Genomic DNA, 288,358 nt, shown 5'->3' on the forward strand with positions numbered 1-288,358 from the left:
TATGGCCCCGGAAGATGACTGGTTAGCCAGAGACGGGTAAGATTCCTCAAGGGAGGAACAACCTAAGACAGGCACAGTCGCAGGGGGGCCATCAGGTGAGAAATTGGGGATCAACAGAGGTGAGGCTTAGAACCTCACCCCCCCGTTCTGAGAGAAATCTTCTGCATACGTGGATGTTTTATTGCCCTTGTCTAGCTTGGATTAACACATAGTCTACAGGCACACACTTGATCATCTACATTTGCTCTCTTACAACACTAAACTATGTTTTCTACCTTTATCTTGTATCTACCTACCACTTCAGCATTTTATTAAAAATAATAATAATAAAGAGAGAAATGTGGTATCCACATATAAATCAAGTATAAAAACCAAATGAGTATTCATATTTGAACTGACTGTTTATAGTTCATAATGCATGATCAAAACCTAACGTTTCTGTGATGACTGCCCTTGTACTGTTCACTATGTAACTTATTCATTATGTAAGAATTTGTTCTCCATGTAAGAACTTGTTTGTTATGCCTCAGAAGATTGGAGACTGACGAAAATTAGGCTTGGGGTGGATTAGTGATTGTGCATTGAGCATTGATTCCCCTATACAGAATTTTATTATTGTTAACAACCATTTGATCAATAAATATGAGAGATGCCCTCACAAAAAAAAAAAAAAAAAAAAAAAAAAAGGACAGACTTCCAATGGTAAAATAAATAAGTAACCGGGATGTAATGTATAGCATAAGGAATATAGTCAAGATAGTGTAACAGCTTGGTAGGGTGATAGCTTTAACCTAGAATTATGTATATAAATGTTTTATCACTGTGTTGTACACTTGAAACTAATGTAATGTAATACTGTGCGTCAACTACCCTTCAATAAAAAATAATTATCTTTAAAAAAAAAAAAAAAGTTGAGTCTTTATAAAGATGTATAAAATTGATAAACCTCTAGAGAGAATTATCAAGAAAAGAAAGAGAAGACACAAATTTTCAGCACCAAAAATGAATGGAATGATATTGTTATAGATCCTAAAACATTAAAAGAACAATAAAAGAATATTATGAACAACTTTGCATCAATACATTTGTTCATGTAGAGGAAATGGATAATTTTTAAAAATACACAAACTACTAAAGCTTCTTCAAGAAAATGCAGGTGGTCTGAATAGTACATCACTAAAAATAATGTAAATTTAAACAAACTGAGAGAAAATAGAAAAGGATGGAATGCTTCTCACATCTTTTTATGAACTCAGCATTATCCTGATACCAACACCAAAGGCATTGTATTTTTAAAATATAAAACCCAAATCCCTCTAAGCAACGAAGCAAAAATATTTAATGAAATATTATCTAATGGAATCCGAAATACAAAGAACAGATAATATAATAGGTCATAAGAACAATGGGGTTTATTCCAGGAATGAAAGGTTAATTTGAAATTAATCAGTATAACTCACTGTATTTACACACCAACACAAACAAAAAAATATATGGTCATCTAAACAGATGAATAAAAAGCATTTGACAACATTCAATACTAATTCATGATTTAAAGAAACTTTCAGTAAACTAGGGATATAAGAGAACTTTCTCAACTTGATAAAGGTCTTCTAAGAAAATCCTAGAGCCATATACTCAATGGTGAGAGGCTGCATACTTTCCCGTAAGACTGGAAGCAAAGCAAATATGTCTACTCCTGTTCATACTGGAGGCTCTACCAGTTTAGTAAAGCAAAAAAAGAAATTGAAAACATAAAGAATTGAAAGGAATTAACTGCTCTTATTAACATATGCAAATTCCTCAGTACTACCATAAAGCGACTAATGTGTAAGCTTACAAAGGTCACAGGATATCAAGTCTTATATAAAAATCAAGAGGTATTTACATATATATGCATTGAACAGATGGATATTAAAATTCTAAAAACAGTATCATATATAATAACATTAAAAACATCAAAATACTTAAACATGAATCTAACTAAATTTGTAAAAGATTTATGTGGGGAAAACTTTAGAAACGTCAATAAGAGAAATCAAAGAAAACCTTTAAAATGGAGAGATTTATCATGTTCATTGATTGGAAGACTCAGTATTGTTAGTATGACAATTCTCCCTGACTGAACTATAGATTTCTAGAGAAAATAATTATAAATAGCAAAATGTGAGTCCTTAGCTTTGTTATACTTTTTCACGATTGTTTTGGCTATGCTTATCACTTTGCTTTTCCATGTAAATTTTAGAATTACTTGTTGATTTCTCAAAAAAGTCTGAAAGTATAAAACACAAAAGAAAGCGCAGGAGAAAATATATGTGACCTTGGAGTAGGAAAGGATTTTCTATACAGAAAATACACATCTATTAGAATGGCTAAAAGGTTTTTTCTTATGTTTTTGTTTTTTTTATGGACAATAACTAGAACATTTATACGTTGGTGCTGGGAATGCAAGAATGGTACCACCACTTTAGGAAACAGTTTGGCAGTATGTAATAATGTTAAGCATATACTTGTAATATGATCAAGAATTCTCAGTCCTAGATTTTTACTGAAGAGAAAGGAAAAATTGTCACACAAAGACTATGTGAATGTTAATAGCAACTTTATCCAAAATCAGCAAAAATTTGAAATAATTCAGATATCTATCAGATAAATGGATAAAGATATTTTAATATAGCCATTCAATATATTCCTCTTCAGCAATAAAAAAAGAATACATTTTTATAACAACATGGACAAATCTCAGTGGTTTTATGCTAAATGAAAGAAGCTAGACACAGAAGGCTAAGAGCTGCTGGATCTAATTTATGAGACATCTTAAAAAAGCAAAATTATCAGTACAAAAATCAGACCAGTGGTCATCAGGAGCTGGAACTGGAATAAGAGATTGACTATCAATAGGCACAGGTAACTTTTTAAGGTAATGGAAATAGTCTGGATCTTGATTGTGGTAGTATTTGTAAAACTGTATACATTTGTCAAAACTCATAGAATTGCACTACCAAAATTGTAAATTAACTGTTAAGGAAAATTAGGAAGAAAAATATCATGAATATAAAGGGCAAACCAATCCCCTGGAACACTACATATAATTATAGTGACTACATCTAAAGAAAGTGCTAATGGACACAGTATAGGTCCAAAGAAAGGAAACTGAAGTGATTGAGTGGCTCCTAGAGTTGCCATATAAGCATAGAGTAGAAATATTAGACTCTAATCAAAACTTGTTAAAGAAATCCCACAGGTTAAAAAGAATGAGCATCTTTTTAAACTAGACTCAGGCCAAATAGAAAATGAGACTTTTGGAAACAGATAATGCATTTATGACATTAATTCCAAAAGGTTGTGTTGATAGGAAACAGTGGAGAAAAAGAGAATTTGTATATGTTATAACTAACAAAATCATAAATGATAACTAAAAACACACAGTATATTCAATGTCTGGTGTTGATAACAAGAAGGATATACTGATTATTACATGTTATATCTCTTGGGGTTGCCACTGGCAACATACTATTAGGCTGGATGGACTCCTATGAGTAAAGTTAGTGGCCAGACAGACAAACCTTCCACAAAAATGACTTAAATGAGTATAAGAAAAGAAGAGCTAATTTTTTTCTGTAGCAAATATCTTGATGGGTTCCATGAATATATGTGGCAAGTATCTTTGGAAAATCTTGTGTATATTTTGCTTTCCATTTTTCATGTTAAGAATCTCATTAACTAGGACCCTCTTTAGTAAGATTATCACTAGTTGAAAGATTCAGCAAAGCTTAGGCATTCCATTCTCACAGGCTACATTATAACAAAGGGAGAGAGAAAAATTGTAAAAATACAGATCACTTAAACCTTGCACTATGCTTACTAAAACTTTCACTACCTATTACTTTAAAATATCTGTTTTAGAGACTAGAGGAAACCTGTCAACTTTTCCCAAATAGAGAATGGAAGAAACAATGTTCAAATCATGTTCACACACTGAACCGTCAAATCTCTTTTCATATTCATCCCCTAACATGGTGGGAGGAAAAGTGCTTTCTTGAAATTTTGAACTGGTATCTGCAATAATAAAAAAGAGAAAGATCTCACCAAAGAATCTGAGTACCTAATACAAGCAATATCCAATTATTATTTAATATTATCTTGAATCGAAAGTTGTACATCTTCACTGAAGTACCTTTGTGGCTAGTGTTTACCTCTTAATCTTCCATTCACTGAATTATAAAAAGAACTAATAATTACCATTCTCCTTGGGCAAAAATTCCCATAAAAGAAATCCCTACATCTATTTTACCCCCAGGTAATTAGTGTCAGTTCATCTGGATAGTTTCATTCCTCTGGTCAATGGTTATTCAAGCATGGGCATGCAGTTCAATTCTGGCCAATGATGTGTGAGGGTAATTAGTTGGGAGATTACTAGGAAACACTTATTTTCTTATAAAAGAAGTTGAACTGAAAGATGGCTGCTTTTCTTTCTTTGGGATGCTGCATGTTGATGTGACATATGGGACTGCAGCCATTGTCCTACAGCTCTTAGAGGAGCCCATTTGAGCACACAGCTGACTCACAAGAACAGCTATGGGGACAGAAAGAACCTGGACCTCGTATCACACATTTGAGCTGTTGCATCAAACACCACTAAAACCAGTCTGCCTTTAGTTTACTGTTATATTAAGTAATATGTTTTATTATTATTTAAGCCAGCTTGAGGCTGGGTTTTTAGTTAAGTGCAATTGAAACCTTCCAAACTAATACAAGTATTTAAATATTAGTTTCACAGCCTCAAGTATCTTCCAAGAATATGGCAGGGTTTTTGTGTTTTTTTCTTTGAAACTTCAAGAAAGATTCAATTCAAGGTCTATTATAACTCAAATTTTGATAGCCCTTACAAAGGCTTTTGTATTACATGTATACAAAGACATTTAGAAAGAAGATAGTATACCCCACTGAAGTTTGTCTATATTTTATGCAATTTGGAAGTTCTTGATGTGCTAATTACAAATGCTTGTTATGCTAATTACAAAATATTTCTAACAGTTCTTTGAAATCAGATCCTCAGCTTTATCCTAGGTAAAGAATTCTGACATTTTCATTCATTCAAAAACTTTTCATGGAAAATTTTTACTGGTTGGGGGTGGAATGGTTAACCAGAAATACTCATAGGCTTTACAACCCCAGGGGGAGATACAGACATTTAAAAATATTATAGCTATTTGCTTATAACTACCATGATGAAAAATGCTAAGGAAAATATAAAGTGCTCTTCTCTCCATGTAACGGGGAAGTCTTAGCTAGAGTGTGGGCTCAGGGGAGAATTTTGTGAAGACATTTAACCCAAAATCTGAAGGACTATGTAATTAGGTCTGGAAGGAAGAGCTGCACAGGCAGAAGCAGCATGAGTACGTAAGAAGCTTGGCAAGTGCATATACTGAGAAAAGAGCAGTGTGGATGAGACCCAGAGTGCGAAAGTGAAGAGCCTAAAGTCACTGCAACGAGATAAGCAAAATAATTCCATAAAAATGTTTTTGTATGCATGTGCAAAATTGACTTTATAAGTCTGGTCAATATTATAGTATATAAATTTCAGTAAAGAATAATAATATAAATATAGAGAGTTCATCATATTACTTTGAATATTTAAAAAATTTAGTAATTGTGAAAATGATAGTAAAAGTGTTACAAGGATACTATATAGACAAAAGGTATACAAATTATCAAATACTACCTGGAATAATATATAAGCATCCTGGCATATTACTGGCATTGTTTTGTCTTATCCACTTGTATTCTATAGTCTACTGCACTGTTCAGCCCTTGATTGCATGCTTTTTTGTTTATGTGCATCAAGTTTATTTCTCTAAGATTCTAAATTCTTAAGGGGCAGAGGTTTGACCTCTGCTTTTCTGTTTACAAAAGGCTCTTGCATAGGAATTATTGTTGACTTGAAAAAGTTCAAGTATTAATATGAATGAATCACAATGGGCCTCCAATTCACAATTTGTCAGGTTTTCCCAAAGACAAGGAGGACATAAATCAACGTTGGATACATAATAATAATAAGACCCGTAAGAACATCCATAATAACTTCCCAGAATCCCTGGCCTGAGGTTTTATTTTGTCCCCTGAGACTGTAGACACATAAGAACACATATCATCTGACAGTAAGGAGAACAATAAGACTTTTCCATTAGGTTTTTGTACTTCAGATCAGGGAACAGGCAGGACATTTACCCTTTTCCTCAAATATGACCCAGGAATTCTCTTTTCAAATACTGACATAAGAAAAATTGAAAAGAAAAGTGCTAAGTTACAAGAAAGTGCATATCAGTCTCAATTCTCCTTCTGCATAACACCCCCAGCTGACTGAAGCCATCGTAGGTCCATAACTCCCATGTCAATTCCTTTTTTTTTAGTTTTATGAGAAAGCCCAACAGACTCTCAATAGATTCTCTTATTAACTCAGGCCTGTTTCTTTCAGCTAAAATAACTTTACCCATCTTCATCCAACACAGTATAAAATGTTCCTTGGGAAATCACTTTTGTTACTTGTGATTAAGTTTGAGAGAATCTCTTAGGGGACAAAATCAAGAGTTAAAATAGTGTTGATAATTGAAAAAGAATTCATAAACTGGGAAGCACATATGCTCCCTACAAATATTTTGTGTATTTGCTGATATTGAACATTTTTGGTATGCCATCCCTAAAATATCGTCAATGCTTTGTCTACTGTTCGATAACAGGTAGTTATACAAAGTACTGTTAACAAAAAACTTGATACTTGATTATTGCAGTAAATACCAGCTCTATTCTCTCTCTCTCTCTCTCTCTATTTATCTATCTATCTATCTATCTATATATATATATAATTATATCACAGATACTGAACAAAATGTTCTATTGCTATGCAGTTACTGGTAAAATAAGTAATTAAATCAATAAGTATGTATTTTAAAAATGCAGTTGCTTCCAATAAGCATCCAGCATTCTTCCTTAGTTTAGGATGACTGACTGATTTATAAAGGTTTGTGTTTCAGTGGTATTTTGCAATCCAGTTCAGAGGGAGGAGCTATGATTAAAATGTAAATGTCCTAGATAAAGGAGCTCAACAATCTTCTCATTTACAACTACTAATGTAATCTGCATATCAAATAAACAAAATTAACACATCCCTGAATCTTTCTTTCACATTTCTGAAGGGCTATGTGTGAAAGATGCAATGAGTAATTTAGAATGCTGCATACAAAGAAGTTTAAGAGTTTCTCATTCTTGGAATTTTCTTCTCAAATGCTGAGTTGCCTTTTCATTGGTGAATCAACTAAACTATAATGCAACCCAAATGCTATTTCATTCTATTTATAATTTTCAAATAGCTATTTTTTGAAGGTCTGAGTATACATTAAGTGTTTTGTTGATAATTGCTATACCAAAATCATCTAATTCACATAGATTGAAAAGGCATACTATGTAGCTATGGAATCACATTACAATAATTGAATTTACACATCTAAGCTTTTAAAGAAATTTATATGATGTATATACGGTTTAAACAATGTAAATATTATATTTTGTCAGGGTTACTAGGGGTCCACTATTGAACTTCATATTCTGATAGATCCTACATTTATTTCCATAAATAGGTCAATATAAATTTACTTATATATTTTCATGAAATTTCATTAATCAATTTATTATAGTATTATATCTGCCTACAAAGAAAACTTTGAAAAGGAATTAGAGGCAGAAAGAAAACTTCTTTTATAGCTGTATACATAATAATAGCCATATTTCATTAAGTATACTTTGGGATTTAAAATCTAATTCTTACATATTTTCTTCTAATGCAGATAAGCTTAGTTAAATATCATAAATACAATATTAGCATATGAATTAAAGAAAACACAATTCTAACAGGTAGATTCCATTCTAAATAATGTTTATTTAATTTAAGGGATAGATAATATAATTATAGCAGATAATGTTGTAATAGCTCTCCTCTCTACTAAGTCAGTGAGGCATTTCCTGCCTCATTATGACCCTACCACCTACCTTCCCCTCCCTCTATTGTTTATCCTTCCATAATCATCTTTCTTCTTGGTAGTTACTAATCCCTGATTATACCTAAATTTCCAGTCTCAAACTTTAGTTGCTTTAGGTCATACTGGCCATCATTTCCACTACTGGTGAGGTAGAGGAAAGATTAATTCAGTTTTTCATTGTTTATATATCATGTCACTTTAAAGAGCTTATTAACTCTTGGGATATTATGATTCGTACTTGGGATACTATCAGATAAAATGGTTGAGACAAGTACCTTCACCTTTCCACATTTTCAATGAACTCAAGAAATGTCTCCTCTTTAGAGGTAAACACAAAATCCTTGTGTGGGTAAAACTGTAGTATTTCCAGAATATCTTTCCTGGCTTTAGTGCATCGACATACCAACAGGCATTCCTCAGGGGTGGAGATTTGTAGTTCATCTCCATATCAGTGAGTAATTACCTGGGTGACCAGGGGCTTATCTGAACCAGAAAGGTTGGGGGGTGGTCTTGCTTGCTTCTGCTGGAGCAGAAGAGGGAAATGTTTTAAAGACTATTGTAAAAGCCTGCTTAAAGCAGCATAGATTTATCTTCTTGGGCAAGAAAGTGTTTCTATGCTGTTTGCCTCTATTTGCTCAATAGTATTAAGAGGTCCTATTTATAGATCTTCAAAGCTATTCTTTAAGCACAGTGAAAAATTTTTTCAATATTTAGTGTATTCAAAATGCATTTCACAAGTTAGCTTTCATTTTTCTGCAGATAAACGAAAGCAGGCAATAAATATGTTATATAATCTGAAAATCTATTTTTTAAAAAAAGCTAGCAGTTATTACTATCAAATTATCATCAAATACAGGACTTCTTAAAGGAAATGAAGTGAATTAGAAAAAATTTTGGAAAAATAGTACAAAATCTTTGCCTCATGCTTACATTTATAATTCACATCCATTTGTTTGCTTGGCTGTTTAGCATGTCTCTTTCTGTACTGTGAGTACCATAAAAGTAGAGACTATGCTTTATTCACATATATGTCTGTGTATATATTTTTTTATGTGCATATAGTATGTGTATGTATACACACACGATAGATACACATAACACATATGGTGTATATATTGTGTGTAGATATGTACATATATTATGTGTATATATAATGCTCTACTAGTACACTATAAGCTAGAATAACAAACATTTGTTAAATAACAAATGAAACTTTAAAATCCAGTCTTTAGGAATTTATCTGATACTTTAATCTCTTCTACAATAAACTCCCATCAGTACCCCAACATAAGTTTACTTCATATGAATTCTCTCTACTGTTCAGCTTTTTATTTACCTTCTCAATTATTATATCTATGTCTCATAGGCCTTCTTGAATTGATATGTAATGAAAGGTAAACTTGAAAGTTTCATTTACCCCTAGCCTTTCCTCTCTTCATAGTACCTGTTTTCTGGCTTTTGGCATATGTTACCATAAATGAACACCAAATGTTGAGAGTCTACTGTGAGCCAGACAATGTGTTTGGCACTGGGAATAAAGAGAACTGTTTACCTGGGGAGGCATAATTGTAAACAAATAATTAACTATACAGAGAAGTGATGACAGAAATGTACACACTGTGTCATGTAGTTTGAACAGGATGGCTGTGCTTCAGGAATAGTTAAGACAGAAGATGAAGGTAGAAGAAAAATTTCACATTAATTTTTATTAGAATCTCTAAGGAAGACTGCAGGGTCTCACTGAATGTGAGTAGAACATTCATGGTAGGCAGAATAATCAACTTGTACACAGGCAGTCTCCCTGCCACTCCGTTTAGTTCTGCAACTGTCCCAGAGGACAATAAAACCACCACACTGCTCCAGGCCACTCTAATGGTTCTATGCGGCAAATTTCATCATATCTTCATGTTTAAAGTTTTACTCAACCCTCATAAAAAGTTCAGAGATTTTAATCTAGTGTAAAAGCTCTTCATAGTCTGACTGATCACTCCATTTCATCTGATAATTTCTAACACCTGTTCATGAGTGTATATCAAATCTCATGATCTTTGCAAGGGCTATGTTCTCTCAGGCCAGAAACCCCTTCTGTCTCACCCAACTAATTCCTACTAGCTTTTTAAGACTAAGCTCAATCATTATATTCAGAGGAGCCTTAAATAGAGTGGGCACCACATAGCACCCTGTTTAAGCTTTTTTACTTGTTTCAGATTGCACCATAAGGATGTGACCCCTTCCACTAAAGACTATTTGCTGATAACCGTATCTCTTGTCTGCCTCACCTGTGGGGGGCACTAGCTATTGGGACTCTTGAAAAAATAATCTACACTCTGGGATAATTTAAATGGTTCTCTAGTGCCTTAAGAAAGTGAATGTTCTCCATATTAACTAGCTACTAACTCTTTTGTAATCATAGAATTTAAGTGTTCAAAAGAGCTTTATGGCTATCTAATGCAATGTTTTAAAAATGTTTTTGACCATGACCTACAGAGAGAAATGTTCCATATCACAGCATGATAAATACACATAATTGTACATCTAAAACAACAATTCCACAACATACTACTTCCACTTACTACTGATATTATAGAAAAATAGAAAAAAATTAATATCTGATATTATTTCATAATTATTTAATTTAGCAAAGAAAAAAATGAACAATACCAAAATAAACTAAGTAATAAATCAATAAAGTAGCCTTGTGCTTACCCACAAAAATGAGCTCATATCCCATTTATTAAACTCCTTCCACATTTTACAGAGAAAAGAAGTCAAGTCTTGAGAGATAAGTGACTTGTCCAGACAAATGAGAACAAAACTGTATCTCAAACACATTTAAATTTCATGCTATTGCTCTTTCCACTGTACCACAATTAGAAGGGCAGAACTTCTGCTAAGAAGCTACAGAATGTCTAACTCATTTACTGTTTGAGACTGAGAGACTCTGCCTTTGGGGAACATACTTTTACTAGGAATCTCAATGAATCCACTGGTTAACCTTCTTATTTCTATGGCACAATCCATATTTTTTGATAGAATATCTGTGTTAAAAACAATACTGATTTGGAATCCATTTTAAAAAGATACTTAAAATCCTTAGACCTATAAACTCTGGATCAAAGCTGTTGAGGCTTCAATGTAGAAATTTCAGATTTGTAATGATACTTTCAAAGTAGAACACTGAGTGAGAAGAGAAGATACTGTAAGTTGGGAAGAGTAGAATCAGGCTGATGGAGAAGCATGGAATTCTGAACTGAACAAAAAATAATAGAACTTGAAGTCCTTTCTTAATTTTTAAAAGCTGAAATTGTTAGCATATCATATTTATATGAATACTGTTAAATATGTTAGTTAAACATGTAAGTTGTTTCCAATATACAATTTGGTTTACTCTGCCCTTATCTTGTCTGTCCTACACTCTGGGATAATTTAAATGATTCTCTAGTGCCTTAAGAAAGTGAATGTTCTCCAAATTAACTAGCTTGGTGAAGAAGAAAAAAATGTTTGTTTTTAATAAGTACAGATAATATGTTATATTATGCTATTATGAAAGGGTCAGTGGTGGGAAGCTTTATGCATGAAATGGACAGTTTTTCTCAGACTCATGCTATTATTTGAGAATAAATTAGGAAGGGCAAGAACACTTATCATTTAAGAGTGCCAGAGATTACAGGCTTAAAGTATTTAACTGAAAACAAAATCAAATGATTGTACAATTATAATTATCACAGAATCATGATAAGTTTGAAACATAGCGCAGACCATGTGGGAAACTGGTGTCTGTAGAGAGGTCAAGGGCTTCTTTGAGAAGCAAGGTTAGGCTAAGCAGGTGTTTGAATGAAATCACTCTTATCAAATATCAGTTTTCATTTCTGAGTCTGTAAAACAATAGCCTGAAATTACCTAAATGTAAGTATACTTGCAAATTTCTTTACCTTAAATTCACTGATCAATTATTTTGGAGTCTAATTATGACAAATGTCACATAGAGTTGATTTTATTAATTAAATAATTATTTATCAGTGAATATTTTTATTTTCATCAAGCATTCATTTGAAAACTTTTTACACTTGAAAACAACAACAAAATAAAACTTTAACACAAAATACAATAACACACACACAAAACTTTTCATCTTAAAGCACTCTGCACCAGCCAACATCTGTCCTGTCTGACTCAGGAGTTGTTTAACCTCTGTCCTTGTTGATAGCTGACTGAGAGAAGCTCAATACTTACGTGTACATTATGGACCCAGGACTGGGGCAGTTTCTATGCAGTCACCACCTCATCTGTGTCAGTCAGGTTAGGGCTGGGAGGCTGTAAGATAATGAGAGTCACTGGCAATAAGAACGGAAACAAGACTGACAGGTTTAGTGACTGAGGTCTGTAGCCCTGATAAGAATGTGATCAATTTTGGGCCAGCCAGTTCCACACAGTGAGGTGTTTGTTGATATCCGCAGAGAGAAGCTCCAAGCTGTAGAGGGCACACATGGCTGCTGATGATTCAGAAGGCCTCACCTGTCCCGCTGGGCAAGTACGATCAGCACTGAGGTGTGACTCCAAATATTAGAGTACATCGATGGCATTTCTTACTTCATTAGAATTGTTATGTTTGTCCTTTCGAGGCAGCCATGAAGTGCGGTGATGTGGAAGAGACCTGGGCTAGGGGCCAGGGTGCCTGTCTCTGCCGCCATGGTCATGGGACCATCGGCAAGCTGCTGAGCTCAGTAAGATTTTTGTCATAAGCAAAATGGCAGGACTCTATTAGCTATTTCTAAAATGATCCAATTTCACTCTAAAGAGACACTTTATTGAATTTATTTACCCCCAGAAAGGCAAAGTTTAAAAAACCTCTTTTCTCCTTTGTCATCAAGAATAGATTAGTCCATCTTAGTATACGTGTATTCCTCAGTATTGATAATCAATTTAGATAATTGCATTTATCCACAGAGATTTTAGTCTGATACATGAACTTGTAATGAAGATCAGTAAAGTTGCAGGATGGATACTACAATTTTAAGATGTGCTTTTAAAGGATCAGAGCCAGGAGACATTAAAGAGAAAAAAGAAACAAAAAGCTTTAAGCATGCCTATTTGTTATTTATACAAAACACTTTTATCTAAAGTACTATAAATATAATATGAATGTAATATCAACATTTGCATTACAATATTCTACTAAGGCATTAACATGAAATATATTTCCTAAGACATTTTAACAGTCAAAGACACTTAGAGTCACTTGATACTTAACATTTTATAATCAAAGATCACAGAAGCTATCTTATTTTCAAAAGCTGAAATACAGAGTTCTACTATCCACCTCAGGAACTGTTCCTGCTATGCCATTCTCTTAAATTATCTTCTATTTGATTTTAAAGGTTCTATTTATTTGTTTTTTTTTACCCCCTCCTTCTGCTTTTGGTGAATAAGTAAAATAGTTCAGTGAAGTCATGCTTGGCCCATAATAAAGCCCTCAAAAATATTAGGCACTTTATTCTCTCTCAACTTTCATTTTTCCCCCTAGGATCAAGACTTTATTGCTAGTTGTTTTCAACACACTTCAAAAGTGGTATTTTCCAACTCTTTGGCTTATACAGTTCTCTTTTCAGTAACATATTATCTGTAGTTCTTTAAGTGCAGTAAATATATTAAAAATTGATGTATTAGATACTAACTAATGTAGCATATGAAGATTTTTTTAAACAAATGTTCCTTATAAGGCTCAGAAACTCAGTAATTTGTCTTATAGACATGAAATTACTACTTGTAAATTGAAATTCACTGGTTCCCAGCACCCTCAGCACAGGTTGCTATATGTGGGCAGGCACCACACTGGTTTCTCTTGCTGCCTTGTTGATTGACTTATTATCTGTCAAAAGTAATGAGTGTGTGATGCAGAATGCCAATGGGGAAAAGTCCACAGTAAAATGACCCTGCATCAGGACATCAAGGGAAAGTTAAGATGCTCCCGAATGGATGATGCTTCTTCAGTGTCCAAAATAAATGAAAGGACTCAAAGAGATAACTTTTAGAATAGAATCTATATAAGATTTATGTACACTTCCCTTTAATTACAGATTTTACAATAAGTAAATTATATTTATGAACTAATAAATAGAGGTATCACAAGTAATTTACCTCATATTTACTAGTAGCCTAAAGTTTGATGGCTCACCTTAAGTTTTACTTTGTACCTATTAAGACAATTAATATAATATTTTGCCATTGAAGAAAAAACTTATGGGGTTTGTGGGAGGATCACATGTTCTCAAGTGTGACATTGCTGAAAGGTGATAACATGGAAGAAAGATGACATCCTTAAGGAAGACAGTGAATCCTGTAGACTACAATGAGTGTGTCATTGGTTGAAGGAAAAGGAGAACACATTAGGTGGCTTTTCTCTAATATATTAGAATTGGTTCATATTATTTGTCCAGACAACTGAGACAACAAAAATGGAACACTCATGATAAAATCAGCTAATCTCCATGGATAATTTCCACCTGTTCATTAAATTATGGAACTAAAAACATAATATATGTGCAATTTTTAAAAATCTCAAAATGTAGATCTTGGAGTTGAGTCAGTGTTCAAGTCAATAATTTTTCTTCTCAGATCCTAATTGTTTCTTTTGGAATATATTTTATTTTTAAGCAAAATATATATTTCACATATAAGAGAAATTACTTTACTTCCATATAATAGTTTAATTTTTTCATTATAATCATCTTCATTGTTGTAGACATGTTCTATTATTATTCAAGTATAAAATTCTAAAATGATGTCCTTGCTTATAAATATCTGTATTTGAACTAAAACAATTCATCAGTTTTAAGAAGTACAGTTAGATTTTGGAACTAACTTACAATCTCCTCAGAGATTTGGAGGTTCCCAATATGTAACAGTAGAATCAAATAAACATCAAAGATGAACAAGATACCATGCTTTATATCCTAGAAATTTTCAAAACCACAAAATCTTATAAAATTTCAGTTTGTACTCTTCATAATTGAAAACTTTTTGTATTTAAAAGTACTGCTGCCTAAGTTATTTTACAAGTAATTATAAAATATATTTCTGCATTCTTATATGTAGAGTTTAGTTTTTTATACTCTGTGTTCAACCCATCCAGCTAAAGATTGAGAACATAGCAGATGTGCAAGTTTGTTATACTGAAGTGAATTGACTGATATCAGCACTACTGAGAATCTGTATCTAATACTAAAATATCCATTTATTTTCATTCTTTGGGTGATGTTATTGGAAAATATTCTATATACAAACTATTTCACTTGGGAGAAAAATGAGTAGGTTCCGTTTTAATGGAATTACTTGTGTAATGTAATGGAATACTACAAGTCAAAGTTTTAGAAATTATTCTTTTATACTTTCAGTATATTTACAGTTTACAGATTACCTTTGTTCATGATACTTTCAACTCCAGTCCTCCATAAAGAATAACTCTTGTAGATAAATGGCTTAGTAACATCTGTATAGTTGAGGAAGTCTAAGAATGTATGTTCCTGGGGCTTTATGGTAGCAATTTGTAGCTACTGATTGACTAACACTTATCATTAAAAAGAAAACTTGAACCTGATTTCTAACTTGACAAGCATCTTGAATGGTAGACAGTAGAGTAGGCTATAAGGAAAAAATAAAAATAATACACACTTCTTAGTGCCAAGGATCCTTCTACCAAGATAACCTTTCTTAAAAACTTCTCTGAGCACAATGATAGCATCAAAATCAAATGGCAAAATCAGAGATTGTCAATAATATTACGTCAACAAGTGATACAGGAAGGGTTTCCCTGGGCCTTCACAGATAGTATGTGGGCTTCTCCATCATCAAATAGATCAGATAATTAATATCCAGGATGATTGGAATGGCCAATGAACAAATAATAGCCAAACTCATGAATAGCAAGAACAAAAAAAACCCCAGCAAAACAAAAAACCTTTCTGGTAGATAAGTTTGACATAATGCAAAACTATGAAGGGCATAACTCGTGAGTGTAGGTGAGATTACATTTCTTCCATACTGATTCCCTTACATCAAACTGATGAACTGGGAGCTCCACATCTACATTTTTGCTTAATCTCCCAATGAATGCATCCAGTTGTCCAGGAATATTCTTCCCCAAGAACTGATGTATTTCCTGGACTAAAGAAGTCATCATTGCCTTTCATTCTCTTTATTGGTATTCATCCTGTCTTAGGGTCACAATATGGTTTCAAGTAATTTTTTACTTGTGTACCATTAACTGTCAAAGGTACAGCTGGCAGCTTGCTGGGTCACAAATAGAAGTTTCATTCTGAGCATTACCAAAATGCTTTTAAGATATGTTTCTTTCCTGGAGGAAGGTATTAACGTTCACTAGAAGCACAATGCTATGAACTTAGTCATCAAGGTATTTTCTTACTTAAAAATATGATGAAGTTACTAGTTGGAAATGGAACAGCTAAAACTATTTCCTTGAGGAGAATCAACAAAGATGTGGGAGGAACCAGAGGAAATAGCCACAGGAATCCTATAGCATGATCCCGTTCGTGCTAAGATTTCTTAACCAGACCTGGGACCTGAAGCTATCATTCATAGGCACATAGCCGGACTAGTTTTTAGATTGAAGGGGAGACAATTGGTTTAAAAGAATATCTATGAGAAAGTGCCAGAGATATGCAAAAGGAAAAATCCTTTCCCCCTCTATAATCTCCTTTCCAGGATGAGGAATAAAAAAAATACATAATCACAAAGCTAGGACTCTAGTGATGGAATTGACTGCTACCTCATAGTTGTACGTCTGACTAATGCAGATAACATTTCTAGATCTCATTTTCTAGACAGATGATGAATGAATAGATAGATAGGTAGGTAAATAGATACATAGATGATGCACAGATAGATAGATATATAGACGATAGATAGTGAGATAGATCTAGTGTTTAGACTAAGTCTGGGGACCACGGATATGTTTCAGTTGGATATACTGAAATCACTCTGAAATATCTTGTATATATGTGTGTGCCCTTTTCTAAAGGAAAGCTTTATTATTTCACCAGATTCACCCTGGGTTCTGTGCTGTAAGAGCTACTGAAACTGATGACTTTGAGGTCCTGTGGATTGATTATATTCTATTCCCCCACATGTAGCACCCAACCCAACACTAATCTGATGCTCTGATAATTCTTACTTGCTTGAACATTTATTCTTCTCTGGAAGCCTCAGGGGAAAGTGCATAGGAAAGGCTACTTCTCTCTGTGGAAAAGCTGTTCTGAAATTTTGAGACAGTTTTGATGATGTATATATGCTTGTACTATGTTTTCTTCCTTTCTTTTCTTTTTCTTCTCTTTTTTTCTTTCTATACATACATAAACTGCATTATCTTATGTGGATAAAAATTAATGTCCCAAACTCTTAAAGAAAAAGGAAGAGGAGAGATAAGAGAAAGAGAAGGAGAAGACAGAGAAGGGGAAGCAGAAAAAGAAAGACAAGCAGAGAGGGAAGAATAGGAAGAAAGGGAAAACAAGAGAAGAAAGAATCCAATCTGGATATATTGCAGATATATTTTCTTGGCCACATAGTTAAAAATTTTCACACTATTCTTAATGAGGAGAAATGAAAATTTATATTAATATTTTATCATATATATAATGGTTGCACTTTTTATTTTTAAATTATTGAACAGTTTTATCTGTATAGTTCTCATTCCAAATTGTATGATCACCCAAAATAGTCAAACCACTCTGCCATCTGTAGAAATTTCCAAATTAAGGATTCTTTTAGAAACTGGACTCAAACTTTCATTTATTCATGAATACAGTCATTAAACAATATTTCTTGAACACCAACTATGTGCCAAACAGTGTGCTAATTGCTAAACACACTGTAGCAAACAAAATTAATTTCTGTTTGCAAAGACTTTACAATTGAGCAAAGAAGACCAGCACCAGGCAAAAAATCATAATAAAATACTTTGTGATAGAAGTCCAAGGTGCTACAGCAGCGTATTTGACTACCGTAGCGACCATTCGAGGAGTCAGAGAAGTCAAACAAGCCATGTTTCCTCTCAGTGAATATTCACACAGTTTTATTTCATTCTATAGTTGAATTAGTTTAAGTATTATTGACCTTGCATTTCATATTGTGCTAAGATAGTCTTTAACTCTGTGAAAGCCTTGTGAGATAGATACAAATATGATTCATAGAATATTTTATAGATGTATGTAGTTTCTGCATTTCCATAATTTATCAGGCTCACTTCTAACCCCAACTTACTAATTAGGAAGGAAGGATGGGAGATGAGAAAGAAGGAATTTTTACCCAATGTTTTTTGTTTTTTATATTAAGTACAGAAAAGCCCAAGAACTCATAACATATTCCAGAAACAGTAATCCAGTTTTATAATATCAAACCATATTTCTAGCTTCAAATTATACATTGTTCCCTCAACATTCTTTTAGCTCATTATTATGTAACTTTTTTTAGTTATTATAGTACCTTAGGCTCAAGAGTTTTAATAAGAATCAATAATTATGATTAAATTTATTATTTTAATTCAAATGATAACTTTCTGATATTCTAAATTAAAACTAGTTTGACTTTTATTTAGTTTTTTTTCCCCAAAAATATTATGTTGTGGGGGAAAGGGAGGTGTCACTATGAAATTTCATGTTTTTGTTATCAATTTTCGATCCCTACAGAGAAGAAATTTAGAAAGAATGGTGATCAGGTTAAAAATCATTTTGATCCTTTTGCTCTTTAAAAAATAATGTAGAATTAAGAAATTTCTCCTAAATCAAACATTTGTGATTGAATTTTACAAAGTAGGTATATAACAGTCATTTGCTTTCAGAATTGTTCATTTTGTGAAATGTGAATTTAATGTATTCCAATATTTTCTAAGTGATGTATATAAGGACTCCATCATGTCCCATTCACATTTTCCTGTGTTTTATTTGTTGGGTAGATTCACTGCAAGTTTGCCCTGTAAGCTTTGACTAATAATTTAGATTAAGAGATTATACGGCCTTATTTCACCCACTTATATACTAATAGATGTCAGTGGAATTATTACAATTTTCATGGAAAGTGCAGTTTCAAGTTATATGAGTAAACTATTTGGGGGCACTAAATTTATTTGGGCTATCAAGGAAATATTTAAAATAAAACTTGAGAGTAACTAGGATATTTTCAGAGTTTAATTTTACTCTTAATTTTTTATTACTTAAAAAAATTTCTATGGAAGCATAGAGTATGAAACATTTAATCTGGGAATGAAGGCAGAATTAGGCAAATATTTACCTTTATTATCAATTTGTTGAATGCAATCATTGATGTCCTAGTGATATTTAGAGAGCTCGGTTTTCTCAGTTTGATAAACTGTGATTGGTTGCCCTAAGCTGTGCAGAAAACAATGTGACTGGTGTGATAACACTTGCATAGTTCTGTTGATTATATTTGAGATAAAATCTAGGAAATATTTCCTGCTTGAAGAATCAAGCTTACAAGCTTTGTTTTTTTTCCTATCTACCTCTAATTATTGACATTTAGAGTGAATCTAGACTATTCTGCTATGGTGTCCTTGAAGAGAAGGGCTCATGTTCCTTGAGCAGGGTGAGACCCATGGTTACCAGCACAGATGTGGGAGGAAACTGCACAAACTCATTTTGCATGTATTTTAACTCTAAAGAATATTAAGAAGAAGCAAGGCATCTCTAATGTTTAATTCCTTGGTTGATGTTGCCATGTTGTTCAGCCTTAGATGTCAGGTCATTGGTGCATATGACATCTTAGACACCCTGAGGAAAGACTAGGGGTTTGACTGGCAGTGGTACTGACATTTGTTCATTTGCTTTCATCATATTTTGATGTGTTGCAATTTATGTGTATTTGATTAGGTCAATTATTTATGTACAAAATTATCTGGCCTTAGGTAGACTCTCCTCCGAAATGGAAAACATAAAGTGTAAATAATAAACAAATCCAGGTTTGACCTACTCAGAACTATTGGCTCTTTCAGAGAAGCATGGGAGAAAGTGCAAGCTTTTGTTTCTAATACCTTTAAATAATATCATGCATCCAGCCTCCTTGTAAAATACAATTAAACATTAAAGATATGACTACAGTCTTCTTGGATTAATACCCACTCTTCTAGGCTCTTCTTTCTCCCCATTACCTCTCAGAGTTAATCCCTGCCATTGTTTTGGTATATACCATTCCCAGATGAGAAAGCATTAACTGTGAATATGATTTACTAACATTTTCCAGTGTAACTTTCAAAAAATCATTAGGTGTTTCTCATTTGGAATCAAAGAGACGGAGATAGTTTCTTCTTTATCAAATGATACTAGATCTGAGTAAGACAGGCTAATCTACTTGATATTCTTACGTACTAGATGTATCTTAGTATTTTTGATAGAAAAATAATGTGTCAAACTGATCAACACACCATAAAGTCCACTGGCAGGCTTAAATCCAAAGAAGCTATTTTGTGACATAAGCACAAAATAAGCATTTATATTTCTTCATAATTTTTAAGTTGAAGAAAGTCCTTTAAGACCTCCAGTAGGGGGTTCCTATACTAGGTCCTCTGGATTTTTGTCTGTTTCAAAACAAATTTCTTTCATGAGCTAATTCATTCTCATATATAGAACTACCCGCTATCTAGACAATTTCTAAATCTGCATCACCACTGTACTCCCTTACTGAAATTGCAGTCCTGTAGATGCCTACTGAGTTTTTGTTTTATTATCTTACCACGACTATCTTCAATCATATATTAAAAAAATATTTTCTTGACCATTTAACTATGTGCCAGGCATCTAAAAAATATTTTCTTGATCACCTACATGTACGGCTGCTCTGTTATACTGCTAAAGGTGAAATGGTAATGACACCACCTAGCTCTCAGATAATTTTACAGTCTAATCGGGTATCTCAAACAGCCACAAATCTTTGTGCCTCCAAGCTTCTTTTTGTCAGTGGCACCACCTAACATCCCAATTACCTACACTCACAATTTAAATGTATGCTTGGCTCAGCCCTCAAGTTCATTCTCTATATCCAGCCAGTGCTTTTGATAACTATTTTAAACTATTTCTTTGGTCCATATATCCCTTCCTCTTCCTAATCTAGTTTAGGCTATTGTAACAGCTTCCCAGCAGAACTTCATGACTTGTTTTCTCCCTCCAATTCTCCTTCATGCTCATTAAAGACTAATTGTTCATAAACATGACTTTGATCATGTGGCTATTTAAAAAGTCTTTTAATGATGCCTTATTTTCCATATCTTCAAGAATGCACTCTGACAAGAGTAATCACTCAGTAAATATATCATCATCATCAATAGTTTAGTTGTAGTGGTATATTACTCTAGAACTTTTAACTTCGTCTCTGGCAGACTTCTCTAGCACTTAAAATCTATGGCACACAATTTTGTCCTTAAAGATATGCAGATATGCACTTTTGTGTTATTTGCTATTGTCTTCTTATTTCTAGTTTTGTCTCTTCAATTGCTTTTAAAATCTTAAAGAACAGAAACTGGATCTTTTGCTTCTGAGATATCTTCTAGTGCCTGGTATAGACCTGTTGCTGGGGACCAACTACTCCTTGGCTGATTGTCTTATTCCGTGCTGAACTATAATTCATATTTAATCTGTACACAATGTCTGGAAGTTGGAAATGTGATCTATCTATCCCCTCATTTTACTTTGATCTTGGAAGTTAAAATAAATTTTCAATACATAAAAATTGCATTGTTAGCTTTCCAGAACTGTATGAATTCTGTGTTTCTTAGCTGCTAAGAAAAAGGAATCTTCTTATAAATTAAGCTTAAGAAAAAATCAGAATAGCCATTTCCTCTAAACATTTTACTTCCTGAGTTGGTAGCTGATTTAGGTTCTGCAGTGACTTCTGTATTATTCATAAGTGGCTTACCATCTTTATTGACAACTTGATAAAAGAGTCTAACTCTGCTATATAATAACTTGGAACTTCCATGACTGCTCTAGATCAGTAGCGCATCAAGGCTGGGATCAGGGGTGGTAGAAGCAGTCTACTTTGCATGCGGGAGATAAGGAAGGCAGATTTTCTATAAAGAATTTAAAAACAAAAGGAAACTCAGTAAAGTTGGTGTGGTCATTAATATCACCATGCACCAGTAATTCTAGGCAAAAATTATTGATAAAATATTCCTCCCTGCTGGGGGTGGACTATTCTCAGCAAGGCCCCCCTTCTATATTACCTCCTATACCATGCTCTAAAGTTAGCCTTGTGGGCATTAGATTTTCTGATCAATTTTGGAGATTCTGACACATCTTAGTGCAGCTGTATTTTTTTTTTAATTTTAACTATTTTCCACAATAAAAATATATCACAGCACACTATACACATGGATAGACATATATGTTCCACAAAACAGTAATCTTCACTACTGACAGGTAATGGCACTGACTTTGAAATACATTGCTCTCATTTGCTCCTTAGCCATCCAAATTAGAACTACCAAGAAACTTTTCTAGAATGAATTCAGTAGTTCCCCTGGAGTCCCATGAACTAGATATAATTCAAAATAGGAACTCAACTAGATTTCTGATGTTGAGAGCTAAAAATGGAAATCAAAGAGCTGATTTACTTTCCTTGGCCTCTGCACCAGGCATAGACAACAAAGTTAATAGTACACCAAAGCCGATGTCCAGGCTGAGGGGTGGGTATTGCCCAAAGGCCCCCACTCCCCGACCTTTGTTCTTTGGCGTTTCCATTCCCAAGTCAGGCACTGACCTGCATTCATCTCTCAATTTCTTCCCCACTTATACTCCCCATCTAAAAACATATTATTATCATTAAACTCTGGCCAATTACTTATTCCACTCCAAATTCACATTACACTGAAGTTCATTTAAAAGTACAACCCTTTTAAACCATGTGTTTTGTTTCATTCATCTCCAACGAGTGAACTAATTCCTGAAGTATCCTTATCACTGTGCACAATTCAAGTACTTCTCACTGGAGGAGTTACTTTATGCCCATGATTCATGAATGAAGCCAGTCATAACACAATGTTGGCTAGTCAAAATTTCCTTATGAAAACTGTAGTTAGATGCCTAATTAAAAGCAAGATGAGAAGTTTATGCTTAATGACACATCTAGAATATTATAAATTATTATTTCTTATCTACTCTTTTGTTTAGGATAGAGACCAGTTTTAAACAGGGATTTAATCTTTATTATACAACTTCCAGAAATTTATTACAAACAACCAAAATTTTATCAAATTTACTTAGGTAAAGATTTAAAAGAGAATGATTTAGTTCTCCATGAATAACCATTCGGTTATTTTATATCAAGTAAGAAGATGACCTTAAACCTGATTTAAAAGGGATTGTACAAATTGATTACAAATTAATATGCATACCTTAATTGGTTATATTAATACAGGTTATCATTTTCTCTGAGTCATGTTTTTTCTCATTGTTAAAATGAGGGATTTAAATATCATTTAACAGTTTTCTGCATGTTCACGATAATAAGATTTGGCAGGAATTTTAAGGACATTTAACTAACGAAAGGCTGGAAGGTAAAAATACTATTTGCAGACTGATTTTCTACACAGAAAATACAAGTTAATTTAAGAATTAAATAGCTAAATTAATAAAAGATTTCAAAGTGACTTGATTCAAAAAATAAATATAGCAAACTTAATAACTTTTTCAGTATTAGTCAAGTGTAAATAATAATAAAATTTACACTTATTTCACAAAAGCAAAAATGATATAACTAATAATGGCTTTAGGAAATGTGCAAAACCCACACAGAGAAAGCTGTACACATTTTACAGAGAAGAAAAAAATGCTGTAAGGATATGCACAAAAATATTACAAAGAAAGAAACATTTATATAAGGCTGAATGGATGATTTTAGTGAAAACTGGCAGATACAATTATTGAATAAATGGAACATTTTTGAAATGTAAAATATCATATTAGGTTTGAGGACAAAGAAACAGGAGGAGTAGAAAAGAAAAAGAAGAAAATGAGCAAAAAACAATTTATAAAAAGAAAGAAAGTGAGAAAAGGAACATAAATTCTGAAGGTTACAATGCTCACATTTCTTTAGGCATAAACCTCAGAATGTTCTCAGATCATAGCTCTTTGAATGCTTTCTATCTACAGTCCCTGGGACTCCAGTTAACATCACCCAAATAATCACCATCCATAAGAATATCCACAAATGTATGTAAAAAATACATACATTTTACAAAACAGGTATAGTAGCAGCAATTAGGACAGTACTACTTGGAAAATTAAATAAAGTTCCAAATTTGGTTCCAAATTTTCAGCATTGACTCTTCTCACTTCTAATTTAATAAATTAACATTAACTTAAAATTGGGCGCTCCTAGTGGACTGAAGAAGGGTAAGATTGACAATTCAGGAGTATGGAATGTAACATTGCATTTCAGTGTTTCACACTCATCAAAGATTCATATATCAGAAAGTAGAGATCTCAAGAGAATAAACAGCAGTATAATGAAAGAGTATTTAACTAGGAAACCAGATTCCAGTTCCAGAATCAATCACACACTGACCTCACAAAGGTTATTTACCCCCTCTCTGGACATCTGTTTCCATGCTGCCAAAATAAAGTTTGGACAACATGATTTCTGATGTCTTTTTCTATTCTAAAATAATTATAGTTTCATGGTCTTAATCACATGATATGACAAAACTAAGACTATTTGTGGTAGGGTCAAATAAAGTTCTGATTATCAAAAATATATACTACTAGAGATCCTCAGTGTGATTATGAAAATGATTGTGTTAAATGCCTGTGGTCAGGAGATATATATTATTTAAACAACAAAAAAATATCACCCAGAGCACCAACATACTTCTTAAACAACTTCAGATCTGCTCAGTCATTAGATGCATAATTACTATGTTATATATGTGATGAACTGAGTCAATGAATGAAAAAGATAAGATTTTTTGTGGGCTTATAAATTTTTAACATCTACCTTCAAGGCTCATACATTAATACCCTATCATTGCATAGCTCTGTTAAGACTTTTCCCTTGCAATGATTTAAACCAGCGCTACTCAGACATTTTGATCTCAAGACCATTTCATACCCTTAAAAACTGTTGAGGATTCCAAACAGGTATGGCTTATGTGGACAATTTATTTCTTTGTGTTAGAACTTAAAACTAAGATACTTAAAACGTTTATTTGTTGACAAAATTAAAATAATAAACCATTTAAAGTGTTTTTATTTTTAAAAACCACTTTCAAAAAAATTATGAATCCTGTTTTATGTCTACTTTTTAACTTACTGTATTAGTGTGTTGTTCGGATTAAAGTATTTTAGGAAACTTTGTTTTACACAGAACTGTTTGATAGCCTTTCAAATAATTGTGGATATTCTTTGATTCTACACTAAAAGTTGAAAAGTGGTAGCTAGATGTTAGCTGTTGCAATGTAGAATTTGAATCCGTATCAATGAAATTTTTACACTTTATGTTAAAATACATCAATTTCTATTACATTTTGAGTGGATTGTTAAGTCATATGCATAGGCTAATTATGAAGTTAACTCACTAAATCCACATAATCATGCAGATCTTCCAAATGTTGACACATTTCATTATATAATATAAAAAACCATAGTCCTTAATATCAACACAAATCTCATTTAAAAAGGTTTTAAGTATTGGCAAGCTGTCAAATTTACATGGGATTATACAAGGTTTTCAAAATTCTAGTTTCCACTTGAGAGTTTGAATTTTATCATAAACAACAAATCGTTTGTTTTCATTGAAGTAGCAGATTCATTTAATTAATTTCCACTAAAGAACTAAGTCTAAACATGATTTGTCTGTTAGTAGCTCTTGAAAGTAATATTTTTTACTGCTTCATCAAGAACAGGCTTAAGGGAACTAAAATTCTTTTTTTCTGGAGTGTTGAAAGCAAACAGTTTGACTCCTGGTGCAGCCTTGGTCACACTGAGGTGTTAACAGCTTTAACCATCATTGATTTTGTTTCATCGTACAAATGTCAACACAGCAAAACCATGAATTTTACTTTAATTTTGGTATCAACAACCCAGTAGAGTCTCAGGGATTCCCAGGAGTTAATGGTACACACTTTGAGAAGTACTGAATTAAAATTTTCAAACAAAACTAATGACCTTGGAAACCTCACAAGATACTTTAAAATTGACTGAGTTTACTTCTAAGCCATAAATTGAAATGCCTGATCATTAAAGGTTCAAGTAGAAAGAATGAAATTTGAACAAGACAGATTAAAGATGTAAGCACAAGACGTAAGTTAAAAACAAAATCATACTATAGTAAACTATAACAGGGCATAAGGAAGAAAACAAATGAATTTTAAAATGTTCATTTAATCCTTTTAACTATTGTTTTCCATACCTTTAGTTTATAGTCTTGAGGTGGTTCCTTCATTACACAGCATCTACTTTGGTTGGCAGCTATTGGAAATGGTCCTAGAATGCAACTCTAGAATCTTCCCTCTGACATCTAAAATAAATGAAAGACAAAGCAGAGTTAATCTCCTCCCAGGACTTAATCCTTTAAATGTGAGTCAGGCATGGGCCATGGTTTCAAAAGGGTTCTTGCCACTCTGAAGCTAGTCACATGACATCTTTCTTTAGCCAATCATAGGGCTATGTTGAAAACAACAGCTGGTCAAGTGAGGCGTTTTCTAACACACCTGTAATCACCACTGTCATTATTCTTGGCTCTCTACCAGAGAGTTCTGAGGAAAACACATATGCCATCAGGTCTTTCAGCTTCCAACATGTAGAAAGAAAATACTGTGCTCTTTCTATACAAGGGTTAGGTGGTTTCATCAAAACCCACAGTAGGTCAGAAGTGAAAATATTAATGCAAGAATTTGGATATGGGATCCTTATTTCAAGAAATACCTTTTTTTCTCATTAATATTTCTCTATTCTGCTGAAGAAAATGAATAGGAATATCTTCTATAGTAATGATTTCTAGAGTATTTGCAAGTACATAAAATGGCTTTGTGATTGATTATTAAATATCTGCCAATGAAACATTATAGAATGAAACTTTTATTCAGTTCCTACTACTCTAAGAACATGCTTTTAGGGGCTAAAGATGTAAAGGCTTGCGCAGACATTATTATTACATAAATTATTCACAGGACTGTTAGTGTTTGATTAAAACAGCTAATTCAAAAGGTTACTGAGCAAGTGCCCCAAGAAAAAATTTGCAGCTGCCTTTCCACTTTAAATTATTGCTTATTAACAAAGGAAATATGTTCTATCTACAGTACACTATGCTATAAGCATTACTTTGGCAGCAGTAGATTATGTCTAATACTTGAAACATAAAACAACTAAAAGTTACGTGACTCCTTAACAATTGCTCATTACAAGACAACTCAGAAACTTTTTGCTGAATCCTTTACCTTTTCTCAATCACTAACTCTAGCAACTTCTCAGGGCTCAGCTTTCAGGTATCTTCTTTATCACATTTACTCTGTGACTCTCATTCACTTCCTTTGTTTCAAATATACTCTCCATTTGTTCATGAGTCCAAAATGACCTTTCTAATCCTGATCTCTCCTCTGAACTCCAGCCTTGAATATCTAAATCTCTGGCTCACATTAATTACAAGATAAACTTGGAGCATTGTGTTCTGCCAGCAAGTATGAATGCACTCAAAGAATTATAGCAACATGTCAAAAAGGTACAGAAACCAGTGTGAAAGGGTTCCCACTAGCCAAATCTTGGACAATTTTAGTATCAAAAGAAATAACAATAGTACCAGATTATAATTCATTAAACAAAATAGGAAGCTATACATCAATCAATACTGTTATTAAAAGTTAAATGAATAAAGAAACAGAGAAAAGAAATATTTTTTCCTTAGAGTGGGCTGTCCATCAGTGAATACAAAAATGATGGAATTAGAAAAATTACATCTTGACAACCATCATAATAATTAGTTCAGCCAAGAATCATCAATGGATACAAAATCTACTAAGTGCAAATATGATGAAGAACAGAATATTTGCATAGACTCAACATATCTCCCACAATTACTTATTAGGAAAAAATTTTACAGTGGAGAAAAATGGCAGACAATTTAATTAAATGGTTAAAATTAATATGACCAGCAATGGGGCAAACTGAAATTGTGTTCTACTGGATAGGGTGTAACAAGAACATGGCAGCAACGTTTCTACGATATTTCTGCTAAAAAAAAAAACAAACCCAAATAGAGAGATAGCTTGCAGAATATGTGGCCAATAGGCTTCAAAAATGTCAAGGTCATGGAACTCAAGGAAAGACCAGAGAACCCTTCTAGATCAAAGTAGTCTAAACAAATGCAAATGTGATTCTTTACTGTAATGAATGTGATTGCAATAACTGGTGTAACTTGAATGGGGTCTTTGGATGGGGAAGAATAATGTGTTTATGTTAGCTTCCTGATTCTGGTAGTTTTACTGTACTAAAATAATGCCCTAGTTTGCAGAAATACACACTACAGTATGTAGGGGTGAGAAGAAAATAAAGTTCTTTTTAAGACTCTTGTAACTTTCCTTTAATTTTGAAATTTACTTTTAAAAAACGAAAACTCTAACCAAAGGGAAAGCCACAGTCCTCACATTATTTTTCATAAAAGGAAAGAAGGAAAGATAATCATCTAAAGTTCATGGGAAGGAATTCATTTGCCTGGGTTTGTAGAAATTTTGTCTTTCCAAATTAGCTCTAGTAATTGACACAATTGTGTGTCTGTTAGAATACTCAATAAACATTCTTAATCTGGCTATGCTAATACCTCAGATAAATATTCTGTAACTGAGTTATAGAACTTTATGAGATTTCTAGAACTTGTAGCTTCAAGTTTGAAAACCTTGTTTCAGTATTGCTTATATCCTGTTAGATCTTCTAGGCTTCTGTATGTCTTTAGTAATTTAGATTCTATAGCCTATAGAACAGATTCTAAAATGCTTGAAAATTTGTCTAAAACAGATATTAATTGTGCCTTTTCTAAATATATGAGAAATCATACTTGAGAAATAGTATTTGTTTTGTATAGTAGCTATCTCAAGACTTTTGAGTTTATTAACAATTTATGACCAAGTATTATTATCCTTATTTTAATTTTATATACTTTTAAAATTAATGAGAATGGGTCAAAATATTCACAATTTCCTCTTTATTAACTCATATTTTAGATGTTCTGTTAGTTTCTTCATTCTTTCTTGATGTTTGTTTATTGTGTATTCAAGATCAAATTATTTGGACTAATTCCACATTGGGAAGTGATGCTTACAAAATGTTAAGTTCTATGTGGATTTATTCATTATTGCCTCTGATTTCTTTTTATATGGCCCATGGTCCCAAGGTTAACTTGGAGATATCTCATATATATGACTGAATAGGGATGGCAGGTGCAAGGAGAGACTGTGGCTTGAGGTTCAGCTGGAAATACTTTCCTGTATTCTTCATCTATCAATTTTAGGAGATATATTGAGATCAACATTTATTCACTATACCCATATATGTAAAGAAACATGTTTTTTTTTCTTTTCCTGTGAAAGACTCCTTCTTTCCCCTCATGCACCATTGGCCTGGGTGGCATGTGTGTAGAACTTGAATAACTATGTCTTTCCATTTAAATTCTTTTAATTCTTCACTTCACAATCTGGACATTGATTTCTTGAATTCAAAGTTCAAATTCCTGTTAGGGGCAGGTTTAAAGATTCCTATTCAGGTAAATGTCCATTTACATGTATATATATATATATATATATTTAAATTTCTTACTTCTCCTCTGCTATTCTGCAAGATAATATATTGAAGTATGAGTAAATAGTGTTTGTGACCTAAGGCAGCTGAGCAGTGGGGGCCTCAGAGTCATGGTGTATCTTCTTGACCCTTGCTGTTCTCTGGTCTGGCCCTTGGACTGGTCCACACTGAGGTATTATTTGTCTTATCCAGCCTGGGAGATGCCGTGATGGCACTACCACTGTATTGGTCCTGGTCATTTGTTCCTGGTCACAGACTCCCTCCTCCCTGCAGCCAGTTTAACTCCAGGCTTCTGTCAGTTTCAGGGCTCTCTCAGCACCTCCACATTTCATCAGAGTACAGGGGAACAACTTTTACTGTTAGAACAGTACCCTCAGAGTAGGCCATAGTGCCTCAGGGTACCCATCCAGCTATTTCCCTCCACCTATGGTGCAATGTGGCTCTTATATTGTGCTTGGCAAAGCCACATACAAGGCTTCTCCTAGCACTTCACAGCTTCCCCTAGCTATCAGAGCCCAGCGTTCTTGGGATCACTCATTCCTATTTTTATTTGCCTCTCCACTCACCCTAGAGTGCTCCCTAAACAGGGAGCAAAAACCAGGATGTGGGCATCCAAATTCTCTTGCCCAACTTGTCTCTTTTTCTCCACAGTTTGCCATGTCAAAAAGAATGGCGTGTTCTCTTCCTCCTTTTCTCCAATACAGACTTACTTGCTTCTAACTTCCTTCTCTGAGATAATAAACCTCAAAGTTTGGTTTGAAGAAGGAAGTAATATCCTTCCTATGCTATGGAAAGAATTTAATGGTCTTGTCTAGACCTGGCCCTAAAAGGGACTAAAAGAATTGGGGAAATACTTTCCTTTCTTGCAAAGCTTAGCTTTAAAAATTAATGCCTTCTCTCAAACTGAAAATTAATCCTGCTTTAGATTTTTAAAGCTGCATCTTTTTCTTACAAAATTTCCATTGTAAAAATCCTAACCCCAAGGCAATGGATTCTTGGCATGATAAGGAATTATTCATGCACAAAACACTGCAAAAGAGTAAAGCACAGTAATGTAAGTTTTAAAAATATTGTCTTATTACATATACTTCGCCATCCTTGAATTCCTACAATACTGTGATTTTTACAATATAGTGAATTGAATCTTCTGGAGAGTAATACTATCTCCTATTTTTTCTAAGAATGGAAACCTAGATTTTCTAATCATTTATTTTCTTTTATTTTCCCTTCCCTCACCACATCTGGAACAACTGGACATTCTTTTGATCTCCTTGAATCTAGGCATTTATGTTTAACTGTGGTTTACCTTTTGATATATTACTGTAGTCACAGGGAATTCCAATCAAGAAATATATTAGGAATAGAGTGTTATAGTGTAAGATCTTGCACTCTGAAACGCTCAGGAATTTTTCTTGAATCATTAACTCTCATTTGCTTTTCTCTATTAAAGGCAATACCTTATATTATTAGATTTATAAAATTATAAGTCTGCATTAAAAAATTATAATAGAATCTGTCTTTAATTACAGTATGAGATAGCCACCATAAGTAAATGTGCTTAATTTATACCTTGGTTAGGCTACAAAGAAGATAAGTATGAGCAAAGAAAATAAGGTTGATATTTATAATACTTTTGGGTTTTCCCTAAGATCATAAGTAACACTGAAATATTCTTCACTGAAGAATGAGTTCTCTTGTGGTGAAACTGCATATGACTTACGGCCCTATTGAGATAATTAAAGGACACATCGTTGTTCCTTTCATTTCTTCATAGAACAATTCTGTTGGGCACATTCAAATCGTGAGAAGACTTGAAATTAATAGATATATGCTATCGCCACACATATAAGAAACTATTAACAACTTAAAACTTTAAATTTCCAATTAGGAGAGCATGATAATCAAGGTGAATCTATCTGTTGAGTTACTATGTCTGTCATGTGCTTTATTATATTATCTTTAATCCACATAACAGCACTTCGAGTTAAGTATTACTAGTCCTTTAAAAGATGAGAAGTTAATGAACAAACTCAGTCACACAGCTAGTCAGTAGTAGAGCCGAGGTTTCTACTTTCATAGATTGCTTTTTCCACTATACGATGTCAGCCATTAATCTGGGGAGAGATGTTGAGAGATGTTAATCTCTCCTCTGCATTAAAGTTTTCTACATTCTTCCTCTCCAAAATTTAAGCAAGGGCTGTGGAGAGGTGGCATCAGTGACTGCTAATCCCCCTCATCACTGCTACTACTTCCATAGGTATAAGAACTTCCAGTTTCAACCAGTGAATGTGGAGCCTCACAGAGTCTATCTGGCTGGTTTCCTAATGGAGAGAGTTGACTCATCCTTGGCCTAACCACTATTTTCTGAAGGGTAAATTTTTAAAATTCAAATGACTCTCTTATCTGAAAAAGACTTAACGACATGGAAAGATGGAGTTAGAAAGAAGACAGGGTAGAAACCCAAATGGCAAAGAACTATTGACCTATTTAAAGAGAAATACAACCAAGATAAATAGTTTGGACAGCAGAAATAAATTGCAAGTCACAATCCTGGCTGCCCAAGTAGGCTGAGCTCTCAGCTTAAGGGATGAAAATGGTAAGTAACAAAGTGAACACAGAAGAATGGAGGACTCAGCTCAAGGCTACTTTAACGCTGAAAGAAAAACAATTTTTTGTCATTGTAACAACTGATACCAAAGCATTTGGAGTCCCTGTGAGTCAGCAAAGCGAAGGAAGGGCCTTGACTCACGTGGAGACTGGGGAGACACATCCCAAACCCGAGGGAACAAGGAGAACAAGGTAAGTTACTCTGATTCAAACTCTTCGACTTTACTTCCTTAGTGTAATATTTTAGTTCCATTTCCTTTACTCCCTTTAAAAAAATGTTATAGACCACAAGAATGGAGATAATGGGTCATTATGATCTGAGAAGGAGGGTGTGTAGTGGAGAAGAAGGGACGTGTTCCTGCATGTGTGTCTTTGGGTTTTGTGTGTATGATAGAACAAGAACTCAGGGCTGAAAGGGGAGCAAAATTAGGTGTTTTAATCTTTGAGCAATTGTGTTACTTTGGTGGAGAAATATTGATCTACCAACTCTAAGCAGAAGGTTTGAAACAAATCCATCCCATTGGTTATATTTAGATCAGGTTAGGAAAGGAGGGAAAACAGCACCAATCTATCATCAGGGCCTAAAAAGTACAGTTGCCAGGTAAAATACAGAATTCCCCATTTCATTTGAGTCAGAAAAACAAATTTTTTTTTAGTGTAAATATATTCCATTCAATGTTTTACACATTCCCATATTCCTGAGCTGCACTGCCCAGGCTTGAAACCCAGCTGGGCTTTTCATTTACTATGACAAGCAATATTTGGACATATTTATACTAAAAAAATATTTTTTGTTTCCTGAAATTCAAATTTAACTGGGTGTCCTGTGTTTTTATTTACTAAATACGGTAACTCAGATAAATATCTATTCAGTAATTGAGTTATAGAACTATCTGAGATTTCTAGAACGTGACTGATGATTAATCCATGACTATATCTCTATGTGCATTGTCCTGAGTCTGTGTGTGTTTATGTGGGTGTGGAGAGAGAGAAAAAGATGAAATTTAGATGACTTTGGATGGAGAGTAGGATAAGAAATACTATTTTCTGTTTCAAAAACAGAATTTACTTTTATTTTATTATAATAATATTAGTATGTTTAAACAATACAAAATTTAGAAAATACATAAGCATACAAAGAAGAAAAATTTTTCAATTAAAAATTTTTTCAATCCCATCAGCTGGAGATAATCACTATTGAAATTTTGGGTTATGCCCAAATTCTTCTTCCTCTTCACTCCTCATATCCACAAATATAAAACTGTTATGAAATCTTAAAGCTGTATAAGTGCTAATGTTTACTGAGTACATAAATACAAATGCTAGGCAATTTATAAAGTGTGTCATGGGGATTAACTCATTATATCTTCAGTGAGAACTCTGTGAGATAGGCCTTACTTGGCTACCATTTTACATGTGGGGGAACAAAGCAAAGAGAAATTAAGCAACTTGTCCAAGGTCACCTGGCCAGGTGAGTGGCCCAGCTGGAATTTGAATCTGGTTAGTACACCCCTGAAGTATGGTTTATGGACCCTCCAGTGCTATGACTGAAGGAATGAGCCTCATCCACAGCCATTCATCCATTATACATATAAGCCACTGTGGATTTCAGGACCACTGTCTTCTTTTCCTTCTGACTTTGGAATAAAGCATTAACCAATAGAAAGATAGAGTTACTGCTCCAGTAGAATAAGCCATCAGAAGTTTCTGATTAGCCAGAGGTTTAAGAGAAAATCCTTCAGGAGGGAGTGTTTCTGTAATGGCACAACATCATAACTAAGAGTTTAACTTCTGAATTAGATATATTTGAGTTTAATCCTTGGCTCTGATGCTTATTAGCTATATAACCTTGGACAAGTAACTTTTCGAACTTTAGTTTTCTAACTCTTTTTTATAGGGATAGTAACAGTCCATATTCTAAGGATAGGTTCATGATAGTGAAACCTGTATAGTCTCATGGGACACCTCCCACCAGAAGGGATTCTGCTTGTTTTAAATCTCTACTGTTGTCATCTTGAAATTCTTAATAATTTTATATTTGAACATGTGCATAAGCAGAGGCCATACACAGAGTGACAGTGAGTACATATAGTTGTCATCAAGCAGCAGGGCCCATATCTGTGGACTCAGGTCCCTGGGCACAATGGGCAGCACAGGTGACAAGCAGTGGGCCTGTTGTCCAGGGTGCATGTGCATGCCTGAGCAGGCTGCCAGGACAGCACACTGGTCCAGATTAGTAGTGGCAATGGTGGCAGCATCAATGGAGGTATCAATAGCAGTTGCTGTGGCCTAGGAGAGAGGAAGATCTCCACAGGGAGTCAGGGCTGCGACTCGTGGTGAAAGATCAGCTCATCCATCTGTCCCCAGATCTATCCCTGCAGTGTCTGTGCAAATATTAACTCTCCAGCCTACCTATTGGCAAAATGACTGCAAATATTCAGGCAGCAAACTTCACCAGTAAATTATTGTAAAATAAAGGCATATATATGGACATTGCAATAAAGTATATCAGGGAGTTATTAGAATTTAAAATAATTTTTTAGAATCTTCAGTTTTAACAACTGCTAAAACATTGCAAACAAATATCCATAGGCTTAGAAATAGAATTACATTTAAAGATCATTGAATTTGATGAAAAATAACACTTTTCATATGATACTTTGAATGAAGCAATAATTAATGCAAAAGATGATTTTAAAATTAAGCTTTCCTTGAACAGGCACATTAAATTATATACAAATCATGAAACCACTTTCAATTGCTTCTATGACCTCCACAAATTACAGGAAATGTAGGAAAAACATTAAAATCCCATTGTATGAGTTTGAATTTAAAATTAAATTCAGACTTACTCAGACCTGATTTCTATGCACAGTTAAATCTTTTTATAAAAATTGTCATGTGAGAACCATCAATTTTAGAGGTTCTAAAACTTATTTTTAAGTAATTTATTAGAAACTTATCCAAATGTTGATAAATCCTTTTAAATACTCTTAGGAGGTCTAGTAGCAGTTGCATCAGTAAAAAGAGCTTTCTTAAAATAAAAAATTTTCAAAAATTGCAAGATGAGAATGAGCCATGTGGTAATGAATTAAACTTGAAGACATCACTATGTTGTCTCATGTTTGGCTTAATATGAATACAAATTGTTACACAGAGAAATATGTATAGATATGTGCAATGCACTGGACATATAGGTATACACACATACATTTACTGTGTATATACTATGTATATGTATGTATATACATAGTGTATATACACATACACGTATACAAACACATATGTCTTCCCTCTTTCAGCTGAGAGAGCCTAGAAGGAAGGACAACCCAGTACCATAAGCACGCTTAGCTCCCAGATTTTGGTTTCTAATGCCATTCTCCAATAAAAGGAACCAAGATTTGGAGAAATGGCTGATTTTAGGACTTGGGCAAGAAATATACAAAATGAACCTACAGTATCTACAATTAGGTAGATACTTTCTTCAAGTAGTATCTACAACTACTTTCTGCAAGTAGAAAATAAGTGCTAAAAACAAAAAATCCCAAAGCAAAAATAAGTGATGACAGTATGCCAACTAGTTGGGCCATAGGAGGCAACTAAAAGGGCTTCCAGTGGGTCAAATCTGGAATAATTTAAGCAACAAAATACTGGATTATAATTCAGAGTGTAAAATAAATATCTATGAGTCCATTCTTATATAAATAAATAAATCATGGAGAAAAGATAAATCTTCCACGCAGAAGAATTCCAAATAATTTCTATAGATAGTGTATTTGCAAGGAGGTAGAACATTGTTCCCCACTCTTTAAGTGTAGGCTGCAAACAGTGACTTCCTTCCAAACAATACTGTATGGGAAAAAGAAGGGGAAGAGTAACTACAGTGGAGAAACCTCATGAACACTACCACGGCCAGGTGACTAAGAGCAACATCAGTGGTGAATCATGTTGATAGTATGTAATGATGTAATGAACACTTAATTTATGTGGTCTCCCTCCCAAAATCCTATGACCCCATTGTCATCATGAGAAACATATCCAAAAAATAACCCTTGTTGACGGCCATGCTACAAAATATCTGACCAGTACTCCTCAAAACTACCAAGATTGTCAAAATAATGTAAGTTGGAGAAACTGCCACAGCCAAAACAAGCTAAGGAGAAATTATAATATAAAGGGATGGGATCCTAGAACAGAAAAAGGACATTAGGAAAAAACAGAAGAAATATGAGTGAAGTATGGACTTTATTTAATAATAATGTACCAATATATTGGTTAATTAATTATAACGAAGTTACCATATTATGTAAGATGTTAACAAAAAAAGCTGTTGGGGGGGAGCATATGGAAACTGCACTACCTTTGCTACTTTTCTATAGACCTAAGACTGATCTAAAATTAAAAGTTTATCTTTTAAAACAAAAAACATGTGATCTTGCCAAGAGTAGCTGACATTAATTTCAATTACAACAATTAAAAAGAAGACTGATAAAAGTATAAGTTCTGATAATCTAACAAAGGAGCTCTCATGAAAGCAAGCTCAAAACTTTCATGATAAATTAAGATATTACATTATAAAGTACTATTATTTATTCTATTATCTAAAATCATTACTCTGAAAATAAAAATTTTCAATTTATTCATTTGCAATGTTACTCATGTACCATCAATATCCTTATTATATTTCATAAGTAAAAAAATGTTTTTAAAGGAAAAAGCTTAAGAGCCTTTCATTTTCACTTTCCTTAGGCCCTACAAATTATGTATCTGGCTTGTTCCTATGTCATAGGACTATTAGGAAGTTAAATGAAATCATGTATGTTTAGCTTTTAGCTTGCCACCTACTACACAGGAAGTGCTTTGAAAAGTGAGAATTTTATTGAGGGGTTATTGTCAGTGTCCAGATATTGATGCCCAAGAACAGTCATTCTTCAGAGAATGTCTGTTACACCTCAGCTAAATTTTTAACTAATTCAAAGAAAAAATCGCTTTGAGGTCCAACCACTCAGTGTTACTTAGCTGGTGGAAGATATTGGCATACAAATTTACATGACAAGTTTGGGAGCAGTTTATGACTTAACCAAGATTTGCTTATTTCCTGTTGCTGTGCTGAGAATTTTCAGTGCTTTATTTCCTTTAATCCTCATAATGCTAAGAAGTATACACTATTATTCTTATTAAGCTAGAAAGCAAACTGAGATCAGGGAAGTTGAGTAATCTTCTCAATCCACAATATAAGTAAAAGAAGAGGAATTGGAATCCAGTTTTTCTTCCTTCCAAGCAGTTTCATTACCTCACAGTGCCTCATGTTTCCCGTGGTAGTCGTACTATTCGCTAAAGTTAACTTTCCTCATTTTGGTGAATACTGTAAAATGACTGGGTATCTTTAGTGAACCTGCTAACAGATAAGAATTAAAAATGACTTAATCCCCTGCTTCTTTTACAAGCTTATTTTCCATAAATAGTTTCTTCTTACAATGACTGCAATCCTCTATCATGATCTCACTCCCAGCTCCGGTGGGTCCTTGCTGAACCTAGTTTTTTGTTCAACTCTTTGGTTCTAGACTGTAATTTTCTGGAAGATGCTCCTAATAATCCCCCAGAGGATTTCCTGGCAGCTACCACATTAGCATAGATCATAGAAGAGGGTCTTCAAACTGTGGGAGGAAAGCTTGTTAATGTTTCATGGTGGGACCATGTTTTAATGGTCCTCCTCCTGCATGGCCAAGCCAGTCTGATTGAGGTGGCTGCCCCCAGTTCCTTATGGGACTCTCAAGTAGGATCTGCCAGCATGTTATCTCATCCTTTCCTTTGTACCTCTTGCTTCTCACCTGGGCTCTTCCTTTGCCTCTTAGACAAACTGGAGGTGCCTGGCTTGCACAGGTGGGTCTGTTAAGCTAAATCTGTATGTGGATGGGGGCAGAGGGGGGGCATGTCACTGACTTTCTCTGCTCACAGCTCTCCCCATGCAGTGTGGCTGCTGCAGTGGATGCTTTCACTGCTGTCCTGGGATCTAACCTTCCCCGTGGCTGCTGGTAAGGCCAAGTGGTACAACCTAAAATTGCATCACTGTTGACTGATATGGTGTTAGGGATAACTTTGTTCAAAGGTAGATAAATTCTTCTCCCTTTTTCTCCCTAGTCAGACTATTCAGAAACACAGTAGCTCATATAGACTCCTAAAGATGTCCCACTAGTTTGATACAAAGCTCCAGCCAGATTGGTAACCTACCCCTTATGTTTGCACTCCACCTCTTTCTTGTTCCACTGGACCCTTTCCCTCACTCCTTCTTCCCTAGACTTGCATAACCCAAAAAGTAAAGATTTTGCCTCAGGCTCTGTTTTCTAGGCAATTCAGACTAAGTTAGTTTGTGATCTGAGGACCCCCTACGATTAGCCTCTCTTCCTGGAGTTAAGTCCTATTCACCTTATTAAAAAATATCAACAACTCACCTTTAAATTGTAGATACTATTTTTGTGGACTTACTTATGGTTAACTGATTGAGAGACAAAGGAGGAACAGAAGAGAGAACCATATTTACTGGGCTCCAAGAAAGTAGAGAAGGTTGTCACACTAGGAGATCCATGACATATTTCCTGACTCTAACTTCATGCTTCATGGGTAACACATGGTGTGGTGGGTGGAAGGGAGTCATACCTGCAACTGTTCAAGTCACTGGCCCTGAAAATATCTTACTTGATTTGTAATAGGTGGAGTTCAGGAATTTTTTAGGTACAGACACTTCAGAAATAATTCTGATGTAGCAATAGGTGAGTATATGGATAAATAGGGTATCCCATTTGTAATTGTTTATTTTCTTACTCTTGTGGTTTATATTAATGCATACTCTTCATTCATGACCAAATATCCTGAGAAAATTTGCTAATGTATTTTGTTCAAAGAATAACAAACTTGAAAGAAGAAAAGAGCACAGAATGACCATTATTTCCTCTCCTCTCACAGGAAGAAAATGAAGTGAAGACAACCCTATCAAACTCTTGGGAGAGGGAACTTCAGAAATATAAAATATTTTAGTAGAGATACCAGCTTCTGTCATACAATTGGTGGCACTCTAACTGATATGTGTCTGCAAATGTCAGAATAAAGGTCAGGAAGCCCAATAAACATGACAGGATCAAATAATGTGGCATTGATAATAAAAATTCAGATGTATCCTGAGATAATACTATATATTAAATACTTTGGGTCACATCAAATTTCTCATCAAATGTTTAGTATATCATTTGATGACCTGCTTGCTTAATACCTAAGTACAGATCTTGTTTCTATTATACCTTAAGCAATCTCATGACACGTGGTCATTGTCTTATGGTGGCTGAGGTTGCAGGAGTTCAAACTCGAGGCATGCAAGTGACAACAAAAATTACCTAATTTTAAATAATATGTTAGAGGTTTAACTTGTCTGGGGTTAGGGGAGGCTCTGATTAATGTCTTTATTATTTGAGCACTGACATGAATAGGTATTCCATATACTTACATCTCAAAAGGAATATTCTTCACATGTTTAAACTGCAGCCTTTTAGAACAGAGGCCCATTTCCCTTAATTGAGCCAATTCTGTGGCACCTCTTATATTTACTGAAGACCCACCATGCAGACACTGTTCTAGATGTTGAAGTGATGGTAGCAAACAGCAAAGTTCTTGCCCTCAGAGTAGCTCGCAGTCAAAGAGAGGACACAGCAGGTAAAGAAATAAATGTATAATATAACACAGGTTGTTTTTGATGCTATGAAGCAATTAAAGCAGATAAAGACTGGAGAGTAAAGAGGCTATAAGCACTATTTTAAGTAGTGAAATGAGGAAAAATCTCTCTGAGGATGTGAGATTTAATTTGAGACCTGAACAGTGGCATTCACTGATAAATTTAAAAATATATGAACTTCAATTAAAAAAAAATTTTGTATATTATGAATTTCAATAACATCTATACATATTGGAAAGTGGTAGGTAATGTATATTCTGTTTACGGTGTTGTTTGGAGCATTAAGGATTTGAGGATTCCATATAAGAGCTACACATCCCACTCTTTCCCTTAGGACTCCAAAGGTGGGACCCACTCCTGTAGCTCAATCCCATGTACCCAGTCCTGTCCCTCTGCTTCTTAATGAGTAGGAGCCTTACTTTCCTGGTGTGCTCAGATATGCTCTGTCCCCTGATTTGTTCAAGTTCATTATTCCTCTCACCTGAAAAGCCAGTCTTTTTCCACACTCTCTACCTGTCCAAATTCTCCCTTCCCATCAAGGCCTAGCTTCCCCAACAATAGATGAACCAATAAGGCGTGGTGGTGGGTGTTTACTCTGTGCTAGGCACTGTGCTAAATGCTTTATATTCATTATATGATGTACAAACCTTGGTACTATTATTATTTTTTACTGTGTAGACAAGAACATGGGTTTGGGGAGTTTAAGAACATGCCTAAGCTCATACAGCTGGACAATGGCAGGGACAGAATTCCCACAGAGTCTGATGACTCCAGTGCCCATGCTTTAGACCACTGTCTAGTATGCTTTCCTAAACCACTGTAGGACAACTATTCCATCTTGATCTGATCCTACCTTCTTAGAATGCTTACAGAAAGTATACTTCCTAACTTCCTTCTGCTTGCTTTGTCCATTCATATATTTTAGTTTGTACTTTCCAAGTTTGTAGGCAGGCAAGGACCACATTTTGTACTTCTTGACTCAGTGACAATGTTTACTGTTATGAACACATGTACATTCAGAAAAGGTTTGGTGATTAGTCACTAAACACACATTTAATTGTATTTTTTTCCCTGTTTGGGATATTTCTTCTCAATAAGTTTAACAAAGGCCTCATCTTCCAAACTCCTTCAAAGTTCTCTGCTTAAAAAAGGCCTAACTACTCGCAGTTCTGAAAACAGTCTGTATGCTCAATTATACCTCCAACCCTTTGTGAATATTTTTCCCATTGCGTGGAATGCTCCCTACCCACAAGTGCAGGAAGCGTTTTTTGACAGGCTGAAAAACTTCAGCTTTTAAATTCAGCTAAAGTAATCTCCTCTCAGAAGAATTTCTTGATCTACCAGAAATTTTAGTTGTACCCATGTGCTCCTATGTGAAACATTCAGCAGCTTTTCACATGAGATGTCCCAGAGAAATACTATGCTAGTTCATAGCCAATATTTAGTTTTGGCAAATACAATAGAACCAAGTAGAAAAAACTACTTTTGTATGGAGGGTTGTTTATCTTTAAATCTCCTTTTATACAAGAGACAATCTGAAAATCCTATTTTGAAAGTGCTTTTTACTAGAGTTCATTAAGTTCATTCCTTCAGGGGATTTGCTGTTCATTAATCAAAGCTTAACCTAGAAAATATTGTTGAAAGACACTCTCCTCTCTGTAGCCCTTCACCGGACAGTCTTAGGATTTATATAGATCTTTAAAATTTTTGTGACTGTAAAGTTATGCTCTTCCAGTGCATCTCTCATAAGGAAGTGGAATAAGCACTGCATAGCACAAATGAACAAAAACACAAGGGTAGCGCACCTTGCCTGTACTGCTGGAGCACCATTTGATTCAGCATAGTAAGATGCCACCATGCTCAATGTGCCTTTTGGCTCAAAACTGATGAAAATGGCATAATGGACATATGTATGTTATTTTAATACAAGACAGAGTTTGATTAGTATTCTAACAGAAATTTAAATGATGTGCTATTGGGGAGTGAGAAGAGAGAATAATTTTTACCAGGCAGTCTTTCTTAAGAGGAATTGGAGATGGGATTGAAGGAAAGTAGAACTTGGACTGGCTTGCTGAGTTGCTAGAAGAGGAACCCACAGGTAAGACTGAGAAGTTACATACAATTCAGATTATGAAGGCTCTGTAAATCAGATTTTAAAAGTTACACTGCATGTACAAGTAAAGCATCAAATGTTTAGAAACCAGTTAAGAGAATGTCAGGAGTTAGCACTTGGGGAAAGATGGTGGAGAATGTGAAGTTAAAGGTGACAGTGAACATTCAAGAACATTATTGCCATTAAATAAATGAATGAACAGAAAGGGACATATATGGGAGTCAGATGGTGAAATGTTGTGGACATGTGAAGTTTATGGGACGTCGAACTGTTTGGAGAGGTCAGGGAGGCAACTGGAAATATGACATGGAGTTTAGAAGTCTAAACCTGGCAGATATTACTGCTATCTAACATTTGTGTTCTCTGTGTATTTATACTTTCTCTCCACTAGATCATTTTTAGAGCAGAATCCATTACTCAGTATATACATATTTATCACAGAAACTGATACTGTCCTTTACAAGCATATCCTTGATATTTTCCTTTAAAATAGAACTTTATGTTCCTCCTAGAACCATTTTTAACCCCTCCTAGATGTAATGCCATGCTCATACAATTCGTTTGCCCTCTGAGCTATTAGCTCTCTCCATTCATTTGATTCCTGGGACACTAATAAGAATATGCACAAGTCATCTTGGTTTATATCCTTTTTTTTTTTTTTTTTTACCAGAAATGAAGTTTGGAAGTTTTTAGTTTGTCTGTTCTCCTGCCTCTTAATGGGACTGTATTTGGTTCATTTATGACAGTTTTCAAGTAACTATTAAAAGTTTTGACATTTACGGAAAAAGTGAAGTGTGACACTTAGGTGGTAGTGCCCTCTGCTGGGAAAAGCGATAGAATACAGGTGTTCCCCATGGTTAGCAAAAGAGGGGAGGAAAAGAAAAGCCCGGATTTCAGAGATCAAAATAAAAAATGTATTAGCTTTTAAGCAAATATATTATATGTATCTGCATATACTTATATAGAAGAGTAATTCAAAATAATACATTTGGAGATTTAAAATGTAATTTAGTTTATAAAAATTGATCAACACAAATTTGATTAACACATATGTGAGAAAGCAAGAATGTGTGTTGTGATAAAATCTCTGACATAATTCCTGTTTGAGCTTAAAGGAATATAATTACAGCCTTTCAGTTTTTATGGTTTATGATTTTCTAAGACTGATAAAAAATGTTCAATCTTGTCAAATTTTATATCAAGCCATTTGTATCAGTTTAAACAGGAAAGTATGTTCGCTGTATTCATGAACATCTCCTCTCAATATTTGACATATTGATAGAAAATTTTTCGTTAAGATTGGCACTTTTAAAATAAAGCTTAATTTTTTCCTTTGGCTATTAAGTAACCATGCTCATCATGGAAAATATAAGACAGACTATAGGAGCTAAAAAAATGTTTACAGTATCACCAGACTAAACTATTGAAATTACCCTGTATTTCCTTTCAGTCTTTCCTCTATGCATATTTTATATAATAGAGGCAAACTACATAGCAGCACTGTATAACTTTTTTCTCTTTTGGCACTGTACTTAAGTTTGAGTAATTTTAAAGTCTACTCTCTACATAGTACCTGTTTTCCTTTTCTTCTGCTACCCACTTAAAGAATTTTTCTTGTGGGAGGTCTCTTTATTCATTTTCAAGATAATCTGCTAAATATCAATTCTAAATAACCACACTTTGTCAGTCATTCTTTTCAAATAATATACTGTTCCATGACAAAAATGGTGAGTTCAGTGTACAAATCATACAATTGTTCAAGTGCTTTTATTCAGGACAGTCCATTTTAATTCAGTATGCAGCTGCAGAGTTCACATGTACTCCTCATTTTGTCATTTAGAATTCTGGTGTTCCACCCAGGAAATCCTTGAATGACTTTAGATTCACTTCCCCGTGAATTATTGGTGTTACCTTTCCGATACCAGCCTGAGCTTTTGAGTATCATACCATAATCTCTTGCTTATTATCTGAGCCCTCCAGCTCTACTTCTACTCCTTTTTTGATCTTAAACTTCCGTGTGAATCTCTCTATTCATCATCATTCTGGTTAACAGAGCCCTTTATTCTTTGCTCTGTAGAAACTATTCTTTGCACTAGTAGAATTTAGTGTCAGTGTATGTTTTTAAGGAGCGAAGACATGTATGCTTCTCCATATTTGAGTGCTCTCTTGCATCTCTCACCCCCTTAAAGTTAAAAGGGGACATTTGAGGAGTTCTGGATAATGTTGTTGAGAGCATTTTCAGTTTTGTTAGGAGATCTACTAACCGCTTTCTCTTCCTCTACCACAGTGATTGTGGAAGCTACATGTTCACATGGCACGGCCCCAAGATAGCGCAGCCTGGATTGCTGAGCCAGTTGACTTGGAGAGCCATCCTACTGGCAATAGTCTATGAGTGAGAAATAAATTTTGCTATGTTAAGCTAGGAAGATTTAGGTGTGTTTTACTACAATATAATTTAGCTTATCTTGACTAATATGTGATGTTATATTCCGTCATGGTGTCTGACAATGTGTTTCCTCTGCTTTGGGTGCCCTTCCTGTGCACCTCCACCCCTTCCTTCATCAAGAGGGCTTTTACTGGCTTCCTCTTGCCCATATCACAGGGCTCAGCTTTGACTGCCCCAATCCCCCTTTCTGGATTAGCTGCCTCTTCAATGTGCTTCTGTCATACTGAGTATACATATGGTGGCTCTTGGTTATTTATGGATTGATGAGATGATTTTGTGGATATTGGTTATTACACTTCCCTTTAGTATAATTAGCATAGATCCGTGGTTTTAAAAATTTGGTCTACATACCCCTGAGGGCCTCTGAGACCCTTGCAAGAAATCTCTGAAATCAAACCAATGGTGCAAAAGCAGTGAAGGCTAAAACCACTGGAACCTTAGAAAGTCAAAGTTGTGGCATAGATGGATGACCTGGGGTCACCGTGGCATATTCCTCCCTGCAACACGGTCACGGGGGAGTGAATCTAAAGTCATTCAAGATTTCCTGGGTGGAACACCAGAATTCCAAATGACAAAATAAGGAGTACATGTGAGCTCTTCAGCTGCATACTGAATTAAAATGGGCTGTCCTGAATAAAAGCACTTGAACAATTGTATGATTTGTACACTGAACTCACCATTTTTGTCATGGAACAGTATATTATTTGAAAAGAATGACTGACAAAGTGTGGTTATTTAGAATTGATATTTAGCAGATTATCTTGAAAATGAATAAAGAAAACCTCTCACAAGAAAAATACGACTGTATTTGTTACTAATGATAAAATCTGAGATTTATCATGAATATTTGAATTTTGATACATTTATATGTACCCTCTGATACTAATGACTTTATGATGGGACTAATTTTGATATTAATGAATGTGATTTTTTAAATATTGTGTAATACAAGATGTCAATGTTTGGAAAAATTGCATAACTCAAAACTACCAAAATATGCTGTTACAAAATAATGAATGGATAAAAGACCCATTCTAAATGCAAGATAAACTAATGGATTTAACAGAGCACAAAAAGTTAATTGATATGGCACACACTGGAAAGCTTCCACATAGGAAGGAACTACTTGAGCTCTGGCATATTTTCAAAGGATGATATCTACAAATATGTGAAAATGCTATTAATATACTCATTCTTTTTTTACTACATGCATAATGCCAGATTGTCTTCATATACTGCAACCATAACAACAGATTGAGTAAAGAGGCAGAAATAAGAATCCAGCTGTATTCTATTAAGTCAGATATGAAAGACATTTGCAAAATTGTTAATGAGATTTTTCTATTTTTTTTCTTTTGGAAAATACATCTGTTTTTTAGATAAAAATTATGTTATTTACATTAACATACAAAGAGTTTATTATTGTATTTTAGTGGATTAAATATTTAAAATATTTTTTCAGTTTTAATTTTTAGTATGATAAATATCAATAGATCTAGCCTATATAAACAGAAATTCTTTGGGGTTCTCAGTAACTCTGAAGAATGTAAAGGGATCCTAAGAGCTCACAGTTTGAAAACCACTGCTATAGATAATCTTGGATCGAGGATATGGACTTGGCAAAACAACCATAGTAGGCTAGCTACACGGGCATAGAGTCTATAGTAGTGATGGGCATCCTCAAGTACACAGGCCTCACACAACTCATTTATAATAAGTCTTTTACTCGGAATAAAATTTCAGAATAAAAACTGCTGCCAGACCAGTTCCCAGGTGCATGAGAGAGCCCCTCGCAATACCCTGATGGAACGTCCCTTAACCCACCCCCATGTGCCAGGGCACTGCTGCCCTTTGTCCCTACACTGATACCCACCCCAGAAACTAGAGAAAGTAATAGAACACCTGTTTCACCAATAGAGTAGAAAAGCATATAGGTTTTTAGTTGAAGGGAAATACTAAGAGACTTTTTACTGCTGTAAATTATCTTTTTGAAACTGTGCTGCTACCAGTCTGAGCAGGCTCATTTATAGGAGATGTTACATATCCTCATGAAATAGTTACTATTCACGGGGGCTTGGGAGAAAGATATAAAGAAGGAAAGGAGGCAGGCAGGCAGGAAGAAAGATATCCCAGCAAAACATGGGTAAGAATGGAGGGACCCATCTTCAGCCTGCACAGGCATTGCCTTCAGAGGATGCTGAGGGCCGTCTCCTTCTTCCCCAGAAGAAAAGCCTTTCCTGAGAGGAAAAAGTGCCACAAATTCAAGTTTTTTTGTTGTTGCTTTTGTTTTTGTTTTTGACAGGACCCAACACTCAGAAAATGAGCCAAAAAGTCCATGTACTATTGGAAGCAAAGCCTCAAAGGATATCAAAGATCATAAAGGAGTAAACTAACAAATCCAGCAAACATAATAGCAGATCTCTCAAGGCATGTGGAAGATACTATGGCTAAGAATGAATGATTAAAGAAAAAAAAAAGCAGCTAAAAACACTGAAAAATCAAAATTCCAAACAAGGTCCAGTAGAAACATCTAGGATACTGGCTTTATAGAGAAATCAGTTCCAGCATCTGGCATCACCAGTGAGGAACCTGCCAAAGCCCTAATGAGAATATAAAGACAAAGGAGGAGCAAGGAACAAATATAAATGTTTAAGGCAGCTGAAAAAGAGGAAAATCACCAAGCCAGCAGCAATCCGATATCATTGCAGCACTAGGAGAAGCACACGTCCCAGGACCAAAATAAGTGTTATGATTACTAACTGAACATCAAGTTTCCAGACTTGATAGACACTGAGCTCTCTGAGGTTGGATTTCTTCTGATACAAACTGAATAAATATCTAACAACCCTTTCAAGTTATCATTGTTTTTCTTTTCTTAAATCTCAGGATTTGAAAGTATAAAACTTAGATATTTGTAATCCATTCTGTGGGGAAAATTGCAGAATTTCCAGAATCTCCTGCCTGGCCTTAGCCATTTACATATGAAAAGCTGTTTACTGCTGCAGCCTCCCACAGCCTTTGGGGCAAGGGGTGGAGAGATAACCTCTCCTTCCCTCCATTCCTGGTACATAATTGGTCTGGTGTCTGGCAGTCACTAGGACCCATCAACCGAGTTCTTCCCAGAACAGGCCGGTGAGAAGTACAGAGTGTGCTGTGGGGGCAGAGCCAAAGCAGCAGCCAGAGAGATGGATGACGTCTGGCCTAGCTAGCAAATTTGAGCAAGCTATGAGCAATGAAAAGCTTTTCCCCAACCTATTCTTTCCCTTGACTTATTTCGGTTTCACCAGTTTTATAGGAGATTTTTCCAGTGTCAGGAGCACACTTTCCCCCATAGCTACATAAATATTGCCATAAACATTCAAAACGCTTATATTTGAAAGCTCCTTTTTATTATGCATTGACTGCAACCATGTTGTATGCACATTTGATTAATTTATATGAAGTAGTTAAGATAAATACATTTCCAGTCAAAATTATGTTGCTCTCTGTCAATTTTGCACTACTCTTAATGATAATACCAAGTTTATTAGGAAACAAATTTAAAATTTTCATATTTTGAATAAAGGAAACAAATTAGTTGTCCTTTATATAAAATCAACAGTTTACATAATCATGTAGAATATAGTTTAATTTATAACTTTTTGTTTATGGTGTATTCTATCATTTAAAAATATCCACAGGATTTTATACATCTGTTTTGAGTAGTATTATGGGGGGATGTGATGCTAATTGGAAGTATGTTTTTAAAAATAGTCAATAAAATTTTATATATAAAACAGCTACCCTGCACTCTGCTTCTCATAGGAGTCTGTTGTTAACAAACTTGCATTCAATAAAGTACAGAATACAGCATAAATAATACTTGAAAGTTGAAATAACTTACCAAGTAAGTTCCATAAAGCTCTTTTAATTTTGCATTGAAAAAGGTACATAAACATTTATTTGTAATAAGCAGACTTTTTAATGGAGCTTACTATTCCACATTAATAAATTCTGGCCCTCATAGGCCAACATAAGGGCCAAGAAGATTCTAAGTCTGAGATGAAGTTCTGGCAAGGGATCATGTTGAACATTTCAACAGTTATGGAAAGTGCATCATAAGGCTCAGAAACATATGATTACAGGATCAATAAGAATCTTATTGGTCACTGTAAGGTTGAAGGCACTGGGGGGAGGGGAGAGCACATCAGGCACTGATCACGTGCCAAAGTCCGCGGCTGCTGCACCCTCCCAACCTGAAAAATGTGCCTTGGGCTAGCCAATCCTCACGCTGCTGTAAATCTAAGCTCTCCCTCCCCCTACCTTCTTTAAAAACTTGCTGCTTGCCCTGTTGGGCGCGACTTTCCCAGCCTCCATTTCTGTAGACTGAGAAACCTCGCCCGGGGAATTGCGTTCAAATAAACTACCTGGCCCTTTGTTGCCTCTCAGTCGCCTCTTATTTCAGCTAGAATTTATCTTACAGTCAGTAGTATCACTCTTCCCATTTCTAAACCTACCTCCACTTCAAAACCCAAATCCTTGAATCCCTTTTTTCCCTCTAGATGAGTAGGTATCCAGTCTCTACTTGAATCCTTCTTAGCCCTTCTGGAAGAAGGCAGATTTATTGCTTTTGTTATTAATCTTTTTTTCTTAGCTCACAGTAGCAGTTATCAGAAAGATCACCTCAGTATAAAAATGCACATGTCATCATGACCAGAATTCAGTGATCTGACACTCTCTAAGGGAAGATGAATTAGTTCCTTTTTTATTCATATATGTGTCTTTTGAGCACCTCCCTGATGTGACTTATTTTTCTACTCCAATAAAGTCCTGCATTTTAAAAACAGCAGTTCATCCTTTTATCTGATATTTCTGTCCATGATAAATGAAAACAAATGCAAGCTGGTCTCCTTTGGAACTTCCGAGTGTTCTCCATTGGCTTCATCATGTGGCCTTCAGGCTCCTGATCAAAATAAGATTATCTGGGTGATTAAGTTGCCCTGTTCCCCTCCATCCTTTCAGAACCCTCGATTTAAACCTCCTTTCTAATTAATGCCTAATTATCATGTAAATGAGTTGTTTACTGAAGTAAGGAGGTTTGATTATTACACTTTATGTTTATTTCAGCAATTACTTCTAAGGGGATATGACACTGGTTTTCTAAGGAGTCTTTCGAAATTAACAATAACAAAATAAAGAGATTTTGCAAAACAGTTAGAAATAACATCAATTTTCTCTTAGCAGGGGAAGTCATTTAGGAGCAACCATTGTGGTTGAGTTCTGTGAATGAAACTCAAGTTTACTTCCTATTGAATTGATATGGTGAAGAATCCCTGCATATGTTCTGTAAATCTTAGAGTATGGAAGCAATAGGATAACATAGGATTACCAATAAAAAGAGAAAATATGACTTTATTGGGACAAACCATTAAAATTTCATAAGCCAAATAGAATTGTGTGTTTAGTTATTTTTGATTTGGAATAACTTACTTAGGTATTTTTATTAACCTTATATTAGGTTTTTTTCTGGTAGGTTGACATGAAAAATGTGATATATGTTCATATGTCTTTCATCAGAAGTTTAATAAGGCTTGGAAAATCCAAGATCTTCTCAGTCACATTTATAATTTTGCCCCTTTTGATCTATCTTCTATGTCCTTCTCACTGTATGTTCAATTTCTCTAGGTCTGAGAGGCTTAAAGGGCTTGATGAAATGTAGGACACATTTAGTGCTGCTTAGAAAGTTTCTTGGAAAGCTGTGAGTGAAGGGAAGGAAAATAGGAACTAAATTCAACAGGCCATGATTCAGATTACATTTTTATGTAGGATCAAGCAAGACATATAAAATATTCTACAATTATAAATACCTTTGTGCAAGTACTGCTGGTGTCATTTCCCAGCATGAACATCTTTTTAGTTGTACGCTATAAGAACAAGCAAACAAAACAATACCAACAGCCAAAAAAAATGTGAACTGTCAATATCTCTGGTCAAAATCACCTCCTTATCATGGACTTCTGTGATAGTAAGAGGTAGATAGATGAAGGAGGGATGTCATTCTGCATCCTTGGACAAGGTTGTTAACCTCTTTGGTCTCAGCTTCTTCATCTGTAAAGTTAGGATAATAGTGGTGTGCTTCATAAGATATGAGGATTAACTGGGACAATACATATAAAGTTATTAGAGTTGTGTCTCTCATGGTGAGAACTCAGTAAATGGTTAAGCTTTATTGCTTCATTTGTTATGATGATGATAAAGAATAATACAATATTTGATTATTATTATGACCAAATGGGTTAAATATAAAGGTAGTTAATAACTAAAATTTAAGATGCTAAGACTTCTTTAAGAGCCTTTGGTCTTTGAAATTTTTAAGAAACTGGGATTGTCTATGATGGAAAAAACTAAAAACTGCCACTTAGAAGCAAAATTGTGAAACTTTGGGACAACTACATCATATAGTTGCATATGATATATATTTATTACAGATCTTTGGTAGTGAGAAAACAGTCATCAGTAGACAGAGTAAAATTTCCACACAAACATGTATCGATACTACAGAATTAGTGTACCTGGTCTCTGTACTTCTAAAATGTGTTGTTTTACCTAGTTTTGCTGATGTGAAAACTTTTTCACTATGGTTACAAGAGTTGATCAAGACCTCAGTACAAACAAGAGGTTCTAAGCCAGTGCCTTGCCTAAATTCTGACCAAATTTAGTTCACAACCACACCTCTTGCACAAAAGCTAAGACATGAAGGAGGATTCAGCATGTTCCAACCCAACCCTCAGAAGTATTGGTTCCAGGCTTTCCCAGTGCTGCTTGCTAACTTGCAGTGGTCAAGGACATACTTTGATAATTTCAGAGAGTCTAAACGACTAAAAACCAAGAGCTTTATGCTGCAGTTAGATAGCTGCAATGTTGAGTTTATGAAACAGAAAACAAACAGTAATAGTTCATTTTTAGTTGGAGCATTTTCTTTGCTTAAGCCTTCCTCAACTAACCATGAGATTTCTTATTCTCTCTTGTAGAATTTGCTTAAAATTAAAATTCATAAATATTCTCTTAGGACTATATCAGGCAAAACTAGGCAAAAGAACATAATTATTTCAAAGCAGCCATCTTACGCATTAATTTAAAATGCATGTCAAGGTTAAGAATAATAGGCAAACATGACCTAAGATAGTTGCTCCAAATTGCTTTTGTCCTAGATACCAGTCTTGGAAACAATCCAGTTGCGGTAGGCAGTCACTCGTACATAGACACCTGGTTTATTGATTAAATCACATTCCACTCCCCAGCTCACTATTCCAACAAGGTACCAAATATTTTGAGAATTTGAATGAACTAGTGGTCCTCCAGAGTCACCCTAAATGAAACAAGGAATATTTGTCATTACGAGGGTCCACTTCTAGATAATTTCTGAATACTCTACTGGTATGATGAGCCCAGAGGAAGTTTGTGTTGCATGCTTCATAGAGGCCACAGAAAGGTGTGTGGTGTGAATCACTGCATCAGCCATAATCTCGGCTTTGGCTGGCTCCTTAGGGTTGACCTGTCTCAAAGGCATGAAGCGCTGAGTTAAAAGGTCTATTTCTATAAAAAAGCTTTTGGAAGACATATATTATAGATACACTTGGAGTATAGGCCTTCATATATAAGAAAAGTAGCCAGAACTCTAGCCATGAAGAGGCTAAAAAAGTAAGAGAAATGGGCTGGAAGTAACTGAAAATTTTCTGAGACATCCTTAATTGAAATAAGGTTAAGAGTATGGATTTTAATGCCAGACTACCTTGGTGTGTACGCTAGCTGTCTTCTCCCTTTCTATTGTGTCTGATTGTGTACAAATTATCTTCCTTTGCTTCGGTTTCCTCATCTACAAAATGACAATAATGATAGTACCTATTTCACAAGGTTGTGATGATGATTAAACTGATTGATATTTATAAAAGATTTCAGTCATGTTTTGCCCAGAGTAAGCTCAACATAAGTGTTTGATAAACACTTATAAACCCATGTTGCATGTAGGGACAACTTTTTAGTGCCCAAGCAGAGAGGGAGTTTGATAGGATTGCCAAAGTACAAATTAACTGAAACATGGAGTTGTCTCTAATTGATGATTTTCATAAAATAATATCAGCTGCATATATATTATGTGGTCAATGTGACTAATGTCCAGACTTACCTGACAGGCATCAACATTTCCTTCTATGTACCCAGCTCATAGCATTGTGTCTTGTATCATACCATTATATGATTCTCTAGCATTACAAGTGTTTGTAACAATAATCTTCACAGGTGCTTTCTGAAGTAATACTGGGTATTCACCTAAAGGAAATAAACATTATCAGCAAAAGAGCTGCTCTGCAACAGAGCAGGATGAGGATGAAAAACTTATTTTGTCCTCTGTGCATGAAACCTATATTTGACTCTTGCCTATTTTTAGAATGAAAATGTCCACTCAGTTTCCTCACTCAAGCCAGTGAAGAAGAAATGTTCAAAGAATAGTTTGGTATCTTTCTGGTGCTGCCTTTCTGTGTCCTTCTCTCCCTTCTTACATCTTTGGAGCAGACCTTTCTCAGTTGGGTTCTCCAGGTTATGGAGCTTTTATAACCAACTGGTCACCTTGGAACATTCCAAACCAAGAAATTTGCAAAGCCATAACTCCAAATACACCATTCCCTGAGAGATTGTCTGGGAACACCAGTGATAAATGATGCCTTTGACACTGTACCTAGATCACCAATGTTTTGGTTGCTTTCGTACTTTACACATTATGGTAAATTTTCACTGGACTTACCATCATGTGAATGTGCTCCCCATCCTGTAACAACAATTCCTTCACCTGGTGGAAAAATCTGTGTGGCTTCAGGAAGACAAACTCGATGTTCATCATTCTTAAATAAAACTTTTTCAGTGAGCAGTATAACTGCAATATCATCATGATACTCGCCTTGGATGTAGCCTTCATGAATAATAATTTGTTCAACATAATGTTGCATATAAAGGGGAATTATTTTAGTGCCAAGCTGACAGTATAGTTTTTCAGATTTTTTGTCCTAAAAAAATAAAAATTACTTGTTTTGTATTTATTTCCAAATAATAGAAATATGGCTGGCATCTACTATGTTCTTTTGGGGACATTAATATTACCTAGCTCTATAGTCTGTTCACAGTGATACAATCTGCTTTTTTAATTCATTTAAAATATCTTAGTTTGAGTCCCTACACCATACATTATAGAAGGTAATGGAGATATAAATAAAAATGAATAGCCCATGCCTTTAAGACATTTAAATCTAATGAAAGATGGGCATACACACAGGCAGTTATAATTGCTTACATGTTTGTGTATATAATTAGTGGGATCACAAAACACATGGACATAAATCTGCATGTACTAAGAAACAGAACATTTCTTAGGGAAAGTAGCATTTTGGATGAGTCTATGAAGCTGACTCATATTTGCTTAAAAGATGAGGAGAGGTGGATAGGCATGTGCAAAGGGGGAGAGAGGTATGAAACAGGATGATGTATTTTAGTAACAAATAGTTAAGAATGTCTGGAGTATAAAGTGATGAGAGATCAGAATCTTGTGAGAAAAATATCAAGTAATATCAAGAATAATATTGACTCTTTTCATTCTTTCTAGTAAGGCAAGAAAGTCTTAGATTGGCTGCCACATAATTAGTCTTCCTACCAGGACACTTGAGAATGAAATGGAGTGCTACTGGTAATTAAACTGACATAGCAGGTATTAACTGAAACTGTCCCAAGGCCTGTGGCCTCCCGACCTTTGAGCAACATGATGAACTTATTTTTTAAAGCAATGAGCTGCAGTCACTAGGTACCTTTCACTGATCAAAGACTCCCCACAGTAGTGTTGACCCTCCTTGCTGAGGCTTGCCTGCTATGGCCATTCCCCTTCCTGAGCAGTGGAGCCCCCGGTGACTCTATCATACGTAGCTGATATCCTTGCTCATCTCCCACAGCCTGTCAGAAAGAGTCAGTTTTGTTCAGTTGTTGGTAGGAAGATAATACTGATTTGACTGTAAAGCCAAAAGTGAGCTGACATATTCTTGTATGGTTTTATCTGACAGAATCTTGCACTAAGAGGAGTGGAATGTAATTCGAATAGCAATCACCATCGGCCCCGGGCTCACCTTCCTACCCAGCATAGTATTTCCAAGCACTTCACTTCAGCACTTAGAGAATATGAAAGCTCTGGGAGGCAGATAAAGTCACGGTTAAGCCCGTGGGCTCTGTAACCAGATTCTCTGGCTTACATTCTGGCCCCACCATTTATAACCTGAATGAATCTGGGGAAATTATTTCACTTCTTTATGCTTCAGTTTTCCCATCTCTAGAAGGGGATAACAAAAATACCTACCTCTAGGATTATTGTGAGGATCAAATGAGTTGTAAGCAAAGCAGTTAGAATATTGTCTGGTGAAGAGTAACCAATCTTGACTGTTTTGTTTTAGATTATCTCATACATTTAATTGAAAGTAGCTGAATTTACAGTTGTTGATAATCTTTTCAGCATTGACCTTACTGATTTCTGGAATAGCACAAAAAGCCCAAGGTAAATTTAATAGCCATCATTAGTCCACTGACCCTGAGGCAATAAAGTAAGAAGGTAGGTCCAGCAGAACAAGAGGATCCAGAAATAATTTGGAATCTGAGGATAAATTGTCAATTGAAAGGAGAGAACATTGGTTTATTCCAATTGTTCTTTTACTATATGTTGATGTATTGTATGGAAGGAAATACCATCTTCATAATTCCTCATGAGAGAACTTCTTTTCTATTTCATTGGGATTGTGTTCTATATTATCTAAAGTAGAAAATTGCCAGAATCTTTCCTTAGAAAAACAGGAAGGCCCTCAAGTGAATCTGATTCCTGTCAGTACACAAAAATAACTTTAAAAAGTGACCTATATTATAACAGATCACATGCTGCTTTTGAAAATTATAGGATTTCATGAAAAGAATACAAGACACACCATTACTTACAAGGACTGATCAAAGTCTTACTATTTACTTTAGAATGAGTGGTAACTTTCTTTCTCCCAGAACCCATTTTAAAATGTGGCATTATTATGATTTTATTATTATGTTTTTAATAATGAAGAGTACAAGTTATTGCTCTGAGTTATTCATTAAAAGAAAAATACTGAAGATTAGCTTTGTGCCTGGTGCTTGGGAGGCATGTTAGGGATGAAAAGATGAAAGTAACGCCGCTCCCAGCAAATACCTGCACTTACCTGTGAGCCTGAGAGAACTGGGGTCTGTAGTCCAGGGTCCCGAGTGGTTCCTCAGCACCTGATGCAAGATGCTTTCAGTTCTTCTTATGTTTTCCTTCATTGATCTGGGGGCCTTGAATATCAGCCATATCTGTGCTGTCACACTGTTGCTACCAGGACTGGAAACAAGATAAAGGTTTTATACATTGCTAAAAAAATAGCATTTCTTTCCTCATTCCTTGATCTTTCCTATCTCTATTTCTTCTCCTTTTATGTGTTTGTACAGTACCTTAAATCAATCACAGGATCATTCACCTGCCTACATTTACTTGGTGAAAATATCCATGTAGCTATATTATTCAGATTAGAGGACAAGTAATTCTACAAATCTGAGAAATAAGAAAGGCCTGAGGCACACAATAGATCTATCACACAGGAACTGGGATCATTTGCTCTTGTATTCATCAATCATTTATTAAGCAACTGCTATAGACAAGTGGCTAGGCTAGGTGCTGTTAGGTGATGCAGGAGTGACTGAGAGCCAGTTCCTACCCTTGAGGAATTGTCAGATTTCTAGGAGAGAGGGCATATGTATACACATGACTACAATAAATGAGGCAGAAGTGATAAGATCTCTATCTGATATGCAAATAGAGGCAGGATAAGTCACTTTTGACTCAAAGGGTCAGAGAAATTTTCATGGAAGGAGTGACATACACACTGGGTCTTAAAGTATTTTCATCACTACTTTATCATCAAGCGGAAAATTTCATCCAGCAAAGAAGAGGAGGACTAGTGCTCCAGGAGGACTGGATGGCAATGATTAATTAGGCATTTACTGGCCATCTGCTGTATTCCAGGGACTTCACTATCACATTTATTATCGTACTTCATCTCCACAATAACCGTGCAGCATCTTCGTTACACAGACAAGGAAAAACTGAGGCTCTGGAGGTTACCCAATGTGCTCAAGATTGCAGCTGCCTAACTAGGATCCAGATTCTGTGCAGCTAGTTCCATAGCCCAGGCTCTTCACACCACACAGCCTGTCTCCCAGGGCTCTCCCAGCCTGTGGCAACAGTGTCTAGAAGACTGGGCTCAAATGGTTGCAGGGTCTGGGGCAGATTTGTTTGGAATTTGGAGAGGGTGAGCAGCCCGAGAGGCTGGCCAGTGGCCGTGTAGGAACTGTCACACAGCCTTGTGGCTTGTGTCCACAGTGCCTCATTATGCTTTGCATCTCCCTAAGAGATGGCCAAGCTTTTTGGCAGATGAATCAGTAATCATTCCTAGGAAACATGTTTGGCCACCATAGCAGGGTGTGCTAAAATGAAAACCTCTGTCCTGTAGCCCCTCCATCACTTGCTAGGGGCCAGTACTCCCTGAAGATACCAAGGCTCCATGCATGGGAAAACAGCAGATTTCTGGTGGCTGCAGTCATCTCCAGTAGATACTTGGGCCCTTCAGTTTTAGCTTCCCATTTCTTTCCAATACTAAAACTGACCCTCAAGGTTAATGCTAGTTGAGACATTGATCCAGTCTGCAATTCCAGAAGTCCCATGAGTTACAGGAGCAGGGGAAGAAGGGCAGACATAGTCTGTTGGCTTTGATGAAGGTAAAAACAGTACTTGCTTTCATAAGAAATGTGTTTATTTGCAAATATTTCTGTACACATTATCTTCTTTGTTTCTGTGTACAGTTTTATAAGGAAAGCAGTGAAGGTGTTATCAATATTTCAGATAGGAGAGCAGACTCAAAGTGATACAGCCACACACCCAGGCTCTAGGATACTGAGTAGCAAAGGCTGTGCTGAGGCTGTCTAACCCCTATCCTTTGATGGCCTTCACTATATCATGCTACCCCACACCCAAATGCAGAGAACAAAACGTAGCTATTTTACTTTTTGTTATAGAGACTAGAGGATTTCTTTGGCATCAAAGCCTGGCACAGCTATGCTCTAGGGCAATTCTTCAAGGTTTTTAGCTGATTTGCAAGTATAATGACATGAAAAAACAGGGTCTTTATGCTACCACTAAAAAAACGTCAGACTACGTAACATTGGTCTAAGGGACTATCTAATGTCTGCTGGACATAAAAACTTAAGAAACCAGAGAGATGTGTCATCTATAATTTAATGAATAATACATTACCAGTACATCTAGTTAACTAAATATCCCAATCTTTACTTTGGTCTTATACTGAACAAATAGTCTGACAGTTAGCTTAAGAGAATGCTCTTTATTAGTAACTTATTGACTAATGAATGTAGTATTTCAATAGACCCTTTTTATAGGGATCATGAAATATATACATATATATGGGTTGAGCTCTAGCTGTTATTAGTTACTAACACCAGTGTGATGACTTGAGAATTGATATATGTCTGTAAATGCTAGATTTTTGAAATGCATCAACCAATCTCTTAAAGAGAACATAGAGTCAAATATCAAATTCCAATAATATACTTATATTTCAGAGAACTAACAATGAAATAAGTATTGGAAAATGCTAATTTACCTTAGTCTCGAAAATTTTGCTAAGGTAGTTATTTTCTGGTGATGTCTCCCTTTCATAATTTCTATTATATGGTATATCCAACACTTGAAAGCTACCTTGGTAATAGTAGGTCATGTTTTCTATGAGATAAGGAAATGATCCAAGAATTATTTAAGTGAAATGGATTTCAAATCCAGATATAGATTACATAGTATTACCAACTAATAAATATCATGCTCATTTAGATACTGATAAACACTGTGAAAACCTTTTTGACACAGTTGATTAGATAATCTTGGCATTGTGGAAAGTGTTTATAAGAACATTACTAGAGCAGATGTATATCAGCAAAAGATCAGGTAGAAGAGTAACATCTTAATTGAGACAGATGGGACTATATACTATAAATGAGGTTTCTGTCTAGAATAATCAGTTGTCAGACTATGAATAAAAAAATTACCATGTAATAAATATCTACTATATGAAGATACTTTATAAAAACTATATGAAGTATATCCAGTTTTTAGTAGAAATGTGGTCTCAGAGATATTCAGTAACTTACCTAATATCATATAACTACTTAAGAGCACAGTATCAAACATCATCTGTCTGATTCCAATGCCCATACCTAATCCATTATATCTCTTTCCCGAATTTTCATAGATTCTAAGCTATTTGATATATATCTTATCTCTAACATGTAATATATATTAAGCATATAGTAATATGCTGAATACTGTGTAATTAGCATATTATGTATGCCTAGCATATATAGTAAGCACTAAACAAATGTTAACATTCTTTTGCAATATGATCATTGCTTTTTTTACCTTTTTTATTGAAATATGGTTGAATGAGCAATATGAGAAGCAAAGGAGATTCAACAAATGAATAACTGACATTCCTGAAAGAAGAACTTGACAAATTAATTTGAATCCATTGTTTAAAAGGACCCATAGTGTTCTAAGAAAAATTGATACAGGATGAACAAAACACTAAGACAGACTGTACTTGGTGAACCCAAAGGATAAAAAGTAGCACAGCAGGGCAAGTAAAGATTTTTGCCATTTTAAATCAAAGAAACCTAAAGGCAACAGGCACTTCAGGCAGTACGGGTGGAAGTGTGATCAAAATTAAGAAGATCTGTTGAAACAGCTAGATTCCGTGTCCCTCCCAACTGCAAAGTAAAACCTGGGGCGGTTGCACATACTTGCATTTATATGATGAGGTTTTTTTCCCCAACTTGTCTATGAAAAGCTAGCAGCCTGGAATATATTCACACAAAACAAGGGAACTTTTTCCCCATCTGGGAATTCTGACCAGTGTAAGAGAAAAGACCTAAATATATTGGTAATGTGGGTTCTCTCAGTAAAACCTAGGTAGAACAGCCTACCGTCAAAGCCATTGTCAGCAGATAGCCCTTTCACAGAGAGCTTCCAGTCAGCTCGTTAGTCCCTGATCTTAAATGTCAGCAGACATGAAAAGATCAACATTTGTTTGGGAAAAGTATCTAACATGAAATACTGCTAGACTAGGCAAATAAAATCTTAGAAGAAAGAGACTAAAAATTAGACTCTTATGTGCAGAGAGATTTTGTAAGAAGTAAGATCAAAAGAGATCTTAGCAATTAAATATATAATAGCAGAAATAAATAAGTCAAAAAAGCGACTGGAAAATGAACTTGAGAAAATGACAAAGAAAGTGATTTTTGAAAGACTGATGGGTGGAAAATAGAAAGGAAAAGATAGGAAAATTAAAGGCCACATGTAGGTTGCCTATTATCCAAATTACAGGAGTGCCAGAAAGAGAGTAAAGAAAACAGGAAATCATCAAGAAATAATCTTGCAACATTTTCAGGAACTGAGGTATTTGAGTTCCAGCACTGAAAGGACCCACTAAATGTCAGCACAGTGGATCAAAATAAGATCTAGACTGTCACATTACCATGACATTTCAAAATACTGAGAAAAAAAAGTCCAATAAAATATTAGAAGGTGGGCACTGGGAGAAGAAGAGGTTCCACTCAAAACTCTAGAATCAAAATGGCATCAGACTTCTTGACAGAAATTTTGAAAGCATTAAGAGAATAGAATATTAGCTTAAAAATAAAAAATTCTAAGGGAAATTCTTTTCTAACCTACAATTCTATAATATTAATTAAGGTTAACAGTAAAATTAACATATTTTCAGACATGTGAGTTGTAAAAAAATATATACTTCCCAGAAAGCTGGAGTATGCATGCCACCACAACCAAGTGAATAAAATAAAAAATAAAAAATAAATATGGAACCCAGGAGTGTGGAGATTAAACCCAACAGACAGTTGAAGGCAATCTCCAGGATGCTGCTGGCGGGAAGTCCCACGACAACAGCCATGTAGATAGGGCATGAATGATTATGGAATCCTCACTTTCTATAACAGAAAGTGAAGAGATAATAACAATAACTCAAAAAACAAACAAACAAAAAACCCCACCTAAGATACAGTAATATTAGGAATCAATTTAAAGAGTTGAAAATGCTTATCTCTGAGAAATAGGAAATAGGAGTAGTGGAGGAGAAGGTGTATTTTTTCATAAAAAGCTCTGACAATTTGACTCTTTAACCTGTGAGTATATACAGCTTTGGAGAAAAAAAAGAAAACACTCAACCATGGCAAAGTCATGGAGAAAGGACTGATAGTAAGCATATGCTTTATTTAAGTACATAAATATATATTTGAAACTAAATAACTGCAATAACTACGATTGCAAGTCAAAGTGATTTAAACATTGAGAAAATGTTAAAAACATTGACAGTGTAAAAAGGAAATATTGCTAACAAATTACTAGGAAGTGTGGAAGAAAAATGTGAAGTATATCTATTCTGATTTTCTTGTCTTTCATAGCAGGATATAAATAAGCTAATGTCTTAAGTTAAAACACATGGTTTTTAAAATTAACTCCAACTTTCCTCATGTTTTTCAGTCCTTTTAAATCTATATTAAAGGGATTTTTTATATTATAGTCTTTGTTATAAAGAAAAAATCAGTCAAAATTCAATATTCTTTGGTTTCTCACTTCACATGAAATAAATGTAATATTTTAATTATAAAATAACATATATAGTATCATTTTAGTAGATTAGCTTTTCTACCCATTAGTCACCTATCTATGCAATGACATCTCTGTATGGTATACATTCTTTTACCTGTGGGTGCTCAAAAAGATGCCTGCCATACAGTGTTTGGCAAATGTTAACAATGCCTATTTCTGGGATCTTGGGTCATTGATGGCTATTTTAAAGGGAGATAATTTACTGTTTGCAATTATCTCTTTGTCTTTTGTAGAAATAGAAGTGTTTACGCCTGGAATAAATAAAAATGTATACTTTACCAACCTACTTCCAGAAAATTAACCAGGAGACCGATAGTTAGTCCCAGGACTGCCGACACTCCGAGTACACTGGGGGCAATCACCCACAGTGGCAAAGGTATCCGGAATGCTGTGACTGGTCTGCAAGTAAAAGATATGAACATTAAGGCACTTTGCAGAAATAACAGTCATTCCAAATCTTTGTTTCTTTCCTCTTGCTCACCCTAGAAGTTCCACAATTTAGGCACAGTAGTAGCAAAATATTGGAAGGAAGAAAGGGAGGAAGAGAGATTGGAAGGAAGAAAAGAAAAAAGAGAGAGAGAGAAGGGACACAGGGGGAAAGAAAGCAAGCCAGCCCATGAGTTTATCTTAAAAGTTTATACTAAAACCTCTCTGCATCTGTGCTGTGAAATTATTTTTCAAGATTATGATGGTTGGTGCCAAATGATCTATACTTAGCCTCTAGTTCCCTGCTAGAATTAATGGGTAGTGATGCAGTTAGGATCAGTAAGTGAAGACCCTGCCAGGTTGTGGAGGAAGAAAGGAGGGGAATGGAAATATCTTAGAAGTTCTTTATGCCTAAGCCTATCATAATTGTTTAAAAGTATGATCATAATCCTATTTTATTTATTATGTCCTTATAAGAACACACACAAATAATGAAGTGCCACATTGAGTCAGAGCAGTGTCCATCTGTCTTCCTAGCTTGTTTAGGGCTGTGGTTCAAAGAGATCTTTTGTGTATGTTGTTATCAACCTACAATAAGGTATTTTTCCTGTCTCATTTAGATAACACATATATGTTGAGAGCTAAGCTTAGGTTGAAATATGGATTTGTGGGAAATTCCCAAACAAAGAGGCATAGGGAGAGAGTCTAGGAAGAGGGAACAACATAAAGAGCTCACAAGTGACCAGCAATTCAATTTTCTAGCAGCAAAATGTGAGGCATGGATTGGCCAAAGATGAAACTGAACAGTGTCATGGTTAATTTCATGTGTCAGCTTTGGCTAGACTATTGTACTAAGTCTGGTCAAACACTAATCTGCGTTTTGCTATGAAGATATTCTGAACCTATGACAAACATTTATAATCAGTTGATTTTAAGTAAATATTACACTCAATAATGTGGGTGGGTCTCATTCAATCAGTTGAAGGCCTTAAGAGCTAAAACTGAGGCTTCCAGGAGAAGAAATTCTGTCATAGGAGTTTAACATAGAAATCCTGCCTGAGTTCCAGCCTAATAGCTTGTCCTGTGGATTTCAGACTTGCCAGCCTCACAATTGTTTGAAGCAATTCTTAAAATAAAATCAATCTCTAGATAGATAGACAGAAAGAAAGTTAGATAGGTGGATGATAAAGATGGATATAGGTATGTAGCTAGATGATAGATAGTTTCAATTGGTTATATATATATATATATATGTATATGTATATATACATGTATATATATATATATATATATATATCTGGAGAAAGAGACAGAGAGATCATGTCAGTTCTGTTTCTCTGGAAAATCCTGACTGAAAGAAAGGCAACCCAAGAAGGACCTTTCATGCACACAAAGTTGTTGATATTTGTCTTATGTATTGGGGCCCATCTAAGTGTGATTGGAGGATGTTTAGATCAGAATTACCCAGTAGCACTTACTGAATATGCAGAATATGGTATCCTACCTCAGATTGAGGAGTTCAGATTGCTGGAAAGGCCTGAGACTTTGCAGTTTGACGCAGATTCCCACTAGACTATGTACTATCTTCATAGCAAAAATATGGAAAAGATTTAACATAGCCAGGACTAGACTATCATCATGTTTTTCAGATCAGAGGTAGTATCAGGGACAATGTGTATGATGTATTGGGTCTCAGATAAAAATAAACTGAGCTGAGGCTTTCAGGAGGACACATTTAAAAAAAAAATCCATCCTCTGCTGATCTTTTTTTCACTCTTTTTGAAAGGTATTTCATATTTCTCCTATTTTGCCTTGAACTTCCAGCACCATCTGCCCCATTCTCAATCTTAGTTGCAACCTTACTTCCTAGTTCACTGAGAAAATAGAAAGCATCAGAAGAGAATATTTACAGCTCTATCAATCACATTTGTGAACTTCTCTTCATCTGTACCCCACATTCTACTTTTTCCTCATGTTTCTATAAATTGTGCCCTTAAGCCAACCCTTCCACCTTCTCATCTCACTCTCCAACCTATGTTTCTAACCTATGTTCCAGCCATTTTAAACTACTCAGAGTTCCATGGACAACCAGACTTTTTAATGCTTCCATGTCCTTGTACATTCTGGTCCTTCTGCCTAAATGTTCACTTCAAGTCTACCCAGTGAACTTCCTCTCATACTTTATCACTCAACTCTGCCATCTCCGCTTCACTGAACTCTTCCATGAGCCATTCTATTTAGATCTACATTGAGAGTATTTTCTTTTTTATCTTCACATGACAGTCTTTTCACCTCTACTTGTCGTCTGGAATAATATCATTGTTTATTCTTTTTGTTGTTTTATACCGAGGGCATAGCATGGTGTCTAACATATCAGAGATAATATTTATTAAAGCAGTGAATGAATGGAGCCAAAGGATATCAAGGACAACTAGATCATGAAGGATAGATCAGAGGAGACAGATCATGGAAAGCCCTCAGTGCTATCAAAGGAGTTCTGACTATCCTGTGGCAATGGCTGACATGGGGCACAAAGTGTTTAAAAGATGAATCTGCAAGCAATCTGTATGAGAATGGTTTAAAGGAGGGAGAAGAATGAAAAGGGAAGACCAGTGAGGAAAGGGACTACTGGAATTCATGGGAATGCAATAATGGGATCCTGGATGGTGGTAGTAAGAAAAGAAAGTGATAAATTTGAGCAAGTTTACAGTAGAACTGGCTAATTAGTGAACCATACCAGTAAAGGAAGGGGCTATGTTAAAAAGGATACAAGACTTTGTCTCAAGAAGTAGAGAAGAGTAATATGAAGTCTAGAAGAGAGAACTTGGGAAGAAAAATGGTAAATACTTTACATCTTGAGTTTGAGAGACATTTAAACTACTAGTACATAATTGGAGATATCAGTCTGGTAGTTAAGTTAAGCCATAGTTGTGGATGTAAATTTAGGAGTCATCCCAAAACAGGGAAGAAACAGAGCTATGAAACTAGATTGGCATGTTAGTGCTTGTTATATAAAATACTGTACAAAATTGGTATTTCTTTTTCCAAGGCAAACATTTATTTTCATTCCAACTACAACTAATTTATCCCAATTTTTCAAACCATTCTGAATTTTATAGTCTCATTTAAAATCTCTCAAAAGACTTTGAGTTATCAACATGTTTCATAACTGTCAAATTCAAAATATTTTTCACCTTTCAATGATGCATAAGCACTTTCCTTATCTCATAAGCATTTAGCTCCACCAAAATTACTTTGCTCACTCTTTAGTTCTCTCATTTTCACTCTACACTCTTTCTTTACTTTTCAGTCTCCAATGAACTCTTACTAATACTTTTTCCCCCTAGTAATCTCTTAATTGGGGTATATGTGTACATTTCTTGTTTTGACTAGTTTTATTTTTAAAGCTTTACCTTGGAGCAGGACTGCATATAGATTTAAGAACTTACATTCTTATAAGAACAGAAATAAATCTAAATCTATTAAAATTTGATCAAATAAGATTTCTTAAATTTCATTCATACACTATAGACTGAAAATAGCAGACTGAAATAATTTCCTGATTTCCAGTTGTCCTTTGCTGAGAATACTGTAGAATTTTATATTTATATTCCTTATCCTTTTTATCCATTTTGATTATTGCTGTCACCAGCTCAGATGCCTCTCTGGGGTGTAGCTACCCTTAACTCATAAATACCTTAGAAACCATAACATAGATTAAAGAGCTGCTTAAAAATGATAGACTTTCCACGTAGAAAATCACTTAGTTATTTAACCAATATTTCTGGTAGTCCATACTACAGATTCTCCTGAAAAAAAAAATTACATAAGTGGGATTACTGGAAGAGGATACAGAATATCGATTATATCCTAGTCATGAAGTCTTAATGCTACCATGGCAAGGATCTAAAACACAACTTTCTTTTGAGGTTTTTCCCGTTCCATCCTATAGGACTAACTCTCAGAAAAAGACTGAAATTGATAAACTGTTTCTTTGAAGTCTTTATTTTTACTTCTAGTGTTCTTTTCTTTCTCTTGGTGGTTCACCACCCAGGCACCCACAGGCAACCACAAGACTGACTGAAGTCTCCTCAGGTGCACTTGCAGATTCATCCCTGTGTCCAGATCCTTCCAGGCTCCTCTCGGCAGTCAGGTTAATGCCTCACTCTGAGAAGCTAACCACTGAGTTAGAGCTTGAACCTTTTCTAGGAACCTAAGAGTGCTTAGAAAAAATGGCTTAACCCTTTGAAATCTTTAGGGTTAGGACTCCACACAAGTGTCAAAATGTTGAAGGACATGGAGGAGGTGCCCCATAAATTAAAAAAAATATCATCCACCCTGTGTAAAGGTGATGACCATTTCATTGGCAAAATAAAACAAAACAAAACAATCATGCTATTTCTTCTCCACTTTTAAATGTGTATGATCACTCTTTATTATAGGTCAGAGATGTAGCTAATAAGAAAACATCAAGGTTCTTATTAATATAGAAACTTAAACAAAGAAATCACACGGTAAATTCTTACTTTAGTTCAAGAAAAAGATTTTTTTGGTATATTCTATCATAGTGAGTATGCTTTTTCTAAAGACATTTTTACATGGATACTGATATTGTGAAAAAAATATAAATATATGTGTCTATTAAAGGGCTCAACTGTTGTCTCGAGATGTACATTTTTACAGAAATATTTGTGTAAGATGTGCATTTATATTTCAGTTTTCTGAACATTAAAATATTTGTAATTGGGTTCACTTAATCTTGCTATATTTCATATATTTTGATGAAAATACCTTGTGAGTTAAAAGTATATTTTTAAAATGGCATTAATGATCACTGTTCACTGCATAATAATTACCCTAATAGATAATTTAAAAATAAACAGCACATTTCTATACATAATTCTACTATTCTAGTTCATGAACATTTTACAGATAAAAATACATGGTTCTAAATGTAATTCTACGGAGGACATCTATGAAGCAATAGTATTGTGAGATTCAAGACAATATTCATGAAAGAACTTTAGAACACAAGATATTAAACAAATAAAAGGGAGTCATAATCATCACCACTAATAACAATGTAACAATTGATTTATAAGAGAAGACAATTTTCTGCTTCCTCCTTTCCCTTAACAACAGTCACACATTCATATTATTTTTCATTTACAGCATGTTAAGCTGCATGTCACCCTTCTGAAGCACTCCCTAAATCACTACATAAAACTAGAGATTCCAGACACAAATGTATGTATGTGATAGGGTTGTCTCCAAGCAGGAATTCCAAAATGCTATGAAAAAATTACAAATTTTCCTTAAATCCAATTATTTTACTGCAACCCTTGGGTAGGAGTTAGACTGGGGAAAGAGTGTTAATTCTGCCAGAGTTTTAGGCAAGCAAAGCTCCACTTCCCTATACATAATGTGTTGATATAATGGCTATTGGTATCAATAAGACAAAGGAAACTTCTGTGCTTCTTTTGTCCTGATCAGTGGTTCTCAGGTAAATGCACTAACCAGAGTGATACTTGTGATTTTAAGGGCTGGTTGCAATAGCAGAAAGCAATTTAAAGGAAACTGGTTTAACAAGTGTTGATGACAGCTCTCAGTGTGGTTTAAAGGAAGAAATGACAATTCTCCTTGAGTTAGAAACTTGGAAAAGATAGTAGACACAACTTGGTTTGGTCACCTGAGAAGTCCACCTAGAAATACCACCACAGATTGGTGAATCAAGGGTTCTGACTCAGATTCCATCCATTCCTTTCATGATAGAGACCTCCTCCTTAATGAAACCAACTATATTCACCAGAGCAGTCTCTAACAAATGACTTAAATACACATTGTTTTTGATTCAACAATTCTGCTATAGCATTACTCATTTGAAACATGTTTAACCTAAAACTTCTCACTGGGACTCTACACAGACTTTTATAGGAATGGATTTATAGATAGAAGTAGGTTTTGATGTAAGAAATATCAGTTCTGTTTTCATATTCTTTACAGAAATTAAACTAACTAATTTGGTCCAGAGTTGTTTTACTAAGTGAATATGGATTGTTTTGGGGAACACACCAAATTCTTATGAAAACAAAAAATCAGGAGACCATTTAGCTATTTTGGATATAGATATCTAGATTCTTGGCATCGTCTTTCATATCTTTATCTACTCACTCCATTCAGTTGTTTAATAAATATTCATCATATACTTCCTAAGGCTATACTTTATTCTTAGTAGTGGAAATACAACAGTGGATAAAATAAAGTTCCTACCTTCATGGAGCCTACACTTAATGGTAAAGACAGACAAATGCCAAAGAAAATAATATATACATCATTTAAAGTGAGATACTTATACGTGCTATACAGAAAATAAAACAGAGTATTTGAGTAGAAAGTGGTGTATGAGGAGGGGGTAATGGCTATATTTAGGGTGGTCAGAAAAAGTCTTTTTGAGGAGGTGGCTTTTGGACAGAGATCTGAAAGGTGCTATTAATTAGTATGACTAATCTTCCTAAAACACATATAACATTTCTCTATTTAAAAATCAGTGAAACTTTCAACTGCTTTCAGAATAAAAAATAAACTTCTCTGGTTGATATTCAAGGCTCTTTAGAATGCCATCTCTTTTTATCTGTTTTATTCCATAATAGTTCGGTGTAACAGAAAAGGCATGACTTACATCCCAATGCAGGCCCACTAAGTAACTAGTTCCTTGATACAATTCTCTCGGAGATTCAGCTTTCTCATAAAGTCTAGTAGGATCATATTTGTAAGGTTGTATCAACTGATATCATATATACCACATGCTTGACACAATGCCCAGGACATTATACTATGTTAACAATTACCTTACTTAAAGTCTGACTTTGCTTGAGCTGTTTCTCACATTTCCATTCCTTGAAGGGCAAGTGCTTTCCTACCTCTAAGCTATTTTTCATGCTGTTTAATGCTCCCAGAATTGCCATTTCTACTCATCCAGTGTTTAGTTGTGCTTCATAGTCCAACCTAATTGCCACTTCCTCATGGAGGCTTCGCTGTTAAAGCATTATCCTCTTTGATTTCTTTTTTCTGAACTCTTATATTTACTGTCATCAATACTCCCTTTAGATTTATGTATCTGTGATGTTATCTGTGATGTTATATTGATTTCTATTTAAATCTGTCCTGCAGATGATCTTAGCACCCCAGTGAAATTGTAAGCAGCTTGAACTTGAAGCCAAGGACTATATATTAATTTTTGTTTTTTATAATCACCATTAGAGTGCTTATGATACAGTAGATGTTCAGTAAACTATATGTTTGAAATTAGGGATTTATATCCAAACTATGTGTACACCTCCTAAAAGTTGATAAAATATTTTAAAAACTCAATATTAAGTGTACATAGAATTTTAACAGAGTATTCACAGAAGAAATACAAAAGGACAATTAACATATACAAAGACTGCCTCCTCCACGTGGCCTCTCCAACAGCAAGTTTGTGCTTTATCAGAATTCCAGAAGAGTCTGCATGCAAGTTCAAGGCCTGGGTTTAGAAATAATACTGTCATTTCTGCCACCTTTTATTGTTAAAGCAGGTCATGAGGCAAGCCCAGTTCAAAGGGTGGAGAACTAGCCTCCACCTCTTAATAGGAGAAGTTGCCAAGATATGTAGCCATTTTTAATATACTACAGTAAGGATCTTTATTGTGTGTGTGTGTGTGTGTGTGTGTGTGTGTGCAAAATCAATTTAAGGTCATAGATGAGGAAATATATTTTTCAAAGCTATTTTAGATTTTAAAATCTTATTGTATAAGAAAGTATGACTGTTTTGTGTAAACTTCATATTTACTTGCCTTTAAAATTAAATATTTCTATGGCTTATAGCTGAAGTTCCTTTTACCTTTCAGAATCAAATTCTCTGATTCTCTTCCAGATTCAATTTTTCTGTTATTATACCTGTACTATTTCTTTAACTTAATTAGCTAATATTACCACCATGAAGGAAACTGCTTAATTGTGGATGAGGGATCTCAGTGCATTATCTAGTGTTACTCCTTCCTTCTCAATGGATTAAAATTTATCCACTAAGTAAACCTAAAACATTGGGGATTACACTGGAATTATCAATGTCTGTTTTCTGATTCTACATGGACTATTTCACTTCAGCTTGAAAAATGAGGCAAATGTGAAGTTCTAATATACTTCTTATATCTGGAAGATTTCCAATCCCAAATCTGTGAGTACATCTTTCAGTAACATTTGTTGAACTTCTCCTTTGTTTCCTGTTTACAGGAAGGAGAGGAAAGAAGAAGGGAAAGGTTTGCAGGAAGGGGGCAGAAGGAAATTAGTAAACCTTCATTGAGAATTTACTCTCTTCTTTAAGTCCTTTATATTTATTAACCCATGGAAGACAAACACAAAAATCCTTTTCATAAGACACTATTAGTGTCTTCATTTTACAGATATAGAAACTGAAGTTTAAAAGTTCAGGTAATATACCCAAGTTTCTCATGTGGAAGAATGATTGGGGTGGAATTGAAACAGCAGTCTGGTCCTCTGGACCCAACCACTGTGTATATAGCAGTAACTGGAAGGAAAAGAGAGAGACCCTGACTTCAGAACTCCACATATTACTTGAGAAGACATTGTGCTAAGCACCAAGTATATTACAATATAAAAGACCAAGAAAGTTAGTTTTCTTGAAATGGTGTTCTTTTTAACGGCTGTTTTTCCATTGCCAGCATATCACCCAGCTACGCAAACTTAGCTTTACCAATAGAGGTGTTCCTTCATCACTATTTACTATGTATAAATATATATGTATATATATATGGCATCATTTTTGGCAACAGTACTATTAAGATTTTGGAAAACTAAGAAAAATATTCCTTTCAAATGAAACTTAAGTGTCCTACCCGAGTTATAAAACATTTACCTTTTATTGTATGTATATATTTTGTATGACGGTTGGGGGGCAGTGGCTTAGAGAATAAAAACAAAATCAAAACTCTAAAATAAATCTGCTAAAATTAATCTAGAATCACAGGTTCTAAGCCCTTAGATGAGATTATATAACAAGGTAATACAAGGTAATGTGAAAGGAAACAGATAATATTTACTTTTTTAAATGGCAAACAATCAAAGTAGAAAGGGGGATGATGAGTGAGACATGCGAGAGGATAGGTCTGTGGCAAATAAGACTGAACAAATAACCCAAAGACCAAAGTTTCTAAGATAAATCTGCTAAAAATTAATCCAGAATCATAGGTCATAGAAAATAAGTGCAATTGCAATACCTCAGGAAGTGCATGCACAGTAATGTGAAGGATAACAGGGCATCAAATGGCCAAATGGCAAATAATCAAAATAGAGTGCTGGACGGTGAGTGGAGTGGTAGGGTGAGTTGATGGCTCTGTGACATATGAGACTTAAACATTTTATGTAAATAAGGGGACAGAGATGCAAGAGATTGATGCAGGTAGACCTTTAAAGTCAAATCATCTTGCAGACTGACTTTCCAGAATTTTTACACCACCCATCACAGCATTGCTGTTTTATTCTAGAGATTGAAACTGACAAAGGAGATACCTTAGTCAAATTACAAATACAAAGAAGGGTGAATTTTCAGCTTTTTGTAGGTGAATCTCCTTTAACACCTATTTCCATGCTTAGTAATATTTTTCTTCAGTTTTTCCAATATTTATAATTTTTCTGGAGATCAGAGACACAAATGTAGATATGGGAAACATTTGCTGGACTGAATCATAGTACAGTTCCTGAGTCTCCCATTCCTCCACGCAATAATCAACAGCTTTCCCTTCACATTAAATGCAGTAATCAATACATGTCAGAATGTTTCAAGGTACCTAGAGCAGAAAAATAAATGACATGGAGATGGAGGTGAAAGACATCATTTCATGTAGTGCATCTCATTCATTATGCTCACTCCTGATCGGCAACCACTCAGGACTTTGGTGCTGCAGTGACCTTTCTTTTGTAAAGTATAGAAGGGAGAGTGAATCTGTAAGCCATGGAGGGATAGGCTTGTTGATTCCTGGTAACATCTGCTTCATTGGGGAGGACCCTTGAGTCACTGGGGTTTCTCTACTTGCCTTTCCCTATGCTCCTAAAGGATATTTAACTTCCCACGAGTAATCTGTCTATTTTCCAGTGGCTGGCTGCATGGTACTGGAGACCAGATTGAGACAAGTGTGAACAATGCTGATTCTTCATGCTGCAGGTCTGTATTTAGTGTGTAAAACTATTATGATCTTTAGAAAAAGACCGTAAACAACCTTGGGGTGTTTCTTCATTTTCGATGAGCAGCAAAGTGGATTCTGAACTGGGCTTATGCTACATGAATTCCTGTTACATGGGTTTTCCCCAGAGGGTCAGAATATCAGTTAGCAATGAAAATAAAACATATTTGAAATGCCATAGGATTAAATAAAATGTCATAAATATCTTAAAAGAGATATAAACTGAATGCTATGTAGATAGGAAATGAGCAGATGGACTTTAGAATGTAATATTCATAACATACTTAAAAATTATACAAAAATACTGGCCTGAAATATAATGTATCAGTTACCTTGAATTTGTAACACATGGAAAGAGGAATGAATCTTTAATGAATATTTGAACCTTGCAAGAATGCAGAGGTAGGAATATCTTAGCTCTGTTAGAACCTCACTAACACGGTTGTTTTTTTGCTTTTTTGTTTAAATGTTTGTTTGAACTTGAAAACACTGGCATATTTTGAATACCTTATCCTATAGAGAGCTGAAACTTAATTAGTATATCTTCTAAGAAAAGAATGGATATGAATGTACAAATGTAAGTATTTTCTGTCCCCTGTTTTAGCTTTCAGGAATGCTCACTATGTTGTGTGAATTGATAGGGTAAGTGTGAACTGATATCTGGAGGAAATGAACCTATTGGGATTCTGAATTTCCTTGCCCACTATAACCTAATTTTGAATTTGATGAAGGACTTCACTGCAAACCTGTCAAACCCTTGCCTAAGGTAAAGCTTTGTTCTCTTGGAAAGAGTTTTCCATTCCCAGTCCAGGACTGTCCTGTGGAAAAGACACAGAGTGATGTATTAAATTGCTTCACACCATTCCTTCACATATTGTATGTTTCATGGTTCATTATCACTGAAGATTCTGGGCTACATGACACTTGGGAAAAGCATGAGAGAAATGCAAGATCAGTAGATGTAGCCACTATGAAACAGTCTTTCACTGTCCGACACATAAGAGAGGATTATTTTTGCAACAAACGTGTGTTCTGTGTCCACTAGATGCCAGATTATGCGCTCCAAACTGAAGGACAGGCGGATGAGACAGACACATGTGCAGGTCTTTGGGAGTTTATAGACCAGTTGGCCAGAAAAAGTATAAATGTTAAACAAGTGATGTGGTTATTTTCAATAAAGTACAAATAATGTCATACGTGAGACTGAAGTGGTGTGGGAGCTCTGCCCTTGTACTGTTCAAGTAAATTGCAGTCAGTTATATGAATCAAATTCTGATACTGTTATCAAAGTTATTCTGATAATGTTACCAAGTTAGAAATAAAAGTGAAGGTTTTCAATAACTGTGTTATGGATCCCAACTAGTTCATATATAGACAAATTAAATGTTTTATCCACTAAATCGCATTCCCAATGAGTAAAATCCCCTGAAATAAATGAAGTGACAACATGTGACACTATTCAAAGGCTATAGGGTTTAGTGCTTTAATATGAGGCATTATGATAACTAGCAAATATATGAAGACCCCAATCCTGCCATTAATACCTTTCCTATAAAATATGGATTAACAGAAATGGGAGGAAAATGGAGAGGGGAAGGTTTTACTTAACTCACTGGGTTAGTGTGAAAATGAATACTGTAGTGCAGTCATTCATTATTTGCAGATTCCATATTTTCAAATTTGCCTGCTCACTAAAACTTACTTGGCTTGCAACCCAAAATCAATACTTGTGGTGCTTTTAAGGACATTCATGGATGTGCTCAGAAGAGTGAAAACTAGACTCACCTGACAGGCATGTGCCCAGCTGAGGTCAAACAATGAGATCTCTGCCTTGTTCTATCTCATACTGTAAACAAGTGCTCTTTCCTGATCTTTTTAATACCACATTTTTGCACTTCTGTGCTTTTGGTTGGTGATTTCACTGTTTAGAATGGCTTCTGAGGGTAGTGCTGAAGTGTCTTCTAGGGTTCCTAAGAAGCAAGAAGACGGGGATGTGTCTTAGGGAGAAAATATGTTTGTTAGATGAGCTTCATTCAGTCCCATGAGTTGCAGCCCTGTAGGTTCTGAGTTCAATGCTAATGAATCAACACCGTATTTCAAATAAGGTGTCTTTATATGGAAGCACACATAAAGCAAGGTTATGTGTTGAACAGTGATGCAAATGTTGTGACGAGAGGTTTGTGGTAACCTAAGCATATTTCCCCGGAAGCAAAGATTCAACATTCACTAATGTGTTTGTGGCAACTTTATAGAACCTAACACACATAAAGCCCTTACACAGTTATAGGAACATAGTGCTTAATAAATATTAGCTATTGTGCCCTTTTATTTTTATTAGTGCCCCTTTCAACAAAAAGAATTTGTTTTAGAAACCCGGGTAAGAAGATGAAAATGTTAAAATTCTATTTGAAATTTTAAGCAGTGTCGATAGTATTCTAGATTGGAGGGATCACTTCTGACATTATATATATATTTGTGTGTGTGTGTATATATTATGGAAAACTTCTGATATTCTTTCCGAAAACAATTCTCAGTGCATCCCAGCATTGGACTTGGTCTCATTTGTGATCAAAGACCTTCACAGCATGAAACAGAGATATCATCGTAGCCTGATAATACAATTCATGGAAATAAGCCTCTCTCTCAGGAATTAGTTATAGTGGTTCTTTAAAAATTATTCTGTAGTGCATAAATTAGATAAAGAAAATTATATATTAAAATAATTTAAATTGATCTCAGTAAGCTTGTAAACAAATATATTAAGATATTAGGAAGGAAATGTCTGGTTTAATATTAACCTGCACAACAAGCCACACTTTGAAATGTAAATGAAGATTAACCCATTACAATTAGTTCATATATAGACTGTTTTGGTGTTTTATACACTAAATCACATTCTCAATGAGTAAAATCTCCTAGAGTAATTAGTTTACAAGCAAAATATGTCACATTAATTATCAATACATGCTTACAGATGTAAGCATTCTGTATTTTAAAAAATGGTAAAACGTCATTACAATTTAATTAACACTTTGATTAAAATTGAAAGAAGCAAACTACAGGAAATTTTGAAAAGCTAGTTCCTTAACATGGGATAAGGCTAATTTAATATACCCAATGTTGACAGAGCATATGCCAGAAAAAATATGATATAAGGAAGGAAATTAAGGAAAAGTATTTTCATAAATTATTGTCTTTTTGTCAGTTAATGTAACATCACCAAAAGAAGGTTAATAGATCAGAGTCTTGGCTGAGGCTTAATTTAGGGATCCTGTCGGTAGTGGGAATTACACTACTAGAAATTGTTCTGCTTAATAAATTGAGGGTTCTTATTTATGTACATATAGGTGATCTAACAGGAGTGTTTTCCTTCTTATATCAAAGCAATTATTTGTAACCTCATAATCAGGTCATATTATCATATGTACGCTTCATAATCAGGAAAGCCTACACACCAAAAGAGATTTCTGGAAAAATTGCCAGAAAGAAAAGTGGTTCAATTCAGTGACAAATAGATATTAGACATAAGGTGACATATAAATTCAAATTGTATGTCTAATATATATCTGACATACAAGTGACATACAAATATACATTAGACATGGAGTAACACGCAAATACTTTCACTGTATTCAAGGAAATCTGTCAGGAGTTCAGATCCATTTGAATGTTTAAGTCAACTGCCAGTTCTTCAAAAGAATACACACACACACACACACACGTACACACAAACCTATTCATAGAGCAAATCTAGGTTTATTTGACTTACTATAGGATGGGTAACAGCACCTTAATGGGGCTTAATTACTGTTTCAGAGGACAGAAGTCAGATCATTCGAAGGTGTGGGCCTGGGTGGGTGATATCAAGGAGAGCTTTGTAAAGGAGGAAACTGGCTAGAACTGAGCAACGTTTATGACACAACCTTGGATTGCTGATCACAGTGACGTAATTAACCCCTTGAAACTTGTCTTGTTGAACAAACTACATGCTTTAATGAATGAACTACTTCAGTCAGTCACATCCAGTCATCCAAGGACAAATTGCAAAGCTAATTTTGCCAGGTCTCAGTACTATTTAACATTAAGAGCAAGAGGAAAATTCCTGGTCCTGGTATCGTTTAACACATGGGATAGAAATTATGCTGTTTTTAGCACTCATTTAGGAAAAAAATTAAATCTGCATTGCCACATTACTGTCACCTCTTGCTGAGAATTGACAAGTAAATTACCATAATTGCTTAGTAATCACTGATTATACATTGGTTTAAGAAACTGGATTTCATACCATTCATCTTCCTCTAAAGGGATTCGGTGGTTTGGCATGTTAGAAGATGAGACTATTCTACTAATTATTCTCTCTTTAGAAATGTATGTATTCATTTCCTTGCAAACTAAAGGAATGAACAACTGAAACAAATAAAAAAATGCCTCTGTGCTGATGCCCTTTAATAGTAAAACAAATGGTTTCTTTTAGGAAATCAAAGAGTTTGTCCAGAACTTTGGAAAAGATGGCAGTTTAGTATTTAGTTTGAGATCAGTGGTCCAAAATCTTCCAGAATAGAAGGTTATCATGATTGCCTTGGCCCTTATCCAGATTCCCCAGAAGGTCTGATAAATTGCCTTTGTCCTGTGAAACAGCTTGAGTGAGTCTCTTTAAAGACTATAGAGTGAGTCAATTAAAATAGTTACTGCAAAGGGGAGAGAATTTCTTAATACAATTAGATCAAAATAAGTTCATATTTTTCATTTTAAGTCAAATTCCAAAATAGTGCAAAGGGGACCCATTTGCTCAAATATTCCAGCTTAAATTTTACTTTGTTCTCAGATACATTTATATCTTAGTGATTATATATGAGGTCTCACTATTTGTGTAATATAATAGTGTGCCTGGAAAATGATACCCAAATCTTACACCCAAAATCAAAGTTTTCCCAAAAGGGTGTTGGAGGGCTGTGGAAGGTATGATCAGCAGAGAGGCACAAGTTACAAATCAGTTGGTAGCTGCATAACACTCAATATACAAAATAAAATTTTGAAATAGGCCAAGTGGGAGCATAAAGATTCAGATCCTGCCTCTGTTCCTGCTCCCTCTTCTCTCAAGATAAAAACAATATATATCTTAAAACCAGCTCTCTGAGAAGAGACCAAGCAAGAAGCCTGGGCCTCTCTGACTGCACTTGATGTAGAATAGCAGGGAGGGCCTAAAGAGCAGGCCCAGAGGGGCTAGGCTTTGGGCTACAGGGAGGAGGAGTGTGACTTTAAGGTCTCTTAGTTCTGCCCTTCAGTAACTTGGACTAATTAACATGCTGTTCTGACCAGCTCCATTCACAACTAGTTTCTCAGAGGTGGACAGGCAGGGGAGAGGCAATACTGTGAAGGTGTGGGTAGAATGAGGTTTAGCACAGAGAAAACTACAGATCTTCTTCCTCTCATAAAATCCTATAGTTATTTTTATGAAATTATAAGAAAAATCTGAGTTCTCTTAATAGATGTGAACCACTTGCCACCTTCAGGCATGACCTAAACTACCCCAAACTACCCATACAATTTTTTATGCCTGAGAGCCTGAAATCAGGCTGCCTGCCTTGATAGGTAATAGCCATGTACCACAAAAAGTGTATAAAGTGCCCCACTAACCCAGGATTCCTTGCGACATCGTGCCATTGAGAAGTCAGGATTCAGCATCAGTCATTTCTTAAAGCTGGCTATAGCATCTCTGATACATGAAGCATTCCAAATTAGTGATTTCTATTGTATGAAATGCAATTAGATCGAATAACACAAACTTCTAATTTGCCTATTTTAGTTTATTATGGTCAATGAAATTTAATGCGGTATTGTGAATTTCTTTTTAAAAATGTTATCACTTGTCAAATTATTAATTCTGTAATTCCTAACTTTGAATAAAAATATATGAAACTGTACATGGATAGTTTCACTATTAATGCCTTTTTGGGAAAAAAAAGGAAATAGTGCTTTGGAAAATTGCTACTTAAGGATTATAGGAAGCAGTGTTCTTCCAATATGTAATCTAAAATAATTATTTTCCCTCTATAAGCAGAAGCAAAATTATCCCTTTGTCCCAAGAAGAAGAAAATATAATATTGCTGATAATATAAATAAAAAATTTAAATTTCCATCAAAATGCTTTATGGAGAAAGTGGACATAAGCAAATCCTCACCTACTCCCCTCAGGAAATGCTAAGCAAGCTAAGCCTTTTCTATATTAAAACCACAACTTTGTTATAAAAGATAGCCCAAGGAATAAAACTGTAGAAATTTTAGTTAACTTTGTGTTTATACTACAATTCTAATTGATCCTTGAATGCATTTAACGATTAAAATACGTCATTTGCAAATTAATGTCCCTGAGCAATTTAGAACTAATAATGGCGTGTTGTAGTAAAAGCTCCAAAAACATAATTGATAAGCAGGTACCTATATTTTTGGAACTTTAATTTTTTTCACTGTATAATACTAGTCATTATCTAACATTTCTAGCCAGAGGTTTCCACATCTATTAAATAAAGGAAGCTTGGAAAGACACTTCATAGCAGAGTTTAATTTCTAAAATGCTCTAAGCCTGTCATCTTATTAATCCTTATGGATGTGAAGTGGTCCCTTTGTGTTCTTGAATTGTATTTGTCTTATGGCTAATAATGTTGAGAATTTTTGATGTGCGCATTGGCCAATCGTATATCTTCTTTGCAAACATTTCACTTCCAGTTCTTCATTCTTAACTGAGTTATTTGTCTTACAGTTGATGTTAGGACTCTGATCTATAATCACAAGTCCCTTATCAGATAGATGATTTACAAATATGTTCTCCATTAGTAGGTCGTTTGTTCATTTCAAGGATCCCCTTGAAATACAATTTTTTTTGGAATAAGTAGTGCTTAGTATGGCTACATCAACTGAGCATTTCTTATTACTGTCATTATGATTATTATAAAAGAAGAGCATCTTCTAAAGGAATATATTTCATATACATTATCAAGAAGAAAATAGTAGGATGATTGAATGATAAGTTACTTTAAAAGTAAGCAAGAAAGGATAAAAATAGTAAACATAAAGGATGTTGGACAAATAGAAAGGAATATATGGAATACAATGGCATATGCAAATGTAAGTAAATCAGCAATAGACTAAATCCTTTAAACACAAACATTAGATTTTAAAAACTTCAGCCTAGAATTTTAAAATTAGCTGTACATACTATTTACAGGTAATACTTAAATATATGCGTACAGGAAGTTTGTAAGCAAAAAAGATAGGAAAAGATCCATTTAAGCCGTCACCATAGAATAACTCTGTGGCTGTACTGATATGAGATACAGTAGCCTGAAAGCACTGTTAAAAATAAAGATTAATATTTCATAAAGGTAAATAGGTTAATTTTTCAAAATAATACAAATTATAATTATATGTATCTACTAATAAAGGTTTAATATATAATTACAGTATTAACAATAACTAATAATAAACAGTAGCATAATAAAAGAGATTAATAATAACTAATAATAAAATAGAACAATTATAATATACCATAATAAAAATTATCTGGATGTGTTCTCTGCCCCCCAAATACCTTGCACTGTACTCTCTCTTCTTGTGAAGATGGAGTTGATAAAGTGCCTATGTGGTGAGGTGAGTGAATGAATGATGTAGCCCTGTGCCACAGCATTGGGCTGCTACTGAGCTTCTGATGATATGTCAGAAGGAGGACCATCTACTTCTAGATCCAGTTGACTACAGGTAACTGAAACCACAGAAATAAAAACAGAAATATAGAGGCACAAGGACTGGTTAGGATTCATTTCACCCTCTATGATACAATTACTCTTTAAAAACTATAAGAGCATTATGTTAAAATTGCATTTCCACCATTCAACTAATATATATCACTTAGAATGGTTCGTATGAATTTTTCTGCTAGAAAAGGTTTAGTTTTCCCACCATATCTCCCATCTTCATTTTTAGGTATTTGTCAATTAGAAGAATTCCAGTTTAAAAACCAAAATTTCTTTGATGACCCAAATAAAAATATATGATTACCTCTGTAATTCTATGACATTGATTTTGAATCACTTGTATAACACTTTTTCAAAAACCTTTCAAGGGAAAACAGTGAGCTGTCATGCCCTATTGGTGGAAATGGAAGTTGGTGCAGCCACTGTAGAAAATAATACAGAGGTTCCTCAAAAAATTAAAAACAACACACCATGTGACCCAGCAATTCCACTTCTCAATATTGGCCTAAAGAAACACTAATTTGAAAAGATATATGTGCCCCTATGTATATTGCAGGATTATTTACAATAGCCAAGATATGGAAGTAACCTAAGTGACAATCAAAAGATGAATGGATAAAGATATGGTGAAGACACCTGTGGAATATTACAGAGCCTGTGAAAGGAACAAAATCTTGCTACTCACAACAACATGAAAGGACCTAGAGGGTATTAATGTTAAGTGAAATAAGTGAGACAGAGAAAGACAAATGCCATACGATTTCACTCAAATGTGTAATCAAAAAAACAAGAACAAATGAACAAAAACAAAATAAACAGAGAGATGAATAAATATCGAGAACAAGCCAGATGGAAGAGGAGCAGAAGAGTGGCAAAATAGGTGAAGACAATAAAGGTGGTACAAACTTTCAATTATAAAATAACTAAATTATGGGGATGAAAAGTACAGCATAGAAAATATAGTCAATAATATTGTATTAACTTTGTATGTTGACATGTTTAATATATTTATCTTGGTGAGAATTTCATGATGTATATCATTGCCAAATTCTAGATTGTACACCTGAAAATAGTATAAAATTGTATGTCAACTATACTTTAATTTAAAAAATATAAAAAACAAACTTTCATGGGAATGATATACTTAGGCAAATTAAGTCACACAACTCATTATTGAGGCCATGATGCCACTGCTCTCAGCTCCTCCCCCTATACCCCATGTCACACCTCTCACACATCATTGCTGGGGCCACACTGCCACTGCTCTGCAACTTTTCCCTGGACACCAGCAGATGCCCTTCACTGGGCACACATGGGATGAAATACTGCTGGTCTGCAACTGCCCTTTGGGGACATATTTGGGGCTTAGACATACCATCCCAGGCTGTGCCACTACTGTGCCCCTGTCCACTGGGTCCAAGACCCCACTATACCCTCTTGACCCAGAATCCATGCTGTTGCTGCATTCTACCCCCACCACACCCACCACCATCATGTCCTCTGGTAAGCCCCAGACCAGGACGTTGGTTCCACGGGAGATCAGCATATGCCAGCACTTAAGACACCAGGATCACTGTAGCAAGTCTACCTGTGCCTGAAGACCTATGTGCTAAAGTAGCTCCACATACACATGTCCCAGGATCATCTTTTCTATTTCTCTGAGTTCCAGTACCCTGGATGGGATGAAAAGAGGTGTCCCCTAAACTAGAGATTCCTACCACAGGCACTAAAGAAGAACAAGAATACCCAGCAGCCTTCATTTCCAAGGGATCCTAGTATCCCTAGTCATCACATCCACCCACAGGTGACATCCACATTCTTGGCCACAGGAGACCCCTGCGATGTGCACCAATGTTGGACTCAGCTGATACGTTTCACAGAGACTATGCCACTGTTCCCTCCCAGGAACCAATGATATTGCACCACACACAGCCTGAAACTGCAGAGCCATCTTCAGGTGAAAGTCTTTTCCCACTGAAGCCAGTCTGAACAGGCTGGAAAAGGTGACTATACCTGCAAATGCACAGATATCAATGCAATCTCATTAGAAACATGAAAAAGCCAGAAACATGACACCAACAAGGGAAAACAATAATTTTCCAATAACTGATCCCAAAGAAATGGAGACTTACGTCACCAGAAAAATAATTCAAAATAATTATTTTTAGGAAGCACAGTGAGATTTAAGAGAACAAAGAGAGACAGCTCAGTGAAATAAGGCAAACAATGCATGAACAACACTAGAAGTTCAGAAAGAGATAGAAAACAAAGAAGAAGGAAACAGAAATTCTAGAATGCAAATGAAATAGAAAGACTCAATAGTAGGCTCAATCAGGCAGAAGAAAGAATATGTAAAATTAAAGGCAGATCTCTTAACATTATCCCATCAATGGGGAAAAACAAATTAGAATTAAAAAGAGGGAAGAGAGACTGCTTGAATTATGATAAACCATCAAGTGAACAATATTTGAATTATGGTAATACTATAAGGAGAAGAGAGAGAAAGGGCAAAAATCTTGATTAAAGATATAGTGTCTGAAGGATTCCAATTATGGAGAGGGACATGGCCAGCCAGGTACAAGATGCTCAAAGATCCCCAAACATTCGATCCAAACAGATTTTTACAAGAAACATGATAATCAAATTATCAAAAATCAGAGAAAATTCAGAAAGGAGCAAAGGAAAAAGGCCCAGCACATAAAAAGGAATCCAAATAATTCCATGAGCAGATTATTCAGCAGAAATCTTGTAGGAAATGAGAAAGTGCCCTGATATATTCAAAATACACAAAGAGAAATACTGTCAGCCAAGAATATTTTCCTCAGGAAATCTATCCTTCAGAAATGAAGGAGAGATGAAGATATCTCTAGAAAAACAAAATCTGAAAGAATGTACTACTAAACCTGTCTTTCAAGAAATGCTATAGAATGCTCTTCAAGCTGAAACAAAAGAACACTAATTACTAATATGAAAATATATGAAATTATAAAATTCAGTGAAAAGCTATATATATAGTCAAATTAAGAATTTACTAATGCTACAATAGCAGTGTGTATATCACTGTGACTCTAGCATGCAGGTTGTAAGATGAAGGTGTTAAAAAATATATATGTCTAAAAATGTTATTAATGGATACACAATTTAAAAAGCTATAAATTGGTATGTACAACATATGTGGAGGGGCAAAAGTAAATGGGTAGAGCTTTTTTATGCAATTGAAGTTAAGGTGTTATTAGCTTAAAATAAATTGTTTAATTATAAGATGTATTATTACAGCCTAAATAGTAATGACAAAGCAGAAACCTACAATAGATAAACAAATAATAAAGAGAAGAAGAATAAAAATATACTGCCAAAAACATTGCCAATTCACAAAGCAGGAACAGAAGAAAGGAATAAAGGAACTACAAAACAACCAGAAGACAATCAGTAACATGGCAGTAATAAATCCTTACTTAGCAACAATTATTCTAAATGCAGCTGTTGGAAATTCTCCAGTTAAAACAGAGAGAGTGTCCATGTGGAAGAACACAAAAGTAAAAAGATAGAAAAAGACTTTAATGAAAATGGAAACAAAAAGAGGGCAGAGGTAGCTCTATTTACTTCAGACAAAATAGACTTTAGTCAAAAAATGTAAAAAGACATAAATGTCATTATATAATAAAAATGGGGTCAATTCATTAAGAGGATAAACAAAATATGTATGCATCCAATATTGGAGTACCTAACTGTATTAAACACTTATTAACATACCTCAATGCAAAAATAGACTGCATGCAATAACAGAAGGGCCTTCAGGGGGCAGAGCCAAGATAGCGGCATGAGTAGGCCAGTGGGAATCTCCTCCCAAAAACATATATATTTTTGAAAATACAACAAATACAACTATCCCTAAAAGAGAGACCAGAAGACACAGGACAACAGCCAGACTACATCCACACCTGTGAGAACCCAGCGCCTGGTGAAAGGGGTAAGATACAAGCCGCAGCCCAGGGGGAGCTGAGGCTGCTCACCCCAGCTCCTAGCAGCGAGAGGAGAGGAGTCGGAGCAGGGAGGGAGAGGGAACCCAGGACTGCTAATCACCCAGCTCTAGCCATTGGCACCAGAGCGCAGACATAGTGCATGCGTGGGGTGCTGGAAACTAGGGAAGCAGGACAGTAAGACCTGTGAACAGGTTCCCCAGCCGGCACCTCTGGGACAAAGAAAAGCTAGTGCTTTTTGAAACTCTTAAAGGGACAGGGACCTCACTGCTGGACGGAAGCATCCCGGGTCACAGTCCAGCAGCGGAAATTCCAGGGAACTCTGGGCGCACTAACCCCCCAGGCAACAGCTCTGAGACCCCTCATGGAGGTAAACAGCCAAACAGCCCCCCATCCATGACCCCTCTGGGGCCCAGCCATAGCAGAGCAGCAGCCTGAGGCTGGCCACGCCCACGGCAAGGGAGCTTCCTCCATACCGGCCGGGCAAGATACAGAGACCCAGTCTACATGCAATTGCCCAACACAAGCCACTAGGGGTCGCAGTTGTCCCAGTAAAGAAAGGCCAAGAGCAAGTGGAAAAAGTCTTGGCTCTCCCAGCTGACAGATGAGTCAATAGCATATCACTGCACCTATCAACATGAAAAGGCAAAAATTTTGATCCAGACAAGACTAACCCAGACATCTTCGACATCTTCTACGTCTTCCCCTGAGAAGGAACCTGGGGAGATAGATTTAACCAATCTTCCTGAAAAAGAATTCAAAACAAAAGTCATAACTGGGCTGACGGATTTGCAGAGAAATATGCAAGAACTAAGGAGGGAGAATACAGAAATAAAAAAATCTCTGGAAGGTCTCTGCAAGAGACCATTTATGGACTAGAAAACAGAGAACAGGAATGCAGAGAAGCTGATGCAGAGAGAGATAAATGGATCTCCAAGAATGAAAGAATATTAAGAAAACTGTGTGACCAATTGAAATGGAAAAATGTCCACATTATAGGGGTACTAGAAGAAGAAGAGAGAGAAAAAGGGATAGAAAGTGTCTTTGAAGAAATAATTACTGAAAACTTCCCCAAACTAGGGGAGGAAATGGCCTATCAGACCACAGAGGTACACAGAACTCCCATGACAAGGGATCCAAGGGGGCCAACACCAAGACACATAATAATCAAAATGGCAAAGATCAAAGACAAGGACAAAGTATTAAAGGCAGCCAGAGAGAAAAAAAAGGTCACCTACAAAGGAAAACCTATCAGGCTATCATCAGACTTCTCAACAGAAACCTTACAGGCAAGAAAAGAATGGTATGATATACTTAATGCAATGAAACAGAAGGGCCTAGAACAAAGAATACTGTATCCAGCACGAATATCATTTAAATATGAAGGAGGGATTAAACAATTCCCAGACAAGCAAAAGTTGAGGGAATTTGCCTCCCACAAACCACCCCTACAGGGCATCTTACAGGGACTGCTCTAGATGGGAGCACTCATAAAAAGAGCACAGAACAAAACACCCAACATATGAAGAAGGGAGGAGGAGGAATAAGAAGGGAGAGAAATAAAGAATCATCAGACGGTGTTTATAATAGCTCAATAAGCGAGTTAAGTTAGATAGTAAGATAGTAAAGAAGCTAACCTTGAACCTTTGGTAACCATAAACTTAAAGCCTGCAATGGCAATAAGTACATACCTTTCAATAATCACCCTAAATGTAAATGGACTGAATGCACCAATCAAAAGATACAGAGTAATAGAATGGATAAAAAAGCAAGATCCATCCATATGCTGCTTACAAGACACTCACCTCAAACCCAAAGACATGTACAGACTTAAAGTCAAGGGATGGAAAAAGATATTTCATGCAAACAACAGAGAGAAAAAAGCAGTTGTTGCAATACTCGTATCAGACAAAATAGACTTCAAAATAAAGAAAGTAACAAAAGATAAATAAGGACACTACATAATGATAAAGGGCTCAGTCCAACAAGAGAATATAACCATTATAAATATATATGCACCCAATACAGGAGCACCAACATATGTGAAACAAATACTAACAGAACTAAAGGAGGAAATAGAATGCAATGCATTCATTTTGGGAGACTACAACACACCACTCACTCCAAAGGACAGATCCACCAGACATAAAATAAGTAAGGACACAGAGGCACTGAACAACACACTAGAACAGATGGACCAAATAGACATCTATTGAACTCTACATCCAAAAGCAACAGAATACACATTCTTCTCAAGTGCACATGGAACATTCTCCAGAATAGACCACATACTAGGACACAAAAAGAGCCTCAGTAAATTCCAAAAGATTGAAATCCTACCAACCAACTTTTCAGACCACAAAGGCATAAAACTAGAAATAAATTGTACAAAGAAAGCAAAAGGGCTCACAAATACATGGAGGCTTAACAACATGCTCCTAAATAATCAATGGATCAGTGACCAAATTAAAATGGAGATCCAGCAGTATATGGAAACAAATGACAACAACAACACAAAGCCCCAACTACTGTGGGATACAGCAAAAGCAGTCTTAAGAGGAAAGTATATAGCAATCCAGGCATATTTAAAGAAGGAAGAACAATCCAGAATGAATGGTCTAATGTCACAATTATCAAGATTCGAAAAAGAAAAACAAATGAGGCCTAAGGTCAGCAGAAGGAGGGACATAATAAAGATCAGAGAAGAAATAAATAAAATTGAGAAGAATAAAACAATAGCAAAAATCAATGAAACCAAGAGCTGGTTATCTGAGAAAATAAACAAAATAGATAAGCCTCTAGCCAGACTTATTAAGAGGAAAAGAGAGTCAACACACATCAACAGAATCAGAAACAAGAAAGGAAAAATCACGACAGACCCCACAGAAATACAAAGAATTATTAGAGACTACTATGAATACCTATATGCTAACAAACTGGGAAACCTAGGAGAAATGGACAACTTCCTAGAAAAATACAACCTTCCAAGACTGACCCAGAAAGAAACAGAAAATCTAAACAGACCAATTACCAGCAATAAAATTGAAGCGGAAATCAAAAAACTACCCAGGAACAAAACCCCCGGGCCAGATGGATTTACCTCAGAATTTTATCAGACATACAGGAAAGACATAAAACCCATTCTCCTTAAAGTTTTCCAAAAAAATAGAAGAGGAAGGAATACTCCCAGACTCATTCTATGAAGCCAACATCACCCTAATACCAAAACCAGACAAAGACCCCACCAAAAAAGACAATTACAGACCAATATCCCTGATGAACGTAAATGCAAAAATACTCAACAAAATATTAGCAAACTGAATTCAAAAATACATCAAAAGGATCATACACCATGAACAAGTGGGATTCATCCCAGGGATACAAGGATGGTACAACATTCGAAAATCCATCAACATCATCCACCACATCAACAAAAAGAAAGACAAAAACCACATGATCATCTCCATAGATGCTGAAAAAGCATTCGACAAAATTCAACATCCATTCATGATAAAAACTCTCAACAAAATGGGTATAGAGGGCAAGTACCTCAACATAATAAAGGCCATGTATGATAAACCCACAGCCAACATCATACTGAACAGCGAGAAGCTGCGATCAAGAATAAGACAGGGATGCCCACTCTCCCCACTGTTATTCAACATAGTACTGGAGGGCCTAGCCACGGCAATTAGACAAAACAAAGAAATACAAGGAATCCAGATTGGTAAAGAAGAAGTTAAACTGTCACTATTTGCAGATGACATAATATTGTACATAAGAAACCCTAAAGACTCCACTCCGAAACTACTAGAGCTAATATCGGAATTTAGCAAAGTTGCAGGATACAAAATTAACGCACAGAAATCTGTGGCTTTACTATACACTAACAATAAACTAATAGAAAGAGAAATCAGGAAGACAATTCCATTCACAATAGCATCAAAAAGAATCAAATACCTAGGAATAATCCTAACCAAGGAAGTGAAAGACCTATACTCTGAAAACTATAAGACACTCTTAAGATAAATTAAAGAGGACACTAACAAATGGAAACTCATCCCATGCTCCTGGCTAGGAAGAATTAATATCATCAAAATGGCCATCCTGCCCAAAGCAATATACAGATTTGATGCAATCCCTATCAAATTACCAACAGCATTCTTCAATGAACTGGAAGAATAGTTCAAAAATTCATATGGAAACACCAAAGACCGTGAATTGCTAAAGCAATAATGAGAAGGAAGAATAAAGTTGGGGGGATCTCACTCCCCAACTTCAAGCTCTACTACAAAGCCACAGTAATCAAGACAATTTGGTACTGGCACAAGAACAGAGCCACAGACCAATGGAACAGAATAGAGACTCCAAACATTAACCCAAACATATATGGTCAACTAATATTCAATAAAGAGACAATGGACATACAATGGGGAAATGACTGTCTCTTCAATATTTTACAGGTGCTGGCAAAACTGGACAGCTACATGTAAGACAATGAAACCGGATCACTGTCTAACCCCATACACAAAAGTAAATTCGAAATGGATCAAAGACTTGAATATAAGTCATGAAACCATAAAACTCTTAGAAAAAAACATAGGCAAAAATCTCTTAGACATAATCATGAGTGACCTCTTCTTGAACATATCTCCCCCGGCAAGGGAAACAAAAGCAAAAATGAACAAATGGGACTATATCAAGCTGAAGAGCTTCTGTACAGCAAAGGACACCATCAATAGAACAAAAAGGTATCCTACAGTATGGGAGAATATATTCGTAAATGACAGATCTGACAAATTGTTGACATCCAAAATATATAAAGAGCTCACACATCTCAACAAACCAAAAGCAAGTAATCCAATTAAAAAATTGGCAGAGGAACTGAATAGACAGTTCTCTAAAGAAGAAATTCAGATGGCCAACAGACACATGAAAAGATGCTCCACATTGCTTGTCATCAGAGAAATGTAAATTAAAACCTCAATGAGATATCATCTCACACCAGTAAGGAGAGCTACCATCCAAATGACAAACAACAACAAATGTTGGTGAGGTTGTGGAGAAAGGGGAACCCTCCTACACTGCTGGTGGGAATGTAAATTAGTTCAATCATTGTGGAAAGCCGTATGGAGGTTCCTCAAAATGCTCAAAATAGAAATACCATTTGACCCAGGAATTCCACTTCTAAGAATTTACCCTAAGAATGCAGCACTCCAGTTTGAGAAAGACAGATGCACCCCTATGTTTATCGCTGCACTATTTACAATAGCCAAGATATGGAAGCAACCTAAATGTCCATCAGTAGATGAATGGATAAAGAAGATGTGGTACATATACACAATGGAATATTACTCAGCTATAAGAAAAAAACAGATCCTACCATTTGCAACAACATGGATGGAGCTAGAGAGTATTATGCTCAGTGAAATAAGCCAGGTGGAGAAAGACAAGTACCAGATAATTTCACTCATATGTGGAGTATAAGAACAAAAGAAAACTGAAGGAACAAAACAGCAGCAGAAGCACAGAACCCAAGAATGGACTAACAGTTACCAAAGGGAAAGGGACTGGGGAGGTCGGGTGGGAAAGCAGGGATAAGGGCGGGAAAAAAGAAAGGGGGCATTATGATTAGCATGTGTAGTGTGGTGGGGGCATGGGGAGGGCTGTGCAACACAGAGAAGACAAGTAGTGATTTTACAGCATCTTACTATGTTGATGGACAGTGACTGTGAACAGGTATGTGGGGGGTACTTGGTGAGGGGTGGAGCCTAGTGAACATAATGTCCTTCATGTAATTGTAGATTAATGATACCGAAATAAAATAAAAAATAAAAAAAAGAAGGGCCTTCAATACCCCACTTTCAACAATGCATAGATTATTCAGACAGAAAAATCGAAAAGGAAATAATGGACTAGAGCTACACTTTGGACCAAATGGACCTAACAGACATACGAAATATTCCATCCAACAGTAGCAGAATGCATATTCTTTGCAAGTGCACATAGAACAATCTGTGGGATAGATTATATGTTAAATCATAAAACAAGTCTTAACAAATTTAAGAATATTGAAATCAAATATACCTCTCTATTTCCAGCCTCAATGGTATGAAACTAGAAATCAATTACAAAAAGAAAATTGAAAAACTGACAAATATGTATAAATTAAATAACATCTTGAAAAACAACTAGTGAAAGAATAAATGAAAAGAAATATAAAAAAATATCATGAGACACATGAAACTAGAAATACAGTATACCAAAATTTATGGAATGCAGCAAAATCAATTTTAAGAGTGAAGTTTATAAAAAGACATGCCTACTTTAAGAAGAAAGAAATATCTCAAATAAACAAAATAACTTAACTTTTCAATGAGCTAGAAAAGAAACCAAAGAACCAGATGTTAGCAGGAGGAAAGAAACAACAAAGATTAGAGCAAGAATGAAATAAAAAGTGACAAGAAAGACATTAGAGAAGATTAATTAAACTAAGTTGATTTTCATAAAGATAAACAAAACTGTAAAACTTAGAGCTGGACTAAGTACAAAAGACAGAGAACACATTAAAAGGATCATACATAAAGATCAAGGAAAATTCTTCCCTGGGATACAAGGATGGTTCAATATTCACAAATCAATAAATGTGATACACACTATTAACAGAATGAAGGATCAAAAGAAAATCCTATGATCATCTTAATAGATTCAGAAAGAAGCACTTTTCAAACTTCAAAGTCCTTTCATATTAAAACTCTGAGTAAATTAGGTATAGAAAGAATTTACCTCTTCAAGAAAATTATGTATATAATTCAATATTATTGTCATATAAAAGGAAGGACTTATACCATTTATGACAATACAGTTGGACATTGATGGTGTTATGCTCAGGAAACAAGTCAGGCAGAGGACAAACACTGTATGATCTCAACTACTGTGGAATTTAAAAAGAACTCATAAAAACAGAGTAGATTGGTGATTGCAGAGCTGAGACAATGGAAGAAATGGATGAAGGTAGTGATAGGGGACAAATATCCAGTTTTAAGATGAGTAAGTTCTAGTGATCTGATGTACACCATGGTGACTATAGTAAAAAATACTGTATTTCATTCTAAAAGGGTGATAATTGAATAAATATTAAAATTAATCACAAAAAATGTTAACTAGGTGACATGATGCTTATGTTAACTATACTGTATAGCAATTTCACAATATGTAAGTGTAAGCAATCATCACATTGTTGACCTTAAAATGCTTAATGTATCAACTATATATCAATAATGCCAGAAAAAGTATTTAAAAAATACACTTTGCTAAGTAAAGTAACCTGTAATAAAAAGCATGTGTAACTTCATTTATATGATATGTTCAGTTTAGGCAACACTCTAAGACAGAAAGTAGATTAAAGGTTGGCCAAGGCTGGAGATTCAGAAAAAGGGATTTCCATCCACAGGGTAAAAATTTCCTTTGGGAGTCAAGAAAGCGCTCTAAAACTGATTGTCATGGTGGTTGCACAATTCTGTGAAGATACTGTGAACTATTGAATTGTATACTTGAATTTTGGCAATTGTACATCTTGTAAATTACATGTCATCAAAGTTTTTATAAACAAAACAAAGCAAATATCTCTTGAACCATCATTTCAAGGAATTCTGATTCAGCTGTATCCTAACTTATCTCTAGTTCTTGATTCAAGGAGAATACAGGCAGAATCACATTTCACTTGCCACCATTCTTGAAATATTTCTAAAATAAATTACATAAGATAGATCACTTGCATATTCAAGGTCTTTAACTCTTAGCTAGATGGTGGCTGTTAGAATAAAAAAAAATGAAGCACATTTGCTTACAAGCAAAATCATCTACCTTTTTTTGCTTTTTCCACTTGCTAACCAAATGCTGTTCATATAAGGTATTTACTTGGAGGAGGAGGAGTTATATATTAACTTCCTGATTGATTTCTCCCTGATATAAGCACCAGCAATGCTACGCGGGGACAGAAATTTGAAGAGAGACGTTGTTCTCCACCAGGATGTCTATGAAATGGATTTCAGTTCCTCTGCTGCTACGGCTGGCTTGTTACTTCAGCTCTGGGAGCTGCGGAAAGGTGCTGGTGTGGCCCACAGAATACAGCCACTGGATCAACGTAAAGGCAATGCTGGATGAACTTGTCCACAGAGGCCATGAAGTGGTTGTTCTGGCATCTTCAGCCTCCATTCTTGTTGATCCCACCAAATCACCTGCTATTAAATTTGAGATTTTCCCTACATCTTTAACCAAGGTTGAATTTGAGGATTTATTTGGACAAATCGTCAGTAGATGGACATATGACCTTCCAAAAGAGACATTTTGGACATATTTTTCACTAATGCAAGAAATTATGTTAAAATATAGTGATTGTATTGAAAAGCTCTGTAGAGATGTAGTTTTGAATAGAAAACTTATGACCAGACTGCAGGAATCAAGGTTTGATGTCGTTCTTGCAGATGCCGTTGGACCCTGCAGTGAACTGCTGGCTCAGCTACTCAACATACCTTTAGTGTACACAGTTCGTGCTTCTGTTGGCTACACATTTGAAAAGTACGGTGGAGGCCTTCCTTTCCCTCCATCCTATGTACCTGTTATTTTGTCAGAATTAAGTGATAAAATGACATTCATAGAGAGGGTAAAAAATATGTTGTATTTGCTTTATTTTGACTTTTGGTTCCAAACAGTTGATTTGAAGAAGTGGAATCAGTTTTACAGCGAAGTACTAGGTAAGTCATATTTTAGTAGGTATTAATGTGAAGTCTTAACTTTCCTAGTGACTTGGAAGGTACGTTTGTATGAAGTCAGAGAAATTTGTCTTTTAGAACTAAAATGATGAAATAGTAATATAAAATATTTCAATATCACAAATATTATGGGAAGGCATATATGATAATAATATTTATATATATTTTTTATATTAAGTACATACAATACAATGCACAGATCTTAGTATACAGCTTGATGAATTTTGACATGTGTATACACTCAGGTAACCATTGCTCAGACCAATATATCAAACATCTTCACTAATTATTCCCCTTCACCTATTTCACCCATTCCCCCACCACTCTCCCCTATGGCAACCACCGGTCTGTTCTCTGTGACTATAAGTCTGTTTCTGTTTAGATCATTTGTACATTTGTTTTATTTTTTATATTACACACTTGAGTGAAATCATAGGGTATTTGTCTTTGACTTACTTGGCTTAGCATACTACACTCTAAGTACATCCATGTTGCTGCAAATGGCACCAATAAATTATTTTTTGTAGCTGAGTAATATTGTACTGTGTATGTGTGCCACATCTTTTTTACCCATTCATCTATCGATGGACATATAGGTTGCATCCATTTATTGGAATGAACATAATAATTCATATATTTTTTAGGATTAGGGATTTTGTTTCCTTCAGATAAATTCCCAGAAGTAGAATTGCTTGCCGTTTTCATTTTTAGTTTTTTGAAAAAATGTCATACTCCTTTCTATAGTGGTTGCAACACATTGCAAACCCACCTGAAGTGAATGAGGTTCCCTTTCATCCACATCCTTGACAACACTCCTTATTTCTTGCCTTGCTAATATTAACCATTCTGATTGGTGTGAGGTGATATCTCATTTTGGTTTTGATTTGCATTTCCTTGGTGATCAGTGATGAGCATTTTTTCATATGTCTGTCAGCCATCTGTGTTTCTTCTTTGATATGTCTACTCAGGTCCTCTGCCCATTTTTTAATGAGATTACTTGTTTCTTTGGTGTTGATTTGTATTAGTTCTGTATATATTTTGGATATTAGCCCCTTAGTAGATATATCATGTGAAAATATATTCTCCCATACAGTAGGTTACCTTTACATTTTGGTGATGGTTTCCTTTGCTGTACAGGAACTTTTTAGTTTGATGTAGACCCACTTGTTTATTTTTGCTTGTATTTTCCTTGCCTGGGAGATATAGCCAGAAAAACATTACTAGCACTGATGTTCAAGGATTTATTACCTATGTTTTCTTCTAGAATATTTATGGATTCATGTCTTTGATATGGATTTATGGATATATGTCTGATCTGTTTAGAGTTTCTATTTGTGTATGATGTAAGACTGTAATCCAGTGTCATGCTTTTGCATGCAGTCACCCAGTTTTCCTAATACTATTTATTGAAAAGACTATCTTATCCCCATTGTAATATTCTTGCCTCCTTTGTCATATATTAATTGACCATATAGGTGTGGATTTATTTCTGAGCTCCCATTCTTTTCCACTGGTCTATGTTTCTGTTCTTGTGACAGCACCATATTGTTTTGATTATGTAGCTTCGAAGTATAGTTTGAAAGCAGGCCCTATGATACCTACAATTCTTTCTCAGTCTTTGTCTATTAAGGCTCTTGTAGTTCTATACACATTTTAGGATTATCTATTCTAGTTCTGTGACAAATGCCATTGGTGTTCTGACAGGAATTGCACAGAATCTGTAGATTGCTTAGGGAAATATGGCTATTTTAACCATAGTAATTCTTCCTATCCATGAGTATGGAAAACTTTCAATTTATTTGTGCCTTCAATTTATTTCATCTGTGTCATAGTTTTTGGTGTACACATTTTCACCTCCTGGATTAAATTTATTTTAATCAAGATATTTTATTATTTTTCATGTAATTGAAAATGGGACTGATTTTTCAACTCTTTCAATTAGTTCATTATTTGTATATAGAAGCAAAAGATTTCTGTATATTGATTTTGTATGGTGAGACTTCACTCAATACATTTATTGATTGTAGAGATTTTTAGTGGATTCTTTAGGTTTTCTATATATAATATCATGTTCTCTGCAAATAATGACAATTTTACTTTTTCCTGATCAGTATGTATGCCTTTATTTCTTTTCTTATCTAATTACTATGGATAGAACCTTCAGGGCTATGTTGAATAAAAATGGTGGGCATGGGCATCCTTACCTTGTTAGTGATCTTAGAGGAAAAGCTTTCAGCTATTTGCCATTAAGTATGATGTTAGCTAAAACCACAGTACTTTTAAACATTTTTGGCTACGTTAACCCAAACTTCTTTCTTAAAATTCCCTTGTACATTCACATTATACTGTTCTCATCTCCTTTATCTTTTGTTTGTTTTTTCCTTTCAGGAAGACCAACTACACTTTATGAGTTAATGAGGAAAGCTGATATGTGGCTCATTCGAACCTATTGGGACTTTGACTACCCTCACCCACTCTTACCCAATGTTCAATATGTTGGAGGCCTCCACTGCAAACCTGCAAAACCTCTGCCTAAGGTAACTGATTCCTTTTTTGTTTTGTTGTATTTGCTTTGAGGCATTTCACCAGTATTCTGGCTTAAAAGAAAGACAACTTTTCGACAATATGAACGTGTGTCCCAAAAATATTTGCAGCCAAACCTAACATTTCTTTGCTGTCATTCCAGCATTTAAACAATTCCTCATTTGAGATCCTAAGGTCTGACATCTTGCAGCATTAAAGGCATTGAGTAGCCTATTAAATCAGGTATTTTCTACTATATACCATATCTGGACAAAATCTCTGTAAAGATCTCTTGGGGAACATGGTTTCTAATATATTAGCTGACTAACAAAATGAGAACAGAGAAAATGTACACTGCATATATGATAAAGACCATAAATTCTGAATATTTAATAAATACCAAATAATTTCTACCACTGATATCTGAAAACTGCCATAGATAAAATTGCAAAAGATTCTGTTAGCATATTGGATAATGCTCCTCATGGAGGAGTTTAATAGCCTTATAAATTGATATTATATCATTAAGAAATAATTTTAAAACAAACATCTTTTATTAAATTATTTCATGGTCTCTTAACACATCTTAAACATGTTTGTTTGGCAGCAAGAGAAAAGTAAGATCTCATTCAAAGGTTAATCCAGTTTAATTTTGACTACAAAATCATTAGCTATATGTGGTAATTATCACAAGATCTAAAATTAGTAAATGTTCTATTCAATCTAACCCTTTTGGGATTTTTCCAGCTTTATTGAAGTATTACTGACATATAAAATTGTAAGATATATAAAGTGTACATCATGGTGATTTGATGTACCTACACACTGTGAAGGGATTCCCCTCATGTAGCTTATTAACACGTCTATCACCTCCAATATTTATCTTTTTTATGTGTAGGAGAACATATAAGTTTTACACCAAGCAAATTTAGATTATACAATACAGTGCTATAAACTATACTCATCAGGTTATACATTATACCCTCAGACCTTATTCACATTGTAGACGAAAATTTGATCTTCGATCAACCTCTTATTTCCTTTACCCTCCAGTCCCAAGCAAACACTTTTCTTCTCTCTTTTTCTGAGTCTGACTTTTTTTGTAAGGGTCACACATATAAGTAATAGTTAGCAATATTTGTCTCTGTTTGGCTTACTTAACTTAGCATGATGCCTTCAAGGTCCATCCGTGTTGCCACCAATGCTGTGATTTCATTCTTTCTCATGGCTGAATTATATTCATCTGTGTGTGTGTGTGTGTATCATGTCACATTTCCTTCATATACTAATCCATTTACAGACACTGAGGTTATTAGCCATATCTTGTCTGTTTTGATAATGTTTCACTAAACATGGGAGTGCATATATCTTTTCTACATCCTGTTTTCATTTCCTTTGGATACCAAGACCTAGTATTACTGGATAATAGGATAGTTTTTATTTTAATTTCTTGAGGAAACTCCGTACTGTTTTCCATAGTTGCTGCACCAATTTACCTTCCCACCAATAGTGCACTGGAATTCCCTTTCTCCACATCCTCACCAAATTTGTTATCTCTTTTCCTCTTGATGATACGCATTCTAACAAGAGTGAAGTAATATCTCTGTGGTTTTGATTTTCATTTCCCTGAGGATTAGGTATGTTAAACTCCATTTCATGTACCTATTATCTATTGTATGTATTCCTTGGAAAATGTCTATTCAGTTCCTCTGCCTATTTGTCAACTGTATTATTTGGTGTTATTTTTATATTGGGTTCTTTATATAGTTTGACTATTAACCCTATATCAGATATATGATTTCCAAATATTGTCTCCCTTCTGTAGGTTGTCTTTTAATTTTTTTCAAAATTTCCTTTCCTGTGCAGAAGGTTTTAGCTTGAGATAGACCCACTGTTAATTTACCTTTCATTGCCAGAAAGGCTTTTTTCCTTTCTGATAACTCATAGTTAGTGCATAAATATTCAGTGGAATTTTGTATATTGATTTTGTATCCTGGAACTTTACTGAATTTGTTTTTATTAATTCTAACAGATTTTGGTGAAGTCTTTAGGGTTTTAAATATATAATATCATGTTGTTTGTAAATAGAGACCATTTTACTTGTTCCTTTCCAATTTGTATGCCTTTTATTTCTTTTTCTCACCTAATTGCTCTAGCTTGGGCTCAAAGTTGTATGTTGAATAGAAGTAGCAATAGTGAGCATCCTTGTCTTGTTCCTAATCTTAGAAGAACAGCTTTCAGTTTCTAACCATTGATTATGGTATTGAGTGCGGGCTTGTCATATATGGACTTTATTATGATGAGGTAGGTTTCCTCTAAACCCAGGTTGTTTAAAGTTTTCATCTTGAGTGGATGTTGGATTTTGTCAAATGCTTTTTCTGCCTCTAAGGAGATGATATGATTTTTATCCTTCATTCTATTATTGATATATGGATCTTGAACCATCCTTGCATTCCTGGAATAAATAAATCCCACTTAGACAGGGTGAATAATCCTTTTATCTCCTCTTTCACATTTTGAAAAAACTTTTTGAAAAGGATTGGCAGTAATTCTTATTTAAGTATTTGTTGAGTTCAACATGAAGCTGTCCGGCTTTGGAATTTTCTTTGTTGGAAGATGTTTTATTACTGACTCAGTCACCTTACTAGTAATACTCAGTTCAGATTTTCTATGTCTTAAAGATTCAGTCTTTGTAGGTTGTATATTTCTAAAAATTTACTCATTTTTACTAGGTTGTCAAATTTATTGGGATTCAATTGCTCTTGTTAGTATCTTATGTCTCTTATTCTTTGTATTTGTGTGGTATCAGTTGTGATATCTTATCTCTAATTTGAAATTTAATTTGTTTGAGTCCTGTGTCTTTGTTTCTTTAGTATGTCTAGCTAAAGGTTTGTCTATTTTGTTTATGTTTTCAAAATAAGAGAACTTAGTGCCAGCAATATTTTCTATTGAATTTTTAGTCTCTATTTAATTTGTGATATTTGTTATTTCCTTCCTTCTAACTTTGGGCTTAGTGTGTTCTTTATCTAGTTCCTTGAATGTAAAGTTATGTGATTTATTTGAGATCTTTCTTTTTTCTTATTGTATTTATCACTGTAAACAGTCCTCTTAGAATTGCTTTTGCTGCATCCCATAAGTTTTGTTACGTTGTATTTGCATTTTCATTTGACTCAAGATATGTTTTATTTCCCTTTAATTTATTCTTTGACCAATTGGTTGTTCAGTGGTATGTTGTTTGCTCTCCACATATTTGCAATTTTCCTGTTTTCTTATTTTAATTTATTTCTAGTTTTACATTATTGTTGTCAGAAAAGATACTTGATATAATTCCAATATTCTTAAATAAGAATTGTCTTGTGAACTAACTTATGAACTATCCTTGAGAATGTTCCATGTGTGCTTGAGGAGAATGGGTATTCTACTGTGGTTAGATAGAATGTTCTGCAAATATTTATCAAGTCGTTCTGCTCTAATGTAGCTAAAGACTAATGCTTCCATGTTGATTTTCTGTCTGGATGATCTATCTTTTGTTGAAAGTGGAGTATTGAATCCCCTACTATGATTGTATTGTTATCTATTTCTCTTCAGGTCTGTTACTATTTGCTTTATATTTAGGTGCTCCTGTGTTAGGTGTATAAATATTTGCAAATATGATACCTCTTGTTAGATTGACCCTGATATCATTATACATGAATTTATTTGTCTTTTGTGGCTATTCTCACACTGATTTAAGTATAGTTACTCTTAGTTCCTTTTGGCTTCCATTTTAGTGAGATATCTTATTCCTTTCCTTCACTCTCAGTCTGTGTGTGTCCTTATCACTGAAATGAGTATCTTAGAGGCAGCACATAGTTGGGTTCTTTTTCTTTAGTCATTCAGTAACTCTGTGTATTTTGATTAAATGATTTAGTCCATTTTCATTTATAGTAATTATTGATAGATATGTATGTACTTACTATTCTCATTTTGTTCAGTCTTTTTCTGCTGTTTTGTAATTTCTTTTTACCTTCTTCACTTGCTCTCTTCCTCTGTGATTTAATGATTTTCGTAGTGGAATACTTAAGTTCCTTTCTCTTTATCTTTGGTGTATCTACTATAGTTTCTTGCTCTATAGTTGTCATGAGGCTTACATAAAACGTCTTGTATTTACAATTGTCTATTTTAAGCTGATAATGACTAATTTTGAAAGCATACTAAAACTTTACATTTTTACTCTCCTCCATAAACATTTATGTTTTTGTTAAAAGTTTACTTTTACTCATATCCATTAAAAATTTGTTGTAGTTATTTTTTAATATTTTTGTCTTTTAACCTTAATTGTAGAGTTATGAATGATTTACCCACCACCATTACATTTTTCTGAATTTAACTATATATTTACTTTACCAGTGAAGTTCACACTTTCATAGTTTTCATGTTACTAACTAACATCCATTCATTTCAGCTTGAAGAACTACATTTAACATTCCTTGTGAGACTGTGAATGATCTTCTTCAACTATTGCTTATCTGGGGTTCCCTTTCTTTCACTTTCAATTATGAAAGACAACTTTTCTAGGCAGAGTATTCTTTATTGGCAATTTTTTTTCTCTAGTACTTTGAATCTATCATGCCAGTTTCATTTGGGATGAAAAGTTTCTGCTGAAAAATCTTCTGATAGTTTTATGGTGGTTCCCTTGTATATACCAAGTTGTTTTTCCCTCCTGTTTTCAAGATTTTCTCCTTGTCTTTAACTTTTGACAGAAATTTCCTGCCTGACACCTCAACCATTACGATAGCTCCAATTTATCTCAGGTGTGAGTTCAAACTGAAAAGTGCATAGCAGGTGCTAACGTGGTAGAGAGGGTATTTTTGATTGACAATAATTCTGATATTAACATTGTGATCACAGAAAATACATATTTAAGAGTTTCAGTGTGAAGCACTGGGCAGTGAATAGCACTTTCTAGTGGGACATGAATTTTACAATATGATTTCACCATAAAAGAAGTCATATGTAACAAACCTGGAAATACTGTCACTCAAATATGTAACTACATACATACACACACACACACACACATACGTAATTATATTATAAATAAGACATTTAGGCTATTTTGTGGAAATTGGAAAACTATACCAGATCTCTTAATATCAGTAAGTCTTAACATCTAGCTATTATATGATTTAGAGAGAGTGTTTGGGAAATTCGCATGAAGTATAGGTTGGATTGTATAACTGAAATTGAACTATATTTAGTCATTCTGATCATAATGCTTAGTGCTCATAGGGAAATAAAATACTAATGGCCAAACTAAAATAATTAACCAGAAAACATGCCTGTAATAATCAAGATCCTGCTTTGTGACCTCCTTACAACAATCTTTATTAGTAATTAGTAGTATTATAAATGAAGAGTCTTGGTATAATACTATCTAATAATGTTACCTTCTCAATACTGTATGCTGCCACTATTTCATTCTTACTTATAAATGCACATATACCCATGCAAAAATATATATAATAATGGAAATCAACCTCATATTACATACATCTTATCAAAGGTATCAATGGGTTAGGTCCATTAAAAAAAAGTACTAAAAACATAAGTGAGCTTCCTCATAAAAATTAAAACTAGAATTGCCATTTAGGCCAGCAATTCCATATCTTGGTATACACCTGAAATAATTAAAACCAGAATATCAATAAGATATTTGCACACACATTTTATAGCAGCACTATTCACAGGAGCCAAAAAATAGAAGCAACCCAGATGTCCCATGACAAATGGTTCAATAAGCAAAATGGGTATTTATACACAATGGGATTTTGCTCACCCATAAAGTAGAAGGAAATTCCATGGTTCCACATGGAAAAGCTTGAGAACATCATGCTGAGGGAAATGCGCCACTCACAAAAAAGACAAATCTGCATGTTTCCACTTATAGGAGGTATCCACACTGCACAAATTCATAAGAACAGAGACTAAAATAATGGTTGTCAGGGATGGTGAAGGGGAAAATGGAAGATTTGTACATAATGATATAGAGTCCTAGTTTTGCAAGATGAAAAAGTTTTGCACATCGGTTCCCCAACAATGTCAATGCACACACTACTGAACCGTATACTTAGGAATAGTGAGCATGGTAAGTGTTAAGTCATGTGTATTCTACCAGAATTAAAAATGCAGGCACTAATCCAGTAATTCCTGATGACACTGGGTTTCTTTCTTTAGTTGTTTCTAGCACTCCCTTCAATAGTGTTTGCTATGCTGTTGCTCTTTTGTGATGGAACCAATGCTTTCTCCACAGGAAATAGAACAGTTTGTCCAGAGCTCTGGAGAGAACGGCATTGTGGTGTTTACTCTGGGGTCAATGGTCAGTAACATGTCAGAAGAGCGAGCCAATGTGATTGCATCAGCCCTTGCCCAGATTCCACAAAAGGTTAGTAATGGGCCTTAATAGTGTGCAACTACCTAATGAGTCTGTTCAACTCTGTAAAGGGCCTGCTTACAGAAATTTCCTGCATGCCACCTCAACCTTATGATAGCTCCAGTTGATGCCAGGTATGAGGTCAAACTGATATATTCATGGCAGGTGCTAAAGTAGTACCGAGGGTGTTTTGGGCAATATCTTTGGCATTAATATTATGACCACCAAAAATACATATTTCTGACTTGTGGTGCGACGTTTTGCTACTATAATTGTATTGTAGGCAGGTACCAATACCACCAAATTCTATCCTATCATTTGTCTCTTTTTGCTACAACATTCATGAGGGTTGTGTACACACTATAGATGTACCCAGAAAGGTGTTAAATCTTGGCAGTGACATTAAACACAAAATGATAAAGTGTGAAAGGCGTCATGCAGTTTAGGTTTGCCAGGTCATCCCAGCCTCTATTATTTCCCCTATTTTGGAATAGACCTGTTCAGTGTGCTTTTCAGGGTCCTTTTCAGGAAAGGATGACCAGGGCTCACCAAGCTGCCATTGATAGCTGCCATTAGGTAACCATCCAGCCACGATGATTTAGGAGTGGAAAACTGACATGCCCTGATGGACTGGGCCCTATACAGAGTGAAGGGAGAAGGTAAACAAGGAGGGAAGTAGTTACACCCTCAAGATGGCCCCATGCTTAATAACAAGTGACCCTGGAAAGGCCTTTGCTTTTCCATCAGAGTAACAACTCCTATTGTTTGAGGAAGAGGAGAATATATGAAGGAGCCAACCAGAAACAAGCTTAACATGGAAAAGATTCAGATATCGCCTCTCCATAAAACAGTATTTTATTTTTTTTCTGATATACAGACTATAATTGCTCTATTGGGGTGTTTGTGACCTTTTTCTATTTTCCTAACTGAAACAGCTTTTCCTTATCACCTATGCTAATTTTCTGCTGAGAATCTGATGTTACTTGAACATTTGTATAGCAAATATGTATTACCACTGTAAATTATAAATCAGTTTAAGAGGATCACTGGGGAACTCCAAAATCAGAACCTATTTTGGCACAGGGCGTATAAATTACTTGGCTGTAGGTCCCAGATTAATCAACATTGTCAGTGGTTTGTAGTACATGACTGAAGTGTGAACAGTCAGTTGAATGAACTATAGCATCATCACAACTTCGGATTTTTTGTGGCAGGTATACTGTTATATATGAAGTACTGACAGGCTCTTTTCTTTACATTTGAGGAATTTCCACACCTAGAAATAGTAATGATACTCTGGGCTCATGTAGATAATCACCTTTTAAATTTTTCTTGCAAGTAGTGCCTAACAATTAATAATCTAGAAGAAGATAGATTCACTTACTAAGGAGAAATTATCTAGGTTAATAAATTATTAATAAACAGAATTGTTTATTTCTCACAAGAAGTAGATTCCACAAATTAGCCTTTCTATAAATCAAAAAATATAAAACTAATAAAATAACTTGTGGAAAAATGGATATAAGTGAACTCTTCTCTGTGTGTTACTCTAAAAAAGTATTGTTACATTGGAAGATAAGAGCAATTATAATAAAAAGATAAACTAAATGTACAGATCTTAGTGACTTACTACTTTTTGTACTACAATTATAATGACTACCTAAAAATGTCTTAAATACTTTGATTTCTCATTGATAACCTCAGTTACCTAACCTCTATGTGTGAAACATCATGACTGTGTACATAACCTGATTGAATATAAAATAAGAATTTAAAATGTGCATATTCCTATTATACCAGTGTTTTATAGTTCTCATTTTTAACATCGCTTTGTCCTTACCACTTATGTATCTATGTATTTAACTAGATTATCTTTTAATTTCTTTAGAATTTTCACATGGTATAACTTCTATGTTTATATCATAGAATATGGTTATTTTCTTTACCCAAACAGGTTCTGTGGAGATTTGATGGCAAAACACCAGATACCTTAGGGCAGAATACTCGGCTGTATAAGTGGATCCCCCAAAATGACCTACTTGGTAAGAATAGAAAACAAACTCTGAAATGAGAGTAACTCCACCCAGGCATAATAGTTCACCAGGGAACAAATTTACTGAGCATTAATTATTGAAAAACTCAAAAACAAAACTTAACTTCCATATATTTGTTTTGCAATCCTAGGGGGAAAAGGGTAAGCTGTAACAGTTGTCATGTATTATACAGTCTCATTAATTATACTCTCTCCTTATGGCCAGAACCACAGTACCTTTATTTCAAGTATAATTATTTCTCTCAGAGAATTTTTCAATAGTCACATGGATCTTTACTCTGGCTCCCAGTTCTGACACATGGTGTCTATCCTTTCCCCTTCTACAGGAAAATATCCATAATCTTCATGAAGTAATAACACATTTCAGATTAAAGTGTAGCCTTTCCTTCCTCTGATGCCAGAGTCATTACTGGCACGTTTCCAGCTGCCTTGACACCTTTTATGTCAGACTCAGTGGCTTCACTATTTCTTTAAGAGAATATGTCCTAATGTGCCATCTCCTTTTTTCTCTGCGCATTTCTTATATCTGAAATGTTCTCTTTCAACTTGTCCACCAAAATCTTATATTCACTTTTCAATTCACAAGTACCACATCAATCTTCATTTATCTCTCCAGCAGACTTATGTGCTTCTTGTTCTGAGATCTGAGAAACATTTTAATGCAGTTTCCTGTGTATAAAAACATGTAATCTAGAACACACTGCCTCATTCAGTGCCTTCTATTGTCCAAGTCTCATTTTATTTCTAAGATTCATAATTATAATTTGCTAAAATTCACCTTATCCTAGGTCATCCAAAGACCAAAGCCTTCATAACTCATTGTGGAGCCAACGGCATCTATGAGGCAATCTACCACGGGATCCCGATGGTGGGCATTCCTTTGTTTGCAGATCAACCTGATAACATAGCTCGCTTAGAGATCAAGGGAGCAGCTGTCAGACTGGATTTGGGTACACTGTCTAGTACAGATTTGCTCAGTGCATTGAAGAGAGTCATTAATGACCCTTTGTGAGTATCACAATTTTTTAAAATACATAGTATATACAGATAGTTTCTTTTGTCAAAAGTGAGCATGAGTTTCATCCCATATTTAAGAAGCTAATTTTGAAAACTTTAACATGATGTCACCTATCTTAAATCTGCTTTTATTTTCAACAAGACATTCATTTCAAAGTTGCATGTTAAGCCCAAGATTTAATGAGTAACCCATGTGTACGACAATTTTCTATGGAAACAAGTGAAAAGTTATACAGGTAATTGTAAAAACAAACATTTAGAAAAGTATTATAGAATCCAGAATGAAAGAATGAAGAACTTGAGGTTATGTAAAATGTTCCAATTCAATACCAAAACTTGCTGAAATTATAAATCATTTTTGCTAAATAACTTTTATCATTATTTTAATGTATTTTGTCATATGTAACTTACATACCAAAAAATTCCATGTTTATGTATAGCAGTCAAATATATCTTGTATGTTACCAAGTTTTGAAACCATCATTTATAATGTAGATTATATCTAAATTTTCATCAGCCCAAAAAGAAATCTCATGTGTCTTAGAAGTCACTCTCCATTCTCCCTGCCTTAGCCAACCATTATTGTACTTTCTTATAGTTATAAATTACCGTATTCTGAACATTTCGTACAAATGGAACCACAAATATATGGTACTTTGCAACTTCTTTTCACTTACCATGTTTTTCAGTTTTATCCATGTGGTAGTTCTGTATTGCTGAATAATATTCTAGGGTATGGGTATGCTACATTTATTTATCCATTTATCAGTTTATGAACATTTTGATTGTTTTCCCATGTGGCTATTATGAACATTGCTATACACATTTTTGTGTGAACATGTGTTTCTTTCATTTATTTTGGATGTATATCTAGGAGTAGAATTGCTAGGTCATACATGGTAACTCTTTGAAGAACTGCCAAACTTATGTGAAAAGAAGAGTTTGCCATTTCACATTCCCATCAGCCAAGTATGAGAGATCCATACTTTGTCAGCCCTTGTTATCATCTATCTTTTATTACTATTATTATTATTATTATTATTATTATTATTATTATTATTATAGTCATTCTAGTGGGTTGAGTGGTCTTTCTTTGTGGTCTCGATTTGCATCTTCCTTATAGCAAAGGCTATTGAGCATCTTTTCATATGCTATTGGCCATTCATATGTTCTCTTTAGAGAAAGGTCTATTCCAATACTTGGACAAATTTTGAATTTGGTGGTCTTATTTTTGAATAAAGTTAATTATTTGTGTACTATGGATACAAGAATATTAGCAGATATATGATTTGTTAATATTTTCTCTCATTCTGAATAGTTTGGTTTCTCAATTTCTTGATTGTGTCTTTTGAAGCATAAAAGTTTTTAAATATGATAAGATGGATATTACACTCTTCCATATTATAGAGAAAAATAAGGTGGTAGAATTTGTAGTGCCTAGTATCACAATCATCAATTCAGCATTTATTACTACTATCAGCATTTATTGTATTATAAATTAAGACTTAAGAAATGCTCAAAAAATGTATACTATCAAGAAAATGGTAGAATAATTGAAGATAAAATACTTTTAAATAGGCAAGAAATAATAGAAAAATAAACATGAGGAACGTTGGACAAATTAAGAAGAAATACAGAATAAACTGGTAAATGAAAATGTAAATATGTCAGTACTTACATTAAATCTAAACAGGCTAAATCATTTAAAGAGAATTTAAAATTGTCAGACATAATCTTAAAACCTATATATACAGTTTATAATATATGCTTAAATAGAAGTGTAAAAGATTATAAGTGTGAAGGTAGGAAAAGATCTATTGCAGCCATTAATCATACAAAGATATTGTACCTATAATAATATCAGACATCATAGTCCAGAAACACTACTAAAAATAAAAACAAATATTTCATAATAATAAATAGATAAATTTTTCAAAGCAATATAATTTATCAATTGGAAACACCTACTAATAAAACCTCAAAATAAAGCAGAAGTTGACAAAAGAAAAAACTAATATATAAATGTATAATCATAATCATAATAGAGAGTTTCTAAACACCTTCCTTAAAAATATAAACAAAAAAATGTCAAAACAATGGATAAATACCTGAAAGTAATGAAGAACACAATTTTAAAATGTAAATTATTTGAGAGATATATAGGTATAGACATAGATAAAATTAAGAGAATACACATTTTTCAAGATAGGAATAGATACTGGAATTGACCATATGCTGATTCATATACCAAGACTGAGTAATTTGAAATACAGAAATCAGAAAGAGTATACTGTCCAGCTTACTAGAATTCACTTTGAAACCATCAAAAAGAAAGATAGCTAAGGCATCTCTAAATTTTGAAAATTGAAATACTTCTACATTATTCAGAGTCAATAAAGATATCATAATCATAAATATGCCTTTTCTCAGCAACTCCACTTCTAGATATATACAAACAGAATGGTAAAAATATGAAAACCAGAAGACATATATAAGATTTTTATGAGTAATTAGTATAGTAATAGTAATTAGTAATAATGGCCAAAAAATTGTTAAAAAAATGTGTGTTGTTCAAAAAGTCAAGAGATTATTGGTGATATAGCCATGCAAAGGAATACTATACAGCAATGGAATTAACCAACAGGTGACACACAAAAGACAAAAGGAAATGAGTACTACTATATGATTCCAAAATATAAATACGAGAAACTAATTTATGGTGCTAAACTTTAGGATACCCATTAATTCAGAGAAGATAGTAGTGACTGAAAGTGTGAAGGAAAACAGGGTGCTTCTGGGTAGCTTGTGATATCCTATTTCAGTGTCTGAATAATAGGAACATTAGTGTATTCACTTCTTCAAAATAATTTTCTAGCCAATTTTGAAATTTTGAGCAATTAGGCTTATGTGCATTTTTATTATGTATTTCATATTTAATGTTTATTATAGAAAATAAAATATATATTAAAAACTCTAGGAATGAAGTAGAAAAAAAAAGACCACAAACACACACAAGTAGAAGAAAGCTTAGGTTTGCTATCACAGAGTGGCACAGTGAGAAGGCCAATATGCCCACAGTAGAGTGTGCGTGGACCAAAGGATTGGAGAAGAGGTTGCCAGAGTCTGCCCATGTAAGGTCCTGTAAGCCAAGAACAGATTTGGAATTTATTCTAGGTGTGATGAAAGGTCAGATGGAAACTTTAACAAAGAGCATCATAATCTGATGTCTATTTCAAAGAGCCTACTGTCTACAGGATGGAAAATAAAGAGAAGGGGTAGAAGAGAAGAGTGGAAGCACAGGGACTGGTGAAGAATCATTTCACCCATCAAGACACAATCCACATTAAGTACTTCATGAGGAGTATGTAAAAGTGTACTGTCACCATCTCATTCTTCATTACCTCTGCTAGAAAAGATTAAACTATCCAATCTTAAATTTGTTTTCACTTTTTTATTATTTGTTAATCATAAAATTCCAATTTGAAAGCCAAACCAACTTAAAAATGTACTACTTCTGCAATTTTATAATACTTATTTTGAATCATTCATAAGACACTTTTCAAAACCTTTCATGGGGATGATATGCTTAGGGAAATTAAGTTCCTTTCCATGTTGCTATCTTTGTATTTTCCCCTGCAGACATAAAGAGAATGCTATGAGATTATCAAGAATTCATCATGACCAGCCAATGAAACCTCTCGACCGAGCGGTCTTCTGGATCGAGTTTGTCATGCGCCACAAAGGAGCCAGGCACCTGCGGCCAGCCTCCCATGACCTCGCCTGGTTCCAGTACCACTCCCTGGATGTGATTGGGTTCCTACTGGCCTGTGTGGCCACTGCTCTATTTGCCATCACAAAATGTTGTCTGTTTTGTTGCCGGAAGTTTGCTAAAATAGGAATGAAGGAAAAAAAGGAGTAGTTGTAGCTGAGGCCTGATGCTGGGATGACCCACAGATGGGCCTCCTCCAGTTTATTCCAGCAAGAAGCTGCGATGTAAGGTTCCCTTCCTCCTGTGATGAAACGACTTTTCACAATTTAGCTTATCAGATCAAATTTGTTTTCAAGGGATTTACTACTTGTTTAAGAGTTAGAAATATGTCATGCAAAAGAGAAAAAACTAGCATAAAATAAAACTATTTTTCTAATTTGAAAGGTATACCAATAAAAGTAAGCTTAACTAAGTTTCCAACCATGCACGTGGACACAAAAGCCTTATTCACACCATCAGTATTATTGTGCAAAAATTCAGAATATTTTAATTTCCTTTTGGTGCAGAATTTGATGATTTTATCTTTTGCTAAGGAGAGCATTCAATAATTAGAATTCAATAATAGATAATTTTTATTGTGCATTTGTCCTCAGCAACACTCCTTAACTAAGTTTGTGGAATTAGAAATATAACAACTGCAACCTTCTTCTGTGGCTCCAGGAGGAAGGCGGTCCCCCACCCTGGCCTAGTTCTTTATGAACCTGTTGATAATGAAGAAAGACATGGAAAAGGGAAAGGGTTTTTATTTGTCATGGCTCAGTCTCTCTCACAGCACAGCCCCACATCCTTCATCTCTGGTCCCACTAGCAAGGTAGTTCCACCATCCCTGTGATCAAGTTGTGTGCTCCCCTTAGCCCTGCTCCTTCCGGGAGGAACTCCATGGGCAGGTGTCTGGTGACTGATGGGCATCTGACCAATTACACCCCAGGAAAGGAGGGGAGAAGAGAATGGCCATTTTCTCTCCACCCCTTGCTCCAGGCCAGCCATGAGGGACCACAGAGGTAAACATTATATTGATGTGCAAACAGGCCCTTATATGCATACTACTATCAAGGCCAGGTGGGATATTTTGCTTGAAAACTTCCATTTACCCCATAGCTTCCTATTATACAATAAAGCTGTGTGAAAGTCTTTGATTTCATGGCCTAATTTTCTTTTCCTCATGATCTTTAATAATATTCACTTGGTTGCTTTCACTGTCACATTCAGCCTTAGATAATGGATGAAAGGTCTCAAACGTAGATTGTAAACCTGCACCTTAAAGGGACTTCACAAATTTTCATTATTTGCAAATGTACGTGAAAATATACATGCGTGCTTCTTTTAAAACAAGATGTAGTATTGCTTATCTGCTTACAGATATGGTGTGAAATTCAATGTGTTTGTTGAAGTTTGAAATAATGCCTATGGTTCTATTTCACCATACTCAGGGGAGCCTGGCTCATGCTTTTGTCCCTTTTCTCAGGAGACCAAGGCCCCATTCCTCCCACAGCTCTTATGTGTAAACATTAAGTCCTTTGTCATGACAGAAAATAATAATTATTTAATTATTTAAACCTAGGCACATTATAACTGACATAATCAATAACAATAAGAAGAATATGAAAATTATGTTAATTTTATGGAGTATTGTCAAATCAAAGGAATCTAAAGACCCTCCTAAGAACTATACAAGAGGGACTCACTTTATGATCAAAGTGTTCCCAGTCAGGAGAAGCATACCTCCCTGCTGGTCAAGAAGACAGAGTCCAAGTCTTACAACAAACATTCTCTAGCCTAAGGCATGAATTTATTTTTTTTTAAGTTAAAACTTGGATTCTTAGGGAATCATAGGAGAAATTTACCACAGGATTTTCTCTAATAATTCTCAATAATTGACATTTTATAAACACCATATAACTTGTATAGCACCATAATTGATATTGTTTAATCATGCATATACACTCAAATAATTTTCCTCAAATCTACACTGCAGCACACATAACAGGAGAGGGATTGTTATTCATTGCATAGTGAAAACTACTTCAAATTTCTGATTAAAAGGCAAGCAACCCAATATGAAAATAGGTGAAGGACATGAACAGGATATTCACATAAGCAAAATGGCTAATACCATATATAAACAATGACAAATGTCATTGGTGCTTTGGGAAATGGAATGTAAATTAATAAATAATTTTTCTACAGATGACATGCCAAGCAAATATCTGGTACAACTCTTTTTGAGGAAGTATAATGTGGAAGAGCCCTTTTAAATAAAATTTAAACATACCATTTAACATTGCAATTCTACATCCAGGAATCTGTCACATAGAAATACTAGCACATGTTCATGATTATATTCAGAATGTTCCAACTAGCACTTACATGGCTATCAGGGAACACACTTACATCAAACATATGTATAAATTATGTAGCCATTAGGAAAAAAAATTACAGGCAAATTGTTGCATGCTCTCCATGTCACATTATTATGAACAAGTTCCAGAAATTATAGTCATGGCACTCTTTTTTTGGAAATAGAAGTAAATATGTATATGTGAATTGATATGACCATAGAAGAAAAGATCTGGAAGCATACATGGAATTTCCAATGATGAGATTTTAACATTTTATTCCATAAACTTCATTATTTGAACTTTTGCAATAGGCTTTTGTTTATTAATAATGTGATTTATAAAAAATAGTGAAATAAACATGGATTCAAGATACCAAGTTCTAAGATTTTGATATCATGTTATCAACATTAGTTTCATTTCGAACACGAACTAATGAGAAATCTGGTATACTACAAACTGAGGCCTTTTTTGAGGATACCTATTTCATATTCAAAATAATTTAAATAAATATATTACATGTATTTATTATGTCAGTAGCTTAAAAAAACCTTCCCTTATGCAAAATTAATGATTTTACTGTGGTTTTAATGTCAATATTTAATGAATTTTACAATAGCTAAGGGACTTCTTGTGATTTCCTTCTAAAGCTTGTATATGTGATGGCTGTGAGTCATGACTAAAATACTTTGACACCCTCCCATCAAATAATTTCCCCTTCTTGAACTTTAGTAAGACTTGTTGCAGTCTCACAAAAAGAATGTAGTATAAGTGCTGCAGCTTAACTTCCAAGGCTCAGTTCCAGGATGCAGCACCTCTTTCTCTCTGTCTCTGTGGGTGTCTCTGGTTCTTTCTCTGTCATTCTCTCTCAGGGAGTGGTCTCCCTGCTCACCATGGAGCCCTGTACCATACCCAAAGTGTCCAGGGTAAACAGACCATTGGAGGAGAGATACACAGATATGCCTAAGGAGTGCCAGTTGTTCCAGCCTCTAGAAGTTTGAGTTTTCTCCTGCCAATCACCAGGTATGTCCTTCCGATGATTACCTGATATGTCCCATCCACAGTATGGCTGCAACCACCTGGGAAACCATGTCTGAGAAGCACCTCACTGCACCCAGCCAATACCCAGAACCATGAGAGAGAAAAATCAAATGAGTATCATTGCTCTGAGCCCCTACATTTATGGGCTGTTTTATACAGCAATAAATAGATATAAAATACTTGTATATAATTTTAAATACATCTTTGTAATAATATTTCAATGAAGATATGGGTACAAAAATGGGAGTGTAAATGTTACATTTTGTAAGAAATTGTAACCCAGAAAAGGGAGTCACCATAGCATGGTGGTTAAGAGCTTGAAGTCTGGACCCAGAAAGCCTGGATGCAAGTCCCTGAACCCCACTACAGACTTATGGGCCTAAGGCTAGTCAGCTCACTGCCCTAGGTCCCAGCTTACCCACCAGTAAAATGCACATAAACTAATGGTACTGTGTACCTCATGAGGTTGCTGAAAAGATGAGTGTGTTAACATTGTAAAGCATGAAAAACAGTTGCTATAATACTAATATGTAATTTGCACTATTATTATTTAAATGAATAGAAAATTTTCCACAATGATTTTAGTCTTCATGTAAGTTAATATATTTTAAATGCAATATGTTTCAAATGTAAATGATAATAACAACATAATTACCTCTTAAATATGCAGAAATTAAATATGTATGAAATAAACCTATGGTACAAACAAAGGGCTAATAAACTATGGCCACATCTTGAGAGCCATTTGTGTTTTTATCATTAAGCTAAAAGTCATATAACATAAAATCCACCTTTGAACCATTATAAAGTATACAATTCGGTGATATTTCATACATTCACAATGATATGCAACTGTGACACCTATCTAGGCCCAGAGCATTTTCATCACCCAGAAAACAAAGTATATACCTAATAAATGGTTATTTCCCCTTCACCCATCCCCTTGACCCTAGCAAATTGACATTGGGTTGAACATTCTACAGACAATAAGGTAAAAATAATAATAAATAAGACATAGAAGACTGTAACTCCAACCAGGGGTATTTTCCATACTTTTCACATATCTTCTTGGTTTTTAAACTGAAATTATCTGATGTAAAATGTACAGATAACTCCAGGATTGCACTTTAACTGAATATGTGCAAGAACACCCAGCAGAATGTAGAGAGAATTTCAAAGAACACCTGAACCCCCCACTTCGGAATGACAGCATTACATGCTCCATGGATCAGCTCCCATGTGAAGCAAGCATAAATAATGAAAATTATTTATAAGGCATCCATTTAAATTGTCTAGGAAATGTCCTGAAGACACATGGCAAATAAAGACACACTTATGCAAGCAAGTGTAGTAAAATCAGTGACAGCCTGTGGCTCTGAAGCCACGAACTGCTCTGTCTTGCACCCTCCTTACCCAAAGTGAGGGACTCCACTGCAAGCAGGGCCTGAAAGAACACGGAGCTTCCACTTGAGCCTTATGGTGTCTTCTTATAAGGGGCAGGACACTCGAATTTCTCTCTCACACACACACACACACAAATCACACAACCTGCACTAGCTAAGTGTTACATAGGCTAAATTTTAGACAAGTGTGGCCAAGAAGGTTCTCTCTTTCACCCCAGCCCCCTCTTAGAGCAGAAGTTTTATTAAGGTGCAGCACACTGAGAATACCGAATCCCAAAGGGTAAGTGCCCAGCTCGTTCATAAGATGGGCTGCTGGGATGGAGGCAGCAAACCAAAAATGGCCGCTGCTGCCTTACTGCTAAAGCAGGGGTGTCACTCAGAGGGAACTGTAGCACTGTCACTACCCCCAGGCCTGGGAGCAAATGTCCTGAGATAGTGGGACTCAGAACATAGAACAGAGAGCTCCAAACCTATCCCAAAGGAACTAACTTCATCTGAAACAGACTGGGGGAAATTCAAACCTTGTATGTGCTATCTAGGCTAATCAAATTCATAGAAACAGAAAATAGAAAATGATTTCCAAAGTCTGGAGAACAGGCAGATAGAGAGTTTTTTAACTTCCAGCTTTACAAGATGAAAATGTTCTGGAGATTTTTGGTGCAATGTGAATATACTAAACTCTATATTTAGGAAAAATTAAGATGGTAAAATTTGTTGTGTTATTTTACAACATTTTTTTTAAAGGCAGTATTCTAATAATTCCTATTTACACTGGATTTCTCTTTTTAACTGTTTGCAGCTATGTGTTCAATAATGTTTGCTATGCTGTTGCTCTTTTGTGATGGAACCAATGTTTTCTCTACAGGAATAGAATAAGTTGTCCAGAGCTCTGGAGAAAATGCTACTGTGGTGTTAACTGTGGGATCCATGGTCAGTAACATGTCAGAAGAGCAAGGCAATGTGATTGCATCAGCCCTTGCCTAGAATCCACAGAAGCTTAGATAAAGGACCTTAATTGTATGCAACTATCTCATGAGTCTGCTCAACTCTGTAAAGGTCCTGCTTACAGAAATTTCTTGCATGATACCAATCCATTATGATAGCTCCAATTTATCTCAGGTATGAGTTCAAACTGATATATTCATGGCAGGTGCTAAAGTAGTGCTGAGGGTGTTTTTGACAATAACTTTGGCATTAACATTGTGATCACCAAAAATATATATTTCAGAGTTGTGGTGTGAAGTTTTGCTACTATAATGGTATTGTAGGCAGGTACAGATACCACCGAATTCTATGCTATCACTTGCCACATTCCCCTGCAGGATTCCTGAGGGTTGTGTGCACACTACAGATGTTCTCTGAAAGGTGTTAAACTGTAACAGTGATTGTGCTAGCAATGTAATGTGAAGGAAAATTGAAGAAAGTCTGAATGCATCATGCAGTTTGCAATTGACATACAATCCCAGCCTCTCTTATTTCCCCTAAATTTTAGGATAGGCCTAGTCAGTGTGTTTTTCAGGGTGCTACTCAGAGAAAGGATGGCCAAAGCTCACCAAGCTGCCTCCAGGTACCCAAGCAGCCATGGTGATTTCGAGAAAGAAATATCAGCCTGGCCTGGTGACTGGGCCCTGCCAGCGTAATTCAGGCAGGTAAAGAAGAGAGGGTGGAGATGGGTCCTGCAGTTCAGGTGGACCCTGTGTGTGACAGAATCTGGCCACAAATGGACTCTGCTTCTAACCTATCAGATTAACCTCTCCTCCTGAGTGAGGAGGGAGAAGTGAATTTAGGAGTCAAGCAGGAGGAGGCCTGGCATGGAAGAGTTTCAGATGCTTCCTTCCCCATAAAATGTAGTAGTAATATTTTTCTAGTATATGAAACACACCTGAAGTTTTTGAGTATTTGTGAATTACTTTTTAATTCCTATTAGTCTTCTAATCACCTATGCTAATTTTTTACAGAGAACCTAAAGTTACATAACAAAGAAAAGTTAATTGAAATAAATCATAATCTGGCTTATGAGGATTGCTTGGAAATCCCAAAACTGGTAACTTGTTTGGTACTAGGTGTATAAGTCATATTAATCGATCCTTCAATGATCTGTGCTTCAATCTTCAGTGCTAAAGATCCACTGAATAAATTTTAGTATCACAATTTTGGAATTATTTTCAAGAGCCATATTATTATTTCCAAATTACCAAAAGGTTTTTCTTTTCTAAAGTCAAAGAATTTTCAAATCTAATAAAGCAAAAATAATACACTTCATTCACGTTAAAAATATGAATTAAAATTTTTCTTAGAAATAGTGCTTAACAATTTGTAGTCTTAAAAAATGTCATATTTACTGCCTAATAAGAATTAATTATTAACATATATAATGCTGGTGGGGGGCAATAAGTTCCCAGCCTGGGACAAATTACGTTTAAAATTAAAATCAGTCAAAGGGAGAAATAAAGTGGAAGGAAACCATTTTTTGCTTACAAGCAGTTGTCCACTTTTGTTTTCCCATTTCTCTCACGACCAGCTGCATAAAGGGACCCCACCCAACCTAGCTGGGCCAGATATGCCCTGGCTACCTCTTGAAATTACCTACTGATGTGGAGATGGAATATTTCTCTCCACCTCTTGGAAACACCTATTGATATGGAGATCCACTAAGGCCAAGCAAGAGATTCTGTGAATATTGCAGTTTTAACCAGAACTAACCGCTCCAGAAATCTGGCCTCACAAATGACTCACTCTCCAGCTTCCAAAATGGCCCTGGTGCAAGAATTGGAGCAATGTTACCAGATTATTAACATACAAAGATAACAGCAATAAAATCATGATAATCCACAAGCCAGATTATTCAGCTCGGTTAAAAGTCCTATGCAGATTAAGTACATATCTTGTGCATTCCACAGGCACCAGTAGCTAAATGGGTGGGGAGTTCAGAGCAATCATCACGTGGCAGCTAAAGCCAGGAGATGGGTCCAGGCTACTGGGACTGCAGAAGAAAATAACCTTAAGAGTAATAAGATACATGTTTTAAGACACCAGCATAGGCAAGGCTTGTCCATCAGGTAGGATGCATGACAGAAAGTGGTTCTGTGATAGAACAGTGGCAGGAATGAGATCTCTTACTGGTCTAGTGTAATAGACTTTCACCCTGCTCTCTGTGGGAGTTACAGATGGGTCAGTATATAGGGCTATGGGGGGTATATGCATTAGCCATAAAGATAAAACAAAACTTCCCCAGAAGATGCTCTTACTTCCTGGACATTTTGTTTACACTACCATGATCTTTAGGGGCCACTCTGTGTTACTCCAGAAACACACAGGAGGAGAGCTTCCAGACCTCTTCTCCAAGGTGCCAGAAGGGTCAGCTAGCACTGCTTCTATGTGTCCAAATGTTCAGGGCCATGTCCACTAAACAGAGTCTCTAGACTTTAACACAGTTGGGGCTGGCAGCAGGATGTTGCTCTCCTAGCCACATCCTGGCTTCAGTAACAGCTGTTTGGTTTGCAATTGCCATTGTATGGGTGAGGCAGCAATGTGTGTTAGCATGTCCACAGGGCTCAAGACTTCTTTTAGGGGCTTCTCATTTAAATGCCCTAGCACTATCCATAAGTGAACTGACCAGCCCCATAGGCTTGGTGTCTGTTTTCAGGCCAGATTTCAACAAACCATTGTACCACTCTATCATGCCTGCCCTGGTATGGTCATATGGTACATGAAACTTCTAATTTATTCCTAATTGCAGCAACCATTCTTGTAACGCTTGTCCAGTAAAATGGGTTCCTTAATTGCTCTCAATTACCTCCTACCGGAATAGGCTGCAAAGAGATGCTCTAGGCCCCTTGTGATCATTTGCCGACCAGCACAACATGCAGAAATGGCAACCAACAGCCCAGTAGCTGAGTGTCCACAAGTCATTGCATCCCAATATCCTTCTTATATGGGCAGAGGATCAATATAGTCTATCTGCCAAGTGACAAGGGGCATTGGGAAAGGTCACCAGCAAGTCCCATTAATGGGCTACATCCCACATTGTCTTTTGACCCACGTGCAACAAATGCTTATGCAGCCATTGGGCTACATCAGAGACAAGCTTTCCTTCTAGCCAATGCACCTGGGTCAGTGTGTCTGCTTCATCATTCCCTGGGGATGCCAAAGGCAAATGGCCAGTCACATGATATATGGTAACAGTCTTAGTCTGACCAGAAGCCCATAGGTCTTGCCAAAATGCTTTCCCCTAAGGGGCTGATGACCAACCATCCAGTTGCCATGGTACCATGTCTGTAACCACAGGGTTAAGCCCTGATAGATGGCCCAGCTGTCAGTGCAGACAACTGTAGAGGAGGGTTCCTGGGTGATAATGAGCCATACTGCCCACAGCTCAGCCCATTGAGTGCTAAACTATGAGTAACCTTACTTATGGGTGGTGCTTTGTGTGGGGCAAGAATAGTTACTATGGACCCAAAGAAAGATGGGAGAGCTGTATGGAGCAGCAGATTTCTCATTCCTGTGGTGAACAACTCTTCATCAGGGCTCTGGATGTCCATATTATAAATAGTATTTTTCATGCCCAGCTCTTGTAACACCTGCTGGAGCACTGCATACGTTTTCCTACCAATAGGTAAGTATGGCAAATCACCCCCATTAGGCCATTCTGCATTGATGGCTGTTGTCAGTCAACCCAGTAGTGCTTGATTCCCTGAGGTGTGATGGGCACTTTGCCACCACTACCAGAGGGAAGGGTAAGTTGTCAGGGAAGCTGGTCTAACAATTTCAGAACCCGACATAACAATGTTTTCAACCCCATATCCCAGAGATGCAAAATCCATGTAGACAGGGGTTCCGACAGCTTCTGACAATACCGGATGCTCATGTCGACAAGCTCATCCTGTGTATAGGGGCTGAGCAGGAAGTGCTCCTAGGTAGGGGTCTGCTGTTCCCCCTGAGGAGCCTGCAGTTGTTGTGTTTTTATTTTTTAAATTACAATCAGGTGGGTTTTTAATTTGGGAGAGGCTGGTGCCTTGGGTGGTGGACTCAGCAACAGCTCTGCCCTCAGGCAGACACCCTCCTCCTGACATCTCTAGTATCCCTGAGCCTGAATGCACCACTCCTTCTTATCCCTCCCACGGCCTCCTGCAATGCAAATTCTCCTCCCTGGCTGCTAGCATGTCTTCCAGGAGCACGACCTGTGTTCTCAATAAGTAACTTTCTTTCTTCAAGGTATACCACAAGTCAGCGCTTAGCTCCTCCAAGAGGTGCCAAAGTGTATCTCTCCCCTTGATAACACTTTCCGCTATCTTAAGAAACAAACATCCCACAATTCCGGCTGCTACATGGCCACTCAGGGCCTGTAAGCAGCCTTGTATCTCATGGAGAGCTAATTCCACAGCTTCCAATGTTTTCACCCTTCCCCAATTTGGGGAAAGCCCCACCCCTCTGGGAGGTGCTTTACCCTAGACCAATTCCCCATTAGGAGCTCCCCAGTTGGATACCCCACAGATAGGGGGCTCCTGGGTGAATAAGCACCCTCCACCACTGCAGCCACTGGGGCCTCCCCACCATCCACAGTGTGGTTCTGAGTATTTTCCTACCATCACTAGGGGCATGCCACCCAAGGGTCACACACATAAAGAGAGTATCTGGGTTCAGAGTTCCTGCCAACTACCACCAGATGTAACTCCAGTGGAAAATACTTTCCCAACCTGGGGCAAAATGCCTTTGAAACTGAAATCAGTCAGAGGGAAAAATAAAGTGAGGGAAACACATTTATTGCTTACAAGTAGTCGTCCACTGTTGTTCGCCCATGTCTCTCATGACCCAGCTGCCAAAAAGGGACACCAACCAAACTCCGCAGTTCAGATATGCCCTGTTCACTCTTATAATCACCTATTGATATGGAGATAGACTACTTCTCTCTACTCCTTGGAAACAGCTATTGATATGGAGATGTAATAAGGCCAGGTGAGAGATTCTGGAAATATTACAATTTTACCCACACATGGTAACAAGAATAATTAAAATGACTACTGAACAATTGAAGCCAATGTCTCTGGAGTTATGGAGATTCAGATAATGGAAAATGTAGCACATGGTATGATTTTCTAAAGGAAACAAAAGACTAATTTACAAACATTTGGCAAGTGAGCTTGAGTTTAGGCAAAGCTTTGGAGAATATTAATATACAAGCAAATTTTAAATGTAGGATGTAAGAGAATGAGAGGAGTCAAAAGTATATCAAGATTTTTGTTCCTGAGTAACTGAAAGAATGGCATTGACTGAGATGGAGCAGACAGTGGCTATAACACATTTGGAGACAAGACATGTTGTGTTTTACATGGTTATTACATGTCTGAATGAAGAACCAATAGACAATTGGACATCTGAGTCTGGATTTTGGGAGAGAGGTCTGAGGTGAAAATAAAAATCTTGAAATGTCATTGTAGGGATCAATGGCAGGCCACCCCAAGATATAGCACTTTGGCAAGCAGATTATTTTTAGCTGAAAACCATAAAGGCCCAAAAGATTCAAAAATACTTTGACTCCCAGCCCCACAACTGCATATCAAGAATTTAGATACAGCAACTGACCCAGGAGGAGAACCATCACCATAGACAGCTGCATATAAATTAGGGGTAGTAGAAAGGAAGGAAGGTGACAAAACTTGATAAAACTTGCATCTGCGCTCCACTGTTTCTGTGTGTCCCATAAAGTATTTTGCTTACCAAACACCTACTTTTTTCATATTCCTGTGAGTCACTTCCCTTTTCCTTTGTGGTCAGAGACCCTCTGCCCCTTTCTCCTTGGTTCAGGATGACATATATATATATATATATACCTCATTCTTTCTGTCTTTGCGACCAATGTCTGTGCTTTCTCTTGCATATGTAATTATATTTTGATTTTTTTTTCTCCTGCTAATCTGCCTCATGTCAGTTTTATTCATAGACCAGCTAAAAGAACCTCACTGGATAGAAGGAATTTCTTTCTCGCAAACATCATCATGCAGATGGTATTTAAAACTTAACACTAATGGGATCACCAATGAAGAGGAACAAGGTCTTAGCCCTGGAGTAACCCAATATGAAGAGGTGAAGGACAAGCATAGCAGGCAGAAAATAAGACCAGCTTGTGGGTACAGTCTGACAGCAGCAGGTGGTCAGCAATCTTCAGTACCCTGGAAGACAGAAGGTGGTTTATGAAAGGGGCTTAGGGAGAACAACTGTACCAAATTCTACTGATAAGACCTAAGGTGGGAATTTACCATTAGATTTAACAATATGGAGACTATAAATGTCCTTGCAAAGAGAAGTTTTATTGAAATTATGGGTTCAAAATTTGATTGAAATGTGTTTAAGGAATAATAGAAGATACAGGAGATAGTAAATATAGACTGACTTTTTCAAGAAGTGTTCTTGCTAAGTCTTGGAGGAACTACTGGTGGAGAAAATGGAGTCAAGATGATTTTTTTGGTTTTTGTTTTAAAATAGAGGAAATAAGACAAAGTTGACTTTGTAGGAGATGAACAGATGTGTGACTGGAATGAATTCCTTAAGTGAGAGAAGATAGGATCTAATGCTCAGGTGTAGGGATTCACTTTCAATCAGGGTACCTAAGACAATAGGTGGGCAGGTCAAGTGTGCAGGTGCAGTAGCTGGTGAGAAGAGGTGGTGGAGAGTTTCTATGCTTCAGGTTCACTGAAGGAGGTATGCAATGTCATCAGTGGAGAATGGGGATGTATAAGGAGATGTTAGGGGAGTTGAGTAGAGGAAAAGTTGCAAAATAGACATCTAGGACAGTGGGAGGGTGAACAGAGAAGCATCATATTGTTAGGGAGAAAGACAGACATGAGTGGTGTGGAGTGAGACTAAAGCCAGTAAAGCTCACTGAAAGGGACACAAAGAGTTAAGCAGATAAAACCAGAGAGTCAGAAAGGACTCACAGAGTTAATTAGTTAATTAGTTGAAGTTTCAAAGGCCAGGAGTTACTTGGAATGTCTGGATATTCCCCAGGTGGAAATTCCACAGATACAGAAAAGTATAAGAGTGCAGCCCATGTCTTCATTGTACCAATTAGATCATGCCATTGGAAAACTTAGCCTGCAAAAGAGGCCCAGTTTATTCTTTACCGTAATCTATATGCTGTTCTTCCTCTTCCTCCAATGCCTTAATCAATTAAGTAACTTTGTAACCAGGACAGGAGATAGACTTCTGAAGTGTAGGTAAACCTATGTGGATAAAGAATGATGATATCTGGACCAACACAGTCACCTAAACAGCACTATAGGAACTATGAATCACCTGTATACATCATGCCTTATGATGACTCCTACCCAAAAAGCCCTGTAAAACCAGAAGCTCTAAACCCTGAAGGGCGATTCCTCTCTGAGTTTGGCCACTTTCCCCTTGCTTTTGGTGTGCACCATTTTGCCTTAAATAAAGACTTCTTCCTGCTCAATTTATTATATGTTGTCTCTGTGCTCTCCCAGTGGTAAATGTCATTGTGACTTTTCTATTTCATTCTATTCTCCAGACTTAAGCTCAAGTCTCCACTCTGTCTCTGTCTACTTCAGACAAGTAAGGAGGGGCTGCCTAGAGCTCTGATTCGGGCTTATAAGTTCCCATCACCTGGGTGACCCAGACAGGACTGCAGCTGTGCAGTTGTGCTCTTAGTAGCCTACCTGAAAATCTCCTTTCTCTGTCTTTGGGAAGTTCCCAGAACATAATCTGACTCCATCCAGTGTTGTGGCTCCTCCAAATCCTGGCATGGTAGGGACTTAGTTCCCACACTGGGAAGATTCCCATGGATCCTGGATATCAGATGACCATGGCTTTAGGAGTTGGCAAGAGATTTGCCCTATGCTGAGCCAGAGTTCAACAAGCTTCCCTTTCCTCCCTCTGTTATTCCTGGCTCTCTGCTGCATGCAAGGCAGCTGCCATTCCCTGCTATTGTCACTTTCATAAATTCTTTCCACTCGGACTTCCCTGCACCTTCAAACTGAAATCTTTCCCTAAAGTATGATGGTGGGGAAGCATTAAGGGCCCACTGGAGGACTGTGATTGTGAATTTGAAGTTAGATCTCTCAGAGTATTTGTGTATTTTTTTCTCCAAATGTGTTCAACTGCATGGTATAGGAAAAGGGTAGGTGGAGATATGGATTTTATCAAGGTTGTGGTACAGTGTCAAAGGATGGTGAAGCAAGAGAGAAACATGGGAGTAAAGGGTATTTGCCAGACAGAGCTTACAGTGATTGAAGGTGGTATTTATTAGAGCTGAATATGACTATGCCAAAGAGATACTGATTAACAAGTCAACTTCAATAAGGGAGATGGAATCACATTTCTCAGGCCTCTGTCTTTCACTGCACCTTGAGAGTTGTATAATAAAAATTATTTTAGGACAGAGAAATTATAGGGTCATGGTTATAAAAATTAAGACGAAAAAATATTAATGGAGTATATCATTATATTGGAATCCATTTCACAAGTATGGGTATAAATTGAATAGATGGGTTAGAAAACTATTCAATATATTATATATCAGGAAATAAAATCATGCATAAGGAGAGTATCATCACATAAACCATGTCTTTAGTCTGTGTCTGATTGTGTACCATATGGATGTGGAGAACAAGATTTTATGTGAACCAACATAATATACTTGTAGATACTGTGGTAAAGTCCAGAATTAGAGAAATTAGAGCCAAAGATTGATGAAGGCAATACTGTTAAATTTTTTCTACTCAAAGTAATTCCTTTTTCATTTTACATATATTACATGTTTGCTTGCTTTTTTTTTTACTATTTTCAATCTTTATTTAATAAAACTTTATTGAGCATATCCCATAAATATTTAATAAATGAACTCTGAAGTTTATAAAAATGAATCAGTCATGTTCCCTATTCCCACGGAGTTTACAGTCTAATTGTTGAAATCAGATATATTCACACATGTCTATAAAGCATATCTACTGAGCGGTTTAAAAACTGATAAGAGGCCATCTGAATAGAACACAGCAGTTTCTTTAAACATGTGTCATATGACCACTAATGTACAATAGTCCATTAACCACAGCGAAATGAACACTTACATTCACACAGAGACCTACACACCCACACACAAATGTTATAGTAGCTTTATTCATCATAGTCAAAAGTTGTAAATAACCTAAATGCCCTGCAACTGGGTGAATAGTTAAACAAACTGGTATATATGAACCATGGGATACTACACAGTAATAAAAAAAGAATGAACTAGTGACACAATTTGCATTGATCTCAGCAGAATTATGTTAAGTGAAAAAGTGAAACTCCAAAAAGTGAAATGCCATTGATAGATGCCATTCTTTACAAAATTATAAAGATGTAAAATAGATGAGTGATATCAGGGGTTAGAGACTGGGGATAAGGTTAGGGAGGGAGTCAGGTGGCTGTCGATAGCGTGAGGAATCCCTGTGAGCTAACTATCCTGTATCTTGACTGGGGGGGTGGTCACACAAACCCACACATGATAAAGTTACATTGAACTAAATATACACATAAAACATAATTGCATGTTTTTAAAACTTGTAAAATCTGAATAAGGCTGATGGATTTTCTCAATATCAACTTCTTGGTTGTGATACTCTACTACAGCTAAACAAGATGTTACCATTGTGGGAAACTGGATAAAGCATACACAGAATCTCTCTGTATTTTATTTTAGAACTGTATGCAAATCTACAACTATCTAAAAATTAAGTTTTTTTCTTAATGTTAAGAAATTTCAGAAAAGAAGAGGTTATGTCCACTTAAGGGAATCAAGGAAGTCTTCAGTGAAGATGCATCATGTGAAGCGTATTGTAGATTTGGATGTAATCTAGTCACTTATGTTAATAAAGTTTAAACTTTTTTTTGGTATCATTTATCTATAATTACATGAGCAACATTATGTTTACTAGACTCCCCCAATCTTCAAGTCCCCCCCACATGCCCCATTGCAGACACTGTCCATCAGCACAGTAAGATGCTATAGAATCACTACTTGTATTCTCTGTGTTGTATAGCCCTCCCCCTGCCCCCCCAATACATTTTGTGTGCTAATCATAATGACCACTTTTTTCATCTTATCCCTCCCTTCCCACGCATCCTCCCCAGTCCCTTTCCCTTTGGTAACTGTTAGTCCATTCTTGGGTTCTGTGAGTTTGCTGTTGTTTTGTTCCTTCAGTGTTTTTCTTTGTTCTTAGACTCCACAGATGAGTGAAATCATTCAGTACTTGTCTTTCTCTGCCTGACTTATTTCACTGAGCATAATACCCTCTAGCTCCATCCATGTTGTTGCAAATGGTAGGATTTCTTTTCTTCTTATGGGTGAATAATATTCCATTGTGTATATGTACGACATCTTTATCCATTCATCTACTGATGGACACTAAGGTTGCTTCCATTTCTTGGCTTTTGTAAATAGTGCTGCAAAAAACATAGGGGTGCATATGTCTTTTTCAAACTGGGCTCCTGCATTCTTCAGGGGAATTCCTAGGAGTGGAATTCCTGGGTCAAATAGTATTTCTTTTTAGATTTTTCTGAGGAACCTCCATACTGCTTTCTACAATGGTTGAACTAATTTACATTCTCACCAGCAGTGTTGGAGAGTTCCCCTTTCTCCACATTCTCACCAACATTTGTTTCTGTTTGTCTTTTGAATGGTGGCCATCCTTACTGGTGTGAGGTGATATCTCATTTTGGTTTTAATTTGCATTTCTCTGATGATCAGTGATATGGAGCATTTTTCATGTGTCTATTTGCCATCTGAATTTCTTTGGAGAAGTGTCTGTTCAGATCCTGTGCCCACTTTTTAATTGGATTATTTTATTTTTATTTGTTGAGGTGTGTGAGCTCTTTATATATTTTGGATGTCAACCCTTTATCGGATCATTTATGAATATATTCTCCCATACTCTAGGGTGCCTTTAGTTCTATTGATGGTGTCCTTTGCTGTACAGAAGCTTTTCAGCTTGATCTAGTCCTACTTCTTCATTTCTGCTTTTGTTTCCCTTGTCTGGGGAGATATGTTCATGAAGAATTTGCTCATGTATATGTCCAAGAGATTTTTGCCTATGCTTTTTTCTAAGAGTTTTATGGTTTCATGACTTACATTCAGGTCTTTGATCCATTTCGAATTTACTTTTGTGTATTAGGTTAGACAATGATCCAGTTTCATTCTCTTACAGGTAGCTGTCCAGTTTTGCCAACACCAGCTGTTGAAGAGGCTGTCATTTCCCATTGTATGTCCATGGCTCCTTTATCTTATATTAATTGACCATATATGTTTGGGTAATATCTGGACTATGTTCTGTTACATTGGTCCATGGGTTTGCTCTAGTGCCAGTACCAAAGTGTCTTGATTACTGTGGCTTTGTAGTATAGCTTAAAGTTGGGAAGTGAGATCCCCCTGCTTTATCCTTCCTTCTCAGGATTGCCTTTTCTATTTGATGTCTTTTGTGGTTCTATATGAATTTAAGAAGTATTTGTTTCAGTTCGTTGAAGAATGCTGTTGGTATTTAGGTAGGGATTGCATTGAATCTGTAGATTGCTTTAGTTAGGATGACAATTTTGACAATTTTAATTCTTCCTAGCCAAGAGCATGGATGAGTTTCCATTTGTTAGTGTCCTTTTTAATTTCTCTTAAGAGTGTCTTGTAGTTTTCAGAGTATAGGTCTTTCCCTTCCTTGGTTAGGTTTATTCCTAGGTATTTTATTCATTTTGAAGCAATTGTGAATGGAATTGTTTTTCTGATTTCTCTTTCTGCTAGTTCATCATTAGTGTATAGGAAAGCAACAGATTTCTGTGTATTAATTTTGTATCCTGCAACTTTTCTGAATTCAGATATTAGTTCTAGTAGTTTTGGAGTGTAGTCTTTGGGGTTTTTTACATACAATATCATGCCATCTGCAAACAGTGACAGTTTGGCTTCTTCCTTACCAATCTAAATACCTTTTACTTCTTTGTTTTCCCTGATTACCATAGCTAGGACCTCCAGTACTATGTTGAATAACAGTGGGGAGAGTGACATTCCTGTCTTGTTCCCATACTTAGGTGAAAAGCTTTCAGCTTCTCACCATTAAGTATGATGTTGTCTATGGGTTTGTCACATATGGCCATTATTATATTGAGGTACTTGCCCTCTATACTCATTTTGTTGAGAGTTTTTATCATGAAATCATGAATGGATGTTGAATTTTGTTGAGTGATTTTTCTGCATCTATGGAGATGATCAGGTGTTTTTTTGTCCTTCTTTTTGTTGATGTGGTGGACAATGTTGATGGATTTTTAAATGTTGTAACATACTTGCATCCCTGAGATGAATCCCATATGATCATGATGTATGATCCTCTTGATGTATTTTTAAATTCGGTTTGCTAATATTTTATTGAGTATTTTTCCATCTTTGTTCATCAGGGATATTGATCTGTAATTTTGTTTGTTTTGTGGTGTCTTTGCCTGGTTTTCATGTTAGAGTGATGCTGGCTTCATAGAATGAGTTTGGAAGTATTCCCTCCTCTTCTATTTTTCAGAAAACTTTAAAGAGAATGGGTATTATGTCTTCTCTATATGTCTGATAAAATTTAGTGGTGAATCCATCTGGCCCAGCAGTTTTGTTCTTGGGTAGCTTTTTGATTACCACTTCAATTTCATTGTTGGCAATTAGTCTGTTTAGATTTTCTGTGTTTTCCTGGGTAAGTCTTGGAAGATTGTATTTTTCTAGAAAGTGGTCCATTTCTTCTTGGTTATCTATTTTGTGGGCATATAGATTTTCATAGTATTCTCTAATAATTCATTGTATTTCTGTGGGGTCTGAGGTGATTTTTCCTTTCTGATTTCTGATTCTGTTTATGTGTGTAGATTCTCTTTTTCTCTTAACAAGTCTGGATAGGGGTTATCTATTTTCTTTATTTTCTCAAAGAACCACCTTTTGGTTTCATTGATTTTTTTCTATCGTTTTATTGTTCTCAATTTTATTTATTTCTTCTCTGATCTTTATTATGTCCCTACTTCTGCTGACTTTGGGCACTTTTTCTTCTTTTTCTAGTTTCAATAATTCTGACTTTAGACTATTCAATTGGGATTGTTCTTCCTTCTTTAAATGGATTGCTATATACTTTCTTCTTAGAACTTCCTTCACTGCATCCCACAGAAGTTGGGGCTTTGTTCTGTTGCTGCTATTTTTCTCCATATATTGCTTGATCTCTGTTTTAATTTGATCATTAATCCATTGATTATTTAGGAGCATTTTGTTAAGCTTCCATGTGTTGGTGAGCCGTTTTGTTTTCTTTGTATGATTAATTTCTAGTTTTATACCTTTGTAATTTGACAAGTTGGTTGGTTCAGTTTCAATCTTTTTGAATATTTGAGGCTCTTTTTGTGGTCTAGTGTGTGGTCTATTCTGGAAAATGTTCCATGTGTACTTGAGAAGAAGCGTATCCTGCTTCTTTTGGGTGTAGAATTCTGTAGATGTCTGTTAGGTCCATCTGTTCTAGTGTGTTGTTCAGTGCCTCCGTGTCCTCACTCATTTTTTGTCTGCTGGATCTGTACTTTGGAGTGAGTGGCATGTTGAAGTCTCCTAGAATAAATGTATTGCATTCAACTTCCCACTTTAATTCTGTTAGTATTTGTTTCACATATGTTGGTGCTCCTGTCTTGGGTGCATATATATTTATAATGGTTAATTCCTCTTGTTGGACTGAGCCCTTTCTCATTATGTAGTGTCCTTCTTTATCTCTTGTTACTTTCTTTGTTTTGAAGTCTATTTTGTCTTATATTAGTGCTGCAACACCTGTTTTTTTCTCCCTATTGTTTGCATGAAATATTTTTTCCATTCCTTCACTTTTAGTCTATGTATATCTATGGTTTTGAGGTGACTTTCTTGTAAGCAACATATAGATGGGTTTTGCTTTTTTATCCATTCTATTACTTTGTGTCTTTTGATTGGTGCATTCAGTCCATTTACATTTAGGGTGATTATCAAAAGATATGTAATTATTGCCATTGCAGTCTTTGGATTCATGGTTACCAAAGGTTCAAAGGTAGCTTCTTTACTATCTAACCATCTAACTTAACTCTCTTATTAAGGTTTTACAAACAAAGTTTAATGATTCTTTATTTCTCTCCCTTCTTATTCTTCCTCCTCCATTATTTGTGTGTTAGGTGTTTTATTCTGTACTCTTTTGTGTTTCTTTTGACTGCTTTTATGAATATCTGATTTTATTTTTTGCCTTTAGTTAGAATTTGGTTGTTCTGCTTCCTTGCTGTGATCTTATTTTCTTTGGTTACATCTAATTAGCCTTAGGAGTGCTTCCATCTAGAGCGTTCCCTTTATTTTTTTTTTATTTATATATTTTTTTGAGAGGGCATCTCTCATATTTATTGATCAAATGGTTGTTAACAGTTAACAACAATAAAATTCTGTACAGGGGACTCAATGCACAATCATTAATCCACCCCAAGCCTAATTCTCACCAGTCTCTGATCTTCTGAAGCACAATGAACAAGTTCTTACATGGTGAACAAATTCTTACATAGTGAATAAGTTCTTACATGGTGAACAGTACAAGGGCAGTCATCACAGAAACTTTCAGTTTTGATCATGCATTATGAACTACAAACAATCAGGTCAGATATGAATATTCGTTTGATTTTTATATTTGATTTATATGTGAATCCCACATTTCTCCCTTATTATTATTATTATTATTATTATTTTTAATAAAATGCTGAAGTGGTAGGTAGATGCAAGATAAAGGTAGAAAACATAGTTTAGTGCTGTAAGAGAGCAAATGTAGATGATCAGGTGTGTGCCTATAGGCTAAGTATTAATCCAAGCTAGACAAGGGCAACAAAACATCCACGGATGCGGAAGATTTCTCTCAAAACAAGGGGGGGTGAGGGTCTAAGCCTCACCTCTGTTGATCCCTAAGTTCTCACCTGATGACCCCCCTGCGACTGTGCCTGTCTTAGGTTGTTCCTCCCTTGAGGAATCTTACCCATCTCTGGCTAACCAGTCACTTTCCGGGGCCATACAGGGAAATGTAAAGTGTAAGAGAGAGAGAAGCCATATTGTTTGAAAAGATTAGCTTTTTACTTCTTTGCAGATTTATGCCCTGTGGCTTTTATGCCCAACATTTGTCTTGAGGTATCCTTACCACTTGGAAGAATTATGATACTCGAAATTCGATATGAGGCACGAATTCTATTTAAGGGTTGTAATTAGGAAGGAAGAAGAAAAGCTATAGAAGTAGCAGATGGAAGAAAACATGGAAAGATTGGTTATTTGTTTGACATATCTTCTTGTAGAGAAACTTAAGCATGTATAGGTTTTAAACTACTAATTAAATTGTGCACACATTAATATAATAGGAATATAGTTACATAACCAAAGCAGACCTACAATTACCAGCCATCTCCAGTAAAACCAAGAAAACCAGTTAGGCACCCTAAGCATTTGTGAAAACTTATCTATGATATGATGGATATTGTCTAACTGAATTTGAATAGCTTGAGAAAAATCAGACAATTTAAAATAACACATTCCTGGGAACTGTTCACATCCCATATGTTCTGTTAACAGTAGATAGTCTATAGTCACAAGATTTTGGAGCGCTGCAACTTGCACTTCTCCTAATTCTTGGTTGAGTTCCAACAGTATAGATCCAGTCAAATTTGTTATTTTACTGTATGCACAGGCCAGCTTAGATACCTCCCCCTTCATTCCAATGGCAATTCCAGGAACCAGTGGGATGAATGCAGCTACAACTGCAACAGTGCCAGGATCTTTGTTGACATTTTTTGATGATCATCTTCTGGAATGACACTTCCAGAGTATGTTGATGTTGGAACTTCTTCTTCATATCGTATCTTATTTCGTTTTCCGGGTAGCCAAATTGGGCTTTGATCCTCTGTAAAAACACAAACAGACTGTTTGCCCACACTTTGATATGCCCTTTATACCATTGTGAAGAACTTATTGGAGGTCACCACACAGGAACTGATTTTTTTTTTAAGAGAAAGGAATATTATCAGAAAAATTTACTTCCATAGCTGATCATCTGACACCCTTTAAATGATCAAAATTAAGGATATTTAAAGCATACATTAATCGTTGATTTACAGTTAGTTTTATCCTATCAGGGAGTAATACCCCTTTCTTTTTTTTTGTTATCATTAATCTACAATTATATGAAGAATATTATGTTTACTAGGCTCTCCCCTATACCAGGTCTCTCTATAAACCCCTTTACAGTCACTGTCCATCAGCATAGCAAAATGCTGTAGAATCACTACTTGTCTTCTCTGTGTTGTACAGCCCTCCGCTTTCTCCCACCCCACCTTTATGCATGCTAATCTTAATACCCCCTTTCTTCTCCCCTCCCCTTATCCCTCCCGACCCACCCATCCTCCCCAGTCCCTTTCCCTTTGGTACCTGTTAGTCCATTCTTGGGTTCTGTGATTCTGCTGCTGTTTTCTTCTTTCAGTTTTTCCTTTTTACTTATACTCCACAGATGAGTGAAATCATTTGGTATTTCTCTTTCTCCACTTGGCTTATTTCACTGAGCACAATACCCTCTAGCTCCATCCATGTTGCTGCAAATGGTAGGATTTGTTTTCTTCTTATGGCTGAGTAATATTCCATTGTGTATATGTACCACATTTTCTTTATCCAATCATCAACTGATGGACACTTGGGTTGCATCCAATTCTTGGCTATTGTAAATAGTGCAGCAATAAACACAGGGGTGCATCTGTCTTTTTCAAACTTGAGTGCTGCATTCTTAGGGTTAATTCCTACGAGTGGAATTCCTGGGTCAAATGGTAAGTTCATTTTGAGCATTTTGAGGAACCTCCATACTGCTTTCCACAATGGTTGAACTAACTTACATTCCCACCAGCAGTGTAGGAGGGTTCCCCTTTCTCCACAGCCTCGCCAACATTTGTTGTTGTTTGTCTTTTGGATGGCAGCCATCCTTACTGGTGTGAGGTGAGGTCTCATTGTAGTTTCAATTTTCATTTATCTGTTAATTAGCGTTGTGGAACATCTTTTCATGTGTCTGTTGGCCATCTGTATTTCTTTTTTGGAGAACTGTCTGTTCAGTTCCTCTGCCCATTTTTTAAGTGGATTGTTTGTTTTTAGTTTGTTGAGGTGGGTGAGCTCTTTATATATTTTGGACTTCAAGCCTTTATCGGATCTGTCATTTTCAAATATATTCTCCCATACTGTAGGGTTCCTTTCTGTTCTATTGATGGTGTCTTTTGCTGTACAGAAGCTTTTCAGCTTAATATAGTCCCACTTGTTTATTTTTGCTGTTGTTTTCCTGGCCCGGGGAGATATGTTCAAGAAGAAGTCACTCATGTTTATGTCTAAGAGGTTTTTGCCTATGTTTTTTTCCAAGAGTTTAATGGTTTCATGACTTACATTCAGGTCTTTGATCCATTTTGAAATTACTTTTGTGTATAGGGTTAGACAATGGTCCAGTTTCATTCTCTTACATGTAGCTGTCCAGTTTTTCCAGCACCATCTGTTGAAGAGACTGCCAGTTCCCCATTGTATGTCTGTGGCTACTTTATCATATATTAATTAACCATATATGTTTGGGTTAATGTCTGGATTCTCTAGTCTGTTCCACTGGTCTGTAGCTCTGTTCTTGTGCCAGTACCAAACTGTCTTGATTACTGTGGCTTTGTAGTAGAGCTTGAAGTTGGGGAGTGAGATCCCCTCTACTTTATTCTTCTTTCTCAGGATTGTTTTGGCTATTCATGGTCTTTGGTGTTTCCATATGAATTTTTGAATTATTTGTTCCAGTTCATTGAAGAATGTTGCTGGTAATTTGATAGGGATTGCATCAAATCTGTATATTGCTTTGGGCAGGATGGCCAATTTGATGATATTAATTCTTCCTAGCCATGAGCATGGGATGAGTTTCCATTTATTAGTGTCCCCTTTAATTTCTCTTAAGAGTGACTTCTAGTTTTCAGGGTATAGGTCTTTCACTTCTTTGGTTAGGTTTATTCCTAGGTATTTTATCCTTTTTGATGCAATTGTGAGTGGAATTATTTTCCTGATTTCTCTTTCTATTGGTTCATTGTTAGTGTATAGGAAAGCTAAAGATTTCTGTGTGTTAATTTTGTATCCTGCAACTTTGCTGTATTCTGATATCAGTCTTAGTAGTTTTGGAGTGGAGCTTTAGGGTTTTTTATGTACAATATCATATCATCTGCAAATAGTGACAGTTTAAGTTCTTCTTTACCAATCTGGATTCCTTGTATTTCTTTGTTTTGTTTGATTGCCGTGGCTAGGACCTCCAGTACTATGTTAAACAACAGTGGGGAGAGTAGGCATCCCTGTCTAGTTCCCGATCTCAGAGGAAATGCTTTCAGCTTCTCGCTGTTCAGTATAATGTTGGCCGTGGGTTTATCCTATATGGCCTTCATTATGTTGAGGTACTTGCCCTCTATTCCCATTTTGCTGAGCGTTTTTATCATGAATGGATGTTGAATTTTGTCAAATGCTTTTTCAGCATCTACGGGGATGATCATGTGGTTTTTGTCTTTCTTTTTGTTGATGTGGTGGATGATGTTGATGGATTTTCGAATGTTGTACCATCCTTGCATCCCTGGGATGAATCCCACTTGGTCATGGTGTATGATCCTTTTGATATACTGTTGAATTCAGTTTGCTAATATTTTATTGATTATTTTTGCATCTGCCTTCATCAGAGATATTGGTCTGTAATTTTCTTTTTTGGTGGAGTTGTTGCCTGGTTTTGGAATTAGGGTGATGTTGGCTTCACAGAATGAGTTTGGGAGTATTCCCTCCTCTTCTATTTTTTTGGAAATCTTTAAGGAGAATGGGTATTATGTCTTCTCTGTGTGTCTGATAAAATTCCGAGGTAAAATCGTCCGGCCCGGGGGTTTTGTTCTTTGGCAGTTTTTTGATTACCGTTTCAATTTCTTTGCTCGTAATTGGTTTGTTGAACTTTTGTGTTTCTTCCTTGTTCAGTCTTGGAAGGTTGTATTCTTCTAGGAAGTTGTCCGTTTCTTCTAGGTTTCCCAGCTTGTTGGCATATAGGTTTTCATAGTAGTCTTTAATAATTCTTTGTATTCCTGTGGAGTCTGTCATGATTTTTCCATTCTCATTTCTGATTCTGTTGATTTGTGTTGATTCTCTTTTTCCCTTAATAAGTTTGGTTAGAGGCTGATGTATTTTGTTTATTTTCTCAAATAACCAGTTCTTGGTTTCGTTGATTTTTGCTATTGTTTTATTCTTCTCAATTTTGTTTATTTCTTCTCTGATCTTTATTATATCCCTTCTTCTGCTGACTTTAGGCCTAATTTGTTCTTCTTTTTCCAGTTTCGATGATTGTGATGTTAGACTATTCATTTGGGATTGTTCTTGCTTCTTCAAGTGTGCCTGGATCGCTATATACTTTCCTTTTAAGACTGCTTTCGCTGAGTCCCACAGAAGTTGCGGCTTTGTGTTGTTGTTCTCATTTGTTTCTATGTATTCCTTGATCTCTATTTTGATTTGTTCGTTGATCTATTGATTATTTAGAAGCATGTTGTTAAGCCTCCATGTGTTTGTGAGCCTTTTTGTTTTCTTTGTAAAATTTATTTCTAGTTTTATACCTTTGTGGTCTGAAAAATTGGTTGGTAGAATTTCAATATTTTGGAGTTTACTGAGGCTCTTTTTGTGGGGTAGTATGTGGTCTATTCTGGAGAATGTTCCATGTGCTCTTGAGAAGAATGTATATCCTGTTGCTTTTGGATGTAGAGTTCTATAGATGTCTATTAGGTCCATCTGTTCTACTGTGTTGTTCAGTGCCTCCGTGTCCTTACTTATTTTCTGTCTGGTGGATCTATCCTTTGGGGTGAGTGGTGTGTTGAAGTCTCCTAAAATGAATGCATTGCAGTCTATTTCCCCCTTTAGTTCTGTTAGTATTTGTTTCACATATGCTGGTGCTCCTGTGTTGCGTGCATATATACTTGGAATGGTTATATCCTCTTGTTGGACTGAGCCCTTTATCATTATGTAGTGTCCTTCTTTATGTCTTGTTACTTTCTTTGTTTTGAAGTCTATTTTGTCTGATATTAGTACTGCAACCCCTGCTTTCTTCTCGCTGTTGTTTGCCTGAAATATGTTTTTCCATCCCTTGACTTTTAATCTGTGCATGTCTATGGGTTTGAGGTGAGTTTCTTGTAAGCAGCATATAGATGGGTCTTGCTTTTTTATCCATTCTATTACTCTGTGTCTTTTGATTGGTGCATTCAGCCCATTTACATTTAGGGTGACTATTGAAAGATATGTACTTATTGCCATTGCAGGCTTTAAATTCGTGTTTACCAAAGGTTCAAGGTTAGCCTCTTTAGTATCTTACTGCCTAACTTAGCTCGCTTATTGAGCTGTTATATACACTGTCTGGAGATTCTTTTCTTCTCTCCCTTCTTATTCCTCCTCCTCCTTTCTTCATATGTTTGGTGGTTTGTTCTGTGCTCTTTTTAGGAGTGCTCCCATCTAGAGCAGTCCCTTTAAGATGCCCTGTAGAGGTGGTTTGTGGGAAGCAAATTCCCTCAGCTTTTGCTTGTCTGAGAATTGTTTAATCCCACCGTCATATTTAAATGATAGTCGTGCTGGATACAGTGTCCTTGGTTCAAGGCCCTTCTGTTTCATTGTATTAAATATATTATGCCATTCTCTTCTGGCCTGTAGGGTTTCTGTCGAGAAGTCTGATGATAGCCTGATGGGTTTTCTTTTATAGGTGACCTTTTTTTTTCTAGCTGCCTTTAAAACTTTCCTTGTCCTTGATCCTTGCCATTTTAATTATTATGTGTCTTGGTTTGTCCTCCTTGGGTCCTTTCTGTTGGGAGTTCTGTGTATTTCTGTGGTTTGTTCGATTATTTCTTCCCCCAGTTTGGGGAAATTTTCAGCAATTATTTCTTCAAAGACACTTTCTATCCCTTTTTCTCTCTCTTCTTCTTCTGGTACCCCTATAATATGGATATTGTTCCTCTTGGATTGGTCACACTGTTCTCTTAGTATTGTTTCGTTCCTGGAGCTCCTTTTATCTCTCTCTATGTCAGCTTCTATGCATTTATGTTCTCTGGTTTCTATTCCTTCAATGGCCTCTTGCATTTTATCCATTCTGCAGATAAATCCTTCCAGAGTTTGTTTCACTTCTGTAATCTCTTTCCTGGCATCTGTGATCTCCCTCCGGACTTCATCCTGTTGCTCTTGCATTTTTCTCTGCATCTCCGTCAGCATGTTCATGATTTTTATTTTGAATTCTTTTTCAGGAAGACTGGTTAGGTCTATCTCCTTCTCAGGTGTTGACTCTGTGATCTTTGTCTGCCTGTAGTTTTGCCTTTCCATGGTGATAGAAATAGTTTGCAGAGCTGGGACAAGTGACAGCTGGAAGAGCTTCCCTTCTTGTTGGTTTGTGGCCCTCCTCTCCTGAGAGAACAGCGACCTCTAGTGGCTTGTGCTGCGCAGCTGCCACAGACAGGGCTTCTGCTTCCTGCCCGGCTGCTATGGAGTTTATCTCCGCTGTTGCTGTGGGCGTGGCCTGGCTCAGGCTCCTGCTCCAAAATGGTGGAGCCCCTTTGGAGAGGGAGCAGCCGGGAGGCTATTTATCTCCGTAAGGGGTCTCCATGCTCCCTGCTGCCCAGGGGGTTAGAGTGCCCAGAGATCCCCAGATCCCCTGCCTGTGGACTAAGTGTCCCATCCTGTCCCTTTAAGACTTCCATAAAGCACTCACCAAACCAAAACAACAACAACAACAACAACAAAAATTAAATATATAATTAAAAAAAAATACCACTCGATTTTCTTTGTCCTCAGGCACCAGCCTCAGGCACCCACTCACCAGTCTTGCTGCCCTGTTTCCCTTGTATTGGGGTCCCTGTCCCTTCAAGACTTCCAGAAAGATCTCTCCAAAAAAAACAGAAAAAAAAATAAAAATGGCTGCTCCCGTTTGTTTGTTCTCTGGCATTGGCCTCGGGCACCCGCTCACTGGTCCTGCTGCCTTGTTTCCCTAGTATCCAGGGCCCCGCGTATGCACTGTGTCTGCGCTCTGGTCCGGATGGCTGGGGCTGGGTGTTCAGCAGTCCTGGGATCCCTTTCCCTCCTCGCTCTGTCTCCTCTCCTCCCACCGGGAGTTGGGGGAGGGGCGCTCAGGTCTCGCGGGGCTGAGGCTTATATCTTACCCCCTTCACAAGGCACTGTGTTCTCGCAGGTGTGGATGTGGTCTGGATGTTGTCCTGTGTCCTCTGGTCTCTATTCTAGGAAGAGTTGTCTTTGTTATATTTTCATACATATGTGTGGTTTTGGGAGGAGATTTCCACTGCTCTACTCATGCCACCATCTTGGCTTCGCCTCCTAGAGCATTCCCTTTAAAATATCCTGTAGAAGTGGTTTGTGGGAGGCAAATTCCCTCAACTTTTGCTTGTCTGGGAATTGTTTAAACCCTCCTTCATATTTAAATGATAATCATGCTGGATACAGTATTCTTGGTTTAAGACCCTTCTGTTTCATTGCATTAAACATATCACACCATTCTCTTCTGGCCTGTAGGGTTTCTTTTGATAAGTCTGATGATAGCCTGATGGGTTTTCCTTTGTAGGTGACCTTTTTTCTCTCTCTGTCTGCCTTTAGTACTCGGTCCTTTGTTTGATCTTTGCCATTTTAACTATTATATGTCTTGGTGTTTTCCTCCTTGGGTCCCTTCCGTTTGGAGATCTGTAGGCTTCCATGGTCTGAGAGACTATTTCTGCTCCCAGTCTGGTGAAGTTTTCAGCAATTATTTCTTCAAAGACACTTTCTATCCCTTTTTCACTCTCTTCTTCTTCTGTTACCCCTATAATGCAGATATTGTTCCTTTTGGATTGGTCACACAGCTCTCTAAATATTCTTTCATTCCTAGAGATCCTTTTTTCTCTCCCTGCCTCAGCTTCTTCGTATTCCTGTTCTCTGATTTCTATTCCACTAACAGTCTGTTCCACCTCATCCAGTCTGCTGTTAAAATCTTTCATTGTTTTTTTTATGTTTGTTATCTCCCTCCAGAATTCATCCTTTAGCTCTTGCATATTTCTCTGTAGCTCCATCAGCAGCTTATGACTTTTATTTTGAATTGTTTTTCAGGAAGATTGGTGATTTCAGTCTCACCAGGCCCTCTCTCTGGTGTTTGAGGGATTTTGGACTGAACAAGGTTCTTCTGCCTTTTCATAGCTATGGGAGTGGTCGCCGGCAGATGGCGTGTGTGTCAGCTGGTAGAACAAAGTCCCTTCCTACTTTCTGGTCACATTGTCTGTCTCCACTGCTTGTGCCAGTCAACTGCACACATATAGCATCCCCTGGGTAAATTCCCAAGCTGCTGGGGTAGAGAGACCCTCAGGATTATCTAGGGCAGTGGTGGGGAATGCTGGCCAGAGGCACCTGTTTGCTGCCACAACATGCCTCCTGGACTCTGCACATGTCTCCTCTGTCTGTGCCAGTCAATAGTGCACAGTGAGTAGCCTCTGGGTTAATCCCCTGAGCAGCCATGGGCGGGCAGCCTAGGGCACTGGCAGGAGTCACAGACAAGCGGCGTGTGTTCTGCCACAAAAACAGATTCCCTTTGTGCTTCTCCAATTTTGTGCAGGTCTCCACTGCCTGTGCCAGGCAACTGCACACAGGGAGCAGCCTCTGGGTTAATCCCCTGACCATTCATGGGCAGGGTGGCCCTCGGGATAGCCTACGGCACTGGTGGGGGATGCAGGCAAGCAGTGCCTGTTCACTGTGAGAACAAAGCCCCTTTGTGCCTTCTAGACTATGCTCCAGTCTCCATTGTTTTGGTCCTCCGTGCTCAGGAGGCACCCTCTGGGTATGGGCTGGTTAGCCATGCAGGGAGAAGCCTCTGTGTGGTTACTGTGGGCGGGGCTGCTCCCTGGCTTTCCATAGCAATGGTGGGTCAGCCAGTTTTCCTGTAGTGCTGAATGGGGGAAATGAATGGCTGGCTGCTTATCGCAGGGAGGGGCTTTGGGACTGTTTTGACACCCAGGGGGTTAGGGAAGCTGAAGTTCCTTAAAGTTCCCAGCCTACTGGGCTGAGTGTGCCAGGACGATTTTGTCCACCTGTTAAACCCTTGTCCTTTTAAGACTTTTAAAGCACCTGCTTTTCTTTTGTCCCAGGGCAGCTGACTATAGGAACCTTCTTGCAGTCTTAGTCTCGAATTTTGCTTTTCTGTTCTTCTAATGTCCAGTACACCATGTAATGTGTGTCTGTGCTCCTGTGCATATTACTAAGGCTGGTTATTTAGAAGTCCTGTGTTTCCACTCCTTCCCAGCTCTGATTGTTTTCCTCTCACAAGTAAGCTGGGGTGGGGGGAGTTCTCGGGTCCCATTGGGTATAACTTTGTATCTTACCCTTTTCCATGAGATGTTGAGTTCTTGCAGGTGTAGATGTAGCCTGGCTGGTGTACTGTATCTTCTGGTCACTCTTTTAGGAATAGTTGTATTTGCTGTATTTTAAAAATATATATGGTTTTGGGAGGAGATTTCCACCACCCTACTCATGCTGCTATCTTGAAAATATCTCTATGGACATTCTTGAAACAGAAATTAGATGGCTCTTCCCACCAGTGCCCAAATTTTCCTACTGTTATATGTCCAAGTCTCTCTGTCCAGGCACCTCTTCAATGTGCACAAGTTGAAGGAACCTCAGCCAAATGTCCAAGCAGAATGGGTCTTGGCAAGGTGACCAACAGGAGAACAACTCCAGGCACAAGGATGATCATCTAATGGTGTGGTGTCAGACAGAGAATGCAGTGGACACAAAAACTTATGTAGCTGAAGCTGCCTACATACTCATGTGCGGACACATGGCAGGGCCTTCATTAAATCCAAAGGAATGAGTGCAACTGAGAAATAGCTACAGAGGTCCATAAGAACAGATTGTGCACATTGGATTATAAAAAGCATTTTTGTTACAAAACATTTGTAGCATGATAGAGTTAATAGTACAGCCTAAGCTCTTGCAATAGGTTCTCTTTCAATGTACCTTCTTAATCTTGTGTTATTCATCAATAACATCAGATGTTATTGATGACCAAACAGTATTTGAGTTTGAAAGAATTCATATATAATTAAATGAATAACTTTTTGTATACTTTGTTACATGTTTATATCAGTATTTAGTGGAAATAGTTTGAGATTTAGGGTGTGTGTGTGTGTGTGTGTGTGTGTATGTACACAGTATTATGTATTTTACTGTTACTTTATGACACAGTTCTTAATAATAGGAACAGTTCCTAAATTCAAGTATTCCATCTTGTATGTACCCAATATCAATGGGTTAATGAATTACAGGTTTAAATAATTCTTTTTCTAACTTTTTTAATTTTTACAATTTACAACATAAATTATAGGTGACTGTGGGTCTTCAAAATACTAGGAACTTTTGATGATCTTAGCATTGTTCTCAGTATGCCTGCTCTAACTAAGAGAGTACACATTTAAGACAAAAAAAAAAAGCCATGATAGGTTCCTCAAAGTATTTTTCAGGTGACACCAGAGAGTGTTTAAAGCATCCTTGAAAACTGATCCTTGAACAAGGCAGGGGCCAACCCCTGCACACTCGAAAATTGGCCTGTAACTTTTGACATCCCCAAAATTTAACCACTCATAACCAACTGTTAATAGGAACACTTACTGATAATAGTCAATAATATGAATTTTGTATGTTACATATAAATAAGTTAAAGAAAAGAAAATGTTTTCTCAAATTGTTGCAAATCTCCAAAACAAATTTTGCAATATATTTATTGAAAAGCCTCAGCATATAAGTGGACCTGTTTAAACCCATGTTGTTCAAAGGTCATCTCTCCCCATGATGGATAAAAACTTAGAGTCCAGTAAAGATTGTGGATTTCCTTAATTTAATCTTGAGGAATAATGAAGAATGATAAAAAGGAAAAATGGGGACTGGAACTGTGTTTTACGGGGCCAATTTGCAAGGCTACTTTAAAGAGCACAAGCAGATCAAGTTAAGTAAAAGTTACAAATATGAGACCAGTAAACTTACACATCTAGGATTTTGTCATGTAATGTCTTTAATGTTACAGAGAAACAATAAGGGATATCAAATATGTATCTGACACTTGAAGTGAAAAATAAATCACAACAATTTGGTGATTTATTGGTGGAAGAGTTTTCATTTCCTGTTTTGGATGCCACAGCCAAACGCTCTGGTACTTTGAGCTGGTTGCACGACCTCAGGGACTGACTTAACAGTGGGGCGTTCTGAGTATGGCAACTGGCTGTTGAGCAGGAGAAAGAGGGAAAGAGAATGAGAGAGAACGTGACAGAGAGCCAGAGCGAGAATGTACTGCCCTTTCTAACCTAGACTGGCAGCTCAGCACCACTACCAGTGGGTTCTTTTTTGAAACAGCTGAAAATCCTGCCAGTGTTCAAGGGGTGGAGACATGGTGGGAGGTATTTGTATTTGTAGTCAAGTCTTAAATCGCCACAAATATAACTTTCTGAAGTAAGCCAACAAGATTATTAACTGCTATAAAATTCATTCAATATTAATATTTAAAACACAGTACAGTTGTTTAGAATTATGAGTTTAGGTTTTTACAATAATTGAACTTTATTAAGCACTGTAATACACTTATTTCTAGTTATTTTAAATGACACGAGTGTCCTAAAAACTGGGCCCCAAGTCAATAAACATAGTGTATCAAAGAAAATTAACTGTGTATCATCTTAGAAAAAAGCATTATGACAGAAATGAGGACATAACCTTATACAGGACAGCAATCAAGAAGCTTTGAAAACTTTGTGTGAGGCAAAATGAGCACCTGGCAATAGTACTGATTTATTTGTCAGTTCTCAGTAGGAGGTGGCAGTAAAGAGAAAGTGTTCATTGGGAAACCTGTCACATTGGGGCAGCACAGGTTAATTTTTCTTAAATGAATACTGAAAACAGTCTAATTTATATTGTATGGGTTAAACAATACCAGGGCCAGAATTTTTTTCCTAGTCCTGAATTAAATAATACTGAGACCTAACAAAAATAGTTTAGTAATTTGTTCCAGGATAACCTTTCTGTGATCATCTAAAATAGTTTACTTATTAAAGCATGTAGCTTGCTCAACAGGACAGGTTTCAGGAGCACACCTCATGGTGTCCAGCAATCTGGGTTTGTGTCATGAACACTGCCCCCAGCCAGTTTCCTCCTTTACAAAGCCCTCCTGGATCTCACCAACCCAGGGCCCATCCCCTTAGAGTGATCTTCCTTTGACTTCCATACTCTGAAACAGCCATAAAGCCTCCTGTTTGCCTATACTGTAATAAGTCCAATCTAGCTTTACTTGATTGGTAGGTCTTTGTGTGTGGTTCTTTAGAGGAGTTGGCAGTTGACTTAAACATTCAAAAGAATCTGAACTCCTAACAGAATTCTTGATAAAGTGATAGGTAGTTTGCAGCTAGGTTTCTTGAATTTGAATGTAATTCAATGCCCAGTATTTTGTTTCCAGATTGATCCAGTTTTCTTCTTTGCAGTTTTTCCAGAAGTCCCTTTTGGTGTGTAGGCTTTCCTGATCATGAAGGCTACATTTTTTCTGTATTTTCTCAAAGATCTTTCTTTCATTTCACCTCTTTAATACATAACATTGAGTGCTTCAGCAGAGGTGTTATTAATAATACTTTTGTTCTATGTTTTAAGTGTAGGTAACATATATCTCTAATCAGTATTAAAATGGAAAACTACAAAGTAGAATCCTAGCATTGGAGAAAATTATAAACTGACAAAATTTAATAATTCCTCACAAAATTTATTTCATGATGAGAGTTCTGTAATGAGAAAAATGTAAATATCCAAATTGATCAAGAAGTTCATAATCTAAGTTTCATACTAATGAAATGATCATAATCTCACACACCAAATTTATTTCAAAATAAAACTCTAATGGTATGTATTTACCAGGAAAATTTATCACAGATTTTGCACAAGTTTACCTAAGAAATGTGGGTTAATTTTAGAGAAAAGTGGCATTTTAAAAATGAAACATATAACTTCAGTATATTTCCTAATTGAAATTGTCTATAAAAATTATCTTACTGAAACATGAACAATAATAAACTCCAAAAAAGAAAGGACAGTTACTTAATATTTTCTTTGCAATAAGATCATTAAACTTCTGAGAGGCTTAAAGATGGTGGCGTGAGAGATGAGACAGAGGCTTCCTCCTACAAGCACACATAATATGAAAATATAATTAATACAACTAATCCTGAAAGAGCAAGAGAAAAGAGGACTGCACCAGACTACGTACACCTGGAGAAAAGAGCAGAACTCATGGAATAAGGTAACATACCAAGGCTGTGGCCTGGTGGGACCCAAGCCCTTCCCCCACCCCAGCTCCCTGGTGGGAGGAAGAGAAATGGAGCCAGGAGGGAGTGGAAGCCTGGGACTGCTGAATACCTAACTCCAGAGATCAGTTCTGGGAGCACAAACCTACATTTCATGGTGCTTGCAAGATACTCCCATGATTAGAGGGTTGGAAAGCTATAACAGGCAGAATTCCTAGAGAGACTGAGATTCCAGCCACTCGTGGAAAGCAGAGATCCATATCCAGCTGCTCTGGGACAATAAAAGGTGGGCAGTCTGAGCGACTTCTTAACAAAGAAGCCCTTAGCAAGAGGACTGTTAAAGGGGCAAGGATTACACAGAGCTTAATGCTCTGGAGAAAGAACAGGTATACAAAATTGTTGGTGCAATCTGCCAAGCAGTTTGGGAGCTTTCAAGATTTTCAGGTGCTCCAGCTCTCTGGCTGGCTACAAAGCTCCAAGGACCCTTTCCGTGATATGCAGCCTACTGTGCCTTTCTCCCAGTCAGCCCCACTTGGCTCGCAAACTGGCAAACCATACCCTGGTGTTAGGCCAGCCAGAGGGAAGATCTGTGTACAGAAACTATAAACCCAAAGCATAGAAGTTTATACCTGTGTGCTCACCCCACTGGTTCAGGTAGTGGAGACAGGCATAGCAGCCGGGAAGGAGGAAACTGCTTTTTCCTCCCACAAGGCACAAATACCACTCCCCTGCAACCCGTGACATTACCAAAGGGGGTGAGCATCTCCAGAGAGTAGAGCTTGTGGGAAGTAGAGGGTGCCATATACAGATATGAAACACCAAAGGAACCTAGTTCAAAGTAAAATTATTAATACAACTCCTGAGAAAGATTTAAATGACATTGACCTCATGAATGTTCCTAAAAGGGAGATCAAAATAAAAATTATTAACTTGATTATGGAGGTATAGAAAGATATTCAAGAACTCAGGGATGAATTCCAGTCAGAGATCCAATCATTGAAGAGCACAATGGAGGGTATTAAAAGCAGATTAGACATGGTGGAGGAGACAATAAATGAAATAGAAACTAGAGAAGAGGAATACAGAGAAGCTGAGGCACAGAGAGAAAAAAGGATATCTAAGAATGAAAGAATATTGAGAGAACTGTGTGGCCAATCCAAACAGGACAATGTTTGCATTATAGGGGTACCAGAAGAAGAAGAAGAGAGAAAAAGGGATAGAAAGTGTCATTGAGGAGGTAATTGCTGAAAACTTCCCCAATCTGGGGAAAAAAATAGTCTCTTAGGCCATGGAGATGCACAGATTTCCCAACACAAGGGACACAAGGAAAACAACACAAAGACATATAGTAATGAAAATGGCAAAGATAAAAGATAAGGACAGACTTTTAAAAGCAGCCATAAAGAGAAGTAAAATCACATATGAATGAAAGCACATCAGGCTATCATGAGACTTCACAGCAGAAACCATACAGGCCAGAAGGGAGTGGCATGATGTATTTAATGCAAAGAAGAAGGGCCTGGAACCAAGATTACTTTATCTGACAAGATTATCATTTAAATTAGACAGACAGATTAAACAATTTCTAGAAAAGCAAAAGCTGAGAGAAGTTATCACCCACAAAACATTTCTACAGTGTATTTTGCAGGGACTGCTATAGATGGAAGAGTTTCTAAGGTTTAATAGCTGTCACCAGAGGTAATAAATCCACAGTAAAAAAGGGGAACAGCTAATTACTAAGCAAACACAAAATTAAATTAACTATCCCCAAAGTCAAACATGGGATAGACAAAGAGTACAGAATGAGATACCTAATATATAAAGAATGGAGGAGAAAGGAAAAGGAGGAGAAAAAAAAGAACCTTTAGATTGTGTTTGTAATAGCATATTAAGTGAGCAAAGTTAGACTCTTAGATACTAAGGAAGTTAACCTTGAACCTTTGGTAACCACGAACCTAAAGCCTGCAAAGGCAGTAAGTACACATCTATAATAATCACCCTAAATTCAAATGGACTGAATGCACCAATCAAAAGACATAGAGTCACTGAATGGAGAAAAAAATAAGACCCACTATTTTGCTGTCTACAAGAGACTCACTTTAAATACAAAGACATAAACATACTAAAAGTGAAGGGATGGAAAAAGATATTTCATGCAACAAATAGGGAGAAAAAAGCAGGAGTTGCAGTACTTGTATCAGACAAAATAGATGTCAAAACACAGAAAGTAACAAGAGAAAAAGAAGGACATTACATGATGATAAAAGGGTCAATCCAACAAGAAGATATAACCATTATAAATATCTGTGCACCCAACAGAAGAGCACCTAAATATGTGAAAAAGATATTATCAGAATTAAAAGGGGAAATAGAATCCAATGCATTCATTCTGGGAGACTTCAATAGTTAACTCACTCAGAAGGACAGATCAACCAGACAGCAAATTAGTAAGAACACAGAAGCACTGAACAACACAGTAGAACAGATGAAGCTAACAGACTTCTACAGAACTCTACACCCAAAAGCAGCAGAATACACATTCTTCTCAATTGCACATGGAACACTTTCAAGAATTGATCATACACTAGGCCACGAGAAGAGCCTCAGTAAATTCAAAAAGATTGAAAATGTACCAACCAGTTTCTCAGGTGACAAAAGTATGAAACTAGAAATAAATTACATAGACAAAATGAAAAATCCCACAAGCACATGGAGGCTTCACAACATGCTCCTAAATAACCAATGAGCCAAAGACCAAATAAAAACAGAGGTCAAGCAATGCATGGAGACAAATGACAATAATAATTCAACAACACAAAATCTGTGGGATGCAGCAAAGGCCATGCTAAGAGGAAAGTATACGGCCATACAGGCCTATCCCAGGAAGGAGAACAATCCCACATGAGCAGTCTAAACTTACAATTAACAAACTAGAAAAAGAAGAAGAAAAGAGGCCCTAAGTCAGTAGAAGGAGGGACATAATAAAGATAATAGCAGAAATAAATAAAATCAAGGAGAATAAAACAATAGAAAGAATCAATGAAAGCAAGAGCTCATCTTCAAAAAAAGAAACAAAATAGATAAACCACTAGCAAGACTTATCAAGAAAACAAGGGAGTCTACACACATAAACAGAATCAGAAGTGAGAAAGGAAAAATAACTACGGACACCAGAGAGGTACAAAGAATTATTAGAGAATACTATGCAAAATTATATGCTAACAAACTGGATAAACTAGAAGAAATGGACAACCTCCTTGAAAAATACAACCTTACAAGGCTGACCCAGAAAGAAACAGAATATCAGAACAGACCAAATACCAGCAATGAAATTGAACTGGTAATCAAAAACCTACCTAGGAACAAAACCCCTGCACAAGATGGCTTCAGAGCTGAATTTTATCAAAGATTTAGTGAAGACCTAATACCCATCCTCCTTAAAGTTTTCCAAAGAGTAGAAGAAGAGGGAATACTTCCAAACTCATTCTATGTGGCCAGCGTCACTCTAATACCAAAACCAGGCAAACAAACCCCCCCAAAATAAAATTACACACCCATATCCATGATGAACATAGATACAAAAATACTCAACACAATATTAGGAAACCAAATTAAAAAATACATGAAAAAGATCATCCTTCATGATCAAGTAGGAGTTATTCCAGGGTTGCAAGAATGGTTCAACATTGGAAATCCATCAACATCATCCACCACATCAACACTAAGAAGAACAAAAACCACATGATCATCTCCATAGATGCTGAAAAGCATTTGACAAACTTCAACATCCATTCATGATAAAAGCTCTCAACAAAATGGGTACTGAGGGCAAGTCCCTCAACATAATAAAGGCCATATATTACAAACCCACAGCCAACATCATACTTAACAGTGAGAAGCTGAAAGCTTTTCCTTTAAGATCAAGAACAAGACAAAGATGTCCACTCTCCCCACTTCTATTTAACATAGCACTGGAGGGCCTAGCCACAGCAATCAGACAACACAAAGAAATAGAAGGTATCCAGATCAGCAAGGACAAAGTTAAACTTTCCCTGTTTGCAGATGACATGATATTGTACATAAAAAACCCTAAAGAATCCACTCCGAAACTACTAGATCAATCTGAATTCAGCAAAGTTGCAGGATATAAAATTAATACATTGAAATGTGTGGCATTCCTATACACTAACAATGAACTAGCAGAGAGAGAAATCAGGAAAACAATTCCATTCACAGTTGCATCAAAAAGAATAAAATACATAGGAATAAACCTAACTAAGGAAGTGAAAGACCTATACTCTGAAAACTACAAGACACTCCTGAGGGAAATTAAAGAAGATACCAATAAACGGAAACACATCCCATGCTCATGGATAGGAACAATTAATATTGTCAAAATGGCCATCTTGCCTAAAGCAATCTACAGTTTCAATGCAATTCCTATCAAAATAACAACAGCATTCTTCAATGAACTAGAGAGAATCATCCTGAAATTCATATGGAACCACAAAAGACACCAAAAGGGGAAAGCAATCCTGAGAAGGAAGAATAAAGCTGGGGGGATTATGCTCCCCAACTTCAGGCTCTACTACAAAGCCACACTAATCAAGACAATTTGGTACTGGCACAAGAACAGACCCATAAACCAATGGAACAAACTAGAGAGCCCTGATATAAACCCAACCACATATGGTCAATTAATATACTATAAAGGAGCCATAGACATACAGTGGGGAAATGACAGCCTCTTCAACAGCTGGTGTTATCAAAACTGGACACCTACATGCAAGAGAATGAAACTGGATTATTGTTTAACCCCTTACACAAAAGGAAACTTGAAATGGATGAAAGACCTAAATGTAAGTCATGAAACCATAAAACTCCTAGAAAACAACATAGGCAAAAATCTGAATATAAACATGAGCAACTACTTCCTGAACGCATCTCCTCGAGCAGGGAAACACAAGCAAAAATGAACTCATGGGACTACATCAAACTAAAAAGTTTCTGTACAGCAAAGGACACCATCTATAGAACAAAACGGCATCCTAAAGTATGGGAGAATATTTTTGTAAATGACATATCTGACAAGGGGTTAACATCCAAAATATGTAATGAAATCACATGCCTCAACACCCAAAAAGCAAATAATCTGATTAAAAAAAATGGGCAGCGGATATGAAGAGACAGTTCTCAAGGAAGAAATTCATATGGCCAACAGACACATGAAAAGATGCTCCACATCACTAATCATCAGGGAAATGCAAATTAAAACCACAATGAGATATTACCTCACACCAGTAAGGATGGCCAGCATTGAAAAGATTAAGAACAACAGACCCTGACAAAGATGCAGAGAAAGGGGAACCCTCCTACACTGCTGGTGGGAATGTAAGCTAGTTCAACCATTGTGGAAAGCAATATGAAGGTTCCTCAAAAAACTAAAAAATAGAAATACTGTTGGACCCAGGAATCCTACTCCTTGAATTTACCCAAAGAATACATCTTCTCAGATTCAAAAAAGCATATGCACACCTATGTTTACCGCAGCACTTTTTACAATAGCGAAGATATGCAAGCAACCTAAGTGTCCATCAGTAGATGAATGGATAAAGATCAGGTGGTACATATATACAATGGAATACTATTCAGCCATAAGAAAGAAACAAATTCTACCATTTGCAACAACTTGGATGGAGGTGTAGGATATTATGCTCAGTGAAATAAACCAGGCCGACAAAGACAAGAGCCAGATGATTTCCCTCATTTGTGGAGTATAACAATGAAGCAAAACTGTAGGAACAAAATAGCAGCAGACTCAGAGACTCCAAGAAGGAACTAGTGGTTACCAAAGAGGAGGGGTGTGGGAGGGCGGGAAGGGATGGATAGAGAAGGGGATTGAGGGGTATTATGTTTAGCACACAAGTTGTGGGGGATCATGGGGAAAACAGTGTAGCACAGAGAAGGAAAATAGTGAATCTGTGGCATCTTACTACACTGATAGACATTTAAGATCATAGACATTGGGGTCTTGGTGGGGACTTGAAAATATCGGTAAATGTAATAACCACATTGTTTTTTCATGTGGAACCATCATAAGAGTGTATATCAATAATACCTTAATAAAAACTTAAAAAAAGAGATCATTAAACTTCTTTCCAATGGTTATCCTTAAGAATGTCTTCTAATTATAAATTTTATCGTTAGCTTATTTTTTAACAAGTCATCCTGTAAAATACATCTTTGTAAAGTGATGATGTATTTGGTCAAATGCCAAATTTGTTATTTGAAATACAGTTCTTCATGAAAAGTATTAGAAAATTATTTTGTTAAAGAATATAAATTCCAAAATCTAAGCAACAAGCATATGTAATGAAAAATGTACTTACACTTGAAGACATATGACACAAGACTTTCCATACACAGGGAGACAACAAAATAAGTATAAAACAAAAAGAAAAAGGAAAAAATCAGATCACCCACAGACACCCCTGAATGGTACTGTGACTGAGATTTCTTTCCATCCCCTGGATCCCTTAGAGAGCTCCAGAGGACAGTGACCATGTGCCCCATTGCCCAGCTCCCTACGCACACATAGAGCCCTGTGATCTGACACTGGGGTTAAAACTGGGAGGATATCATTACTCATATAATTTAGTAAGACATTTCCAATCATGTATCTACTTCTCTAACTTTGTGCTTTTTTTGGCCTTCTGCAAGAGATGAGAATTTCTTTTAATATGCTGTCAAGGGGCCTCTCCAGCTTTCACACCTAGACTAAATTTGATGGGTTAAAGTCCTTATTTTATCATTATATTATCCAAAGCATAAACTATATAGAAACAACCATCCATCCCTATTGGCCTCATAATTTCTACTTTTCCCACATTTATGAAATACAATCACTAGATCAATTTAAAGACAATCCTGTATGAACTCGCACAGAGGGCCATGAGGTGACCGTGCTGGCAACTTCAGCCTCCATCCTCATGGATGCCAGCAAGCCACCTGCTCTAAATTTGAGGTTTATCCTACATCCTTTGTTAAGGATGCACTTGAGTCACTTCTTGCATAATGGGTCAAGGTAAGGGCTTATGGGTTTCCAGAGTACATTGTGGACATAGGATTCAGAAGCAAACACATAGTAAGAATATTCTGATACTGTCCAGAGCTCTGTGAGGATGCAGTTTTTAACAAGAAACTCCTGAAGAAACTACAAGAATCTAAATCTGATGTTCATAGAGATGTCAGTCATCCTCATGCTGAGTTGCTGTGTGGTCTCCTTAACCTGCCTTTGGTCTCAGTCTTCAATTAACCATTGGTAATACATACGAAAAACTCTGTGGAGGGCTTACATTACCTCCTTCCCATGTACCTGTTGTCATGTCAGAACTTAGTGACAAAATGACAGTAATGTAGAGAGTGACAAATATTTCATATTTCCTATATTTAAATTTTGTGTTTGAGACTTTAACAAGAAGAAATGGGATGTTTTACAGTCAAATATTAGGTAAGTCAATTGGTTTATTTATTAGTTTCCCCACAGTAGATGGAAATAAACCTTACTTTCTTGGTGTATGTTAACAGCATATACATAAAATCTAAAATTTATGTAATGCAATATTAAAGATAATTTATATGTTTTTAGGTTTGTGGTTGAAATAGACATATCATAGTTCCTCAGTCAAAAGTTATCACCCATTCAAAAGAACTTTGGCAAGGTGATCTAGAGCTTTGTGACACTGGAGATGTTCCTTCAATTGACATCAATCTCTATTATTATTCTTAGGGCTTATTTACTTAAAAAGCTACAACTGCCCTGTGCTTTCTGTAAATAATAATGTCTCTGTTATTTATTGCTGTATTACCAAACATGTTAAAACTCAGTGTTTTAAATAGCAACCATATTATTTGCTCCTGATCCTGTGGTCCAGGAATTTGGCCTGGGCTCAGGAAAATGTTTCCTCTTTGGGGCTTGCCTAGGCTCACTCATTAGGCTGCAGTTAGGTACCAGCTTAGCTGGCGCTCATTGGTCCAAGGAAGTGTCACTCACATGGCTTGATTTTGGCAGAAAAGCAGACACTTGACTGCCTCCTCCACGTGGCCTCTCCAACAGCAAGCTTGTGCTTTATCAGATGGCAGCAGAATTCCAGAAGAGTCTGCATGCAAATTCAAGGCCTGGGTTTAGAAATAATACTTTCATTTCCACCATCTTTTATTGGTAAAGCAGGTCATGAGGCAAGCCCAGTTCAAAGGGTGGAAAACTAGCTTCCACCTCTTAATAGGAGAAATTGCCAAGAATATGAAGCCTTTTCTAATATATTGTAGTAAAGAAATTTATTGTGTGTGTGTGTGTGTGTGTGTGTGTGTGTGTGTGTGTAAAATCAATTTAAGGTCAAGTATGAGGAAATGTATTTTTCACAGCTATTTTAGTTTAAAAATCTATTTATTGTATAAGAAAGTATGACTGTTTTGTGTAAATTTCATAGTTACTTGCCTTTAAAATTAAACATTTCTATGGTTCATAGCTAAAGTTCCTTTCACCTTTCAGAATCACATTCTCTGATATCTATCTTCCAGACTCAATTTTTCTATTATTATACCTGTACTATTTCTTTGACTTAATTATCTAATATCGCCATCAGGAAGGAAAACTGCTTAATTGTGGATGAGGGATCTCTGTGCATTTCTAGTGTTACTTCTTCCTTCTCAATGGATTAAAATTCATCTGCTAAGTAAACCTAAAACATTGGGGATTACATTGGAATTATCAGTGTCTGTTTTCTGATTCTACATGGACTACTTCCCTTCAGCTTGAAAAATGAAGCAAATGTGAGGTTCTAATAAACTTTTTACATCTGAATGATTTCCAATCCTAAAGCTGTGAGTACAGTTATTCAGTAACATTTCTTGAGCTTCTCCTTGTTTCCTGTTTACAGGAAGGAGAGGAAAGAGGAAGGGAAAGGGTTGCAGGAAGGGGACAGAAGGAAATTAGTAAACCCTTACTGAGAATTTTCTCTCTTTTTTAAGTCCTTTATATTTATTAACCCGTGGAACACAAACCCAAAAATCCTTTTCATAGGCACTATCAGTGTCTTCATTTTACAGATATAGAAACTTAAATTCAGAAAGTTTAGACAATGTACCCAAGTTTCTCACATGGAAGAATGATTGTGGTAGGATTAAATGGTAGATATACCATCATTTTGGGAGAGAGTACTGTTAAAATTTTGGAAACCTAAGAAAAACATTCCTTTTACATGGAACTTAGGTGTCCTACACAAGTTATAAAACTTACCTTTTACTATATGCATATATTTTGTATGACAGTTGAGGGGCAGTGGCTTAGAGAATAAAAGCAAAATCAAATCTCTAAAATAAATCTGCTAAAATTAACCTGGAATCACAGGTTCTAAACCCTTAGATGAGATTCTACAGCAAGGTAATACAAGGTAATGTGAAGGGAAACTGTTACTATTTACTTTTTTAAATGACAAACTATCAAAGTAGAAAGAGGGATGGTGACTCAAACTTGAAGGTGGGTAAGTCTGTGGAAAATAAGACTGAACAAATAACCCAAAGACCAAAGTTCCTAAGATAAATCTGCTAAAGATTAATCCAGCACACAGAAAATAAGTGTAGTTGAGATACCTCAGGAAGTACATGCACAGTAATGTGAAGGATAACAGGAGACCAAATGGCCAAATGGTAAATAATCAAAGTAGAGTGCTGGATGTTAAGTGGAGTTGATGGCTCTGAGATATATGAGACTAAACATAAGGAACATTTTATGTAAATAAGGGGACAGAGGTGCAGAGATTGATGCAGGTAGACGTTTAAAACCAAGTCATCGTGCAACCTGCCTTTCCAGAATTTTTACACCACCCCTGCACGGACATCCATCACAGCATTACTGATTTATTCTAGAGAAAGAAACTGACAAAGGTGATACCTTGGTCAAATTACAAATACAAAGAAGGGTGAGTTTTCAGCTTTTTGTAGGAGAATCTCCTTTAACACCTATTGCCATGCTTAGTAATATTTGTCTTTGGTTTTTCCAATATTTATAATTTTTCTGGACAACAGAGACACAAATTTAGATATGGGAAAAACTTGCTGGACTGAGTCATAGTACAGTTCCTGAGTCTCCCATTCCTCCAGGCAGTAATCAGCAGCTTTCCCTTCACATTAAATTTCAGTAATCAATACATGTCAGAATATTTCAAGGTACCTAGGGCAGAAAAAATAAATGACATGGAGATGGAGGTGAAAGACATCATTTCATGTAGTGCATCCCATTCATTATGCCCACTCCTGATCGGCAATCACTCAGGACTTTGGTGCTGCAGTGACCTTTCTTTTTTAAAGTTAAAAGTGAGTGTGAATCTGTAAGCCATGGACGGATAGGCTTGTTGATTCCCGGTGATATCTGCATCTTGGGGGAGGACCCTTGAGCCACTGGGGTTTCTCTACTTGCCTTTCCCTATGCTCCTAAATGATGTTTAACTTCCCATGTGCAACCTGTCTATTCTCCAGTGGCTGGCTGCATGGTACTGGAGACCAAATTGAGACAAGTGTGAACAATGCCGATTCTTCATGCTGCAGGTCTGTATTTAGTGTGGAAGACTATTGTGATCTTTAGAAAAAGACTGTAAACAACCCTGGGGTGTTTCTTCATTTTTAATGAGCAGCAAAATGGATTCTGAACTGGGCTTATGCTATATGAAATCCTGTTACATGGGTCTTCCCCAGAGGATCAGACTATCAGCAATGAAAATAAAACATATTTAAAATGCCCTAGGATTAAATAAAATGTCACAAATATCTTAAGAGATGTAAACCTGTTGCTATGTAGATGGAAAATGAAAAGATGGACTTTGGAATGTAATATTCATCACATACTTAAAAAATTACACAAAAATACTGACCTGAAATATAATGTATCAGTTATCATGAATTTGTAACACATGGAAAGAGGAATGAATCTTGAATGAGTTTTTGAACCTTGCAAGGATGCAGAGGTAGGAATATCTTAGCTCTTTTAGAACCCCACTAGCATGGTTCCCTTTTTGTTTGCTTAAACTTTAAAACACTGGCATATTTTGAATACCTTGTCCTACAAAAACCTAAAACTTTATTACTGTACCTTCTAAGAAAAGAATGGATATAAATTTACAAATGTAGTATTTTCCTTTCCCTGTTTTCTCTTTCAGGAAGGCCTACAACATTGTGTGAATTGATAGGGTAAGTGTGAATTGGTATCTGGAGGAACCGAACCTATTAGGATTCTGAATATCCTTGCCCACTTTAACCTAATTTTGAATTTGGTGGATGACTTCATTGCATTACCTTGCCTAATGTAAAGGTTTGGTATCTTGGAAAGAGGTGTCCATTTCCAGTCCAGTATTGTCCTGTGGAAAAGACACAGGGCGATGTATTAAATTTCTTCACACAATTCCTTCACATAATATATGTTTCATGGTTCATTATCACTGAAGATTCTGGGCCACATGACACTTGGGAAAAGTATGAGAGAAATGCAAGATCAGTGGATGTAGCCACTATGAAAGAGTCTTTCACTGTCCAACACATAAGAGAGGATAATCTTGTGTGTTCTGTGTCCACTAGATGCCAGATTGTGCGCCCCACACTGAAGGAGGACTGGGGGATGAGACAGACACATGTGCAGCTCTTTGGGAGTTTATAGACCAGTTGGCCAGAAAAAGTATAAAAGTATATAGTTATTTACAATAAAGTACAAATAATGTAATAGGTAAGACTGAGGTTGTATGGGAGCTCTCCCGTTTTATTTTGTTCAAATAAATGGCAGTCAGGTAATTATGTGAATCATATTCTGATATTGTTATCATAGTTATTCTGTTAATATTACAAAGGTAGAAATATAAGTGAATGTTTTCAATAACTGTGTTATGGATCCCAACTAGTTCATATATACACTGATTAGATGTTTTATCCACTAAATCATATTCTCAAGGAGTAAAATCCCCTGAAATAATTGAAGTGACAATATGTGACACTATTTAAAGGCTATAGGGTTTAGTGCTCTAGTATAAGGCATTATGATAGTTAGAAAGTATGCGACAACTCCAATCCTGTCATTCATACCTTTCCTATAAAATATGGATGTACAGAAATGGGAGGAAAATGGCGGCGGGGAGAAGGATTTTTTTAACTCTCTCACTGGATTAGTGTGAAAATAAATACTCTAGTGCAGGCTTTCCTTATTTGTGGATTCCATATTTTCAAATTTGCCTGTACACTAAAACTTACTTGCAACCCCAAAATCAATACTTGTGGTATTTTAAGGACATTCTTGGATATGCTCAGAACAGTGAAAAACAAACTCACCTGACAGGCATGTGCCCAGCTGAGGTCAAACAATGAAATCTCTGCCTTGTTGCATCTCATACTGTAAGCAAGTGTCCCTTTCCTGATCTTTTTTTATACCACATTTTTGCATTTTTGTGCTTTTTGTTAGTGATTTCACTGTTTAGCCTCTGATGGTAGTGCTGAAGTGCCTTCTGGTGTTCCTGAGAAGCAAGAAGATGAAGATGTGCTTTAGGAAGAAAATATGTTTGTTAGATCAACTTCATTCAGTCCCATGAGTTACAGCCCTGTTGGCTCTGAGTTCAGTGCTAATGAATCAACACCATATTTCAAATAAGGTGTCTTTGTAAGGAAGCATACATGAAACAAGGTTATGTGTTGAACAGTTTATGCAAATGTTGTGACAAGTGGCTTATGGGAACTTAACCAAATTTCCCCAGGAGCAATGATTCAACATTCACTAATGTGTTTGTGGCAACTTTATAGAACATAACACACATAAAACCCTTACAGTTATAATAACATAGTGCTTAATAAATATTAGCTATTGTGCCCCTTTTATTTCTATTAGTGCCTATTTTAACAAAAATAATTTGTTTTATAAAGCCAGCTAAGAAGATAAAAATGTTAAAATTCTCTTTGAAGCTTTAAGCAGTGTCAGTAGTATTCTAGATTGGAGGGATCACTTCTGACGTGTGTGTGTGTGTGTGTGTGTGTGTACTGGAAAACTTCTGATATACTTTCCAAAAACGTTTTTCAATGCATTCCAGCATTTGACCTGATCTCATTTGTGATCAAAGAACTTCACAGCATGAAACAAAGAGCAGAGATCATTATCACAGCCTGGTAATACAATTCATGGAAATAAACCTCTCTCTCAGGAATTAGTTGTATTGGTTCCTTAAAAATTATTCTGTTGTGGCTAAATTAGATAAATAAAATTATATATTAAAATCATTTAAATTGTCTGGTCTCACTAAGTTTGAAAACAAATATATTAAGATATTAGGAAGGAAATGTCTGGTTTAATATTAACCTGCACAGCAAGCCACACTATGAAATGTAAATGAAAGTTTTCTATAATTTTATGTAATGGGTTACAATTAGTTCACATATAGACTGTTTTGGTGTTTTATACACTAAATCACATTCTCAAGAGGTAAAATCTTTTAGAGTAATTAGTTTACAAGCAAAATATGTCACATTCATTATCAATACATGCTTACCGTGTAAGCGTTCTATATAAAAATGTTAAAACATGTCATTGCAATTTAATTAACACTTTGATTAAAATTGAAAGAAGCAAACAACAGGAAATTTTGAAAGCTAGTTTCTTAATATAAGGTAAGGTTAATTTAATATGTCCAATGTTACCAGAGCATATGCCAGAAAGGAAAATGATATAAGACTGTGAGGAAAAGTATTTTCATAAATTATTGTCTTTCTGTCAATTAATGTAACATCACCAAAAAAAGATTAGTAGATCAGAGGCTTAGCTGAGGTTTAACTTAGGGATCCTGTCCATAGTGGGAATTACACTACCAGAAATTGTTCTGGTTAATATACTGAGGGTTCTTATTTATGTACATATAGGTGATTTCACAGGAGCATTTTTCTTCTTATATCAAAGCGATTATTTGTAACCTCATAATCAGGTCATATTATCATATGTAAGCTTCATAATCAGGAAAGCCTACACACCAAAAGAGATTTCTGGAAAAATTGCCAGAAAGAAAAGTGGTTCAATTCAATAACAAATAGATATTAGACATAAAGTGACATACAAATTCAAACTGTATGTCTAATATATATCTGACATGCAAGTGACTTACAAATATGCATTATACATGGAGTAACATACAAATACTTTCACTTCATACAAGGAATTCTGTTCATAGTTCAGATCCTTTTGAATATTGAAGTCAACTGCCAGCTCTTCAAAAGAACACACATACACACGTACACACAAACCTATTGATAAAGCAAATCCAGGTTTATTTGACTTATTATTGGATGGCGAACAGCTTCTTAGAGGGGCTTTATTACTGTTTCAGAGGACAGAAGTCAGAGATCATTCTAAGGTGTTGGGGCCTGGGTGGGTGATATCAAGGAGAGCTTTGTAAAGGAGGAAACTGTCGAGGAAGACTTAGCAACGCTTATGACACAACCTTGGACTGCTGATCACAGTGAGGTAACCCCTTGAAACTTGTCTTGTTGAGCAAACTACATGCTTTAATGACTGAGCTACTTCAGTCAGTCACATCCAGTCATCCTAGGAACATTGCTAAGCTACTTTTGCCAGGCTTCAGTATTATTTACCATAAGACCAAGGGGAAAATTCCTGGTCCTGGTATTGTTTAGCACATGGGATAGAAATTATGGTGTTTTTAGCACTCATTTAAGAAAAAAATTAAATCTGCATTGCCACAATGGGAAAATTGAATCTACAATTGCCACATTATTGTCACCTCTTGCTGAGAATTGATAAATAAATCACCATACTTGCTTAGTAATCACTGATTATACATTGGTTAAAGAAACTGGATTTCATATCATTCATCTTCCTCTAAAGGGATTTAATGGCTTGGCATGTTAGAAGATGAGACTATTCTAATTATTCTTCTCTCTTTAGAGGTGCATGTATTCATTTCTTTGCAAAGTAAAAGAATGAGCAACTGAAACAAATAAAAGATACATCTGGGCTGATGCCCTTTAACAGTACAACAAACTGTTTCTTTTCAGGAAACCAAAGGATTTGTCCAGATCTCTGGAGAAGATGGCATTTTAGTATTTAGTTTGAGGTCAATGGTCCAAAATCTTCCAGAATAAACAGTAAGCACAATGCCTTGGCCCTTAACCAGATTCCCCAGAAAGTCTGATAAATTGCCTTTGTCCTGTACAACTGCTTGAATGAGTCTCTTTAAAGGCTATGGAGTGAGTCAATTAAAATAGTTACTCAAAGGGGAGAGAATGCATAATACAGTTAGATCAAAATGAGTTCATATATATATTTTTTATTTTAAGTCAAATTCCAAAATAGTGCATAGGGGACTCATTTGCTTAAATATTCCAGTTTAAATTTTACTTTGTCTTTTGACACATTTATATCTTAGAGATTATATGTGATATCTCACGGTGATTATAATACTTTGCCAGGAAATTGGTACCAAAATCTTACTCCAAAAACCAAAGTCTTTCCAAAAGAGTCTGGGGGGCTGTGGAAGGTATGATCAGCAGAGAGGCATAAGTTACAGATCAGTTGGTAGCTGCATAACACTCAATATTCAAAATAAAATTTTGAAATAGGCCGAGTAGGAGCATGAAGACTCAGATCCTGTCTCTGTTCCTGCTCCCTCTTCTCCCAAGATGAAAACCATATATATCTTAAAATCAGCTCTTTGAGAAGAGACCAAGCAAGAAGCCTGGGCCTCTCTGACTGCACTTGATGTAGAATAGCAGGAAGGGTCTAAAGAGCAGGCCCAGAGGGGCTAGGCTTTGTGTCCTGATGAAACAGAAGAGGGCAACAGGGAGGAGGAGTGTGACTTTAAGGTCTCTTAGTTCTGCTCTTTAGTAACTTGGACTAATTAACATGCTGTTCTGACCAGCTCCATTCACAACTAATTTCTCAGAGGTGGACAGACAGGGGAGAGGCAAAACTGTGAAGATGTGGGTAGAATCAGGTTTAGCACAGAGAAAACTACAGATCTTCTTCCTCTCATAAAATCCTATAGTTATTTTTATGAAATTATAAGATCAGTCTGAGCTCTTTTACTAGATGTAAACCAATTGCCACCTTCAGGGATGACTTAAACAACCCATACAATTTTATATGCCTGAGAGCCTGAAATCAGGCTGCCTGCCTTGATAGGTAATAGCCACATAACAGAAAAATATATAAAATGCCCCACTAACCAGGATTCCTTGCAACTTCATCCCATGGAGAAGTCAGGATTCAGCATCAGTCATTCCCTAAAGCTGGCTGTAGCATCTCTGATACATGAAGCATTCCAAATTAGTGTTTTCTATTGTATAAAATGCAATTAGATCAAATAGCACGAACTGCAAATTTGCCTATTTCAGCTTACTATGGTCAATGAAAATTAATGTGGTATTGTGAATTTATTTTTTAAAACTTTATCACTTGTCATATTATTGATTCTGCAATTCCTTTGTATAAAATTATATGAAGCTGTACATGGATAGTTTCACTATTAATGCCTATGTGGGGGAAAAAAAGGAAATAGTGCCTTGGAAAATTTCTACTTAAAGATTATAGGAAGCATTGATCTTCCAATATGTAATCTAAAATAATTATATTCCCTCTATAAGCAAGAGCAAAATTATCCATTTGTCCCAAGTTGAACAAAGTATAATATTGCTGACAGTATAAATAAAAAATATAAATTTCCATCAAAATGTTTTATGAAGAAAGTGGACATAAGCAAATTCTCACCTACTCCCCTCAGAAAATGCTAAACAAGCTAAGACTTTTCTAGATTAAAACCACAAGTGTGTTATAAGAGATAACCCAAGGAATAAAACTGTAGAAATTTTAGTTAACTTTGTGTTTATATTACAATTCTAATTGATCCTTGAATGCATTTAACGATTAAAATATGTCATTTGCAAACTAATGTCCCTGAGCAATTTAGAACTAATAATGGCATGTTGTAGTAAAAGCTCCAAAAACATAAACAGGTCCCCAGATTTTTGGAACTTAAATTGTTTCACTATATAATACTACTACACATGATCTAACATATCTAGTACAACTGTAAGTACAAACCACAGAAGAATCACTGAAGCCGAAGTTTAGGCAATAGAATAACATCTTGCTGCCAGCACCAACTGCACTGAAGCTACGAGACTCCTTTGAGTGGAGGTGGCACTGGGCCTTTTGACACATGGACCAACAATGGCTGGCTCTCCTGGCACTTTGGGGACAAGGCGTGGAAGTTGGCCCCTGTGTATTCCTGGAATAACAGCAGGGTGGCCACCAAAGATCACAGTAGTGTGTCCTGACCAGCCAGAAGGTAGGAGCATCTTACTGGGAAGTTTTGTTTTATCATTATGGCCAGTGCATGCACCTCCAGTCCCACTAGATGTAGACCCTTCACTAACCCCCACAGGGAAAGAAGAAAAAGTACGGTATACTAGAACTGGAAGGGACCCCCTTCCTGCTACAGTCCTATCACAGGACCACTCTCTTGTGAACATCCTACTTGATGGACAAGATTTGCCTATGTGGGTGGCATTAAAACATGTGTCTTATCGCCTCTAAACTCTCTGTGGACTGGGAACTTTCTCTGGCTAGAGGATTATTATAATTTTGTTATCAGCAACCTCCTCTGGCATGAGGATTATTATAATTTTTGTTACCTGTATCGAAATCTTGCTGTTTCTTAATTTTTATTACCTCTAAGTTGTTGTTATCTTCTGTTGCTATTGTGCAATCTGGTTACAGTGCTCCAGCTTTCTCACACAGAGTATATTGTGGAAGATTGAAAGCATGAAGATTGGAAGGCGAGAATACTGGAGGGGTGTCATGTGGGGAAGTTGGGGTTCCTATGGCCAGGATCCTCACTGAACTGAAACGACCTGATGATGGAACTGGCCTGTTGTTAGGCCACAGCTTCAACAGAGAGACCCTGAAAGGGAGCCAGTAGCCCCATAGACATGTTAACACATATGGCAGTGTCCCCTATACAACTGCAAGTGCAAACCAAGGAAGAATCACTGAAGCTGAATTTCAGCCACCATAATAACATCTTGCTGCCAACACCAACTGCACTAAATTCCGGAGACTCCATTGAGGGGACGTGGTCTTGGACTTTTGGACACATGGAACCACTATGGCTGGCTCTCCTGACACCTTGAGGACAAGGCCTAGAGGCTGGCCTCCCATGTATTACTGCAATCACAGCAGGGTATCCACCAAAGGTCACAGTAGTATATTCTAAACATCCAGAAGGTAGGAGCATCATAACGTGGAGTTTTGTTTTATCATTATGGCCAGTGTATGCACCTCCAGTAGCAATACATATAGACCCTCCAGTAACCCACATGGGGAAAGAACTAAAGTATGGTATACTAGACCTGGAAGGGTCGCCCTTCCTGCCACAGTTCTATCACAGGATCACTCTCTTGCATGCATCCTACCTGTTGGACAAGATTTGCCTTTGTGGGTGGCATTTAAACATGTGCCTTATTGCCCCTAAAGTGTTTGTGGATTGGGAAATTCCTTTGGCTTGAGGATTATTATAATTTTTGTTATTAGGAAACTCCTCTGGCTTGAGGATTATTATAATTCTTGTTACCTGTATCAAAATCTTGTGGTATCTTAATTTTTATTATCTCTAAATTGTTGTTAACTTCTGTTGCTATTGTGCAATCTGGTTACAGTGCTCCAGCTTTTTTGCAAAATGTCCATTGCAGAAGGTTGAAAGCATGTAGATGGGAAGTTGAATATACTGGAGGGGTGGAGTATGGGAAATTTGGCATTCCTATGGCCAGGATCCTCACTGAACTTAAACCACCTGATGATGTAACTGGGCAGTTGCTAGGTGACTGCTTCAACAGAGAGATCCCAAAAGGGAGCCCTGAGCACCATAGACATGTTAACACTTATGGCTGCCTCCCCTATACAACTGCAAGTACAAACCATGGAAGAATTATGGAAGCTGAGGTTTGGCCACAAGAAAAACATCTTGCTGCCAGCACCAACTGCACTGAAGCTAGGAAACTCCATTGAGTGGATGTGGCCTTCGACCTTATGACACATGAACCAATGATGGCTGGCTCTCCTGGCACCTTGGGGACAAGACCTGGAAGCTGGCCTCCTGTGTTCTAGGAATAAGAGGAGGGTGGCCACCAAAGGTCAAGGTAATATATCATGAATGGCCAGTAAGTAGGAGCATCTTACTGGGGAATTTAGTTTTATAATTATGGCCAGTGGATGCACCTCCAGTTGCATTATATATAGACCCTTTAGTAACCCCCATGGGGACAGAAGTAAAAGTATGGTATACTAGATCTGGAAGGTACCCCCTTCCTGCTACAGTCCTATCACAGGCCACTCTCTTGCATGCATCTTTCCTGACTGACAAGATTTGCCTATATGGATGGCATTAAAACATGTGTCTTATTGCTCCTAAAATCTTTGTGGATTGGGAACTTCCTCTGGCTTGAGGATTATTATAATTTTTGTTATTAGGAACCTACTCTGCTTTGAGGATTATTATAATTTTTGTTACCTGTATCAAAATATTGCTCTTTCTTAATCTTTATTATCACTAGTTGCTATTATCTTCTGTTGCTATTGTGGAATCTGGTCCCAGGGCTACAGCTTTCTCGCAGAGGGACCATTGCAGAAGATTGAAAGCATGTACATTGGAAGGCAATAATATTGGAGGGATGTAGTGTGGGGAAGTTGGGTTTCCTATGACCGAGATCCTCACTGAATTTAAACCACTTTATGATTTAACTGGCCAGTTGCTAGACTACAGCTTCTACAGAGAGACCCCAAAAGGGAGTCCTGAGCCCTGTAGACATGTTAACACATACGTCTGCCTCCCCTATACAACTGCAAGTACAAATCAAGGGAAGAATCACTGAAGCTGAGGTTTGGCCACTAGAATAACATCTTGAGGCCAGCAACAACTGCACTGAACCCAGGAGACTCCATTGTGTGGATGTGGCCTTGGACCTTTCGACCTATGGAACAATGACGGCTGGCTCTCCTGACACCTTGAGGACAAGGCCTAGAAGCTGGCCTCCAGTGTATTACTGGAATAACAGCATGGTGTCTGCCAAAGGTCACAGTAGTGTATCCTGAACAGACAAAGGTAGAACATCATAATGTGGAATTTTGTTTTATAATTATGGCTAGTGCAGGCACCTCCAGTCCCACTACATATAGACCCTCCAGTAACCCCCATGGAGAAAGAGCTAAAGTATGGTATACTATACAAGGAAAGGTCTCCATTCCTGCTACAGTCCTATCACAGGACCACTCTATTGCATGCATCCTACCTGATTGACAAGATTTGCCTATGTGGTTGGCATTAAAACATGTGTCTTATTGCTCCTAAAGTCTTTGTGGATTGAGAACTTCCCTTGTCTAGAGGATTATTATAATTTTTGTTATTAGGAACCTCCTCTGGCTTGAGGATTATTATAATTCTTGTTACCTGTATCAAAATATTGCTGTATCTTAATATTTACAATCTCTAGTTGTGCTTATCTTCTGCTGTATTGTGGAATCTGGTCCCAGTGCTACAGCTTTCTCACAGAGGGACCATTGCAGAAGATTGAAAGCATGTACATTGGAAGGCAGTAATACTGGATGTGAGAAGATTGAAAGCATGTACATTGGAAGGCAGTAATACTGGATTGTGAGTAAGTTGGGGTTCCTATGGCCAGGATCCTCACTGAACTTAAACCACTTTATGATGTAACTGGCCTGTTGCTTGTCTACGGCTTCAACAGAGTGACCCCAAAAGGGAACCCTGATCCCCGTATACAAGTGAAGTCATATGACTGCCTCCCCTATACAACTGCAAGCACAAACCAAGGGAAGAATCATTGAAGCTGAGGTTCTGCCACCAGAATAACATCCTGCTGCCAGCACCAACTGAACTGAAACCCGGAGACTCCATTGCATGGATGTGACCATGGACCTTTTAACACATGGACCAATGATGGCTGGCTCTCCTGTCACCTTGGGACAAGGCTTGGAAGCTGGCCTTCTGTGCATTCCTGGAATAACAGCAGGGTGACCTCCAAAGTTCCAGTAGTATGTGCTGAATGACCAGAAGATAGGAACATTTTACGGGGGAGTTTTGTTTTATCATTATGGACAGTGCATGCACCTTCAGTAGCACTATATATGGACCCTTCAGTAAGCCCCATGGGTAAAACTATGGAATACAAAACCTGCAAGACACCCACTTCATGCTACAGTCATATTACAGGACCACGCTCTTGCATGCATCCCACCTGATGGACAAGATTTGGCTATGTGGGTGGCATTTAAACATGTGTCTTATTGCCCCTAAAGTGTTTGTGGATTGCAAACTTCCTATGGCTTGAGGATTAATATAATTTTTTGTATTAGGAACCTCCTCTGGCTTGACAATGACTATAATTTTTGTTACCTGGATCAAAATTTTTCTGTATCTTAATTTTTATTATCTGTAATTTATCATCTTCTGTTGCTATTGTGTAATCTGGTTACAGTGCTCCAGCTTTGTCAAACAGGGAGCATTGCAAAAGATTGAAAGTGTGTAGATTCATAGCAAGACTACTGGAGGTATGGACTGTGGGAAGTTGAGTTTCTATGGCCAGGATCCTCACTGAACTGAAAACACTTTATGATGTAAGTCACCTGTTGCTAGACTACTGCTTCAACAGAGAGATCCCAAAAGGGAGCTCTGAGCCCCACTGACATGTTAACACATATGGCTGCCTCCCCCATAGGGCTGCAAGTACAAACCAATGGAACATTCACTGAAGCCAAGGTTCGGTCTCCAGAATAACATTTTGCTGCCCACATCAACTGCACTGGACCCGGAGACTCCATTGAGTGGGTGTGACCTTGAATCTTTCAACACATGGACCAATGATGGCTGGCTCTCCTGGCACATTGGGGACAAGGTCTGGAAGCTAGCCTCCTGTGTATTCCTGGAATAACAGCAGGGTGGCCGCCAAAGGTCACACTAGTATATACTGAACAGCAGAAGGTAGGAGCATCTTACCGTGGAGTTTTGTTTTATCATGATGATGAGTTCATGAGTCTCCAGTAGCACTATATAGAGACCCTTCTGTAAACCCCATGGGGATAGAAGCAAAAGTACAGTATACTAGACCTAGAAAGGACCCCCTTCCTGCAACAGTCCTATCACAGAACCACTCTCTTGCATGCATCCTACCTAACTGACAAGATTTGCCTATGTGGGTGGCATTAAAACATGTGTCTTATCACCCTTAAAGTCTTTGGGGATAGGGAACTTCCTCTGGTTGAGGATTATAATAATTTTTGTTATTGAAAAACTCCTCTGGCTTGAGGATTACTATAATTTGTGTTACCTGTATAAAAATCTTGCTGTATCTTAATTTTTATTATCTCTAAGTTGTTATCATCTTCTGTTGCTATTGTGGAATCTGGATACAGTGCTCCAGCTTTCTCACACAGGGACCATTGAGGAATATTGAAAGAGTGTATATTGGCAGTCGAGAATACTGGAGGGGTGGAGTGTGGGAAGTTGGGGTCCCTATGCCCAGGATCCTCACTGAACTTAAACCACTTTATGATGTAAGTGGCCTATTGCTAGACTACGGCTTCAACAGAGAGCCCTAAAGAGATCCCTGAGCCCCATAGAGATGTTAACACATATGTCTGCCTCCCCTATACAACTGCAAGTACAACCCAAGGGAAGAATCACTGAAGCCGAGGTTCGGGCACCTGAATAATATCTTGCTGCCAGCACCAACTACACTGAAACCTGGAGACACCACTGAGTGGATGTGGCCATGGACATTTCAAGACATTAACCAACTATGGCTCACTCTCCTGGAACATTGGGGACAAGGCCTGGAACCTGTCCTCCTGTGTATTCCTGGAACAACAGCAGGGTGACCACCAAACATCTCAGTAGTATGTCCTGAATGGCCAGAAGATAGGAAAATATTAACCTAGAGCTTTGTTTTATCATAATTGTCAGTTCATACCCCTCCAGTAGCACTATATATAGACCCTTCAGTAACCCCCATGGGGAAAGAAGTAAATGTATGGTATACTAGACCTGGAAAGGAATCCATTTCTGCTTCAGTCCTATCACAGGACCACTCTCTTGCATGCATCCTACTTGATGGACAAGATTTGCCTATGTGGGTGTCACTAAAACATGTGTCTTATCTTTGTGGATTGGGAACTTCCTCTGGTTTGAGGATTACTATAATTTTTGTTACCTTTATCAAAATTAGACTATATCTTAAACGTTATTATCTCTAACTTGTTAAGATCTTCTATTGCTATTGTGGAATCTGGTTACAGTGCTCCAGATTTCTCGCACATGGTCCATTGTGGAGGACTGAAAATGTGTTCACTGGAAGACGAGAATGCAATAGGGGTGGAGTGTGTGAAGTTGGGATTCCTACGGCCAGCATACTTACTGAACTTAAACCACCTGATGATGTTACCGGCCTGTTGCTAGGCTACAACTTCAACAGAGAGACCACGAAAAGGAGCCCTGAGCCAGGAAGACCTGTTAACACATATGGCTGCCTCCCGTATACAATGGCAAGGACAAACCAAGGGAAGGATCACTGAAGTTGAAGTACTGCCACCATAACAACATCTTGCTGCCAGCACCAACTGAACTGAAGCCCAGAGACACCATGGAGTGGATGTGGCCTTGGACCTTTCGACACATGGAACAACGATGGCTGGCTCTCCTGGCACCTCAGGGACAAGGCCTGGAAGCTGGCCTCCTATGTATTATGGGAATAACAGCAGGGGGGCCACTGAAGTCACAGTAATATGTCTTGAGTGGCCGGAAGGTAGAAGCATCATACCGGCTAGGTTTATTTTATCATTATGGGTAGTGTATGCACTGCAAGTAGCCATATATATAGACCCTTCAGTAATCCCCGTGGGGAAAGAAGTAAATGTATGGTAACTGAGACCTGGAATGAAACCCCTTCCTGCTAAAGTCCTATAACAGGACCACTCTCTTGTATGCATCCTACCTGACTGACAAGATTTGCTTATGTGGGTGGCATTAAAACGTGTGTCTTATGGTCCCTAAAGTCTTTGTGGACTGGGGATTTCCTCTGGCTTGAGGATTATTATAATTTTTGTTATTGGGAACCTCCTCTGGTTTGAAGATTATTATAATTTCTGTTACCTGTATCAAAATCTTGCTGTATCTTAATTTTTATTATCTCTAAGTTGTTGTTATCTTCTGCTGCTATTGTGGAATCTGGCTACAGTGCTCCAGCTTTCTTGCATAGAGACCATTGCCCAAGATTGAAAGCATGTAGATTGGAAGGCAAGAATACTGGAGGGGTGCAGTGAGGGTAAGTTGAGGTTCCTATGGACAGGATCCTCACTGAACTTAAACCACCTGATGATGTAATTGGCATGCTGTTAGAATACGACTTCAACAGAGATACCCTGAAAGGGAGCCCTGAGGGATGTATACATGTTAGGACATATGGCTGCCTCCCCTATACAACTGCAAATAAAAACCAAGGGAAGAATCACATAAGCCAAGGTTCAGCCAGCAGAATAACATCTTGCTGCCAGCACTAACTGAGCTGAACCCAGGGGACTCCATTGCATGGATGTGGCCTTGGTCTTTTTGACACATGGACCAAGGGTGGCTGGCTCTCCCGGCACGTTTGGAACTAGGCCTGGAAACTGGATTCCAGTGTATACCTGGAATAACAACAGGGTTGCCACCAAGGTCACAGTTGTATGTCCTAAACTGCCAGAAAGTAGGAGCATCTTACCTGGGAGTTTTGTTTTATCATTATGGCCAGTGTATGCACCTCCAGTAGCAATATATATAAACCCTTCAGTAAAATCGATCAGGAAAGAAGTAAAAGTATGGTATCTGAGACCTGGAAGGGACCTGCTTCATGTTATAGTTGTATCACAGGACCACTCTCTTAGATGCATCTTACCTAATGGGCAAGATTTGCCTATGTGAGTGGCATTAAAACATGTATCTTATCGCCCCTAAAGTCTTTCTGGATTGGGAACTTCCTCTGGCTTGAGGATTATTATAATTTTTGTTACCTGTATCAAATGATTGCTTTATCTTAATTTTTTATTATCTCCGAGTAATTGTTATCTTCTGTTGGTACTGTGAAATCTGGTTACACTGCCCCATCCTTCTCACACAGGGACCATTGCAGAAGATTGAAAGCATGTACTTTGGAAGGCTAGAATCTTGGAAGGATGGAGTGTGTAGAAGTAGGGGTTTCTATTGCCAGGATCCTCACTAAATTTAAACCACATGATGATGTTACTGTCCTGTTGCTAGGCCACGGCTTCAACAGAGAGACCCCAAAAGGGAACCCTGAGCCCTGTATACATGTTAAGACATATGGCTGCCTCCCCTATACAACTGCAAGTACAAACCAAGGGTAGAATCACTGAAGCCAAGGTTCAGCCACCAGAAAAGAATCTTTCTGCCAGCACCAACTACACTGAAACCCAGAGACACCACTGAGTGGACGTGGCCTTGGACATTTTAACACATGGCTTAATGATGGCTGGCTCTCCTGGCTCTTTGAGGTCAAGGCCTGGAAGGTGGCCTTCTGCGTATTCCTGGAATAACAGCAGGGTGGCCACCAAAGGTCTCAGTAGCATGTCCTGAATGGCCAGAATGTAGGAGCACCTTAACCTGGAGTTTTGTTTTATCATTATGGCCAGTGCATGCCCCTCCAGTAGCACTATATATAGACCCTTCAGTAACTCCCATGGGGAAAGAAGTAAAAGTGCAGTATACTAGACCTGGAAGTTATACCCTTCCTGCTACGGTCCTATCACAGGTCCACTCTCTTGCAAGCATCCTACTTGATGGACAAGATTTGCCTTTGTGTGTGTCATTGAAACATGTATCTTATTGCCCCTAAAATCTTTGTGGTTTGGGAACTTCCTTTGTGTTCAGGATTACTATAATTTTTGTTACCTGTATCAAAATTTTGCTGTATCATAATTTTTATTATCTCTAAGTTGTTATCATCTTCTGTTGCTATTATGGAATATGATTACAGTGCTTGCTGCAGCTGTCTCGCACAGTGTACATTGCAGAAGATTCATAGTGTGTACATTAGAAGGTGAGAATACAGGATGCATGGAGTTCAGGTAGTTGGGGTTCCTATGGCCAGGATCCTCTCTGAAGTTAAACCATCTGATGATGTAACTGGCCATTTGCTAGGCTACGACTTCATCACAGAGACCCCAAATGGAAGCCCTGAGCCCTGTAGACATGTGAACACTTATGGCTGATTCCCCTATTCAACTGCAAAGGGCAAACCAGGGGAAGAATCACTGAAACTGAGGTTCGGCCACCAGAATAAGATCTTGCTGACAGCACCAACTGCACTGAGGCCAGGAGACACCATTGAGTGGGCATGGACTTGAACCTTTTGACACATGGAACAACGACTGCTGGATCTCCTGCTACCTTGGGGGCAAGGCCTGGAAGCTTGCCTCCTGTGTATTCCTGGAATAACAGCAGGGTGGCCACCAAAGATCACAGTATTATGTCCTAAATGGCCAGAAGGTTGGAGCATGTTTCCGCAGAGTTTTATTTTATCATTATGGCCAATGCATGCAACTCCAGTAGAACTATATATAGACCCATCAGTAACACTGACGGGGAAAGAAGTAAATGTATGGTATACTAGAACTGGAATGGACACCCTTCCTGCAACACTCCTATCACAGGACCACTCTTTTGCATGCATCCTACCTCATGGACAAGATTTACCTATGTGCGTGGCATTCAAACATGTGTCTTATCTCCCCTGAAGCCTTTGTGGATTGGGAACTTCCTCTGGTTGCAGGATTATTATAATTTTTGTTAGTAGGAACCTCCATTAGCTTGAGGATTATTATAATTTTTGTTACCTGTACCAATATCTTGCTGTATCTTAGTTTTTATTATCTCTAAGTTGTTGTTATTTTCTGTTTCCATTTAGGAATCTGGTTACAGTGCTCAAGCTTTCTAGCACAGGGAGCATTGTGAAAGATTGAATGTGTGTAGATTTGTAGGTGAGTATAATGGAGGGGTGGAGTGTCAGAAGTTGGGGTTTCTATGGCCAGGATCCTCACTGAACTTAAAACACTTTATGATGTAACTGGCCTGTTGCTAGACTACTGCTTCAACAGAGAGACACCTAAGGGATCCCTGAGCCCTGTAGACATGTTAACACATATGGCTGCCTCCCCCATACAACTTCAAGAAGAAACCAAGGGAAGAATCACTGAAGGAGAGGTTTGGCCACTAGAATAACATATTGCTGCAACCACCAACTGTACTGAAGCTGGGAGACTCCATTGAGTGGACGTGGCCTTGGACATTTCAACACATGCGCCATGATGGCTGGCTCTCCTGGCACCTTACAGACAAGACCTAGAAGCCAGCCTCCTGTGTTTTCCCAGAATAACAGCAGGATTGCTGCCAAATGTCACAGTCGTATGTCCTGAACTGCCAGAAGGTAGGAACATCTTACCTGGGAGTTTTGTTTTATCTTTATGGCCAGTGCATACACCTCCAGTAGCACTATATATAGACCCTTCAGTAATCCCCATGGGGAAAGGAGTAAAAGTATGGTATACTAGACCTGGACGGGACCCACTTCCTCCTACAGTCCTATCACAGGAACACTTTCTTGCATGTATCCTACCTGATGGACAAGATCTGCCTATGTGGATGGCATTAAAACATGTGTCTCATCTTCCCTAAAGACTTTGTGGATTGGGAACTTCCTATGGTTGGAGGATTATTATAAATTTTGTTATTAGGAACCTCCTCTGGCTTGAGGATTATTATAATGTTTCTTAGCTGTATCTAAATTTTGCTGTATCTTAACTTGTAGTATCTGTAAGTTGTTGTTATCTTCTATTGCTATTGAGAAATCTGGATACAGTGCTCCAGCTTTCACACCCAGGGACCAGTGTGAAAGATTCAAAGTGTGTAGATTGGAAGGTGTGAATACTGGAGGGGTGTAGTGTGGGAAGTTGGGGTTCCTATAGCCAGGATCCTCACTGAACTTAAACCACTTTATGATGTAACTGGCCTGTTGCTAGGTTATGGCTTCAGCAGAGAGACCCTGAAAAGGATCCCTGAGCCAGTAGACATGTTAACACATATGGGTGTCTCTCCTATACAAGTGCAAGTACAAACCGAGGGTAGGACCACTGAAGCCAAGTCTCAGCCACCAGAGTAACATCTTCCTGCCAGCACCAACTGCCCCGAATCCTGGAGACTCCATTGAGTGGAGGTGGCCTTGTAACTTTTGACACAGGGACCAATGATGGCTGACTCTCCTCACACCTTGAGGGCAAGACCTGGAAGCTGGCCTCCTGTGTATTCCTGTGATAACAGCAGGGTGGATGCCAAAGGTCACACTAGTATGTGCTGAATGGCCAGTAGGTAAGGAGCACCTTACTGGGGAGTTTTGTTTTATCATTATGGCCAATACATGAACCTCCAGTAGCACTATATATAGACCCTTCAGTAACACCCACTGGACTGGGAAAGAAGTAAAAGTATGGTATACTAGACCTGGAAGAAACCCCTTTCCTCCTACAGTCCTATCAAAGGACCACTCTCTTGCATGCATCCTCCCTGATGGACAAAATTTACCTATGTGGTTGTCATTAATACATGTGTCTTATCACCCCTAAAGTCTTTGTGGGTTGGCAAATTCCTCTGGCTTGGGAAGTATTATTACTTTTGTTATTAGGATCCTCCTCTGGCTTGAGTATTATTATAATTTTTGGTACCTGATCAAAATCATGCTGTTTCTTAATTTTATTATCTCTACTTTTTTGTTAACATCTGTTGTTACTGTGGAATCTGGTTACAGTGTTCCAGCTTTCTCACACAGGGGACATTGCCCAAGATTGAAAGCATGTAGATGGGAAGGCAAGAATTCTGGAGGGTTGGAGTGTGGGAAGTTGGGGTTCCTTTGGCCAGGATCCTCCCCAAACTGGAAACACTTTATGATGTAATTGGGCTGTTGCTTTGCTACAGCTTCAACAGATAGATCCCGAAAGGGAGCCCTGTACTCCATAGACATGTGAACACATATGGCTGCCTCCCCTATACAACTGCAAGTACAAACCAAGGGAAAAATTACTGAAGTCGAGGTTTGGCCACCAAAATAACTTCTTGCTGCCAACACCAACTGTACTGAAGCCTGGAGACTCCACTGTGTGGACATGGCCATGGACCTTTCAACACATGGACCAAAGATGGCTGGATCTCCTGGCACCTTGGGTAGAAGGCCTGGGATCTTCCCTCCTGTGTTTTTCTGGAATAACAGCAGGGTGGCCTCCAAAGGTCTCAGTAGTACGTCCTGAATGCCCAGTAATTTGGAGCATCTTACCAGGGAGTTTTGTTTTATCATTATGGCCAGTGCATGCACCTCAGGTAGCACTATATATAGACCTTTCAGTAACCCTCACAGGGAAAGAAGTAGAAGTGTAGTATACTTGACCTGGAAAGGACCCCCTTTGAGACACAGTCCTATCATAAGACCACTCTCTTGCATGCATACTTCCTGATGGACAAGATTTGCATATGTGTGTGGCATTAAAATGTGTCTTATCACCCATAAAATCTTTGTTGATTGGAATCTTCCTCTGGGTAAAGGATTATTATAATTTTTGTTTAATGTATAAAAATCTTCCTGTGCCTTAATGTATATTATCTGTTAGTTGTTGTTATTTTAATTTGCTATTGTGGAATCTGGCTACAGCGCTCCAGCTTTCTTGCAAAGGATCATTGCAGAAGATTGAAGGTATGTAGATTCGAAAGCAAAAATTCTTGAGGGATGGAGTGTGGGGAAGTTGAGGTTCCTAAGGAGAGGAACCTCATAGAAATTAAACCACTTAGTGATGTAACTGACCTGTTGCTAGGACACAGCTTCAATAGAGAGAACCTGAAAGTGAGCCCTGAGCCCCATACACATGCTAACACATATGGCTGCCTCATCTATACAACTGCAAGTGCAAACCAAGGGAAGAATCCCTGTAGCTGAAGTTTGGCAACCAGAATAACATCTTGCTGCTACCACCAACTGCACTGAACCCCAGAGACTCCATTGAGTGGATGTGACCTTGGACCTTTCAATACATGGAACAATAGTGGATGGTTTTCCTGGCATGTTTGTAAGTAGGCCTGGAAACTATATTCCAGTGTATACTTGGAATAACACTAGGGTGGCCACCAAGGTCACAGTTGTATGTCCTGAACTGCCAGAAAGTAGGAGCATCTTACCATGGAGTTCTGTTTTATCATTATGGCCAGTGCATGCACTCCAGTAGCACTATATATAGACCCTTCAGTAACCCCCATGGGGAAACAAGTAAAAGTATGGTATACTAGACCTGGAAGGGACCCCCTTCCTGCTACAGTCCTATCTTAGGACCACTCTCTTGCATGCATCCCTCCTGGTGGAGAAGATTTGTCTATGTGGGTGGCATTAAAACATGTGTCGTATCACCCCTAAAGTAGTTTTGGATTGGGAACTTTCTCTGGCTTAAGGATTATTATAATTTTCATTATTAGGAATCTCCTCCGACTTGAGGATTATTTTAATTTTTGTTACCTTTATCAAAATCTTGCTGTATCTTAATTTTTATTATCTCTAAGTTGATGTTATTTTCTGTTGTTATTGTGGAATCTAGTTAGAATGTTTCAGCTTTATCGAACAGGGACCATTGCCCAAGATTGAAAGTGTGTAGATTGGAAGGCCAGTTACTGGAGGGGTGGAGTGTGGGGAAATTGGGGTTCCTATCCCCAGGATCCTCACGGAACATAAACCACTTTATGATGTAACTGGCCTGTTGCTAGGCTACAGCTTCAACAGAGACACTGTGAAAGGGAGCTCTGAGCCATGTACACATGTTAACACATATGGCTGCCTCCCCTGTACAACTGCAAGTAGAAAGCAAGGAAGAATCACTGTAGCTGAGTTTTGGACACCAGAATAACATCTTGCTCTGAGCACCAACTGGACTGGACCCTGGAGACTCCATTGAGTGGCAATGGCCTTGGCCTTTTGACACATGGAACAATGATGGCTGGCTCACCTAGCCCCTTGGGGACAAGGCCTGGAAGCTGGCCTCCTGTGAATTCCTGGAATAACAGCAGAGTGGCCACCAAAGATCACAGTAGTAAATCCTAAACAGCCAGAAGGTAGGAGCATCTTTACACGGAGTTTTGTTTTATCAGTATGGCCAAGGTATGCACCTCCAGTAGCACTATATATAGATCCTTCAGTAACCCCCATGGGGAAAGAAGTAAATGTATGGTATACTAGATCTAGAATGACCCCTTTCCTGCTACAGTCCTATCACAGTGCCACGCTCTTTCATGCATCCTACTTGATGGACAAGTTATGTCCATGTGGGTTGCATTTTAACATGTGTCTTATCACTCCTTAAGTCTTTGTGGATTGGGAACTTCCACTGGCTTGAGGATTATTATAATTTTTGTTACCTATATCAAAATCTTCTGTATCTTAATTTGTATAATCTCTAAATTGTTATCTGCTGTTGCTACTGTGAATCTGGTTACAGTGCTCCTGCTGTCTCACACAGGGACTGTTGCAGAAGATTGAAAGCATTGTACATTGGAAGGTGAGAAAACTGGAGGGGTGAAGTGTGGGAAGTTGGGGTTCCTATGCCCATGACCCTCACTGAACTTACACCAATTTATGATGTAAGTGGACTGTTAATAGGCTACAGCTTCAACAGAGAGACCCCAAAAGAGAGCCCTGAGCCCTGTAGACACATTAACACATATGGCTGCCTCCCCTATACAACTGCAGGTACAAAGCAAGGGTAGGAATCCTGAAGCTGAGGTTAGGCCTTCAGAATAAAATCTTGCTGGCAGCAACAAGTTTACTGATCCATGGAGACTCCATTGAGGGGACGTACCCTTGGACCTTTTGAAACATGGACCAACAATGGCTGCCTCTCCTGGCACCTTGGGGACAAATTCCTGGAATAACAGCAGGGTGGCTGCCAAAGTTCATTGTAGTATGTCCTGAATGGCCATAAGGTAGGAGCATCTCACTGAGGAGATTTGTTTTGTTTTTATGGCCAGTGCATGCACCTCCAGTCACATTATATATAGACCTTTCAGGAACCCCCATGGGGAAAGAAGTAAGTGTATGGTATACTAGACCTGGAAGTGACCCACTTCCCGGTACTGTCCTATCATAGGGCCACTCTCTTGCATGCATCCTACCTGATGGACAAGGTTTGTCTACGTGGGTGGCATTTAAACATGTGTCTTATTGCCCAGAAAGTCTTTGTGGATTGGGAACTTCCTCTGGCTTGAGGGTTATTATAATTTTTGTTATTAGGAACCTCTTCTGGCATGAGGGTTATTATAATTATTGTTCCCTGTATCAAAATCTTGCTGTATCTTAATTTGTATTATATCTAAGTTGTTGTTATCTTCTGTTGCTATTGTGGAATCTGGTTACAGTGCTCCAGCTTTTTCACACAGGGACCATTGCAGAAGATTGAAAGTATGTTGAGTGGAATGTGAGAATACTGGAAGGGTGGAGTGTGGGCACATTGGGGTTCCTGTGGCCAGGTTCCTCACTGAACTTAAACCACTTTATGATGGAACTGTCCTGTTGCTAGGCTATGGCTTCAACAGAGAGATCCTGAAAGGGAGCCCTCAGCCCCGTAGACATGTTAACACATATGGCTGCCTCCCCTATACAACTGCAAGTACAACCCAAAGCAGAAACACCAAAACCAAGGTCCGGACACCAGAATAACATCTTGCTGCCTGCACCTACTGCCCTGATCCCCAGAGATTCCATTGAGTGATCGTGGCCTTGGACCTTTCAACACATGGACCAATGATGGCTGGCTTTCCTGTCATCTTGGGGACAAGGCCTGGCAGCTGGCCTCCTCTGTATTCCTGGAAAAACAGAAGGGTTCCCACCAAAGGTCACAATAGTATATCCTGAATGGCCAGAACATAGGAGCATCTTAGCCATGGGGAAAGACCTTCCTGCTATAGTTCTATCATGGGACCACTCTCTTGCATGCATCCTACCTGTTGGACAAGATTTGCCTATGTTGGTGGCATTAAAACATGTGTCTTATCACCCCTAAAGGCTTTGTGCATTGGGAACTTCCTCTGGCTTGAGGATTATTATAATTTTTTTACCTGAAGATGTAGAACAGCATAATAAAGTTGGGAAATCAGTAGTACTTTGACACTATGTGCATGATTAATTTTAAATAAGCAGGGAGCACAATAAAAGAAACAAGCCACTGGAATACTTGATACAGGCCCAGATGTCAGACCCAAGGGGATACAGTGTTTCCATGTGTACATGTACTGACAGAAGTCAGTATAAGTGTTACCCCTGAGGAATACAGAGCGGAAAGATGTGAGACAGAACATTTTAGGGTGCTAGAAATGTCTTATAATATGCTTTTCTGGCACTGAATACATGGGTGTATAAACTTGTAGAAACTCATGGTCAGGGCAATTAGTGTTTCTTGTTTGTGTGTATATCTTTAAAAATCTGATTAGGATAATGAGACTGTCTATCCATGAAGGAAATTTTAGTCAAGGAATAGCCAAGGTATTAATGCAGTAATACATTATAATGTGCTCAGAGTGGACTAAAATGTCACTATTAGAAATAAGAGGCAATATGGTTAAGAAGGAAAGACCAATTTTGATGGTTGGGTGATCCGGATACATTGGATTTTTCTGTTTTCAATTTAAGAACTTTGGCACTGTTTGGATACCTTTGAACAAAGAAAGAAAGTAAATACTGAGCATATGCAATGTGTCAATCCCTGGGCTATGTTTTATTTGTTTAAGATTACATCTTATCACTAAGAAAGTGAATGTGAGGAAGGTAGCTGATTTTGATACTGCAGGTTGAGGAACCTACCAATTAGCTCACATTCGTAAGAAGTTTGAAGTCATAGGAAAGGAATCCAGAGGAAATGAGTGGTAAGTGCCCAGAGACATGAAACATACCTGTTAGCTCTCAGTAACCACCTGAGATGAAGCCAGGAACATTCTTGAGCTGTTTGAGAAGCACAATGAATCAAATAAAGACAGGAGGCTAAACCCTGAGTTCTGCAAAGTGACAAATGTTAGGACATGAAATAGTGAAGCATTCTAACAAAAAAAAAATCACATGCCTGTCCCAACACAGAAGTATTCTTAGCCCCATGCCAGCAATTGTCAAAGGTCTTCCACAAACTACAGCCTATCAGCCGAGCATACGTCGCTTTGCGGAAAGGGTTGTTGTCAAGTAAATCTGAGTTAAGACTGAATTAAGCAAGTTAAATCAATGCTTCCCTCCAAAATGTCTCAGAGTCCATAGTGCAGCACATAAGGGAATGTGGTGGACAACTTTCTGCAAATGCTTCAGACCTGCATTAATATCATCTAAAATCAGTGCTCTGCAAGTTAGAAACAGTGAAATGCTGCTCTCACCATGTAATATCATATGCCATTCTCAAAATCCATTCTTTCTTTTGCATTTGCTCACATTGTTCCTACCACCTGAAATGCCCCACCTATGCTCCACGTGCCAAAACTCTTTTAAGATCCAAGTGATAAGAAAAGGCTTACTAAAAAGTGAGAGAAAGAAATCCTCTGATCTACATTCCCTGCCTAAGAAAAAAGAGAATCCCTTAATTCTGTGAGTGAGTGAACACTGTAAGGGTCAGTGTGATGCAATACATAAATGGTATTTGATCTCTGACAGATCTTCCTGCTGACTTTCATGAACCAGCTTAATTATCAAAGAATCCATTTTTTTTTTTTTGGTTCAGCCCTCATACCCAGGGAATATTAAAGTTGGAATGCTCCTAGATATAAGCAAAGCTATCCACCTCATATCCCAGATAAGGATGCTGAGCCCTTGATAGATTGGATTATATGAACAAAAGATAAAGAAACAAGATAATGGCAGATTTATCATTTAGACTGTGGATTCTGACATTTTGTACAGTACCAGGACATTAGTTCTACTGATTTTGAGATAATATGCTTCCTATTCATCCTTTTCTACAGCAGTGACCAAACGAGGTGCAGTCAGGAGTTGTTCAAAAGGGAAGATAAAACTTTAGAAACTTTCAATTTATAAACAAATGGAAATCTATCAGTCATGTTATTTAAGCTAATTTAATACTATTTATCAGCTACACTTCAGCGATGAAGTTCTTATAGGATTATTAGCATATCAGCTTGTTCCATTGACTCACTCTTATGTCATGTTTAAGTCAGTCAGTGATTAGTTAGTGGAACTCCGGGGTGGGAAATCCAGGGGCAAAATACTTTGAAACCCAAATCAGTTAAAGGGAGAAATAAAGTGGGAGAAACCCATTTACTTCTTACAAGCAGTCCACTTCTGCTCTCCTGTTGTCTCTCCCAACCCAGCTGCAGAAGAAGGGTCCCCACCCAACCTCTCCAGTGATATGCCCTCGCTTCCCCCTGTAATTATCTATTGATATAGAGATGGACTACTCTCTCCATCCCTTGGGAACTCCTATTGATATGGAGATGCCCCTAAGGCCAGACAAGAGATTCTGGAATAGCTGCAATTTTACCCACACTTAGCACCCAACAAGGCCCTAGGAGTCCATAAGGAAATGGGCCCAGATCTCTGCTGGGGCATTTCCATTCTTCTTCCATGACCATGGACAGAATTATTTCTTCTGTTTTGTCAAATAGTAAGTAACAGGCCCATGAGGTCTTGGCAGCACTGCTCACCACACCCAAAAGGTAGAAACAACTCAAATGCCCATCAAAAGGTAAATGGATGAACAGAACAGAGTTGATGCATAAACTGCATTTCTCTGCCATATAATGAAGTAAAGAAAAATGGTCCAAAGCTGCTTTGAAAACTGTGTGTGGCCAGGGGGAGGGAAGGGAAGGGGAGAGGTGTCCCCAGAAACTCAGACATAGAATTAATGTATGATCAGCAATTCAATTTCAGGGCATTTGCCCAAATGACTTGAAAGCAAGGACTTAACTATCTACACACCCATGTTCATTCACAACAGCACGATTCACAACTGCCAGAAAGTAGAGACGACCAAGTGTCCATAGACAAATGGATGAAACTGTGCTCTCTACACAGTGAAGTAAACAAGGAAGTCCTGGCACCTTCTGCATGGATGGACCCTACCTAAAACCACTATGCTCAGTGAAACACACCCATCACACAAAGACAACTATTGTGTGATCCCACTTATGTGAGGTGGCTGGAGAGTCCCACTGAGGTAAGTCTGGGGAACAGTTCCAGTAAAAGGAAACAGGATCAGAATGAACAGTGTGCACACACCTGGGATGGGAGGTGACAGTGTGGTGTGTCTGTGCACTGGGTTATCATGTGGAGACCCTAACGCTTCCCCCATTTGAGGTCAGGTGTTAGCTCCCTGGGCATGTGTCCCTGTTTGGCACAGACACTCCAGCATTCTGTGTTCAGTGGTGAAGTGGGATGCTGGGGAATTCAGTGTAAAGAGTATTTGTACTGACACTACAAGTTTTCCATATACTTGAAATTGCTGGAAATTAATTCCGACTGCAAAATGATCAAGTCAGTCCAAGAAGAAATAAACAAGAAGAAAATCCTCACAACACCTGAGGTTTGATGATGAGTTTTAACACTCAACACCAAAAGCCAAACCACAAAAGAAAAATAGTCACATGGGTTTTACAGATTTATAATTTTCTACTTTAAAAACCTTGTTCAGAGGACCCAAAGACAAGACAGAAACTGGGAGAAAATATTTGCAAAATACATATTTGATAAAGGATTTGTACTCAAGATAAAAAAAAATCCATTAAATGAAAAAGAACCATTAAAAAATATTTTACTACTAAGAAAAATAAATCTTATCTTAGGATCCAAAATTGCTGCGCCAGTATTTAGACAACTGCTTTGAAAAACTACATCCCAACAGAAACCACCATGTGATTTTACACAACAGCTCTTTTCGTAATGGCTAAAAACTTACAGATATAAGAATGTTCTTCAGTAGATGATGGGGTAGCAAATTGGGGTATACCCACGGGAAGGGTAGCAGACTATGCCACCCCAAAATATGCCTCTTTGGCACAGGATTATGTTGGGCTGATTAATTTTTTAAAACAGCAGACAGAGAGACTCTCTGGAAATTGAGTAGAAGTTGCCGTGTTATGAGGCGCATTTGCATTTATGCAGTAAATCCACGTGTGTAAGGGTGTCTCCCTCTGTACCAGGAGTGGAAGGCTAACTAAACCTCTAGAAGCTTCTAACAGTGGAGTTTGGCCTGGGCTCAAATCTGCATGACAACCATTTACTTGTGTTTATTCTGCTTTGCCTGATAACCTCCCAGTTAACTAGCTTCTCTCCTCCCCTAACACCTTTCTTGTACTTAGCTGAAGATTGATTTAAAGGCGGTAACTTGGGTCATTTTGAGGAGTTACTCAGTGTTGCTGGGCATCTCCCATGCACACAGAAGTACACAGATCATTACATTTCTGTCTGCTTTTTTCCTGTTAAGCAATCTTTAATTCTGGGCAGAAGGTGCAGCTGTCTCAGGCAGGAACCAAGAAGTTCAGGGGTATTCTATTCTGCCTCCCCTACACAAGATATGGAAACTATTCAGCAACAGAAAGGAAGGAACCGCCAACCTGGGCAGAGATGTGGGTGAGTCTGCGTGCATGATGCAGAGGTGTCCACATCTATTAAATGAAGGAAGCTGGGAAAGATACTTCACAGTAGACCTTAATTTCTAAAATGCTCTAAGCCTGTTATTTTATTAATCCTTATCGTTGGGCAGTGGACCCTTTGTGTTCTTGACTTGTATTTAACTTATGGCTAATAATGTTGAGAATCTTTCGATATGTGTATTGGCCATTCATGCAACTTCTTTGCAGACATTCTCTTCCAGTTCTTCATACATTCTTAGCTGGGTTCTTTGTCTTACTATTGACATTAGGACTCTTATCTATCATATGCCCAAGTCCCTTATCAGAAAGATGATTTACAAATATATTCTCAATTAGTAGGTGGTTTGTTCATTTTTTTTCTGGGGCCCCTTGAAATAAAATTATTTGCAGAATGTAGTGCTTAGTGTGGCTACATCAACTGAGCATTTTTTATTACTGTCATTATGATTATTATATAAGCAGAGCATCTTCTACAGGAATATATTACATATTAATTATCAAGAAGAAAATACTAGGACAATTGAATGATAAAATACTTTAAAAGTAAGCAAGAAAGGATAAAAGAGTAAACATAAAGCATGTTGGACAAATAGGAAGGAAAATATGGAATACAATGGCATATGCAAATATAAATAAATCAGCAATAGACTAAATCCTTTAAACACAAACACTAGATTTTTAAAACTTCAGCCTAGATTTAAAAAATTAACTGTATATACTATTTACAGGTAATGTTTAAATATATGTCTACAGGAAGTTTGTAAGCAAAGAAGATAAGAGATTTATTTAAGCAGTCACCACAGAACGACTCTGTGGCTATACTGCTATGGGGTACAGTAGACGGAGAGCACTATTAAAAATAAAGATGAATATTTCATAATGGTAAATAGGTTAATCTTTCAAAACAATAGAAATTATCATTATATGTATGTATTAATACAGTCTCAGAATAAGTAAAGCAATAGTAGACTGAAAGAAAAAATATATAAATCTATACTCAGAAAGCTTTAGAATACCTTTCTCAATAATAGAGAAAGATGACAAACTAATGTATAAGTACATATAACATTTAAAGAACACAATTAACAAATATAACCTAACTGAGATATATATTGATATATAAATATATTGCTGTATTGGTAATACACATTTTTCAAAAGCTTAAGTAATAGAATACCAGAATTGACCATATATCTGGCCATAAACCAAGAGCTAGAAAATCTGAAAAAATTCAACTTACCCTGAATATATTGTCTTCGCCATACTGGAATTTAGTTCAAAATTACCAAAAAACTATTTTTAATTTTTTAAAATTCCAAGCCACTAATATATCCCTGAAACTGTAGGTAGTACTAAATACTATACACACTGTTTTTTCTTACGTTTACATGCCTATGAGGTTTAATATATAGTCACAGTATTAACAACAATAACGAATAATAAAGAACAAAGCATAATAAAAGATTAGCAATAAATAATAATAAAATAGAACAATTATAATATGCCATAATAAAAATTGTCTGTGTTTTTCTCTGCCCCCTACCTTGTACTGTACCCACTCTTCTTGTGATGACAGAGTTGATACAATGCCTATGTAATGAAGTGAGGTGATTGAATGATGTAGGCCCTATGCCACAGCATTGGGCTGCTACTGAGCTTCTGATGATATGTCAGAAGGAGGATCATCTACTTCTAGATCCAGCTGACCACAGGTAACTGAAACCACAGAAATAAAAACCACCAATAAGGGAGACTTCTCTTATGTTAGAAGGGAGAAATATAGAGGCCCAAGGACTGGTTAGGATTCATTTCACCCTCTATGACACAATTACCCTTTAAAAACTATAAAAGCATTATTTAAAAATTGCATTTCCACCATTCAACTTCCATATATCACTTAGAATGGTTTGTATCAATTCTTCTGGAAAAGTTTTAGTTTTCCCACCGTATCACCCATCATCACTTTTTAAATATATGACAATAAGAAAAACTCTAGTTTTTTAGAAAAAAACAACATTTCTTTGATGACCCAAATAAAAATATATGATTACCTCTGTAATTCTATGACATTTACTTTGAATCATTTGTAGAACACTTTTTCAAAAGCTATTCATGGGGGAACAGTGAGCTATCATGCTCTGTTGTTGGGAATGGAAGTTGCTGCAGCCACTGTGGAAAATAGTACAGAGGTTCCTCAAAAAATTAAAAATAGAAATACCTTATGACCCAGTAATTCCACTTCTGGATATTGGCCTGAAGAAGACAAATACTAATTTGAAAAGATATATCTGCCCTTATGTTTATTGCAGGATTATTTTCAATAGCCAAGTTATGGAAGCAACCTAAGTGACAATCAAAGGATGAATGGATAAAGATATGGTGTAGACCCAAATGGAATATTATACAGCCTGCAAATGGAACGAAATTTTGTGACAGCATGAATGGACCTAGAGGGTATTAATGTTAAGTGAAATAAGTGAGACAGAGGAAGACAAATGCCATATAATTTTACTCAAATGTGTAATCTGAAAAACAACAACAAATGAACAATAACAAAAAAAAAACAGAAAGACATATAAATAGAGAGAATAAGCTGGTGTATACGAGAGGGAATAGTAGCATAGGAGTGGGCAAAATAAGTGGAGATGATAAGGAGGTACAAACTTCCAATTATCAAAGAAATAAATTATAAAATAAAGTAAAGCATAGGGAATATAGTCAATAGTATTGTATTATCTTTGTATGTTGACATGTTGAGTACATTTATCTTGGTGAGAATTTCATAATGTATATTGTTGTCAAATCCTGGTTGTACACCTGAAAATAATAAAAAATTGTATGTCAACTATACTTGAATTTAAAAATATAAAAACAATGTGGTATGAGGAACCAAGATGACAACATGAGTAGTTCAGCAGAAATCTCCTCCCAAAAAGATATATTTTTGAAAGTACAACAAATACAACTATCCCAAAAGAGAGACCAGTGGATACAGTACCACAGCCAGGCTGCATCTACATCTGTGAGAACTCAGCATCACACGAAGGGAGTAAGATACAAGCCGTAGCCTGGTGGGACCAGAGCACGCCCCCCACCCCAGCTCCCCAGCGTGAAGAAAGGAGTCAGAGTGGGGAGGGAGAGAAAGCCCAGGACTGCTAAACAACCAGCTCTAGTAATCCACACCAGGAGCACAGACACATGGTGCATGGTAAGCTGGATATTAGAGAAAAGGAAAAGCAAAACCTGCAAGCAGGTCCCTGCAACCGGCTTCCCTGGGAAAAAAGAAAAGCGAGTGCTTTTAGAAAGTCTTAAAAGAGACAGGGATCTCACAGCTGGACGAAATCTTCCTGGCACACTCAACCCAGCAGCTGGGAATCCCAGGGTAACTCAAGGTGACCTAACTCCCTGGGCAGCAGCGCAGCTCTGAAACCCCTCATAGCGATAAGCAGCCTTCCAGTCATTCCCCCAGCTGGCACAGACTCCGACACACTGGCTCAGTAGCGGAAGAGTAGCCATGTGTGCCTGCAGCAGGGATTTACCACGGGCACTAGTGGTGGCAGTTCCAGAGGGGCCCAGGAGCATGCCACTCCCTGCAGGGCTCTGGGATACCCTGATGGTGACCCAGTCCATGGCTGCATAGGGGAATAACCCAGAGGCTGCACCAGGAGTGCAGCTAACTGACACAAGCAGCAGAGAAAGGCGAGGTTACCAGCAAGAAGGAAAGGACTTTGTTCACCCAGCTGACACATGTGTTACCTGCCGACAGCTACCTCTATCACCACAAAAAGGCAGAAGAATTTGGGCCAGTCCAGAATTACCCAGACAACCCCCAAGAGAGGGCCTGGGGAGATAGACTTCACCAATCTCCCTGAAAAAGAGTTCAACTTCAAGGTCGTAACCATATGATGGATCTGCATAGAAATATGCAAGAATTAAAGGATAAAGATGGGAGGGAGAATACAGAAATAAAACAATCTCTGGAAGGACTTAAGAGCAAACTGGATGAGGTGCAAGAGGCCGTTAATGGAATAGGAATCAGAGAACAGGAACACAGAGAAGCTGAGGCAGAGAGAGATAAAAGGATCTCCAGGAATGAAACAATATTAAAAGAACTGTGTGGTCAATCCAAATGGAATAATATTCACATTATAGGGGTACCAGAAGAAGAAGAGAAAGAAAAAGATATAGAAAGTGTCTTTGAAGAAATAATTGCTGAGAACTTCCCCAAACTGGGGGAGAAAATAGTTGCTCAGACTACGGAAGCACACAGAACTCCTGAGAGATGGGCCCCAAAGAGGACAACACCAAGACACATAATAATTAAAATGGCAAAGATCAAGGACAAGGACAGAGTATTAAAGGCAGCCAGAGAGAGAAAAAAGGTCACCTACAAAGGAAAACCCATCAGGCTATCACCAGACTTCCCAACAGAAACCTTACAGGCCAGAAGAGAATGGCATGATATATTTAATGCAATGAAACAGAAGGGCCTTGAACCAAGGATACTGTACCAGCACGATTATCATTTAAATATGAAGGAGGGATTAAACAATTTCCAGACAAGCAAAAGTTGAGGGAAATTGCCTCCCACAAACCACCTCTACAGGGTATTTTAGAGGGACTGCTCTAGATGGAAACACTCCTAAGGCTAAATAGATGTCACCAGAGAAAATAAAATCACAGCAAAGAAAGCAGACCAACCAAATACTAACTAAAAGCAAAAAATAAAATCAACTACTCACAGAAGCAGTAAAAGGAAACACAAAAGAATACAGAATAAAGCACCTACATATAAAGAATGGAGGACGAGGAATAAGAAGGGAGAGAAATAATCATCAGACTGTGCTTATAATAGCTTAACATGTGAGTTAGACAGTTAGTAAAGAAGCTAACCTTGAACCTTTGGTAACCATGAATCAAAAGCCTACAATGGCAATAAGTACATATCTTTCAATAATTACCCTAAATGTAAACGGACTGAATACACCAATCAAAAGGTACAGAGTAACAGAATGGATAAAAAAGCAAGAACCATCTATGTTCTGCTTACAAGAGACTCACTTCAAACCCAAAGACATACACAGACAATAAGTCAAGGGATGGAAAAAGGTATGTCATGCAAACAATAGGGAGAAAAAAGCAGGTGTAGCAGTACTGGTATCAGACAAAATAGACTTCAGAACAAAGAAAGTAACAAGAGATAAAGAAGGACATTGCATAATGGTAAAGGGCTCAATCCAACAAGAGGATATAACCATTATAAATATATATGCATCCAATATAGGAGCACGAACATATGCAAAACAAATATGAACAGAACTAAAGGAGGAGGTAGAATTCAATGCATGCGGGAGTCCAGCTCCAGCCTAGGGGTGGGATGCCTGAAGGTGCAGGACAGAGTCGGCGTATGGAGAGACAGGACACGGAGTCAGATGGAGGTGGTCTCTCGACAAAGTGCCGATGACAGCTTTATTTATACTATTTTGCACAAGGATATGATTATTCTTTTTTATTCTGATGATTCATTAGTATAGGCAGTTGGTTAATAAGTATAGGCAAGCTTTTTTCTTTCTTTTCCTTTTTAATCTATTCATGGTTGGTCAAGCGTTAGACAGGTGATTGTTTTTCTGTTCTTTGACTGAAACTTTTCTTATTAACATGTACTCTATTGTGTTTTACGTTTCTATGCAACGCAGTTTCTAAATAGTGCATGGGACCGTAGGAGCTTGCAGTATGTAGCAGCAACTATGGAGTTTATCAGCTCAGGGTGAAATACAGGTCACCTAGTGCCACAGTTAGCTAGGATTCTTTCCCACAAAAATATTCTTAGAAGCTTTAATAAATTTATAAGCAATCTAAAATCATAAACTCATATCTTCACTTTATACCCGTTTATAGGGCACAGTAGGCAGCAAACTAAATTTCCCCTTTTTATCTACATTTCTCTTTCTTCTGTGTGGATACCAAAATATCTCTGACATATGCTACACAGGTCTTTATACTCCACTACTGCAGGGACTAAACAAGTTCTTACATGGTGAACAATGCAAGGGCATTCATATCATAGAAACTGTTTCTGTTTTAACTACAAACCTTAAACTATAAACAATCACGTCAAATATAAGGTATGATTATTCATTTGATTTTTATACTTTATATGTGAATCTAATAAAATGTTAATGTAGGAGGTAAATGCAAGATAGAGATAGAAAGCATGATTTAGAACTGTAAGAAGGCAGGTGTAGATGATCAGGTTTATGCTTACAGACCAGGTCTTAATCCAAGCTGAACAAGGACAACAAAACATCCATAGGTGTAGAAGATTTCTCTCAAAACTGGGGGGGGTGAGGTTCTAAGCCTCACCTCTGTTGGCCCCCTTTTCTCACCTGATGGTCCCCCTGTGACTGTGCCTGTCTTAGGTTGTTTCTCCCTTGAGGAATCTTACCCGTCTCTGGCTAACCAGCCATCTTACAGGGCCATACAGGGAGATGTAAAGCTGGTAAGTGAGAGAGAAGTAATATTTTTTGAAAAGGTTAGTTTTTCACTTCTTTGCAGATTTATGCTCCGTGGCTTCTGTGCTCAGCACTTGTTTTGAGGTATCTTTACTTCCTGGAATATGGTACTTGGTAATTTCATGTATGAGGCACAAATTCTAGTAAAGGTGAGGCACAAATTCTAGTAAAGCACTGTGATTAGGAAAGAAGAAAAACAAACTATAGAAGTAGTAAAGGGAGGAAAACATGAGATGATAAATTAATGTGTAAACAGGGTTATTCTATTCAATATTTTCTCATGACTCTATTTCTATGAAACTTTCCATCACTAGTTTTACTGGCATTGTAAACAAGGGGGGCATTCTCAGTGGAAATGGGGTGGTCAATGTTTGACTAACAGCAGGTTTTGGTACCTTATGCTAAGATCACCATTTGGCCCCTGCGTGTTCTATTCTTCAGGAGCACTGTCCTGAAAAGCTTTTGGGAAGTTTATGTTCTCATTCTTTCCACACTGCTCAGCAAAGGTTAGCTTAGCTCTTGGCAATAAAGCAAGCAAAAAACAAAACCAATAGTATAATGGAGAAAAACAAAATCAAGGTGGGTAATAGAGGGAGCCAGCTGCGAAGGCCCCTGCTTTGTGGGGGTCTTCCTCCAGCTGAGCTTTGCTACACAGCTTGAGTAGCATGGCTCCCAGCAAATGCATTCATTCTAGGAGACTTCAACACACCACTCACTCCAAAAGACAGATCAACCAGACAGAAAATAAGTAAGGACACAGAGGCACTGAACAACACACTAGAACAGATGGACTTAACAGACATCTACAGAACTCTACATCCAAAAGCAGCAGGATACCCATTCTTCTCAAGTGCACATGGAACATTCTTCCAAATATATCACATAGTAGGCCACAAAAAGAGCCTCCGTAAATTCAAATATATTGAAATTCTACCAACCAACTTTTCAGACCACAAAGGCATAAAACTAGAAATTAATTGTACAAAGAAAACAAAAAGACTCACAAACACATAGAGGCTTAACAACATGTTTCTAAACAATCAATGGGTCAATGACCAAATTAGAACAGAGATCAAGCAATATATGGAGACAAATGACACCAATAGCATAAAGCCCCAACTTCTGTGGGATGCAGCAAAAGAAGTTCTAAGAGGAAAGTATATAGCAATTCAGGCCTATCTAAGGAAGGAAGAACAATCCCAAATGAATAGTCTAAAGTCACAATTATTGAAACTAGAAAAAGAAGAACAAATGAGGCCCAAAGTCAGCAGAAGTTGGGACATAATAAAAATCAGAGATGAAATAAATAAAATTGAGAAGAATAAAACAATAGAAAAAATCAATGAAACCAAGAGCTGGTTCTCTGAAAAAATTTTAAAAAAATAGATAAGCCCCTAGCCATACTTATTAGGAGAAAAAGAGAATGAACACACAGCAACAGAATCAGAAACGAGAAAGGAAAAATCACTACAGACCCCACGGAAATACAAAAAATTATTAGAGAATACTATGAAAATCTATATGCTAACAAGCTGCAAAACCTAGAAGAAATGGACAACTTCCTAGAAAAATACAACCTTCCAAGACTGAACCATGAAGAAACAGATAATCTAAACAGACTAATTACCAGCAAAGAAATTGAATAAGTAATCAAAAACCTACCCAAGAACAGAACTCCTGGACCAGATGGATTCACCACAGAATTTTATCAGACACACAGAGAAGACATAATACCCATTCTCCTTAAAGTTTTCCAAAAAATAGAAGAGGAGGGAATACTTCCAAACTCATTCTATGAAGCCAGCATCACTCTAATAACAAAACCAGGCAAAGACCCTACCAAAAAAGAAAATTACAGACCAATATCCCTGATGAACAGAGATGCAAAAATCCTCAACAAAATATTAGGAAACAAAGTTCAAAAATACCTGAAAGAGATCATCCTTCATGATCAAGTAGGAGTTATTCCAGGGATGCAAGGATGGTACAACATTCAAAAATCCATCCACATCATCCACCACATCAACAAAAAGAAGGACAGAAATCACATGATCATTTCCATCAATGCTGAAAAAGCATTTGACAAAATTCAACATCCATTCATGATAAAAACTCTCAAAAAGTGGGTATATAGGGCAAGTAACTGAATGTAATAAAGGCCATATATGACAAACCCATAGCCAGCATTATACTTAATAGCAAGAAGCTGAAAGCTTTTCCCCTAAGATTGGGAACAAGACATGGATGTCTACTCTCCCCACTGTTATTCAATACAGTACTGGAGGTCCTAGCCATGGCAACCAGACAAAACAAAGATATACAAGGCATCCAGATTGGTAAAGAGGAAGTCAAACTGTCACTATTTGCAGATGACATGATATTGTATATAAAAAACTCTAAAGACTCAATTACAAAGCTACTAGAATGAATATCGGAATTCAGCAAAGTTGCAGGATACAAAATTAATACACAGAAATCTGTTGCTTTCCTATACACTAATGATGAATTAACAGAAAGAGAAATCAGGAATACTATACCATTCACAATTGCATCAAAAAGAATAAAATACCTAGGAATAAATGTAACCAAGGAAGTGAAAGAACTATACCCTGAAAACTACAAGATACACTTAAGAGAAATTAAAGAGGACACTAACAAAAGGAAACTCATTCCATGCTCTTAGCTAGGAAGAATTAATATTGTCAAAATGGCCATCATAAGTAAAACAATCTGCTGATTCAATGCAATGCCTATTAAAATACCAACAACATTCCTCAACGAACTGGAATAAATAGTATTAAAATTCATATGGAACCACAAAAGACCCCAAATAGCCAAAGTTATTCTGTGAAGGAAGAAAAAAGCAGGCGGATCTCGCTTCCCAGCTTAAAGCTGTAGTACAAAGCCACAGTAATCAAGACAATTTGCTACTGGCACAAGAACAGAGTCAGAGACCAGTGGAACAGTGTAGAGACTCTGGATATTAACCCAAACATATACGGTCAATTAATACATGATAAAGAAGCCATGGACATACAATGGGGAAATGACAGCCTCTTCAACATCTGGTATTGGCAAAACTGGACAGCAATATATAAGAGAATGAAGCTGGATCATTGTCTAACCCCAGACACAAAAGTAAATTTGAAATGGATCAAAGACCTGAATGAAAGTCATGAAACCATAAAACTCTTGGAGGAAAACATAGGCAAAAGTCTCTTGAACATAAACATGAGTGATTTCTTCATGAACATATCTCCCTGGGCAAGGGAAACAAAAGCAAAAATTAATAAGTCAGACTATATCAAGCTGAAAAGCTTCTGTACAGCAAAGGACACCACCAAGAGAACAAAAAGGCATCCCACAGTATGAGAGAATATATTCATAAATGACAGATCTGATAAAAGGTTAACATCCAAAATATATAAAGAGCTCATGTACCTCAACAAACAAAAAGCAAATAATCCAATTAAAAAATGAGCAGAGGAGATGAACAGATAGTTCTCCAAAGACGAAATCCAGATCGCCAAGAGACACATGAAAAGATGCTCCACATCGCTAGTTATCGGGGAAATGAAAATTAAAACCACAGTGAAATATCACCTCACACCAGTAAAGATTGCCACCATCCAAAAAACAAACAACAACAAAGGTTGGTGAGGTTTTGTAGAAACAGGAACCCTCCTACGCTGCTGGTGGGAATGTAAACTAGTTCAACCATTGTGGAAACCTGTACAGAGGTTTCTCAAAAAGCTCAAAATAGAAATACCATTTGACCCAGGAATTCCACTTCTAGGAATTTACCCTAAGAATGCAGCAGCCCACTTTGTAAAAGACAGAGGCACCCCTATAATTATCACAGCACTATTTACAATAGCCAAGAAATGGAAGCAACGTAAATGTTTATCAGTAGATGAATGGATCAAGAAGATGTGGTACATATACACAATGGAATATTATTCAGCCATAAGAAGAAAACAAATCCTACCATTTGCAACAACGTGAATGGAGCTAGAGGGTATTATGCTCAGTGAAATAAGCCAGGCAGAGAAAGACAAATACCAAATGATTTCACTCATCTGTGGAGTATAAGAACAAAGAAAAAACTGAAGGAACAAAACAACAACAGAAACACAGAACCCAAGAATGGACTAACAGTTACCAAAGGGAAAGGGAGTGGGAGGATGGATGGGAAGGGAGGGATAAGGAGGAGGTGAAAGAGGGCATTACGAATAGCATGTACAATGTGGGTGGGGGCACGGGGAAGGCTGTGCAATACAGGGAAGACAATTGGTGATTCTGCAGCATCTTGCTGCGCTGATGGACAGTGACTGTAAAGAGGTTTCTGGTGGGGACTTGGTGATGGGTGGAGTCTAGTAAACATAATGTTCCTCATGTAATTGCAGATTATTTATACCAAAATAAAAAATTTAAATAATTAAAAACAATAAATAAATAAATAAATAAATAGATGAATAACTAAATAATTGAATAAGTGCTTACCAAAACAAAACAAAAATCTAAAAACAAACTTCTATGGGACTGATATGCTTAGGCAAATTAAGTCACATTTAACTCATTATTGAGGCCATGCCCTAAGACCCATACACATGTCCCAGGACCATCTTTTCTGTTGCTCTGAGTTCCAGCACCCTGGATGGGAGGAAAAGAGGTGTCCCCTAAACTAGAGCTTCCTACCACAGGCACAAAAGGAGACCAAGAATACCCAGCAGCTTTCATTTCCAAGGAATCCCAGTATCCCCACTCATCACATCGACCCACAGGAAACATCCACATTCTTGGCCACAGGAGACCCCTGCAATCTGCACCAATGTTGGACTCAGCTGATACATTTCACAGAGACTATGCCACTGTTCCCTCCCAGGAACCAATGATATTGCATCACACACAGCCAGCAACTGCAGAGCCACCTTCAGGTGAAAGTCTTTTCCCACTGAAGCCAGTCTGAACAGGCTGGAAAAGGTCAATATACCTGCAAATGAACAGATATCAATGCAATGCCATTAGAAATATGAAAATCCAGAAACATGACACCAACAAGGGAAAACAATAATTTTCCAATAACTTATCCCAAAGAAATGGAGACTTATGTCACCAGAAAAATAATTCAAAATAATTATTTTTAGGAAGCTCGGTGAGATTTAAGAGAACAAAGAGTGACAACTCAGTGAAATCTGGAAAACAATGCATGAACAAAACTGGAAGTTCAAAAAAGAGATAGAAAACAATAAAAGAAGCAAACAAAAACTGTAGAATGAAAATGAAATAAAAAACCTCAATAGGCAGAAGAAATAATAGGCAAAATTAAAGGCAGATCTCTTGACATTATCCCATCATTGGGAAAAAGAGAAATTAGAATGAAATAAATGAAGAAAGACTGCTTGAATTATGATAAACCAAGTGAACAATATTTGCATTGTGGTAATATCAGAAGGAAAAGAGAGAGAAAGGGCAGAAATCGTATTTAAAGAAAGAGTTCCTGAAGGCTTTCCAGTTATGAAGAGTGACATGGCCAGCCAGGTACATGCAGCTCAAAGATACCCAAATATTTAATCCAAACAAATTTTTACAAGAAACTTGATAATCAAATTCTCAAAAATCAGAGAAAATTCTAAAAGGAGAAAAAAAAAAAAAAAAGACTCAGCACATAAAAAGGAATCCCAATAGTTCCATAAGCAGACTACTACACTTTATCAGATAGAATTTTACTTAAGATGTGAAGACTCATAGGCTGAATGTAAAAAGATAGAAAAATACATTCCATGAAAATGGAAACAAAAAGAGGGCAGAGGTAGCTCTATTTACTTCAGACAAAGTAGACTTTAGTCAAAAAATATAAAAAGACATAAACATCATTATATAATAAAAACGTGGTCAATTCATTAAGAGGATAAACAAAATGTGTATGCATCCAATATTGGAACACTTAATTATATTAAACACTTATTAACATATCTCAATGCAAAAATACACTGCATGAAATAACAGAATGGGCCTTCAATACCCCACATTCAACAATGCATAGATTATTCAGACAGAAAAATCATAAAGGAAATAATAGACTAGAGCTACACTTTGGACAAAATGGACTTAACAGGCACACAAAATATTCCATCCAACAGTGGCAGAATGCACATTCTTTGCAGGTGCACATAGAACATTCTGTGGGATAGATTATATGTTAAGTCATAAAACAAGTCTTACAAGTTTAAGAATATTGAAATCAAGTCATGCATTTCTAGCTCAATGGTATGGAACAACAAATCAATTAGAGAAAGAAAATTGAAAAACTGACAAATATTTATAAATTAAATAACACCCTGAAAAACAACTAGTGAAAGGACAAATGGAAAGAGATATCAAAAAATATCATGAGACAAATGAAACTGGAAATACAATATACCAAAATTTATGGAATGCAGCAAAATCAATTTTAAGGGGGAAGTTTGTAAAAATAAATGCCTACATTAAGAAAAAAGAAAGATTTCAAATAACAACCTAACTTTGCTCTCCAATGAACTAAGGAAGAAACAACAAACAAAGCCAGATGTTAGGAGGAGGAAAGAAACAATCAAGATTAGAGCAGGAATGAAATAAAATGTGATGAGAAAGACAATAGAGAAGACTAATTAAACTAAGTTGATTTTTGTAAAGATATACAAAACTGAAAAACCTCTAGCTTGGCTAAGTACAAAAGACAGAGAATACATTAAAAGGATCATATATCAAGATCAAGGAGAATTCATCCCTGGGATACAATCATGGCTCAATATTGATGAAACAAATCAATAAATGTGATACACACCATTAACGGAATGAAAGATCAAAAGAAAAACATATGATCATCTTAATAGATTCAGAAAGAAGCACTTTACAAACTTCAAAGTCCTTTCATATTAAAACTCTGAGTAAATTAGGTATAGAAAGAATTTACCTTTTCAAGAAAATGATATACATAATGCAGTATTATTCTGTCATAAAAAAGGAAAGACTTCATGCCATTTATGACAATATGGTTGGACACTGATGGCATTATGCTCAGGAAATAAGTCGGACAAAGAAGGACAAACATTGTATGATCTCAATTATTGTGGAATTAAAAAAACTCATAAAAACAGAGTAGATTGGTGATTGCTAGAGCTGAGACAGTGGAAGAAATGGATGAAGGTAGTGATAGGGCACAAATATCCAGTTTCAAGATGAGTAAGTTCCATTGATCTGACGTACACCATGATGACTATAGTTAAAAATAGTGTATTTCGTACTAGAAAGTTGATTACTGAATAAATATTAAAATTCATCATAAAAAATGTTAACTAGGTGGCATGATGGTTGTGTTAACTAATCATACTGTATAGCAATTTCACAATATGTAAATGAAAACAATCATCACATTTTCACCTTAAAATACTTAATGTATCAATTATATATCAATAATACCAGGATAAATGTTTAAAATAATACACTTTGCTAAGTAAAGTAGCCAGTCACAAAAACGCATGTAATGTATAACTTCATTTATATGATATGTTCAGTTTAGGCAACACTCTAAGACAGAAAGTAGATTAAAGGTTGGCCAGGGCTGGAGATGCTGAAAAAGGGATTTTCGTCCACAGGGTAAAAGTTTCTTCCGGGAGTTATGAAAGTGCTATAAAATTGATTGCCATGGTGGTTGCATAATTCTGTGAAGCTACTGTGAACTACTGTATTGTACACTTTAAATTTTGCAATTGTACATTTTATGAATTACATGTCATCAAAGTTTTTATAAACAAAACAAAGCAAATATCTCTTGAACCATCATTTCCAAGACATTTTGATTCAGCTGTATCCTTACTTATCTCTAGTTCTCAAGAAGAACACAGACAATCACATTTCACTTGCCAGCATTCTTGACACACTTCTAAAATATATTACATAAGATAGATCACTTGCATATTCAAGTTCATTGACTCTTAGCTAGATGGCGTCAATTATAGTAATAACACAAACATGACTCACATTCATGTACAAGCAAGATCATCTACCTTTTTTTGCTTTTTTTACTTGCCCTCCAAATGCTCTGTTCATATAATGTATTTACTTGGAGGAGGAAGAGTTATATATTAACTTCCTGATTGATTTATCTCTGATATAAGCACCAACAATACTACAAGGGGACAGAAATTTGAAGAGAGACGTTGTTCTCCACCAGGATGTCTATGAAATGGATTTCAGTTCCTCTGCTGCTACAGCTGGCTTGTTGCTTCAGCTCTGGGAGCTGCGGAAAGGTGCTGGTGTGGCCCACAGAATACAGCCACTGGATCAACATAAAGGCAATGCTGGATGAACTTGCCCACAGAGGCCATGAAGTGGTTGTTCTGGCATCTTCAGCCTCCATTCTTGTTGATCCCACCAAATCACCTGCAATTAAATTTGAGATTTTCCCTACATCTTTAACCAAGGTTGAATTTGAGGATTTATTTGGACAAATGGTCAGTAGATGGACATATGACCTTCCAAAAGAGACATTTTGGACATATTTTTCACTAATGCAAGAAATTGGGGTAAAATATAGTGATTGTATTGAAAAGCTCTGTAGAGATGTAGTTTTAAACAGAAAATTTATGACAAGGCTGCAAGAATCAAGGTTTGATGTCATTCTTGCAGATGCCGTTGGACCCTGCGGTGAGCTGCTGGCTCAGCTACTCAACACACCTTTAGTGTACACAATTCGCGCTTCTGCTGGCTACACATTTGAAAAGTACGGTGGAGGACTTCCTTTACCTGCATCCTATGTACCTGTTATTTTTTCAGAATTAAGTGATAAAATGACGTTCAAAGAGAGGGTGAAAAATATGATATATGTGCTTTATTTTGACTTTTGGTTCCAAATATTTAATGAGAAGAGGTGGAATCAGTTTTACAGCGAAACACTCGGTAAGTCATTCTTTTAGTAGGTAATACGAAGTTCCAATTTTCCTAGGGACTTGGAAGGTAAGTTTGTATAAATAGAAAGTGAGAAGAATTTGTCTTTTATAATTTAAATGATATTTCAATCTCACAAATATTATGGGAAGGCTTATATCATAGGTTCAGTATGAACCTTGGGGTCCATTATTAGCACAGGATGTTCCAGGAAGTCAAAATCCACAAATCAAAGCCCTGAGAATTTCTTGAAGCAATTACATATCCATTCTTTGTTTGCATTATCCTTTAATTTTTCTTTTTAAAATTTATCTAGGTATTTGATCCTCCTTTCATTAAAAATGGGATCAAAATTATTAGCCATTGTATATTTTACTTTTTAGAATAGTTTTGAGTTCACAGCAGTACTGAGTGCGTATTTCCCATATACCTCCTTTTCCAACACATGCATAGACTCCCCCATTATCAACATCTCCCACCAGAGTTGTACTATTGTTACGACTGATGGATCTACACTGACACATTAGCATGCAAAGTACATAGTTTACATTAGAGCTCATTCTTTGTAATTGTCTGTATGACAATTATATCATACAGAGTAGTTTCACTGTGCTAAAAGTCCTCTGTGCTGTGCCTATCTGACATGTACTTTTTATTATATTTTTTCCATCTTTAAGAAAAGGTGCCAGAAATTTCACTAACAATCTTGATCAAAGTACACATGTAGATTGAGGAGTTATATTTTGCTAGCACCACTAGTACAGAGCATTGAAAATATTCTTACACGTTTTCTTTCTCAGTTTCTTTATTTAAAGATTAAACTGTTCTGCCATATTAGGATTCTTTCACAATGGAGAGATATAATAGCTCTACCCCAGACTCAGTAGTCTATAATTTGAGGTTTGAGATTATTACACATTCATTCATAAATGCCTACAAATCATCTGTTTTTAAGGCCTAAAATCTTGTCAGAAGGTGAACATATACATTATTAGTCTATGTTTTTAAAACTGTCTCTCTTTTAAATAAAAAATGAACAAACTTAAGGGTAAGGCCAAAATTAAGGTTGTCTAATTTCATACTTTATTCCACATTTTGTTTGCAAATATTTTTATTTAATAAACAAATATTAAGCTCCTAACATGAAACAGTGCAGTCATAGGTACAAAGAAGTGAGCCAGAGTTTTCTTGGAAACAACTTCACAGTTTTCTTGGAAAACCTAGGATCAAGGAAAAAGCTTGTTAAACTGTAGAAACTAGACTGAGTACTCTAGGGAAAGGTGTTTCCATGGGTGTGATGGGGTTAACTGACTGAGGAGATGAAATTGTTTAAATTTGGATGTGTTAGTTTTGTAACTTATAAACAAATGCCTGTTTAATTCTATATGGCATAGACTTAATAACTGCTTATGACTGTGAATGTACTGATGTGCTGCTATTTGTGATGAAAGTGCCTTATCTTTGTCTTGTGTGTGTGTGTATATATATGTATGTGTGTATATATATATATAACATGCAAATCTTAATATGTATTTCTATAATATATGTGTGTTATCAAGCCATATTTTTTGTGTTTGTCTTATTTTATTTATATATATTTTATATTAAGTATATCAAATACAATGCACAGGTCTTAGTATACAGCTTGATGAATTCTGACATGTGTATACTCTCATGTAACCATTGCTGAGACCAAGATATCAACATTGTCACTAATTTTCCCCCTTCACATATTTCACCCATTCCCCTACACACACACACACTCTCCCCTACACGCACAACTACCAGTTTTTTCTTTGTGCCCATGAGTCTATTTTTGTTTTGCTCATTAGTGCATTTCTTTGTTTTTTATATTACACATCTAAGTGAAATCACGGAGTATTTCTCTTTGACTTATTTCACTTAGCATAACATACACTAGGCCCATCCATGTTGTTTCAAATGGCACAGCTTCATTCATTTTTTGTAGCAGAGTAATACTGTACTGTGTATGTGTGCCACAGTTTTTTATCCATTCATCTACTGATGGACATACAGGTTGCATCCATCTTTTGGAATGAACATAGGAGTTAATATATTTTTTAGGATTAGGGCTTTTGTTTTCTTCAGATAAATTCCTAGAAGTAGAATTGCTTGTATTTCTATTTTTAGTTTTTTGAGAAACTTCCATACCACTTTCTATAGTGGTTGCAACACTTTGTAAACCCACCTGGAGTGAATGAGGTTCCCTTTAATCCACATCATTGAAAACATTCCTAATTTCTTGCCTTGTTGATATTAACCATTCTGGAATGAGGTGATATATCATTTTGGTTTAGATTTGCATTTCCCTGGTGATTAGTGATGAGCATTTTTTCAAGTGTCTGTCACCATTTGTGTTTCTTCTTTCAGAAGATGTCTATTCAGGTCCTCTGCCCATTTTTTAGTGAGATTATTTGTTTCTTTGGTGTTGAGTTATATTAGTTCTGTATATATTTTCAATATTAACCACTTATTGGATATATCGTGTGAAAATATATTCTCCCATACAGTAGGGTGACTTTTCATTTTGTTGATGGTTCCTTTACTGTACAGGAACTTTTTAGTTTGATGTAGTTCCACCTGTTTATTTTTGCTTTTGTGTTCCTTGCCTGGGAGATGTAGCCAGAAAAACATTACTAGCACTGATGTTCAAGGATTTACTACCTATGTTTACTTCTAGAACATTTATGGATTCATGTCTTTGATATGGATTTATGTATATATATCTTTGATCTATTTAGAGTTTGTATTTGTGTATGATGTAAGACTGCAATCCAGTTACAGCTTTTGCATGTAGTCCCTCAGTTTTCCCAATACCATTTACTGATGAGCCTATCTTTTCCCCATTGTAATATTCTTGCCTTCTTTGTCATATATTAATTGATTATACAGGTGTGGATTTATTTCTGAGCTCCCATTCTTTTCCACTGGTCTATGTATCTGTTCTTGTGACAGCACAATATTGTTTTGATTATGTGGCTTTGAAATATTATTTGAAATCAGGGCATAGGATACCTACTATTCTTTCTCAATCTTCATCAATTAGGGGTTTTTTTGTAGTTCAATACAAATTTTAGGATTATCTGCTCTATTTCTGTGACAAATGCCATTGGTATTTTGATAGGAATTGCATAGAATCTGTAGATTGTTTAGGGAGGTATGGCTATTTTAACCATAGTAATTTTTCCTATCCATGAGTATGGAATAACTTTCCACTTATTTGTGCCTTCAATTTATTTCATCAATGTCATGGTTTTTAGGATACACATTTTCACCTCCTGGATTAAATTTATTTTAATCAATATATTTTGTTATTTTTTATGTGATTGAAAATGGGACTGATTTCTCAATTTCTCTTTCAATTAGTTTATTATTTGTATATAGAAACACAAAAGATTTCTGTATATTGATTTTGTATCCTGAGACTTTACTAAATACATTTATTAATTCTAGTAGGCTTTTGGTAGAGTCTTCAGGGTTTTCTATATATAATGTCATATTCTCTGCAAATAATGACAATTGTACTTTTTCCTGATCAGTATGTATGCCTTTATTTCTTTTCTTATCTAATTACTATGGATAGAACCTTCAGGGCTATGTTGAATAAAAGTGGTGGGCATGGGCATCCTTACCTTGTTACTGATCTTAGAGGAAGAGCTTTCAGCTCTTTGCTGTTAAGTATGATGTTAGCTAAAACCACAGTACTTTTAAACATTTTTGGCTTCGTTATCCCAAACTTCTTTCTTAAAGTTCCCTAGTGCATTCACATTACATTGTTCTCATCTCCTTTACCTTCTGTTTGTTTGTTTCCTTTCAGGAAGACCAACTACACTTTATGAGTTAATGAGGAAAGCTGATATATGGCTCATTCGAACCTATTGGGACTTTGACTACCCTCACCCACTCTTACCCAATTTTCAGTATGTTGGAGGCCTCCACTGCAAACCTGCTAAACCTCTGCCTGAGGTAACTGATTCCTTTTTTGTTTTGTTGTATTTGCTTTGAGGCGTTCAGTATTCTGGCTTAAAAGAAAGACCACTCCTCAACAATATGAATATGTGTCCCAACAATGTTTGCAACAAAACCTAACATTTCTTTGCTGTCATTCCAGCACTTAAACAATTCCTCATTTGAGATACCAGGGTCTGACATCTTGCAGCATTAAAGGCATTGCTTAGCCTATTAAATCAGGTAATTTCTACTATATATCATATGTGGACAAAATCTCTATAAAGCTCTCCTGGGGAACATGGTTTTCAACATCATAGCTGACTAACAAAATGAGCACAGAGAAAATGTACACTGCATATATTATAAGGACCATAAATTCTGAATATTTAATAAATAGCAAATAATTTTGACCACTGATATCTGAAAACTGCCATGGTATAAAAATGCAAACAATTCTTTTAGCATATAGGATTATGTTCCTCATGGAAGAATGCAATAATCTCATGTTTTAAATTGATATTGTATCTTTAAGACATTTTAAAAGCAGGCATCCTTATTAAAATATTTTATGGCCTCTTAATCATGTTTATTTGACAGCAAGAGAAATCTAAGATCTTATTCAAGGGTTAGTCCAGTTTGATTTTAACTACAGAATGTTTACCTATATGTGGTAATTATCACAATATCTAAAGCCTGAGGTAAAATAAGTAAATGTTTTATTCAATCTAATGAATCAATCTATTGTTTTTTTCCAGCTTTATTAAAGTATTAATGACATATAAAATTGTAAGATATATTAAGTGCACATCATGGTAATTTGATTTACCTACTTACTGTAAAGGGATTCCCCTCATGTAGCTAATTAAAACATCTATCACCTCACATATTTACCTTTTTTATGTGTGTGAGAACATATGTTTTACCCCAAGTAAATTTTAATTGTATAATACAGTGTTATCAACAATACTCACCAGGTTATACATTATATACCCAGACCTTATTCACATTGCAGATGAAAATTTGTGATCTTTGATCAACCTTTTATTTCCTTTACCCTCCAGTCCCAAGCAACCACTTTTCTTCTCTCTTTTTCTGAGTCTGACTTTTTTTGTAAAGATTACACATATAAGTAATAGTAAGCAATTTTTGTCTTTGTCTGGCAACTTAACTTAGCATAATGCCTTCAAGGTCCATCTGTGTTGTCACCAAAGCCATGATTTCTTTCTTTTTCTCATGGCTGAATAATATTCCTTTGTGTGTGTGTGTGTGTGTGTATGTGTGTGTGTGTGTGTGTGTGTGTGTTGGTGTGTGTGTATGTGTGTGTGTGTATGTGTATCACATAACATTTCCTTAATCCAATAATTCATTTACAGTCATTTTGGTTTATATTAGCCATATCTTGTCTGTTTTGCTAATGTTTCAATAAACATGGGAATGCATATATCTCTTCTATATCCTGTTTTCATTTCCTTTGGATACCCGAACGTGGGATGACTGGATAATATGTTAGTTTTTATTTTAATTTTTTAGGAAAGTCCATACTGTTTTTTGTAATACCTGCACCAATTTACATTCCCACCAATAGTGCACTGGAGTTTCCTTCTCTCCACATTCTCAGCAAAATTGTTATCTTGTTTCTTTTTTGATGATAGGCATTCTAACAAGTGTGAAGTATTATCTCTGTGGTTTTGATTTTCATTTCCCTTATGATTAGGTATGTTAAGCCCTTTTCATGTACCTGTTATCCATTACATGTCTTCCTTGGAAAATGTCTATTCATTTCCTCCACCTATTTTTCAACTGTATTATTTGGTGTTATTTTTTTGGGTTCTTTATATAGTTTGACTATTAACCGATATCAGATATATGATTTCCAAATATTGTCTCCCTTCTGTAGGTTGTCTTTTAATTTTTTTCAAAATTTCCTTTTCTGTGCAGAAGGTTTTAGCTTGAGATAGTCCTACCTGTTCATTTAGCTTTCATTGCCAGAAAGGCTTTTTTCCTTTCTGATAATTCATTGTTAGTGTATAAATATTCAATGGAATTTTGTGTATTGACTTTGTATCCTGGAACCTCACTGAATTTGTTTTCATTAATTCTAACAGAGTTTGGTGAAGTCTTTAGGGTTTTATATATTTAATATCATGTTTGTAAATAGAGACCATTTTACTTGATCCTTTCCAATTCGGATGCCTTTTATTTCTTTTTCTTACCTAATAGCTCTGTTTTGGGTCTCAGTTGTATATTGAATAAAACTGCCATAGTGGGCATCCTTATCTTGTTCCTGAACTTAGAAGAACAACTTTCAACTTCTTTTGTGGTGTTGGATGTGGGCTTTTCTTATATGGACTTTATTGTGATGAGGTAGGTTGCCTCTAAATCCAGGTTGTTTAGAGATTTCATCTTGAGTGGATGTTGGATTTTGTCCAGTGCTTTTTCTGCCTCTATTGAGATGATGTGATTTTTATCCTTCATTCTATTAACATGGTGTATCACATTTATTGATATATGGGTCCTGAACCATCCTTGCATGCCTGGAATAAATATATCCCACTCAGACAGAGTGAATAATCCTTTTACCTCCCCTTTTATTTTTTGTAAAAACTTTTTGAAAAGGATTGGTACGAATTGTTATTTGAGTATTTGTTGAATTCATCATGAAGTTATCTGGCTGTGGAATTTTCTCTGTTGCAAGATTTTTTGTTACTGATTCACTCACTTTACTATTAATACTCTGTTCAAATTTTCTATTTCTTTATGATTCAGTCTTTGTCGGCTGTATATTTCTAAGAATTTATCTACTTTACTAGATTGTCAGATTTGTTGGTATATAATTGTTTTTAGCAGTCTCTTATGTCTCTAATTCTTTGTATTTCTGTCATATCAGTTGTGATATCTTTTCTCTAATTTGAAATTTAATTCGAGTCCTCTTTGTTTTCTAGTATGTCTAGCTAAAGGTTTGTGTATTTTGTTTATCTTTTCAAAATAAATGCACTTAGTTGCAGGAATATTTTCTATTGTGTTTTTAGTCTCTACTTCATTTGTGATACTTGTTATTTCCTTCCTTCTAACTTTGGGCTTAGTTTGTACTTCTCTTTCTAGTTCCTTGAATGTAAATTTAGGTTTTTTATTTGAGATCTTTCTTTTTCTTATTGAATCATTGTAAACATTCCTCTTAGAATTGCTTTTTCTGCATCCCATAAAGTTTGTTATGTTTTATTTGCATTATTATCTGACTCAAGATATTTTTTTTCTCTTTGATTTATTCTTTGACCAATTGGTTGTTCAGTAGTATTTGGTTGGTCTCCACCAAATTTTGCAATTTCCCAGGTTTTTATTGTAATTTATTTCTAATTTTACATTATTGTTCTCAGAATAGATAATTGGTATGATTTCAATATTCTAAAATTTATTAAGACTTGTCAACTAACTTATGCTCTATCCTTGAGAATGTTCCATGTGTGCTTGAGGAGGATGGGTATTCTGCTATGGTTAGATAGAATGGTCTGTAAATATCTGTCAAGTCCTTCTGCTCTAATGTAGCTAAAGACTAATGCTTCCATATTGATTTTATGTCTGGATGATCTACCTTTTGTTGAAAGTGGAGTATTAAGTCTCCTACCATGATGGTATTGCTGTCTATCTCTCTGCAGGTCTGTTACTATTTGCTTTATATTTAGGTTTGCCTGTTTTAGGTATTTAAATATTTACAAATGTAATACCTCTTGTTAGATTGACCCTCTTATCATTATATATGAATTCCTTTGTCTTTTGTGACCATTCTCACACTGATGTAAGTATTGTTAGTCTTAATTTCTTTTGGCTTCCATTTTAGTGAAATACATTTTCCCTTTCCTTCACTTTCAGTCTGTGTGTGTCAGCACTGAAATGAGGCAGCACATAATTGGGACCATGATTTTTAGTCATTCAGTCATTCTATGTATTTTGATTAGATAGTTTAGTCCATTTACATTTAAAGTAATTATTGATAGGTATGTACTTACTATTGTCATTTTGCTCAGTCTTTTCCTGCTGTTTTATAATTTCTTTTTTCCTTCTTCTCTTGCTCTCTTCCTTAGTGATTTGATGATTTTTGTAGTGGAATACTTAAGTTCCTTTTTCTTTATCTTTTGTGTATCTAGTATAGTTTCTTGCCCTATTGTTGTCATGAGGCTTACATAAAACATCTTTTATCTATAAAAATATAAAAAATATTTTAAGCCAATAATGACTAATTTCAAAGGCATACTAAAACTCTACATTTTTACTCTACTCCACACACGTTTATGTTTTTGTTAAAATTTATGCTTTAACTCATATCCATTAAAAGTTTATTGTAGTGATTTTATAATATTTTTGTCTTTTAACCTTAATCGTAGAGTTATGAATGATTTACCCACTACCATTACATTTTTTTGAATTTAACTATATATTTACTTTACCAGTGAGGTTGACACTTTCATAATTTTCCTGTTATTAACTAATATATTTTCATTTCAGCTTGAAGAACTACATTTAACATTTCTTGTGAGACTGTGTGGGTAAACTTCTTCAGCTTCTGCTTATCTGGAGTCCCTTTCTTTCACTTTCAATTATGAAAGAATGTTTGTGGGCAGAGCATTCTTCATTGGCAATTTTCTTCTTCTAGTCTATCGAATCTATCATGCCAGTCTCATTTAGGCTGAAAAGTTTCTGCTGAAAAATCTTCTGATAGTTTTATGGTGGTTACTTTGTATATACCAAGTTGTTTTTCTTTTCCTATTTTCAAGATTTTCTCCTTGTCTTTAACTTTTGACAGAAACTTCCTGCCTGACACCTCAACCATTACGATAGCTCCAATTTATCTCAGGTGTGATCTCCAACTAAAACATGCATAGCAGGTGCTAACATGGTAGACAAGATGTTTATGACTGACAATAACTCTGGTATTAACATTGTGGTTCACAAAAATATATATATTGAAGAGATGCAGTGTGAAGCATTGTGCAGTGAATAACACATTCTTATAGACCATCAATTTTACAATATGATTTCACCATAAAAGAAGTCATATTTAACAAAGGAAATACACACACACATACACACACACGTAATTGTATTATAAGTAGGACGTTTAGGCTATTTTGTGGAAATTGGAAAACTATACCGGACTCCTTACTATCAATAATTCTCAACCTCTAGCTATTAAATGATTTAGAGGGAGTGTTTGGGAAATTCTTATGAAGTGTAGATTTGAATTATATAACTGAAAGAAAACTGTATTAAGTCATCCCAATCACAATGCTTAGTGCTCATAGGGAAATAAAATACTAATGGCCAAACTAAAGTAATTAACCAGAAAACCTGCCTGGAATAAACAAGATTCTGCTTCATGGCCTCCTCCCAACAATCTATAGTAGTAATTAGTAGTAGTATAAATGAATAGTCTTGGTATAATACTGTCTAATAATATAAACTTCCCAGTACTGTGTGCTGCCTCTAATTCATTCTTACTTATACATGCACATACACTCTTGAAAAAGTATATATAATAGTGGAAATCAACCTCATATTGCATACATCTTTTCAAAGGAATTGAAGGGTTAGATCCATTTAAAAAAAATACAGTACTGAAAACATAAGTGAGCTTCCTCAAAAAAATTAAAACTAGAATTACCATTCAGCCCAGGAATTCCATATCTTGGTATACACCTGAAATAATTAAAATCAGGATATCAATAAGATATTTGCACACCCATTTTATAGCAGCACTATTCACACGAGCCAAAATGTAGAAGCAACCCAGGTGTCAATTGACAGATGGTTCAATAAACAAAATGTGGTATTTACACACAATGGGATTTTGCTCAGCCATAAAGTAGAAGGAAATTCCATGGTTCCACATGGAAAAGCTTGAGAACATCATGCTGAGGGGAATGCGCCACTCACAAAAAAGACAAATCTGCATGTTTCCACTTATAGGAGGTATCCACACCGCACAAATTCATAAAAACAGAGACTAGAATGATGGTTGCCAGGGATGGTGAAGGGGAAAATGGGAGATTTTTATATAATGATATACAGTCCTAGTTTAGCAAGATGTAAAAGGTTTGTACATTGATTCCCCAACAATGTCAATGCACACATTACTGAACCGTATACTTAGGAATAGTTAGCAAGGTAAGTGTTATGTCCTTGTTTTTCTACCAGAATTTTAAAAAAGCAGGTACCTCTCCAAAAATTCCTGATTACACTGGGTTTCTCTCTTTAGTTGTTTCTAGCCGTCCTTTCAATAGTGTTTGCTATGCCGTTGCTCTTCTGTGATGGAACCAATGCTTTTTCTGCAGGAAATGGAACAGTTTGTCCAGAGCTCAGGGGAAAACGGTATTGTGCTGTTTACTCTGGGGTCAATGGTCAGTAACATGTCAGAAGAGCGAGCCAATGTGATTGCGTCAGCCCTTGCCCAGATTCCACAAAAGGTTAGTAATGGGCCTTAATAGTGTGCAACTACTAATGAGTCTGTTCAACTCTGTAAAGGGCCTCCTTACAGAAATTTCCTGCATGCCACCTCAACCTTATGATAGCTCCAGTTCATGTCAGGTATGAGGTCAAACTGATATATTCATGACAGGCGCCAAAGTAGTCTTGAGGGTGTTTTTGACAATAGCATTGGCATTAGCATTATGATCCCCAAAATTACATATTTCAGAGTTGCAGTGTGAAGTTTTGCTTCTATAAAAGTATTGTAGGCAGGTACAGATACTACCAAATTCTATCCTATCATTTGTCTCTTTTCCCTTCAGGATTCCTGAGGGTTGCGTACCCACTACAGAAGTACCCAGAAAGATGTTAAATCTTAGCAGTGACATTAAGCACAAAATGATAAAGTCTGAAAGGCATCATGCAGTTTAGGTTTGCCAGGTCATCCCGGCCTCTCTTATTTTCCCTAAATTTTGAAATAGGCCTATTTAGTGTGCTTTTCAGGGTTCTATTCAGGAAAGGATGACCAGGGCTCACCAAGCTGCATTAGGGAACCATCCAGCCACTCTGATTCAGGAGAGGAAAACTGACATGCCCTGATGGACTCGGCCCTATACAGAGGGAAGGGAGAAAGTAAATGAGGAGGGAAGTAGGTCCACCCTCAAGGTGACCTGATGCTTAATAACATGTGGCCCTGGAAAGGACTCTGCTTTTAACCTATCAGAATAACAACTCCTCCATTTGAGGAATAAGAGAATATATGATGGAGTCAACCAGAAGCAAGCTTAACAAGGGAAAGTTTCAGATGTCCACTCTCCATAAAACACAGTAGTATATTGTTTTCTGATGTATAGGCTATACCTGCTCTACTGGGGTATTTGTGACCTATTTTTTATTATCCTAACTGAAACAGCTTTTCCTTATCACCTGTGCTAATTTTCTGCTGAGAATATGAAGTTACTTGAACATTCATATAGCAAATATGTATTACGACTGTAAATTATAAATCAGTTTATGAGGATCACTGGGGAACTCCACAGATAGAATCTATTTTGGTGCAGGGCATGGAAATTACTTGGATTTAGGTTCCAGATTCATCAGCATTGTCAGTGCTTTGTAGTACATGACTGAAGTGTGAACAGTCAGTTGAATGAACTTTACCATCACCACAACTTTGGATTTTTTGCAACCGTTGTATTGTTGTATATGAAGTACTGACAGGCTCTATTAATCTCTCCATTTGCATAATTTCCACACCTAGAAATAGTAATGATACTCTGGATTCATGTAAATAACCACCTTTATAAATTTTTCTTGCAAATAGTGCCTAACAATTATCAAGAAGAAGTTAGATGCACTCACTATGGAGAAATTATCTATGTTAACAAATTATTAATAAACAGAATTGTTTATTTCTCAGAAGAAGCAGATTCCATAAATTAGTCTTTTTGTAAATTAAGAAATGTAAAACTAATAAAATAACTTATGGTATAAATGGATATAAGTAAACTCTTTTCTGTGTGTTACACTAAAAAGTATTGTTACATTGAAAGATAAAATCAATTAAAATAAAAAGATAAAATACATGTATAGATAATGACTTACTTCTTTTTTGCACTACAATTATAATGACTACCTAAAAATGTCTTAAATGCTTTGATTTCTCATTGATAATCTCAGTTGCCTAACCTCTGTGTGTGAAACATCATGATTGCATTCATAACCTGACTGAATACAAAATAAGAATGCAAATTGTGGGTATTCCTATTATACCAGTATTTTATAGTTCTCATTTTTAACATCACTTGTCCTTATCACTTATGTATCTATGAAAGGTATTTAACTAGGTTATCTCTTAATTTCCTTAGAATTTTCACATGCTATACCTTCTATGTTTTCCTCATAGAATATGGTTATTTTCTTTACTTGAACAGGTTCTGTGGAGATTTGATGGCAAAACACCAGATACCTTAGGGCAGAATACTCGGCTGTATAAGTGGATCCCCCAGAATGATGTACTTGGTAAGAATTGAAAACAAACTCTGAAATGAGAGTAACTTCACCCAGTGATAATAGTTCACCAGGGAACAAATTTACTGGGCATTAATTATTGAAAAACTCAAAAACAAAACTTAACTTCCATATATTTGTTTTGCAGTCCTAGGGGGAAAAGGATAAGCTATAACAGTTGTCATTTATTATACAGTCTCATTAATTATACTGTCTCCTTATGGCCAGAAACACAGTACCTTTATTTCAAGTGTAATTATTTCTCACAGAGAATTTATTTATTTCATTTATTTTGGTATCATTAATATACAATTACATGAGCAAGACTGTGGTTACAAGATTTCCCCCATTATCAAGTCCCCACCACATACCCCATTACAGTCACTATCCATCAGTGTAGTAAGATGCTATGGAGTCACTACTTGTCTTGTCTGTGCTATAGTGCCTTCCCCATGCCCACCCAAACATTATGTGTGCTAATCATCATGCGCCTTATTTCCCTTCTCCCTCCCTTCCCTCCCAACCCCCAGTGCCTTTCTCTTTGGCAACTGTCATTCCATTCTGGAGTTCTTTCAGTCTGCTGCTGTATTGCTCCTTCAGTTTTAGCTTTGTTCTTATGCTCCACAGATGAATGAAATCATTTGGTACTTGTCTTTCTCCTCCTGGCTTATTTCACTGAGCATAATACCCTCTAGCTCTATTCATGTTGTTGCAAATGGTAGGATTTGTTTTCTTCTTATTGCTGAATAATACTCCATCATGTACATATATCACATCTTCTTTATCCATTCACCTACTGATTGGCACTTAGGTTGATTCTATTTCTTGGCTATTGTAAACGGTGCTCCGATAAACATACAGGTGCATATGTCTTTTGGAAACTGGGAAACTGCATTCTTAGGGTAAATTCCTAGGAGTGGAATTCCTGGGTCAAATGATATTTCTACTTTTAGTTTTTTGAGGAACCTCCATACCGCTTTCCACAATGTTTGAATTGGTTTACATTGCCACTAGCAGTGTAGGAGGGTTCCGCTTTCTCCACATCCTCATCAGCATTTGCGGTTCCTATTCTTTTCGATGTTGGGAATCCTAACTGGTGTGAGGTAATATCTCATTGTGGTTTTAATTTGGATTTCCCTGATAATTAGTGATGTGGAGCATCTTTTCATGTGCCTGTTGGCCATCTGAAATTCTTCTTTGGAGAACTGTCTGTTCAGCAACTCTGCCCATTTTTTAATAGGGTTATTTGCTCTTTGGATGTTGAGGCATGTGCATTCTTTATATATTTTGGATGTTAACCTCTTGCTGGATATGTCATTTACAAATATATTGTCCCATACTGTAGCATGCCTTTTCGTTCTGCTGATAGTATCCTTTGCTGTACAGAAGCATTTTAGCATTATGTAGTCCCATTTGTTCATTTTTATTTTGTTTCCTTGCCTGAGGAGATGCGTTCAGGAAAAAGTTGCTCATGTTAATATTCAAGACATTTTTGCCTATATTTTCTTCTAAGAGTTTCATGGTTTCATGACTTACATTCAGGTCTTTGATCCATTTTGAGTTTACTTTCTTGTACAGGGTTAGACAATAATCCAGTTTCATTCTCTTGCATATAGCTGTCCAGTTTCGCCAAAATCAGCTTGTTGAAGAGGCTGTCATTTTCCCCATTGTATATCCACGGACCTGAATCATTTATTAATTTACCATATATGCTTGGATTTATATCTGGGCTCTATAGTCTGTTCTTTTGGTCTCTGGGTCTGTTCTTATGCCAGTACCAAATTGTCTTGATCACTGTAGGTTTAGTAGCTTGAGGTCTGGGCGCGTAATCTCCCCCCCCTTTATTGTTCCTTCTCAGGATTACTTTGGCTGTTTGGGGTCTTTTGTGGTCCTATATGAATTTTAGAACTATTTGATCCAGTTCATTGAAGAATGCTATTGGTATGATGATTGAATCTGTTGATTGCTTTAGACAGGATGGCCATTTTGACAATATTAATTCTTCCTATCCATGAGCACAGGATGTGTTTCCATTTATTGGTTATGTTCTTTATCTAATGACCGTCTTGCAGTTTTCAGAGTATAGTTCTTTCACTTTCTTGGTTAGGTTTATTCCTAGGTAGTTTATTCTTTTTGATGCAACTGTGAATGAAATTGTTTTCCTGATTTCTCTTTCTGCTAGCTCATTGTTAGTGTATAGGAATGCAACAGATTTCTGTGTATTAATTTTGTATCCCACAACGTTTTTGAATTTGATATTAGTTCTAGTAGCTTTGGATGGAGTCTTTAGGATTTTTATGTACATTATCATGTCATCTGCAAACGGACAGTTTAACTTCTTCCTTGCCAATCTGGATGCCTTTTATTTCTGTGTGTTGTCTGTTTACCATGGCTAGGACCTCCAGAACTATATTGAATAAAAGTGGGGAGAGTGGGCATTCTTGTCTTATTCCCGATCTTAAGGGAAAAGCTTTCAGCTTCTCACTGCTAAGTATAATGTTGGCTGTGGGTTTGTCATATATGGCCTTTATTATGTTGAGGTACTTGCCCTCTATACCCATTTTGTTGAGAGTTTTTATCATGAATGAATGTTAAATTTTGACAAATGCTTTTTCAGCATCTATGGAGATGATCATGTGGTTTGTATCCTTCTTTTTGTTGATGTGGTGGATGATGTTGATGTATTTTTGAATGCTGTGCCATCCTTCTCTCCCTGGAATAAATCCAGTTGATAATGATGGATGAACTTTTTGATATATTTTTGAATTCAGTTTGCTAATATTTTGCTCAGTATTTTTACATCTATGTTCATCAGGGATTTTGGTCTATAATTTTCTTTTTTGAGTGTGGTATCTTTGCCTGATTTTGGTATTAGAGTGATGCTGGCCTCGTAGAATGAGTTTGAGAGTATAACCACCTCTTCTACTTTTTGGAAAACTTTAAGGAGGCTGGGTATTAGGTCTTCACTAAATTTTGATAAAATTCAGCAGTGAAACCATCTGGTACAGGGTTTTTTTTTTCTTATGTAGGTTTTTGATTACTAATTTAATTCCCTTGCTGGTAGTTGGCCTATTCAGATTTTCTGTTTCTTCCTGGGTCAGCCTTGGAAGGTTGTATTTTTCTAGAAAGTTTTCTATTTCTTCTAGGTTATCCAGTTTTTTTAGCATATAATTTTCATAGTATTCTCTCATAATTCTTTGTATTTCTGTGGTGTCTGTAGTGATTTTTCCTTTCTCATTTCTGATTCTGTTTATGTGTGTGGACTCTGTTTCTTGATAAGTCTGGATAGGATCAGAGAACTTTTCAATAGTTACTTGGATCTTTGCCCTGACTCCTAGTTCTCCCACATTATGGCTATCCTTTCCCCTTCTATGTGGAAATTTAGGGTCATGAAAAATAAAAGCCTCCTTTACTATTCTTGATTCTCCATTTCCTATAGGAAAATATCTATAATCTTCATGAAGAAGTAACATTTCAGATTAAAGTGCAACTTTTCCTTCCTCTGATTCCAGAGCCATCACTCTCACTTTCCCAGCTGCTTTGATACCCTGTATGTCAGACTCAGTGGCTTCACTATTTCTTTAAGAGAATATTTCCAAATATGCCATCTTCTTTTTTCCCTGCACATTTCTTATATCTGAAATGTTCTCTTTGAATTTGTCCACTGCAATCTTTTATTCATTTTTAAGTCACAAGTACCACACAAATCTTCAATTATCCTCCAGTAGACTTTCATGCTTCTTGTTCTGAGATCTGAAAAACATTTTAATGCACTTTACTCTGTATAAAAACCTATGATCTAGAACACACTGTCTCTTTCAGTGCCTTCTATTGTCCAAGTCTCATTTTATTTATAAGATTCATAATTAATGATTTGCTGAAATTCACCTAATCCTAGGTCATCCAAAGACTAAAGCCTTCATAACTCATGGTGGAGCCAATGGCATCTATGAGGCAATCTATCATGGGATCCCGATGGTGGGTATTCCTTTGTTTGGAGATCAACCTGATAACATCGCTCACTTGGAGGTCAAAGGAGCAGCTGTCAGACTGGATTTGGGTACACTGTCTAGTACAGATTTGCTCCATGCATTGAAGAGAGTCATTGATGACCCTTTGTGAGTATCACAATTTTTAAAAATACATAATATATATAGCCAGGTTATTTTGTCAAGAGTGAGCATGAGTTTCATCTCATATTTAAGAGGCGAATTTTGAAACTTTCAACATGATTTCACCCATCTTAAATCTGCTTTTATTTTCAACAAGACATTTATTTCAAAGTTGCATGTTAAGCCCATGATTTAATGAGTACCCAATGTGTACAACAATTTTCTACATAAACAAATGCAGAAGTTATACATGTAATTGTAAAAAGAAACATTTTTAAAAATATAGAATCCAGAATGAAAAAATGAAGAACTTGAAGTTATATAAAATGTTCCAATTCAATACCAAAACTTTATGAAATTATAAATCTTTTTTGCTGAGTAACTTTTATCATTATTTTAATGTATTTTATAGTGATATGTAATTTACATACCATAAAACTCCATGTTTATGTATGACATATGTTGTGTGTTACAAAGTTGTAAAACCATCATCATAATCTAAATTTGGGACATTTTCATCAGTCCAAAAAGATATCTCATGTTCCTTAGAAGTCACTCTCCATTCTTCCAGTCTTAGCCAACCATTACTATACTTTCTAACAGTTATAAATTACCGTATTCTGAACATTTCATACAAATGGAAACAAAAATATATGGTATTTTGCAACTGCTTCTTTTCACTTACGTTGTTTCACAGTTTCACCCATGTGGTAGTTCTGTATTGCTGAATAATATTCTAGGGTATGAGTATGCTACATTTATTTATCCATTTATCAGTTCATGAACATTTTGACTGTTTCACCATGTGGCTATTATGAACATTGTTATATGCATTTTTGTGTGAACATATGTGTTTTATTTCTTTTGGCTGGATATCTATGAGTAGAATTGCTAGGTCATATTTGATAACTCTTTGAGGAACTGCCAAAAGGATGTCAAAATAAGTTGTGCCATTTCACATTCCCATCAGCTTTGTATGAGAGATCCATACTTTGTCAACACTTGTTATCATCTATTTTATTATTTTATTATTATTATTATTATTATGACCATTCTAGTGGGTTGAGTGGTCTCTCCTTGTGTTCTTGATTTGCATCTCCCTTATAGCAAAGGATATTGAACATCTTTTCATCTGCTTATTGGCCATTCATATATTCTCTTTAGAGAAAGGTCTATTCCAATACTTGGACAAGTTTTGAATTTGGTGGTCTTATTTTTGAATAAAGTTAATTATTTGTGTACTATGGATACAAGTATTTTATCAGATATATGATTTATTAATATTTTCCCTCATTCTGGATAGTTTGGTTTCTGAATTTCTTGATTGTGTCCTTTGAAGCATCAAAGTTTTAAAATATGATAATATGTGTAGTAAACTCTTCTATATTATGGGAAAATAAGGTGGTAGAATCTGCAGTGCCTAGCATGACAACCTTCAATTCAGCATTTATTACTGCTATCAGCATTTATTGTATTAGAAGTTAACACTTAAGAAATACTCAAAAAATGTATATTATCAAGAAAATGATGAAATAATTGAAGATAAAAATACTTTTAAATAGGCAAGAAATAATAGAAAAGAAATACAAAGAAGGTGTACAAATAAAAAAGAAACAGAATAAACTGGTAAATGAAAATGTAAATATGTCAGTACTTACATAGAATCTAAACAGGCTAAATCATTTAAAGAGAATTTAAAATTGTCAGATACAATTTTAAAAGGTGTATATACTGTTTATAATATATGCTTAAATAGAAGTGTAGAAGATGATAAGTACAAAGTTAGGAAAAGATCTATTTCAGCCAGTAAACATAGAAAGATGTTCAACCTATAATAATATCAGACATAATAGTGCAGAAGCACTACTAAAAATAAAAATAAATCTTTCTTGATAATAAATAGATAAATATTTCAAAGCAATGTAATTTATCATTGGTAACATCTACTAATAAAACCCCATATAAAGCAAAAGTTGAGAAAAGAAAAAACTAGTATATGAATGTATAATTATAATAGTATCTAAACACCTTCCTTAAAAACATAGAAAAAATGACAAAATAATGGATAAGTACCTGAAAGTTTTGAAGAACACAATTTAAAAATGTAAACTCTTTGAGATGTATATAGGCATAGAAATAGATAAAACAAAAGAGAATACACACTTTTCCAGATTGGAAGAGATACTGGAATTGACCATATGCTGGTTCATACACCAAGACTCAGTAATTTGAAATATACAAATCAGAAAGAATATATTGCCCACCTTACTAGAATTCACTTTGAAATCATCAAAAAGAAAGACAGCGAAGCCGTCTCTAAATTTTAGAAATTAATATACTCTTACATCATTCAGGTTTAATAAATAAATCGTAATCATAAAGATGCCTTTTTTCTCAGCATCTCTACTTCTAGATACATACACAGAACGGTAAAAAAATGTAAATAAAAAATGTATGTAATATTTTTATTAATAATTAGTATAGTAATAATAATTAGTAAAAATGGCCAAAAAATTGTTACCACAAATGTCTGTTGTTCATTAAGTCAAGAGATTATTGGTCGTATGGCCAGGCAAAGGAATACTATACAGCAATGGAATTAACCAACAGGTAACACACAAAAGACAAAAGGAAATAAATACTATTATATGATTCCAAAATATAAATAAAAGAAACTAATTTATGGTGCTAAAATTTAGGACACCCATTAATTCAGGGGAGATAGTAGTGATTAAAAGGATCAAGGAAAGCAGGGTGCTTCTGGGTAGCTTGTGACATCCTATTTCAATATCTGAATAATGGGAACATTAGTATATTCACTTCACAATTATTTTCTAATCAATTCTGAAATTTTGAGCAATTAGGCTTATGTACATTTTTCTTATGTATTTCATACTTACATGTTTATTATATAAAAAAGAATGCATTTTAAAAACTCTAGAATCAAGTAGAAAAAAATAGACCACAAGCATTCACAAATAGAGGAAAGCGTAGGTTTGCCATCACAGAGTGGCATAGTGAGAAGGCCAAAAAATCCAGAGGAGAGTGTGCGTGAACCAAAGGATAGGAGAAGAGGTTGCCAGAGTCTGCCCATGTAAGGTCCTGTAGGCCAAGAACAGATTTGGAATTTATTCTAAGTGTGATGAAAGGTCAGATGGAAACTTTAGCAAAGAGCATCATAATCTGATGTCTATTTCAAAGAGCCTACTGTCTACAGGAAGGAAAATAAGGAGAAGGGGTAGAAGAGAAGAGTGGAAGCACAGGGATTGGTGAAGAATCACTTCACCCATCAAAACACAATTCATGTTAAATGCTCCATGAGGACCATCATAACAGTGCACTTTCACCATCTCATTCACCATTACCTCTGCTAGAAAAGATTAAACGATCCCATCTTAATTTTGTCTTCACTTTTTAATTGTCAATCAGAAAATTCCAATTTGAAAGCCAAACCCAATTTAAAAATGTACTACTTCTGTAATTTTAAAACACTTATTTTGAATCATTCATAAGACACTTTTCAAAAACCTTCCATGGGGATGATATGCTTAGGCAAATTAAGTTCCTTTCCATGTTGCTATTTTTGTATTTCCCCTGCAGATATAAAGAGAATGCTATGAAATTATCAAGAATTCATCATGACCAGCCAATGAAACCTCTCGACCGAGCGGTCTTCTGGATCGAGTTTGTCATGCGCCACAAAGGAGCCAGGCACCTGCGGCCAGCCTCCCATGACCTCGCCTGGTTCCAATACCACTCCCTGGATGTGATTGGGTTCCTGCTGGCCTGTGTGGCCACTGCTCTATTTGTCATCACAAAATGTTGTCTGTTTTGTTGCCAGAAGTTTGCTAAAATAGGAATGAAGCACAAAAAGGAGTAGTTCTTTCTGAGGCCAGAAGCTGGGGTGACTCACAGATGGGCCTCCTCCAGTTTATTCCAGCAAGAAGCTGCAATGTAAGGTTCCCTTCCTCCTGCGATAAAACGACTTTTCACAATTTACCTTATCAGTTCAAATTTGTTTTCAAGGGATTTGCTACTTTTTTAAGAGTTAGAAATATGTCATGCTAAAGAGAAAAAATTGGCATAAAATAAAACTATTTTTCTAATTTGAAAGGTATACCAACAAAAGTGACCTTAACTGTGTTTCCTGCCATGCATATGGACACAAAAGCCTTATTCACAATGAAAGCATTATTGTGCAAAAATTCAGAATATTTTAATTTCCTTTTGGTGCAGAACTTTATCTAATTGATCATTTTTATTGTGCATCTGTCCTCAGCAACACTCCTTACCTAAAAACATGGCAAGCTATTTGCCTTCATCTAGTTTAAATCAATTTCCAGAGGAATGTTTGTAGAATTAGAAATATAACAACTGCAACCTTCTTCTGTGGCTCCAGGAGGAAGGTAGTCCCCCACCCTGGGCAAGTTCTTTATGAACCTGCTGATAATGAAGAAATCCAGGGAAAGGGGATAGAGTTTTTATTTGTCATGGCTCAGTCTCTCTCACAAAACTCCCCCAAATCCTCCATCTCGGGCCCCATTAGCAAGCTAGTTCCCCCATCCCTGTAACCAGGTTGTGTGCTCCGCATAGCCCTGCTTCTTCAGGGAGGAACTCCATGGGTGGGTGTCTGGTGACTGACTGATGGGCATCTGACCAATTACACCCCAGGAGAATAGAATGGCAATTTTCTCTCCATCCCTTGCTCCAGGCCAGCCAAGAGGGACCACAGTGGAGTGGCAAACATTACATTGATGTGCAAATAGGTCCTTATATGCATACTACTATCAAGGCCAGGTGGGAAATTCTGCTTGAAAACTTCCATTTACCCCATAGCTTCCTATTATTCAATTAAGCTATGTGAAAGTCTTTGATTTCATGACCTAATTTTCTTTTCCTCATGATCTTTAATAATATTCACTTGGTTGCTTTCACTCTCACATTCAGCCTTAGATAATGGATGAAAGGCCTCAAACATAGATTATTAAACCTGCACATTAAAGGGACTTCATGAATTTTCATTATTTTCAAATGTTCATGAATAGAAATATGCCTGCTTCTTTTAAAACAACATGTAGTACTGTTTATCTGCTTACAGATATGGTGTAAAATTCAATGTGTTTGTTGAAGTTTGAAATAATGCCTATGGTTCTATTTCACCATACTCAGGGGAGCCTGTCTCATGCTTTTGTCTCTTTTCTCAGGAGCCCAAGGCTCCATTCCTCCCACAGCTCTTATGTGTAAACATTAAGTCCTTTGTCATGACAGAAAATAATAATTATTTTATTTAAACCTAGGCACATTATAACTGACATAATCAATAACAATAAGAAGAATATGAAAATGTTGTTAATTTTATGGAGTATTGTCAAATGAAAGGAATCTAAAGATCCTCCTAAAAACTACACAAGAGGGACTCACTTTATGATCAAAGTGTTCCAGGTCAGGAGAAGCACACCTCCCTGCTGGTCAATAAGACACAATCCAAGTCTTACAACAAACATTCCCTATGCTAAGGCATGAATTTATTTTTTTTTAATTTAAAACTTGGATTCTTGGGGAACCTTAGGAGAAATTTACCGCAGGATTTTCTGTACAAATCCTCAATAACTGACATTTTTTAAACATCCCATAACTTATACAGCACCATAATTGATATTGTTTAATCATGCATATACACACAAATAATTTTCCTCAAATCTACATTGCAGCACACATAACAGGAGAGGGATTATTATTCATTGCATAGTGAAAACTGTAAGGTTGAAGGTACTGGGGGGAGGGGTGTGCACGTCAGACACTGATGACGTGCCAAAGTCCCCAGCTGCTGCCTCTCCCAACCTGAAAAATGTGCCTTGGGCTAGCCAGTCCTTGGGCCTGCTGTAAATCTAAGCTCTTCCTCCCCCTACTTCTTTAAAAACTCACTGCCTGTCTATTTACAAGCGAGTTTCTGTAGACTGAGAAACCTTGCCCAGGAATTGCGTTCAAATAAACTACCTGGCCCTTTGTTACCTCTCTTCACCTGCTTATTTCAGCTAGAATTTATCTTACAAAAACTACTTCAAATTTTTTATAAAAAGTCAAGCAACCCAATATGAAAATAGGTGAAGGACATGAACAGGATATTCACATAAGCAAAATGGCTAATATCACATATAAATGATGACAAATGTCATTGGTGCTTTGGGAAATGGAATGTAAGTAAATAAATAATTTTTCTACAGATGACTTGCCAAGCAAATATATGGTACAAACTCTTTTTGAGGAAGTATAATGTGGAAAAGCCCTTTTAAATGAAATTTAAACATACCATTTGACATTGCAATTCTACATCCAGGAATCTGTCACATAGAAATACTTGCACGTGTTCATGATTATATTCAGAATGTTCCCACTAGCATTACATGGCTTTCAGGGAACACACTTATGTCAAACATATGTATAAATTATATAGCCATTAGGAAAAAAAGATTATAAGCAAATTGTTGCATGCTCTCCATGTCACATTATTACAAACAAGTTCCAGAAATTATAGTCATGGCGCTCTTTTATTTGGAAATAGAAATAAATATGTATATGTGAATTTATATGACCATAGAAGAAAAGATCTGGAAGCATACATGGAATTTCCAATGATGAGATTTTAACATTTTATTTCATATACTTCATTATTTGAACTTTTGCAATAGGTTTTTTTTATTAATAATGTGGTTTATAAAAAAATAACTAGTGAAATAAACATGGATTCAAGACATCAAGTTCTAAGATTTTGATATCATGTTATCAACATTAGTTTCATTTCAAACACGAACTGACCAGAAATCTGGTATTCTACAAATTGAGGCCTTTTTTGAGGATACCGATTTCATATTCAAAATAATGTAAATAAATATATTACATGTATTTATTATGTCAGTAGCTTAAAAAACCTTCCCTTATGCAAAATTTTACTGTGGTTTTAATGTCAATAGTTAATGAATTTTACAATAGCTGAGGGACTTCTCGTGGTTTCCTTCTAAAGCTTGTATATGTGATGGCTTTGTGTGATGACTAAAATACTTTGATAACCTCCCATCAAATAATTCCCCCTTCTTGAAGTTTAGTAAGACTTGTTGCACTCTCACAAAAAGAATGTGGTATAAGTGCTGCAGCTTAAATTCCAAGGCTCAGTTCCAGGATGAAGCACCTCTTTCTCTCTGTCTCTGTGGGTGTCTCTGGTTCTTTCTGTCATTCTCTCTCAGGGAGTGGTCTCCCTGCTCACCATGGAGCCCTGCACCATACCCAAAGTGTCCAGGGTAAACAGACCATTGGAGGAGAGATACACAGACATGCCTAAGGAGTGCCAGTTGTTCCAGCCTCTAGAAGTTTGAGTTTTCTCCTGCCAATCACCAGATATGTCCTTCTGATGAATTCCCAATATGTCCCAACCACGATATGGCTGTAACCACCTGGGAAAACAAGTCTAAGAAGTACCTCACTGCACCCAGCCAACACCCAGAACCATGAGAGAGAAAAATCAAATGAGTATCATTGCTCTGAGCCCCTACATTTAAGGGCCATTTTATACAGTAATAAATAGGATGAAAATACTTCTACATACTTTTAATTACATCTTTGTGATAGTATTTCAATTAAGATATGGGTACAAAAATGGGAATGTAAATGTTGCATTTTGTAAGTAATTGTAACCCAGTAAAGGGAGTCACCACAGCATGGTGGTTAAGAGCTTGAAGTCTGGACCCAGAAAGCCTGGATGCAAGTCCCTGAACCCCAATACAGATGTATGGGCCTAAGGCTAGTCAGCTCACTGCCCTAGGCCCCAGCTTCCCCACAAGTGAAATGCACATAAACTAACCGTACTGTGCACCATATGAGGTTGCTGCAAAGATGAGTGTGTTAACATTGTAAAGCATGAAAAACAGCTGCTACAATACTAATATGTAATTTGCACTATCATCATTTAAATGAATAAAAAAGTTTCCACAACGATTTTAGTCTTCATGTAGGTTAATATATTTTAAATGTGACATGTTTTGAATGTAAATGATAATAACAACATAATTTCCTCTTAAATATGCAGAAATTAAATATGTAGGAAATAAACCTATGGTACAAACAAAGGGCTAAAACTATGGCCATATCTGGAGAGCCATTTGTGTTTTTACCATTAAGCTAAAAGTCATATAACATAAAATCCAACTTTTGAACCATTATAAAGTGTACAGTTCAGTGGTATTTCATACATTCACAATGATATGCAACTGTGACACCTATCTGGGCCCAGAGCATTTTCATCACCCAGAAAACAAACTATATACCCAATAAATGTTATTTCCCCTTCACCCATCCCCTTGGCCCTAGTAAATTGACATTTTACATCATTCTACAGACAATTAGGTAAAAATAATAATAAAGAAGACATAAAAGACTATAACTACAAGCAGGGTTACTTCCCATACATTTCACATATCTTCTTGGTTCTTAAATTATAATTATCTGATGTATGAAGTACAGATAACTCCAGGATTGCTCTTTAACTGAATATGTGCAAGAACACTCAGCAGAATGTAGAAAGAACTTCAAACACCTGAACACCCACTTCCAGAATGACAACCTTACATGCTCCATGGATCAGCTCCTATGAGAAGCAAGCATAAGTAATGAAAATTATTTATAAGGCATCCATTTAAATTGTCTAGGAAATGTCCTGAAGACACATGGCAAATAAAGACACACTTATGCAAGCAAGTGTAGTAAAATCAGTGACAGCCTGTGGCTTCATGAAGCCATGAAGTGCTCTGTCTTGCACCCTCCTTACCCAAAGTGAGGGACTCCACTGCAAGCAGGGCCTGAAAGAACACGGGGCTTCCACTCCCCACAGCTCCCACTTGAGGATTATGGAGTCTTCTTAAAAGGGTCAGAACACTCGAATTTCTCACACACACACACACACACACACACTGTCCCAGCTATGTGTTACAGTGTCTAAATTCTAGACAAGTGTGGCCAAGAAGGTTCTCTCTCCTTCTGCCCAGCCCCACTCATAGGGCAGAGTTTTATTGAGGTGCAGCACACTGAGAATACCAAATCCCAAAGGGTAAGTGCCCAGCTCATTCATAAGACAGGCTGCCAGGACGGAGGCAGCAAACTAAAAATGGCCGCTGCTGCCTTACTGTTAAAGCAGGGGTGTCACTCAGAGGGAACTGTAGCACTGTCACTACCCCCAGGCCTGGGGGCAAATGTCCAGAGATAGGGAGACTCAGGACGTAGAACAGAGAGCTCCCAAGCTATCCCCAAAGGAACTCACTTCACCGCAACAGACTGGGGGAAATTCAAACCTTGTATGTGGTATCTAGACTAATCAAATTCATAGAGACAGAAAATAGAAAGATGATTGACAAAGGCTGGAGAACAGGCAGATAGAGAGTTTTTTAACTTCCACTTTTACAATATGTAAAAGTTCTCGAGATTTGTTTTGCCATGTGAATATACTGAACTGTATAATTTATAAAGGAAAAATTAAGATGGAAAATTTTATGTTATGTTATTTTACAACATTTTTTTTAAAGGCAGTTTTCTAATAATTCCAAATTATACTGGATTTCTCTTTTTAACTGTTTGCAGCTATGTGTTCAATAATGTTTGCTATGCTGTTGCTCTTTTGTGATGGAACCAATGTTTTCTCTGCAGGAATAGAATAAGTTGTCCAGAGCTCTGGAGAAAATGCTACTGTGGTGTTTACTGCAGGGTCCATGGTCAGTAGTAACATGTCAGAAGAGCGAGCCAGTGTGATTGCATCAGCCTTGCCCAGATTCCACAAAAGGTTAGATAAAGGCCCTTAACAGTGTACAGCTACCTAATGAGTCTGGTCAACTCTGTAAAGGGCCTGCTTACAGAAATTTCCTGCATGACACCAAACCATTATGATAGCTCCAATTTATCTCAGGTATGAGTTCAAACTGATAAAGTCATGGCAGGTGCTAAAGTAGTGCAGAGGGTGTTTCTGACAATAACTTTGGCATTAACATTGTGATGACCAAAAATATGTATTTCAGAGTTGTGATGTGAAGTTTTGCTACTGTAATGATATTGTAGGCAGGTACGGATACCACCGAATTCTATCCTATCACTTGCCTTGTTCCCCTGCAGGATTCCTGAGGGTTGTGTACACACTATGGATGTTCTCAGAAAGCTGTTAAACTGTAACAGTAATTGTACTAGCACAGTAATGTGAAGCAAAATTGAAGAAAGTCTGAATGTATCATGCAGTTTGCAAGTGCCGTACAATCCCAGCCTCTCTTATTTTCCCTAAATGTTAGGATAGGCCTAGTCAGTGTGCTTTTCAGGGTGCTACTCAGAGAAAGGATGGCCAGAGCTCACCAAGCTGCCTCCAGGTACCCAAGCAGCCATGGTGATTTTGAGAAGGAAATATCAGCCTGGCCTGGTGACTGGGCCCTGCCAGCGAAATTCAGGCAGGTAAAGAAGAGAGGGTGGAGATGGGTCCTGCAGTTCAGGTGGACCCTGTGTGTGACAGAATCTGGCCACAAATGGACTCTGCTTCTAACCTATCAGATTAACCTCTCCTCCTGAGTGAGGAGGGAGAAGTGAATTTAGGAGTCAAGCAGGAGGAGGCCTGGCATGGAAGAGTTTCAGATGCTTCCTTCCCCATAAAATGTAGTAGTAATATTTTTCTAGTATATGAAACACACCTGAAGTTTTTGAGTATTTGTGAATTACTTTTTAATTCCTATCTATTAATCTTCTAATCACCTATGCTAATTTTTGCAGAGAACCTAAAGTTACATAACAAAGAAAAGTTAATTGAAATAAATCATGATCTGGCTTATGAGGATTGCTTGAAAATTCCAAAGCTGGTAACCTTTTTGGTACTAGGTGTATAAGCCGTATTAATCGATCCTTCAATGATCTGTGCTTTTTAGTATCATAGTTTTGGAATTTTTTTCAAGAGCCATATTATTATTTCCAAATTACCAAAAGATTTTTCTTTTCTAAAGTCAAAGAATTTTCAAAACTAATAAAACAAAAATAATGCACTTCTTTCACATTAAAAATATGAATTAAAATTTTTCTCAGAAGTAGTGCTTAACAATTGTATTCTTAAGAAATGTCATATTTACTGCCTTATAATAATTATTATTAACACATATAACGCTGGTGGGGGGCAATAAGTTCCCAGCCTGGGGCAAATTACCTTTGAAATCAAAATCAGTCAAAGGGAGAAATAAAGTGGAAGGAAACCATTTTTTGCTTACAAGCAGTTGTCCACTTTTGCTTTCCCATTTCTCTCATGACCAGCTGCATAAAGGGACCCCACCCAACCTAGCTGGGCCAGATATGCCCTGGCTACCTCTTGTAATTACCTACTGATGTGGAGATGGAATATTTCTCTCCACCTCTTGGAAACACCTATTGATATGGAGATCCACTAAGGCCAAGCAAGAGATTCTGTGAATATTGCAGTTTTAACCAGAACTAACTGCTCCAGAAATCTTGCCTCACAATTGACTCACTCCCCAGCTTCCAAAATGGCCCTGGTGCAAGAAAATTGGAGCAGTGTAACCAGACTATTAACATACAAAGATAACAGCAATCAGATCATGATAATCCTCAAGCCAGATTATTCAGCTCGGTTAAAAGTCCTATACAGATTAAGTGCATATCTTGCGCATTCCACAGGTACCTGGTGTAGCTGAATGGGTAGAGAGTTCAGAGCAATCATCACGTGGCAGCTAAAGCCAGAAGACAGGTCCAGGCTACTGGGACTGCAGAAGAAAATAACCTTAAGGGTAATAAGATACATGTTTTAAGACACCAGCATAGGCAAGGCTTGTCCATCAGGTAGGATGCATGAAAGAAAGTGGTTCTGTGATAGAACAGTGGCAGGAATGAGATCTCTTACTGGTCTAGTGTAATAGACTTTCACCCTGCTCTCTGTGGGAGTTACAGATGGGTCAGTATATAGGGCTATGGGGGGTATATGCATTAGCCATAAAGATAAAACAAAACTTCCCCAGAAGATGCTCTTACTTCCTGGACATTTTGTTTACACTACCATGATCTTTAGGGGCCACTCTGTGTTACTCCAGAAACACACAGGAGGAGAGCTTCCAGACCTCTTCTCCAAGGTGCCAGAAGGGTCAGCTAGCACTGCTTCTATGTGTCCAAATGTTCAGGGCCATGTCCACTAAACAGAGTCTCTAGGGGTAAACACAGTTGGGGCTGGCAGCAGGATGTTGCTCTCCTGGCCACATCCTGGCTTCAGTAACAGCTGTTTGGTTTGCAATTGCCATTGTATGGGTGAGGCAGCAATGTGTGTTACCATTTCCGCAGGGCTCAAGACTTCTTTCAGGGGCTTCTCATATAAATGCCATAGCACTGTCCATAAGTGAATTGACCAGCCCCATAGACTTGGTGTCTAATTTCAGGTCAGATTTCAACAAACCATTGTACCACTCTATCATGCCTGCCCTGGTATGGTCATATGGTACATAAAACTTCTACTTTATTCCTAAATGCTGCACCCATTCTTGTAACGCTTGTCCAGTGAAATGGGTTCCTTGATTGCTCTCAATCACCTCTGGCTAGGATAGGCTGCATAGAGATTCTCTAGGCTCCTTGTGGTCATTTGCTGACCAACACAACATGCAGAAATGGCAACCAATAGTCCAATAGCTGAGTGCCCACAAGTCACTGCATCCCAGTATCCTTCTTATATAGGCAGAGGCTCAATATAGTCTATCTGCCACATGATAAGGGGCATCGGGAAAGGTCACCAGCAAGCCCCACTAATGGGCTACCGCCCACGTTGTCTTTTGACCCACATGCAACAAATGCTTATGCAGCCATTGGGCTACATCAGAGATAAGCTTTCCTTCTAGCCAATGCACCTGGGTCAGTGTGTCTGCTTCATCATTCCCTGGGGATGCCAAAGGCAAATGGCCAATCACATGATATATGGAAACAGTCTTATTCTGACCAGAAGCCCATAGGTCTTGCCACAACTCTTTCCCCTAAGGGGCTGATGACCAACCATCCAGTTGCCATGGTACCATGTCTGTAACCACAGGGTTAAGCCCTGATAGATGGCCCAGCTGTCAGTACAGACAACTGTAGGGGAGGGTTCCTGGGTGATAACGAGCCATACTGCCCACAGCTCAGCCCATTGAGTGCTAAACTATGAGTAGCCTCACTTATGAGTGGCACTTTGTGTGGGACAAGGATAGTTACTAGGGACCCAAAGAAAGATGGGAGAGCTGTATGCAGCACCAGATTTCTCATTCCTGTAGTGAACAACTCTTCATCAGGGCCCTGGGTGTCCACATTACAAATAGTATTTTTCATGCCCAGCTCTTGTAACACCTGCTGGAGCACTGCATACGTTTTCCAGCCAATGGGTAAGTATGGCAAATCACCCCGATTAGGCCATTCTGCACTGATGGCTGTTGTCAATCAACCCAGCAGTGCCTGATTCCCTGAGGTGTGCTGGACACTTTGCCACCACTACCAGAAGGAAGGGTAAGTTGTCAGGGAAGCCGGTCTAACCATTTCAGAACCCGACAAAACAATGTTTTCACCCCCATATCCTAGAGATGCAAAATCCATGTAGACAGAGGTTCCAACAGCTTCTGACAATCCCGGATGCTCATGTCCACAAGCTCATCCTGTGTATAGCGGCTTAGCATGAAGTGCTCCCTGGGAGGGCGCTGCTGTTCCTGCTGAGGAGCCTGCAGTTGTGTTTTTATTTTTTTTAATTACAGTGAGGTGGGCTTTTAATTTGGGCGAGTCTGGTGCCTTGGGTCATGGCCTCAGCAACAGCTCTGCCCTCAGCCACACCCCCTCATCCTCTCCTGACATCTCCTCTACTATCTCTGGGCCTGAAGACACCACACTTCCTACCCCTCCTATGGCCTCCTGCAACGCGGATTCACCACCCTCGCTGCTAACTTGTCTTCCAGGAGCGCGACCTGGAATAAGTGACTCTCTTTTTTAAAGGTATACCACAAGTCATTGCTTAGCTCCTCCAAGATTTGCCAAAGTGTATCTCTCTCCTTGATAACCCTTTCCGCTATCTTATGAAACAAGCATCCCATAATCCCGGCTGCTACATGGCCACTCAGGGCCTGTAAACAGTCTTGTATCTCACGGAGAGCTAATTCCACAGCTTCCAGTGTTTTCACCATTCCCCAATTTGGGGAAAGCCCCACCCCTCTGGGAGGTGCTTTACCCTAGACCAACTCCCCATTAGGAGCTCCCCAGTTGGATACCCCACAGATAGGGGGCTCCTGGGTGAATAAGCACCCTCCACCACTGCAGCCACTGGGGCCTCCCCACCATCCACATTGTGGTTCTGGGTATTTTCCTACCATCACTAGGGGCATGCCACCCAAGGGTCACACACATGAAGAGAGTATTCGGGTTCAGAGTTCCTGCCAACTACCACCAGATGTAACTCCAGTGGAAAATACTTTCCCAACCTGGGGCAAAATGCCTTTGAAACTGAAATCAGTCAGAGGGAAAAATAAGTGAGGGAAACACATTTATTGCTTACAAGTAGTCGTCCACTGTTGTTCGCCCATTGTCTCTCATGACACAGCTGCCAAAAAGGGACACCAACCAGACTCCGCAGTTCAGATATGCCCTGTTCACTCTTATAATCACCTATTGATATGGAGATAGACTACTTCTCTCTACTCCTTGGAAACAGCTATTAATATGGCGATGTAATAAGGCCAGGTGAGAGATTCTGGAAATATTACAATTTTACCCACACATGGTAACAAGAATAATTAAAATGACTACTGAACAATTGAAGCCAATGTCTCTGGAGTTATGGAGATTCAGATAATGGAAAATGTAGCACATGGTATGATTTTCTAAAGGAAACAAAAGATTAATTTACAAACATTTGGCAAGTGAGCTTGAGTTTAGGCATAGCTTTGGAGAATATTAATATACAAGAAAATTTTAAATGTAGGATGTAAGAGAATGATAGGAGTCAAAAGTATATCAAGATTTTTGTTCCTGAGTAACTGGAAGTCATCTGGCATTGACTGAGATGGAGCAGAGAGTGACTATAACACATTTGGAGACAAGACATGTTGTGTTTGACATGGTTATTACATGTCTGAATGGAGAAGCAATAGACAATTGTTCATCTGAGTCTGGATTTGGGAGAGAGGTCTGAGCTGAAAATAAAAATCTCAAAATGTCATTGTAGGGATCAAGGGCAGGCCACCCCAAGATACAGCACTTCGGCAAGCAGATTATTTTGAGCTGAAAACCATCAAGGCCCAAAAGATTCAAAGATACTTTGACTCCCAGCCCCATAACTGCATATCAAGAATTTAGATACAGGAGGAGAGCCATCACCACAGACAGCTGTATATAAATTAGGGGTAGTAGAAAGGAAAGAAGATGACAAAACTTGATAAAACTTGCATCTGTGCTCCACTGTTTCTGTGTGTCCCATAAAGTATTTTGCTTACCAAACACCTACTCCTTTCATATTCCTGTGAGTCACTTCCCTTTTCCTTTGTGGTGTCAGACCCCCTGCCCCTTTCTCCTTGGTTCAGGATGACACATATATACTTCATTCTCCCTGTCTTTGCAACCAATGTCTGTGCTTCTTCCTGCATATGTAATTATACTTTGATTTTTTATCTCCTGTTAATCTTCCTCATGTCAGTTTTATTCATAGACCAGCTAAAAGAACCTCAGGGGGTAGAGGAAATTTCTTGCTCCCCAACATCATCATGTAGATGGTATTTAAAACTTAATACTAATGGGATAACCAACGAAGAGAAACAAGGTCTTAGCCCTGGAGTAACCCAATATTAAGAGGTGAAGGACAAGCGTAGCAGCCAGAAAATAAGACCAGCTTGTGGGTACAGTCTGACAGCAGCAGGTGGTCAGCAATCTTTAGTGCCCTGGAAGACAGAAGGTGGTTTATGAAAGGGGCTTAGGGAGAACAACTGTACCAAAATCTACTGATAAGACCTAAGGTGGGAATTCACCATTTAGATTTAACAATATGGAGACTATAAATGTCCTTGCAAAGAGCAGTTTTAGTGAAATTATGGAGTCAAAGTTTGATTGAAATGTGTTTAAGGAATAATGGAAGATACAGGAGATAGTAAATATAGACTGATTTTTTCAAGAAGTGTTCTTGTTAAGTCTTGGAGGGGCAACAGGTGAAGAAAATGGAGTCAAGATGATTTCTTTGGTGTCTATTTTTTTTTATTTTGGAACTTCGTGTACGTTTCCAACCAAGTGGCTTCTTTTCGCTCCTGTGTTATTTTTATTTATTAATTTTTTATTTTGGTATCATTAATATACACTTACATGAGCAGTGTTGTGGTTACTAGATTGTCCCCATTATCAAGTACCCACCACATACCCCATTACAGCCACTGTCCTGCATTATTATTTTTATTTTTCTAATCCATGGTTATCTTTTCCTTTGTTATCATTAATCTACAATTGCATGAGGAACATTATGTTTACTAGGCTCCCCCCTTCACCAAGCCCCCCAACAAATCCCATTACAGTCACTGTCCATCAGCATCATAAGATGCTGTAGAATCACTACTTGTCTTCTTTGTTGCACAGCCCTCCCCTTTCTCTCACCCCCCACATTATACATGCTAATCACAATACCCCCATTCTTCTTCCTCGCCCTTAGCACTCCCTACCTTCCCATTCTCCCCAGTCCCTTTCCCTTTGGTAACTGTTAGTCCATTCTTAGGTTCTGTGATTCTGCGGCTGTTTTGTTCCTTCAGTTTTTCTTTGTTCTTATAATCCACATATAAGTGAAATTATTTGGTATTTGTCTTTCTTCACTTGGCTTATTCAACTGAGTATAATACCCTCCAGCTCCATCCATGTTTTGCAAATTGTAGGATTTGTTTTCTTCTTATGGCTGAATAATATTCCATTGTGTATATGTACCACATCTTCTTTATACATTCATCTACTGATGGACACTTAGGTTGCTTCCATTTCTTGGCTATTGTAAATAGTGCTGTGATAAACATAGGGGTGCATCTGTCTTTTCAAACTGGGCTGCTGCATTCTTAGGGTAAATTCCTAGAAGTGGAATTCCTGGGTCAAATGGAATTTCTCTTTTGAGCATTTGAGGAACCTCCATACTGCTTTCTACAATGGTTGAACTAATTTGCATTACCACCAGCAGTGTAGGAGGGTTCCCCTTTCTCCGCAACCTCGCCAGCATTTGTTGTTGTTTGTCTTTTGGATGGTGGTGATCCTTACTGGTGTGAGGTGATATCTCATTGTGGTTTTAATTTGGATTTCTCTGATGACAAGTGATGTGGAGCATCTTTTCATGTGTCTGTTGGCCATCTGAATTTTTTCTTAGGAGAACTCTCTGTTCGGCTCCTCTGCCCATTTTTTAATTGGATTACTTGTGTTTTGTTTGTTGAGGTGCATGAGCTCTTTATATATTTTGGATGTCAACCCTTTATCGGATCTAATATTTATGAATATATTCACCCATACTGTAGGGTAACTTTTTGTTCTATTGATGGTGACCTTTGCTGTACAGAAGCTTTTCAGCTTGATATGGTCCCACTTGTTCATTTTTGCTTTTGTTTCCCTTGCCCGGGGAGCTTTGTTCATGAAGAGATTGCTCATGTTTATGTCCAAGAGATTTTTGTCTATGTTTTTTTCTAAGAGTTTTATGGTTTCATGACTTACATTCAGGTATTTGATTCATTTGAATTTTGTGTATGGGGTTAGACAGTGATCCAGTCTCATTCTCTTACATGTAGCTGTCCAGTTTTGCCAACACCAGCTGTTGAAGAGGCTGTCATTTCCCCATTGTATGACCATGCCTCCTTTATCATATATTAGTTGACCATATATGTTTGGGTTAATGTGTGGAGTCCCTAATCTGTTCCACTGGTCTGTGGCTCTGTTCTTGTGCCATTACCAAATTGTCTTGATTACTATGGCTTTGTAGTAGAGCTTGAAGTTATGGAGCGAGATCCCCCCACTTTATTCTTCTTTCTCAGGATTGCTTTGGCTATTCAGGGTCTTTGGTGTTTCCATATGAATTTTTGAACTATTTGTTCCAGTTCATTGAAGAATGCTGTTGGTAATTTGATAGGGATTGCATCAAATCTGTATATTGCTTTGGGGAGGATGGCAATTTTGATAATATTAATTCTTCCTAGCCAAGAGCATGGGATGAGTTTCCATTTATTAGTGTCCTCTTTAATTTCTCTTAAGAGTGTCTTATAGTTTTCAGCATATAGGTCTTTCACTTCTTTGGTTAGGTTTATTCCTAGGTATTTTATTCTTTTTGATGCAATTGTGAATGGAATTGTTTTCCTGATTTCTCTTTCTATTGGTTCATTGTTAGTATATAGGAAAGTAACAGATTTCTGTGTGTTAATTTTGTATCCTGCAAATTTGCTGTATTCCAATATCAGTTCTAGTTGTTTTGGAGTGGAGTCTTTACGGTTTTTTTGTACAATATTATATCATCTGCAAATAGTGACAGTTTAATTTCTTCTTTATCAATCTGGATTCCTTGTATTTCTTTGTTTGGTCTAATTGCCATGGCTAGGACCTCCAGTAGTATGTTAAATAACATTGGGGAGAGTGGGCATCCCTGTCTTGTTCCCGATCTCAGAGGAAAAGTTTTCAGCTTCTCGCTGTTCAGTATGATGTTAGCTATGGACTTATCATATATGGCATTTATTATGTTGAGGTACTTGCCATCTATACCCATTTTGCTTAGAATTTTTATCATGAATGGATGTTGAATTTTGTCGAATGCTCTTTCAGCATCTATGGAAATGATCATGTGGTTCTCTCCTTCTCTTTGTTTATGTGGTGGATGATGTTGGTGGATTTTTGAATGTTGTTCCATCCTTGCATCCATGGGATAAATCCCACTTTGTCATGGTGTATGATTCTTTTGATATATTATTGAATTTGGTTTGTTAATATTTTGTTGAGTATTTTTGCATCTACATTCATCAGGGACATTGGTCTGTAATTTTCTTTTTCAGTAGGTTCTTTGCCTGGTTTTGGTATTAGGATGACGTTGGCTTCATAGAATGAGTTTGGGTGTACTCACTCCACTTTTATTTCTTTTTAAACTTTAAGGAGAATGGTATTATGTCTTCTCTGTATGTCTAATAAAATTCCAAGGTAAATCAATGTGGCCCAGGAGTTTTGTTCTTGGGTAGTTTTTTGATTGCCGATTCAATTTCTTTGCTTGTAATTGGTTTGTTTAACTTTTGTGTTTCTTCCTTGGTCAGTCTTGGAAAGTTGTATTTTTCTAGGAAGTTGTCCATTTCTTCTAGGTTTTCCAGCTTGTTAGCATATAGGTTTTCATAGTAGTCTTTAAAAATTCTTTGCATTTCTGTGGAGTCTGTCATGACTTTTCCATTCTTGGTTCTGATTCTGTTGATGTGTGTTGATTCTCTTTTTCTCTTAATAAGTTTGGTTAGAGGGTTATCTATTTTGTTTATTTTCTCAAAGAACCAGCTTTTGGTTTCATTGATTTTTTCTATTGTTTAATTCTTCTCAATTTTGTTTATTTCTTCTCTGTTCTTTCATATGTCCCATCTTCTGCTGACTTTAGGACTCTTTGTTCTTCTTTTTCCAGTTTTGATAATTGTGATGTTAGACTATTGATTTGAGATTGTTCTTCCTTCTTTAAATATGTCTGGATTGCTATATACTTTCTTCTTAAGACTGCTTTTTCTGCATCCCACAGAAGTTGGGGCTTTGTGTTGTTGTTGTCATTTGTTTCCATATATTCCTTGATCTCTATTTTAATTTGTTCATCCAATGATTATTTAGGAGCATGTTGTTAAGCCTCCATGTGTTTGTGAGCCTTTTTGTTTTCTTTGTAGCATTTATTTCTACTTTTATACCTCTGTGGTCTGAAAAGTTGTTTGGTAGAATTTCAATATTTTGGAATTTACTGAGGCTCTTTTCATGGCCTCGTATGTGGTCTATTCTGGAAAATGTTCCATGTGCACTTGAGAAGAAGTGTATCCTGCTGCTTTTGCATGTAGAGCTCCACAGATGTCTATTAGGTCCATCTGTTCTAGTGTGTTGTTCAGTGCCTCCGTGTCCTTACTTATTTTCTGTCTGATGGATCTATCCTTTGGAGTGAGTGGTGTGTTGAAGTCTCCTAAAATGAATGCATTGCATTCTATTTCCTCCTTTAGTTCTGTTAGTATTTGTTTCACATATGCTTGTGCTCCTGTGTTGGGTGCATATATATTTATAATGGTTATATCCTCCTGTGGGACTGAGCCCTTTATCATTATGTAATGTCCTTTATCTCTTACTACTTTCTTTTTTTTTGAAGTCTATTTTGTCTGATACTAGAACTGCAACACCTGCTTTTTTTGCCCTGTTGTTTGCATGAAATATCTTTTTCCATCCCTTATCTTTTAGTCTGTGCTTGTCTTTGGGTTTGTGGTGAGTTTCTTGTAAGCAGCATATAGATGGGTCTTGCTTTTACATCCATTCTATTTCTCTGTGTCTTTTGATTGGTTCATTCAGTCCATTTACATTTAGGGTGATTACTGAAAGATATGTACTTATTGCCATTGCAGGCTTTAGATTCGTGGTTACCAAAGGTTCAAGGTTAGCTTCTTTGGTATCTTACTGTCTAACTTAACTCACATACTGAGGTTTTATAAACACTGTCTGGTGATTCTTTCTTCTCTCCCTAGTTATTCCTTCTCCTCCAGTCTTTATATGTTGGTTGTTTTATTCTGTGCTCTTTCGTGTTTCCTTTAACTGCTTTTGTGGGTAGTTGATTTTGTTTTTTGCCTTTAGTTAGTATTTGTTTGGTCTGCTTTCTTTGCTGTGATTTTATTTTCTCTGGTGACATCTATTTAGTCTTAGGAGTGCTCCCATTTAGAACAGTCTCTCTAAAATACCCTGTAGAGTTGGTTTGTGGGAGGCAAATTCCCTCAACTTTTGCTTGTCTTGGAATAGTTTAATCCCTCCTTCATATTTAAATGATAATTATGCATGGTATGGTATTCTTGCTTCAAGGCCCTTTTGTTTAATTGCATTAAATATATCATGCAATTGTCTTCTTGCCTGTAAGGTTTCTGTTGAGAAGTCTGATGATAGCCTGATGGGTTACCCTTTGTAGGTGACCCTTTTCCTCTCTCTAGCTGCCTTTAAATCTCTGTCCTTGTCCTTGATCTTTGCCATTTTAATTATTATGTGTCTTGGTGTTGTCCTCTTTGGGTCCCTTCTCTTGGGAGTTCTGTGTATTTCTGTTGTCTGAGCAACTATTTCCTCCCCCATTTGGGGGAAGTTCTGAGCAATTATTTCTTCAAAGACACTTTCTATCCCTTTTGCTCTCTCTTCTTCTTCCTGTATCTCTATAATGTGGATATTATTCCTTTTGGTTTGGTCACACATTTCTCTTAATATTGTTTCATTCCTTAAGATCCTTTTGTCTCTCTCTGCATCAGTTTCTATGTGTTCCTGTTCTCTGGTTTCTATTCCATCAATGGCCTCTTGCATCTTATCCATTCTGCTTATAAATCCTTCCAGAGATTGTTGCATTTCTGTTATCTCCCTCCGGATGTCATCCCTTAGATCTTGTGTATTTCTCTGCAGCTCTGTCAGCATGGTTATGACCTTTATTTTGAATTATTTTTCAGGAGGATTGGTTAGGTCTGTCTCCTTCTCAGGGGTTGACTGTGATTTTGGTCTGTATCAATTCTTCTGCCTTTTCATGGTGATAGAGATAGTTGTGTGGAGCTGGCACAATTGATGGCTGGGAGAATGTCCCTTCTTGCTGGTTTGAGGCCTTTCTTCCCTGGGAAAACATTGACCTCCAGCGGCTCGTGCTTGGCAGCTGTGCACAAACAGGGCCTCTGATTCTTGCCCGGCCACTGTGGAGTTTACCTCCATGGTTCCTGTGGCCGTGGCCTGCCTCAGGCAGCTGCTCCAATATGGCGGAGCTGAGTCAGAGGGGAAATGGCCAGGAGGCTGTTTTTCTCCTCCAAGTTGTGCTGTTGCCCAGGGACTTAGGGCACCCAGAGTTCCCTGGCATACCCAGCTGCTGGGTTAAGTGTCCCGGGGTGTTTCCATCCAGCTGCGGGTTCCCTGTCTCTTTAAGACTTTCAAAAAGCATTTGCTTTTCTTTATCCCAGAGGCATAGGCTGCAGGCACCCACTCCCAGGTCTTACTGTCCTGTTTACCTAGTTTCCAGTACCCCACGCATGCACTATGTGTCTACGCTCCGCTGCGGATGGGTAGGGCTGGGTGTTTAGCAGTCCTGGGCTCCCTCTCCCTCCCTGCTCCAACTCCTCTCCTCCCGCTGGGAGCTGGGGTGAGGGGAGCTTGGGTCCCGCTGGGACAGGGCTTGTATCTTACCCCCATCACGAGGCGTTGGGCTCTCACAGGTATAGATGTAGTCTGTCTGTTATCCTGTGTCTTCTGGTCTCTCTTTTAGGAAGAGTTGTATTTGTTGTATTTTCAAAAATATGTCTGGTTTTGGGAGGGTATTTCCACTGCTCTATTTATACCACCATCTTGGCTCCACCTGGTGTTATGTTTTAAAGTAGAGGAAATAACAGAATGTTGACTCTGTAGGAGATGAACAGATGAGTGAAATGAATTCCTTAAGTGAGAGAAGATAGCAACTAATGCTCAGGTGCGGGGATTCACTTCATTCAGGGCACCTAAGACAATAGACAGGCAGGTCAAGTGTGCAGGTGCAGTTGCTGGTGAGTAGAAGTGGAGGAGAGTTTCTCCAGAATGCTTCAGTTTCACTGAAGGAGGTATGCAATGTCATCATTGGAGAATGGGGATGAATAAGGAGATGTTAGGGGAGATGAGGAGAGAAAAAGATGCAAAACAGACATCTAGGACAGTGGGAGGGTGAACAGATAAACATAGTATTGTTAAGCAGAAAGACAGACATGAGTGGTGTGGAGTGAGACTAAAGCCAGTAAAGCTCACTGAAAGGGACACAAAGAGTTAAGCAGATAAAACCAGAGAGTCAGTAAGGACTCACAGAGTCAATTAGTTAATTAGTTGAAGTTTCAAAGGCCAAGAGTGACTTGGAATATCTGGATATTCCCCAGGTGGAAGAGAAGAATTCCCCATATACAGAAAAGTATAAGAGTGCAGCCCATGTCTTCATTGTACCAACTAGATCATGCCATTGGAAAAATCTACTTAGCCTGCAAAAGAGGTCCAGCTTATTCTTTACCATAATCTATATGCTGTTCTTCCTCTTCTTCCAATGCCTTAATCAATTAAGTAACTTTGTAACCAGGACAGGAGATAGACTTCTGAAGTGTAGGTAAACATATGTGGACAAAGAATGATGAGATCTGGACCAACACAGTCACCTAAACAACACTATTCTTAATACAAAGCTTCAAGGAACAGTGAATCACCTGTATACATCATGCCTTATGATGACTCCTACCAAAAAGCCCTATAAAATCCCAAACCCTAAATCTTTAAGGGAGCTTCCTCTCTGAGTTTGGCCACATTTCCCTTGCTTCTAGTGTGCACCATTTTGCCTTAAATAAAGACTTCTTCCTGCTCAATTTATTACATTTTGTCTCTGTGCTCTCCCAGTGGTAAATGTCTTTGTCACTTTTCTATTTGATTCTATTCTCCAGACTTAAGCACAAGTCTCCACTCTGTCTCTGTCTACTTCAGACAAGTAGGGAGGGGCTGCCTAGAGCTCTGATTCAGGCTTGCAAGTTCCCATCACCTGCGTAACCCAGAGAGGACTGCAGCTGTGCAGTCTTGCTCTTTAGTACCCTGCCTGAAAGTCTCCTTTCTTTGCCTTTGGGAAATTCCCAGAACATAATCTGACTCCATCCAGTGCTCTGTGGTTCCCCCAAATCCTGGCATGGTAGGGACTTAGTTCCCACACTGGGAAGATTCCAGTGGATCCTGGATATCAGATGACCATGGCTTTAGGAGTTGGCAAGAGATTTGCCCTATGCTAAGCCGGAGTTCAACGAGCTTCCCATTCCTCCCTCTGTATTATTCCTTGTTTCCTGCTGTTACAAGGCAGGTGCCATTCCCTGCCATTATCACTTTCATAAATTCTTTCCACTTGGACTTCCCTGCACCCCCGAATTGATTTCTTTTCTTAAAGTATGATGGTAGGGAAGCACTAAGGGCCCACTGGAGGACTGTGATTGTGAATTTGTAGTTAGATCTGTCAGTGTTTGTGTATTTTTTCTCCAAACATGTTCAACTTCATGGTATAGGAAAAGAGTAGGTGAAGATATGGATTTTATCAGGGTTGTGGTACAGTGTCAAAGGATGGTGAAGCAAGAGAGAAACACAGGAGTAAAGGGTAATTGCCAGACACAGCTTACAGTGATTGATTATGGTATTTATAAAAGCTGGATATGACTATGACAAAGAGATACTGGTTAACAAGTCAACTTCAATAAGTGAGATCGCATCACATTTCTCAGGCCTCTGTCTTTAACTCCACCTTGGGAGTTGTATAATAAAAATTATTTTTGGTTAGAGAAATTATAGGGTCATGGTTATAAAAATGAAGACCAAAAAATATTAATGGAGTAAATCACTATATTGGAATCCATTCCACAAGTATGGGTAGAAATTGAAGAGGTGGGTTAGAAAACTATTCAATATATTATATATTAGGAAATAAAATCAGGCATAAGGATAGTATCATCACATAAAACATGTCTTTAGTCTGTGTCTGACTGTGTACCATATGGATGTGGAGAACAAGGTTTTATGTCAACCAACATAATATGCTTGTTGAAACTGTGGTAAAGTCCAGCATTAGAGAAATTAGTGCTTATACACTGATGAAGGCAATAATGTTAAATTTTTTCTACCCAAACTAATTCCTTCTTTTTCATTTTACATATATTACATGTTTGCTTGCTTTTTTTTTCACTATTTTCACTCTTTATTTAATAAAACTTTATTGAGCATATCCCATAAATATTTCATAAATGAACTCTGAAGTTTATAAAAATGAATCAGTCATGTTCCCTACTCCCACAGAGATTACAGTCTAATTGTTGAAATCAGATATATTCACACATGTCTAAAAAGCATATCTACTGAGAATTTTAAAAAATTGTAAGAAGCCATCTGAAAACTATACAGCAGTTTATTTAAACATGTGTCACATGACCATTAATATACAATAGTCCATTAACCTCAGAGAAATGAACACTTACATTCACACAGATACCTATACACCTACACACAAATATTATAGTAGCTTTATTCATCATAGCCAAAAGTTGTAAATAACCTAAATGCCCTTCAACTGGGTGAATGGTTAAACAAACTGATATATATGGACCATGGGATACTACTCAGTAATAATAAAATAATGAACAAGTGACACATACAACTTGCATTGATTTCAGCAGAATTATGCTGAGTGAAAAAGTGAAGCTCCAAAAAGTGAAATGCCATTGATATATGTCATTCTTTACAAAATTATAAAGATGTAAAACAAATGAGTGGTATCAGGGTTTAGAGACTGGGGATAATGGTACGCAGGAAGTCAGGTGGCTGTCGGTAGCATGAGGAATCCCTGTGAACTAACTATTCTGTATCTTGACTGCAGGGGTGGTCACACAAATCCACACATGATAAAATTGCATAGAACTAAATATACACATAAAACATAATTGCAGGAGAGGATTAAAGATGGTACTGCAAGAGGAGAGACAGAGGCTTCCTCCTAAAACTGCATACAATTAGAAAATATAGTTGGTACAACTAATCCTGAGAGAGCAACAGGAAAGAGGACAGCACCAGAATGCATACACCTGGAGTTATGGAATAGGGTAACATACCAAAGCTGTGGACCGGTGGTACCCAAGCCCTTACCCCACCCAGCTCACCAGTGGGAGTAGGAGAAATGGAGCAGGGAGGGAGTGGAAGGCCTGGAACTTCTGAATACCTAGCTCTGGAAATCTGCTTTGGGAGCACAAACCTACATTTCATGGTGCTTTCATGATACTCACATGACTACCAGGTAGGAAAGTTAATACAGGCAGAATTCGTGGAGAGACTGAGATTCCGGCTGCTTGTGGAAAGCAGGGATCCATATCTGGCTGCTCTGGGACAAAAGCTTATACCTGTGAGCTCATCCCACTGGTTCAGGCAGTGAAGACAGGCACAGCAGCCAGAAAGTGGGGAACAGCTCTTTCCTCCCCCAGGCACCAATAATGCTCCTTTGTGGCCCTCGACATTGCTTCAGGGGTTGAGCAGCTCCAGAGTAGAGCTTCTGGACACTAGAGAGCACCATGTACAAATATGAAATGCCAAAGGAACCTGGTACAGAGTAAAATTAATATAACTCCAAAGAAAGATTTAAATGACATGGATTTTATGACACTTCCTGAAAGGGAGTTCAAAATAAAAATCATCAACATGCTAATGGAGGTATAGAAAGGTATCCAAGAACTCAGGAATGAGTTCAGGTCAGAGATCCAATCGCTGAAGAGCACAATGGAGGGTATTAAAAGCAGGTTGGATGCAGTGGAGGAGATAATAAATGAAATAGCAACTAGAGAAGAGGAATACAAAGAAGCTGAGGCACAGAGAGGAAAAAAGATCACTTAGAATGAAAGAATATTGAGAGAACTGTGTGACCAATCCAAATGGAAAAATATTTGCATTATAGGGATACAAGAAGAAGAAGAAGAGAGAGAAAGGGATAGAAAGTGTCTTTGAGGAGGTAGTTGCTGAAAAATTCCCCAATCTGGGGAAGGAATAGTCTATCAGGCCATGGAGATTCACAGTTCCCCCAACACAAGGGACCCAAGGAAGACAACACCAAGACACATAGTAATTAAAATGGAAAGGATCAAGGATAAGGACAAACTGTTAAAAGCAGCCAGAGACAGAAATAAGATCACATACAAAGGAAAGTCCATCAGGCTAACATCAGACTTCTCAGCAGAAACCTTACAGGCAAGAAGGGAGTGGCATGATGTATGCAATCCAATGAAGCAGAAGGGCCTGGAACCAAGATTATGTTATCCAGCAAGATTGTCGTTTAAATTTGAAGGACTGATTAAACAATTTCCAGATAAGCAAAAGCTGAGAGAATTTACCACCCACAAACCATCTCTACAGTCTACTTTTGAGGGACTATTATAGATGGAAGTGTTTCTAAGGTTAAATAGCTGTCACCAGAGGAAATAAAACCACAGTAAAGAAAGCAGAACAGCTAATTACTAAGCAAATGCACAATTAAATTAACTATCCCCAATGTCAAACAAGGGATAGACAAAGAATACAGAATATGATACCTAATATATACAGAATGGAGGAGGAGAAAAGGAGGAGAAAAAGAAAAGAACCTTTAGTTATGTTTGTAACAGCATATTAAGCGAGTTAAATTAGACTCTTAGATAGTAAGGAAATTAACCTTGAACGTTTGGTAGCCACGAATCTGAAGCCTGCAAAGGTAATAAGTACATACCTATTGATAATCACCCTAAATGTAAATGGACAGAATGCACCAATCAAAAGACATAGAGTCACTGAATGAAGAAAAGAACAAGACCCATCTATATGATGCCTGCAAGAGACACACTTTAAACCCAAAGACATACACAGACTAAAAGTTAAGGGATGGAAAAAGACATTTCATGCAAATAACAGAGAAAAAAGCAGGAGTTGCAATACTTACATCAAACAAAATAGACTTCGAAACACAGAAAGTAACAGGAAACAAAGAAGGACATTACCTGGTGATAAAGGAGTCAATCCAACAAGAAGAAATAACCATTATAAATGTCTATGCTCCCAAAACAGGTGCACCCACATTTGTGAAACAAATACTAACAGAATTAAAAAGGAAATAGAATGCAATGCATTCATTCTAGGAGACTTCAACACTCCACTCACTCTGAAGAACAGATAAACCAGACAGAAAACAAGGAGACAAAGGCACTGAACAACACAATAGAACACATGGACTTAAGAGACATCTATAGAACTCTACACCCAAAAGCAACAGAATACACATTCTTCTCAAGTGCAAATGAACATTTTCAAGAATAGATCATATACTAGGCCACAAAAAGAGCTTCGGTAAATTCAAAAAGATTGAAATTGTAACAACCAGTTTTTCAGATCACAAAGCTATGAAACTAGAAATAAATTACACAAAGAAAATGAAAAATCCCACAAACACATGGAGGCTTCATAACACACTCCTAAATAACCAATGGATCAATCACCAAATAAAACAGAGATCAAGCAATATATGGAGACAAACAACAACAATAATTCAACACCACAAAATCTGTGGGAGCAGCCAATGCTGTGCTTAAAGGAAAGTATATTTCAATACAGGCTTACCTCAAGAAAGAAGAACAATCCCATAAAAAGCAGGAGTCTAAACTCACAATTAATGAAACTAGAAAAAGAACAACAAATGAGACCCAAAGTCAGTAGAAGGAGGGACATAATAAAGATTAGAGCAGAAGTAAATAAAATTGAGAAGAATAAAACAACAGAAAGAATCAATGAAAGCAAGAGCTGGTTCTTTGAGAAAATAAACAAAATAGACAAACCCCTAGCCAGACTTATCAAGAAAGAAAGAGAGTCCACACACATAAACAGAATCAGAAATGAGAAAGAAAGAATCACTACAGACACCACAGAAATACAAAGAATTATTAAAAATACTATGAAAAATTATATACTAACAAACTTCTAGGATAACCTAGAAGAAATGGATAACTTTCTAGAAAAATACAACCTTCAAAGGCTGACCAATGAAGAAAGAGAAAATCTGAACAGACCAACTACCAGCAATGAAATAGAACTGCTAATAAAAAACCCAACAAAGAACAATACTCCTGGACCAGATGGCATCACTGCTGAACTTTATCAAAGATTTAGTGAAGACCTAATACCCATTCTCCTTAAATATTTCCGAAAAAAGAAGAAGAGGGAATACTTCCAAACTCATTCTATGAGGCCAGCATCACTCTAATATGAAAACCAGGCAAAGACACCACAAAAACAGGAAATTACCGACCAATATCCATGATGAACATAGATGTAAAAATACGGAACAAAATATTAGCAAACCGAATTCAAGAATACATGAAAAAGATCATCCATCATGATCAAGTAAACTTTATGCCAGGGATGCAAGGACGGTTCAACATTCAAAAATCCATCAACATCATCCACCACATCAACAAAAAGAAGGAAAAAAAACCACATAATCATCTCCATAGATGCTGAAAAAGCATTTGACAAAATTCAACATCCATTTATGATAAAACTCTCACCAAAATGGGTATAGAGGGCAAGTACCTCAACATAACATAATAAAGGAAGACTTCAGTGAAGATTCATTATGTGAACCATATTTTAGATTTTGATATAATCTAGTCACCTATCTTCATAAAGTTTAACCTTTATTGAGGGTATCATTTATCTATAATTACATGAGCAATATTATGTTTACTAGACTTCCCCAATCATCAAGTTCCCTCCACATACTCCTTTATAGTCACTGTCCATCAGTGACTGTCCATCAGCATAGTAAGATGCTATAGAATCACATGTTGTTGCAAATGGTAGGATTTGTTTTCTTCTTATGGCTGATTAATATTCCATGGTGTATATGTACCACATCTTCTTTATCCATTCATCCACTGAAGGACACTAAGGTTGCTTCCATTTCTTGGCTTTTGTAAATAGTGCTGCAAAAAACATAGAGGTGCATATGTCTTTTTCAAACTGGGCTCCTGCATTCTTAGGGGGAATTCCTAGGAGTGGAATTCCTGGGTCAAATGGTATTTCTTTTTAGATTTTTCTGAAAAACCTCCATACTGCTTTCAATAATGGTTGAATGAATTTACATTCCCACCAGCAGTGTAGGAGGGTTCCCCTTTCTCCACATCCTCACCAACATATGTTGTTGTTTGTCTTTTGGATGGTGGCCATCCTTACTGATGTGAAGTGATATCTCATGGTGGTTTTAATTTGCATTTCTCTGATGATTAGTGATGCAGAGCATCTTTTCATATGTCTGTTGGCCATCTGAATTTCTTCTTTGGAGAACTGTCTGTTCAGATCCTGTGCCCACTTCTTAATTAGATTATTTGCTTTTTTGTTTGTTGAGGTCGTGTGCTCTTTATATATTTTGGATGTCAACCCTTTATCGGATATGTCATTTATGAATATATTCTCCCATACTGTAGGATGCCTTTTTGTTCTATTGATGGTGTTCTTTACTGTACAGAAGCTTTTCAGCTTGGTCTAGTCCTACTTCTTCATTTTTGCTTTTGTTTGCCTTGCCCGAGGAGATATGTTCATGAAGAAGTTGCTCATGTTTATGTCCAAGAGATTTTTGTCTCTGCTCTTTTCTAAGAGTTTTATGGTTTCATGACCTACATTCAGGTCTTTGATCCATCTCATGTATGGGGTTAGACAGTAATCCAGTTTCATTATCTTACATGTAGCTGTCCAGTTTTGCCAACACCAGCTGTTGAAGAGGCTGTCATTTCCCCATTGTATGTCCATAGCTCCTTTATCATATATTAATTAACCATATATATTTGGGTTAATATCTGGACTCTCTGTTCTGTTCCAATGGTCCATGGGTTTGCTCTAGTGCCAGTACCAAACTGTCTTGATTACTGTGGCTTTGTAGTGGAGCTTAAAGTCGGGAAGCAAGATCCCCCTGCTTTATTCTTCTTTATCAGGATTGCTTTGGCTACTTGGGGTCTTTTGTGGTTCTATATGAATTTTAGAACGATTTGTTCCAGTTCTTTGAAGAATGCTGTTGGTACTTAGATAGGGATTGCATTGAATCTGTAAATTGCTTTAGTTAGGATGGCAATTTTGACCATTTTAATTCTTCCTAGCCAAGAGCATGGGATGAGTTTCCATTTGTTAGTGTCCTCCTTAATTTCTTTTAACAGTTTCTTGTAGTTTTCAGAGTATAGGTCTTTCCCTTCCATGGTTAGGTTTATTCCTAGTTATTTTATTCTTTTTGAAGGATTTGTGAATGGAATTGATTTCCTAATTTCTCTTTCTGCTAGTTCATCATTAGTGTATAGGAAAGCAACAGGTTTCTGTGTATTAATTTTGTATTCTGCAAATTTGCTAAATTCAGATATTAGTTCTAGTAGTTTTGGAGTGGAGTTCTTAGGGTTTTTTTTACATATGATATCATGTCATCTCCAAACAGTGACAGTTTGGCTTCTTCCTTATCAATCTAAATGCCTTTTATTTCTTTGTTTTGCCTGATTGCCATAGCTGGGACCTCAGTACTATGTTGAATAACAGTGGGGAGAGAGGCATCCGTATCTTGTTCCCGAACTTAGGTGAAAAGCTTTCAGCTTCTCACTGTTAAGTATGATGTTGCATGTGGGTTTGTCATATATGGCCTTTGTTATGTTGAGGTACTTGTCCTCTATACCAATTTTGTTGAGAGTTTTTATTATCATGAAAGGATGTTGAATTTTTCGAATGCTTTTTCTGCATCTATGGAGATGATCATGTGGTTTTTGTCCTTCTTATTTTGATGTGGTGGATGATGTTGATGGATTTTTGAATGTTGTAACATCCTTGCATTCCTGAGATGAATACCACTTGATCATGGTGTATGATCCTCTTGATGTATTTTTAAATTCGGTTTGCTAATATTTTGTTGAGAATTTTTGCATCTATGTTTATCAGGGTTATTGGTCTGTAATTTTGTTTGTTTTGTGGTGTCTTTGCCTGGTTTTGGTGTTGGAGTGATGCTGGCTTCATAGAATGAGTTTGGAAGTATTCTGTCCTCTTCTATTTTTCAGAAAACTTTAAGGTGAATGGGTATTATGTCTTCTCTATATGTTTGATAAAATGCAGCAGTGAACCATCTGGCCCAGAAGTTTGTTCTTGGGTATTTTTTTGATTACTAATTCAATTTCATTGAAGGTAATTAGTCTGTTTAGATTTTCTGTTTCTTTCTGGGTCAGTCTTGGAAGATTGTACTTTTCTAGGAAGTTGTCCATTTCTTCTTGGTTATCCATTTTGTTAGCATATAGATTTTCATAGTGTTCTCTAATAATTATTTGTATTTCTGTGGTGTCCGAGGTGATTTTTCCTTTCTCATTTCTGATTCTGTTTATGTCTGTGGATTTTCTTTTTCTCCTAATAAGTCTGGCAGGGGTTTATCTATTTTCTTTATTTTCTCAAAGAACCACCTCTTGGTTTCATTGATTTTTTTCTATTGTTTTATCGTTTTCAATTTTATTTATTTATTCTCTGGTCTTCATTATTTTCCTTCTCCTGCTGACTTTGGGAATTTGTTCTTCTTTTCCTATATTCAATAATTGTGAATTTTGACTATTCATTTGGAACTGTTCTTCCTTCTTTAAATAGACCTGGATTGATATATAATTTCCTCTTAGAACTTCCTTCACTGCATCCCACAGAAGTTGGGGCTTTGTGCTGTTCCTGTTATTTGTCTCCATATATTGCTTGATCTCTATTTTAATTTGATCACTAATCCATTGATTATTTAGGAGCATTCTGTTAAGCTTCCATGTATTTGTGAACCTTTTTTTTTCTTTGTACTACTTATTTCTAGTTTCATACCTTTGTGGTTTGAGAAGTTGGTTGGTTCAATTTCAATCTTGTTGAATTTCTGAGGCTCTCTTTGTGGCCTAGTATGTGGTCTATTCTGGGAAATGTACCATTTGACCTTGAGAATAAAGTGTATCCTGCTGCTTTTGGATGTCGAGTTCTGTAGATGTCTGTTAGGTCCATCTGTTCTAGTGTGTTGTTCAGTGCCTCTGTGTCCTTACTCATTTTTTTGTCTGGTGGATCTGTCCTTTGGAGTGAGTGGTGTGTTGAAGTCTCCTAGAATGAATGTATTGCGTTCTATTTCCTTCTTTAATGCTATTAGTATTTATTTCACATATGTTGGTGCTACTGTATTAGGTGCATATATATGTATAATGGTTATATCCTCTTGCTGGACTGAGCCCTTTATAATTATGTAATATCCTCCTTTATCTCTTGTTACTTCATCTGTTTTGAAGTCTATTGTGCCTGATACTAGTACTGCAACACCTGTTTTTTTCTTCCTATTGTTTGTATGAAATATTTTTTTCCATTTCTTCACTTTTCATCAATGTCTACGGTTTTGAGGTGACTTTCTTATAAGCAGCATATAGATGGATCTTTCAGTTTTATTCATTCTGTGACTCTGTGTCTTTTGATTGATGCATTCAGTCCATTTATATTTAGGGTGATTATCAAAAGATATGTAATTATTGCCATTGCAGGCTTTGGATTCATGGTTACCAAAGATTCAAAGGGAGCTTCTTTACTATCTAACCATCCAACTTAACTCTCTTATTAAGCTATGACAAAATCAGTCTAATGATTCTTCATTTCTCTCCCTTCTGATACTTCCTCCTCAATTCTTCGTACCTTAAGGGTTTTATTCTGTACTCTTTTGAGTTTCCTTAGACTGCGTTAATGAATAGTTGCTTTTATTTTTTGCCTTTAGTTTGTATTTGTTTGGTCTGCTTCCTTGCTGTGATTTTATTTTCTCTGGTGACATTTATTTAGTCTTAGGAGTGCTCCCATTTACAGCAGTCCCTCTAAAATACCCTGGAGAGGTGGTTTGTGGGAGGCAAATTCCCTCAACTTTTGCTTGTCTGGGAATTAATTGTTTAATCCCTCATTCATATTTAAATGATAATTGTGCTGGATACAGTGCTCTTGATTCAAGGCCCTTCTGTTTCATTGCATTAAATATATCATGCCATTCTCTTCTGGTCTGTAAGGTTTCTGTTGAGAAGTCTGATGATAGCCTGATGGGTTTTCCTTTGTAGGTGACCTTTTTTCTCTCTCTGGCCGCCTTTAATACTCTGTCTTTGTCTTTGATCTTGGCCATTTTAATTATTACGTGTCTATATGTCTTGGTGTTGTCCTCCTCAGATCCCTTATGTTTGGGAATTCTGTAGGCCTCCATGGTCTGAGAGACCATTTCCTCCCCCAGTTTGGGGAAGTTTTCAGCAATTATTTCCTCAAAAACACTTTCTATCCCTTTTTCTCTCTCTTCTTCTTCTGGTACCCTACAATGTGAATATTGTTCTGTTTGGATTGGTCACACAGAATAGAGAGTGCTTATATAAACCCAATCACATATGGTCAGTTAATATGCTATAAAGGAGCAATATAAATACATTGGGGAAATGACAGCCTTTCAATAGCTGATGTTGCAAAACTGGACACTTACATGCAAGAGAATGAAACTGGATTATTGTTTAACCCCTTACATAAAAGGAAACTCTAAATGGATCAAAGACCTAAATATAAGTCATGAAACCATAAAACTCTTAGAAAGCAGCATAGGCAAAAATCTGAATAAAAACATGAGCAACTATTTCCTGAACGCATCTCCTCGAGAAGGGAAACACAAGCAAAAGTGAACTCATGGGACCACATCAGACTAAATACTTCTGTAAGGCAAAGGACATGATCAACAGAACAAAATGGCATCCCACAATATCTGAGAATATATTTTTAAATGACATATCTGCCAAGGGGTTAGCATCCCAAATATGTAATGAAAGCACATGCTTCAACACACAAAAGCAAATAATCTGATATAAAAATGGGGAGAGGATATGAACAGACAGTTTGCCAAAGAAGAATCTCAGGTGGCCAACAGACACATGAAAAGATGTTCCACATCACTAATCATCAGGTAAATGCAAATTAAAACCACAATGAGATATCACCTCACACCAGTTAGGATGGTCAGCATTGAAAAGACTAAGAACAACAAGTGCTGACAAGAATGTGGAGAAAGGGGAACCCTCCTAAACTGCTGGTGGGAATGTAAGCTAGTTCAACCATTGTGGAAAGCAATATGGAGATTCCTCATAAAACTTAAAAATAGAGATACCATTTTACCCAGAAATCCTACTCCTTGGAATTTACCCAAAGAATACAGCTTCTCAGATTCAAAAAAGCACATGCACCCCTATGTTCACCACAGCACTTTTTAAAATAACCAAGATATGCAAGCAGCCTTAGTGTCCATCAGTAGATGAATGGATAAAGAAGAGGTGGTACATATATACAATGGAATACTATTCAGCCATAACAAAGAAACAAATCCTACTATTTGCAACAACATGGGTGGAGCTGGAGGACATTATGCTCAATGAAATAAGCCAGGCGGACAAAGACAAGTGTCAAATGATTTTCATCATTTGTGAAGTATAACAATAAAGAAAAACTGAAGGAACAAAATGGCAGCAGGCTCAGAGACACCAAGAAGGAACTAGTGGTTACCAAAGGGGAGGGGTGTGGGAGGGCAGGTGGGGAGGGTGGGAGAATGCGCTTGAGGGGTAGTATGTTTAGTACACATGTTGTTGGGGATCACAGAGTAAACAGTGTAGCAAAGAGAAGGCAAATAGTGAGTCTGCGGCATCTTACTACACTGATGGACAGTGACTGAATTAGGGTATGTGTGGGGACAGGTAAATATCGGTTAATGTAGTAACCACATTGTTTTATCATGTGAAACCTTCATAAGAGTGTATATCAATAATATCTTAATAAAAACTTTTAAAAAAGAGATCATTAAACTTCTTTCCAATGGTTATCCTTAAGAATGTCTTCTAATTATAAATTTGTCATTATCTTATTTCTTAACAAGTCAACCTGTAAAATATTTCTTTGTAAAGGGATGATGTATTTGGTCAAAGGCTAAATCTATGATTTGAAATACAGTTCTGAATAAGCATATAGAAAATTATGTTGTTAAAGAATATAAATTCCAAAATCTAAGCAACCAGTATATGTAATGAAAAATATACTTACACTTGAAGACATATGAACAAGAATTTCCATACACAGGGAGACAACAAAATAAGTATAAAACAAAAAGAAAAAGGAAAAAACAGATCTCCCGCACACACCCCTGCATGGTTCTGTGGCTGTGATTTCTTTCCCTCCCTTGGATTCCTTAGAGAGCTCCAGAGGACAATGACCATGTGCCCCATTGCCCAGCTCCCTACGCACCCACATAGCCCTGTGATCTGACACTGGGGTTAAAACTGGGAGGCTACTATAACTCATATAATCTAGTAAGACATTTCCAATCACATATCTACTTCTCTTAACTTTGTGCTTTTTTTGGCCTTCTGCAAGAGATGAGAATTTCTTTTAATATGCTGTCAACGGGCCTCACCAGCTTTCACACCTAGACTAAATTAGATGGGTTAAAGTCCTTATTCTATCATTATATTCTACAAAGCATAAACTATATAGAAACAACCATCCATCCCCATTGGCCTCATAATTTCTACTTTTCCCACATTTATGAAATACAATCACTAGATCAATTTAAAGACAATCCTGTGTGAACTTGCACAGAGGGGCATGAGGTGACCATGCTGGAAATTTCAGCCTCCATCCTCACGGATGCCAGCAAGCCACCTGCTCTAAATTTGAGGTTTATCCTACATCCTTCGTTAAGGATGCACTTGAGTCATTTCTTGCATAATGGATCAAGGTAAGGGCTTATGGGTTTCCAGAGTACATTGTGGGCATAGGATTCAGAATCAAACACATAGTAAGAATATTCTGATACTGTCCAGAGCTCTGTGAGGATGCAGGTTTTAACAAGAAACTCCTGAAGAAACTACAAGAATCTAAATCTGATGTTCATAGAGATGCCAGTCATCCTCATGCTGAGTTGCTGTGTGGTCTCCTTAACCTGCCTTTGTTCTCAGTCTTTGATTAACCACTGGTAATACATATGAAAAACTCTGTGGAGGGCTTACATTACCTCCTTCCCATGTACCTGTTGTCATGTCAGAACTTAGTGACAAAATGACATTTATAGAGAAAGTGACAAATATTTCATATTTTCTATATTTAAATTTTGTATTTGAGACCTTAACAAGAAGAAATGGAATGTTTTACAGTCAAATATTAGGTAAGTCGATGGTTTATTTATTAGTCTCCCCACAGTAGGTGAAAATAAACCTTACTTTCTTGGTGTATGTTAACAGTGTATACATAAAATCTAAAAGTTATGTAATTCAAAATTAAAGATAATTTATATGTTTTTAGGTTTAGTGCTGAAATAGACATATGGTAGTTCCTCAGTCAAAATTTATCACCTGTGGGTGGAGCCCAGATGGCAGCATGAGTAGAGAAGCAGAAATCTCCTCCCAAAACAAGATCTATTTTTGAAAATACAACAAGTAAAACTCTTCCTAAAAGAGAAACCAGAAGACACAGGATAACAGCCAGACTACATCTACACCTGCGAGAACCCAGCACTTCACGAAGGGGGTAAAATACAAGCTGCAGCCCAGCGGGACCTGAGCACCCCTCACCCCAGCTCCCTGCAGGAGGAGAGGAGTCAGAGCAGGGAGGGAGAGAGAGCCAAAGACTGCTAAGGACCCAGCCCTAGCCATCCGCACCGGAGCACAGACACACAGTTCCTAGTGTGCTGGATGCTAGGGAAACAGGACAGTAATACCTGTGAGCGGGTTCCCATAGCCAGCACCCCTGGGACAAAAGCAAAGCTAGTGCCCTTTGAAAATCTTAAAAGGACAGGGGCCTTACAGCTGGGTGGAAGCGCCCTGGCACAATCAGCCCAGTAACTGGGAATCCTGGGAAAATCCAGGCACCCCAACCCCCTGAAAGGCAGCGAAGCTTGGTGGCCCCTCATGGTGATAAATAGCCTCTTGCCCATTCCCCCTCTGGCACTACTCTGCCATAAAGGCAGTGGTCATGCCCATAGCAACCAGGAAGAGCTTCTTCCACAGCAGCTGGGCAAGAATCAGAAACCCCGTTTGTGCAAAGCTGCCCAGCACAAGCCGCTAGGGGTCGCTGTTCTCCAAGGAGAGGAAGGCCACAAACCAGCAAGAAGGGACGTTCTCCCAGCCAACACACGCGCCTGCTCCCCACAACTACCTCTATCTCCATGAAAAGGCAAAAGAATTTGATACAGACCAGACTAACCCAGACATCCTCCCCTGAGAAGGAATCTGGGAAGATAGACCTAACAAATCTCCCTGAAGAAGATTTCAAAATAAAGGTCATAACCATGCTGATGGATCTTCAGGGAAATATGCTAGAGCTTACAGAAATGCAACAATCTCTGGAAGGACTTAAGAGCAGACTGGATGAGTTCCAAGAGGCTGGTAATGGAATAGAATTCAGAGAACAGGAACACAGAGAAGCTGATCCAGAGAGAGATAAAAGGATCTCCAAGAATCAAACAATATGAAGAGAACTGTGTGACCAATCCAAATGGAACAATACCCGCATTATACGGGAACCAGAACAAGAAGAGAGAGAAAAAGGGATAGAAAGTGTCTTTGAAGAAATAATTGCTGAAAACTTGCCCAAACTGGGGGAGGAAATAATTGATCAGACCATGGAAATACACAGAATTCCCAACAGAAGGGACCCAAGGAGGACAACACCAAGACACATAATAATTAAAATGGAAAGATCAAGGACAATGAAAGAGTTTTAAAGGCAGCTAGAGAGAGGAAAAAGGTCACCTACAAAGAAAAACCCATCAGGCTGTCATCAGACTTCTCAACAGAAACCTTACAGGCCAGAAGAGAATGACATGATGTATTTAATGCAAAGAAACAGAAGGGCCTTGAACCAAGGATACCGTATCTGGCACGATTCTCATTTAAATATGAAAGAGGGATTGAACAATTCCCAGATTGGCAAAAGTTGAGGGAATTTGGCTCCTACAAACCACCTCTACAGGGGATTTTAGAGTAACAGCTCTAAATGGGAGCACTCCTAAGACTAAATAGATGTCACCAGAGAAAATAAAATCACAGCAAAGAAAGCAGACCAAACAAATACTAACGAAAGGAAAAAATAAAATCAACTACCCATAAAAACAGTTAATGGAAACACAAAAGAGTGGAGAATAAAAGAACCAACATATAAAGAATGGTTGAGGAGGAATAAGAAGAGAGAGAAAGAAAGAATCACCAGAAAGTGTTTAAACAGCTCAATAAGTGAGTTAAGTTAGACAGTAAGATACTAAAGAAGCTAACTTTTAATCTGTGGTAACTACGAATTTAAAGGCTTCAAGGGCAATAAGTACATATCTTTCAGTAATCACCCTAAATGTAAATGGACTGAATGCACTGATCAAAAGAAACAGAGTAATAGAATGGATAAAAAAGCAAGACCCATCAATAGGCTGCTCACAAGAGACTTACCTCAAACCCAAATATATGTAGAGACTAAAAGTCAAAGGATGAAAAAAGATATTTCATGCAAACAACAGGAAGAAAAAAGGAGGTGTTGCAGTTCTAGTATCAGAGAAAATAGACTTCAAAACAAAGAAAGTAACAAGAGATAACGAAGGACATTGCATAATGATAAAGGGCTCAGTACAGCAAGAGAGTATAATCATTATAAATATATATGCATCCAACACAGAAGCACCAACATATGTGAAACAAATACTAACAGAAATGAAGGATTAAATAGAATGCAATGCAATTACTTTTGGAGACTTCAACATGCCACTAACTCCAAAGGATAGATCCACTGGACAGAATAAAATAAGGACACGGAGGCACTGAACAACACACTAGAACAGATGGACCTCATAGACATCTATAGAACTCTACATCCAAAAGCAACAGGATACACATTCTTCTCAAGTGCACATGGAACATTATTCATAATAGACAACATACTAGGCCACAAGAGGAGCCTCAGTAAATTCCAAAGGATTGAAATTCTACCAAACAACTTTTCAGACCACAAAGGTATAAAACTAGAAATAAATTGTACAAAGAAAACAAAAAGGCTCACAAACACATGGAGGCCTAACAACATGCTCCTAAATAATCAATGGATCAACAAACAAATTAAAATAGAGATCAAGGAATATATGGAAACAAATGACAACAACACAAAGCCCCAATTTCTGTGGGATGCAGTAAAAGCAGTCTTGAGAGGAAAGCATATAGCAATCCAGACATATTTAAAGAAGAAAGAACAAACCCAAATGAATAGTCTAACATCACATTTATCAAAATTGGAAAAAGAAGAACAAATGATGCCTAAAGTCAGCAGAAGGAGGGACATAATAAAGATCAGAGGAGAAATAAATAAAATTGAGAAGAATAAAACAATAGAAAAAAATCAATGAAACCAAGAGCTGATGCTTTGAGAAAATAAATAATATAGACAAGCCTCTAGGCAGACTTATTGAGAGAAAAAGAGAATCATCACCCATCAACAGAATCAGAAACCAGAAAGGAAACATCATGACGGACCCAACAGATATACAAAGAATTATTAGAGACTACTATGAAAACCTATATGCTAACAAACTGGAAAACCTAGAAGAAATGGACAACTTCCTAGAAAAATACAACCTTCCAAGACTGACCAAGGAAGAAACACAAAATCTAAACAAACAAATTACCAGCAATGAAACTGAAGTGGTAATCAAAAAACTACCCAAGAACAAAACCTCCAGGCCAGATGATGGATTTACCTTGGAATTTTATCATACATACAGAGAAGATATAATTCCCATTCTCCTTAACGTTTTCCAAAAAAATAGAAGAGGAGGAAATACTCCCAAACTCATTCTATGAAGCAAAGATCACACTAATACCAAAGCCAGGCAAAGACCCCACCAAAAAAGAATATTACAGACCAATATCCCTGATGAACGTAGACGGAAAAATACAAAAGAAAATATTAGCAAACCGAATTCAAAAATACATCAAAAGGATCATACACCATGACCAAGTGGGATTCATCCCAGGGATGCAAGGATGGTACAAAATCCAAAAATCCATCAACATCATCCACCACTTAAACAAAAAAGAAGCACAAAAATCACATGATCATATCCATAGATGCTGGAAAAGCATTTGACCAAATTCAACATGCATATATGATAAAAATCTCTCAAAAAAATGGGTATAGAGGGCAGGTAACTCAACATAATAAAGCCATATATGATAAACACACAGCCAACATCATACTGAGCAGTGAAAAACTGAAAGCTTTTCCTCTGCGATTGGGAACAAGACAGGGATGCCCACTATCCCCACTGTTATTCAACATAGTGCTGGAGGTCCTAGTCACAGAAATTTTACAAAACAAAGAAATACAAGGAACCCAAATTGGTAAAGAAGAAGTCAAACTGTCACTATTCGAAGATGACATGATATTATACATAAAAAACCCTAAAGACTCCACTCCAAAACTACTAGAACTGATATCGTAATACAGCAAAGATGTAGGATACAAAATTAACACACAGAAATCTGTGGCTTTCCTATACACTAACAATGAACCAATAGAAAGAGAAATCAGGAAAACAATTCCATTCACAATTGCATCAAAAAGAATAAAATACTTAGGAATAAACCTTACCAAGAAAGTGAAAGACCTATACCCTGAAAACTATAAGACACTCTTAAGAGAAATTAAAGAGGACACTAACAAATGGAAACTCATCCCATGCTCTTGGCTAGGAAGAATTAATATATTCAAAATGGCCATCCTGCCCAAAGCAATATACATATTTGATGCAATCCAAAATCAAATTACCAACAGCATTCTTCAACCAGCTGGAACAAATAGTTCAAAAATTCATATGGAAACACCAAAGACCTCGAATAGCCAAAGCAATCCTGAGAAGGAAGAATAAAGTGAGGGGTATCTTGCTCCCCAACTTCAAGCTCTACTACAAAGCCACAGTAATCAAGGCAGTTTGGTACTGACACAAGAACAGAGCCACAGAGCAGTGGAACAGAATAGAGACTCCAGATATTAACCCAAACATTTATGGTCAATTAATATATGATAAAGGAGCCATGAGCATACAATGGGGAAATGACAGTGTCTTCAACAGATGGTGCTGGTAAAACTGGACAGTTACATGTAAGATAATGAGACTGGACCACTCTCTAACTCCAGACACAAAAATAAATTCAAAGTGGATCAAAGACCTGAATGTAAGTCATGAAACCATAAAACTCTTCGAAAAAAACATAGGCAAAAATCTCATGGACATAAACATGAGCGGCTTCTTCATGAACATATCTCTCCAGGCAAAGGAACCAAAGCAAAAATGAACAAGTGGGACTATATCAAGCTGAAAAGCTTCTGTACAGCAAAGGACACCATCAATAGAACAAAAAGTTACCCTACAGTATGGGAGAATATATTCGAAAATGACAGATCTGATAAAGGGTTGACATCCAAAATATATAAAGAGCTCACACACCTCAACAAACAAAAAGCAAATAATCCAATTAAAAAATGGGCAGAGGAGCTGAACAGACAGTTCTCCAAAGAAGAAATTCAGATGGCCGACAGACACATGAGGAGATGCTCCACATCTCTGGTCATTGGAGAAACGCAAATTAAAAACAAAATGAGATATCCCCTCACACCACTAAGGAACGCCACCATCCAAAAGCCAAACAACAACAAATGCTGGCGAGGTTGTGGAGAAAGGGTAACCCTCCTACACTGCTGGGGGGAATGTAAGTTAGTTCTACCATTGTGGAAAGCAGTATGGAAGTTCCTCAAAAAGCTCAAAAATAGAAATACCATTTGACTCAGGAATTCCACTTCTAGGAATTTACCCTAAGAATGAAGCACTCCAGTTTGAAAAAGACAGGGGCACCCATATGTTTATTGCAGCACTATTTACAGTAGCCAAGAAATGGAAACAATCTAAATGTCCATCAGTAGATGAATGGATAAAGAAGATGTGGTACATATGCACAATGGAATATTATCAGTCATTAAGAAAAAAACAGGTCCTACAATTTGCAAAACATGGATGGAGCTAGAGGGTATTATGCACAGTGAAATAAGCCAAGCAGAGAAGGACAAGTACCAAAAGATTTCACTCATATGTGGAGTAAGAACAAAGAAAAAACTGAAGGAACAACACAGCAGCAGAATCACAGAACCCAAGAACGGACTAACAGTTACCAAAGGTAAAGGGACTGGGCAGGAGGGGTGGGAAGGGAGGGATAAGGGCAGAGAAAAAGAAAGGGGGCCTTATGATTAGCATGTATAATGTCGGGGGGTCATAGGAGGGATGTGCAACACAGAGAAGACAAGTAGTGAGTCTACAGCATCTAATTACGGTGATGGACAGTGACTGTAATGGGATTTGTGAGGTGGGACTTGGTGAATGGGGGAATCTAGTAGCTGTAGTGTTCTTCATGTAATTGTAGATTAATGATAATAAAATGAATAAAACAAAAAACAAAAAACACATAAGACTCCACTCCAAAACTACTAGAACTGATATCAGAATACAAGAAAGTTGCAGGATACAAAATTAACACACAGAAATCTGTGGCTTTCCTATACACTAACAATGAACCAACAGAAAGAGAAATTAGGAAAACAATTCCATTCACAATAACATCAAAAAGAATAAAATACCTAGGAATAAACCTAACCAAAGAAGTGAAAGACCTATATCCTGAAAACTATAAGACACTCTAAAGAGAAATTAAAGAGGACACTAAGAAATGAAAACTCATCCCATGCTCTTGGCTAGGAAGAATTAATATATTCAAAATGGCCATCCTGCCCAAAGCAATATACAAATTTGATGCAATCCAAAATCAAATTACCAACAGCATTCTTCAACCAGCTGGAACAAATAGTTCAAAAATTCATATGGAAACACCAAAGACCTCGAATAGCCAAAGCAATCCTGAGAAGGAAGAATAAAGTGGGGGGGGATCTTATTCCTCAACTTCAAGCTCTAGTACAAAGCCATTGTAATCAAGATAATTTTGTACTGGCACAAGAACAGACTCACAGACAAGTGGAACAGAATAGAGATTCCAGACATTAACCCAAACAAATATGGTCAATTAATATACGATAAAGGAGCCATGAACATACAATGGGGAAATGACAGTCTCTTCAACAGATGGTTCTGGCAAAACTGGAAAGCTACATGTAAGAGAATGAAACTGGATCACTGTCTAACCCCATACACAAAAGTAAATTCGATATGGATCAAAGACATGAATGTAAGTCATAAAACCATAAAACTCTTAGAAAAAAATCATAGGCAAAAATCTCTTGGACATAAACATGACAAACTTCTTCATGAACATATCTCCCTGGACAAGGGAAACAAAAGCAAAAATGAACAAGTGGGACTATATCAAGCTGAAAAGCTTCTATACAGCAAAGGACACCATCAAAAGAACAAAAAGTTTCCCGACAGTATGAGAGAATATATTCATAAATGACAGATGCGTGAAAGGCTTGACATCCAAAATATATAAATTGCTCACGCACCTCAACAAACAAAAAGCAAATAATCCAATTAAAAAATGGGCAAAGGAGCTGAACAGACACTTCTCCAAAGAAGAAATTCAGATGGCCAGCAGACACATGAAAAGATGCTCCACATCGCTAGTTATCAGAGAAATGCAAATTAAAACCACAATGAGATATCAACTTACACCAGTAAGGATCGACACCATTCAAAAGACAAACAACAACAAATGTTGGTGAGGTTGCAGAGAAAGGGGAACCCTCCTACACTGCTGGTGCAAATGTAAATTAGTTGAACTATTGTGGAAAGCAGTATGGAGGTTCCTCAAAATGCTCAAAATGGACATACCATTCAACCCAGGTATTCCACTTTTGGGAATTTACCCTAAGAATGCAGCAGCAAAGTTTGAAAAAGACAGATGCACCCCTATGTTTATTGCAGCTCAATTTACAATAGCCCAAAAATGGAAGCAACCTAAGTGTCCATCAGTAGATGAATGGTTAAAGAAGATGTGGTACATATACACAATGGAATATTATTCAGTCATAAGAAGAAAACAAATCCTACCATTTGCAACAACATGGTTGGAACCAGAGGGTATTATGCTCAGTGAAATAAGCCAGGTGGAGAAAGACAAATAACAAATGATTTCACTCATATGTAGAGTATAAGAACAAACAAAAACTGAAGGAACAAAACAGCCGCAGAATCACAGAACCCAAGAATGGACTAACAGTTATCAAAGGGAAAGGAACTCAGGAGAATTGGAGGGAAGGGAGGGATAAGGGTTGTGAAAAAGAAAGGGGGCAATACGATTAGCATGTATAATGTGGGGGGGGCATGGAGAGGGCTGTGTAACACAGAGAAGACAATTAGTAATTCTACAGCATCTTACTACGCTGATGGACAGTGACTGTAATAGGGTTTGTGGGGAGGACTTGGCGAAGGGCGGACCATAGTGAACATAAAGTTCTTCATGTAATTGTAGATTAATAATAACAAAAAACAAAAACAAAATTTATCACCCATTCAAAAGAGCTTGGGCAAGGTGATCTAGAACTTTGTGACACTGGAGTTGTCCCTTCATTTGACATCAATCTACTTTATTATTATTATTTGGGCTTATTTATTTAAAAAGCTACCATTGCACTGTGCTTTTTATAAATAATAATGTCTCAGTTCTTTATTGCTATTCTTAAAACTCAGATTTTTAAACAGCAACCATATTATTTGCTCATGATCCTGTGGACTAGCAATTTGTCCCGGGCTCAGGAAAATGTTTCCTCTTTGGAGCTTGCCTAGGCTCACTCATTAGGCTACAGTTAGGTACCTGCTTAGCTGGAGTTCATTGGTCCAAGGAAGTGTCACTCACATGGCTTGGGTTTGGTAGAAAAGCAGACACTTGTCTGCCTCCTCCACGTGGCCTCTCCAACAGCAAGCTTCTTCTTTATCAGATGGCAGCAGAATTTCAGAAGAGTCTGCATGAAAGTTCAAGGCCTGGGTTTAGAAATAATACTGTCATTTCTGCCACGTTATATTGGTAAAGCAGGTCATGAGGCCAGCCCAGTTCAAAGGGTAGAGAACTAGCCACCACCTCTTAATAGGAGAAGTTGCCAAGAATATGAAGCCTTTTTAAATATATTACAGTAAAGAAATTTATTGTGTGTGTGTGGGTGTGTAAAATCAATTTAAGGTCAGATATGAGGATATGTATTTTTCACAGCTATTTTAGTTTAAAAAATCTATTGTCTAAGAAAAATCGACTTTTGTGTAAACTTCATAGTTACTTGCCTTTAAAATTAAACATTTTTATGGTTCATAGCTAAAGTTCTTCACCTTTCGGAATCAAATTCTCTGATATCTCTCTTCCAGAATCAATTTTTCTATTATTATACCTGTACTATTTCTTTGACTTAATTATCTAATATCGCCATCAGGAAGGAAAACTGCTTAATTGTGGATGAGGGATCTCTGTGCATTTCTAGTGTTACTCCTTCCTTCTCAATGAATTAAAATTCATCTGCTAAGTAAACCTAAAACATTGGGGATTACTCTAGAATTATCAGTGTCTGTTTTCTGATTCTACATGGACTACTTCCCTTCAGGTTGAAAAATGAGGCAAATGTGAGGTTCTATTATACTTTTTACATCTGAGTGATTTCCAATCCTAAAGCTGTGAGTACAGTTATTCAGTAACATTTCTTGAGCTTCTCCTTGTTTCCTGTTTACAGGAAGGAGAGGAAAGAGGAAGGGAAAGGTTTACAGGAAGGGGACAGAAGGAAATTAGTAAACCCTTATTAAGAATTTACCCTCTTCTTTAAGTCCTTTATATTTATTTACCCGTGGAACACAGACCCAAAAATCCTTTTCATAGGCACTATCAGTGTCTTCATTTTACAGATATAGAAACTTAAATTCAGAAAGTTTAGGCAGTGTACCCAAGTTCCTCACATGGAAGAATGATTGGGGTGGAATTGAAACAGCAGTCCAGTCCCCTGGAGTCAACCACTGTGTATATTGCAGTAACTGGAAGGAGAAGAGAGAGACCCTGACCTCAGAACTCCACATAATAATTGAAAAGACATTGTGTTAAGCAACATGCATATTACAGTATAAAAGACCAAGAAAGTTAAATTTTCTTGAAATGGATGGTCTTTTAACAGCCATTTTTCCATTGCCAGCATATCACTCAGCTACGCAAACTTAGCTTTACCAAGAGAGGTGTTCCTTCATCACTATTTACTATGTATAAGTAAATAAATAAATATATATATATATATATTAGTAAACACTTATTGAGAATTTACTCTCTTCTTTAAGTCTTTTATATTTATTAACCCACAGACACAAACACAAAAATCCTTTACATAGGCACTATCAGTGTGTTCATTTTACAGATATAGAAACTTAAAATCAGTAAGTTTAGGTAATGTACCCAAATTTCTCACATGGAAGAATGATTGGGGTGGAATTGATGGCACATATAACATCATTTGGGGAAGTAGTACTATTAAAATTTTGGAAACCTAAGAGAAATATTCCTTTCAAATGGAACTTAAGTGTCCTACCTGAGTTATAAAACTTACCTTTTACTATATGTATATATTTTGTATGATGGTTGGGATCAGTGGCTTAGAGAATTAAAGCAAAATCAAATCTCTAAAATAAATCTGCTAAAATTAACCTGGAATCACAGGTTCTAAGCCCTTAGATGAGATTCTACAGCAAGGTAACACAAGGTAATGTGAAGGAAAACTATTTACTTTTTAAAATGACAAACTACCAAACTAGGAAGAGGGGTGGTGACTCAAACTTGAAGGTGCATAAGTCTGTGGAAAATAAGACTGAACAAATAACTCAAAGACCAAAGTTCCTAAGATAAAGCTGCTAAAGATTAAGCCAGGGCACAGAAAATAAGTGTAGTTGAGATACCGCAGGAAGTACATGCACAGTAATGTGAAGGATAACAAGGCACCAAAGGCCAAATGGCCAATAATCTAAGTAGAGTGCTGGATGGTAAGTGCAGTTGATGGCTCTGAGATATATGAGACTAAACATAAGGAACATTTTATGTAAATAAGGGGATGGAGGTGCAGAGATTGATGCAGGTAGACGTTTAAAACCAAGTCATTTTGCAACCTGCCTTTCCAGAATTTTTACACCACCCCTGCACGGACACCCATCACAGCATTACTGATTTATTCTAGAGAAAGAAACTGACAAAGGTGATACCTTGGTCATATTACAAATACAAAGAAGGGTGAATTTTCAGCTTTTTGTAGGAGAATCTCCTTTAACACCTATTGCCATGTTTAGTAATATTTGTCTTTGGTTTTTCCAATATTTATAATTTTTCTGGCAACAGAGACACAGATTTAGATATGGGAAAAACTTGCTGGACTGAGTCACAGTTCAGTTCCTGAGACTCCCATTCTTCCAGGCAGTAATCAGCAGCTTTCCCTTCACATTAAATTGCAGTAATCAATACATGTCAGAATATTTCAAGGTACCTAGGGCAGAAAAAATAAATGACATGGAGATGGAGGTGAAAGACATCATTTCATGTAGTGCATCCCATTCATTATGCCCACTCCTGATCGGCCATCACTCAGGACTTTGGTGCTGCAGTGACCTTACTTTTGTAAAGTTAGAAGGGAGAGTGAATCTGTAAGCTATGAAGGGATAGGCTTGTTGATTCCCGGTCATATCTGCATCTTTGGGGAGGACCCTTGAGCCACTGGGGTTTCTCTACTTGCCTTTCCCTATGCTCCTAAAGGATATTTAACTTCCCACGAGTAACCTGTCTATTCTCCAGTGACTGGCTGCATGGTACTGGAAACCAGATTGAGACAAGTGTGCAAAATGCTGATTCTACATGCTGCAGGTCTGTATTTAGTGTGGAAGACTACTGTAATCTTTAGAAGACCATTTCTTATTCAGACATTTACATCAACCTTCGGGTGTTGTAATGTTTTCAATGAGCAGCAAAGTGAACACTGAACTGGCCTTACACTACATGAAATCCTGTTACATGGTTCTTCCTCAGAGGATTGGAGTATCAGTTAGCAATGAAAATAAAACATATTTAAAATGCCATAGGATTAAATAAAATGTCACAAATATCTTAAGAGATGTAAACCTGGTTCTATATAGATGGAAAATGAAAAGATGGACTTCAGAATGTAATATTCATCACATACTTAAAAAATTATACAAAAATACTGGCCTGAAATATAATGTATCAGTTATCTTGAATTTGTAACACATGGAAAGAGGAATGAATCTTGAATGAGTTTTTGAACCTTGCAAGGATGCAGAGGTAGGAATATCTTAGCTCTGTTAGAACCCCACTAACATGGTTCTCTTTTCGTTTGCTTAAACTTTAAACACTGGCATATTTTGAGTACCTTGTCCAACAAAATCTTAAAACTTTATTACTGTACCTTCTAAGAAAAGAATCGATATAAATTTACAAATGTAGTTATTTTCCTTTCCCTGATTTCTCTTTCTGGAAGGCCCACTACGTTGTGTGAATTGATAGGGTAAGTGTGAATTGATATCTGGAGGAACTGAACCTATTGGGATTCTGAATTTCCTTGCCCACTTGAACCTAATTTTGAATTTGGTGGAGGACTTCACTGCACTACCTTGCCTAAGAAAGCTTTGGTATCTTGGAAAGTGGTGTCCATTCCCAGTCCAGAACTGTTGTGTGGAAAAGACACAGGGCAATGTATTAAATTTCTTCTCGCCATTCCTTCACATATTATATGTTCCATGGTTCATTATCACTGAAGATTCTGGGCCACATGACACTTGGGAAAAGTATGAAAGAAATGCAAGATCAGTGGATGTAGCTACTATGAAACAGTCTTTCACTGTCCAACACATAAGAGAGGATAATCTGCAACAAATGTGTGTTCTGTGTCCACTAGATGCCAGATTGTGTGCTCCGCACTGAAGGAGGACAGGCGGATGAGACAGACACATCTGAAGCTCTTTGGGAGTTTATAGACCTGTTGGTCAGAAAATGTATAGAAGTATATATAGTTATCTACAATAAAGTACAAATAATGTAATAGGTGAGATTGAGGTGGTATGGGAGCTCTCCCCTTGTATTTTGTTCAAGTAAATTGCAGGTAGTTATGTGAATCAAATTTTGATATTGTTATCAAAGTTATTCTGATAATGTTACAAAGGTAGAAAGATAAGTGAATATTTTCAATAACTGTGTTATGGATTCCAACTAGTTCATATATACACTGATTTGATCTTTTATCCACTAAATCACATTCCCAAGGAATAAAATCCCCTGAAATAATTGAAGTGACAATATGTGACACTATTTAAAGGCTGTAGGGTTTAGTGCTTTAATATAAGGCATTATGATAGTTAGCAAATATGTGAAAACTCCAATCCTGTCATTCATATCTTTCCTATAAAATATGGATGTACAGAAATGGGAGGAAAATGGAAGGGGATGTTTTTTCTAACTCTCTCACTGGATTAGTGTGAAAATAAATACTCTAGTGCAGTCATTCATTATTTGTGGATTCCATATTTTCAAGTTTGCCTGTACACTGAAACTTACTTGCAACCCCAAAATCAATACTTTTGGTGTTTTAAGGACATTAGTGGATGTGCTCAGAACAGTGAAAAACAGACTCACCTGACAGGCATGTGCCCAGCTGATGTCAAACAATGAGATCTCTGCCTTGGTGCATCTCATACTGTAAACAAGTGTCCCTTTCCTGGTCTTTTTTTATGCCACATTTTTGCATTTTTGTGCTTTTTTAGTGATTTCACTTTTCAGAATGGCCTCTAAGGGTAGTGCTGATGTGCCTTCTAGTGCTCCTGAGACACAAGAAGAGGAAGATGTGTGTAAGGGAGAAAATATGTTCATTAGATGAACTTCATTCAGTCTCATGAGTTACAGCACTGTTGGCTCTGAGTTCAGTGCTAATGAATTAACACCGTATTTCAAATAAGGTGTCTTTATATGGAGCACACATAAAGCAAGGTTAGTGTTGAAAAGTTTATGCAAATGTTGTGACAGGAAACTTATGGGAACTTAACCAAATTTCCCCAGAAGCAATGATTCAACATTCACTAATGATGTGTTTGTGGCAACTTTATAGAACATAACACACATAAAGCCTTTACACAGTTATAATAACATAGTGCTTAATAAATATTAATATTATGCCTCTTATGTTTTTATTAGTTCCCGTTTTAACAAAAAGAATTTGTTTTAGAAACTCAGCAAAGAAGATGAAAATGTTAAAATTGTATTTGAACCTTTAAGCAGTGTCAGTAGTATTCTAGATTGGAGGGATCACTTCTGACGTGTGTGTGTGTGTGTGTGTGTGTGTGTGTGTGTGTGTGTGTGTGTTTGTGTGTGTGTGTGTGTGTGTGTGTGTATGTACTGGAAAACTTCTGATATCCTTTCCAAAAACATTTCTCAATGCATCCCATCATTGGACCTGATCTCATTTGTGATCAAAGAAATTCACAGCATGAAGCAGAGAGTAGAGATCATTATCATAGCTTGGTAATACAATTCATGGAAATAAACCTCTCTCTCGGGAATTAGTTATATTGGTTCCTTAAAAATTATTCTGTTGGGTATAAATTAGATTTTAAAAATTGTATATTAAAATCATTTAAATTGTCTGGTCTCACTAAGTTTGAAAACAAATATATTAAGATATTAGGAAGGAAATGTCTGGTTTAATATTACCCTACACGACAAGCCCCACTATGAAATGTAAATGAAGGTTTTCTAAAATTTTATGTAGTGGGTTACAATTAGTTCACATACAGACTGTTTTTGGTGTTTTATACACTAAATCTCTTTCTCAAGAAGTAAAATTCTTCTCCTAGAGTAATTCATTTATAAGCAAAATATGTCACATTCATTATCAATACATGCTTATAGTGTAAGCATTCTTTATAAAAATAATGTTAAAACATGTCATTGCAATATAATTAACACTTTGATTAAAATTGGAAGAAACAAACAACAGGAAATTTTGAGAAACTAGTTTCTTAATATAAGGTTAATTTAATATGCCCAAAGTTAACAGAGCATATGTCAGACAGAAAAATGATATAAGACATTAAGGGAAAGTATTTTCATAGATTATTATCTTTCTGTCAATTAATGTAACATCACCGAAAAATGGTTAGTAGATCAGAGGCTCAGCTGAGGTTTAATTTAGGGATCCTGTCCATAGTGGGAATTACACCAACAGAAATTGTTCTGGCTAATAAATTGAGGATTCTTATTTATGTACATATAGGTGATTTAAGAGGAGCATTTTTCTTCTTATATCAAAGCGATTATTTGTAACCTCATAATCAGGTCATATTATCATATGTAGGCTTCATAATCAGGAAAGCCTACACACCAAAAGAGATTCCTGGAAAAATTGCCAGAAAGAAAAGTGGATCAATTCAGTAAAAAATAGATATTAGACATAAAGTGACATACAAATTCAAACTGTATGTCTAATATATATGTGACATACAAGTGACTTACAAATATGCATTATACATGGAGTAACATACAAATACTTTCACTTCATACAAGGAATTCTGTTCATTGTTCAGATCCTTTTGAATATTGAAGTCAACTGCCAGCTCTTCAAAAGAACACACATACACACGTACACACAAACCTATTGATAAAGCAAATCCAGGTTTATTTGACTTATTGGATGGCGAACAGCTTCTTAGAGGGGTTTTATTACTGTTTCAGAGGACAGAAGTCAGAGATCATTCTAAGGTGTTGGGGCCTGGGTGGGTGATATGAAGGAGAGCTTTGTAAAGGAGGAAACTGGCTAGGAGGACTTAGCAACGCTTATGACACAACCTTGGACTGCTGATCACAGTGAGGTAACCCCTTGAAACTTGTCTTGTTGAGCAAACTACATGCTTTAATGACTGAACTACTTCAGTCAGTCACATCCAGTCATCCAAGGACAAATTGCAAAGCTACTTTTGCCAGGCCTCAGTGCTGTTTAACATTAAGACCAAGAGGCAAATTCCTGGTCCTGCTATCGTTTAACACATGGGATAGAAATTGTGCTGTTTATGGCACTCATTTAAGAAAAAAATTAAATCTGCATTTTACGGGTGAGTTTTGTTTTATCATTATGGATGGTGCATGAACCTCCAATAGCACTATATATGAACCCTGCAGTAACCCCCACCAGGAAGTAGTAAAAGTATGGTATATGAGACCTGGAAGGGACCTGCTTCATGCTACAGTCGTATCACAGGACCACTCTCTTGGATGCGTCCTACCTAATGGACAAAATTGGCCTATGTGGTTGTCATTAAATCATGTGTCTTATCACCCCTAAAGTCTTTGTGGATTGGGAACTTCCAATGGCTTGAGGATTAATATAATTTTTGTTATTAGGAACCTCCTCTTGTTTGAAGATTACTATAATTTTTGTTACCTGTATCAGAATTTTGCTGTATCTTAATTTTTATTATCACTAACTTATTGTCATCTTCTGTTGCTATTGTGGAATCTGATTACAGTGCTGCAGCTGTCTCGCGCAGTGTCCATTTTGGAGGATTGAAAATGTGTAAATTGAAAGGCGAGAATACAGGAGGGGGTGGAGTGTAGGTAGTTGGGGTTTCTATGGTCACAATCCTCACTGAACTTAAACAAACTGATGATGTAACTGGCCTTTTGCTAGGCTATGACTTCAGCAGAGAGACCCCGAAAGGGAGCCCTGAACCCCATAGACATGTGAACACTTATGGCTGCTTCCCCTATTCAACTGCAAGGGCAAACCAAGGGAAGAATCACTTAAGCCGAGGGTAGGCCACCAGCATAACATCTTGCTGCCACCACCAACTATACTGAAGCCAGGAGACTCTATTGAGTGGACGTGGCCCTGGACCTTTCGATACATGGACCAGTGATGGCTGGATTTCCTGCCACCTTAGGGACAAGGCCTGAAAGATTGCCTCCAGTGTATTCCTAGAATAACAGCTGGTTGGCCATCAAAGGTCACAGTAGAATGTCATGAAGGACCAGAAGTTTGAAGCATGTTACCTGGCGTTTTGTTTTATCATTATGGCCAGTGCATACTCCTCCAGTAGCAGTATATATAGACCCTTCAGTAAACCCCACGGGGAAAGAAGTAAAACTATGGTATAACAGAACTGGAAGGGACCTCCTTCCTGCTACACTCATATCACAGGACCACTCTCTTGCATGCACCCTACCTCATGGAGAAGATTTACCTATGTGAATGGCATTCAAAGATGTGTCTTATCACCCCTAAAGTCTTTGTGGATTGGGAACGTCCTCTGGTTGCAGTATTATTATAATTTTTGTTAGGAGGAACCTCCTCTGGCTTGATGATTACTACAATATTTGTTAAATGTATCAATATCTTGCTGTACCTTAATTTTTATTATCTTTAATTTGTTGTTATCTTCTGTTTCTATTGTGGAATCATGTTACATTGCTCCAGCTTTCTCGCACACAGAGCATTTTGAATGATTAAAGTGTGTAGATTCATAGGTAAGAGTACTGGATGGGTGCAGTGTGGGAAGTCCTGATTTCTATGGCCAGGGTCCTACCTGAACTTAAATCACATTGTGATGTAACTAGCCTGTTGCTAGGCTACAGCTTCAACAGAGAGACCTGAAAGGGAGTCCTGAGCCCCATAGACATGTTAATGCATAAGGCTGACTCCCCTATACAACTGCAAGTACAAACCAAGGGAAGAATCACTGAAGTTGAGGTTCGCCACCAGAATAACATCCTGCTGCCACCACCAAATTCATTGAACTCTGGAAATTCCACTAAGTGGATGTGACCTTGGACCTTTTGACACATGGACCAATGATGGCTGACTCTCCTGTCACCTTAGGGACAAGACCTGGAAGCTGTTTTCCTGTGTATTCCCAGAATAATAGCAGGGTCACTGCCAAATGTCACAGTGGTATATCCTGAACTGCCAGAAGTTAGGAGCATGTTACGTAGGAGTTTTGTTTTATCTTTATGGCCAGTGCATGCACCTCTAGTAACACTATATATAGACTCTTCAGTATGCCACATGGGGAAAGGAGTAGAAGTATGGAAGTATGGTGTACTAGACCTGGATGGGACCCCTTTCTTGCTATAGTCTGATCACAGGACCACTTTGTTGAATGCATCCTACCTGATGGACATGATTTCCCTATGTGGGTCGCATTAAAATATGTGCCTTATAGCCCCTAAATTCTTTGAGGATTGGGAACTTCCTCGGGCTTGAGGATTATTATAATATTTTTTAGTAGGAACCTCCTCTGGCTTGAGTATTATTATTATATTTGTTACTTGTATCAATATCTTGCTGTATCTTAATTTTTATTATCTCTAAGTTGTTGTTATCTTCTGTTCCTTTTGTGGAATCGTGTTACAGTGCTCCAGCTTTCTCGCACAGGGAGCATTGTGTATGATTATAAGTGTGTAGATTCGTAGGCGAGAATACTGGACGGGTGGAGTGTGGGAAGTTGGTGTTTCTCTGGCCAGGATACTCACTGAACTTAAACCACATAATGAAGTAACTGGCCTGTTGCTAGGTGACGGCTTCAGCAGAGAGAAAGAGAGCCCTGAGCCCCATACACGTTAACGCATAATGCTGCCTCCCCTATACAACTGCAAGTACAAACCAAGGGAAGAATCAATGAAGTTGAGGTTCGGCCACCAGAATAACATCCTGCTGCCAGCACCAAATACACTGAACCCCGGAGACTCCATTGAGTGGACGTGGCCTTGGACCTTTCAACACATGGAACAATGATGGCTGGCTCTCCTGGTACCTCGGAGACAAGGCCTGGATGGGGTCCCCCTGTGTAATCCTTGAAGAACAGCAGGTTGGCTGTCAAAAGTCACTGTAGTATATCCTGAACGGCCAGAATGTAGGAGCATCTGAATGAGGAGTTTTGTTTTATCATTATGGCCAGTGTATGCACCTCCAGTAGCACTATACACAGACCCTTAATTAACCCCAAAGGGGAAAGAAGTAAAAGTATGTTACACTAGACCTGGAAAGGTCCCCTTTCATCCTACAATCCTATACCAGGATCACACTCTTGCATGCATTATACGTGATGGACAAGATTTGCCTATGTGGTTGTCATTAGAACATGTGTCTTATAGCCCCTAAAGTCTTTGGGGATTGGTAACTTCCTCTGTTTGAGGATTATAATAATTTTTGTTATGAGGAACCTCCTCTGGCTTGAGGATTACTATAACTTTTGTTACCTGTGTCAAAATTTAGCTGTATCTTAATTTTTAATATCTCTAAGTTGTTATCTTCCTCTGTTGCTATTGTGGAATCTGCTTACAGTGCTGCAGCTTTCTTGCACAGGGTCCATGTAGGAGGATTGAAAGTGTGTACATTGGAAAGCAAGAATAATCGGGGGGTGCAGTGCAGGAAGTTTGGGTACCTATGTCTAGGACACTCACTGAACTTAAAACACTTTATGATGTATGTGGCCTATTGCTAGACTACAGCTTCAACAGAGAGACACCTAAAGGGAACCCTGAGACCGGCAGACATGTGAACACATATGGCTGCCTCCCCTCTACAACTGCAAGTACAAACCAAAGGAAGAAGCACTGAAGGTGAGTTTCAGCCACCAGAATAACATCTTGCTGCCAGCACCAACTGCACTGAAGCTGGGAGACTCCATTGAGTGGATGTGGCCTTGGACCTTTCGACACATGGACCAACGATGGCTGGCTCTCCTGGCACCTTAGGGACAAGAACTGGAAGCTGGCTTCCTTTGCATTCCTGGAATAACAGCAGGGTTGCCGCCAAATGTCACAGTAGTATGTCCTGAACTGCAAGAATGTAGGAGCATCTTACCTGGGAGTTTTGTTTTATCTTTATGGCCAGTGCATGCACTTCCAGTAACACCATATATAGATGCTTCAGCAACCCCCACAGGGAAAGAAGTAAAAGTATGGTAGACTAGACCTGGATGGTACCCCTTTCTTGCTACAATCCTATCACACAACCCCTCTCTTGCATGCATCTTACCTGATGGGCAAGATTTGCCTATGTGGGTGGCATTAAAACATTTTCTTATTGCCCCTAAAGTCTTTCTGGATTGGGAACTTCCTCTGGCTTGAGGATTATTATAATTTTTGTTATTAGTAAACTCCTCTGACTTGAGGATTATTATATTTTTTGTTATTAGGAAACTCCTCTGGCTTGAGGATTATTATAATTTTTGTTTCCTGTATCAAAACATTGCTGTATCTTAATTTTTATTATCTCTGAGTAATTGTTATCTTTTGTTTCCAAGGTGGAATCTGGTAACACTGCCCCATCTTTCTCCCACAAGGACCACTGTGGAAGATTGAAAGCGTGTTCTTGGGAAAGTGAGAATCTTGGAGGAGTGGAGTCTGTAGAAGTTGGGGTTCCTATGGCTGGGATCCTCACTGAATTTAAATCACCTGATAATGTTACTGGCCTGTTGCTAGGTTATGGCTTTAACAGAGTTACCCAGAAAGGGAGCTTTGAGCCCCATAGACATGTTACGGCATATGGCTGCCTCCCCTATACAACTGCAAGTACAAACTAAGGGTAGAATCACTGAAGCCGAGGTTTGGCCATCAGAAAAGCATCTTCTGCCAGCACCAACTGCACTGAAACCCAGAGACACCACTGAGCGGACATGGCCTTGGACCTTTCAACACATGGCCCAGTGATGGCTGGCTCTCCTGGCTCCTTGAGGTCAAGGCCTGGAAGGTGGCCTCCTGTGTGTTCCTGGAATAACAGCAGGGTGGCCACCAAAAAGTAGCATGTCCTGAATGGCCAGAATGTAGGAGCATCTTAACCTGGAGTTTTGTTTTATCCTTATGGCCAGTGCATGCCCCTCCAGTAGCACTATATATAGACCCTTCAGTAACTGCCACGGGGAAAGAGGTAAAAGTGCAGTATTCCAGACCTGGAAGTTATACCCTTCCTGCTACGGTCCTATCACAGGTCCACTCTCTTGCAAGCATCCTACTTGTTGGACAAGATTTGCCTTTGTGGGTGTCATTAAAAATATGTATCTTATTGCCCCTAAAGTCTTTGTGGTTTGGGAACTTCCTCTGTCTTCAGGATTACTATAATTTTTGTTACCTGTATCAAAATTTTGCTGTATCATAATTTTTATTATCTCTAAGTTGTGATCATCTCCTGTTGCTCTTGTGGAATATGGTTACAGTGCTGCAGCTGTCTCACACAGAGTCCATTGCAGAGAATTGATAGTGTGTACATTGGAAGGTGAGAATACAGGATGGGTGGAGTGCAGTTAGTTGGGGTTCATAAGGCCAGGATGCTCACTGAACTTAAACCACCTGGTGATGCAACTGGCCCTTTGCTAGGCTATGACTTCATCACAGAAACCCCGAATGGGAGCCCTGAGCCCTGTACACATGTGAACACATATGGCTGCCTCCCCTATTCAACTGCAAGTGCAAACTAAGGGAAGAATCACTCAAGCCAAGGTTCGACCACCAATATAACATCTCTCTGGCAGCACCAAATGCACTGATGCTGGGAGATACCATTGAGTGGACGTGGCCTTGGACCTTTCAACACATGAACCAATGATGGCTGGATCTCCTGGCACCTTGGGTAGAAAGCCGGGAATCTACCCTCCAGTGTTTTCCTGGAATCACACAGGGTGGCCTCCAAAGGTCTCAGTAGTCAGTCCTGAACGGCCAGCAGGTCAGAGCATCTTACTGGGGAGTTTTGTTTTATCATTATGGCCAGTGCATGCACCTCCAATAGCACTATATATAGACTCTTCGTTAATCCTCATGGGGAAGGAAGTGGAAGTATGGTATTCTTGACCTGGAAAGGACACTCTTTGAGATACATTTCTATCACAGGACCACTCTTTTGCATACATACTTCCTGATGGACAAGATTTGCATATGTGTGTGGCATTAAAATGTGTCTTATCACCTATAAAATCTTTGTCGATTGGAATCTTCCTCTGGCTTAAGGATTATTATAATTTTTGTTAAATGTATTAAAATCTTGCTGTGTCTTAATTTGTATTATCTGTAAGTTGTTGTTATTTTCTTTTGCTATTGTGGAATCTGGCTGCAGTGCTCCAGCTTTCTTGCAAAGGGACCATTGCAGAAGATTGAAGGTATGTATATTCGAAGGCAAAAGTGCTTGAAGGGTGGAGTGTAGGGAAGTTGGAGTTCCTATGGGTAGGAACCTCATGGAAGTTTAATCGCTTTATGATGTAACTGACCTGTCAGTTGGCCACGGCTTCAACAGAGAGAACCTGTAAGTGCGCCCTGAGCCCCATACACATGATAGCACATATGGCTGTCTCATCTATACAACTGCAAGTGCAAACCAAGGGAAGAATCTCTGAAGCCAAAATTTGGCCACCAGAATAACATCTTGCTGCCAGCACCAACTGCACTGAAGCCCGGAGACTCCATTTAGTGGACGTGTCCTTGGAACTTTCGACACATGAAACAATGACGGCTGGCTCTCCTGGCACATTTGAAACTAGGCCTGTAAACTGGATTCCAGTGTATACCTGGAATAACATCAGGGTGGCCACCAAGGTCACAGTTGTATGTCCTGAACTGCCAAAACGTAGGAGCATCTTACCGTGGAGTTCTGTTTTATCATTATAGCCAGTGCATGGACTCCAGTAGCACTATATATAGACAGTTCAGTAACAATCATAGGGATAGAAGTAAAAGTATGATATACTTGAAGTGGAAGGGTTCCCCTTCCTGCTACAGACCTATCATAGGACTACTCTCTTGGATGCATCCTACCTGGTGGAGAAGATTTGTCTATGTGCATGGCATTAAAACATGTTTTTTATCACCCTAAAGTCTTTCTGGATTGGGAACTTCCTCTGGCTTAAGGATTATTATAATTTTCCTTATGAGAAATCTCCTAAGACTTGTGGAATATTTTAATTTTTATTATTTTTATCAAAATCTTGCTGTATCTTAATTTTTATTATCTCTAAGTTGATGTTATTTTCTGTTGCTATTGTGGAATCTAGTTATAATGTTTCAGTTTTATCACACAGGGACCATTGCCCAAGATTGAAAGTGCATAGATTGGAAGGCTGGTTCCTAGAGGGGTGGAGTGTGGGGAATTTGGGTTCCTCTCCCCATGATCCTCAATGAACATAAACCACTTTATGATGTAACTGGCCTGTTGCTAGGCTACAGCTTCAACAGAGACACTGAGAAGGGGATCTCTGAGCCATGTGCACATGTTAACACATATGGTTGCCTCCTCAGTACAACTGCAAGTACAAAGCAAGGAAGAATTCCTGCAGCCGAGTTTCAGCCACCAGAATAACATCTTGCTGCAAGCACCAACTGCACAGAACCCTGGAGACTCCATTGAGTGGCCATGGCCTTGGCCTTTTGACACATGTAACAACCATGGCTGGTTCTCCTGGCACCTTGGGGACAAGGGCTGGAAGCTGGCCTCCTGTGTATTCCTGGAATAACACCAGGGTGATGGTCAAAGACCACAGTAGTATGTCCTGAATGGCCAGAATGTAGGTGCATCTTACCAGGGCATTTTGTTTTAACATTATGACCAGTGCATGCACCACCAGTAGCACAATACATAGACCCTTCAGTAATCCCCATGGAGAAAGAAGTAAAATAATGGCATGCTAGACGGGAAGGGACCCCTTCCTGCTACATTCCTATCACAGGACTACTCTCTTTCATGCATCCTACCTGATGGACAGATTTTCCTATGTGTGTGGCATTAAAACATGTGTGTTATCACCCCTAAAGTCTTTGTGGATTGGGAACTTCCTCTGGCTTGAGGATTATTATAACTTTTGTCATTAAGAACCTCCTCTGGTTTTAGGATTATTATAATTTTTGTTACATGTATGAAAATCTTGCTGTACTTAATTTGTATAATCTCTAAATTGTTGTTATCTTCTATTGCTATTGTGGAATCTGGCTACAGTGTTACAGCTTTCTCACACAGGTCCGTTGTGGAAGATTGAAAGCATGTTGATTGGAAGGCGAGAAGACTGGAGGGGTGGTGTGTGGGGAAGTTTCAGTTCCTATGGATGGGTCCTCATGGAACTTAAACCTCTTTATGATGTAACTGGCCTCTTGCTAGGCTACCGTCTCAACAGATACACTCTGAAAGGGATCCCTGAGCCCTGTAAACATGTTAACACATATGGCTGCCTCCCCTGTACAACTGTAAGGACAAACCAAGGGAAGAATCACTGAAGCGAAGGTTTGGACACCAAAGCAGCATCTTGCTGCCAGCACCAACTGCACTGAATCCCAGAGACTCCATTGCATGGATGTGGCCATTGAGCTTTCCACACATGGACCAATGATGGCTGTCTCTCCTGGCCCCTTTGGGACAAGGCCTGGAAGCTGTCCTCCTGTGTATTCCTGGAATAACATCAGGGTGGCCAACAAAGTTCACAGCAGTATGTCCTGAATGACCAGAAGGTAGGAGCATCTATGGGGAGTTTTGTTTTATCAGTATGGCCAGTGCATGCACCTCCAGTAGCACTATATATAGATCCTTCAGTAACCCCCACCAGGAAAGAAGTAAATGTATGGTACACTAGATTAGAAGTGACCCCTTTCCTGTGACAGTCCTATCACAGTGCCACTCTCTTTCATCCATCCTACCTGATGGATAAGATTTGCCTATGTGGGTGGCATTTTAACATGTGTCTTATCTCCCCTTAAGTCTTTGTGGATTTGGAACTTCCACTGGCTTGAGGATTATTATAATTTTGTTACCTGTATCAAAATCTGCATTGTAGTATGTATCTTAATTTGTATTATCTCTAGGTTGTTATCTGCTGTTGCTATTGTGGAATCTGGTTACAGTGTTCCAGTTTTCTTGCACAGGGACCATCGCAGAAGATTGAAAGTGTGCAGATTCGAAGGTGAGAATACTGGATGGGTGGAGTATGCAGAAGTTGGAGTGCCTATGGCCAGGATCCTCACTGAACTTACACCACCTGATGATGTAACTGGACTGTTAATAAGCTATAGTTTTGACAGAGAGACCCTGAAAGGGAGCCCTGAGCCCCGTAGACATGTAAACACCTATGGCTGCCTTCCCTATACAACTGCAAGTGCAAACCAAGGGAAGAATCATTGAAGCCGAGGTTCAGCCACCAGAAAAACATCTTGCTGCCAGCACAAACTGCACTGAAGCCCGGAGACTCCATTTGAGTGGACATGGCCTTGGACCTTACAACATATGGACCAACAATGGCTGGTTCTCCTGGCACCATGGGGACAAGGCCTGAAAGCAGGCCTCCTGTGTATTCCTGGAATGACAGCAGGGTGGCCACCAAAGGTCACTGTAGTATGTCCTGAATGGCCAGAAGGTAGGATCATCTAACTGGGGAGTTTGTTTTATCATTATAGCCAGTGCATGCACCTCCAGTAGCACTATATATGGGCCCTTCAGTAACTCCCACGGGGTAAGAAGTAAATGTATGGTACACTAGACCGGGAGCGGACCTTCTCCTGCTACAGACCTATTACAGGACCACTCTCTTGCATGCATTCTACCTGATGGACAAGATTTGCCTATGTGGATGGCATTAAAACATGTGTCTTATCGCCCCTAATGTCTGTGTGGATTGGGAACTTCCTCTGGCTTGAGGACTGTTATAATTTTTGTTATTAGGTACCTCCTCTGACTTGAGGATTATTGCTATTGTACCCTGTATTAAAATCTTGCTGTATATTAATTTTTATTATCTCTATATTTTTGTTATCTTCTATTGCTATTGTGGAATCTGGTTACATTGCTCCAGCTTTCTCACACAATTGACCATTGGAGAAGATTGAAAGTGTGTAGACTGGAAGGCGAGAAAACTGAAGGGGTGGAGTAATGGGATGTTGGGTTTCCTATGGCCAGGATCCTCACAGAAATTAAACCACTTTATGATGTAAGTGAACTGTTAATAGGCTACAACTTCAACAGAGAGACCCCAAAGTGAGTCCTGAGCACTGTAGACATGTTAACACATATGGCTGCCTCCCCTATACAACTGCAGGTACAAACCAAGGGTAGAAACCCTGAAGCCGAAGTTTGGCCTCCAGAATAACATCTTGCTGCCTGCACCAAGTTTACCGATACCCGGAGAATCCATTGAGTGAACGTAGCCTTGGAACTTTCGATACATGGACCAATGATGTCTGGCTCTTGTCACCTTGGGGACAAGACCTGGAAGCCTGCCTACTGTGAATTCCTAGAATAACATCAGGGTGTCCACCAAAGTTCATTGTAGTATGTCCTGAACAGCCAGAAGATAGGAGCATCTCACTGAGGAGTTTTGTTTTGTCATTATGGCCAGTGCATGCACCTCTGGTCACACTATATATAGACCTTTCAGGAACCCCCATGGGGAAAGAAGTAAGTGTATGGTATACTAGACCTGGAAGTAACCCCCTTCCTGGTACTGTCTTATCATAGGGCCACTCTCTTGCATGCATTCTACCTGATGAACAAGGTTTGCCAGTGTGGGTGTCATTTAAAAATGTGTCTTATTGCCCCTAAAGTCTTTGTGGATTGGGAACTTCCTCTGGCTTGAGGATTATTATAATTTTTGTTATTAGGAACCTCCTCTGGCTTGAGGATTATTGTAATAATTGTTACCTGTATCAAATCTTGCTTTATCTTAATTTGTATTATCTCTAAGATGTTGTTATCTTCTGTGGCTATTGTGGAATCTGGGTACAGTGCTACAGCTTTATTGCACAGAGACCATTGCAGAAGATTGAAAGCATGTAGAGTGGAACACAAGAATAATGAAAGTTGGGGTTCCTGTGTACAGGGTCCTCACTGAACTTAAACCACTTAACATATATAGCTGCCTCCCCTATACAACTGCAAGTACAAATCAAGGAAGAAACACCGAAACCAAGGTCCGGACACCAGAGTAACTTTCTGCTTCCAGCACCAACTACCCTGATCCCCAGAGACTCCATTGAGTGATCATGGCCTTGAACCTTTCAACACATGGACCAATGATGACTGGCTCTCCTGTCACCTTGGAGAGAAGGCCTGGCAGCTGGCCTCCTCTGTATTCCTGGAAAAAGAGAAGGGTTCCCAACAAAGGTCACAATAGTATATCCTGAACGGCCAGTAGGTCGGAGAATCTTACCAGGCGTTTTGTTTTATCATTATGGCCAGTGCATGCACCTCCAGTAGCACTATACATATACCCTTCAGTAACACCCACAGGGAAAGAAGTAAAAGCATGGTATACTAGACATGGACGGGACCCTCTTCCTGCTACAGTCCTATCATGGGACCACTCTCTTGCATGCATCCTACCTGTTGGACAAGATTTGTCTATGTTGGTGGCATTAAAACAGGTGTCTTATCTCCCCTAAAGGCTTTCTGCATCAGGAATTTCCTCTATCTTGAGGATTATTATAATTTTTTTACTTGAAGATGTAGACCAGCATAATAAAGTTGGGAAATCAGTGGTACTTTGACACTATATGAATAGCTAATTTAAATAAGCAGGGAGCACAATAAAAGAAACAAGCCACTGGAATACTTGATACAGGCACAGATGTCAGGTCGAAGGGGATACAGTGTTTCCACGTGTACATGTGCTGACAGAAGTCAGTATAAGTCTTACCACTGAGGAATACAGAGTGGGAAGATGTGAGACAGAACATTTTAGGGTGCTAGAAATGTCTTATAATATGCTTTTCTGGCATTGAATACTTGGGTGTATAAACGTGTAGAAACTCACTTATGGTCAGGGCAATTAGTGTTTCTTGTTTGTGTGTATACCTTTAAAAATATGATTAGGATCATAAGACTGTCTACCCATGAAGGAAATTTTAGTCAATGAATAAAAGTTCATTCATAAGAACTTTTAAGTCATAGGAAAGGAATCCAAAGGAAATGAGTGGTAAGTGCCCAGAGGCATGAAACATACCTGTTAGCTCTCAGTAACCACCTGAGATGAAGCCAGGAATGTTCTTGAGCTGTTTGAGAAGCACAATGAATCAAATAAAGACAGGAGGCTAAACCCTGAATTCTTCAAAGTGACAAATGTTAGGGCATGAAATAGTGAAGCATTATAACAAAAAAAAATCACATTTCTTCCCCAACACAGAAGTATCATTTGACCCATGTCAGCATTTGTCAAAGGCCTTCCACAAACTACAGCCCATCAGCTGAGCGTAGATCGCTTTTCAGAAAGGGTTGTTGTCAAGTAAGTCTGAGTTAAGCCTGAAGTAAGCAAATTAAATCAATACTTCCCTCCAAAATGTCTCAGAGTCCATAGTGCAGCACATAAGGGGATGTGGTGGACAGCTTTATGTAAATGCTTCAGACCTCCATTAATATAGACTAAAACCAGTGCTCTGCATGTCAGAAACTGTAAAATGCTGCTATCACCATGCATGTAATGTCATGTGCCATTCTCAAAATCCATTCTTTCTTTTGCATTTGCCCACATTGTTCCTACCACTTGAAATGCCCCGCCTATGCTCTACATGCCAAAACTCTACCCATCTTTTAAGATCTAAGAGGTAAGGAAAGGCTTACTAAAAAGTGAGAGAAAGAAATCCTCTGATCTACATTCCCTGCCTAAGAAAAAAGAGAATCCTAAAACCCTACCCCAATGACCTTAATTCTGTGAGTGAGTGAACACTGTAAGGGTCACTGTGCTGTAATATGTATATGGTATTTGATCTCTGACAGATCTTCCTGGTGACTTTCATGAACCAGCTTAATTATTAAAGAAGCCATTGGTTTTGGTTCAGCCCTCATACCCAGGGAATATTAAAGTTGGAATGCTCCTAGATATAAGCAAAGCTATCCACCTCATATCGCAGATAAGGAAGCTGAGCCCCTTGATAGATTGGATAGTTTATATGGACAAAAGATAAAGAAACAAGATAATGGCAGATTTATCACTTAGACTGTGGATTTCAAAATTTTGTACAATACCAGGACATTAGTTCTACTGATTTTGAGGTAATATGCTTCCTATTCATCCTTTTCTACAGCAGTGACTAAAAGAGGTGCAGTCAGGAGTTGTTCAAAAAAGATAAAACTTTAGAAACTTTCAATTTATAAACAAATGGAAATCTATCAGTCATGTTACTTAAGCTAATTTAATACTATTTATCAGCTACACTGGGGAACAATGAAGTTCCTATGGGATTATTAGCATGGCAGCTTGTTCCATTGACTCCCTCTTATGTCATGTTCAAGTCAATCAGTGATTACTTAGTGGAACTCCGGGGTGGGAAATCCAGGGGCAAAATACCTTTGAAACCAAAATCAGTCCAAGGGAGAAATCCGTTTATTTCTTACAAGCAGTTCACTTCTGCTCTCCTGTTGTCACTCCCTACCCAGCTGTAGAAGAAGGTTCCCCACTCACCCTCTCCAGTCGATATGCCTTTGCTTCCCCCGGTAATTACCTATTGATGTAAAGATGGACTACTCTCTCCATCCCTTGGGAACTCCTCTTGATATGGAGATGCAGTAAGGCCAGGCAAGAGATTCTGGAATAGCTGCAATTTTACCCACACTTTGCAACCAACATGGCACTAAGAGTCCAGAAGGAAATGGGCCCAGATCTCTTCTGGGGAATCTCCATTCTTCTTTGGTGACCATGAACAGAACTATTTCTTCTATTTTCTCAAACAGAAACAGGCCCATGAGGTCTTGGCAGCACTGCTCACTACACCCAAAAGGTAGATACAACTCAAATGCCCATCAAGGGGTAAATGGATGAACAGAACAGGGTTGACCCATAAACTGCATTTTTCTGCCATATAATGAAATAAAGAAAAATGGTCCAAAGCTGCTTTGAAAACTGTGTGTGGCCGGGGGGAGGGAAGGGAAGGGGAGTGGTGTCCACAGAAACAGAGACATAGAATTAATGTATGATCAGCAATTCCATTTCAGGGCATTTGCCCAAATGACATGAAACCAAGGACTTAGCTATCTGCACACCCATGTTCATTCACAGCAGCATAATTGACAACTGCCAGAAAGTAGAGACAACCAGGTGTCCATAGACAAATGGATGAAACTGTGCTCTCTACACAGTGAAGTAAACAAGGAAGTCCTGGCACCTGCTGCATGGATGGACCCTACCTAAAACCACTATGCTCAGTGAAACACACCCATCACACAAAGACAACTATTGTGTGATCACACTTATGTGAGGTGACTGGAGAGTCCCACTGAGGTAAGTCTGGGGAACAGTTCCAGTAAAAGGAAACAGGATCAGAATGAACAGTGTGCACAAACCTGGGATGGGAGGTGACAGTGTGGTGTGTCTGTGCACTGGGTTATCATGTGGAGACCCTAACACTTCCCCCATTTGAGGTCAAGTGTTAGCTCCCTGGGCATGTGTCCGTGTTTGGCACAGACACTCCAGCATTCTGTGTGCACTGGTGAAGTGGGATGCTGGGGAATTCAGTGTAAAGAGTATTTGTACTGACACTACAAATTTTCCATATGCTTGAAATTGCCGGAAAGTAATTCCAACTGCAAAATGACCATGTCAGTCCAAGAAGAAAAACAACAAGAAGAAAATCCGCACAACACCTCAGGTTTGATGATGAGTTTTAACACCCAACAGAAAAAGCCTAACCACAAAAGAAAAATAAATAATCACATGGGTTTTACAGAGTTATAATTTTCTACTCTAAAAACCTTGTTCAGAGGACCCAAAGACAAGACAGAAACTGGGAGAAAATATTTGAAAAATACATGTTTGATACAGAATTTGTGCTCAATATATTAAAAATCCATAAAACAAAAAAGAACCACTAAAAAGTATTTTACTATTAAGGAAAATAAATCTTATCTTAGGATCCAAAATTGCTGCTCCAGTATTTAGACAACTGCTTTGAGAAACTATGTCCCAATAGAAACCACCATGTGATTTTACACAGCAGCTCTATTCATAATGGCTAAAAACTTACAGATATTAGAATGTTCTTTAGTATATGAATGGGATAGCAAATTGAGGTATACCCACAGGAAGGGTAGCGAATATGCCACCCCAAAATATGGCTCTTTGGCACAGGATTATGTTGGGCTCATTAATTTTTTAAAACAGCAGATGGAGAGACTCTCTGGAAATTGAGTAGAAGTTGCCCTGTTACGAGGCGCATTTGCATTTATGCAGTAAATCCACGTGTGTAAGAGTGTCTCACTCTGTAACAGGAGTGAAAGGCTAACTAAACCTCTAAAAGCTTCTATCAGTGGAGTTGGCCCTGGCTCAAATCTGCATGATAAACATGCACTGTGTTTATTCTGCTTTGCCTGATAACCTCCCAGTTAACTAGCTTCTCTCCTCCCCTAACACCTTTCTTGTGCTTAGCTGAAGATAGACTTTAAGGTGGTAACTTGGGTCATTTTGGGGAGTTACTCAGTATTGCTGGGCATCTCCCATGCACACAGGAAGTACACATGTCATTACGTTTGTCTGATTTTTTTCCTGTTAAGCATTCTTTAATTCTGGGCAGAAAGAGCAGCAGTCTCAGGCAGGAACCAAGAAGGGCAGGGGGGATACTATTCTGCCTCCCCTTCACAAGTAATAGAAACTATTCAGCAACGGAAAGGAAGGAACCGCCAACCCGGGCAGAGATGTGGGTGAGTCTGCGTGCATGATGTAGAGGGGTCCACATCTATTAAATGAAGGAAGCTGGGAAAGATATTTCGTAGTAGACTTTAATTTCTAAAATGCTCTATGCTTGTCATCTTATTAATCCTTATCGGTGTGCAGTGGTCCCTTTGTGTTCTTGACTTGTATTTCCCTTATGGCTAATAATGTTGAGAAACTTTTTTTTTTATTGAAGGGTAGTTGACACACAGTATTACATTACATTAGTTTCAGGTGTACATCACAGTGATTCAACATTTATATACATGATAATTCTAGGTATCAGCTATCACCATACCAAGTTGTTACAATATTTTGACTATATTCCTTATGCTATACATTACATCCCAGTTACTTATTTATTTTACAATTGGAAGTGTGTTTATATATATATATATATATATATATTTTGTGAGGGCATCTCTCATATTTATTGATCAAATAATTGTTAACAACAATAAAATTCTGTATAAGGGAGTCAATGCACAATCATTAATCCACCCCAAGCCTAATTTTCGTCAGTCTCCAATCTTCTGATGCATAACGAACAAATTCTTACATGGAGTACAAATTCTTACATAGTGAATAAGTTACATGGTGAACAGTGCAAGGGCAGTCATCACAGAAGCTTTCGGTTTTGTTCATGCATTATGAACTATAAACAGTCAGTTCAAATATGAATATTCATTTGATTTTTATACTTGATTTATATGTGGATACCACATTTCTCTCTTTATTATTATTATTTTTAATAAAATGCTGAAGTGGTAGGTAGATACGAGATAAAGGTAGAAAACAGAGTTTAGTGTTGTAAGAGAGCAAATGTAGATGATCAGGTGTGTGCCTGTAGACTATGTGTTAATCCGAGCTAGACGAGGGCAATAAACATCCATGTATGCAGAAGATTTGAGAAACTTTTGATGTGTGTATTGGCCATTCATATAACTTCTTTGCAGACATTTCTCTTCCAGTTCTTCATCCATTCTTAGCTGGGTTATTTGTCTTACTATTGACATTAGGGCTCTTATCTATCATTTGCACAAGTCCCTTATCAGAAAAATGATTTACAAACATATTCTCCATTAGTAGGTTGTTTGTTCATTTTTTTTCTGGGGCCTCTTCAAATACAATTTTTTGTGGAATGTAGTGCTTAGTATGGCTACATCAACTGAGCATTTTTTATTATTGTCATTTTGATTATTATATAAGCAGAGCATTTCCTACAGCAATATATTACATATGCATTATCAAGAAGAAAATAGTAGGACAAATGAATGACAAAATACTTTAAAAGTAAATGAGAAAGGATAAAAAAGTAAACATAAAACATGTTGGACAAATAGAAAGGAAAATATGGAATATAATGGCATATGCAAATGTAAATAAATCAGCAATAGACTAAATCCTTTAAACACACACACTAGATTTTAAAAACTTCAGCATAGATTTTTAAAATTAACTGTTTATACTATATACAGGTAATGCTTAAATATATGTCTACAGGAAGTTTGTAAGCAAAGAAGATAAGAAAAGATCTATTTAAGCAGTCACCTTGGAATGACTGTGGCTATACTGGTATGGGATATAGTAGACTGAAAGCACTATTAAAAATAAAGATGAATATTTCATAATGGTAAATAGGGTAATCTTTCAAAACAATACAAAATATATGTATGTACTAATAAAGTCTCAGAATAAGTAAAGCAAAAATAGACTGAAAGAAAAATACACAAATCTATACTCAGTAAGCTTTAGAATACCTTTCTCAATAACAGAGAAAGATGACCAATTAATGTATAAGTACATCCAAGATTTAAAGAACACAATTATCAAATATAACCTAACTGAGATAAATATCTATATATAAATATATTGCTGTATTGGTAATACACATTTTTCAAAAGCATACGTAATAGAATCTATCAGAATTGACCATATATCTGGCCATAAACCAAGAGACAGAAAATCTGAAAATATTCAACTTACACAGAAAATATTGTCTTCATCATATGGAATTTAGTTCGAAATTACCAAAAAAATATTTTTTTAATTTTTTAAAATTCCAAGCCACTAATATATACCTGAAACTTCGGGTAGTACTAAATGCTATATACACTGTTTGTTCTTATAGTTGCATACCTATGAGTTTTAATATATAGTCACAGTATTAACAACAATAATGAATAATAAAGAAAAATAACAAAAAAAGATTAGCAATAACTAATAATAAAATAGAATAATTATAATTTACCATAATAAAAATTGTCTGACTGTGTTTTTCTCTGCCCCCAAAATACCTTGTATTGTACTCACTCTTCTTGTGATGATGAAGTTTATAAAATGCCAGTGTAATGAGGTGAGGTGAGTTAATGATGTAGGCCCTGTGCCACAGCACTGGGCCGCTACTGAGCTTCTGATGATATGTCAGAAGGAGGATCATCTACTTCTAGATCCAGTTTATCACAGGTAACTGAAACCACAGAAATAAAAACCACTGATAAGGGAGACTTCTCTTATGTTAGAAGGGAGAAATATAGAGGCCCAAGGACTGGTTAGGATTCATTTCACCCTCTATGGCACAATTACCCTTAAACAACTATAAAAGCATTATTTAAAAATTGCATTTCCACCATTCGACTTCTATATAGCACTTAGAATGGTTCATATCAATTCTGCTGGAAAAGATTTAGTTTTCCCACCATATCTCCCACCATCACTTTTTATATATTTGACTATAAGAAAAAGTCTGATTTTTTAGAAACAAACATTTCTTTGATGATGCAAATAAAAATATATGATTAACTCTGTAATTCTATATTTATTTTGAATCATTTGTAGAACACTTTTTCAAAAGCTATTCATGGGCGAACAGTGAGCTATCATGCCCTGTTGTTGGGAATGGAAGTTGCTGCAGCCACTGTGGAAAAAAGTACAAAGGTTCCTCAAAAAATTAAAAATAGAAATATCATATGACCCAGTAATTCTACTTCTGGATATTGGCCTGAAGAAGACAAACACTAATTTCAAAAGATATATGTGCCTCTATATTTATTGCAAGATTATTTACAATAGCCAAGATATGGAAGCAACCTGAGTGACAATCAAAGGATGAATGGATAAAGATGTGGTGTAGACCCAAATGGAATATTATACAGCCTGTGAAAGGAATGAAATCTTGCAACAGCATGAATAGACATAGAGGGTATTCATGTTCAGTGAAATAAGTGAGACAGAGAAAGACAAATGCCGTATGATTCCACTCAAATGTGTAATCTAAAAAAACAACAAATGAACAAAAACAAAAAAAACAGAAGTTCATATAAATAGAGAGTATAAGTTGGTGGACACCAGAGGCAAGAGGAGCATAGGAGTTGGCAAAATTGGTGAAGATGATAGGAGGTACAAACTTCCAATTATCAAACAAATAAATTATTAAATAAAGTAAAGCATAGGGAATATTGTCAATAGTATTCTATTATCTTTGCATGTTGACATGTTAAGTATGTTTATCTTGGTGAGAACTTCATAATCTATATCATTGTCAAATTCTGGTTATACACCTGAAAATAATATAAAATTGTATGTCAACTATACTTGAATTAAAAAAATCTAAAACAATGTGTGGGAGGAACCAAGATGGCGCCATGAGTAGTTCAGCGGAAATTGCCTCCCAAAAACAAATATATTTTTGAACATACAACAAATGCAACTATTCCCAAAAGAGAGAGACCACTGGATACAGTACAACAGCCAGGCTACATCTACATCTGTGAGAATCCAGCATCATATGAAGGGGTTAAGATACAAGCCACAGCCCGGCAGGACCCAAGTGTGCCCACCACCTCCGCTCCCTGGTGGGAAGAAAGGGGTCAGACCAGGGAGGGAGTGAAAACCCAGGACTGCTAAATAACCAGCTCTAGTATTACACACTGGGAGCACAGATACGTGGTGCATGGTGCGCTGGATATTAGAGAAATGGAAAAGCAAAACCTGCAAGTGGGTCCCTGCAACTGGCTACCCTGGGACAAAAGAAAGGTGAGTGCTTTTTGAAAGTCATAAAAGGACAGTGACCTCACAGGTGGACGAAATCATCCCGGCACACTCAGTCCAGTGTGAATCCTGGGGAACTCTAGGTGACCTAACCCCTGGGCAGCAGCGCAGCTCTGAAGCCCCTCATGGTGATAAGCAGCCTTCCAGTCAGTCCCCAGGCTGGCACGGACCCCGACACACTGACCCAGTAGCAGAAGAATAGTGACACATGTGCAAGGCATAGAGCAACCATGCACACTGGAAGCAGCAGCACTGGAGGGGCCCAGGAGCAGCCCATGCATGTCAGCGGTGGCAGAGCCAGAGGTGCCTGGGAGTAGTCCATGTGAGCCAGCGGCAGCGGTCGAGCAGCCCACAGCAGCACTGGCAGAGCAGCCCATGCCCACTGGCAGCTGCGGCACCAGAGGGACCCAGGAGTGGCCCGCACGTGCCAGTGGTGGAGGCGCCAGAGGGGCCCAGAGGTGGCCAATGTGAGCCAGCGAAGCATTCACCAAGTGTTCCAGGAGCAGCCATACCCCGAGCAGCCACCCAGAATCCCCTCCCAGAGCATAGCGGCCAAACCAGACCCAAAGGCAGCCACCAACATGTAGCTGCCCAGCAGGGGCACCGCTCTTGCAGGAGAACACACCCAGCATGCCTACCACTCCCCGCAGGTCTCTGGGATACCATGACAACAACCCTGCCCATGGCTGCTTAGGGGATTAACACTGAGGCTGCTCAAATAGTTTGGGTAATCAACACAACAGTGTAGAAAGGCAAGATGACCAGCAAGCAGGAAAGGACATTGTTCTCCCAGCTGACACATGCGCTACCTGTCTACAGCTACGTCTATCACCATGAAAAGGGAGAAAAATTTCAAGCAGTCCAGAATTACCCAGACAACCCCTGAGAGAGGGCCTGGGTCAATCTCCCTGAAAAAGAATTCAAAATAAAGGTCGTAACCATGCTGATGGATGTGCAGAGAAATATGCAAGAGTTAAAGGATAAAGTTGGGAGGGAGAAAACAGAAATAAAACAACTTCTGGAAGGACTTAAGAGCATACTGGATGAGAAGCAAGAGGCTGCTAATGGAATAGAAATCAGAGAACAGGAACACAGAGAAGCTGAAGCAGAGATAGATAAAAGGATCTCCAGGAATGAAAGAATATTAATAGAACTGTGTGACCAATAAAAATGGAACAATATTCACATTAAAGGGGTACCAGAAGAAGAAGAGAGAGAAAAAGGGATAGAAATTGTTTTTGAAGAAATAATTGCTGAAACTTCCCCAAAATGGGGGACGAAATAGTTTCTCAGGCCATGAAGGAACACAGAACTCCCAACACAAGGGAACCAAGGAGGTAAACACCAAGATATATAATAATTAAAATGGCCAAGATCAAAGACAAAGACAGAGTATTAAAGGCAGCCAGAGAGAGAAAAAAGGTCACCTACAAAGGAAAACCCATTATGCTATCATCAGACTTCTCAACAGAAACCTTACAGGCCAGAATAGAATGGCATGATATATTTAATGCAATGAAAGGGAAGGGCCTTGAATCAAGAATTCTGTATCCAGCATGATTATCATTTAAATATGAAGGAGGGATTAAACAATTCCCAGACAAGCAAAAGTTGAGGGAATTTGCCTCCCACAAACCAACTCTACAGGGTATTTTAGAGGGACTGCTCTGGATGGAAGCACTCATAAGGCTAAATAGATGTCACCAGAGAAAATAAAATCATAGCAAAGAAAGCAAACAAACCAAATACTAAGTAAAGGCAAAAAATAAAATCAACTACTCACAAAAGCAGACAAAGGAAACACAAAAGAACACAGAATAAAGCACCTACATAGAAAGAATGGAGGATGAGGAATAAAAAGGGAGAGAAATAATCATCAGACTGTATTTATAATAGCTTAATAAGCAAGTTAGACAGTTAGATAGTAAAGAAGCTAACCTTAAACTTTGGTAACCACAAATCTAAAGCCTGAAATGGCAATAAGTACGTATCTTTCAATAATCACCCTAAATGTAAACAGACTGAATACACCAATCAAAAGACACAGAGAAATAGAATGGATAAAAAAGCAAGACCCATATATGTGCTGCTTACAAGAGACTCTCCTCAAACCCAAAGACATGCACAGATTAAAAGTGAAGGGATGGAAAAAGATATTTCATGCAAATAATAGGGAGTATTTGTGTAGCAGTACTGGTATCGGACAAAATAGACTTCAAAACAAAGAAAGTAACAAGAGATAAAAAAGGACATTACATAATGATAAAGGGCTCAGTCCAACAAGAGGATATAACCATTACAAATATATATGAATCCATTACAGGAGCACCAACATATATGAAACAAATACTGACAGAATTATAGGAGGAAGTAGAAAGCAGTGCATTCATTCTAGGAGACCTCAACACACCACTCTCTCCAAAGGACAGATGCACCAGACAGAAAATAAGTAAGGAAACAGAGGCACTGAACAACACATTAGAACAGATGGACTTAACAGACATCTGCAGAACACCACACCCAAAAGCAGCAGGACACACACTCTTCTCTAGTGCACATGGAACATTCTTCAGAATAGACCACATACTAGGCCACAAAAGAGCCTCAGTAAATTCAAAAATATTGAAATTCTACCAAAAAATTCTCAGACCAAAAAGGCATAGAACTAGAAAAAATTGTACAAAGAAAACAAAAAGGCTCACAAACACATGGAGGCTTAACAACAGGCTTCTAAATAATCAATGACCAAATTAAAACAGAGATCAAGCAAAATATGGAGAAAAATGACACCAACAGCATAAAGCCCCAACTTCTGTGGGATGTAGTGAAGGCATTTCTAAAAGAAAAGTATATAGCAATCCTGGCCTATCTAAAGAAGGAAGAACATTCCCAAATGAATGGTATAAAGTCACAATTATTGAAACTGGAAAAAGAAGAACAAATGAGCCCCAAAGTCAGCAGAAGGAGGGACATAATAAAGATCAGAGTAGAAATAAATAAAATAGAGAATAAAATAATAGAAACAATCAATGAAACCAAGAGCTGGTTCTTTAAAAAAATAAAAAATATAGATAAGCCCCTATCCATATAATTAAGAGAAAAAGAGAATCTACACACATCAACAGAATCAGAAATGAGAAAGGAAAAAAATCACATGGACCCCACAGAAATATAAAAAATTATTAGAGAATACTATGAAAATCTATATGCCAACAAGCTGCAAAACAGAGAAAAAAAGGACAACTTCCTAGAAAAATACAACCTTTTAAGGCTGACCAAGGAAGAAACAGAAAATGTAAACAGACCAATTACCAGCATAGTAATTGCATTGGTA

The 288,358-nt window shown here is 37.1% G+C and overlaps 4 protein-coding genes and 1 long non-coding RNA gene across 8 annotated transcripts in view; 2 read left to right on the top strand and 3 right to left on the bottom strand.

Moving 5' to 3' along the window:
• The window catches only part of LOC118928680 (transmembrane protease serine 11F), a 91,611-nt gene extending 64,992 nt beyond the window's left edge, over nt 1-26,619 (bottom strand). For both annotated transcript variants that reach the window (XM_057502283.1, XM_036918144.2), the window contains exons 1-2: nt 26,463-26,619; nt 12,270-12,350 (exon numbers count right to left, since the gene is read on the bottom strand). In XM_057502283.1, the coding sequence (XP_057358266.1) occupies nt 12,270-12,277 (8 nt within the window). In that variant the 5' untranslated portion in view covers nt 12,278-12,350; nt 26,463-26,619. The remainder of the gene's footprint in view (nt 1-12,269; nt 12,351-26,462) is intronic.
• Nucleotides 26,620-50,452: 23,833 nt separating this feature from the next.
• LOC118928663 (transmembrane protease serine 11B-like protein) lies at nt 50,453-64,089 on the bottom strand. The gene is given in 11 exon segments (XM_036918125.2): nt 50,453-52,076; nt 52,893-53,035; nt 53,508-53,766; nt 54,522-54,700; nt 55,230-55,268; nt 55,975-56,132; nt 58,302-58,332; nt 58,335-58,371; nt 58,468-58,586; nt 61,825-61,940; nt 64,013-64,089. Coding segments are annotated over 11 exon segments (1,320 nt in total). The 3' UTR covers nt 50,453-51,914.
• A 27,824-nt stretch (nt 64,090-91,913) lies between these two features.
• On the top strand, nt 91,914-217,001 carry LOC118928678 (UDP-glucuronosyltransferase 2B31-like). Of its 3 annotated transcripts, XR_008997746.1 has the most exons (7): nt 91,914-92,695; nt 95,102-95,250; nt 101,529-101,660; nt 103,603-103,690; nt 104,490-104,709; nt 108,358-109,157; nt 216,852-217,001. XR_008997746.1 is itself a non-coding variant. In XM_036918141.2 (6 exons), the coding sequence occupies exons 1-6, from the start codon at nt 91,972-91,974 to the stop codon at nt 108,635-108,637; spliced, it is 1,593 nt and encodes a 530-aa protein (XP_036774036.2). In that variant the 5' UTR covers nt 91,914-91,971; the 3' UTR covers nt 108,638-109,732. The 3 variants fall into 3 exon arrangements, 2 of the variants coding, with proteins under 2 accessions (XP_036774036.2, XP_057358267.1); XM_036918141.2 differs by lacking the exon at nt 216,852-217,001 and having other exon boundaries at nt 108,358-109,732; XM_057502284.1 differs by lacking the exons at nt 91,914-92,695; nt 216,852-217,001 and adding an exon at nt 93,019-93,079 and having other exon boundaries at nt 95,106-95,250; nt 108,358-109,732.
• Nucleotides 135,494-136,629, bottom strand: LOC130683791 (uncharacterized). The gene is made up of 2 exons (XR_008997747.1): nt 136,488-136,629; nt 135,494-135,735 (listed from the first exon to the last, which is right to left on the bottom strand). It is a non-coding gene; the product is annotated as an uncharacterized LOC130683791 (long non-coding RNA).
• Nucleotides 195,118-216,554, top strand: LOC118928679 (UDP-glucuronosyltransferase 2B31-like). Its single transcript, XM_036918143.2, has 6 exons — nt 195,118-195,900; nt 199,727-199,875; nt 206,187-206,318; nt 208,254-208,341; nt 212,228-212,447; nt 216,042-216,554. The coding sequence occupies exons 1-6, from the start codon at nt 195,177-195,179 to the stop codon at nt 216,319-216,321; spliced, it is 1,593 nt and encodes a 530-aa protein (XP_036774038.2). The 5' UTR covers nt 195,118-195,176; the 3' UTR covers nt 216,322-216,554.
• Nucleotides 217,002-288,358: the final 71,357 nt, after the last annotated feature.

The sequence above is a fragment of the Manis pentadactyla genome, chromosome 5, assembly GCF_030020395.1.
Source record: "Manis pentadactyla isolate mManPen7 chromosome 5, mManPen7.hap1, whole genome shotgun sequence".
NCBI classification, from domain to species: Eukaryota; Metazoa; Chordata; class Mammalia; order Pholidota; family Manidae; genus Manis; species Manis pentadactyla.

Excerpts from the sequence above, each read along its gene's own strand:
- LOC118928678 (XM_036918141.2), top strand. The coding sequence starts at position 91,972 with ATGTCTATGAAATGGATTTCAGTTCCTCTGCTGCTACGGCTGGCTTGT. Across the intron at positions 92,696-95,101 it reads GTTTTACAGCGAAGTACTAG|GAAGACCAACTACACTTTAT; the intron begins GTAAGTCATATT and ends TTTTCCTTTCAG. Across the intron at positions 104,710-108,357 it reads AGAGTCATTAATGACCCTTT|ACATAAAGAGAATGCTATGA; the intron begins GTGAGTATCACA and ends TTTCCCCTGCAG.
- LOC118928679 (XM_036918143.2), top strand. The coding sequence starts at position 195,177 with ATGTCTATGAAATGGATTTCAGTTCCTCTGCTGCTACAGCTGGCTTGT. Across the intron at positions 199,876-206,186 it reads CTGCTAAACCTCTGCCTGAG|GAAATGGAACAGTTTGTCCA; the intron begins GTAACTGATTCC and ends CTTTTTCTGCAG. Across the intron at positions 212,448-216,041 it reads AGAGTCATTGATGACCCTTT|ATATAAAGAGAATGCTATGA; the intron begins GTGAGTATCACA and ends TTTCCCCTGCAG.